The 288,358-nt window shown below is 41.8% G+C and overlaps 3 protein-coding genes across 3 annotated transcripts; 2 read left to right on the forward strand and 1 right to left on the reverse strand.

Moving 5' to 3' along the window:
- The first annotated feature begins 702 nt into the window (after positions 1-702).
- Positions 703-61,326, forward strand: PIP4P2 (phosphatidylinositol-4,5-bisphosphate 4-phosphatase 2). The gene is made up of 7 exons (XM_077808930.1): positions 703-808; positions 17,230-17,378; positions 19,340-19,446; positions 21,673-21,796; positions 33,216-33,268; positions 52,867-52,957; positions 61,183-61,326. The coding sequence occupies exons 1-7, from the start codon at positions 703-705 to the stop codon at positions 61,324-61,326; spliced, it is 774 nt and encodes a 257-aa protein (XP_077665056.1).
- Positions 61,327-94,867: 33,541 nt separating this feature from the next.
- On the forward strand, positions 94,868-112,298 carry C2H8orf88 (chromosome 2 C8orf88 homolog). Its single transcript, XM_077808931.1, has 5 exons — positions 94,868-94,952; positions 100,128-100,204; positions 108,771-108,855; positions 111,185-111,291; positions 112,161-112,298. Exons 1-5 carry the CDS (start codon positions 94,868-94,870, stop codon positions 112,296-112,298), a joined length of 492 nt encoding a protein of 163 aa, XP_077665057.1.
- A 10,251-nt stretch (positions 112,299-122,549) lies between these two features.
- On the reverse strand, positions 122,550-241,902 carry NECAB1 (N-terminal EF-hand calcium binding protein 1). Its single transcript, XM_077808932.1, has 13 exons — positions 241,804-241,902; positions 233,707-233,731; positions 210,078-210,186; positions 182,048-182,073; positions 179,936-180,033; positions 146,295-146,431; positions 141,879-141,991; positions 138,417-138,493; positions 134,555-134,608; positions 132,587-132,699; positions 126,930-127,007; positions 125,766-125,857; positions 122,550-122,578 (listed from the first exon to the last, which is right to left on the reverse strand). The coding sequence occupies exons 1-13, from the start codon at positions 241,900-241,902 to the stop codon at positions 122,550-122,552; spliced, it is 1,050 nt and encodes a 349-aa protein (XP_077665058.1).
- Between the last annotated feature and the right edge of the window lie 46,456 nt (positions 241,903-288,358).

The following is a 288,358-nucleotide window of genomic DNA, read 5'->3' on the forward strand; positions in this document are numbered from 1 at the left end:
TCTTTATCTCCCCATGCTAATGGTGTCTGCATACAATTCTGGAATGAAAATCTTATTTATAATGTTAGAGAGATAAAGTGGGTGAGGTGCTGTATTTTATTGGACCAACTTTGGTTGGTGCAAGAGACAGCTCTTGACTAGTGACAGGACAGTGAGAGCACAGGTGTAGCAAGCAAGGAGGAGGGGGGTCCTGTGTGTGTGTGCGGGCACCTCATGACAAACCCCCAGGTGCCAGGGCTGTCCTCTCCTGCTGCAGTGGTGGCCTGGGCAACCATAGGCGTTCTGGCTCCTGCTCATGTCCCAGTTTCTCCCGGGAGAAGAGCCTGCACACCAGTTGCTCCTTCCTGCAATCCTCATCTTAAGGCTCAGGCATCAGCTACCCTGGAAAACAAAAACAGCTGCCACATAAGTTATCCCCCTCACCCCCATCAACTCCGGCCGAGGCTGCAGGGAGTGGAAGCTCTGCCCTTCCCCATCCTCCGCCTCTTTAGCTTGTGACATAGAGAGGGCCAGCTAGTCCCACCCCCTCCCCTTCAGGTCCCGCTCCCTCTCCTGGGCCCGCTCCCAGTCCCTCCCCCGTCTTCTAGCGCTGCTGGTCCCGCTCCCCTCCCCCTCGCTCCGGCGCCGTGTGACACGCTCGCGCGCCGGCCGAGCGAGGAGAGCGCTTCCCCGGGCTGAGCCTGCCCTGCTGCCGCAGTAGTCATGGCTGCTGACGGGGTGGACGAGCGCTCCCCGCTGCTGTCCGCGCCCAGCTCCGGCAATGTCACCCCCACCGCGCCGCCCTATTTACCGGAGAGCAGCCCCAGAGGTAAGTCCCTACTGCCCCCCCCCCGCTCTCCGGCCAGCCTTTCCAACCTGCGCGGGGGCGGGGGGCCCCTGCGGGGGTTTCTCGGCGTGCCCCGGAGGCGGGGGTATTGTCTTGGCGGGGGTGGGAAAGGCTGCACGATGAGTTTGCAACGTGCCGCATTCCCGGCTCCCCCGCAGCAGCCATCAGTGCATTGTTACCGGCGGCGAGTCAGACCTGCAGAGCCGAACGCGCATCGCTCAGCAGCCTCTGCTTGGCCGAGGCAGGGGCAGGGTGTGTTTGGTGCACACGTTGTTCCCGTGCCCTTGAGAGGCTGTTGCTTAAAAAAACAAACAAGAAAAACCATGCAATCTGTCTTGATCTTCATTGAAAGCCTCCTCCACCGCCCCCCTCCCCCGGGCCCATCTGCTGACTTGGGGGTTCCCCGTTTCTACGACCCACCAGCAAGTCATATTTTTTAACCTCCGTTCAGATCTCAGTAATTATGGTTATACTGAAAATTGTTTTTTTTTTTTTTTTAAATCTGGGTGGGATATTGCATATTTAATTGGTCTTCATTTAAAAATCCACGCACCTTTTGGTGCTGCTTGTAAAGCACCTCTTAGTGAAAAGTGACTCCAAACTTCTTGTGGAGCTGACAGTACCTTTCACCTTTCAATATCTTCTGCTTCAGTTGTCTTGACAGGAAATAATGCTTGCATTATTATTAGGCTTCGAGAAAATCGCGTCTGATTTGTGCCTGATTGCTGACAGCTGCTTTTGATGGGGCTGCCTGGCCTTGAGGAGGGGGACGGGCCCTTGTTGGGCCTTGAGACAAGCAGGCATGTGTATAGTTTAGTGAACAATAGGCTGAAGGAGGAAAGGAATAAACAAATGGCAGTTTCTCAGGTAAAAGAAGCAATCTCACTTTTTTTTATTGCATGGACATTTGGGCAGCAAAGAAAAAACTGAGAAACAATGGATAATGCTTTAAAAAAGGTAGGGTAGAGCATGTTTCTGGCAACACTGTTCACATTTGAACTTTTTTTTTTTAAGCTAATTGTTCACAACTTCAGAGCAGGCTTGAACAGGTATAGTTATAATAGCAGATTCACACGTTACAGTTTGAAAAGTAAATTATTGGACTTTAGTCCTTCCATTAATTAGAGGTGGGATTAAACCAAAGATATTTTAACTGCGAAAAACTAAATTCAGTATGGTTAACTGTTGGAGACAGAATCTTACCGGCAAGCATATTTTAAAGAATCAAACCGGAACAAATGGAAAAAAGACATAAAAAGACCCCATTTAATTCCCAACGGTCATTGAAGCCTTGTACCAGTAGGCACCAGGTGGTGGAATTCTAGTCTGGTGGGCAAACTGGTACCAGAGAGTAGCTCTCTGTACAGTAGCATCTATACCGAATAAAGCGGGGTGGATTTGATTTAAATCATGATTTAAATCACTAGTCAGGAAGACCTGATTTAATCATGGATTTCTGCATAAAAGTGCATTCTTGTTGGTTGTTATAACCTTAATACATATTCTTCACAACTCAGAGATAGATGTAGGTTTCATTTTTAGAAGGTGCATGCAATACATTTTTAAAGTGATCTATTTTGAAAACTTTTCAGATTAGTTTTACAGCTATATCAGAAAATGAATGATTGTTTCGTTATTTAATTTACCAAAGGTAAATGAAGCAGATAGTTCACGTCCCAATGACTTCATAAATATCTCCAATTCAACAGGTTAATCATTAATATTTGGAGGATTTTCTTGCCATGCTTTATTAGGAGGAGAACATTACCAGACAGACATTTAAATTGTTTTATTTAACTAAAACAACAGTGTTATATATTCTGGATTTTTTTTCTTCAACAGCAAACATTCAATACTTTAACAAAGCAAGCATATGATTTTTTTGAATTTAGTTAAACATTCAAGTTTTTTAAAATCAGGTTTGTTTTTGTTAAAATTGTTTTTAACTAAAATAGTTAAATGAAATATTTAAAAAACAAATCAAAAATTAAATCAACTATGTCAGCCAGGTCAACATGAGAAACTTAAAATATTGGCTTCTGCAGGTAACTCGGTCGTCTTCACCTTCATTTTCCTCTTTCTTCATAATCTGGAAAAGAAAAACAAGCTTTCCTGCTTTTTCAGGTCCCAAACGATTTCTCAATTTGGAATGAATTAGTCCAAAGGAAGAAAATATTCTTTCTACACTGGCAGAAGAAGCTACTGCTGTTAAAAGTGAGATTATCACTTCAACAGTCTCTGAATCTAAGTGCTTAAGTGACTTTCAGCAGTTCACTGGTGTGACTTTCTTTGAAACATCATCAGCAAACATATATTTTTTGAATGGTTCACCCTTAGCTCTGAAGTTCATTATAGTTGGCATTATGGAGGGATGATTGCTGGAAGTCCATGCCATAGCCAACTTCTCTTCTTCAGCAGTTAAGGTTTGACCCTGATACCAAGTATTGAGAATATTTGCAAGAAAATGAACTGGAGATAGTGCTTGTCCCATTCGTTTTTTTAATGCTTGTAATTTAACTCTGAAGTCTTTGGCTAGGAGGTGCATCAATGAGCACTGCAACCGTATGTTATTAGCTTGGGACTCTCTTCTAAATTTCTTCTAGTCTTGGATACATTTGCAGCATTGTCTGTGACCAAGCTGGGTACTAGACATTTGAATTTTTTTTCACAGTTTGTTACAGCTTTTACTGCTACTTCTTGTAAGTATTCTGCTGTGTGTGCATTTCCTGATGTATCAATTGTTTCTGTAAGGAAGACATTCCCTTCTTCTGTTGTCACATAAGCACATGCAACAGGATCATTGTGGACATTGCTCCACCCATTAAGACTCAGGTTAAGGATTTCACCCTCTAGATCTTTTGCATACTGCTAAATTTCTCTTTCATACACTTTATCCAGCAATTTGCCTGTGACATCTGCTCTGTTGGGTGGACTGTTAGGTAGACTTTTGGGTGGACTGCTCTGTTGGATGGTCTTAATGACTGTACCATGTTAATGAAGTGTGGGTTCTCAATCATACGGAAAGGAGAGTTTGTTGCATAAACAAACAGGGCAATTTTTTCTTCAATTACCTCTTTTTGTAATTTGCTGATTCTTATCACAAACTTATCTATGGTTGTTTCTGGATGATGGAGATTTTTTTTTTTCTTTTTGCTACAGGTGATATACTGTGGCTGTGTGACATACATGATGTGATTGAAACACTGTCATTGGCAGATAACTCTGAAACTATAGAAAATGATGGTGATCTTGAAGGGGGATAGTCTTCAGAATCCTGTATGTTGAGGATGGATTTTCCTAAACAAAATAAGTCAATGCAGTTATTTAATTATTATTACCATACTGCTCATTTAGTATTACTCATTGCATTCGCTGACACTCAGTACTACTTTAAAGGTGAAATTGTAAAAGGAAGATCTGCCTTTTTGAGCTATTTTTTATCACAACTGCATCTAAAATGATAGTACCGCAGAGTAACAACTATTTTTTTGCTCAAACATGAGAATTCAGGAATAGTCCAGAAGGAAGACAGGCAGTCCTTAAGAAAGAAGTATGAAATAAAAAAGTTTACCAACCTGAAGATCCTGCATGTTCAGACATGTTCCTTTCATCATCACCAACGCAGCTTCCTCCTGAGAATGAGCACTTCTCTTGATGTTTCATTTGGGCAACCAGGCCTTGCATTTATTTGTTGCACTGTTTGCATTTTGCACGCATGCCTGTCTTACCCTCAGGTAGAGGAACTTCATTAAAATATTCCCAAACTGTATCTCTTTTATGGCCTGCTGCCATTATAGGTTTTCCCTTCTAGTAAGAGAATGGTATGGTAGATCTCAAATCAATGAAGGCTACTCTCAGAAAGACCTCAAGACTTCTGTGATATGCTGCTCAGTTTCACTTCTGTTTCTACTGCCTGTCCCTCCCTTCTCACATTTATCTCCAGACTTCTTCTCCTTGTCCAGATCTATTCCGCCCCCAACAATCTTCTATTCATTGAACTTTTTGAAACTTTGCACTTTTAGAGAGAGGTAAGGGATTGACTCTGGGTACACAAATTTGCAGAGGGACAATAGGGTCTGTTATTTCTCACCTCTATTTATTTATTTATTTATTTAAAAACATTTTTGCTGTTAAAAAAGCATGTTATCTTTGGAGACACAAATCCGCAGTTTGAGAACTGCAAAACTAAGCATCTCTGATGCTTTTACTAAGTGTCTTCTTGACTGAGCACTGAGTCTCATTGGGTAGATAGAAAGATTAACCTAAATAATCTATGCAGAAGCCCCTGGAACCCCATAAAATTGGGTCCCGAATCCATGAACTGTTGGAACTCATTTACAAAACTTTTCTTAAACATTGTATGAATATATTGTCTCATACTGTAAATTAGAATTTATAATCCCAATTCCATGATGAGATATCTTTGAGCTATAATGTATCTTTATCTTTGGATAGATTTTTTTCCCCTCAAAAAGCATTTTATCAAAAAAATCCAATTTAAATAAAAAAAATCTGATTTTTTTAAATTTATTTTTTATTTTTTTAAAAAAATCATTGATTTTTATCCACCCTGGAATAAAGTGACTAACACATCATTGCGAGTTTGCTTTTGCAGGCCACACCCAAAAAAAGAAAGTTTGATACAGTAGGTCATTGACTTGTGAATCTGGGATCCAGATTAATGCTGTGTTGTTAAACTCTCTTCCATAGGAGTAATAAAATTGGCCTGTTGGTAAAGGTTGAATGTGCAGTAAGAGGGAGTTAATTTTTACTTAAGAAAGTAACTTAGATTTGGAGCTAGGAATAGTAATAAATTTGATCTAAAATTTAAATATAATTATGAATCTATGGTTTGCAAAATCATTGGTATAGATGTTTTTTAAACTGGTTAAACCTCTTGAATGAAACAGAATGTCAGAAAAAGCTCAGACTGTCTAAACTAAATGAGATTAGTTCAGTGTTAGTGGCAGCATTTAAAGTATGAGGTTCCAATCCTACTCAGGCTGGCTTTAATAGGAGCAGATTTGGGTCTCTATTTTTACCAGGCTTGTTACAAACTAGGATCTCCAGTTTTCAGGTACAGATTAAACAGTAACTAAATATAAACCAAAAAGTGATTTATGTGAGAATACACTCTAGGTGGGAGTACTAAAGAAAGTGGACAAATGCTGCAGGTGAGCAAATATATATTTTGTATACTGTAATCTTTAAACTGTCAGAAAATCAGGGCTGGATATGAAAATGTAGCTCTGCTGTGCTCTTGGTTAACATTAACCATCATCTACCATTCTTAATTGCACAAACCAGTAACAGAGGTCATGGAGATTGCATTTTCTTTCCCTGGGATCTAATTATGCCTTTACTCCTTATATTTATAACCTCCTTAGCTTTAAAGTATATAGGTTTTGAGGCATTTTGAATTCTCATATTCAGTTACTTTTTTCCTAGGAGTCTTTGTTTTGTAACTATTACTCTATGTACAGTTCAGAGTATTTTGAAAATGTGATTATTAATTATGTAATGGGAATGAATCAGTGCAGTGACTTAGGTTTGGACCTAGATATAAGCCTATGTTGTAGCACTTTTCTTAAACCTGGTTTTCCTGCCAATTGATATTGTTACTTAATAGTTTCTATGATGTCAGCAGTGAAAATTTGTAAGAGAGCCCAGCGCTTATATTTCACGTTCAGATGGTAGGAGGAAGCAACAAGCTTGAATGATTTTGAAGTGTAATATTTTTATTAAAACACTCTATACTCCTCCCATAGAAAAGGTGCAGAATCCCTGTGTTAATAGGGTCCTTAAGCATTTTGTTGTGCTAAGTATGTATGTCAGATTGCCTGTAAAAGTCACTTACATGAAAGTCAAAATTATTTTGTTTTGCTAGTATGGCTTAAAGCAGTGTTTCCCAAACTTTGTTTACCTGCCGTGTCCGCGGGTTCAGCCAATCGTGGCTCCCACTGGCCGCGGTTCGCCACTGCAAGAAGTGGCGCGGGCCGAGGGACGTACTGGTTGCCTCTTCCCACAGCCCCCATTGGCCTGCCGTGGCGAACTGCGGCCAGTGGGAGCCACGATTGGCCGAACCTGCAGACGCAGCAGGTAAACAAACCGGCCTGGCCTGCCAGGGGCTTTCCCTGAACAAGTGGTGTCCCAAATTTGGGAAACACTGGCTTAAAGGAATAGTGAAAATTTGCTGGCATACAGTATATAGGCTAAGTTGCTGTAGCTTCCTAGTTAATTGCTTCTCTACCTCAGTTACCCTTGAGGAAGGCAAGTTGCTAGTTAAAAAGAAAATGTATAATATATGGCTGCTGAGCGCACTGTAATGTATACACACAAGAGTTAAGGTTGCACATTCTGCAATCTGAAACTGTTAAGTTACACACAGCTAGATAGGCTGGCCCATACACCTCAGGAGACTTGCAGGAGAAACTCCTCTCTCTAGTATGTCTTAGGAGCTGCAGAGATGCTGAAGCAGGAGTTCTTCAGTGGTGAGGTGCCAAAGTAGATCATGGGGGAGCACCCAGTGGATCGCACCTGCTGGTTGAGCAAGCAAGAAAATCCATAGATCACTAGGACCCAGCAAGAGCGCAGGCAGTCGAAAGAAGGAGACGTTCCCACCTTCGGCTTTCACCCCCTTTCACCTAGCACCAGTCAGAGATCAGTTCCTCTGTCCCTAACTACCCTCGGTTCTAGGTCTAGAGATGTGGTGTGCCAAGGAGCCTTGGAGCTTGCTTTCTAACCCCTCAGAGCAGTGCCCCCTAGTCATAGAATCATAGAATATCAGGGTTGGAAGGGACCTCAGGAGGTCATCTAGTTCAACCCCCTACTCAAAGCAGGACCGATCCCCAATTAAATCATCCCAGCCAGGGCTTTGTCTCCAGAGCTGAGTGCAGGGCTGCACAGAGGTTTTTTGGGGGTAGGGGCAAAAGCTGAAACGGAGGCCCCCCACCCTTCCAAAAATCCCCTAGGGTGCAAAAACACTGAGGGAAAACCTGGGTGGGGAGCAAGCAAGCCCATTCTGGGTGGGGAGCAAGCAAGCCCATTCTGCACTCCCCTCTTTATGGCAGCTCCTGTCCCAAGGGTCTGGGTCCAGCTCCCTGCTCAGTGGATTGTGACCTGGAGCATGGAGTTGCAGCGCCACTCTATTTGGGGGCCTTTTCAAACAGAGGGCCTGGGGCACTGCCCCTTTTGCCTCCTGCCCTGTCTGAGTACATTAAATATTTGGACATGTTCTAATTAAATACAGTACCCATTAGATAGTACACAGCTGATTTATTCCTTTAAATTGGAGAGGATGTGGCTTGGAGGTGTAGCAGCACTGCTTTGTGGGGAGGAAACTGCTGCTTCTTTCCTCCACCTTTGCTCCTAGCAATCTGTGTATTTTTCACCTAGGCTAGCAGTCTTAGTTTTCAGGCTAGTAGATGCTGGATACACTTTTCAAGTGCTGGGAATGTCTTAATTATGTTCTTATTTATGAAGTCTTCTAAGAGGAAGAACCACCTTTTTAATAATGACAGGTTTCAGAGTAGCAGCCGCGTTAGTCTGTATCCGCAAAAAGAAAAGGAGGACTTGTGGCACCTTAGAGACTAACCCATTTGTTAGTCTCTAAGGTTCCACAAGTCCTCCTTTTCTTTTTAATAATGAGGACTGTGTGGCTGGTGACAAATCCCCAGGGCTCAATGTGATGCATTGGAAGCATTGATAGGTAGGGAGCATCTTCTCTTCACACAAGCAGCAGGGCAGGATCTTTCAAAAGCACACAGAGTGTGGTAGGGATTGTCGTATCCCAGAAGGGCCTGGTTTGTTGAGTTAGGGAGTTGGAAATGCCTATCCCACAAGTGTGCGTGCTACGGCAAGCAGAGAGTAGGCATGCATATTCCTACTGAGAGGAGCAGCAGAATATATTATAGAGAAATAATCCAGCAGCATGCCTATGACAGAGGATGCATTGGGCCGTGGTTCTACTGGCCAGGGCAGGATTTAGATTATAACCCCTTACTGGCAGTTGTTATTCTGCAGTGCACATTGAGGGGAACCTTCTTCTGGACCATCTCCCAGTCACTAACTGCCTGAGTCCCTAACAGCCTGTCTGCCTTATTTTGTGGACCACCATCAATGGCTCTGCAGACCACTGGATGGCTATAGACCAGGGGTAGGCAACCTATGGCACGCGTGCCAAAGGCAGCACACGAGCTGATTTTCAGTGGCACTCTCACTGCCAGGGTCCTGTCCACCAGTCCGGGGGGCTCTGCATTTTAATTTAATTTTAAATGAAGCTTCTTAAACATTTTAAAAACCTTATTTACTTTACATACAACAATAGTTTAGTTATATATGATAGACTTGTAGAAAGAGACCTTCTAAAAATATTAAACTGTATTACAGGCATGTGAAACCTTAAATTAGAGTGAATAAATGAAGACTCGGCACACCACTTCTGAAAGGTTGCCGACCCCTGCTATAGACTGTAGTTTGAGAGGTACTGAAATAGAGCAATAACTTCTTTTTCTCAACGTATTCTTGGTTACCTCCATATACATTTCCCCCTTTCCATGCCCCTTTTTAGGCCCAGAATCACAGCACCTACCTGTGAGGAAACCTGGATGCAGATCCCTTTGGAGATGGTCTCTGCCTTTCTGAATGTCGGGCAGAGGAAGATTTTCAAGAGTAATGTGAGATATGGCTTCCTAGGAAGCCACTACGTTACCACATCCACAGCATTCCTATCCTGTGGAGAAAGGGACCCACCTCCTAGCTTGAACTAGGATACTCTGCATTCTGCTGTCAGAGCATTCTGCTGTCATTGCTGATCTGATATAGCTGTTCATAGAATCATAGAATATCAGGGTTGGAAGGGACCTCAGGAGGTCATCTAGTCCACCCCCCTACTCAAAGCGGGACCAATCCCCAACTAAATCATCCTAGCCAGGGCTTTGTCAAGCCTGACCTTAAAAACCTCAAAGGAAGGAGATTCCACCACCTCCCTAGGTAACGCATTCCAGTGTTTCACCACCCTCCTAGTGAAAAAGTTTTTCCTAATGTCCAAACTAAACCTCCCCCTCTGCAACTTGAGACCATTACTCCTCGTTCTGTCATCTGCTACCACTGAAAACAGTCTAGATCCATCCTCTTTGGAACCCCACTTCAGGTCATTGAAAGCAGCTATCAAATCCCCCCTCATTCTTCTCTTCCGCAGACTAAAGAATCCCAGTTCCCTCAGCCTCTCCTCATAAGTCATGTGTTCCAGTCCCCTAATGTTGTTTGTCTTTTGTTAGAAGTAACATCAAAAATGTAGCTATAAACCATAATGTCAATACAAGAATCAGATTTCATTACATGTGCTCTGAAAAGATCTATGGCTTGTAAAAACAAGATTTGCTGGCAATGACTGGATATCAGGAATACTAGGCCTACGCATCTGAACTGTTTTACTGCTGTCAGTATATGGTATCTTACAAATGCCACAAATATTTAGTCTGAAATTCAAACTGTTAAAAAAGCCATCTATATAAGTGCTACATTAATGTACTTTGAAAGCTGTCTGCATTTCTATTAAGAGTTCATGACTGACAGACTCGTAACCCAGCTAGGGAATCTGTTTGTCTTCTCCTCACAATATACTCTTTGCTGAAATTTAATTCCTGGTACTGATTTGTTTTTGGAATGCCTCTAAATGCATTTTTTAGCACAAAGATTATAGGCCCAATATTTCCTTAATTTTTTTGGTGGATATTTTTGCCCAGTTTACAATCAGCCTTGTTGTTCTAGCTCAGATGTGAAAATCAGGTCCAGTGCCATTCTAAAAGATAATCATAATTTATCCTGATGTATTGGAAGTAGCTGATGGGGCAGGATACTAGAATCTGAGCTGCTCACCTGGGAGTCAGACAGCTCTTATATAGGGCTTTGGTAGTGATTCTTTCCATTACAAGTCTTATTTGACCAGTCTCAAGTCTCCATCAGACTTCTTCTGCTGCAGTGGAAGAAGATTGCTGCTTGTGCTGGCTTCCATCAAGCACAGTTGCCAGTATTTAAAAGGGCATGCAAGGACAGTTCTCCAGGCAAACAGCAGTTCTGTGGGCTGGTAGGCTCCCAGACACTGGGAACTTTTGTGTGCATTCTGGTGATCTCCAGGACTTAAAGTATTTTGCAAACAATTGTCACAGCACAATAGCTGACACTTGTTGCCACCCTTCTTTTATGGAAGGGGAAAATGAGGCAGAGATTACAGCCTCGCAATGAATTGCTCTTGGGGCTAGGATTAGAAGGCAGGAGTCCCTTTGTGACTCTTCCCAGTGATACCCAGGATTGGGAGGCAGCTTGTTATCACCTGCCCTTAGCATGAGGAAGTCTTGTTTGTACCTGGCAGGGGCCAGCTCCCAGCCACAGGCAACACCTGCACACCCTTCTCAGCCTCTGTGGACTCTGCTAGCCTGCATGAGGGAGAGCAATAGGCACATTCCAACCCCTGAGTCCTCCAAGCTTCACCCTGTGGTGTCCAGCCCCATAACCACTGGACACTCACAGAATTAGCAGGCCCACTGTTCCCAAAGGAACAGTATGCTGCAGCTTACTAGTTACATCTTAGAACCTAGCTTTGCTTAACACACAGCATTCAGATATGTTTAGAGAGAGAGTAAATATAACAAAGAACAGAGATTCAAGTGATAGCAAACAGAAATATTGGCAACAAAGGGTCACATGTAAAATAAAATCAGAACGTGCATTCTAGAAACTAAGCTTAGCTAACGTGATGTCCTCTTGTCTAATAAGGCAGTGCTTAACCAAAGTCTTTCACACAGCATTTTTCCACCAGGAAAGCCGAGATCCTCCTTTTATGGGACCAAGTGCGCTGGCAGCTTTCCTCCTGATGAAGGATGCCTTTGCTTCTTTCTGCACCCCTAGATATATTAAACAGTTCTTTATCCCTAACCTATATAGGGCCCTACCAAATTCACAGCCATGAAGAACGTATCACGGACCGTAAAATCTGGTCTCCTCCCGTGAAATCTGATCGTTTGTGTGCTTTTACCCTGTACTATGCAGATTTCACAGGGCAGACCAGCGTTACTCAAACTGGGGGTCCTGACCCAAAAGGGAGTTGCAGGTGGTCACAAGGTTATTTTAGGGGGGATCGTGGTGTTGCCACCCTCACTTCTGCACTGCTGCCCTGAGAGCTGGGTGGCTGGAAAGTGGTGGCTGCTGACTGAGGGCCCAGCTCTGTAGGCAGCAGTGCAGAAGTGCGGGTGGCAGTACCATACCAGGCCAGCCTTACTTCTGCGCCACTGCTGACGGTGGCTGTCTTCAGAGCTGAGCTCCTGGCCAGCAGCTGTCGCTCTCCAGCTGCCCAGCTCTGAAGACAGTGCCGCCGCCAGCAGGAGTGCAGAAGTAACAGTAGTGGTACCGCAACCCCTCTACAGTAACCTTGTGACCCTCCTCCCCCAACACTTTTTGGAGTCAGGAGCCCTACAGTTACAAAACTGAAATTTCAGATTTAAATAGTTGAAATAATTAAATTTACAAAATGGACCGTGAATTTGGTAGGCCCCTACCTATATACAGTTCCCACCCAGCCGTTCACCTCTTCATTTCTTCTCCTGAAATCCTCACCCTCTCGTCATTAGCGTTTGTAAGACATGCAATACACAATTGTCAGCTAGGGAGATGAGTGTCTCCCACCTCCTGTCTTATGGAACCTGCCTTAAGGCACACTACCTGTGGGTGACCTGCCTGTAACTCCAGTGGCCTAAGAATGTGATTGGCAATGTGAGTATGTATATATATTCTTACATATTATCTGCACATATGTTTCACAAAGATAATGGCTTCAGTAGAAACCTTATATGACCCTCTTTGGTGAACTAGAATGTAAATACCAGACCCAGGGGGTCTCTAACCACTGAATGTATCAGATGAAGTGAGCTGTAGCTCACGAAAGCTTATGCTCAAATAAATTGGTTAGTCTCTAAGGTGCCACGAGTCCTCCTTTTCTTTTTGCGAATACAGACTAACACGGCTGCTACCCTGAAATCTAACCCTTATGTGTCACTGTGATTTCTACCAGTTTGCATCCAAGGATCCTTGGGTCTCCCCTTTGTTCTTAGTTGTCTTCAGAGCCTGCTAGATGTGATGCCTTTTGTTACTGAGCTAGCCCTTCTTTGGCTACAGCTTCCTGCTCAACAGATGAGCCAGCTCTGTGGTAGGCAGCTTGCCTGATGCTGGAAAGGTGTTTATGGGAGCAGTAGCAGCAACAGCCCAGACACCACCACCTGTCTGATTTTTTCCAGCTTTCAGTCATGTACAGTTTTTTGTTTTGTTTTAAATTACACTGATCTGTTTACAATGCGCGTGCAGTAGAAAATATTGCCAGACTCCAAACGTATTTACTTTGGGTTCTTACGGATTATGGTATCTTTTTCTGTCTCTACTAGTGGATAGTCTTGATCTGAGAATGTGGAGAGCTTTACTTGTGTCTCGAAATATAGGCATGCTCAGGCATTAATCCAGACGGCAGTGCAGTTCTTCAGAAAACAACCAATTATTAAAATGTTCTGAAGTTACTCCAAACTCTTCAAAAGTGTATTGGTTTCTGCAAAGGGTGATGGCAAGGCTGAGTTTCTGAAAGTGAGCCTATCCTAAATAATGAAGGGCCAGATTCTGCTCTCAGTTGCACTGGTGTAATTCTGGAGTAACTCCATATTTGTCGGTGGGGTTACTCCAGAATTTTGCCAGTGCAAATGATGATAGACTTGAGTCTTGAAATTTACAAAAATTATGTTTTGTTTTATTTTTTCAGAGTAGAGAGACATTTAACATGCATGCACCCAAAAATGCAAACAAATTGAAGGTCTTGGGTAGCTTGTGTGTAGGCTACACAGCAAAGAAACAAACTTTAACAGCATCTTAGAGGATTGTGATTTCTCATCATGAGGAAATGTGTTGTAGGTTTTTTTGTGTACTTCAGTACCCTACCTGCTCACAAAAATGGAGGGAAAGAATGAGGTATAGTGTTAGGGTTTCCAACTTTGTAATATTTAAAAACCAGACACTCCAGCAGGAGTACCAGCACCTCCCCTGCTCTGCCTCTTCCCCCAAGGCCCATCCCTGCCTCTTCCCTCCAAGGCCCCACCCACCATTTGCTCCTCTTCCCCTGTCTCACCCTCAGGTAGGGAGGGACTTGCCTGCGGAGCTGGGGCTGGGAGTTGCAGGCTCTCGACACAGGTAGGAGGCAGCCCCGGCTGAGTAGGATGATCAGGTGTCCGGTTTTGGCCCGGAACACCCGGTCAGAAAAGGATCCTGGCAGCTCTGGTCAGGGCTGCTGGCTGGGCCGTTGACTGTCCAGTTGGTGGCACCGCACAGTGGGGCTGGCAGGCTCTCTGCTATCTGCCGCACCATGCTGCTCCTGGGAAACAGCCAGCATGGGGGCGGCCAGGGGGTTCCGCGTGCTGCCGCGCCCGCAGACATAGCTCCCGTTGGCCAGGTCAGGGCAGGGGACGAACTCATGCGATTTGTGAGCGCTCAGCAAGTGGCTGTTGAGGAGTCGTGGCGCGCGCCTCTCCTGATGCTGCCGGCCCTCTTCTCCTCGCTCTCCTCCTGTGGCTGGGCTTGAGCTGCAGCATGTGCCCTCACTGCCTTGTGGTGAACCGTGGTGTGTCGCCCCATCACTGGCACCCAGGAGTTTGAGATATGTATCCCTGTCTCCAAGTGCTGGGAATAGGGCTGCATCCTCCTCACTGCATCCCTCCCCGTCCCATCCCCCGCATCCCTATCCCTCGCACCCCCATTATTCCCCATCCCAACCCCCCCGCACCCTTATCTCCCCGTCATTGTATCTCTCCCCGTCCCATCCTTCTCTGCCTCCCATATCTACCCGTCCCATCTCTGTACCCCTTACAGCACTCTCCCACCCATCCTTTCCACCTCCCAGATCTGCCACCCAATGTTCTTCACCCCCCACAACCCTGCACCCCATTCACCTCCATACACTGCTGCACTCCCATTATGCCTCAGACACCCTTGTGCCCCCCACATCCTCATGCACGTGTAGCTTTCTGCCTCCTCATCCACCTCACATACCTCCCACACTCCCTCCTCTCTTCATCAGTGCCCCCTCTCCCCCTCGCCCTGCTCTTGTCCCTGGCCTCTTTCCCTTCCCATCCTCCCTTCTCCACCCCCGTTATCTTTTCCCTACAGCCCATCCTCCTCCCTTCCCAGCTGGATGATTTAGGCGGCCCCTGGAAGAGTGGAGTCCTCCCGGGCACCATCATAATCAGAGAGAGAAAACAAAAAGGCAATAAAACTGGACAATAAAACTCAGCCAGCAGCCTGGGGCCCAGGTAGAGCAGAGCTCTTGCAATGCGGCCAGCCTCCAACCTCTTCGCGCTGGGGCACGACCTTAACGCCGGGTATTTGAATCACACATTCCATCTCCCATGTTCAAACTGTTGCAGCTCCTGGCCTTCTCCTGCTGTCTGTTTGGACCCTGCAGTGAAAATGAGCACATGAGCGAGGGTGGAGGATTGCAAGCGATGGAGGGAGGTGGGATGGAGTGAGTGGGGGTGGGGCCTCAGCGAAGGGGCGGGGCAAGGGTGTTCGGTTGTCTGGAATTAGAAAGTTGGCAACCCTACGGCTGAGTAGGGAGTTGGTGCAGGTGATGACCCCAGAGCCTCCCCACTCCCCTGCCCGTGATAACTGGACTTCGGGTGTTCGATCAGTCCTAAGGATCTGAGGGAAAAGGCGGGGCAGTATTTCCAGAGCTGACAGAAAAAAAAAGAGATCTGACCGGACTTTCTGGTTGAAAACCAGATACTTGGCTACCCTATATAGTGTCTCCACAAGCTAAAACAAACTAGTAGAACTAAATTTGGGCCTGTCGGCTTGAATAGTAGCCCTTTAATTCTTTACAGCAGCTGCTGCTTTGCTGAGCACTGCTTTTTTGTAGGAATATGTTGTGACTCTTGGTTTCTTTGAAACATTTGTTGATTTGGCTGTGAACTACTGTATAGTTTATTCAGTGTCTCTTGGCTCCATGCTTAAAGGGGAGCTCTTTTGTACACATTTCCTACTTTATGCTGTTTGCAAGCCTTGGGCTTCAGTAATTTTTATCTCTTCCTCCTCACACATGCACATATTTAATGCTCTTATTTCAAGACACTAATTTACATAAAAAGTGACTAAAATAGACTCAAGCTATTATCTCCAGTAAAACTTTACTTAGGACTGGGTCATGTGTTCAAATGAATTTTGCAGTGTTACTGTGATGTGTTAGACTGTGTTTTCTATTGCCTACTGCAATTCCCTATTTAAGAACACATGTATAAACTGTAATGGGGACCTAGTACCTTATTGCCTTCCTGGCTTTTTACAGACACTGGGGTAGAGAAAGGGAAATCTTGTAATTCAAAAGGGCAGAAGGCCTTTTTCTTCCCTCATCGTGCTGAGCTGTTGTTTTTAAATGACTAACATTTCGTTTTAGTCCATTACATAAGCTGCATTTGCGTTTACACTCCCAGTCAACAGAATACCTTTCCCTAAAACCCGAAACTTGTCTGCGTGACTCCTGAAAGCTGGAGCCCCAAGGTTGGTCAGTCCAGCCTACTACTGCCAAAAACAGAATTGTTTTCCGGAAATTTCCATCAAGGGACTAATCCACATTTTTAAAGGGCCCAAATCCGTGAGGTGCTAAGTATTCGCCACTCCCTTTGACTTCAGTGGAAATTGAGGGATCTCAGAACCTTCAGGGTGTACCTTAAGCAACTTGCGGGATTGGGCCCATAGCTCTCACTCTAGGGGAGCTATTCTTGGGAGTCAGCAAAAATTTCCTTTCTTTTCATTTTACCTGATTTCTTCTAGCATTGCCCTTTTGTATGCCAAACTAAATATATCTGTCCCAGTATTGCATCCTCTTCAGGTAATATAAATGCTTGCCAGGACTTTCCCACTTACCCAAGCTATGCATATTTTATTTATCTGTTTTCATTTTCCCTCCAGAAGTCAATCTTTTTCACCCCCACCCCTCAGTCATTTTTTTTTTTGTTTCTCTCTGAACTCTTTTGAATTTGGCCACATATCTCTGGTATTGAAGTGCCTGCATACAAATGCAGTATTTCAGAGGCGGACGTGTCACCTCTTATCGCCTTCCTAGTATGTGATGTGATGATTCTGTATTGTCAGTATTCTGTAGTATGGTTATAGAACTAGGACTAATGTATCAATACAGAATATTAGGGGAAATCTGTAAATCAGTTTTGTGATTACTTTAGATAAACAATAACACCAACCACTAACTTTCTGATTCTGTGTCTTAAGTTATTGTGACCATTGGAAATATTTTCTGCTGTAGAATGACCCTGATCACCCTGTTGGTTTGGTTATTGAACTGTTTCATCATTTCTTTGCAGCAGAACTCCCCCCTCCGTATACTGCCATTGCCAGTCCTGATGCCAGTGGTGTTCCTGTAATAAACTGCCGCGTGTGCCAATCACTAATCAATTTGGATGGCAAGCTTCACCAACATGTTGTTAAGTGCACAGTTTGCAATGAAGCTACGGTAAATGGGTTTTTAGGTTTTCCATTGTTGTTGATATGCTCTATTACCCTTCCTACGTAACAAGGAGTTATGTCAGTATTACTGATCACCTAGCATGTTTATTCAAGGGTTATTGACATTAGGTGGGCTTGTATCTGTTAGCAATGAAAATGTACAAAGGCAGTAAAGTCTTCAGGCTTCTAAGCCTACTTGTTTCAGGTGGAATGCATGCTGCTTTCCATCTCTTAGTAAGCGGGAATTCAAAGGGTTAAAAGAGTCAGTTAAAGCAGAAGCTACCTCCCTGATGTTTTATTGAGAGATGAGATAGCATGAGATGATAGGCTTTGCAGGGAGGGGTTGAGGGAAGAGGCGGGGCAGTATTTCCAGACCTGACAGAAAAAAAAATCAAGGTCCCTTAAGTATTTTAGATGTACATTAAGGAACACAATGCCTAATCTACCCAGTGGACTACATATGAGTACTTGACTGAATATGCACTATTTTGTTAAATAATACTCTGAAGACTTTAGTTTTAAATATTGTTTAGAAAGTTTTGTGCCGTATATATAAACTCCACCCTTCCCCCTCTTATTTAAAAAACAAGTTTTCTCAGGACCTGAAATCTATAGTGTCCTCTTGACATACTTATAAAAGCAACCAATGGAAGGAACACTATGATGATCTAAAGAAAAGGAGTACTTGTGGCACCTTAGAGACTCTGAAACCTATGATCATCTAGTTTCATCTTTTGGATAACCCAGAGAAAATTAAGAGAACTTAAAATATTTTTTAAGATATATATTTTTAATTTGTTGAAAAGGAAAGAGGGAGTGAGTTGTTCTAGCAGTAAAAATGTGCTGATAGCAGGAACTTCTGAGAGATAAAAAATGCAGGTCCTAGCTTTAGGTGTTTGTGATTATCTCTTAGAGAACGAACAAGCTACCTGATTCTCTTACTATTATTGATTTAATTTATATTACCACAGCACCTAGGAGACCTCTCATGCACCAGGACCTTATTGCGTTAGGCTGTATACAAACACAGGCAGATAATATTTCCGATATTTTGTTCTAAATTATATTGTAACTTCAGTCTATCCATTCTGTTAATTATTTTAGTCCAGATTCTTAAGGTATTTAGGCACATAACTCCCAAAGGGTCTTAGCCTTTATGACAAATCTTGCTCCCTTACTTATGTGAATATACCTATTGCAGTCAGTGGGATTAAGTTTTAGAGTAAAACAGGTAGGCTTTGTCTCTTAAGCAGCAGTATTTGTTTAGAAAACATTTCAGTTAATGTTGAATAAAACTAAACTTTGTAGGGTTTGAACTCTGTATTTCTAAAATATGAACTAGACACTTTGTCCACCAGGCTACAAACTCCTTGGTTGCTTGCTTTTGTTTGTTTGTTTGTTTTTTTATTTATATATATATAATATAAAAGTAAAAGCATATTTTTCTCTCAGTAAAGACTGCATATTACTTGACTGAGGGGTGTGTGTATATAATAGTGAGTATATAGACAGAGTGAGAGAATAATGAGGGTAAACCCTTTGGAGATGTGGCTATTTTAAGCATTCAAGTGACAGTGTGTGACATATAAGTGTTTTTAGGATTAATTTTATAAAATCAAATATAAGGGCTACAAAGTTCAAACAACATGCATTCACTAATTCATGCAAACACACACATGCGTGGAACTGGGACCTAATTTAAAGTTATGCTTCCTCAGCTAAATAGTGAGAAACAAGCATTTTCCATACTCTTTAAACTAAAGTTAGGGTGCCGATAAATAACTTTAATTGTTTGTTGTTAAAACTTTAGCCCTGTCTCCTGTCATGTTCTGTCCTGTACTTCCCCTTTCTTAACTTGGATTCATGTCATATCAGTTACTCTGTTTAAGATACTTAGGAAACTAACAAAAAAAAATTAGTTTGCTCTTTTGTATAAAATTTCTGGTGGTATTTTTTTTTTTTGTCTAGCCAATCAAAAACCCTCCTTCAGGAAAGAAGTATGTTAGATGTCCATGTAATTGTCTTCTTATCTGTAAGGATACATCTCGGCGAATAGGGTGTCCGAGACCCAACTGGTAAGACCTAAAGAATCTTAATGACAGACACCATGGTGATGTGAATGTTATAAATATTTTCATGTCATTGTTAGTCATTCATTTATGTTCTGCTTTCGTTAACACTACACAAATATTTGTCCGTGGATCTGTGTAGACCTAAATTTAGTGGATTCATTATGTTAACGTATTCAAAGAAGAAAACTATATTACTTGTGCCATAATAACTATTTCTCTAACATGATTGATAGTTTTGAGAATATTTTTTAATATATTTAATATGGAATAGTATATTGTAGAAGTTGTATAAGGATTATATGAAGTGAATAGCATACAATATAGTGGGGAAACAATTTAAATGTTCTGGGAAATACGGTGCATAATTTCCTGCAAGCTCAGTTCTATGGTAATTCCATGGGAAAGCGTTGAACACGCAACTTGCACTATAGTAACTCTGTTGCTTGGTATCGGTGAATAACTTGACACACTTGTTAAATCTTTCTTTGCAGAAATCCCTCCTACTCCTTTCTCAAAAAAAAAATAAAATTAGTCAGTGAACATATCTGCTCTTTGTTTAGAAAAACTAGTTAATATAAAGTGATCTGATGTTTTATGTGAATCTTTAGAATTCTAAAATAAATAAGAGATGTGTCTGGACACACCAGATGCCACTGCGTACTTTAACACAATAAGTGAAATCCCGGCCTCATTGAAGTCAAGGATTTCATCCAATAAATCTAAGTAAGCAGGAATCCATAACACATAATAATGTACTGGATAACCAGGAAGCACAAAAATAAACCAATTTCCCTAATTTTGTTAAAACATCAGTCCCAATAGTATATGCTGCCTGGCCTGTCATGCTTGCTTCTTGAAGGAGAGCAAGATTGGGAGTGTGCATTCTGTGGGAGAGGGCCCTTCACAGAGCATGCTGTGCCGCTGTTTCTTGCCTTCCACACTGAAGGGGGTCTGTCCCAACCTGAGCTGTGGCAGCATGGCATGGGGAGGGATGATGTGGATTACGTGATTCTTTGTGCATGCATTTTTGCTTCATATACTGTCATTTTTGTTGTATGTTCAAACCACGTGAGCAAACTGGAAACATGAAATGATACAGTATAGTTAACTTAAAAATACAAAGCCAAGCATGTGACAAAATTGACATTAAATGGTCTTTGAAGCTCAAAATTGATTTTTTTTTCTAGTTGATACAAAGTGGGCTATTTAGGACTAACTTAATGTTAAATGACTTAGTATATAGAAAAAGTTTTCCTTTAAATAGAGTTTTCTCTTAAGTGGGCTTAACTGTACTGGATTCCTGGTATTTTCTGACCTTCTGCATTTGAATGACGCTATGCCAGTTCTCATTCCCATTGCCAACTCGAGGGTGGATATAAAGAATGGCTAATGTCATCTAAGTCACCCTCTGTGGGGGTCCCAGGTGAGCAAACCTCCTGGGCAATAAATAGGGATCTCCCACAGTCTTTCCAAGCCTCATGCTGTGGGATTTACAAAACCTGGTGTTTTCTCCCATTGTGCGTGTGTGAGAGAGATCTTGTAAATCAGGCATATTCTCACTGCTTGCCAGAGCTGCCAGCTGAGCAGCCTGAGGTGAATGTTGGACATGCCCTTTGTGGGCAAAGACTGTTGACACAGAAGAGGCAAGGAGGCTGCCTGGCCTGTCTTGGCTTGGAGTGTGTGGGAAAGAGGGAGAGAATCGTATGAGAAGAAGAAATCTGCTTGGAGAAGGGGGGAGGAGGGATGCTTGATTTTGAAGGGAATTGAAAGGAAAGTTTGAATGGTTAAGGATGTTGGCTGGAAGGCCAAGAGAGAGAGAGTCCCGCTCCTGCTATGTGTTTCCCCAGCCATTGCTACATATCTCTGCTCACAAGCCTGAGTATCTGGTCATCTCACCCAGACTTTCTGCACTCTCAATACTTCCCTCTTCAAGAGGGTAAGTGTCCCAAGCTGGACTCTGCCATTTGCTGGCTAGGTCTTCTTGAAATTGCTGCTATTTACACTTGTATAATAACCTTTCAGTAAAAAAAAAAAAGGTGTCTTCCTTACCTGTTTGGAAAAAACTAATACGAGAGATCTAAATTGGATGCACGTATAATAAGAAGTAGGTTCTACTTTACAGTCATTAGCTCTGCAAGGACTTACCAGATATTTTATAACCTAAATGCATCATCCCTTCCCCTCGTTAGTGTAATGACATGGCATATATGTTTAATGTTCCCACCACAGTAGACGCATCATTAACCTTGGTCCAGTGATGTTGATTCCAGAAGAGCAGCCAGCTCAGCCTGCCTTGCCAGTTCAGCCAGAAGGTACTCGGGTGGTGTGCGGACACTGTGGAAATACATTCCTGGTAAGTAACCAATGTGCATTGTAATATCAGGGTTTTCGTGTACACTTGGAACTGGGGTTGTGGTTCCCAGCTCAAATAGATGCGTCTGCACTAGCTCAAGCAAGTGTGCTAAAAATAGCAGTGTAGCATGGATGGCAGCTCAAGGCTAGTTGCCCAAGTACCTATCCTGTCCCCCTGGGCATGTACTCAAATGGTTAGCCTGAGCCACTGCCTGTGCTATCCCAGCTATGCAGCGTGGGTATGTCTGTGTCATCTGGGAATCACACCCCACCTCTAAGTGTAGATGTAGCCGAAGGGCTAAATTCTCCTCTGTTACATCATTGCAATATCATTGAAATCAATGGAACTCCTTCCAAGAACCTATCCCACTTGGACAGCGTGGATGTGGAACCAAATCCCTTTGTGAGTTGATTGTTAAGACACAGATATCACTTTGGATATGCAGTTTGTATCGGAGTATTTACTTGTGCTTCTTCAAGAAAATCGCTCAGTATTCTCTCCATCTAGGAAAGGGTCAGGCCCATAATCAATATAATATTGATGGAAAACTATTGTTAAAGGATCTGTTGTTGTTACAATCCAATGATGATTATATTCTGCAATAAGTAAACTTGTGTAATTGTTTGTATTATAGTTCATTTTTCAGATGCTCATAACTTTCTGAAACTTTCACCTCTGGATAAAATTCTCCATGCTTAGACTCCAGTTTTGCAAAGATTTATGCACATCCATAACTTTTATCAAGTGGGTAGTCCTTTTGAAGCTATGCTCATGTGTAAATTTGTGTAGGACTGAAGCTTTAGTTTGAAGCCAGAGGTAAAAATTCATTTGAAAGTTTGAGCAAAAAGTTCAACTGTTTTAGAATAGGAGGACTGGGGAAAGTATTTTTTTTCCCTACTGTACAAACATTTTTGCAACCATTTGTTGATCAGCCCTGTTGTCATAATGCTTAAAGTTTCAATGTTGAAATTGACTGTAGATATAGTCCTTGTAGAGATGTAATGCATAGCCTTACGCTGGAGGAAATTAACTTTGATTTCACCAACATATTAGGGTTTGAAAATTATGTTGTGAACGTGCATAGTAGACAACTAATGCACTTTGCAACAAATATGTCCCTATGAAAAATGGCCAGTGCAGGTCCTGTTTTCATAATCAATTGACCAATGTTACCTTGCTAAAGCAAGGGCTCTATCCAAAAATGTAAGGTGTGCAAGGGCTACAGATAGACTTCTTTATATCTGTAGCTAAATGTAAAGGGGATGAGGAAGGGCTTCAGCTTGCCTTGTAATGGGTGCAAGAGAGGGGCTCCCTTGTGGCAGTTTTGCTGCAGAACGTGTTTGTTTTTTTTTTTTTTGTGTGGGTATATTTACAGATCAATTAAAGTGCACACTAACCACCTTAAATACTGTTGTTGTTTAAATGTGAGTTTGCGAGGTGTGCTGTAAGTTCTCAGGGGCACTAGTTAGGGAGCTGGATCATGGATTTACACATGCTATTTGCAAGGTTTTTTTTGCAATGCTAAGGTTGTGAAGTCTTGGAGACAGAAATTCCTTCTATTGACTCTTCTTTTTTCCATTTTTTTTCTTAAAAATAAATTAAAAATCATACCTAGTGCAACCTATACCTCCCCTCCCACCCAAAATATCCAGTGTTAAGGTTTCACAGTTAAACATTCAGAAATCTGTACATTTCAGTTTGTATGCACAACCTTAACTCGGACTGCTTCCTTGTAATTACAGGAACACAGTATTTCTTAAATAATAGGATATCACTTTTAAAAAAGACTTCAACCTTCAAGATCAAATTCTTCTAAGGGCCCATCTACAGTACACATTTTATCGAAGATCACCTTAGAACATGGGTTGACTTTGCCTACGTAGATAGTTTTAATTCAGTTTGGGACTGTGTTACGGAATTCTTTTAGAGCTCTGACATGATACAAAAGAGTACAGTCTGGTATATGATTCTGTGACATGGTTAAAATGCTGTTTGGCTCCATCTACATAGGCAAAACAAAGCAGTTATTAAATAGTCATTGTATTATGTTTTAATGCATTCTCTTGACACAATAATATTATAGTACAGACAGACCCTTACACTGCATTGTTTTATTAGAAACAGTGGTCTATGCAATCAAATTCTATTGGCTAACATGCCAGACCCCGTATTCAGGTATTTTTGCAAACAGTGAGATTTTAATTTTTTGTCCACTCTGCTGCATCTGTAGTAGTAATGCATATTTGTAAGCTACATAATTTACTATGGGCCTTCTTTTGTTGGAGAGGAGATGACACCCCTTGTGGTAAACTAGTATATCACACTTAGACATTGGCTACACTTGCAAGTTAGAGCGGATTAAATCAGCCCTGGGCACCCTAACTCCTGAGGTGTCCGCACTGTCAAGGCACGTAGAGCGCCTGGACGCTGCAGCTGGAGCGCTCCTGGTAATTCACCTCCACGAGAAGCATAAAGCTTGCCGCGCCCTGGCTGAAACACCTGGACGTCAGTGTGGACGACAGGTTGCATTACTGTGCTGTGATTGGCCTCCGGAAATGTCTCATAATCCCTTGAAGTCAAGTGGCCTCTCTTCTCATTGTTTTGAACTCGGCTGCAGGCATGTGGATATCCCCTTTCAAAGCTCCGTTTCTAACAGCTGACTGCTTATCTGCTCTGGGACAAAGCAAACCATTAGTGTGGAATGCTCCTGCTGCAGAGGTAGGTGTATATGTGGGGGGGAGGGGGGGGCAGGGATGGGGGCTGATGTTGGGGTTTCCCTCTTCCACTGTCTGAACTTACAAGAAGCCTGCCGACACACTCTGCCCCCCAAAACAGTCTCCCCCCCCCCACACAACACACTTGTCGCCCCCTCCCCCCCACTGATTTGAAAAGCACACTGCAGTCACTTGCACACTGGGATAGCTACCACAATGCACTGCTCTCTGTGGCGTTGCAAGAGCTGCTAATGTGGCCATGCCACTGCGCTTGCAGCTGACAGTGTGAACACAGGGCAGCGTTTTCCTTGCTGCGGTCTCCAAGGGCTGGTTTAGCTCCCGGCGCTCTACATCTGCAAGTGTAGCCATGCCCTGAGTAATGCTTTTTTCCTGACTTGGTTTACAGTTGCAGAGCAAATAATTCTTTTTTATAGTTACTGAGCAAACACTTAAATATTACCTTTATAACATGGGATACAGATATTATAAGTGAGAATAATACATGCAGCAACTCACAAGTATTTCATGAAGTCTGAACACATTTTTATAAATCTAATACCTATTTTAATAATACATGGATGAGCCAGACTGCTTTCCTGCTATGCATTTGTCAGTGTTCAGCTGAGACCTTGGCACAAGCTGTTTAAACCCAAGCCCACCCAAAGGTTACAAGTTTCACTACCCTTCTCCTAGTGCCTAAAAATAAGTCCCTCAGAAAAGCACATGGAGACCCAGAATTCAGTCATTGAGGATTTTCAGGAAGGACTGCACAGCGTTAACCTCCCCACAACCAAATCCAAAAGAACAAAAGGAATGACACTTAATTCTTAAGTACAGATTTGTTATAAAATCTTATAATAAAGCAACAACAATAATAATAAATAACATAACTTGGCTACTTTATAATCCTCAGACATTATCTTCATAGTTCTACATAAACATAAATAAAGAAAACAAATTAAATCTAAACAGGTCAGTCCCCACAGAAACACAGTGAGAAGAAACTCAAGAGTTCCCAAAAGCGTAGGCTGTGTTCACCTGAGTCTCAATTAGTCTTTGATCACTACAATCTATACATTCTGCTGAGTCAAAAGCACTGCAACAACATCATCTCTTCTCTTGCTTGTAGAAACCTCCAGCTGGAGTCCGTGCAGACTCTTCCTTCTCCTCTGCTGAAATCACTCAGTTAGCTAATCAGCTGACTAATTAACCAACTACTCAGTTTAAGTATATACGTTAAAAAAAAAAAAAAACAACCAGAACGGAGAACAGCAAAATATAACGGACTCTTTCCCCACCATCACATTTCAATAGGAGAAGAGTTGGTGAATCATACTAGTTGAGACAATATAACTAAAACAGTTTAACTAAAATCATATAGCATTCGAAGTTTACAATTAATATAAAAGAAATTAGTTTCCCTCCCAATTTCCCCCTTCTGTAATTAACATTGCCAGGGCTTCCCTGTTGGGAGGGTTAACAATATCACTAACCTGCTGTAAAGTGATTCAGAGTTAGAGAAAACCAGTCTGCTTTCTGCTCGTGTGGCTCAGCTTCTCCCAGTCCGCACAGGACACGTGCCTTTTGTAAAGCAGCTGCCCTGACAGACTCCATGGGGGCAAGTAGAGTCCAGTTACAGGGGACCTATTGAGCATATCCAAAACTACAACACCCAATTCCAGAAACTTCTGAGTGTGGAGTGCTAATGGTGCATCTGCCTAGCAATAATGACCCTGACACAACTCATTCCTGCCCACCCCCCTGTTCTCTGCAGATCTCTTAAAGACATCTCTCTCTATTGGGCACATGGGTTACACTGGCACCTGCTGTGCCAGTGTCACAGATAGAATCAGACCGCCATCTTGTAGGTGGGTCCTCTGGATGTGTAAATAGTCCCAAAGACCACCATCTTGTAGGTGGGTCCTCTGGATGTGTAAATAGTCCCAAAGCCCTCTGCTTACCTCTGGAGACCCAGCAAATGCCTCTTCAGGTCCAGTCTCTTGAGTAGTACCTATAGTAGACCTTATTAGTCAGAAATTTCCACTAAAACTGGTTTAGTTACACCAATACATGTCTACAGTGGTGTAGTTAAGGTGCCAGCAGTTGCTGCCATTGTGTCCACTAGACTTTCTCTCATTGCTTCTCACTAGACAATAGGGTAGACATATACACCAGAAATTGCAAGAGCCTTTTGTGTGCTAGTGCTTAGGTCTGGGAAGTAGGAGTCAAAGTTCAAAATCTCTGATCTCTGACTGTGCCGCCTGAAAAAGTATCATTTGAAGTGTTTTAGGTATTTTTTTTAATATAGCAGTGTTTATTGATCCATGGGTATATACAGTATTTACAGCTGGTTAAAATATGGCCCAAAGCTTGTTCTGTAAAGTTAAGGGAAACTGTCAACTTGATAATCTTGAAACTGACTAATTTAAAAACAAGAGTTTCTGAGAGACTAGGCTTAAATAAATAAACAAAATTAAAGAAAACCAGGACATAGTATTTAAAGCATGTGAAAGGATTTTCTTTTCCATAGGGATGCTGTCATAAATATAAAGGGAAGGGTAAACCCCTTTAAAATCCCTCCTGGCCAGAGGAAAACTCCTCTCACCTGTAAAGGGTTAAGAAGCTAAAGGTAACCTCGCTGGCACCTGACCAAAATGACCAATGAAGAGACAAGATACTTTCAAAAGTTGGGAGGAGGGAGAGAAACAAAGGGTCTGTGTCTGTCTGTATGCTGCTTTTGCCTGGGATAGACCAGGAATGGAGTCTTAGAACTTTTAGTAAGTAATCTAGCTAGGTACGTGTTAGATTATGATTTCTTTAAATGGCTGAGAAAAGAACTGTGCTGAATAGAATGACTATTCCTGTCTGTGTGTCTTGTTTGTAACTTAAGGTTTTGCCTAGAGGGATTCTCTATGTTTTGAATCTAATTACCCTGTAAGGTATCTACCATCCTGATTTTACAGAGGTGATTCCTTTATTTCTATTAAAAGTCTTCTTGTAAGAAAACTGCTTTTTCATTGTTCTCAGATCCAAGGGTTTGGGTCTGTGGTCACCTATGCAAATTGGTGAGGATTTTTGCCAAACCTTCCCCAGGAAGTGGGGTGCAAGGGTTGGGAGGATTTTGGGGGGAAAGACGTGTCCAAACTGGGTTTCCCAGTAAACCCAGTTAGAGTTTGGTGGTGGCAGTGGAGATCCAGGGACAAAGGCTAAAATTAACTTGTGCCTTGGGGAAATTTTAACCTAAGCTGGTGAAAGTAAGCTTCGGAGGTTTTCATGCAGGTCCCCACATCTGTACCCTAGAGTTCAGAGTGGGGGAGGAACCTTGACAGATGCTTATGAGGGTTCTTTCAGAAAGAGGGTAATTGACTCTACATAAAGTTTATCAAATGCTTGAAGTCAAATGTTTAAAATACCTTTTTCTTCTTTCTGTTGTAGTTATCTTAGGTGTTACTTAACCTTTTACCTGATGTAGTATTCTAGGCAGATGTGGTTTTCATGTTGACTGTGCCCCTGTACTGATTTACTCATTGAAGTTTTTCTTTAAATACGTCATCTGTAGTTGAAATACATTTTCATAAGATGACATTCCCATCAGTATTTCAGTACGTCCATTCAGTGAATGGGGCTATTGTCTCGGCAAAAGCTTCTACTTTAATGAGAGAAATGGTATTTCCCAGCATGAGACCAAATCTCATGAGGCAAATTATGGCTGAGAGAAAACTCAGGTTTTAGTAGAATCTTAAAACAAACACCATTGCAGTGTTGTTTTAAGGTAGAGTCTGTAATTTAAATCAATGACTTTGTTTTAAAACAGTAGGCTTAATTACCTGTTAAGATAACCAGTACACACTAACATTAGAATTTACTTTAAAACAACCTCCCTGCACTCTCATACCTCCATTCATTGGCTCCTAAGAGAATCTGAATTTCGCAGTCTGAATCTATTTCATGTCAGGATGACAGTTTCATGTTTGATTTCCATTTTAAATGTACTGCAAACACTTTTTTGTTGCGGGGGTGGTATGGGGGTGGGTGGGTGGAGTTGAAGTAGGTGGGGCAGTTCAGTGATTTGCCCTTCCTGGTACCTAATGTACTGTTTACAACATTGCCTCACAAGTTTAAAAACAAAAAATGGTTAATACTGCCTGAGAAACTCAGATTTGCAGTGAGCACCATTGACTGGAAAACATCACCATGATTTTTCTGCAGTTTTCCACTTTCCACAGTCTCAGTGGAGATTCAGAAATGGGTGTTTTCTTCTTTTATTTCTAAGCGAAATGGAGTAGCTGAACTATCAGATGAGTGGGTCTTTGTTCTCATCACATGCTTAGGATACTGAGGTTTTGTTTTTAATCTGTTGTAAAACTCTAACCCGATTCACTGGTTGGTGGCTCTGTAACACTAAAGTGGCTAAATGCAAGATGAAAAAGATAATGTGGGGGAGAGAATGAAAAATTAAGTATCAAGAATTTTTTTTAGCAATTTAACACAAAGCCAGTCTCGTCACCATCTTTACACCATCACTGTAGCTTATAGGCAATATATACAGAGTCAAGAAAAACATTATTTCATGCAAAAGAACCATACGTTACATTCCTTCATTAATTTCACCACTTGCTAAGTGGGGTAGTTCTCATTGGTATGTTTCTAGAAGAAGATTGTGCTGGCTGTTCATAGTTGTCATTTTTGAAGAAAATCTTCTGTGAATGGACAAGTTTCACGTTGTGCCTTAAGGGTGGCAAGACTCAGGCCTTCCAGTCTGTAAAATTAAGCAACAAACCTTATGAGACTATCTTCATTTCCACTTTGGATTCTACCTGTAAAAACTCCAAGAACAGCCTTTCCTCTGTCCATTGCTTTCCCGTGTCTTCTGTTTTCTCCGTTGTGTCTTTTAGGATCTGATCTCAAACTCAAATCGCCACGAGTGCCACATGAGGACTAATACATTGGCCCAAGGGCTGCATCACAGACACCTGTTCATACAAACATACAAAAGCCCCTCCCCTTGCCCCCTTCCCCGCCCCCATTCCAACCACTTCCCCAAATCCCTGCCCCTGCCCCACATCTTCTCCGCCTCCTCTCCTGAGCGTGCGGCTCCCTGCTCCCCCTCCCCCCCCGGAAAGTGCTAAGCACTGCCAAACAGTTGTTTGGTGGCGGGAAGCGCCTGGAGGTAGGCAGAGGAACAGGGATGCAGTGCGCGGGAGGGGGGAGGGGAGCTTGGTGGCCACAGGAAATAACTCCGGGGGGTGAGGGGAGCTTGGTGGGCCGCAGCAAATCACTCTGTGGGCTGTGTGTTTGAGACCCCTGTGATAGAGCAAACGGTTAAACATGAGTGGTTCCATTGAGCTTGATGGAGCCACTCACTTGTATAAATGTGTGCAGGATCAGACCCTTAGTAAGTTCATTAATACCATCCTCCTTTTTGTCTTGTATTGTGCCACATGTATTCTTGGATCTTAATTATTCTAAGAACTGCAGTGACTGGGGAAAAAGGCATATAGTAAAAATCTCATGAATTTGTGTTCAGTTAAACTGTAGTAAAATTATTTGTGTGTCCCCCCCCCCTTAAAATGGAGTAGATTAAGTTAATCTTTTTGTCCTTTAAAAGGTTTTAATATACTCCTGTTCAGTAGCTCTAATCTCTTAATGAATGGGCATATTTATATGCTTTCTAGGCTATATTTAATTATAAGATTATTCGTTAATGTTCTTCATGTAATGAAATGCACCTAACTTTGCAAATGGAGTTAATGGTCCTGATTCTCCAGTACTTTACACCAGTTTTATGCCATTCTAACACCATTGAAGTCAGTGGAATTAAACAGGTAAAGCTGGAATAATGGAGTAGAGATTTGGTTCCAGTATCTGGGAGTGCCAGATAGCAATTTTAAGCAGGGCTATGGGAGTTGGGTCTCTTGAATTCTATTCCCAACTCCAGCACTGACAGTTCTGAAAGTCACTTGGCTCGTCTGTGCTTTAGTTCATTCATCTAAACTTCTGTTGCCCCCAGCAATGTAGTATCTGAGTACCTAGATTCACCCACATCACAGAAGTGTTGAGACATAATTAGTGTTTCTAAAATGCATCAAGATGTGTAGATGCAAGGTGTTGTAGATACATGAGGGATTTATATATTCTCAGTTTCCACTTGGATCCTGGAGGGGGCAAACGGTGATAGATCTTTTCTAAAACTTGATGGCTGAGTGTGAAAGCTATAAATTAATGTTCTAAATGAACCCTTCGGAACAAAACAAACTTAAAGGGTCAATTGGTGGAGTAGTATGTGAGTTGGGAGTTAAACATGGAGAGTTAAATCCCACGTGACAGAAATGTATACTACTACTAGTACTGTGCTACCAGTGCTGTGGGCCTGATTCCCACCTACAGTGAAGCCCATTCACATTATTCTGACAGCATAAAGAAACCCTGAGGTGTGTGGAAATTACTCTGTCAGAGTGGGGAAAAGGGGTCTTGGTGTAAATGAGACTCGGTCCCTCTATGTTTAGAATAGTTTAGTGAATGAATGCAGATTTCTCTGAAATGTAAGACTTTGTTTTGATTTTCTTCTCATAAATGAACTGTGTGCATAAAACTACTGTAAAGTGTTGGTATTGGATGTCAGATTGGCAAAATTCATTTCAGTTAAAATAACCAATAAAACACTCCAGTTAATGCTCTCAGTGGAAGGAGAAAGCTGCTATTCAAGATTAGAGCCAAGGCATGTTTGTGAAAAGACGTAGGAGTCTGGCTTACACACAAGTTGCACTCTTTACTTTTCCCATGGCTAATGAAGTATTTCAGAGGTGTATCAGAAGAAAAAATAAATTAACAAATTCGTAAATCCTGCTAATGGTACCAATCAAAATATAAAGACTGAATGAAAACAAAAGTGGGATGTGTCAGCAGCATATCGACTATAGATAGGATAAAAACATCTTAAATTAATGCTGAAGATATAAAATGAAGCTGGTATCCTTGCAACAAAAACATCCATGAAGAAACTTTTGTAGTCTTAACTTCATTGTCACCAAGGCACACTTATTTTTATCAGAATTCTCTCTGACCCCAGGTTACCGTAGAAAATTGTGACTCTGATAACCAATCTCACCTATTTCCCCAGAGGGATTTTAAATTATAACCGTGACACAGTAAGAACACTTATTCCTCGAGAAACTGGAACTCCAGGTCCTCTTCCTTCTGATGTTTCAATGATTGATGTGTGTGCTAGTGGTCTCACATGGCTTATTAACAGAAATCCATCTGAGTGAGATGATCAGGAATCTATTTAGGCCTTTTCCACATTAGACCTTCTAAGTATGTGTAAAAGCATTCTTCACGCATTTAAATGCTGTTGTGGTGTTGCTTGCATTTACATGCAGTATAATTATAGGGCCTTGGTTAGATCTTTTTTTATAGCCGGTTTGCACCGATATACTGCCACTCACTTCAGTAGAGTTACTCCTGATTTTACATGGAGATAAGCATCAAGGCCATAGTCTTCAGAAGCTATGCTATAGACTTACTGGGAATTTGTAGCATGACAGTTGCCTGAATTCTCAGGGTGGAGGGGGCCGGGCAGACAAATTATGCTAGACATGTTGGGAAATAGTTGTCAAGTGTTGTTCTGCTCCCATTGTAGATATGGGGCCTTATGTGTATGAGAGGAGCAGTAGGACAATAGGTTGCATGTTCAGGAGATATATAGGACTGTGAATTCTTACTTGCTACCTCCATTTCACACCAGCAAACATTTTACACTTTTCCCTGACTAATGTGAACAGGGATTTTTTGTCTGATAACGGTGCTGACAGAACAATGCTAACACATCAGACCCCTGTCCAGTGCACTAACAAGGTTCACAGAAAAACAATTCCTATCTCCGCTGGTTAAGAGAAACTTGCTGGAACCACTCTAGTAGTAACCATTGTGTTTTGACACAGAATAGCATTGTAATTATTGCTGGTTCAGATTTAATATGTGAGACCTTGTGTTTGCTACACTATCTGTAACTATGTCAATATTGTTCCCTTTGTAAGGGCTGTATCACAAATGGGATTTTGCTTTTATTTTCTATATGGAGCATTCTGAATTTACTGTTGTGTTTCTCTTGATAATATAAAACTGATTCTTTTTAAATGGTCTCTGTTAGAAAATGCACAACACATTGCCTTTCTCCTCAAAATGAATCAGTTCTGTTTCTTTCCCTTTACTGAATCACTGCATGCAAAAAATATTAAAGCTGATTATCAAGAAAAGAGGTTAAAAGGTAAAAATGGGGGGAGAGGAAGCTTCATTAGAAACTACATGAATAATATTTTGAACAGAGGGATGTTCCAAAGAAAATACACTTGTTCTGGTTCAGAGGGTGTTCGTAGTTTCAGGATTGGGAGAAATGACCTGATTAATTATACTACATTGCATTCTCTGCTGTTGTAAATGGAACCCAGGCTACGTCAAACAAGCTCGTAACAGTTAGGCAAGTCATGGGAAATTATTTAACATGGAAATCCCAATCCAAGGAGTGCAGCGTTGTTGCTGGCAAAAGGGCATCCCATGTACGGAATAAAACAAGAAACAAGTCAGATTAAAGCATGAGAAGCAAAATGTTTTTGCAGTGATCCCCAGTGACATTTAACATGAAGTAAAATAAACACTTTCTCAGGCTAGAGGTTTTTTTCAACTTTTGTTTCTTTTCTCTTTTACAGTGGATGGAATTGAGGTTTAACACTTTGGCAAAATGCCCACACTGCAAAAAAATGTAAGTGTCCTAGAAATGCTAAGTTTTTTGGAGAGACATTAGAAACAAATTTAAAGTAGTTAAACTTATGTCAGATATTATTGATGGAGAACAAGCTGACATGCAGATATTTTGTTTTCTATACCTGAGAATACCAAGACTAAAGAGCATGGTGTGTGCCAGTGAACCCTCCCCTCGGTATTCCCGACAAGTTTAACATATGCAGGTTGGATTAGTAACTGCTTTGGTTGTCATTGTCTCTTTCTTCCTCAGACGGCTAACAATAGAAAGAGATGGATTACTACAACTAACAGCAGCTTACATTTTTATTTAATGTCTTTGAAGCTTACCATTTCATGCAGTTATTCGGGATGTTGCATAAATGTACAATCCACCTTGCTTTCAGTTTGAGAGCAATAGGAGAAGAAAGGAAAAATATTTATTAATTTGGAAAGTATTTTTTTCTCTCTGTTCCCAAATGCAAAGCTTAATTCATATTAAGTGTCTTATTGCAATAGCTTGCTTAACATTTAATATTTATGGAATAATTTCTAACTTGTCTACTATTTGGTCAGGAGTGAGAAGTTACATCAAGGCTGAACTTTTAAGAAGGAAAGTTAAGGAAGCAAACCACATTTAAAATATATATTTAGAAAGTAAGTTTAACTTTTGCAGCAATTGGTTGGGCATGGTAGTAATTATCTTCAAATGACACAAAAATTATGCCAAGTATCAGAGGGGTAGCCGTGTTAGTCTATATCCACAAAAACAATGAGGAGTCCGATGGCACCTTATAGACTAACACATTTATTTGGGCATAAGCTTTCTTGGGTAAAAAAAACCCCTCTTCTTCAGGTGCATGGAGTGAAAATTAGAGATACAGGCATAAATATACTGACACAAGAAATATACTGTGTCAGTATTTTCACTCCATGCATCTGAAGAAGTGGGTTTTTTACCCACGAAAGCTTATGCCCTAATAAATATGTTAGTCTATAAGGTGCCACCGGACTCCTCGCTAAAAATGATGTCTCCCAATGTTGCCCAGAATGTATGTTCGAAGCAAGATGATTGCAAATAAAGGGAATGAAATTAGAGGTGAAAATATTACTTTAGCTGACTTATTTCCCATGCTAATGCTATTCAGAGGATCCTGTCTTCCCTTGTTATATTTATATTACTTCCAGTAATGGGAGTAGTATGTTGCATTGATAAGGGGAAATACCACCAGCATTGGGTATATATTATATGAAAGAACAGGAAGATGCCTAGGGCAGTGGAGAGTTTAGGCCAAGACTTTAACATTTAGGTACCTATACAAGTGGCCTGGTTTTCAAAAGTGCATGGCTCCCTGCACTGGAGTCATTTTGACACAGCCAGCACTTTAGGGGCACACTTCTGGAAATCTTGGGCTCAGTACATGTGACTGACTGCATGAGTAGCAGGCATTTTCCCATTTGTCTAGGTCAGTGGTTCTTAAACTGTTGGTCGGGACCCCAGAGTGGGTCGCAGCCCCATTTTGATGGGGTTGCCAAGGCTGGCGTTAGATTTGCTGGGGCCTGGGACCCAAGCCCACTGCCTGTGGCTGAAGCATGAGGATTTCAGCCCTTGGTGGAGGGGCTCAGGCTTACAGGTCCCCTGCCTGGGGCTGAAGCCCTTGAGCTTTGGCTTTGACCCCTGCTCCCCATCTGGGGCAGTGGGGCTTAGGATTCGTCTTTAGCCCCCCTACCCAGGACAGTGGGGCTCGGGCAGGCTCAGGCTTCAGTCCCCCCTCCTGGGGCCAGGTAGTAATTTTTGTTGTCAGAAGGGGGGTCATAGTGCAATGAAGTTTGAGAACTCCTGATCTAGGCCAATGAACCCTGGAGTCTGCGTTAATTGTCCTCCATTTGCTGTCCCTGCTCTAATGTATTGGCAGTAACTACAAAGAGACTTTCTCTTCCGAACTAAGTACTACATTAATCGTGGTTAGCAGTTATATTTTAAAAGTGACATTTATGGCTGACCTCCAAGTCATCTCTCTCCTGATACTATCCCAAAGCCCAGTGGAATCAAATATTTCTTTTAAAAATGAACCAGCATGATGGTAACAAGTATACCACCTGATGTTATTGCTATAATCCTCATCCTCTGTCCCCGCTTCTTTGTTGTTGTCTTTTGTTGTATAATCTCTTTGGAGCAAGGACTTCTTATTTGATTTGTTCTTAAAGGGACAAGCACACCTATGGTCCAGTACACATAATAAACCTGGACTTTTACTGAAACTGTTTTAATGTGCAAGCTGCAACTATCTTGATGGATAACAGAGAAGTTTTTTGAAGGCATGGAGTATTGTGGCATAACTTTGTATCAAGTGCAAGCCCCTAGCCTTGGGACTTGAGGGGACACAATCTTAAACTTCGTAGCTGTAGCTTTGTATTGTTTGGTTGGTGGACCTCTTCATGCACTTGAAGGGGGGTTTTGGGGTGGGGAAGGGAGAGGGGGTTTGTAATTCTGACAAGAAAAAATCAGTTCCTAAAGCAGGGATTTTAGGGTATAATTTAAGTGACTAAGGCTCCTAACTGCCTGAGTTATTTTGTAACTGAGACTGACTGCTGAATCATTTGAGCACTTTAGCAAATATGAAAATCTGACTTAGGTTAACAACATAACTTCCAGTGGCGAACACAGAAAGGATGGTGAAATTAACAGCCACGGACTCACATTTGAATGTGTTTCTTTTATGCACTGTACAAATAACTTGCATACATCAGTAGAGACCAGGTTGGCACCCAGAAAAATGAATTCTAATACATAAAATTGTGCCCCATAGAATGTAAACGCTTCTGATTATATTTTTGAGAGTGCATGTAGTGTTAAAATAAAGTTAGGTTTGATGTATTGAAAGAAACAAAACAAGCAGTTAAATTGGATTCGTACGCAGCGTCTTCACAACACAGATGGTACCAGCTTTTTATGTCTGGCTATTGGGAAAACATGCTGTTTTGGGCCCGTAACTGTAAATGTTTCTTGCTTTTTTTCCTCTGATGTCACAAGTTTAACAGTCAGCTTTGGTGGAAGGGGGAGTGGGATTTCACTTCATATGACAATGAGTGCCTGCAGGATGATTCCTTGTAAAGTGACAGAAACCATTTATAAGATGAAAATACAAATGCAGAGAGCAAAATGGTTCACTTCCATTTAAACTACTTCAGTAAATTGGCATGAACAGCCTGTGTATCTGTTGAATCCCTTAATGAAGAAGCAGTAATGAAAGCTCTAAAATTTATACTCGCTCTGGCTAATATAAGAAGTTACTCACAAACTATCTATGGTTCCATCAGAACTTCAAATACAGCTGTGTGAGGGGACCCAGTCACAATACTGTTCTGTTTTATAGTGTCCATGGGACCTTGAAAGTGACCTTGCAAAGAGGTGTAAATGGGTTTTGCCTTTTTCTTTTTGTTTCTGTGCAGTGTATTTTTAAACAGGTCTGAAAGTTATTTTTTTGTTTTTAGCTCCGCTCTGGGGAAGAAATGTGTGTGAGGAAATGAAGTTTCCTCTCCTTGGTTTTTTACTTTATAAATTCAGTACTTGTCTACCCTCTTCTTCCTGGAAGATTCTCTGGACAACTTGAGAAATGATAGGATTATGAGCTCACAGTTACCAAGGAAGAAACCTGATTAGAGGGGAGAAGGCTTTTTATTCAGATTACTTAAAGCTCTTTTGTGGTGGGTTTTCGCCCCTCTTAAATCTCGTTTGTCATACTCCTGAAGAAGAAGTCTTTGATTAAATACTCAAAAGTCTTGCCCCTTCATTTAAGAATGGAGAATTTGCTTCTTCTGGACCTCCATAGAGAACTTTAGCAAAAATAGGAAACATAGTTTGACACTCCTGCTATTCTGAAGGTGAAGAACAGATTAAAAATGGAACCATAGCTAACGTTTTGGCTATACCGAATCTCAAACCTTCCTGCACCATCAGACATCCGAACACGAACAAGACTCTGCCTATCCCGGGCTGCTCTTTGCATGACGGCTTTTGTTAAATCCCATAAGTTTTCCCTGTCTAACGTTCAATGGAGGGAATCTCTCAATCATCCCTTTTGCATGTTCTCCAGCCACCCAATGGCATGCCTCCCGTAGCAGATGGTCTGGATTCATTCTTAACACATCTTCTCTTCTAGATTACTTTTGGACATAAAGTTAGTTATTTATAGGAAAACAACAGTATGGAACTGTGTTGTGACTGGTTATGGAACAACTGTGATGGAACTGATTTCTTCCAAAATTGTTGTGCTTCCAGTGCAGATAGAGCCTAAACTATGAGGGACAAAGTGTTTTCAGATAACTTTTCAAATAGTGTTATGAAGTTACTGTTCACATGGTTCTGTAATTTGGGATATGACAGTAGCTAATTTTTCTATATTTAATGCTTTTTAAAAAGTGTAAGATCTGTAGGAAAAAAATTCTTCCATTTATTGAGGTATTGTAACCGAGTTGCTAAGACCATATACTGGGAGTCAAAATAACCTTTATTTTTATTCCCCTTGCTGGTATAGATTTGTGTATGACCTTAGACGAGTCACTTAACTTCTCTAAGCCTCAAATTCTACTGTAAAAACGAGAATGTTGGTCACCCTTCTGTTTCAGTTGGGTAAAAAGATGTTCTGTATTTTCTCCCCTAAAATGTTGCATAAGGTTATAGCTTTATCTCTTCTCCCCGCTTCTTATTTTATTGGGCAGGGAGAAAAAAAACAAACCCCCATAGCTATGGAAAGTAAAGGCAGAAGACCTAGGGTTGTTTCAGTGTTAAGTTTGCAAAATCAAACACTGAAGTCAGGAAACATTAAAAGTGAGGATTTCTGCCACAGTGTGAATGTAGAATGTGAGTATCTTCTATTCCTGCCATTTTGTTAACAACAACTTTCACCTAATTATAGGTAGTCATTAATGGGTATCTTGAAATATACAGGATCTACAATGTGGTCAAGCTAATGTAAGAAAAAGTTTAACTCTTTTTAGGGGTTTCCTGACTCTTGAGTACTTGATTTTGTAAGTTTAACATTCCATTGTCTAGTTTTTCACATTTATATAGGGTTTTTTTGGTTTGTTTTAAATAAAGTGCAGAAGTGTCTGTCTTCTGAAAGAAACCTGCTTATTATTACTACTTTCACACTCAGAAAAAGCGTGATATAGCACAGTGGTCTCCAACCTTTTTATGCCCAAGATCGCTTTTTGAATTATTAAGAGCAACCCAGAATCTGCCCTACCCCTTCACTCTCCCCCACCCTCAATCGCTTTAGCCAGGCTGGGGCGTGGGGTTGGAGTTCGCGGGGGTGGGGTATGGGCTCTGGGCTGGGGCCAAGGGGTTCGCAGTGTGGGAAGGAGCTCCAGGCTGAGCCTGGGGCAGGTATTGGGGTACAGGAGGGGGTGAGGGGTGAAAGCTCTGGGAGGGAGTTCGGGTGCAGTAGGGGGCTCCAGGCTGGGGCAGAGCATTGGGGTGCAGGAGGGGGTATGGGGTGCTGCTCGGGGGGGGAAGGGGTCAGGTCAGGGCTGGGGCAGGGGTTTGGGGTGCAGGAGGGGTTATGGGGTGCTGGCTCTGGGAGGGGGCTCAGGGCTGGGGCAGAGGTTTGGGGTGCAGGAGGGGGTATGGGGAGCTGGCTCCAGGAGGGGGCTCAGGGCTGGGGGTTGCGGTGTGGTCTTCTGCCGGGCGGCACTTATCTCGGGCATCTCCTGGTTGGTGGCGCAGTGAGGCTAAGGCAGGCTGCTTGCCTGCCCCAACCCCATGCCACTCCCGGAAGGGGCCAAAGCCCCTCTGCAGCCCCTGAGGGGTCAGTGGGTGGCATGTTGCTCTGCATACTGCCCCTCGCTGCAGGCACCACCCCCACAGCTCCCATTGGCCACAGTTCCCTGTTCCCGGCCAATGGGAGCTGCAGGGGCGGTGCTTGCAGCAAGGGGCAACACTCCGAGACCCCTGCCTCCCCACCCCCCACGGTGCCGCACTGGCTGCTTCCAGGAGTGGCTTGAGGCAGGGGCAGGCTGGGAACCTGCCTTAGCAGCAGCGCCGCTACACCACCAGAGATTGTAACTGACTGGGAAAGTCTCTAGGATTGACCAGTCGATGGCGATCGACCGGTTGGTGATCGCTGGCCTAGCATTTAAGGTACTAACCTGAGACTTGGGAGACCCAGGGTCAATTTCCTGCTGTCCCACAGATTTTCTTTTTGACCGCAGGCCTTCTCTTTAAAACAAACGAAAAACAACCAAACCAACTCTGGATTTTCCCTTGAGGTATAGTGTTAACCTTGCCTTTACTTTTGTTTTTAGCACAGTTTATTTTTTCAAAAATCCTTTAGGTGAGGCTTCCAGATGAAACATTCTTTCAAGAACAGCTAGTGTGTCAAGAGCAGTTCTGTTTGACTGTGAAGGAACCATTAACTGATGGTTTCTAGTGGTCAGATGTGTAACTTCAGCCCCTGGCACCTTGAGATAAGGCTAAAATTGCTTGTATCACAAGGCAGTGTATTAGCTTGAGGAAGCTTTTTCTTGTACTCAGAACATTTGGAAATTTCTTGTAGATAAATACAAGTGCAGTAAAGCAGCTTAAACCAATCCATTTGAAAGCTTCCCAAGAAGACTGTTTAAAGAATTCTAGTCACATGTTAACCATGTGAGGCCTTGCTGGGGTTTTAATTAGCTTCAGCCGGGAAGTTGTTGGTTTGTCCTGTGACGGTCTATTAACTGTTCAGCTTTTCTTTGTCTTGTTGTACATTTCTGTTGAGAATTTATATAGGTATAGCAATATCCAAAGGAAGCCTCATTTTTTCAGCTTCAGCCTTGAGTCACTTGAAATATGAGAAAATCAATTCTAAAGTTTTACTCCTGTTCCTTTAGTGGGAAGGACTACCGGGTTTAGGAGGTGCTTAATTGAGAGTGGTATGATATATGCAAATCATCCCTAGTTAGGAGGGACAGTCCATATATTTTAGTAAAATATTTACAGTTCTCCCTCTCTGGCCCTCCAAGTTGCTTTCTGTATTCACTGTCTTATGAAGGAATTAAAAAATGTGCCCCTATTTTTCTTACTGGATGTTCCTATTTGTAGCTTTCAGTATTGACAAAGATACTCTATTAGATATCTACCTGGTGAACTTTTATCTCCCAACATTGTGCAGAGTAGTAAGATGTGTGGAACCAAGATGGAATGTGGCAGAAGGATACAGGCATTGCTCCCTTTTGGCTCTCCCATGGCTGCTAGCTGCCTGAAAGGACGCCATGTCTTTCTCTCCCATACCCCAATGCCAGCAATATATATCTGTGTACATACATTGTATGCCTATAATATGAGGTATATGTTGTCAGCCATGCCCCCACTGGCATGCTCTGCATCTTTTTTAGGGAGCTGTAGCTGCAATTGTGAGATAGGGGCCACAATGTGCAGGCACAAAAATGGTTGGCAGAAGTATTGTGTGTGCGCTTTGCACTGATTTTTCCGAAACCAAACTGCTTAGTGTGGTCAGTGTTGCATATCATGGAAGGGAGCTGAGGTCCTCCTGTACTAAAGCATGTCCAAGTGTTTTCTTTGGAGTGCGTGGCCTCTAGGACAACTGTGGGAAGTGCCAGATAAGAACTGAGACAGAGACTATCAGTGGGCATACTCACGTTTTTGACCTGCATGGTGGGACTGAAACTATAGGATATTAAGAAATAACCTGTTGTCACAGATTATCTCCTAGCTGAAATCAGGTCCTTTCCTTGCTCCTGTGAGTGTAGTAGATCTAGTCTGGAGTATTGGATCTGGACTTCTGTACTTAGAGACAGAGAGCCAATAAAATACCAGAAAGTTTTGGGGATATTGCTTCACAATCACTGGGATATCTTCTTAGTGGTCTAGTATAAATTTATAAAGGGCAGGGGTGTGGGTTTTTTTTTTTTTTTTTTTTTTTTTTTTACGACCAGTAACACCAGGACATCTGAAATACTGCTCCCTCCTCCATCATCCTCAGAAGTCACCATGGTACACAATGTCCAGCAACAGTGGTGGAAGGCTTAACTGAAGTCTGATCAGTTGCATCACAGACAACTCTTAGCTGTTTCTGGAGTGATCAAGGTGAGGAGACTTTGTTTCCTCCTTAGCCATAGCATCTGTGAAATCCCAACTCTCAGGAGTGTATCAAGTTACTGATGGTTTCTCCTGTCAGAATTTAGTTAAATTGTGTGTTTCCACACAAGGGAACGGTCAATCTTTTTCAAAGATAAGATTGATTAGATTCAGCTGAACTGGCTCGTTCATGAGAAGTGTAGGAATAGATTTTCAAAGATGTGGTATTTGCTGGTTTATTCTCCCAGTTTGGCTTACTGAGTGTAGATGTTTTTGGGGAAATGTTACCTTTGGAGATTGACTCTAGTCCTTCATATCTGCCTGAGAACAAAGGGGAGATTTGAATCCCATTATTAATGTTGCTTCCTTTTGAGGAGGACAGATATCCAGCTCATTTAGACAAGTACTGGCTAGGTCTTTGTTCAAGAAACCTTTTTTATAACGTAAGAATGGCTACACTGGGTCAGACCAATGGTGCATCTAGCTCAGTATCCTATCTTCCAACAGTGACCAATGCCGGATGCTACAAAGGGAATGAACAGAACAGGACAGTCATCAAGTGATCCATCCCCTGTTGTCCAGTGCTGGCATCTGGCAATTAGAGGTTTAGGGACACCCAGAGCATGCGGTTGCACCTCTGGCCATTCTGCCTAATAGTCTTTGATGGACCTTTCCTCCATGACTATATCTAATTCTTTTTTGTACCCTGTTATAGTCTTGGCCTTCAAAACATCCTCTGGCAAAGAGTTCCACAGGTTGACTGCACTGTGTGAAGAAATACTTCCTTTTGTTTGGTTTAAATCTGCTGCCTATTAATTTCATTTGGTGACCGTTAGTTCTTGTGTTATGAGAAGGAGTAAATAACACTTCCTTTATTTACTTTCTCCACACCAGTCGTGATTTTATAGACCTCTATCATATTCCTCCCCTCTCCCCTTAGTTGTGTCTTTTTCAAGTTGAAAAGTCCCAGGTTTTTAATCTCTCCTCATATGGAAGCTGTTTCATACTCCTACTTATTTTTGTTGCCCTTCTCTGTGCCTTTTCCATTTCTAATATATTTTTTGAGATGAAGCAACCAGAACTGCATGCAGTATTTAAGGTGTGAGCATACCATGTATTTATATAGTGGCATCATATTTTTTGTTTTATTATCTATCCCTTTCCTAATGGTTCCTAACATTCAGTTAGCTTTTTTGACTGCAGCTGTACATTTGAGTGGATGTTTTCAGAGAATGATCCATAATGACTCCAAGATCTATCTTGAGTGGTAAAAGCTAATTTAGATCCCATCATTTTGTATGCATAGTTGGGATTAGGTTTTCCAGTATACATTACTTTGCATTTATCAGCATTGAATTTCATTTGCCATTTTGTTGCCCAGTCACCCACTTTTGTGAGATCCCTTTGTAACTCTCCAAAGTCTGCTTTGGACTTATCTTGAGTTATTTTGTATCATTTGGAAACTTTGCCATCTCACTGTTTACCTCCTTTTCCATATTATTTATGAATATGTTGAACAGCGCAGGTCTTTCCATGAGAAGACCTTCACTGTGTGACAAAGCTCTGTCCTTGCCTCCGTGGGTCCCGTGTTTCCTGGAAGATTTCACTAGCCTCAGAGGCTCACTGTGACCCTCCACGTAACCCTTCTTTCTCTAGAGACAAGGGTCACAGTCTACTGAGCCATTTTCATTATAAGCCAGCAAGGGAGGTGACGAGAAGTTATCCTTCCTTGCACAGTCTCTGTTGTCTCCCAGTCTCAGTGATTAATCAGGGGGCAAAGATCGGGGGGGAGCCCTGGCCCACCCTCTACTCCAGGCTCCAGCCCAGGGACCCTAATAGTATCAGCTATGGTGGCTGACCTTTTAGAAACAGGACATGTACAATTCCCTGGGCTACTTCCCCCACAGCAGCCCTCACTTCCTCAAGCCCCACTTCACCCTTAGCTCAGGGCCTCCTTCCTTGTGCCTGATATGGTGTGTACTACTCAGCCTCTCCAACAGCACAACTTCCTCCCACAGCTCCTGACATCCACCCACACCTGTCTGACTGGGAGGCTTTTAACTAGTTTCAGCCAGCCCCTGGTTGGCTTCAGGTGTCCCAGTCAACCTAGCCTTCTCCCTGCCTTCTGGAAAATTCTTAATTGGCCCCAGGTGTCTTAACTGACCTGGAGCAGCTGCCATTTCACTTATCCTGGTACCAGGGATTTGTTTAGCCTGGAGCTAATATATCTATCTCCAGTCGGAGATAGATATATTATATATCTATAGCCATCTGGCCTTGCCCCGTCAGAGTTTGTATTCCATGACTGCTTAGTTTGCTTAAGAGCCTTTGGTGAGGGAGCCTTTCCCGGTCAAAGGCTTTCTGAAAGTCCAAGTACGCTATATCCATTGGATCAACCTTGTCCAAATGTTTGTTTGACCCCCCTCAGAGAATTCTGATAGATTGCTGAGGCATGATTTCCCTTTACAAAAGCTATGTTGGCTCTTCTCCAACAAATCGTGTTCATTTATGTGTCTGATAATTCTGTTCTTTACTATAGATTTTGTCCATTAACAGCTGCCCACTTACCATCCTCTCTCCAGCATCTCTTTTTAATAAGAAAATATCACAGGGAAAGTGGTAGTGTCAGCTACAGTTTATTCTTGTATTCCACATATTACACGGATCCCTGTTGGTCTTGTTTCAGGCTGGGGTACCTTCCAGGACCAGTTTTATTACTGGTGTTTGATGTCCCTCTGGTAATGGACAAGGGTAATATCTGTATATTGACGTTAGTAGAGCTTTCAGCAGTTTCTGATATTTTTAACCAGGAAGTATTGTTGGCTGTTTCCAAGATTGAGTGAGGATGGATGGAGGGGTTCTGTATTTGGGTTTAGTTTGGGAGTTTTGTTTGGTTGGTTAATGTTCATCCTTATTGCCTAAAACATGGCTGCTAAAATGGGAGCAATAAAATGCTATTGCATGACACTGGATAACTTTATAGAATATCAGGGTTGGAAGGGACCTCAGGAGGTCATCTAGTCTAACCCCCTGCTCAAAAGCAGGACCCATACCCAATTAAATCATCCCAGCCAGGGCTTTGTCAAGCCTGACCTTAAAAACTTCTAAGGAAGGAGATTCCACCACCTCCCTAGGCAACGCATTCCAGTGTTTCACCAGCCTCCTAGTGAAAAAGTTTTTCCTAATATCCAACCTAAACCTCCCCCACTGCAACTTGAGACCATTACTCCTTATCCTGTCCTCTTCCACCACTGAGAATAGTCTAGAACCATCCTCTCTGGAACTACCTCTCAGGTAGTTGAAAGCAGCTATCAAATCCCCCCTCATTCTTCTCTTCTGCAGACTAAACAATCCCAGTTCCCTCAGCCTCTCCTCATAAGTCATGTGTTCCAGACCCCTAATCATTTTTGTTGCCCTTCGCTGGACTCTCTCCAATTTATCCACATCCTTTGTAGTGTGGGGCCCAAAACTGGACACAGTACTCCAGATGAGGCCTCACCAATGTCAAACAGAGGGGAACGATCACGTCCCTCGATCTGCTCGCTATGCCCCTACTTATACATCCCAAAATGCCATTGGCCTTCTTGGCAACAAGGGCACACTGCTGACTCATATCCAGCTTCTCGTCCACTGTCACCCCTAGGTCCTTTTCCGCAGAACTGCTGCCTAGCCATTCGGTCCCTAGTCTGTAGCTGTGCATTGGGTTCTTCCGTCCTAAGTGCAGGACCCTGCACTTATCCTTATTGAACCTCATCAGATTTCTTTTGGCCCAATCCTCCAATTTGTCTAGGTCCCTCTGTATCCTATCCCTGCCCTCCAGCATATCTACCACTCCTCCCAGTTTAGTATCATCCGCAAATTTGCTGAGAGTGCAATCCACACCATCCTCCAGATCATTTATGAAGATATTGAACAAAACCGGCCCCAGGACCGACCCCTGGGGCACTCCACTTGACACCGGCTGCCAACTAGACATGGAGCCATTGATCACTACCCGTTGAGCCCGACAATCTAGCCAACTTTCTACCCACCTTATAGTGCATTCATCCAGCCCATACTTCCTTAACTTGCTGACAAGAATACCTTTTCATTTTTTGTCCAGATGCCTAGCTGTCATGGTGCTAACTATAAATCACTTAAACTTAATATAAAGGGTGTAAAGTTTGAACAAATGACTCTTCTTGTTACTAATCAGAATTGATCTGTCTGGGCTAGGGGAATCTCAGAAGTAAAATGTCCAATATTAGCAGCCCCAAGCTGATACTTTTAGGGTCTTGTGTATGGTCTCTAAGTTACTCATAGGTAATATTAGCAGACTCCAAAGGTTATTTTGGATAATATGCCAGAAATTTTGGGTGCTATCCAAACTTTTGAGTTCTCCATCCTGCACTGATGCAAAGAGGTTTTCTACCTTAAATAAAACTGTAGCACTGTCTTGCTTGTCTATGGTGGCTAACAGTTTTGCTTGATTGTTGTGTGCCTTTCACCTCAGGGCTTGCCGTACTGGAATAGAACAGCCAGGCCAGCAGAGGAGCTGTGAGATCTGTTGAGTCTATAACCAGAATAACTTCAAAAGTGTGTGTGTGTTTATGGGGGGAGAGTGTGGTAGTGGAGAATAGCATTAAATATGGGGTGTTGAGGGAACAGAAGACTATTTTAAAATATTCAGACAAAAGATTCCATTTTAGGCAAGGTTTACTTTTGGCATTATTTCTCTCATCCCTACTACTACTGCCATCTCCCAAAATAAAATTAACCAAGGCATCAAGGGGCAGAGAGCTGACTGAGTTAGACAGCTCTTCAGCAACAGGCTGCTTAATCTAATCTTGCCTAGCTTCTTCCCCAGCCTGTAATATTGTGTATTAAAGGTGGATTGCTGAAGTAGGGTTTTAGTCAAACTTGTTTAGTTTGGCAGGTCTGAAGACAAGGTTCCTGCCCCCAGAGTTTTCAATCCAGATGACGACTAATAGCCCAAGGATTTGTTTGCTTTGCTTGTTGACAATGATTTGTACAGTTAATTTAATTTTCAGATGCATCACAAGAATGTAGGAAAGAAAAATGATTTGTCACATGCTCTTGGCAAAGTTATCGAGTTGAAACTTGTCGAAATGTTTGTGTAAACTCTAAAGGATTTTGGTATTTAGAATCATCATGATCCTCTTATATATGCAAATATTACATTTTCATGTTTCGTGACTGGCAGAAAAACTGTTTTATGCTTTTAGGAAGAATTCAAACAGAGTTATTCTGTCAGTGAAAAACTCTGAACAATTTATTCCAGGGAATTGTTTATGTAATCGCAATGTGAAATTTAGGAGTTTGTTAGTGTTTAGAGACTCTCCTCTCTGTGAAGATAGAAACTGATTTTTAGTTTTGCCATTTCTGGGTTGTCTTTTATTAACAGATCTAAAAGAATCTATTATATTGTAGCCTCACAAGTCACACTAAAGTCTTTAAACATAAGGTTTTTTTATGCACTCAAAAAGAGACACTTACCTTGGTGTACCTCAAAACTGAATAAAGACCTTATTTTCCCTTCTAAATTTAGGTGACCTAATTTTAAACTCTGAATTTACCAGGCTTTTGCTGGGCTAGTGAATGTAACATTGAGGGTAGAAAGTGTTGTCATAAGAATGGCCATACAGGGTCAGACCAAAGGTCCATTTAGCCCAGTATCCTGTCTTCCGACAGTGGCCAGTGCCAGGTGCCCCGGAGGGAATGAACAGAACAGGTAATGATCAAGTGATCCTTTCTCTGTCACTCATTCCCAGCTTCTGGCAAACAGAGGCTAGGGTCACCATCCCTGCCCATCCTAGGTAATAGCCATTGATGGACCTATCCTCCATGAACTTATCTAGTTATTTTTCTTTTCTTTTTTTTTTCTATTTCTGTCCAGTGATTAGAGTTAGGGTCTTGAAGTTGGGACTGCTGAGCTTTACTCCTACTTCTGCCTTTGACTCACTGTGTAACTTTGCACAAGATACTTAACCACCATCTGAGGCAGAGAAATTATTTTGCTTTGTAGTCTTAAATAGTACCATAGGTGTGCCTGGTATGTTAGACAAGTCAAAGCGCCAGTTCCTGCCCTGAGGAGCTTCCAATCCTAATTTAAATTTAACACAGCATGGTTGGACAATTTTAAAAAAAAAGCCAGGGAAGGGAGTATGGGGGAGTGAAGTCTAGGAGTGTGAAATATCCTGAGAGATTCTTATTGTTACTTACACATTTTCCATCTGTTCTGCTTATTTGGTTAGTGTTTACAAATATTAAAATTTGGGAGATGGTGTCCGAAATAAGATATGAAATGCTGTTTACCACAAATAGGTATGTCTTGTCTTTGAGAGACGGTACATTAGGATTTATACAATGGTTTTCAAAGTATTTAAAGATCTTCTGATTTAAAAAGTGCGGTGGAAGTGCTAAGTGTTGTTACAACGTTAGTGCTACACTTGGTGGTAATAGTCAATCCAAGTTCTAGATATATATCCTACATTCAACAGTAAAATTAATCGTAGGACTGGAAAGGACCTCGAGAGGTCGTCTTGTCCAGTCCACTGGACTCAAGGCAGGACTAAGTATTATCTGGATCATCCCTGACAGGTGTTCGTCTAACCTGCTCTTAAAAACCTCCAGTGAAGAGATTTCACAACCGCCCTAGGCAGTTTATTCCATGGTTTAACTACTCTGACAGGAATTTTTTCCTAATGTCCAAGCTAAACTTCCTTGCTGCAATTTAAGCCTATTGTTTCTTGTCCTATCCTCAGAGGTTAACAAGAACAATTTTTCTCCCTCTTCTTTGTAACAACCTTTATGTACTTGAAAATTGTTATCATGTCCCCCCCTCAGTCTTCTCTTCTTAAGCAAACCAAATTTTTTCAATCTCCCCTTATAGGTCATGTTTTTTTTGACATTTTATTCTTCTTCCTCTTTTTTTGCATCAGTGTTACACTGTTGACTCATGTTTAGCTTGTGATCCACTATGACCCCCAGATTCCTTTCCGCAGTACCCCTTCCTAGAAAGTCATTTCTGATTTTGTATGTGTGCAACTGATGGTTCCTTCCTAAGTGCTTTGCATTTGTCCTTATCATATTTAATCTTATTTACTTCAGACCATTTCCCCAATTTGTCCAGGTCATTTTGAATTTTAATCCTATCCTCCAAAGCACTTGCAACTCCTCCCAGCTTGGTGTCGTCCACAAACTTAAGTGTATTCTCTATGCCATTATCTAAATCATTGCTGAAGATATTGAACAGAATTGGACCCAGGGCCGATCCCTGCAGGATCCCACTTGATATGCCCATTCTCTTACCACAGTGGGCACTGATAGTTCCCAGTGGAAGTTGAGCCTGAAAAATAAAGTCCTGATTCTGTAATCTGATCCATACAGGGGGATACTTGTACCTGTGTAGAGCCACACTGTTAATGTCTTAATGGAAAGTAAATCCTCCACCCTGCTCCCCAAATCCACTGTCACCTTATCAGGAAAATCGTGGAGCCCATATTAGTGCTCCTGCAATTTTAATTTTATTGTCCAGTAAATTGTTCAATTAAAGCAGGGGTCCTGCCTCATACTGAGAAAGAGGGACGATCAGCGAGTTATCTCAAGTGCCTATACACAAATGCAAGAATCCTGAGAAACAAACAGGGAGAACTGGAAGTCCTGGCACAGTCAAGGAATTATGATGTGATTGGAATAACCGAGACTTGGTGGGATAACTCACTTGACTGGAGTACTGTCATGGATGGAAATAAACTGTTCAGGAAGGACAGGCAGGGCAGAAAAGGTGGGGGAGTTGCATTGTATGTAAGGGAGCAGTGTGACTGCTCAGAACTCAAGTATGAAACTGCAGAAAAACCTGAGTGTCTCTGGATTAAGTTTAGAAGTGTGAGCAACAAGGGTGATGTCGTGGTGGGAGTCTGCTATAGACCACCGGACCAGGGGGATGAGGTGGACGAGACTTTCTTCCGGCAACTCATGGAAGTTACTAGATCGCAGGCCCTGGTTCTCATTGGAGACTTCAATCATCCTGATATCTGCTGGGAGAGCAATACAGCAGTGCACAGACAATCCAGGAAGTTTTTGGAAAGTGTAGGGGACAATTTTCTGATGCAAGTGCTGGAGGAACCAACTAGGGGCAGAGCTCTTCTTGACCTGCTGCTCACAAACCGGGAAGAATTAGTAGGGGAAGCAAAAGTGGATGGGAACCTGGGAGGCAGTGACCATGAGATGGTCGAGTTCAGAATCCTGACACAGGGAAGAAAGGAGAGCAGCAGAATACGGACTCTGGACTTCAGAAAAGCAGACTTTGACTCCCTCAGAGAACTGATGGGCAGGATCCCCTGGGAGAATAACATAAGGGGGAAAGGAGTCCAGGAGAGCTGGCTGTATTTTAAAGAATCCTTATTGAGGTTACAGGGACAAACCATCCCGATGTGTAGAAAGAATAGTAAATATGGCAGGCGACCAGCTTGGCTTAACAGTGAAATCCTTGCTGATCTTGAACACAAAAAAAGAAGCTTACAAGAAGTGGAAGATTGGACAAATGACCAGGGAAGAGTATAAAAAGATTGCTCGGGGATGCAGGAGTGAAATTAGGAAGTCCAAATCATACCTGGAGTTGCAGCTAGCAAGAGATGTTAAGAGTAACAAGAAGGGTTTCTTCAGATATGTTGGCAACAAGAAGAAAGTCAAGGAAAGTGTGGGCCCCTTACTGAATGAGGGAGGCAACCTAGTGACAGAGGATGTGGAAAAAGCTAATGTACTCAATGCTTTTTTTGCGTCTGTCTTCACGAACAAGGTCAGCTCCCAGACTACTGCACTGGGCAGCACAGCATGGGGAGGAGGTGACCAGCCGTCTGTGAAGAAAGAAGTGTTTCGGGACTATTTAGAAAAGCTGGACGAGCACAAGTCCATGGGGCCGGATGCGCTGCCTCCAAGAGTGCTAAAGGAGTTGGCGGATGTGATTGCAGAGCCATTGGCCATTATCTTTGAAAACTCATGGCGATCCGGGGAAGCCCCAGACGACTGGAAAAAAGCTAATGTAGTGCCCATCTTTTAAAAAAGGGAAGGAGGAGGATCCGGGGAACTACAGGCCAGTCAGCCTCACCTCAGTCCCCAGAAAAATCATGGAGCAGGTCCTCAAGGAATCAATTCTGAAGCACTTAGAGGAGAGGAAAGTGATCAGGAACAGTCAGCATGGATTCACCAAGGGCAAGTCATGCCTGACTAATCTAATTGCCTTCTGTGACGAGATAATTGGCTCTGTGGATGAGGGGAAAGCAGTGGACATGTTGTTCCTTGACTTTAGCAAAGCTTTTGACGCTGTCTCCCACAGTATTCTTGCCAGCAAGTTAAAGTAGTATGGACTGGATGAATGGACTATAAGGTGGATAGAAAGCTGGCTAGATTGTCGGGCTCAACGGGTAGTGATCAATGGCTCCATGTCTAGTTGGCAGCCGGTATCAAGTGGAGTGCCCAAAGGGTTGGTCCTCGGGTTGGTTTCGTTCAATATTTTCATAAATGATCTGGAGGATGGTGTGGATTGCACCCTCAGCAAGTTTGCAGATGACACTAAACTGGGAGGAGAGGTAGATACGCTGGAGGGTAGGGATAGGATACAGAGGGCCCTAGACAAATTGGAGGATTGGGCCAAAAGAATCTGATGAGGTTCAACAAGGACAAGTGCAGAGTCCTGCACTGAGGATGGAAGAATCCCATGCACCGCTACAGACTAGGGACCGAATGGCTCGGCAGCAGTTCTGCAGAAAAGGACCTAGGGGTTAGAGTGGACGAGAAGCTGGATATGAGTCAGCAGTGTGCCCTTGTTGCCAAGAAGGCCAATGGCATTTTGGGATGTATAAGTAGGGGCATAGCGAGCAGATCGAGGGACGTGATCGTTCCCCTCTGTTTGACATTGGTGAGGCCTCATCTGGAGTACTGTGTCCAGTTTTGGGCCCCACACTACAAGAAGGATGTGGAAAAATTGGAAAGAGTCCAGCGGAGGGCAACAAAAATGATTATGGGACTGGAACACATGACTTATGAGGAGAGGCTGAGGGAACTGGGATTGTTTAGTCTGCAGAAGAGAAGAATGAGGGGGGATTTGATAGCTGCTTTCAACTACCTGAAAGGGGGTTCCAAAGAGGATGGCTCTAGACTGTTCTCAGAGGTAGCAGATGACAGAACAAGGAGTAATGGTCTCAAGTTGCAGTGGGGGAGGTTTAGGTTGGATATTAGGAAAAACTTTTTCACTAGGAGAGTGGTGAAACACTAGAATGTGTTACCTAGGGAGGTGGTGGAATCTCCTTCCTTTGAAGTTTTTAAGGTCAGGCTTGACAAAGCCCTGGCTGGGATGATTTAGTTGGGGATTGGTCGTGCTTTGAGTAGGGGGTTGGACTAAATGACCTCCTGAGGTCCCTTCCAACCCTGATATTCTATGATTTTATGAAAGCAAAACTGACTTTTTCCTGTCATGGACGCTACAGTGGGTTCAGCTATGTTGTCAAAATTTGATGCTTCTCTCCAACAATCGGCTCTCACTGAGTGGGCTCAGTGAATACAGAAGACAAAGGGGAAGTTGATAGTAAAGAATATAAACCAGAAGTTAAGAATTGTAGAAAATTGACAAAGGAACCCAAGGAACAAAAGGAAGAATCTATTACCATCAGCGTTAAGGACAATAAGAAGTTTTTCCAATATATTAGGAAGAAAAAGAATTCTGACAATGGCATTGGTTCATCAGTAGATGGAAGTGGAGAATGATAAATAATGATGCAGAAAAGGCAGAAGTGTTCAGTAAATATTTCTGTTCTGTATTTGGGGGGAAAAACAGATGAGTCTCATTATATGATAACATTCTTTCTGTTCTGTATTTGGGGGGAAAAACAGATGAGTCTCATTATATGATAACATTCTTTCTGTTCTGCTACTGTCTCAGGAGGATGTTAAACAGGAGCTACTAAAGTCACACTTTCAAATCAGCAAGTCCAGATAGCTTGTGCCCGTAAGTTTTAAAAATGCTGGCTGAGGAGCTTGCTGGACCGTTAATGTTGATTATTTTTTATTTATTTATTTTATTTTTAAATAAGCCTTCGAGCACTGCTGAAGTTCCAGAAGACTGCAAGAAAACTAATGTTGTGCCAATTTTTAAAAAGGGTAAATGGGGTGACTGGGTAATTATAGGCATGTCAGCCTATCATCGATTCCAGGCAAGATAATGGAGCAGCTGATATGGGACTTGATTAATAATGAACTAAAGGAGGGTAATCTAATTAATTCAAATCACCATGGGTTTATGGAAAATAGATCCTGTCAAACTAACTTGATGTCGTTTTTTTTTTTTTTTTTTTTTTTGTGGTGAGGGGTGAAATTACAAGTTTGGTTGATAAAGGTAATAGTGTTGAGGTAATGTAAGATGTTTGACTTGGTACCACACAACATTTTGATTAAAATCTAAAGTGATATAACATTAACATGGCATACATTAAATGGTTTAAAATTTTTGTCTGGATCTAATCTAATAAACATTTCATGTACAGTTCCTCTGTCGGAAGTGCACTCCCACGAAGACGCTGCTGTACATACATTACCATTGGAATGATATGCATCTTCATTGGAGTTGGATTAACTGTGAGTAATGCACTTAATTAATTTTCAGTGGGTCTCCTCCCTTTTCCAGCATTTAAGTAGAGTCTCTTCAATTTCTACCTCAGTATTGCCTGTCACCATCCCATCAATCACGTACTTATGCTCTGGCATGCAACTTTAAAAGGCTGGTGGGCTCTTTTAAGGTGGTGATTAGAACTGGCTGGGACACTCTATTTCAGTTCCATGAGAAACTTGGAGGTTTTGGAAAAAAAATTATTCCTGATTTGGGATGAAAAGCCAAAACCTCAACATTTTTTGCAGAACTGAAATTTCACAATGCTTAGTTTTGGAAACTCTGAAGCATTCCCTCAACGGGAACGTTTTAGTGTTTCTGAAACAAGGAATGCTCCTTGGCCTCCTGCCAGGTGAGGAGCTTGGAAGCCTGAGCTCTCCAGCAGCCTGCCATATAGGCAAGAAATTAGGCTTCTTAGGTCTGGTTTCCATCAGCCCTTTCATTGAAATTGACCCATTCCAATAGAATGTTTCAATTTCACAATTCAGCTTTTTCCAATAGAACATTTGTGACCAGCTCTAGTTGTGATATTGATCTAGCTTCAAGAGACTGCCTGGAAGCCATGTAGGCTAAACCTTCCTGTCCCTGAGGGACGGGAGTAAAATATATATAGTCTGTAGAAAACTTCTGATAGAGTACTATGCACAAGACCACCTTTAAGGCCACTGAGTAAGTGTGACATACCAGCATACAGTCCAGACTAATGAGCAGTTATGTTGCTCCTGCCCTGCAACCTTGGGTGCCTTACAATGCCTTGCTGAAGTAGCTCTCACCTGAGTCGCTCACAAACATGCAAGCCACATCCTGAGAGTCTGTATGTTCCTCCAGCCTGCCAGCCACGTTTGGGTTACACTCTGGTTGTCATCAGTGGTGGCTATACTGCAGGGTGACCCCATCACATCCCCAGTCTTAGATTTTCTCCAAGAAACATATGTCCTATGCTGCCCAGCCTTCTCCTGGACAGTACAAATTATATTCCGTCAGTTATTCCTTTAAGAGATGGATATGCACACAACTTGTCACCCCAAATATTTACCCAGACACTTCAATTTGAATACTCTGGATTAGATAAGCAGTAAAGTTTAGTAACTACAAAGAGAGAGATTTTAAGTGAATACCAGTAATGAGGCATAAAAGTCAAAAAGGAAAATAAAGATAAAATAAAGGAAAATCAAGATAAAATGTTTACTAATACCTAACTTAACAAACTATATCAGATTCAAACAAAATTTCTCACCACATGCTTTCAGCAGCTTTACTGACCAAACCCCTAAAGGTCAGGTTTTGTCCCCCAGAGTACTTTGTTGCTTCAGGTGCAGTGAATATAATGGTCAGGGGCAAGGGTGCCTTAGGACATTTGTCCCTTCTTTTTATTGTTTCAGTCCTTCTCTTGAAAAACATTTCCAGCTGGACACTAGGAGACAAAGAGTCTATGGAGAAGAATGTTCCCTGCTGGATTTTTATCACCCTTTTGAGCTTTCTTTTTGTTTCCCTTCCTGCGTGATGACTCGTTTACTGCTTAAGTGCAAATTAAGCAGAGCACACCTTTCTTTGTTTTGGACAGACTTGTTTGCCGCCCTCTGTTTGGGCAGGGATGTGGGGTTTGAATCATGTGTTAATAACACTATAGAGGCAAATCTTATAACTTTACATACAATGTTGCCACGTATCAGGACCATACTGACCAGCAAATTACAAGTTTTCAAAGGGTACCTTACAAGACGTGCCTTCTACAAAATTATTTCAATAGTGTTTAGGGTATGAACACAGGGTGTATACATTCTGTCACAGTAAGATAGAAGATATAATTTGCAAAAGGAGCCTATGTAACTGGAGAGGTAAATAGTTAAACAACACAATGACTGACAAATACAATGCAGACAAGCACAAAGTGATACTTACTGTAAGAAAATAATTTTAGCTACTTGAAAGAAATTGATGGATTCTGTTTTAACTGTAACAATTCATAAAGATCAGTGAACACACCTGGTCAGTGTGCTGTAGTGGTAAAAAAAAAATCAAACAAGCTGTTAGGCTATATTAGAAAGGGACATAGTTTAATGTTGCATATATTGATATAGCATTATATATATTGATGGTACTTTCTTAAAATGGATATAGGAGAGATGAGAAGAGCAGCAAAAATTATTAGAGACATGGAAAGATTTGCACATGCAGAGAGGTTTAGAACATCAGATGTGTTTACAGGTAGATGTGTAAGAGGGCCAGATAGAGAGATGTAAAATAACAAAAAGTGCAGAGAAGGTAATCTTGATGTTCTTACTTAGCCTGTCCAATAAAAGTAGACCAGTGCATCATGCAGTGAAATTAAAAGGCAACGGCAAGAATTTGGGCTGTTACCACTCAAGAAAGAGATCTTGGAGTCAAAAAAACAAACAGAATGTTGGGAATCATTAAGAAAGGAATAGATTATAAGATGGAAAATATCGTATTTGGCTCTGTAAAAATCCATGGTATGCCCACACCACGAAAACTCTGTGCAGATCTGGTCGTTCCATCTCAAAAAAGATATATTGGAATTAGAAAAGGGCAACAAAAATGATTAGGAGTATGGAACAGCTTCCATATGAGGAGAAATTAATAAGACTGGAACTTCTCAGCTTTGAAAAGAGCCAACTAAAGGGGAATATGATTGAGGTCTATAAAAATCTATAAGGAAGTGTTATTTACTTCTCCTCATAACACAAGAACTAGGGGTCACCAAATGAAATTAATAGGCAGCAGGTTGAAAACAAACAAAAGGGAGTATTTCTTCACACAACGCACAGTCAACCTGTGGAACTCTTTTCCAGAGGATGTTGTGAAGGCCAAGATCATAACAGGGTTCAAAAAAGAACTAGATAAGTTCATGGAGGATAGGTCCATCAGTGGCTATTAGCCAGGATGGGCAGGGTTGGTGTCCCTAGCCTCTGTTAGCCAGAAGCTGGGAATGGGCGACAGGGGATGAATCACTTGATTACTTGTTCTGTCCATTCCCTCTGGAGCACCTGGCGTTGGTCACTGTCGGAAGACAGGATACTGGGCTAGATGCACCATTGGTCTGACCCTGTATGGCTGTTCTTATGTTTGCTCTAGCCAATTGGAACAGTGCCCAAGACTAGAGGAGGACAAAAAGGGGTTTCGTCCTGGGGCCATTGGGGACCAAGCTGAACCCTGATATAACTTACACCAGCTGTTCACAACATCAGGGGCTGTTTGGGTAGCCAGGGATCAGCCCAATGCACCAGCAGCTTAGCAATGCGCTCTGTGGTATCATTCATTGACAGGTGATATCGCCGCCTTCTTCACAGGCAGGTGGAATCCTCCACTAGCCAGCTAAACTGGCTTTACAGCTGCTTTGTGCTGGCAGATAGGTGCAAAGCAGCCACAGTGTGACCACGATTCTGGCCTAGCCAGTGTAAAACTAGTAAAAGGAAATGCAAGTCTCTTCTCCAGTGTATCACTGACCCGTAGAGCTCATTGTTACAGGAATTGAGGTCAAGACCTTAGTAGGATTCCGAAAGGATTAGAAAGTTTATAGATCAATAAGAACATCTACATTTACATTACATAACTTAACAAAGTATAAGGAATAGAAATCCGGGAATAAGCCAACAACTAACCAAAATTCTCCCATTGACAGTTTATTTAATAACAGTTCATGGTGGAAGCTATATACCTTTCTCTGAGACATCTGGTATTGGTCACTGTTAGAGACAACAATACCTTAAAAGGATTACTGGAGTGATGCAGAATGGCAATCGCTACGTAATACCAATAAATATAATAAATATTGACGATAATTAGTAGTGATGCTACTGCATATTAGTAGTCATGCTAGGCCCTCCTTAGTTAGTTAAAACCACCTTTCCGTTATTTTATCATAAGAACATAAAAATGGCCATACTGGGTCAGACCAAAGGTCCGTCTAGCTCAGATCCTGTCTTATGACAGTGGCCAATACCAGGTGCTTCCAAGGGAATGAACAGAACAGGTAATCCTCATGTGACCAATACACTATCGCCCATTCCCAGCTTCTGGCAAACAAAGGCTAGGGGCACCATCCCTGCCCATCCTGGCTAATAGCCATTGATGGACCTCTCCTCTATGAATATATCGAATTCTTTTTTGAACTCTTATAGTTTTGGCCTTCACAACATTCTCTGGCAAAGAATTCCACAGGTTGACTGCATTGTGTGAAGAAATGCTTCCTTTTGTTTGTTTTAAATCTGCTGCCTATTAATTTCATTTGGTGACTCCTAGTCCTGGTGTTATGATGATTAAATAACACTTCCTTATTTACTTTCTCCACACCAGTCATGATTTTATAGACCTCAATCATATCCCCGCTTAGTTGTCTCTTTTCCAAGCTGAAAAGTCCCAGTTTTATTAATCTCTCCTCATACGAAAGCTGTTCCATACTCGTAATCATTTTTGTTGCTCTTTTCTGCACCTTTTCCAGTTCCAACATATCTTTTTTGAGATGGGGCAACCACATCTGCACGTAGTATTCAAGATGTGGGCGTATCATGGATTTATATAGAGTTAATATGACATTTTCTGTCTTATTATCTGTTCCTTTCTTAATGATTCCCAACATTGTTAGCTTTTTTGACTGTCGCTGCATATTGAGTGGATGTTTTCAGAGAACTATCCACAATGACTCCAAGATCTCTTTCTTGAGTAGTAACGGTTAATTTAGACTACATCATTTTATATGTATAGTTGGGATTATGTTTTCCAATGTGCATTACTTTGCATTTATCAACATTGAATTTCATCTGCCATTTTGTTGCCCAGTCACCCAGTTTTGTGAGATCCCTTTGTAACTCTTTGCTGTCTGTTTGGACTTAACTATCTTGAGTAGTTATGTATCATCTGCAAATTTTGTCCCCTCACTGTTTACCCCTTTTTCCAGATCATTTATAAATAAGTTGAATAGGACTGGGCACAGTACAGACCCCTTGGGGACACCACTGTTTACCTCTTTCCATTCTGAAAACTTACCATTTATTCCTACCCTTTGTTTCCTATCTTTTAACCAGTTACCAATCCATAAGAGGACCTTTCCTCTTATCGCATGACAGCTTACTTTGCTTAAGAGCCTTTGGTGAGGGACCTTGTGAAAGGCTTTCTGAAAATCAAAGTACAGTGTATCCACTGGATCACCCTTGTCAACATGCTTGTTGATCCCCTCAAAGAATTCTAGTAGATTGGTGAGGCATGATTTTTCTTTATAAAAAACATGTTGACTCTTCACCAACAAATCATGTTCATCTAGGTCTCTGATAATTCTGTTCTTTACTATAGTTTCAACCAGTTTGCCTGGTACTGAAGTTAGGCTTACCAGCCTATACTTGCCAGGGTCACCTCTGAAGTCTTTTTTTAAAAATTGGTGCCACATAAACAAACCATCTTCCTATCTTGTACAGAAGCCGATTTAAATGATAGGTTACATACCACATTTAGCAGTTCTGCAATTTCACATTTGAGTTCCTTCAGAACTCTTGGGTGAATACCATCTGGTCCTGGTGACATATTACTGTTTCATTTATTAATTTGTTCCAAAACCTCCTCAAATGACACCTCAATCTGGGACACATCCTCAGATTTGTCCCCTAAAAAGAATGGCTAATGTTTGCGAATCTCCCTCACATCCTCAGCTGTGAAGACCAGTGCGAATAATTCATTTAATTTCTCTGCAATGGCCTTCTCATCCCTGAGTGCTCCTTTAGCATCTCAGTCATCCAGACTGATTTTGATTCTTTCTCTTACTTCAATAAACTTACATTTTATCATTTATAATCCTGTGATTCTCAGACTATAATTATTTTAGGAATCTAGATGCAAGTCAGAGAAGGAAATATAGAAAGAAATGTTTTTCCACTTCTTGTGAAGTTCCCAAACTTTTTCCTATGGTGGCTTGACCCAGCAAATTTTGTTTTGATTCTGTGGCCTTACTGATGAATTGTGCTTTTTGTTATCTAGAAGTCAATAATTAATTGGTGTTAACTAATAGTTATTCCAAGTTCTATCAGCTAGGTTAACTCCTGAGTTATTCCATAACTAGGTCTGTTGTAGCACAGAACTTGGCCATATCCCTCCGCATTGGCTAGCACATTATTGACATTCACTTCTATTGTCAGATGTTTATGCCTTCTTAGGGTTGCCATATCCAATTCCTTAATTTGATGTTTATGCTTCCTACTTCCTTCAAGTTCAGATGCAGCACAGGTGACCTGCCATCTTTTTGGATCCTGTCTTCTGGATTTTGAGTCTGCGAAGGCTTCTCCAAACAATCATTCTTGTATTTCCTGTGCAGCAGTGTCCTGCCAGCCTCTGCAGACAGCTCAGTAGTCTCACTCTGCTAGTCGTGTTGGCTGCTGCCACTGAGAGAGGCAGGCAGCAGAAGGGCTGGTGCAGTTTCAGTGGGGTCTAGCAGCACAATATAGTTCCATCCTGTTCTCCCTGGCAGTGGTGGAAAGGGAGGGGAAGAATTCTGAGTCCAGGGATGGATTTTTTTAGTCTAGAGAGTTGCGTAAGGTGTATTCTTACCCTGAGAGTGTTCTGTCAGAGAGGGCTCACAGGGGAGGATGTGGTGCTGAACTGTAGAGAGGTTAAGTAGGAAGAGGAACAATTTTCAGCTTAAGGGCATTGGGCTGGGGTGGGAAGACTTCTGAGAAGTATGAGGGTTGAAGAGGGTTAGGGGAGATTGAGTCAGGAGGGAGATGGGAAGTTTGAGAGCAGGGGAAAATGGGGCTGGCTGGTGTGTGGATGGGAAGGATGGAAGGGTAACAGCTAGATGTTGGGAGAGTTGGTAGTATGAGACAAGAATGTGGTCACAGAAAGATACTGTCTCCTCCCATGCTGCTGTCTTCTATAAAGCTTCCAGGTTTTCATCCTGCTATGGGAATGGTGCTTTTTTGTTCCCATTTCCTTACCAAATTCCGTTTCCTCTCACTCTGATGCTTTTCTGTGACACCCCAATTGCAGTGTTCCAGTTTTCTCCTTGAAAATCTGACCCACCTGCTGGGATGAAGGGATATAGATTGATAGTGTAGCCTCACCACTTACTGTGGGAGCCAACCACCATTACTTTTCAGTCAGTAAATCTCCCATTAAGTATTGGCCCAAATCTTGGCTTGTCAAAGTGAAACATTCCTTTTGTAAACCAGACCGGAAATCATAATCCAAACTTCCCTTTCTATCTGAGATCCAGGACCATAAAAGGTTTCTCTCTATCTGCCATTTCAGCCCCAATATGGGGCGGATTTCTTCTGTTCTCTCCCATTTACAAGGCATCCTCTCAGGAATATGGGTTCTGTTTCTAGTGTGCTGTAGCTATGTATCAAATTCCTGCAGTTTCTCTCCCCTTCCTGTATACTTACCTATGTCTACCCTCACAACCTTAAACCTGTACCTCAATCCACACGCTACTGGGAAAAAAACAACCTTATCCTCTCCCCGGGCACCTATTTACCCTCCAATCTCAAGAGCTGAACACAATCACCTGGCACACTACAGTTCATACTGTCACCAGTGAAATGGGAAAGCTGCTCCCATGGTTTGCCAATAGAGGTTGGTGCTGTTATGTAGTATCACTGTAAATATCATCCAGTCTTCTAGGGGTGAATGCAGCCCGTTTCCTCTAAGGCTGAGGAGAGCCCCTTAGCAACCAAACTCCTTCATTTCTATTACATGGTGAGGAAGAGAGGTTTGGGAATGGGGTTGGGAACATAAAGGGTCTACATCCTTGTCCCCAGACTGCAGAACAGTAATGGAACCTGTAGTCACTACTGCAGCCTTTGAATGACAGCAACCCCACAGCTACATATTGTGGTGCAAGGAGCTCCCTGCACAGCGTTGAATTTTTCTCTTTATGAGCTTACTGACACCATTCACTTGCACACTATAACTGCCCTGGTTCTGTGACGGCCTTTTGCACCCTCAGATGAGTAGTGGAGGGCTGGCCTGTAGTGGAGGGAGTGAAAGTAAGAAACTGTATGTAGTTTAAAGGCAATTTCTTTGAGTTTTGGTACGATTTTTAAATATTGGCATTGTTGACCTAACATAAAACATCTTCATGGGACTAAAAAAGAGGTACTGTGACCCTTGACAGTGCCTATTAAGTTTTTTTTCCCTCTCAAATTGCTCAGACTATTGTGTTGCTGACATTTGTTTTTCTTTTTTTTAGGTTGGTACGCAAGATTTTGCCAGGCGTTTCCATGCAACATATGTTTCTTGGGCTATTGCTTATCTCTTAGGCTTGATCTGCCTTATTCGAGCCTGTTACTGGGGAGCCATAAAAGTTAGTTATCCAGAGCACAGTTTTGCATAGGCTTATAATGGTAGATTATAGCAGGTGAAAAAGTCTAGTGATTCTGGATGCTACATGTTAGACATTTTTAAATCTTTTCCTTTAAGGATTCCATTACAAGTAGTTTTAAGACAGGGGATCTTTTAAGAACAAATGTTCATTGCACTACATTATATGCAAATAGTTTGTTTTGCTGCTAGATTCCCAAGCTCTGAATACTAAAGCTTTGTTTACATGTTCATGCACCTGTCTTAAAGGTATTGTTGAATTTAATTCCAACAAACAGTATTAAATTTTACGTTTCCTTTTTATTATGTTAAGATCATTATGTTAAGTGCTATTGTTTGGGTGGTCAGTAAGTACTCAGAAGCAACAGGTGTTTATAAGTGTTTCTACAATAGCTTCACATTTGTACTTACGTTTTCATTAAAACTGTATTAAAGTGGCTTGCTTTAAAATCTAAGCAATAAGCAATTTGCTTGAACTGCTTACTGTAACTTTTACCTAAGATCATAGTGACCTTATTCAGGAAGTGAAATTTACGAGTGTACTTTTGAAGACTGACACTGTTGCTAGAGAGACAACATTTGTAAACACTGTATGCTTTCCGGTTTTCAGGTAGAGAAATGCAATATTTTGCTAATCCAGTTAGAAACAGAAATGTCAGTTTATCCATTGTTGGAATTCAACTTGGATAAATTTTTTTTTCAAGGATCCTGGGACTTATTAATGTTTCTTTTTTTACAGGCAAATCCTAAAAGCCATGTTTGGATTTATGGAACTTTGCTCTGGTTGTGTGTGAGTTCCTTTACAGGGTTGAAGGGAAGTGTTTCATATGACTTGTTTTATAATACTTAGGTGTCATTTAGCTAAACATAGGGTGACAATGGGTTACCTCTTACTTTCATCTGATCATCGTAAACTTTTCCCGTTGGGAGAATTTTGCACTGGTCATTGCAAAAGGAGGTACTGCTGCAATATGAAAATGAGTAAACTGTTACTCTGATCATTCCACCAAAATATAGCTTGTCAATTTGACATTGGCAATTCATTCAAGAGAATGCGGAAACTGAAACCAGTTTAATTTTCTAATGATGTATTCACAAAGGATTAAGGGACCAGTTCTTGTACTGCCCATCTTTACAGTTTTAAACTAGTGTTTTGCTAAATTCAGAAAGAATGTCCTGAGCTCTTTAGAAGACAGTAGTTTGTAGATAATGGGGTTGGGGTAAATTAATGTGGATGTTCCAGGGATACGTATATTATTTTAAATTATCTATGTTCCTGTTAGGACAAAGTGACATTCAGATGAGGATTTGGAGCACAATAAATGTATTCTTCAAACTGTAAATGACATGTCTTTGTATGATGATAAATGTACAAAAGCAGTAGCTCAGGATTACAATGTACCTTTTAAAATAAACTAATAAAGATTATTATTCAAAGTTAATACCCTTTCCTTCTATGTAAAGGATGCATATGTGCCTAATTAGAAGAGTCTGACCAAATGGCATGGGAGCAGTGCAGATGTCTTTTACAGAATGTGTGTGGTCACTCCCTTACCTGAAAGTGCCAATCTAAAGAACAGGATCAGGCCTCTAAAAGAATTGGTACAAGCAAGCTAGTAAACCATTCTTGTGAAAGGGAATGTCTAGATGTTGTGGGGCCAGGTAGAAGATAAGTCCACTTGCTTCTAATAGATAACTTATAATGCCATTAGGCATTTGAGACAACTGTCAAAACCTCCTGGGACTTCCTATGACAGGTCCCATCCCAGCTCATAAAACATTATTAAGTTAATAAATAATAATCTATTGGCCCCTGTGTGGATACACTGATATGATCAAAATAAATGTTGTTTGGTACTTTTCACTTGTGATATTTGGAATTCATGATTAACTTTTAAAAATATCTTGCAGTCAGGTTAAGTTTTCTTTTTGAAAACTTCATAATACGACGCTAGTGGTCAGCTCTCTAGCAGTCTGACTGGTTTTCCAATATTTGTTTTGGTGTTTTTAGGGATAACTTATATTCCCTTTGAGATCAGTGGGAGTTGAGCCAGTAGAAGCTGGATAAGGCCTCAGTGTAACATATTTATATAAAAATAAATAACGGATGATTAGTTTATTTTATTCACTATTCGTGCACTTGCCCTAAAAAATTCTGTGTCTGTATCTATTCGCTTCAAAGTTCCTGGGAAATCCCACCCTAAATTTACATATAGTCTAGTAGGAGAATTTTTTCAGGGTGTTTTTTTTTTTTAACGTCTTTCATTCTTCTTTTTTCCTCTGCTCCCTGATGTGCATCTGATGTAGCCTATTATGCATAGCAATAAAGGACCTTTACAGTTCACAGGAAAATGCTCTTTCTAAATAGAACATATGTGCTTTCCCCATGCATGAAAAATGTGACACTTCCCCCTGCAGAAATGGACAGAAATGTTGGTCTGAATGGGGCATCTAATAATTTCCAACTTTCAGCTTTTTAAACATTTTTACAGTGATTGAAAACTCTTATAACGTGTTTAATTGTGATATTTGTCCGAATTGCATTTTTTTTTTTTTTGGTGGTGGTTTTTCCTCTACGTATTGTCCTGGATTCGTCTTTATTTAAAACAAAAAAAGCATTTCTGGAAACTTGGGCACGAGATTGTTGGAAAGTATCTGTGTTGCCACAAGATCAGAGATCACATTGGCTTTCCATTTGCTTTCTTTTTATGTAAGGCAATCGCTTAGCAATCAGTCTGTGAAACTTACACTCTCTGGTTCATAAAGGATGGATATTAACCCTAAGGAAACAGGCACAGGTTCTACGTGGTACAGGACGTGGCTACTTGTCTTCTCCATAGGTTGGGCTGCCATGAGCACCTCTGGCCTGTGTTAGTGTTTCCTCTGGCTCCCTGTTAGCTTCTAATGCCAATTTAAGCAGTTGGTCCTAATATTCAAAGAATTAACAGATCATGTCCCAGATATATTAAAGACTGAATCTGTTAATTACTATGACAGCTCTGCTGGGCCAATGCAGAGCACAAAGGCCAGGATGAAGTGTGGGAGATAAAGCATTGTCAGTTGAGGCGATCCAGCAATGGAACAAATTTCCAGAGGAGATGAGGTCTGGAGTCTGACTGCCTTTAGGAAATGTTGCGAAACCTTCTCCTTCTAAAAGTCCTTTCTACAGTAAGAATGACACAACACTGGCACCCGCTTCTACCCTATGACCCTACTGAAAAAAGTAAATGAATAAAATCTAAAAAACCCTACCCCGAGTAGAGGTTTTACCCTCAGAAGGCAAAAGTGCCAGAGTCTCCATGGAGTCTGCTAGGGACGTTTTTATTGCTATTGATGTTATATGGAAGGTGCTCAAGTACTACAATAATGAGTGGCTTTATAAAACTTGTAAGCAGGTAGGTAAAAACCCTAAGATTAGAGAGAGACTGAGAGAAAGTTTCCAGTTTCCTCTCATTCTCTGTCTGCTTATAGATGGAAACATAGATACTTACTATAATGTGAGGGCAAAGTAAACTGAGTCTACATATTCATTATTTGTAAGAATTATGTTTGCTTGAACTCATTCTTAGCTATGAAAGTCCCAGGTTTTGGGATTCTTGTTTCACTGTTCTCCATTGCTGTGTATAATTTGTTTGGCTCAGTTTCACCAGTTCTCTTTATAGTTTTAAACACTACAGTTGTGTCCACTTATTTTCCTACATGGGGGAAAAAACATTTCAGAGTCCTTAGGCATAATTTGGGCTCACGATGTCAGAAAGTGAGGTTTTCCTTTTAAAAAAAAATATATATATATTTATTTTGTTGGCAATAGCTATGCCTCTGCCAAAGAAATTAATATTTTAAATCTGGTGGTGATCTGATTACTATATGCAAAAATATAATGGGGAAAACTAATGTATGACTTAGCAGCTTTTGAGTGTTGGACACGGTCACTAAGTTAAAACTTCTCTCCATTTTAATACTGCTGATATGCTTCTTGCTTTTTTATCTTTTCGCTGAGCAGAGACATTTGTACAATTTTTATTATAGTTATTTAGCCCTAAGAATGATAGGAGTTGCTATTCCTGTAATGTTTCACTCACAAGGTAGGACACTTTTAGTAGGTACAAGAAACTGGTATTGGTCAGTGCTGACTGGATAACAAATCATTCAGTATTGCCTCATTTTTTTCTGCGTTCGTGTTATTAGCAAGAAACATGCACGCCTGTGTCTCAAAGTCCTTCACAGTTGGTGATGAGACAAATATTTGGTGACAACTCTAGTCAGTTATAATTTGTCGTCTTTGGAGATGGAGTTGCAATCACTGGTTATTTCCTTCCGGGTGAGATGGCTAGGAATCTGCATGTACAAAGAGCTCCTTGGAGCTGTATGCATGCCGCTGTTGGTGGATATAAAACAAAGAACCAGATATAGTAACGCTACCATCTACTCTTAAGAGGCTGTATGTCTCAGCTAAGGAGCTGATACTTGAAAAAGTTGTCTAACCAACAAACTGTTGATATTCTACTGATTTCTTTAGTGTCAGGAGCATCTAGGTATTTTGTTTAGAGATTAAAATGCCAACAAAGAATTTAAAACGAAAGTATGTCATCATACGTGAAACAAAATAATAGTCTGCATCATGCAATGAAGTTCACTAGACTGTGGTCATGTTGACTAACCTATCTTTTGGGCAAAAGTAATACAATGAGGGACATGGAAATTGTTGCTCCTAAAATACCAAATTGTGTGTCATTGGCATTACTGACCTGATAAAACTTCATCAAATGACTATTAAAAACTGTTAAGTCTTAAAAAAAGCAACAACCAAAAACTCAATCCTGATAGTGTGCATGAATCCAGAGGGACAGCAAACAATTGTGTGACTCAACCTGATTAGAGTAAACCTCATAATGGAGACAGTCACAGAAGGATTTAGACTAATTTGAAACAATCAGATATTTCAAAATAAGTGTAACAGACTTTCCCTTTTGTATGGCTGTGTACCTATTTGATATTGCATAGATGTAGTTCTACCTTTGCTTAGATTTAGATGTGGCATTTTGGGGTGGAAGGGGGACAAATTAAAAAGTGCACTTTTTAAAATAAAGGGTTGAGAGGGGATGGGTGAGAAGACTCATTCTCTAAAATGACTTGTGTGATTAACCCTATTTTTTTCCAGAAATATTTTACCTTTGGGAGGTGGCGTGGTTTGTGACGTTTCAAGTGGTTTGGTTTGGCTATTAGTTGAGCAGAAGTTAGAGATTTGTTGAAAATCGGGCTTACAGCTTCAGGCTTAACTATAAACAGCCTGACACCCTCTGTAATGGTCAGATTAGAAATCATTTCTGGGATTTACTATGCTGCATCTTAATTACACCAATTTTGAATGGTATTTAGTGACATCTTGAGTATGTTTATATTTTTCATACTCCATTTTAAAGCATTTTTTTTTTTTTTTTTTTTTTAGAAAAATAAGGTGGTTGCACAGAGAATTTGGTAGACTGTATGTAACATCCCTCCAAGATAGATTTTGTTCATATGTAATTCTATTGACATGTTTTCTGGAGTTTGAACAACAAGCTTCTTTCTGTCTTTGGATATTTTAATTGATTTTTCTCTGAAACTGACAAAAGCATGCTGAGACACTTTGGAAAAATCTTTATTTTTATTTATGTAGGGGCTGATTTTGTGATATGCTGAGCATCTTCAACTTCTTGTGACTTCAGTGGGATTAGAAAGTGTGTAGCACCTTGCAGGAGTAAGTCCTTATTTTATTTCCTAATATTTCCATAGGGTGTGATCCTGCAAACCATGGACCACTTCTTGCAATTTCACCAAGGGCCAGATTTTCAAAGATATGTAGTGGGATTTTTTCAAAAGCACTTAGGGTACGTCTGCATTGCAATGTAGCCTGGGTTCAGGCTCAAGCTGAAACCTGCTTCTGTTTACACACACATCTTTTAGACTTGGGTCCCAGGACCCTGCTGCCGGGACCCAGAGTTCAAACCCTATCCTTTGGCAGAGTAGACACAGCCCCTTGCTGGACTCGGGCCCTGAGGGGCCACCATCACTATCCCACAATCCCATGGGCCAATATTCTTTGTCCTTTCTATCCCATGAATCACCAACAGAGTCCCAGGAAACGGGCAACCCCTTTGCTCAAGTATGTCTGCCTGGCATTTAATCCTTCCATTTTGTTCTGTCTGCTGAGTTGCAAACGACATTAAACCTTTTCCTGCATTTGTAATGGCCATCATGCACAAGAAGTCCTTTACCAAGGGTGTTTGCAGGAACACAGACAGATCTTTGATGCGAGGCCAGTGAAACATTCAAATTTTAGCAAAAGCAGCAGGAGTGATTATGGGTACCAGCAAGTAGCAAAACAGCTGGCAAAGTGGGGAATTTGCCAGACTGGTGAACGGTGCAGTGAGTGAATTAAGTGACTATCTGCAAGCCAGGGACCAGAGCTGCATCTCTGAGAGGTTGCCACCATCATGCCTGTTTAATGAGGAGTTTGACTCGGTGCTGGGTATTGTGTTGAGCACAGAGCCCACAGTGGTGCATAACGACAGGCTGACCTCAGAATCTAGCATGGGAACAGATGGGAGTCAGCAGCAAGCACCAGATGAGGCCACTGAAGTAACTCTGAGGAGTCCTTGTGGTACCTTAGAGACTATCAAATTTATTTGGGCATAAGCTTTCATGGGCTATAACCCTCTGAAACCTGAGGTAACTCTGGTGCTGAAACCAGTCCCCAAGGAGGCTTTGCTGCAGGAGCAGCTGTAGCACATCCTGGGGCCATACTCTGAGGAGCTTTTTGATGCCTCCCTGGAGGAGTAGCCAGCAGCAGAAATGGAATAGGCAGAAATTGCTCCAGAGTCTGGTAAGTTTCTGGTTTCATTTTTGTGTTTATTAATGTAGCTCTGGGAGGGATTTCCATGTTATGAACCAATGCAAAAACTATTGCAAGCCCTGGGTCGCAGTGTATCTGCCAATGGCGGATTGCATGCCAGTGCCTGGGAGTCCCCCACCCTCCCGCGCCACTGCCCCATGGAACTCAAAATGGAGACCAGGAAGAGGAAACACTGAAACTGCATCTAAAAGTGAAATTTTACTGGAAAAGCTCACACTTTTGCTAGGACTTGCCAGTTTAAGAATAAGAACCTTATATTTCCTTCCCTGTAAGCATGCTGCTCCAAACCAACCCAATGGTGTAATGACCCACCTGAAAACAGTGAACTGTGTGTTGGGGAGGAGTTTGAAATATAGGCCACATCCTCCATGGGTGGTAAGTCATTTGTCCAAAATACAGATGGGGTGGAGGGAGGGCAGTTGAATGCAGTCCAGAAATGTGCCGGAGGGGGAGGGAGATGTTCTCTGTGTTTGCATGAAGTCCTAGCAAGCTGTATTGAAAGCTATAGAGAGGCACCAAGCCATAGGATCGTGTTGATTTCTTCTTGAATTTTCACCCAATCTCAGATACTAATAGCTGCAAACTTTTCCTATAGCAGGAACTCCAGATAGGTAATCACATTTCAGGGAAGGGAGTTTTTCAGGGCCATCCTTGGTAGCTGACCAGCCCACTCCATTCAGATGTGCTGTTCAGTCACCAGACGTTTGAATACTTCGGTGACATACATGACCAACTTTCCACCAGCAGCTTGGAACAAAAGCTCTCTTTGCCATTTGGGAACCACAAGAACTGCAATATCTTCCAAAATCTGGAATGCCTGAAATGGTAGAGAAGGCTTATATACCATGCTGCAGTCACCCCTCTCCCCCAAAGCCCAAGCTGATCTGCAACTTAGAAAAAACAAAGCAGTTGTTGTTTTTTCACTTTTCACTGCAGTTAAGCCGGCTGCGTCCAGGGGGCGTCTGTGGTCTGAAGTGTCCCTCTCACAATATACTGAAGTTAAGCTTTACAACGGAACATTTTAAAGATGATTTTTTTCTCTGCTTACGCACTGTGCTATTTGAGACAATAACCCTCTGTCTTGTCTGCTTCCAGGCCCCTCGAACTCTGCAGGCTGTAGTACTTTGACAGTACGCCCATATACAAGTAGAAGCTTCGCTTAATGTACCATCATGGGACCTGTCCAAGAGGAAGCCTTTTTGTAATGAACTTATGGTTGACACTGTGGACAGGACTGAAAAGCAAGTTAAATACCAAAAAGAGAAGGACTTGTGACCAATGGAAAGGTGAGGCAAGCAGAGAGGCATGGGCTGGCTGCAGAGCTTGAGGACAGGGTTGCTGGGAGGGAGAAGACGCTTGGTTCTCATTTCCTGGAACAGGAACTGCAGCTAAGGGAGGGAAAATAGAGCAGGCTCTTGCTGCGCCTGCCCCACGGCCTGCCTCCCCTTTATGTGCTGCACACCAGAAACAGTTCCACAGCTGGGTGGCCCATGCAGTTGGGCCCATCCAAACATAATTCTTACAAATAATGAATATGTGGAATCAGTTCACTTTGCCCTCACACTATAGTAAGTACCTATGTTTAAAGGCAATGAGCAGACAGAGGATGAGAGGAAAATGGAAACTTTCTCTCAGCCTCTCTCTAGTCCTAGGGTTTTTACCTATCTACCCATGCAATTGGGCCGTCAGAGCTGGAAATGTACCCCATGCAGTCCTCTGTTCTGAACCCCTCCCCTGTGTACACCTCCATCCCCGTGCCCCAGGAGTGCCATAATCGTGGAAGGAAGGGAAAGGAGAACAAGGGGCCGGGGGACACTCAACAGGAAGGGGGTTTCTGACTTTCAGATGGTTTCACTGCTTGCACTGTTCATATGCTTTGTTTTTGTTTTGTTAGAGGTTTTCATCTTACTGGTGTGTTCGTGTGCTAATGGCAGCTGGCCTGCCTGGCAATGGTTTAATAGTGCATTTTTCTAATAATTATTTAAAAATAAAGGTTTTTACTTTATTAAGAAATGTTATAGGCATCACTGCATCACATCATATGATGTGTGTTTCAAACAAAAGGCAAATGCATGATGAGAGACAACTAAGTTTTATGCAAACACTGTTTCTCAGTACAGGAATCTACATCAGTCAATACTGTAATTCCACAGTTCTTGCCACTGTCCCCTCCTTACCACTATTTCATAAGAGATCATCTCATTCATTAGGGCAGTACATAGCAAACCCGCCCCCCCACCACACACATTTCATAAGCGGTCACATCATTCATAAGTACAGTGCATAGCAATCAACACCCAACATTTCATTGTATTGTGGGGTGTAAAAGTAATGTACAGTAAATAATTTACAAGTCCATTCATAAAAGTACTATTCTCCCTCTTCCATGGGCTCAGCAAATCCATAATGTGGGAATACAGAGCATCCCTGATTTCTGTTGCCCAGGTGCATCCAGATCCAGCTGTGGTAGGTGATGTACTGAGTGTACTGCTTTAGCAGCCCATCACTGTCACAGGTCCATTTGGGGAAAATGACTCACCTTGGGCATCACAAAGATTGTTAAGAGCACAGCAAGCCACAGTAATGAAGACAGCATTGATGACACTGGAATCCAAACAGTGGAATTTCAGTCAGCCAAATGCACATTCAACTATTGTACACCTGTTGCGAGTGTAATTAAACTTTTTTTTGTCAGGGTCTCTGAGATTGGGAAATGGTTTCATAAACCAAGGCAAAAGGGGGTATGCAGAGTCCCCCAGAATAACACTGGGAACAGTAATTTCACTGATACCATCCTAAACAATACTCTTGGGGGAATGCTGTGCCAAAAATTTAAAAGTTCTGAGCACAATATTTTAAAATTCTGCATATTTTGTCAAAATTTACAGTATAATAAAGCCAGTTTCAATTATTTTGCTAATTTATTTCAAAATGCCTGTCAGCAAGTATGTCTAATAATACAGACAACAAACAATCATGAATTTTTTTTGGCAAATAGATTCTTTATTAGGCATATTAATACAGAACTTTGAGTAATAATTCATTTAAACTATAATACAGAAATATATTTCCCACACCCCTCAGAAGCACTACGAAGGCTTGGGGGAGTAAAGGGTAAAGGAGGAGCTGAGGGAGAGGGAAGTAATTGCTGGGGAAAAGCCTGGGAATGAACCTGGAGGCTGACTGAGTGGGGGTAGGACGGAACAGGGCTTTTGGGGGTGGGGGAATGAGGGATTGTTATGGAGTTGTGGAGCCTTCTCCATGCAGACCCTTGCTGACCCCTAGTCTCTCTCATTCATTCAGTCAATCAGATACATCTGTCCATGTGTCCATGAACCCCTACTCCCATTCAGCCCTTGACCCAGTCTGTCCCCCCCCCCCAGCCCTTCTGAACCTCAGTCTGTGACTAACCAGCAGTCCCATGTGCCCCATGCTGTCCATTCCCCCCCCCCCCCCCCAATATCCCACGCCTCCTCACTTGGTCCCTCCTCACTTCTGCTCCCTGTACACAGCAGGCTTCTCCCGTCTGGGAGTGGCTGCCCTCTGTTCTGTCACCATAGCAGCCCCTGGTGGGTGAAAGGTGCAACTGCAGTCCTCCAGCATGTTGTATTTTCTGCGGAGAAAAAATATTATGTAGGGGATATGAATTCTGCGCATGTGCAGTCATGCAGCCCCCCCTCCCAGGAGTAATCATTAGGGAGGGCTACTTGAAGTGAGGTAAGAAAGTCTGATGATATAAATCCACAAAGGAAATGTTATAGTTTCAGTATGTCAATCAGTGGTGGTTCTCAGGTTCCATATAGTGCATCTACCTTACCATTCTTGTTGCCTCGGCAGTATGTGATTATGAAGTAGAAACTTAACCTGGGCCCTGTTCTTTTTAACAGTTGCTGATTCAGTGCCTTGGTGGATCATATATTTTCCAGGATTTTGTAGTCTGTTAAGACTAGTATGGGGTGCTTGGCCTCTTCGAGGTAGTGTCGTCATGTCTTGAGCCCTGTCTTGATTGCAATTAATTGCTTGTCAACTATTTCACAATTGTGTTTGGCTGGAGTATTCAGGGGAAAAATGCAAATAGATGCATCTCTTTCTGGGACTCCGTTCTTTGGGACAGTAGCACCCCAAAGGCTACATCGGAGGCATTGACCTCAAGGAGAAAGGGTTGGCTGGGATCAGGGTGGGCCAGCACTGGGGCAGAGAAGAAAGCTATCTTTAGATAGTCAAAAGCTTGACAGGCCTTGAGTGGGACAGTGAAACCTTGCAAATTTATGAAGGATGGCAATTCTAAGAGATGTGATTTTTTTAAAAGATTGGATTAATTTCTGAATGTCTTGACTATTCTGGAGCTCTGCCCAATCCCAAACTGTGGACGCCTTCCCAAAATTCAAAGGATGACTGATCAAATGTGCAACTTCTCCAGTTTTGCATATAACCCATGCAGGTACAATCTTGTGACAACCTCACGGATATGGTGGTTGTGGCTTGGTTGGTAACTGGAATAGATTGATATCATCTAGATAAGCAACCGCATACTGATCTTGAATGTCTCTAAATACGTTATTAATTAGGTGCTGAAATGTGGCAGGGACTTTAGTAAACCCAAAGGGCATTACTAAATATTGGCAATGCCCATACCTAGTTCTAAAGGCTGTCTTCCGCTCAACACTTGTCTTGATGCAAATTGGGTTATATGCTCCCCTAAGATCCAATTTGGTGAAAACCTGGACTGTCCTTGATCCAAGAGCTCCGGAATTAATGGCAGTGGGTACTGGTTATATACCGTTATTTGGTTAAGCACTCTACAATCCACACAGTCTCAGAGCAGTCTTTCCTTGTAACAAAAACTGTCAAGGCCCTTGTGGAGGAGGTAGAATGGCAGATAACGCCTTTGTTTAGTTTTCCTGGATGTACTCTGTTAAGGCAGCTAACCTGGGCTTGGACATAGAATATATGTGCCCGAATGGAATTTTAGCTCCCAGTTGAAGGTCTATGGGACAATTGTAATCACAATGCTGTGGTAAGATGTTTGCATTTAGGTTTTTCTTAAAACATCCTGGTAGTCTTGGTAGTTTACAGGAAGGTGCGGCTTTGTGGAGAGCTGGTGTTTCTGGATCCGATATCATTGCTGCCGCGTGTGTGTGTGGCAGGGAGAGGGGGTTGGGTTTTTGGAGCAGAGTTCTCCAGCTTGGGTTCTAGGATTCTGGGTTGTTGAACCAGAAGGCAGTGTTCGCTACAGAAGCTCAATGCAAATTAAATAATTTATTGGGACCACAGAATATGGGGGTCATGCCGGATTAGCCAGAGTGCCCCCAAAATCAAGGTAAAGTACAGGGACCTAATAAGACTGAACTGTAGGACTTCATGGTGTTCCACAGTCACCACTTCCAAAGGTACGGTCTTCTAGGTAGTTAGTCAGTCTGTCTGTCTCTGTATGAGCTTGACCATGGCTGAGCTTCCTTTGCGGGCTGAATCTTGGGCAAGCGTGAGATGTAGATGCGGTTTGTTTATTAAGGTGCAAATATTTTTGAATATGAGATTCATTTATGAAATTCTTAGTACAAGGGTCTGTTTTATTTTTTAATAAAAAGCTCGTAACATTTATTTTTAAAACTTCCATATAACACAACCCTTCTTAAAAGGTTTAGCAAAAGCTTGATTTGTGGTTCCTGAATTTTGGAGAAGAGAGAAAATCTAGGGAAGGTCTATCTGTGCCATCTCCTACTTTAATTTGTTTCAGAGACCAAGCTGAAACTGATGGAGTGCAATATCATTCCAGGTGATGTCTGTGGCCAAGCATCTAAACTGAGTGATGTAGGAAGGAACTGACTCCAGGGTTTGCCAAAGCTTATGTAAGGTGGTCTCCGCCATGCCAGTTTTATGTGGGTCATCAAAAATGATGGTGAATACTTGCAGGAAGAACTTCCAATTTACCAGACCAGGTGATCCTGCTTGAGAAGGGGAGAAGCCCAAGCTAGAGCTTCCCCTGTAAGCAAGCAAAGTACCAATCCCATCATGACCTGTTTGTGGCGTATTTCTGGGGCTGGAGCATAAACAGGAGTCTGCATTGGATAATAAACTTGCTGCAGGTGCCATCATATCTCTCTGTTAATTGAACTCTGGGACTGATTGCCTGAGCTGGTGTCGTAAAGGGAGACAAATTGCTCTGAGTACTGTAACTTGTTCCCGCAGGGAGCAATTTTCCATTTCCAGATGCCATACTTGATCCCTTAGCTCTAATTCTCAGCCTGGAGGAGAGCGATCTGTTTCTGCAGACTCCCAGGTCCCTGGGGCAATGTCCATACTCAGTCCAAGGTTTCAGCAACGAGTCCCAGAAGAGACCAAGAGTGGTCTGAACAAACTGTCAGGGACTGTAATGTGGCGGGTCTGACCGAGTGGCTGAAGGCTTCCTGCATTCCAGTTGTAGTTCATAAAGCCTGGTGTCTATACTGATACACAGGTCCATAGGATACATGATGATCAGGGAATTATGTAGTGAATTAGGCTGTTGCATGCAGGATCTTAGTTCTGGCATTTTCTAAATTATGAGTTTTTGACTATGCAAACTTAACATTCTTCCAGCAAATTTTTTTGGATGTAATTTATATTTAGATTGTCCAAATTGGAAATTAGAATGATAATGGAGCAACTTTTAAAAATGTTTTTGAAGTATTTTTAATGAATAACACACAAATCTAGGCCCACCATGAAATGGTATAAATATTGCTCAGAAGCTTGGCAAACGCAAAGAAAGGATTATCTTCCTAAATTTGTGTGTAGTGAGCCCATCTCTACTGACCCTGTCAAGATCAGTGAAACAACATACATCATAATAAGCATCACTGTGCGCACACGATCCCATAGAGTGTCAACAAAAGAATTGTTCCCAAATTCATGAATTTATACTGAGTATCAGCAAAAACACTATAAAATGGTTTAATTTACATATTGCTGAACAGAGCAGATGCTACAGGATTCCTGAAAATCTTAATAGTTGTATTTCTATTCAGTGTGTTTCAGGTTTTGTTCAAAATGCATTACTACGTGAGTCTCAGAACTGGCATATAGCACGACTTCACTAATGACTGGACACGCATGGCAGATTAGCAAATTTTACACACAACTTGGGAAGTAAAGGAGCACAATTTTAAAAATAAAGGGCAAGGACATTGCTTTCCATAATGCATTTTCCTCTCTTATTTTTGGCAAAGGTGTATTAGCTTCAATTATTTACAATAGCACTTAATATACTAGTAACCATATTGTAGCATATCTTGTAAAAATAATGACATCTTAGATGTATGAGACCTCACTGGAGATCCTCACCTTTGTCAGGACAGCTAGTTAAAATTCTTGGGTTAACAGATTATTATAGTGAGAATTAGCAAAGTTCAACTGGTTTTTAAAAAGTGGGAGAAATGGCCTGTTGGCTAAGGCTTGTCTATGCAAAAAAGTTGCACCAGTTTCGTTTGAGGTGATTTTTTTAAACCAGTTTAAATAGATACTGCAGTACAAAATGCTGTGTGGACACTTTGTTTCGGTTCAGTTTAAATTGATTGGGAACAGGTTTAAGATAAACTAAAATGTCACTCTTAAACCAAAATTAGTGTCTACAGAGGGATTTGCACCAGTTTAGCTCAATCAGCTTAATTGAACTGATGTATATTTGTGTGTAGACAAAGCCTACTTGAGTGCCTCATTTTGGAGAGGAAGCTTATAAAAAGCCTTCCCATTCAAAGACACCTTCCTAAATGATGACGTACAGAGAGGAAGAGAGTAATTTCTTGCATGGTTGTTTGGCCTCTGCAGTTCAGATCCTCTGAGATGGACTGCTGAGTTTTCCTACATCTAGACTGTCAGGAAGGCAGAACAGTCTAAGTGGAGGATTTCTGACCTGCTTCCATTAAGGTGGAAAGAGGGACCTCTCCTTGGTACTGAAACAACCTGGTCCTAAGTGATATTGTGTAAATACTTGGCCAATACCTACACTAAGGATTCTTCAGATGATAAATTATCCTAATCTCAGTGCGAAGGAAAGACACGGTGTGAGTTGATTTTGCTTAGCCAATTATTCATCAGTGTTTAAGCTCTCAGAAAGAATGTAATAGGTTTTTTGTTACATCAGTATTTTGGTCCTGTACCTCTGAGGTTACTGTATTTATGCAAGCTCTGTCCTTATGTAACTGATGTAATAGGTTCTGAGTTGGATAAAAAATATATGTTTTTAATGATATGCAACCATTTCTTGAGGTTTTGTTAGTCTTGACATCTTTAAATAGAGTGAAAGAACACCTTTCAGGAGTGGTTATTTATTTTCTGATCAATGAAAAGAATGACACACTGTAGTTTCTGAAATCAGTTTGTATGCTGAGACAATAGAATAGGTAATAGGATAAAGAACTAGAATGCAATGTACCCACCAAAAAAATCCTGTTCTTACCAGGAATTCCCACTTACATTTTTTAAATATTCATATCTCTAGATACAAAGTATGTAACAGAGTTCATCACATAAAGGTGCACAGTGATTTGCAAAGGGGGCACTGTCATTATTTGATACTATATCTAGTAAATAATGTAGAAGTATTCCTTCATTAATTGTTACAAATATGAAAGATGCAGTTTGAAATAACTGATGGTTTTCACCTATTTGTTTTCAAACAGGTTACAGTCTTATGCAGCAAGGCTCCATGATCAAATCCTGCATAAAGAAATTTAAGCTCACCTTGCTGACTATATTCTCCCATGTTCCCACAATGCATTTCTTTACCAGCGTGAATATAGACAGTCAGAGGCATGCAGAGGAATTTAAATTCCACTGTTCTCGGAGGGGCACCTTTTGTGCCCCTGCCGGGGCACTGGGGCTGCGGGAGCCTGCTTGCCTCTCTCCCCCCCGCCCCGCCCCTGCAGACAGTTCTGCTTGTTTATGTATATTTTAAATGGTTTAGTTCTTAAATAATGCCCAATGTGCATGGCTAGAACATCAGAAAAAGCTCAGCGCCCAGTTCTCCACTGTATTCATCAGTTATAACCTGTGTGATGTGACATAGGTGAGAATCAAGCTTCTGTCTCTAACATTGTCAATTTAAGAAAAATGCTCAAAAATATTTGTATTTTTTGACATTTCTTGAGTCTGTGATAGTGACTTGTTAACACTTAGTACAAATTCTATGGGTTTGCAGAACATATATGTTTTGTGAGATATAACTGCTATGAAGAGTAAGCAGTTGTTTGAGATCAAGATATCAAGAGTTGGGATTTATCTACCCAAGATCTAATGAAACCGTATTAGTGCTAATTAAGGGCTTGATCCTACACCACTGAAGTCACTATGGCCCAGATCTTTAAAGGTTTTTAGGCAATGCTGCACTCAGTGTTGGAACACCTAACTGATTTAGGAGCCAAAATTTCATGATTACAAGGGATTTAGGCAATTAGGAGCCTAAGTACCATTGATAGTTGAAGGGATTTAGGCTTCTAAGCATGTAAATCACATTTGAAAATGAGATTTCAGCTCCTCAGTCAGTTAGTCATGGCAACACTGCGTGTAGCAATACCTAAATACCTTTAAAAATCTGGGCCTCTGAGTTTTTATCGTTGACTTGAATGGGAACAGGAGCAGGCTCTGAAGACAGAGGCCTTGATAGACTTAAGCCTGTGGTTAACTTTAAGCACGTAAGTAGCCCCACTGAAGTCAGTGTAGAAGCTCAGATACTATAATACAGCTCCTTGATGTGCAGATGTCGGGGGCATGATAAGACACAAAGCAATTGCTCATAGAAACTGTTTGAATATTGAGGAGACAGAAACAACTTCTTTGTTTGATGAATGTCTTTAAAAAAAAACAAAAAAAAAACCCCACCCAAACCCACATCAACTGCCTGCTAAATCTCAGCCTCATAAGGGCTTAGGGGGACTCATGAAGAAGCATTCTAAAATGGACTGCTCTTCGTGACTGAATTGTAGCTAATGAATTCCTACATCGGTGGCCCATTAATCAGCTTTTATAATGCTCTTGACACCTACAAAAGAGCTAGGATTTCTTGTAAAGTTTGTTTTAATTGTTACACCAAGGAAAGGTAAATGGTCATATAAGTGGCTAACATCTGCCTTGTTTGTGTTTACAATCTTTGAGGGAAAATAACGGCTTTGTTTTCTCCTACAGCTTGCATAAGCCTGCACTTTCCCTCTGTTACTTTATGTCATCTATAGTTGTTGATTAAATAATGATTAAATCCGGATATTTTTACAAATATTTATTCCAAAATAATTTTAACAGTTATGACATAGATAGTACTAAAGTAATGGAAAAGAATGGCAAACACATGAGAGGTATACAGATAGTCCTAAATGTGACCAATTAAGACCAAAGCACATGTTATGGGTAGGGCCCTACCAAATTCATGGTCCATTTTGGTCACTTGCTTGGTCATAGGGTTTAAAAAACCATAACTTTCATGATTTCAGCTATTTAAATCTGAAATTTCACGCTGTTGTGATTGTAGGGGTCCTGACCCAAAAAGGAGTGCTGTGTGTGTGGTGGCGGGGGGGAGTCGCAGTACTGCTACCCTTATTTCTGTGCTGCTGCTGTCAGCGGCGCTGCCTTCAGAGCTGGGCAGCTGGAGGGCGGTGGCCGCAGGCTGGAAGCTCTGCTCTGAAGGCAGAGCCACCACTATCAGCAGCGCAGAAGGAAGGACGGCATGGTATGGTATTGCCACCCTTTCCTCTCTGCTGCTGCTGGCAGGGCACTGCTTTCAGAGCTGGGCGCCTGGGCAACAGCCACCGCTCTCCGGCCATCCAGCTCTGAAGGCAGCGCAGAAGTGAGGGTGGCAATACCACGATCCCCCCTCCACCCCCAAAATAACCTTGTGACCTCCCTGCAACTCCCTTTTGGGTCAGGATCTCCAATTTGAGAAACGCTGGTCTCCCCGTGAAATCTGTATAGTATAGGGTAAAAGTACACAAAAGACCAGATTTCACAGGGGGAGAACAGATTTCACCGCCTGTGATGCGTTTTTCATGGCCATGAATTTGGTAAGGTCCTACCTATGGGCTTTATTACTTTTTAAAAACTTTTCCTTAAGGCAAAGTGAAGGTAAAATATTAACATACTGCATCGTACATTACTTATTACTTATTCAGGATCAGGTTAACTTTCAGAGAACCTGGCCTCAGATTGGCTTTGCTGGCTGGGGAACTCTCTTCTTCAGAGTATGCTAGAAAGGGTGACCAAATTTCTAAATATCTTTCCTCTTGTGTGCATAGGTGGTGTGGAAACTTTTCAGTTAGACAGACAGTCCATGTTTTACTATACAATTCTGCAGAAGTAGTCACATTTTTCCAATAATGTGCAATGCAAAGTTTTAAACTCTGAATAATAGGGTTTCTAACGGAAATGCTGACAGACCTGTAACTATGTGATGGTTGCTGAATGTCCCAATGAATATGTTCTTGAAATCACAGAAAAAAATCTATGTATATTTTAATATTTCCTATTTAAAAATGAGAGACTGATCAGATTTTTCTGACATACCTTTTACTCCTTTTTTCCTTTTTAAAATAGGCAAGACAAACCTAAAGTCCTTTTAATTGTGATCTCTTGAATGTCACAATCACTTGCACGGTTTTATGGCAGTGTACCTCCAATGAATTCAGTGCGGTTACTTTTGATTTATTCCAGTGTGAGAATAGAATCAGGCACATCCTCTTATTTTTTGCCATTTAAGAGACCACATCGACTTTATACTTCAGAGCTTGTCCTCAGTATTCAAAGGAAGACTCTAACTATACATTTTGCTACTAGTGATTTTTCTGATTATGTAAAACAAAGGATTTTAGGATTCTCTTGTTTATTTACAAAATAAAATTTAAATTTATTTTCCCCTATGATAGTAGCGCATAGAGTTCCCACCTGAGATAAGGGCCCCATTTTGATTTTATTTTTGCTGAAAGACTGTGATGCTTTTTGATTAATTGGGGCCACTGTGACTTTGCAGCTAGGTAGGCAGCTACTACCCCTAATTCCTTTCTCCCTTTTTGTATACTCTCACTCTTACGGGCTGCTTTGTTCCCGGCTCTGTTAGTGTTTCAGTGCAGTGGAGTGAGGTGTAAGAAGGGAGCCAGAGAGCTGCTGGCTCTTGGCCAGGGTAACCAGAAAGTCAAAATGAAAAATAGGCTGCAGTCTTGGGGTACCGGCACTGCTGTCTTGGGGTACTGGCACTGCTGTGGTTGGCTACGTTGCTGTGGTATGGTGACACAAAGAGCTGACTGGATACAAAAAAGACATGGCTGCATTGGAGCAGAAGTTCTATGGCTTCTCTCTCACTTCCACAAGTAAGATAGTCTCTAGAAGGAAATCACAAGTCCCCCAATGCACTGGACTTCCCACGCTGCTGTTTTTTACCTCTATGATTATTTGCACCTCTGGAATGATACTCCTGACAGGAGCCCTGCTGCTATTTGACAGTAACGAAGGGCTACATTCACAAAGGCATTTAGGTGCCTCATCCCCAAATGTCAGTGCTAAAATTCCTGTTTTTAAGTGCCACTGCGATTTGCAAAACTCCTGCTCTGCTACTGCCTAACCCTGTAGTTGCCTAAACTTGCTCAACACCTATGGTTTTGCAGTAGAAGTTCCCCAGGCCTCTGGACATGTGCATTGCAGCCTCATTCTAGCCTAAGCCCCTAGAGCAATTCACAAACCGGGGGAAGACAGGCACTTCTCCACCTACCTCGCAGGGGTGGCCTGATTCGCTAGGCGTGTGCAGAGGCTGCCTAACTCCATACGAAATAGCTGGGAGGCAGGTGGATCAGGGACTTGAACCAGGGGTCTCCCACATCACAAGTGAGTACCCTAACCACTGGGTTGAAAATAAGGCGGGAAGGTTGTCATCCTCCTCTCTCCGCGCTCCAGCTTCTTACAAGAAATGCTTTAGGTGCCTAACTCCCGGAGAGGGTTCACAGCTGAGAATCACAAACAGAGATGGGCGCCTCCCTGCAGCCAGTACTTAGGAGTCTATCTCTGTGAATGGGTTTGGGCTTAACACACACTCCTCCCGTTGGCATCTCCCATGGGCTAGTTTGGTGGCTCCCGGCCTACTGTGTTGGCTTTTGTGAGTCACAGTCTAAGGCGCCTGTTTTTCCATTCCTTGTAAAGGGGGCCTAGCTGTCTTACTCAAGCATTGTGGCTCACAGTGTTGTTCCTGTGATTTTGCTGGGCACCTAAAAATTAGTTTGCAATGTTTAGCATCACACCGCCTAAGTTACTTTGTGACTCTAGCCCTAACTTGCGATGCACGGGTTGTAGATGTAGTTATGCAGCGCTCTGCTGCCTGTGGTGGGGCGAAAATGCCACAGAGAAGTTCCTCCCTGCTCCACCCTTGGGCCTAATCCTTCTCTTGCATCCTAAGTACCATAAAGCCCAGCCTCCAAAGTGCACCGATTGGGTGGGACGCCCTACAGTAGTGTGAGATGGGGTAGAGATGCTGCAGTACAGAAGTTGTCCCTGTTCCTTGCTCAGCCAGCCAGACACAACCAGCTCTGCATCTCTTTTGCTCATGGAAGTGATAGACATGATCTTGCCCTTAGATTCCCCCCCACACCCAATCTAGTATCTTGATATAAATGAAACAATAGCTCTGGAGTAATAAGTATTTGAAATGTCTCTTATGTCCTTTCTCTTTACTGCCTGTTTTATTCCTCGCATCACCACCATCTTCTTTGGTATGTTATCCTGGTTCTGGGAGGCTGACTTGTGCTGCAAGAGATAACAGGTCCAGTCAGCAACTGACAGCAGCAGCATCTTATACGTCACTAAGAAAATTATAAATATGGTAGTAAGGATAATAGTATTGTAGTGATTAAAAGAATAAAAATTATTTTAAAATCCTTTGAGATGTTTTTATTGTATGCAATCAGCATGGATTGGAAAAGGTATTTATTGTACAGTGCTTGTGTACAGCCTGGGAATATAAAAATTGAGGCAATAAATTACTTACTAGAGAAAGGTTACTAGAAGCAAAAGAAATATTTTTCTTGTAGCCTGATAGTTTAGCATGACATGGTGTGAAATCATAGAAATGTAGGACTGGAAGGGACCTGATATGGCATCTAGTCCAGTCCCCTACATTGAGGCAGGATTAAATATTATCTAGACCATCCCTGACAGGGGTTTGGTAACCTGTTCTTAAAAACGTCCAGTGATGGAGATTCCACAGCCTCCCAAGATAATTTGTTCCAATGCCTAACTGCCCTCGCAGTTAGGAAGTTTTTCCTAATGTCTAACATAAATCTCCCTTGCTGCAATTTAAGGCCACTACTTCTTGTCCTGTCCCCAGTGGATAAACAGAACAATTTATCACAACTATTTTTATAACAACATTTTACGTGCTTAGACTGTTATCATGTCCCCCCTCAGTCTTCTCCAGAATAAACAAATGTCGTTTTTTCAATCTTTCCTCATGGGTCGTTTTCTAGACCTTTAATCATTTTTGTTGCTCTCCTCTGGTCTTTCTCCAATTGGTCTACATCTTCCCAAAGTTTGTTGCCCAGATCTGTACACAAGGCCTTATCAGGGCTGAGCAGACTAGAAGAATGACTTCTCATGTCTTGCTTACAACATTCCTGCTAATACATCCCAGAATGATGTTTTCTTTTTTTGCAACAGTGTTACATTTTAACCCCTTTAATTTGTGATCCACTATAATCCCCAGATCCTTTTCTGCAGTACTCCTTTCTAGGCAGTAATTCCCATTTTGTGTCTGTGCAACTAATTATTCCTTCTTAAGTGTAGTACTTTGCATTTATCCTTATTGAATTTCACACTATTTATTTCAGACCATTTCACCAGTTTGTCCAGATCATTTTGAATTCTAAACCTGTCCTCCAAAGTGCTTGCAACCCCTCCTAGTTTGGTATTGGTTACAAACTTTATTATACATTACTGCCTAGAGGATTGGAGAGAAATGACTTATTTAGGATAAGTAGTAATTTAAATAATTGTAGAAAATCTCTTCTTGTAAATGTCATCGATAGGTCTCTCAAATTAGAGATTGTTTTTTTATTCCCGTTTCCCAGCCAAAAGAAAGTTAAGTGGAGCAAGAGTATTTTTCCATTCCAATATTCTTTACAACAGTAACTCATGTTTACTTATTCTACAATACCAATAGGGTTTGTAATTCTATTTTAAACAACAAATCTGAATCTCATTGAACACAGCAATGAATTTAATTTTATAAAGTGTGAGTCACATACATATCTTAGCACATAACAGTTATATTATAGTTTGAAATTCTATTTTGAATGCAGTACAGAACAATGAAATAAATCATTTGGGGAATTTTGGTGGCAAAATAAACCACGAGTGTGAAATTAAGTGGATTGTTAATGTCACCACCTTCTGCCAGTGCCACTTTTATTTTATATGCAGAGTCCTTGTATATATAATTTTTATAATGTTATTTTTTCATCCCAGCTCCCGTGGTGGTCCCCCCCCCCACCTCCTTCTAGTCTTCTCTGCCCTCTTCTCTTGGTCCTGCCTTTCCTATCTTCTCTTTTCTGCTCCTCTTCTGTTACTACCCAGCTACACGTTTTGGTGGCACTAAGTGACTCCTGCTGAACCTTGTGGGAGTAGATAAACATGACAGCTAAATCCAGTGAAAATGGAACTCTGCATTCCTTTACAGCACAGAGAGATTACTCTGTCCCCCAGTTTCTCACCAGACTGACTACATAGCTCATGCAAAATAAATGATTTTTTTTTTTTTACACAGTCATTTAGCAATATTGGTGGCTACAAAATTGGGGATTCAGAGGAGGAGCCATACAAACCAGGGGTGACATCCTGTCCTCCTGGGACTAAAGTCAATGGCAAACCCCCCACTGATTTCATGGGGGCCAGAACTTAAAAACTCCACTCTCCCAAGGCAAATAAGCCTCCTTCCCATGAGTGTACCACCAACTGTTAAATGCAGGAGCTAGAAAGTCATGGGTGTGGATATGTGTATCAGAAACAAAATGGTTACTTTGGATGATCTGCACCATGGTAGTTTGCACCCGTTGAATCACATTGGTGCAATGAGCAATGGTATAGTTTTCCATTGTAAATGCAACCTCAGTGACATCACAGATTGCAATGGAATTTCTGGTGTCTGATGCTACTGTAAAGTGTCTTCTGGGATGTCTTCAGTGAAGCAGGAAGTGCTATTGAATTTCAGAGAGGCTACAAAAAAGTTTTAAAATTAAGGTTAGTTAAAATTTTGCTGCATAATGCCCACCAGTCTAGTCACTGTGGATATTCAGTTCACAAATCTGAGATCTTAATTTACTTTTCAGTTTAGGTTTTGCAGTTCACCTATCCAATTCACTAATGCCAACCTCAAGTCTTGAAAAATCATGAGTCAGGCACGCAAATATCATGATTTATTTTAAAATCTCAGGATTTTAAAGCCATATAATTTGGGTTCTATTTACCTTCTGGTTCAATGGGTCACATTTTCAAGCTTTTCTCCACAACCACAAGGACTATAAACTTACTTAAACAAAAACAATCTTGAGAGTCTCATAAAATTACATGATTACAGGAAATGGGGCTTCAAGAAAAATATCAAATATCACAATACTCAATAAAATTGTGAGAGATGGCTGCACTGAAAATTGGTTCAATCCTAAAAAGTGAAGGGATTATTTTTTGATTGTACCATTGCATGTTAGTTAATGCCCCATAACTTCTTAACATACAAATTAATACCTTCATCCATGTTTGTTTATGCTAACAGTTTATACTACAACAACAAAGCAATTATACCTGTTTGCGTTTGCCAAATAGAAAAGGGTGATATTCGTACAGAAATATATTTTACCTCCATGTATCTGAGTATTAAAAATACTGAAGACTGAACAGTAATGTTATACGATACAAAGTATTTCACACTCTACCTCAAATAGAACTGCCATCAATTCTGCAAATTGATGATTGTATACATCAGAAGTTATGGGGATTATTAGACTATTGTTATGTATTGTAATAATATGAAGTCTAAAATAAAATGCAAATGTCTGCCATAACACCAGAGCTGGTAATTTCTGCATCAGGAAAACATGGGGGATGGTTTCGGATTGTGGGATAAGTATGCTAGGTGATGTTTTTGCTTATATCATCAGCAGCAACTAAGTTATCCCTCTTCCCATACAGGAATAGCTATCCTGCTGTAAAGCACTTGTATACCAATATAATTGTATCCACAGTATCACTTTAACTATACTGATATAGTTAAAGTGTACAACTTTATAGTATACACAAGCCCTAAGGAAGACCTTGGTCTGCATTTGGTTCAGATTTGGGAGGTTTTCTCCACATTTACATGGGATAGGGACTATTTTTTTCCTCCAGTGAAAGCTTAAATTCTCAATACAATTCTATGGCAAGGAGTGGATTCTGGGTCAAGTACCACAGAATAAACAGGGTTCTGTAAGGACCAATTAATGGTCATGGGTCTATTCTACAGCAGCCAAGGCAATTGTCAGGATAGTTGTCGTAACCGAAGCCTATGCTACTGTAGTCCAATAATTTTTAAATGCCTATTTCAGAAAATAAAAATAAGGGCTTAAAAGGACTCTGTTTCTCAGTACATTCTGCTCAGTTTGGTGGGGATCTGTAGATCTTTATGAATTACATAAGTGGGTTTTCCTAGTATTTTAACTAGTCCTTGGCACATCTGATGCCGTGATAGAAGGATGTAAATGTTAAAGTATACATCATTACAGCTTGATGTCATTTCATTATCATTCATTGCCATAAAGAAATTTGGAATGCGTCAATATTTTGCAAGTCTGGTTTGCAGGATGTGAGACGTCCCCATCAAAATCAGAACTGTCCTCTTAAAAATTGGAAGGAGGACAACCATTTATCTAGATTGCGCTATTGGCTCTGCATCAGATGACATTTAATATTTCTGTATGCTAATATATTTGTTAATTATTGTTAATTAGTTTAGTGATTTAGATAAGGAAGTCGGTAACATGTAGAAGGATGTAGTTTTACAAAATAATCTTGATAGATTATGTGACTGGGCTCAAGATAAATATTATGTGGTTAAGCGTAAATTGATGCACACGGGGAGAAATAATTCCCATGTATAATTTAAGTGGCATTAAATGATTTAGTTAGTATGATAGAGGAAAAGCATTTGTATATAATGGATGTGCCAACATTTAAATTTTTGGTCTACTGTGCAACAGCAATACAGGAAACTAATAGTAAATTGGCTTGTGTCAAGAGAGGTCTGAGAATATTGTTCTATGACTTTTTTACTGTAGCCCATATCTGAAGCATAGCGTCATGGTTTGGTCACGTTATCTGAAGACAGATATAATTAAATTGAGAAAGTACAGCATAGAACTAGGATTCTTAATGGAATGGCAAGATTTCCATGTAAAACAGACAAACTGGGATTATTCAGTCACGAGAAAAGATTATTAAGCAGTGACATGATTGAAGTATTTAAACTAGCAAACTCTTCAAAAATAAGTTTGGTTATTTATTTGAGGTTGCTGAATAGGCTAGAACTTTAGGGGGCAAGATTTTAAACTTGGAATATAAGAAAAAAATGTAAGGAGGCATTGTTTAACAAAGACAGTGATGAACACTTGAGCTGGACTTCTTATTGAAGTGGTTTGGTGAAATAGCATAAAAGTACTTAAGCAAAAATTGGATAACTATCTAGAATTTAAGTTAATAACACTAAGTCTTGTACTGCCCTTATTGGGTGTCACTAGGGTTCTTCTCCTGTTGATCCCTGATGCAAAAGTTTAAAATTGTTTAGTTTAAAAATATACAAGATTCTATCATTTGCAGACATGAGAAGCCCAAGGCCCACTTCTAATCCTCCACAACTATTTAACAAATATCTAAATAGTCATATCACTTGCTTTTCTACAACTATTTGGCAAGAGATGTTGTTGATTGGCAGATCACACTTTAAATTTTTGAGTAACACAGATTTTCACTTCTTGATGAGTGATGCTCCAGCTGCTAATGGGCATTCCAATATCTTCTCTATGGTGTAGGAGAATGGATGGAATCAGAACAGAGATTTCAACCAAGGAACAAGGAGAATAGGTTTTGCATTTGTATTGGAAATGTACCTGTTCCTGCCCTATTCCCATCCTGAGGAATTGATGAGTGCAGCCTATGTGAAGAGTGACCTATGCAAGAAAATAAAAAAAGACATATCAAGGCTTAATGTCACACTGTTTATAGGTTTGGTCATTCAATGAGTGGACAGATGCCCTCCGGTGAATGTTGTTGTCAACTCACATTATTACTGAATTTGCTTTCCCTTTTTTTGGTTTTATATTGCTGTACTATGAATTTGATGTGGTGGTTTCCATTCAAAACCTGTCACTATACCCTCCAGCCACTGACAGGAATATCTTAATTGGCTTTAAAAATCACACTTTATGGCTTGTGTAGTGATAACTGGGAAGGAAAGGCCAAGCCATCTCCAAGTTTCCTCACTCCTGGACGTAAGAGGGATGTAGGGACTCCCTCATGGGAGACCTACCAGGAGTCCCATACAGCAGGTAGTGAAATGGGAAATAGCCTCTCCCCCATGCAGACATGTCCTAGGTATCCTTCCTCTGATATGGGGAAAGGGTGGAAGAAACTCCCTCCGTAGAGATCAATTTAAGGCTTTCTCTACGGGGTTATAGTCTGTGTTGGCACATATTTCTTGTGGTATTTGTGCTTGTTCTGCGGAACCAAGATTGCATGAGAATCCCTACTTGCATTTAAAACCCAGTAACTTCCTAGCCCTCATGGGTGCAGAGAGCAGCTTGAAGTGAGAGCCACCCTAGTGGAGTAGCAACGTCCGGGCAAAGAAAATGCGCCCTGCCCTCATTTGTTTATTTTTACAAATCTCATGATTTTAGGCCTATGTCATGATTTTTGCACAGGGGATTGGCAGAACTACAAGCTCTCCACCTCTCAAGAGGGAAGATGTTGCTTTATGAATCTCCTACTCAGATCTTGGGAATTCTCTATTTTTCCAATCCACCCACCAACCTACCCCACCCCAAGCAAAAGGCTCAGCAGCTACTTGGGACACAGTATCCCCTGGGTGGGGGACACACAACACACAGCCTAATCCCTGCACCCCATAGGACAGCTGTCTCCCGCACTCCTCGCCTCTGTTTCCCAATTCGGGAGTGGGAGAGAAAATATCCCACACAAGAAATAGGGGAGGGGACAGAGTGATGGGGGGCAGTAGGCTGATATGGGACAGAGCAGGAATGGCTCTAAGTTGACAGTGGGGGCAACACTAGACTGAGGATGGGGGCAGGGGCAGAGTGGGAGGAGCAGCACTAGGCTAATGGCAGGAGTTTAGGGTGGCCAGGTGCCTGGTTTTTGACTGGAAAGTCTGGTCAAAAAGGGGGCCTGATGATGTCCGGTCACATATACTGACTGGACACCCAAAGTCTGGCTACTGGGGGCAGGGGAGGTGCTGAGTCATCACCTGCACCAGTCCGTACTTAGCCAGGGCTGCCTCCTAAAAGGTTGCCAGGTGCCTGATTTTTGACCAGAACAGCTGGTCAAAAAGGGACCCTGGCAGCTCCAGTCAGCACCACTGACTGGGCCTTTAAAAGTCCAGGCAGCAGTGCAGCAGGGCTAAGGTAGGCTCCCTGCCTGCCTTGGCTCTGCCCGGCTCCCAGAAGCAGCGGCATGTTCCCCACTCCAGCAACTAAGCATAGGGGCAGCCAGGGCACCCTCCTACACCCCAAACACCTCAGCGCCACCCCAGAGCCTGCACCCCCAGCCAGAGCCCTCACCCTCCCACACATCTGTGCCCCAGCCTGGAGCCCCCTCCTGCACCCTGAACCCCTCAGCCGCAGCCCAGACCCTCCCCTCCTGCACCCCAAAGCCCTCATCCCTGGCCCCACCCCAGAGCCCACACCCCCAGCTGGAGTCTTCACCCCCTCCCGCACCTCAGCCCTGTGAAAAGAAGTGAGTGAGGGTGGGGAGAGCGAGCGACAGGGGGAGGGGGATGGAGTAAGCAGGGGTGAGGCTTCCAAGAAGGGGCAGGGCAGGGAGCGGAGCAACGGTGTTCGGTTTTGTGTGAATATTAAGTTGGCAACCCTACTGCCTACCTGCGGCGGGTGGCTGCAGCTCCCAGCCCCGGCTCCGCAGGCAAGTCCCTCCTGACCTGGGCAGAGGTGGGGGCAGAGCCGCAGGGGGAAGGGGCAGGGCAGGCGGCACTCCTGCTGGAGTGTCCGGTTTTTAAATATTACAACGTTGGCAACCCTAGAGGGGAAGGTAAGGGGGCACTAGACAGAGGATGGGGGCAGGGTCTGGGGAGGGGCAGAGAGGGGGGCAGTAGGCTGATGGCAAGGCCTGGGGAGGGGGCAGTAGGCTGGGGGTGGGGTGAGCGGCAGAGAGGGGGGCACTAGGCTGATGGCAGGGCCTGGGGAGGGGGCAGTAGGCTGTCGGTGGGGGGAGGGGCGGGGGGCAGTAGGCTGATGGCAGGGCCTGGGGAGGGGGCAGTAGGCTGGCGGTGGGGGGCACTAGGATGATGGCAGGGCCTGGGGAGGGGGCAGTAGGCTGGCGGTGGGGGGAGGAGCGGGGGGCAGTAGGCTGATGGCAGGGCCTGGGGAGGGGGCAGTAGGCTGGCGGTGAAGTGAGCGGCAGAGAGGGGGGGCACTAGGCTGATGGCAAGGCCTGGGGAGGGGGCAGTAGGCTGGCGGTGGGGGGAGGAGCGGGGGGCACTAGGCTGATGGCAGGGCCTGGAGGGGGCAGTAGGCTGGCGGTGGGGTGAGCGGCAGAGAGGGGGGCAATAGGCTGATGGCAAGGCCTGGGGAGGGGGCAGTAGGCTGGCGGTGGGGGGAGAGGCGGGGGGCAGTAGGCTGATGGCAGGGCCTGGGGAGGAGCAGATCCGGGGCTGGCACTAGGTTGACGGCCAGAGGAGGGGGCGGTAAGCTGATGGCGGGGATGGTGCCTGGCGCCCACGTCCCTCCCCTTCCGGGATTTCTCGAGCACTGTCTGGCTCTCGCGGCGCAGCCGTTAAACGGTTAACGGGGAGGCTCCGCCCCCCTTGTGGAGCCTGACCCCGCCCCGCACGCGCGGGTCGCAGTCCCACAAAGTGCGAAGTCAGCAGGCCGCTGCTGCTGTAGGCGACTTCCGTGTGGCGGCGGCGGTGGCTCGCTGTGGGCAGGTGCGCGCAGGGCGGCAGTGGCACAAGAGCGACCGAGCTGCGGTGTGAGGGCGATGGGGGTAGAGGGAGGGGCGGGTAACGGGGAGCAGGCCGATGGGAAGGGGTAACGAGGGGGGGGCGATAAGAGGGCGAGGAGCGGGCAGGCAGGCAGCGGGCGTTGCCCTGTGTTGGACTAGCTGCGCCAGGTACGCTGAGAGCTTGTGTCAGAAGAGGGGCGCGATCTGCAGAGCGGGCGAAGAGAGCTGGCTGACTCCTGTCTGTGGTGTGCACAGAAGGTCTCTCTGGGAGGGTTGCTATCTTAGACGTACCGAAACCAGACCCCTCTGAGATGATCCAGAGCCCATGAAACTGAACAGCTGTTAGTGTGTACTGAGCACCCTTTCATATTTCATGGGACACTTGCATCTAAAAAGGGACAGCCCTGGGAAAACCTGGACAGGTGACAACTGCATCCTCAGGGGCTTAAAAACAACAACAACAAAAAAACTGTGGAAATTTAGGCCCTGTAGGCTAGAAGATTCAATGACTTGGAGATGTAGTGAAATGAAATAGAGACTTTAACAGAGCCAGGAAAAGGACAGGAGAGCAGTGGGGAAGCTTCAATTCTTTGTTAATTCATACTTGAGTTACATTTTTATATTTTGGTTAAAGGATTTTTTCTCTTTGACCTTTTCAGTTAAGGTGTTAAGAGCTCAAGAAATATGCTTGAGTCTTCTCACAGGTTCCCACACTAAGTCCAAGTTAGACAAACCTTTCAAAACATCTGGAATGTCAATCTGGGAAGTCAGACCAGTATAAAGTAGGGTGTGGCAATTTAAAGCTCTGCCGTTATAATGATGTAACTCCCTGTGTGGACACTTCTTTATTCTGGAATCAGAGTGCCTTTTTCTGGTTTAGATCTCTTAGTTTGTCATTTTATAAACTGTTTAAGCTAAACCAGAAAAAATCACTCTTGGATTTGCTTTCTCCTGGTCTCCAAGAGTTCTGTAAACAATACAGAATAGAAGTGAATTTAGATATACACAGTGTATCAGCATCACATTATTGAGGTGTTGCACTGGTAAAACAAACTTTAAAAAATTAGCTGACTTCAGAAAAATCAAGTTGAGTGACCCTTTCAAGATGAACCGCAGTGTGCGTGTGTTTCAAAAACAACTATGAAGGTATCTGCAAAGAGAGGGAAGATGACTGTGCTTTTTTTGACCTTTGATGTAAAAAGATTATTATTGCTGATCTGCCTAAGCTACAAATTGTGTATGGTGTAGTAAAACAAATAGTACTGTATTACCAGTCTGCCTTGTCGTCTTCTGCCCATCTTCTCCAGTCCTATTTGTTTTATCCACCATTTGCTTCTTGTCTTGAGCTACGGTTGTTAGAACCCCTGCCCCAAAAGATTATCTTGCTACATAACTGCAAGCCCCTAGCAAATTGAGTCCAACCTGGCTTGTTCCTGTAGGCACTATTGTAATATTACTAATTGCCTGAAAGGCTACAATTTTTTTTGTAGAGGTGGCCTAACTTTTTATTTTAGAAATACTGGAGGTGCTAAGTCTAGTGGTTGCAGGCTTTGCTTAAAAGCTTGTTGAACGCTGAATTGTGGACTGTGAGATTGCTCAGACTTTAACTGAAGGATTTGGGTTGTGGAATCTTAAGCAGAGATGCTCTTTCTCTTAAATGTTTCTCAGTATTTAGCTAAAATACCAAGTAAATAAAATCCCTAAAGTTCTAAGCAAACTGAATAAAAATAAAATGCATCCTCTCAGGTTTCACTTCCTCCTTACCTGGTATCCTAATCCTACCATCTCTCCAGTTGTCCTCCAGTGTAGACAAAACCTCAATTCTAATCTCAAAAGAAAAAAGGTAGGAAAATAAAACTTTATCTTCTTTTATAATCCTTTTAGATCTTAAATACACAAGGTAACTAAACAACAGTCAAACCCAATTTTTTCTTTTTGCAGGTAACTTCTAGGATCTTTGTTGAATTGATGGGTTTTGATAGATGAATATCAGGGTAATAAAATACTAAATTGGTACCAAAATCTATAAGTAGTCTTCACATTCATTTAAAAAATATGTGAAATGCTTTGACAATCTGTTCTTCCTGTACTTGCCTGTTAACCCCTAAATTTTGGACTCCATAATTGTCTTGGCATATACAAGGTCAGTTTGCCTTCAGGTTTCTCTTGAGAGTTAGTATTGTGTAATGTGCTGTGCATAAGTGATAAGTGGAGGAGGAGGAGGATTTAAAATGACTTTTATACTTGACTGTAACTTTCACTAAGGTAGTTACAGATATGGGGACTTAAAACTCTCGAAGTTTAGAAATGTAGCACAACTAATGAAGTCATACCATTGTAACAGGGAGTATATAACTAAACATGTACAAAAATGATGATTAACAAATCCTTGGCATTTAGAACTTACAATACTAACGTTATACCACTTCAAATGATTGTTGGAAGTGAAACTGGATCACACTTTTGGACAGCCTCCCTGCTTCCAGTCCTCCTTCTATTCCCTATCCAGCTTTAGTTTTTTTTCCCATTGTTCCAGTCACCTAATCACTTTCCTTTTGGATTGCCCTACTACAGCAGTCTTTCCTTGGGTTGCATAGTCTCTTGGAGAATACAGTTTTTTTTAAATTATTATTATTATTTATTTTTACAGTTGCAAACACCACCCCAAGTTTGCCTTTGTTGTTCTATTTCTTTGAAGGAAAAGTTCTCACCAAGCTATGAGGTTCCCTGGGCTAAAGACAAAGTAGGGAATTTTAGAAATTACCACTGGTATATCCACCAATTCAGCTACACTAGTGGGAGCTTGGGAATCCTTGCCCCAGCTGAGGCTCTGGTAGCTTCCAGTGCCTTTGCCACCGAGTTTGTGTCTTTGCTATCCGGTTCAACTCTCATGGTGACAAAGGCACAATCTAAATATGCCATTGCCCTGGTTTAAATAAAGATGTGATATTAAAGTGATGCAACTTTGCATGTAGATAAGCCCTGAGCTACAACATGACTGTAAAGGTATTTAAATTGTTTAGATAACTTTTAAGGGGGCTTACCAACTGTGCTTAAGCTATCTTGATTGAAAACTACCTTCACCTCCCTTCTTGTAGTCATACCAACTGCAGTGAAAAAGGAGACGTGTCCAGGAGACTAAGATAGCTAGATAAAAAAAATGTCGCTTTGAGTTGCTTTGTAAAGCAAAATCCTAGTTTTCTTGGTCAGTTTTTGTCCAACAGAGTCTACCATTGATTCTAACACCAAGTTTCCATGTTGGTTTTTGGTTTTGTGTCTAAATTCTGTAACAAATATAGTTCCCTGTTATCCAGCATCATAGACTGATCTTGCTGAACACTTTCATATCAAATGAAATATTTTTTCTTTCTATCTCCCTACCAATGGAGTATTGTTTCTTAAATGTCTCAGTAGTTTGTCAAGGCTAGCTTTATAATTTTCCTTGTTGGAGTTCTATTAGGCTGTGAAACACTGTAGCACTTTTTCTAATGTTCAGCCTAAATTTTTTTTTCATCTGCACTATTCTTAACTGTACTCTGAACCAGCCTCTTCATCTTTACTGTTTATGTACTTCATGTTATATGCTTCCATATTCATCTTTCCCAACCTCAGTTATTTCTTAACCAAACTGTATGTTTAGGACTCTTAATCTGTGATAATTCAGTCTAGTCACCCCCTCTCTAGCATTTTGTTGCACTTTCAGGTCTGTCTAACTTGTTTGTCTTTCTAGTTATGTGTTGAATATTGAACACAGAAAAAGGAGCTGTTTGCCTGATCTGTAATGTGATGTTTCATGTACAGCCCAAAACGGCAGTGATTGCCGGCTTAATCTAACAAATGATATGTTATGTGTGTGCTTCAGCTTTTTGAATAAACAATCAAAATATTTTGAAATTAAGTCTGCTGAGTGGGCACATACACAAAAGTAGAGAATAGGCAGTGAGTGGTAGAGTGGCACGGGATCTACCTTCAGCAAATGCTCAGTAACTCCTTCTTTGTACTCATCTTTTATTTGTCCATCGCTTCATGGAATCCATGACATTAGGAAAAATCTTGGGCAAATCCTGGATCATACAAACATTTGAGTTGTTCAGAAATAACTCATAGTTTGAATTTTCACTTACCAGTAAATACTTAAGCCCAAAGATAGCTGCTCTTTGAGGTAATTAAAAAGGCAATTCTAAGATTTATGACTAGAATGACTTTATGGAATACTCATTCTAAAACCGATTGACTAGATATTTGTTTTCCAATCCAGGAACTGTTTTCCCAAGCTGTTTGTATAGTATGTTCTTCATTTTTGTGCCTTACAATGCAGCTTGGTACAGTCAAAAAGCTAAGGAAGATTTTCTTGAAAAAGCAGGTTATAATGTTGCACTCTTATCTGTAGCTGAATGCTTTATATGTATGTGATTCCTTTTTTAAAGTGTGGAGCCTCAAAATGTTAAAGACAATGGACACTAAAAAACTGATTGGTAAATCCCTTCAGCCAGCAAGACCTGCACGCCACCTGTCTTCACAGCATGGTGAGTAGCATGGTTAAAATCTGTTCATTTAACAAAGATTTACGGATCACCCGAAGGAAAATCTGAGGTTATGGGCTGAATGTCTTGAATACATTTCTATTTAAGGCTCATGGTTAAAAATTAGCTGTGGGGAACATAGAAACAGCAATACTGGGCCGAACATAAGAACGGCCATACTGGGCCATACAAAGCCCAGTATCCTTTCTTCCGATGATGGCCAATGCCAGGTGCTCCTGAGGGAATGAACAGAACAGGTAATCATCAAGTGATCAGTTCCTTGTTGTCCATTCCCAGCTTTTGGCAAACAGAGGCTAGGGACACAATGTCTGCCCATCCTGGTTAATAGCCATTGATGGACCTATTCTCCATGAATATATCTAGTTCTTTTTTGAACCCTGTTATAGTCTTGGCCTTCACAACATCCTCTGCCAAGGAGTTCCACATATTAACTATGCATTGTGTGAAAAAATACTTCCCTTTGTTTGTTTGTTTTTTAAACCTGCTGCCTGTTGATTTCATTCGGTGACCCCCCCCCCCCCCCCCAGTTCTTGTGTTATGAGAAGGAGTAAATAACCCACCCTTACTTACTTTCTCCACACCAGTCATGATTTTATAGACCTTAGTTGTCTCTTTTCCAAGCTAAAAAGTCCCAATCATATTAATCTCTCCTCATACAGAAGCTGTTCCATACCCCTAATAATTTTTGTTGCCCTTTTCTGAACCTTTTCCAAGTTCAATATATCTTTTTTGTGACCACATCTGCATGCAGTATTCAAGATATGGGCATACTATGGATTTATATGAAGTGATATGGTATTTTCTATCTTATTTGTTATCCCTTTCTTAAAGCGTCCCAACATTCTGTTAGCTTTTTTGACTGCTGCTGAATATTGAGTGACTGTTTTCAGAGAACTATCCACAATGACTCCAAGATCTCTCTCTTGAGTGGTAACATCTAATTTAGCCCTTTGTAACTCTTCATAGTCTGCCCTAGACTTAACTATATTGAGTAGTTTTGTATCATCTGCAAATTTTGTCACCTCACTGTCTACCCCTTTTTCCAGATCATTTATGAATATGTTGAACAGTACTGGTGCAGTACAGGCCCCTGGGGGACACCACTATTTACCTCTTTCCATTCTGAAAACTGACAGTTTATTCCTACCCTTTGTTTCCTCTCTCTTAATCAGTTACTGATCCATGAGAGGACCTTCCCCTTTATCCCATGACAGCTTATTTTGCTGAAGAGCCTTTGGTGAGGGACCTTGTCAAAAGCTTTCTGAAAATCAAAGCACACTATATCCACTAGATCTCTCTTGTCCATGTGCTTGTTGACCCTCTCAAAGAATCCTAGTAGATTGGTGTGGCATGATTTCCCTTTACAAAAACCATGTTGACTCTTCCCCAACAAATTATGTTCATCTGTGTGTCTGACAATTTTATTCTTTACTATAGTTTCAACCTCTTTGCCCGGTACTGAAGTCAGGTTTACTGGCCTGTAGTTGCTGGGATCACTTCTGTAGCCCTTTTAAAAAATTAGTGTCACGTTAGCTATCCTCCAGTCATTTGGTACAGAAGCTGATTTAAATGTTAGGTTACAAACCACAGTTAGTAGTTCTGCATTTTCACATATGAGTTCCTTCAGAACTCTTGGGTGAATACCATCTGGTCCTGGTGACTTATTACTCTTTAGTTTATCAATTTGTTCCAAAACCACCCCAGTGACACCTCAGTTTGGGACAGTTCCTCAAATTTGTCACCTTAAAAGAATGGCTCAGGTTTGGGAATCTCCCTCACATCATCAGCAGTGAAGACGGATACAAAGAATTAATTTAGTTTCTCCACAATGCCCTTATAGTTCTTGAGTGCTCCTTTAGCATCTCCATCATCCAGTAGTCAGTGTAGCCCAGTGTCCTGTTTTTGACGGTGGCTGGTGCCAGATGCTTCAGAGGGAATGAACAGACAAGGGCAGTTTATTCAGTGAGCCATCCCCTGTCATCCAGTTACAGCTTGTGGGAACGTTGGCCCTTGATTGCATGTGTGCAAAAACATATTCTTAGAGCTCGAATGAGATCCTAAAACACCTAGCAAATCCAGATGAAAACAGTCAAACCATAGTTTGGACCAGGTTTGTTAAAAGGTCTGCAAAGTTTTGTGAACTTGGCTTGAACTCAGTTTGTAATAAAAACCCAAAACTAGGTGAATTTTTCTTGGATGTGGCCTCTGTATATATTTATTTTTGGGCTGCACCTATGGATGAGACAGAGTTTTGAAACTTTCTACAAAGTGGTGCCTGTTTGGGGGCTGCCTGAGAGAAGTACTGGCCATTCATAGCCAAGGTTAATTAGGAGACAAGCAGCTCCCAACTGCTTCAGTTTCTTCTTCATGGCCACTAATTTCAGATACAGGAACCTCTCATGTTTTGGTGACTCTTGCTAAACTGTTGTCTGTAATTTAGTTCTTTAGTAGTACTTTAATCTGCATGGTTACCGTTCCAGACTGAGGTGAGCACAGCATCAGATGTTTTCTTTTCTGAACCCCATGGGGACTGTATTTTAAGAAGTCTGTCTCTTGTCCCTTTCTTCTATACGCAACGACTGATGTGACTTGAAGGCCAAGCTAATGGGTGATACTTGGAATACTGATTTCATCCCCTTAGCTCGCCCCGGCCCCAACACACACCTTGGAAAACTAGTTGAGAAGACTTGGAGATCCTTCTGCCTAAGTTCTGTCTCAGCACAAGTTGCTGTGGCTTAAACTCTGTGTGTGTGTGTGTGTGTGTGTGTGTGTGTGTGTGTGTGTTAACTGACTTCAGTTACACAAGTGAAAATACCTGTGTGGACACACTTAAATAGTGTTAAATAGTCTGATACCAATTTAGCTGAAATTAGTAGTAAGATTATAAACCAGGTTTAAATTGATCAAGATTGTCCGCACAAGGTTTGCAGTGGTTTAACTAAAGGCAGTTTAAAAATGCACTTGTAACACAGGCAAGGCTCTGAGGGTCTGCTCTTCGGATCCAGATGAGGCTAGAGGTCTTGGATCTGGTCAGGTCTCTAACATGCCCTAGTTAGCACCTATTCCTACATCCCCATCCCAGTTTTATTTCCTCCCTAAAATAGTATCTGAATTGCATTTTAACCAGACTGTTGATCTCATGCCATTCATCCCAAAAACATTCACAGTGCCCCATACTCTGTCAAAAGAGCTTTAAGTTCCTATTCAGATAGGACTAAGGCATTTAGGAATCTCCTCCTAGTGTTTCTCATCTTTTTTTTATATCAGGGACTGGCTTGCTGCCTTCCTAAACTGTGTCAGGGAAATTTCAGGGACTGGCCATTGAGAAACACTGTTTAAACAATCTGTGGTTCATGGGGTTCAATGTGAGAGGAGTTTGTTTTGACACAGTGTCTGTCTAAATGGATTAGGTTATGTACTGTAACTTGTTACACTTCAGCTAATGTATCAGTACCTGATGGAACTAAGGTTCACTCTGCTAGGACTAAAGCAGCATATATGGCTTGCCTTCACAACTTCTCTGTGTTGGAAATCTGTTAAGATATGAATTTTATCCTGACTCGTACTCAGTATTACTCTCCTAGGCTGGCATCAGAGGCTAATGCTTGCTTTTGGAGGGCAGTTCAACAGTCTGTCTAATTAGAACTCCTCACCCCACCATTTTGGGATTTCCACAACTAGCTAATCTCCCACACTGAGATAGGCAGAGGGCACCTTAAGGAAGGTTACCCTTCTGTAAGTTTTGTCACTGCATACTTAACACTAATCACCTGCCATAATCCCTTCCCTGGACTTCTACACCAAAGCATTGGATTCTGAGATTTGGTGGAAGGAATTGAGTTGGATAGGGAGGGGAAATGGGGGGACATGGACTTTTCAGGGGTTCTGAAGCTCTGCATTGCCAGGGTGTGAAACTGCAGTTGCCCATTATGGTAAGTAACCTTTTCTTATGGTCATTTGGAATTTCTCATTTAAAATTTTGCTTTTACTTCCAACAAGCTGCGTGGTAGAACAATAAAGACCTTGTCTACGCTTGTGGCGGTGTGTAGTACTGTATATGTGGAGCTACAGGCCCCAGTGAAAGGTTCCGGAAGGGGGAGGCAGCGGTGAAAACTCCGGCAGTGGGGAGGTGGCAGGACACTACACGTCTAAAAATAGTAGTGTAGATGTGAGAGTCATCCTTGGGTATATAGAGAGCCATGTAGGGTATATACACTAGGATTCAGATGTGTAGGGCATTCTACTCACCTGAACAGTGCCTCTCCATCTACTCTGCTTTTAGACCGATGTTTGCTGGGAGTGCAGTGTCTTTACTCTTCACACCGTCACAAGTATAGACCTACACAAATTAATCCAGAGCTGCTGTTGTAAAAATTCCACAAATAATTGTGACCTGGTTAGTGGCTAGATCATCAGCTGTCCTTGTCTACTGATGATGGTGCTGTTTAAGGGGAGGGGGCAGGGACTGTGTGTTCACACAAAGCCCTGTCATCCTCTTAAAGGCCTGGACCCCACTCTTGGAGAAGGGTCCGGTAAAATATTATTTTCCTGTAAAGAATTGTTCTGCTGCTTTCTCAGAGTCCAACTTCTACTGTGGAAAAGAGTTGAATTTAATTTATCTCTTTTTTGAAAAACTCAGTGTCCAACTACAGTATTTCTCATTCTTTGCAATTGTAACTGAAAAACGTCAATTTGTTACAAACACTTTGAAAATTGATATAACTGTAGATAGCATAAAGAAATAGCAATTTTTAAATTGCATTTTAGTGGGAAATGTTTCACATTTGTGATGTGAGAATGAGAACACAATATTATCACTAAGCATTTCTAAAAGCTGAGGGGAGGGACTGCCGAAATTGCCAAGTATTACAGCTGTTGCAGGGATTGAGAAATAAATGCAGCAGTGCTATTGTGGGCAGCAGCCAAATAACAGCGTATCTTAGAATCCATAGTGTTACGCTGTTAAGATCCTGCAAGAAATGGGACCAAGTCCCAAGGTGCAGCATAATCAAAGCATTCAAGTAGTAATTGGTAAACTATTTGTTCATTACTTCATTATTGTCCTGAGATGGTGTGTAAAGCCCTGATGACAAATGTCTCAAGATATGTTCTGAATGGACTCTTTGTTTTTGCTTATTCTTACTCTTGTTCCAACAGCCTCAACAATTACTTTCAACTTCCAAGCTGAATTTCCATGCAGCACTCAAGTATGTTTACATAGCGGAGTTAGCTGGGTAAGCATTTAAATGAATAGAATCAAGTCACCAATGAAAGATATTGGATGGCTAAATCTATAAATGAATGTCATGAAAGTACCATAAATTGTCAGTCAATCCATCTGTTAATTAATGAAGTAGATACTTTTGCCAATGAGAGACGTTCTAGAATTGCACACAAAGCAGTTCAGTCCTGGAGATGCTCATGTTTAGTTTGAGGTAGAAAAATTCTTCCCTGATATGTGCACTAAGACATGGAAGGTGCCTCTCCGTAAATGACAATGTGGACTTGCAGATCTGGCTTCTCTGCAAACCTCTGTGTGTGTAGATAGCCAGTCATTTGCTCATTTTTTTTCCTACCCATTTTATCATGTTTGTTATACTTACAAAGTGGTGGCAATAATTTTTATATTCCCTTTTATGTGAAAATATGTTCAACACATTTGAGGCAGCAGACTATGGTATTTATTGGGTAATTGTGTTCTCAGCTCATTCTGAGGGCCAGATTAGAAAGATCAGCAAAATGTGCTTGTTCTTTGTACTCTTAACCTCTATTTTGTTCTGACTCTGCATCTGCTTTTTCAATACTAATTCACACTGACTGCCCACTCAGTCAGTGACTGTGAACCCAATATCACGAAACTTGTACTAAAACTGACATAAAATCACATATTTTAACAATACAAAACTGTTTTTTTAAAACTCACTGTTGCTGTCTGTGTCTGTTGGAATGTATCCTGTCCAGTCTTATTTGGTGCCTACCATTGGTGTCTTGAATGACCCAGAAAAATTTCAGTAATAAATCAGTGACTTCTTCAAGAATCTCAGGTGTCTGGGGCACCACTTCTTTTGCCTTCCATAGACTAGGTTAATCTCTACTTTCTGCCTCCCCTCTCCCCCCTCAAAAATAACATGTTGACAAGCATCTGTGGACTATTCATTTGTACTGCAGTAGCACCTAGAGGCCAGTAATAAAGGTTTGAGGCCCACTTTGTCAGGTGTTCTACACAAAAAATGAAAAGACCTAAAAGTCTCACCCTAAAAGATCTTGCAAGTCAGACTGACTCCTTGTTCTAGTGCACTTCTCGGGGAATGACATGAACGAATCTTGCATAGATCTAAAGACTACTTCCTCTTTCAGTCCATCCCTATGGCACAAATGGAAGGTGACCCTTATTTGGACAGCTGCTGTTGAATCCTGTCTTACCTGAGCAACTTTATACTAGCAGTTGATCTATTGGAGCCTTCATTTCTGCACATGCACTTCACTGTAAAAGTATGATAATTATAATAGCAAACGGGAATGTATCTGGCTTGCAGACACACAGTTGCCTAGCTTGTACCCATAAGCATGTTTTGAAAATTTGACACTTTTTTTACATCTGAATTGTCCATGGAGATAGGTTCTTGGGGTTTTACACTCCCTTTTAGAGTTGAGGAGTGTATCCAAAATTAGATGCGGAGAGGAGTAAATTCAAAGAACTTGCCAGTCCAAGACTTCTATTCACAGCAGTTGAGTGTATAGTTATTACAATGTTGGTCAAACCAGTCTCTCTTCAAACCTTGGAGGGAATTTAGAACCTGGTACTTCATCTCTGTGTGGTCGGATTCAAGTTAAAAATAGTGTGATTGTGCCCAGTGTGATGGGGTGTTTGCCCCACACTGGCATGCAAAGGGTACTAGAGCCTTAGGGAGACTGTGTTAGAAGCAGCCAATAGGAGAGGGGCTGCGAGGAGCAGCCAATCAGGGCCCAGCAGGCCCATATGAAAAGAGCCACAGGGCAGCGCAGAGTCAGTTATTTCCTGGAGCTCAAGGAGGGAGGGCTGGGTGCCTTGCAGGTGGAAAGAAGCTAGCACCCTGGACATAGCAATGCTGGGCAGGAACAGGGGAGCAAGAGTGAGCTCCTGGCTGGCTGCTAGGTCTGGCTTGCTGAGGCCCTGAGATAAGGGCTAAGAAGATGCTGGGGCCATGGGGAAGTGGCCCAGGGAAATGTACTGAGGATTTGGAGGGGACTCTGCATGTGTCTGCCATCTACAGGTTCCTGGGTCGGGACCTGGAGTAGTGGGTGGGCCTGGGTCTCCTCTTTCCCCTCCTCCACTTGCCACTGGGGAAGTGGCAGGACAATTGACTGCGGTCGCCCCTGTGGGAAGTGGCTGGGCAGTTGACTTGCAGGGCCCCTGGAAGGGGGGAGCACAGATCATGACACAGCCACAGGGCTGTGTCATGAAGAGAATGCTGCATTCCTTGGAGTGACATGGGTCCGAGAGCAGATGTGACCGCAGTTGAGGCACCAGTTGGAGAAGGCATACTGACCTGTGGAGCTAATTCCCAAGACAGCCAGCAGGATGCAGCAGTGTGGTGAGCGGAGCCCCTCACATTCAGTTTTTATTTGCTGGCTAAGTAAACAAACGTACATATTTGGAAATCAAAATTCAGGAATAGTTCTGAGGTAAAAATATGGATTTCAGGTTCATAGTTCACTGCTTCATTACAGTTATCTTATACAAGGTGATGTGCATAAAGGTGGTTGGCAGTAGTCAAGCAGTCTTTTCTGAGCCATACTAGCAGCAGCAGCAGAGTGCCCAGTAATCACACGGTTGTATTCATCTAGGTGTTTCATATATACAGGATTTTAATCTATAAAGGACATTGTTTCATTTGTTACTGTGCTCCTGCATGCCATAGTAATGACAGCAGCAGTATGATACTGACTAGAATTGTGCAGTGCTAATTTAGCTCATGTTGCTCCTTACTAGATGTTATTCTGGATGTGTACAGATATTTATTCTGAGGAGTATCTTGGGTTTTTTGGGTGGTCATGGAATACAGTATGGCACAGGGGCACATGCTTCTGCTGTGGCCAATGTAAACTTCTTCCAAAATATGGCTTCTAAATTAGAAGAGCCTTGCATTTGTCTATTGCCTTGTCTGGAAGAAGGTTTACTAGCTTACTTCAAAATGTAGACTGACAGAAGGAGAAGATTTGTCCTAGAATTCTGGTCCTAAAAACTCATTTGTGTGTGCAGCCAAGAATTCAGAGCTACTTTTATCACATTTCAAATAAACTCTTCTCTAAAGATGTGGCTGAAAACACTACACCCTCTACAGTCTGTGCCTCGTGCCTCAAGAAGGCACATTTTAATGAGCTCAGAGTTCTAAAGCAGTCTTTTGCTGCCTTAGAAGAGAAATCTAATGCTTCTTAGTGCTTCTGCCTAGTTTTAGAAGGTTCATTTGTGTAGTTGTCTGTTTTAATCTGCTGTATTAGAAGTCTGTGTTCTTACCTAGTGCTTCGACCAAAAATGGCTTTTTAATGGACTTTCCTCAGCCATGCTGGTGAGGATCATTCACATAATTGCTGTTATCTGAAGATACTTGTTAGAAAAGATTAGTGACCATCTCACCCTTTTTGCCCCTCTGAGTTTGAAGATTGTACAAATACAATCAACTTTGTTTATTTTTCTAATTTTTAAACACTACAATATCTTCACCTGTTGTGAAATAAATGGATAATTAAACACTAAAAGAGCCTGCATTCTATTTTCTGAGTTGGAGGAATCAACTGCTTTAGACTGTTCAGCCTTAATCACATATAGGGATATGGGTCATGTTGCATGAGTCCATCACAATGCATAGTTTTGGACAAGCAAGAAACTTCTTCTCTTGCACACTCTATTCTAGTCTTGTTGGCAGTATTAGAGACAAACTATGACCTCCCGGAACTTTGTCAATCTAGATGTTTGGCTACAGCCAAGGACCACATAGTGTGGCTTATGGAGGTAAGTGCCAGAGAAGCCTCTACACTCATGGAACATGTCCTGGCTGTGTCCTGTCCCATCCTCTTGCTTAACATGGTGTAGCCAGAAGGCTGCTCCCAGTTACAATGCCTACCAACAGTCCTAAGGATCATTAAGGTGTATGGATGCGCTGATCTTGCCCCCTCTGCTCTGGCTACTTTTCACTACGTTTGTATCATAGCGGCTTCTATGTCACGGAATGATTCTCTAAACAAGGAGGCCTTTCAGGAGCTACTTATGCTGCCTTTAGGGCCAGAATCTAGTGTGTAGCTCAATCACAATATACTCCAATATCTGGGCCTCAACACTCTTTTTATAGGAGGAATCCTGTAGGGTAGATCCATAAGGCTGCAAAAGCTACCCATTCTGCAGCTTGTCTATAGTGATAGTGAATTACAGCCACCGTCTCTGGAATGATTCTCTTTGAAGTACACACCAACTGTTAAGTTAGAATTGGAATATTATAACTGAGATTTCAGAAACTTTAACTCTGCATTAAGAACTTCTGTGGCAGAATGCTGATGTTCCACATGTTGTCTAGATAATACTTAATGCTGCCACGAGTGCAGGGGACTGGACTAGATGATCTCTCAAGGTCCCTTCCAGTCCTATGATTTTATGTGCATTCATGCACAGTTTGTGAAATCATAACTTTCTGAGGCTCTATTTTTCACTATAGAAGACAGATGCATCCCTGTTTACACTTAAACTTTAGGAAGAATGTAATAAACTTGGAAAGCAGGAATAGCTTGTTAGCATTTTTTCTATTAGAGGAAAACTGCAATGCAACAAGTTAAACAAGTCATCTTGGTACTCCAAAGTATGCAAAAATAAAGTATTGGGGCCTCAGTCAGGTCCTCCCTGATTTTTCCAAAGTAACTACTCTGGAATCAGAAATATCCCTATATCATATTGCTTGATGGTATTAATACTAACTCTTCAAAGAGAAGCTCTGAGGAATAACTTCCTCACTACCTGCAGTTTGAACTCCTAATCCTCTCAGCTGGTGAAGTTTAGTGATAAACATCAGCACTCCTGCCCATGATGGCAAAGATAATCATTGCTTCCTTTAAAGACCATCTGCCAAACTGCTTAGTAAATGAACTCTAGCCAGTTCTGAAAAAATATACAGTCAACCTTGCCAGTTTCTAACCTTGCACTTCTTGGCAAGGACATCAAAAAGTGATAATATTGAGCTTCAAGAGTATTTATCCTATTCCAATACAGCATCCCTTACATTTGGGTTTCAGGTTGGTGCTGATGTCCCAAACTTCTGGTTTTTGGGCAGGAATCAAATCCAAGCTGGCACTACTAGATATCTTTGGACTTTGATAATGTTGGCTACTTGGTAAGGTGACATACGTATATGACATTGCAGAAGTGATGAATCCAGTGCAGTGCTGCTCCAGGTTTTTGTTGGACATGTCTGACCTAGAACTGTGATGGCCTGGTCCCTGCTTTTTGTTTAATCTCCCCACCTCTCCCCCTCGTGCCCAAGCTTATTTCCTGGGGAGTTCAAGTTTCGATACTCTCATCTTCCCTTTTAAATATTTTGAAGGAGCCTTCAGATATCAAAGATGAGAAAGACAGTGAAACATCATGGCCTTGTGCCGCCAATATGCAGTTTAAACTACTCTTTGATCTTTCATTAATTCAGTCTCTGGTCACTAGGATGTCTCAATGCTTGGGAGGAATCTTCAGAAGGATAAAGAGCCGGTGGGTCAAATTCCTGCCAGAGAAGGTATAAGTTATATGAATAGGAAGGGGTGGGGGGGAAGCCAGAAAAACAGGCTATACTTATTCACATACTAGGAGGTGTGAAACTGTAGGGTTCTGCTGAACTCATTGCATGCAGACAGGTTCAGTACAAGGAAGGTGGCTTCCATTCCCAGCTGACCAGGAAAGAGGACCACCTTGTCTTAATGATCCCGGTGCTCTGAACTACACTAGTCTTCTTCAGGCTAGGCTACTGCAACTCTGTAGCAGGGTCAGACTGTCACCATAATAAGGCAGAAGACTGTACAGGTAGCAGCAGTGTGCCTTCTAAAGTAAAGGCGGATGCAAAACAAAACTATTGACTGTTCTTTGCAAACTCCACTCAGAATGAAGCAAAAGGCCCTCAGCCAAATTGCAAAGCCACTGCGGGGCGGGGAGAGGGGGCTGAGATCCAGCAACTTATTGGAGGGTGGGGTAGTCTCCTACACACATGCATTCCAAGGATGTTGCAGCTAGAGATACCCAGGTTTAGACTGTTAAGTTCTGGGGTTGGTATTCTGGTTACAGAGATCCTTACTAGAAGGGAAGACTTAAGTCCATGTCTCAGCAGTTTAGATTTAAACATAAGACTTTCCATCCTCCCCGTTAGAAAAAAAAACTTTCCTTCTCTCCTCTTTTTTTTCCTACCTTCCACCCTGCAGAAATAACACTGCTTAGCTGCTGAAAAATGTTGCTAATTGTGGTTCTTACCTGAAAAGTAATTCTAAAATGGCACGAGAGGGTTCCATCTTTGTGTTTAAAAGATTGCTGTCTCAAATGTGCTCAGTTTCCAAGGATATGTTTCTTCTAACTTCCAGTTCTGTAAATTCCAGTGTGGAAGCACAATAAAGCTGGTTTATGTTATTGTTAGGGCCCTACCAAATTCACGGCCATGAAAAACACATCATGGACTGTGAAATCTGATGTCTCCCCATGAAATATGGTGTTTTGTCTGCTTTTACCCTATACTATACAGATTTAACGGGGGAGACCAGTGTTTCTCAAGTTGGGGGTCCTGACCCAAAAGGGAGTTGCAGGGGGGTTGCAAGTTATTGGGGGAGGGGTGTCACGGTATTGTCACCCTTACTTCTGCGCTGCCTTCAAAGCTGGGCAGCCAGAGAACGGCTACTGTTGGCCAGCTCTGAAGGCAGCGCCCCGCCAGCAGCCATGCAGAAGTAAGGATGGCAATACCATACCAGGCCATCCTTACTTCTGTGCTGCTGGCAGCTCTGCCTTCACAGCTGGGCTTCCGGCCAGCAGCCACCACTCTCTGGCTACCCAGCCTTGAAGACAGTGCCTCTGCCAGCAGTAGCACAGAAGTAAGGGTAGTAGTACCACAGCCCCACCTACAATTACTTTGCAAACCCACCCACAACTCCTCTTTGGGTCAGGACGATTGCAACACTGTGAACTTTCAGATTTAAATGGCTGAAATCGTGACATTGATTTTTTTATTATTTGTTTTTATTTTATTTTTTTTGTATGGACTGTGGACTGTGAATTTGGTAGGGCCCTAGTTACTGCGTATATTCACTAACGCTAGTAGTAAAAGTTCTGCAGGCTCTTGAGGCTAGTCTACTTCATAGCTGTACTTCTCCAGCAGTGCAGCTCCTGCTCATGTCTATGCTATAGCTTCCACTACTGGCAGCAATGGTGGAGCTGTGCCAGTTGTGAATTATAGGCCAGACACTGCCTCCGTTTCATCTGTGCAACCCTGTCTTTCAAACTGTGTCTATCTTCATGAGGCCTGCGTAGGTGTCACTGACTGAAACTGAGTTTAAAAAATGATTAGAAGAAGCCAATTTTCTTTTAAATGTGCTGGCAGGGCTGTCCCTAGACATTTTGGTGCCCTATGCAGCCCCGCTGTGTGTGTTGGGGAGGGGCTCCATGGGGGGGCAGGAGCAGGCTTGAGGGGCAGAGGGGAAACTGCCCCACTTGCACAAGCCGGCGAAGCAATGTGGGTTGGGGCAGGGTCACTCCACTTCCTGCTGCCCCAAGAGTGCAGTGCGCGCCTGACCCCTGCTGCAGTCCCCTATTGCTCGGGGAAGGGGTGGAGTGGGGGCGGGGCTGGGATGGAGCAGGGGTGGGAAAAGGTGGAGCAGGGGTGGGGGCATCTTTCCTGGGCGGCTCAGCCAGCCAGGGGATTGGGCTGACCTCTGGAGCAGCATGCAGCTGCGTAGTGTACCAGGAAATCTGGGGCAATTTGGTGCCCTAAATTTCCTGGTGCCCTACGCAGCCGCATACTTTGCGTAAGGGTAAGGGTGGCCCTGTGTCTTGGCTGTGAAGAACGAGGGTAATGCTGACAGACCCCAGTCGTTAGCGGCCAGGATTGAACCTGGGACCTCTAGAGCTTAGTACATGAGCCTCTACAGCATGAGCTAAAAGCCAGCTGACTCCTAGCTTAGGCTGTAGAGCAGAGTAATTTCATCTCTCTCTCTGGTCTCAGTGACACTAGATGGGACAGAACACCACACCCAGAAGGTGTGTGGGTTACATACTTCCCCTAGCTGAGGAAGTGCCTCCTGAGCTTCAGAGACTTCCCAGTAGAAATCCCTGACGAGCTTCCACTTGTAACGCCGACAGACACTAGTTGTCAGGCGGGATCGAACTTGGGGCCTCTGGAGCTTAGTGCATGAGCCTCTACTGCTGTAGAGCAGACTCATTTTCTTTCTCTCTCTGCCACTAGATGGGACAGAATGCCACACCCAGGAGGTGTGTGGGTTACACTAGCCGGGAGTGTACCCTAGAGGGAAGAACCCATCTCCCCAAAACCTACCTTACTGACAAGGGAACAAATTCCAGAATTAGACAGTGCTGTGGATTGTCCATGACTTTCATACCTTAAAGCAAACTTGATTATTGTATCAAAACCAATCACTGCAGATTTACTTGAAACAATATAACTTTGCTTTTTTTTTTTTTTTTTTTGCTGATCGTTTCAGTTTGTCAGAAGGAGATTCCAGCATCTGATGATGCATTTTTGGACACGCTTATGAAATTTGAATAAATTGCATGTTCTTCTTTCCTTGTTTTAGTGGTATGAGGCTACTGGAATGCAGACCTTAAATCAAACTGTGATCCCTAGTCAGCCAGAGTGGCAGGAGTCTAAAACCAAGAAAGGTAAGCTTTGTTTTACTCTTGGGGGAATTCTGCGCCACTGCCAATGAACAGAATTTATGTCCACCGCAGATTTCTTTGCGTCCCTGCAGAAAAATGACTTTGATGGGGAAGCAAAGGGAAGCCACAGGCGGTCATACGACCTTCTCCAGCTGTATGTTTTGGGTGCCCAGGGCAGCTGACAGAGAGGTAAATCACTGTGGGGCAGGGGGTGGGACTGGGGAAGACCCAGCTGTTGGCTCGTACCCTGCACCAGGCATGGCTGCTAGTCTCAGGTGCATTCGGGGGGATGACATCCCCTGCATGGCATCTGGGGCTGGGTCGGACCCAGCTGCAGGAAGCTCTGCAAAATCTCCCTCCCGCTGCTTCCTTTGCCCATCACTCCTCAGCTGCAGGGGGAGGGATCCCTGTACAGGGAGCTGCTCCCACATCTGCCCAACCCCCGTGCATCCAGATGCCCTCATACCCAGACCCTTCTGTCGAGCCTTACCCCCCACACACACTCAGAACACCCCGCCCCTGATGATCCCCACATCCCCTGCACCACCCCGATGAGCCACCCAGATCCCCGCCCCACTGAGCTCCAACCACCTTCACCTGGACCCCTCTGCAGAGTCCCATTATCATTGCACCCAGAAGCCCCTAACGAGCCCCTGTGCATCCAGATTGCCCCCCACAGAACCCTCTCAACCCACACCTGGATCCCCCACACACTAAGCCCCTCCACACTTGGATCGTACCTTGCTGAGCCTGCCTGCCCACACCTGGTGCACCTGGCATGGAGGGGCAGGGCCCTGGGGTGTTATTGGCGCAGGCACAGTCCTTAGGCTATGTCAGGGTTGGGTGCAGCCTCACCACTGAGTCTGTGTCCCGGGGAGAACTGCACAGTGATCTCCTACCTCTGTTCAGCCAGCGGCCTGTGCTCCCCAATGCTATGCTGGAGCCTCCACATTTATTTGACAAAATTTGCAGAATTTTAAAATATTGTGCGCAGAATTTTTAACTTTTTGGTGCAGAATGCCCTCAGGAATATTTGTTATATGTAGATCAATGTTTGAATTACCTGCTTCCAAGGTAAAAGGGAAAATATGAACTCTGAAAAGATATATATGCTTGTTCCAGATATCAATCATTGCTTAGAGGTGATGCTTTCCTCCCATATGTGGATTTGGCTATGTGAAGGAGCCAGGCTTTTGGAACCTTGCTAGTTTGATGTAGAAGTAGTACAGTAAACTTAAAACTCTGGTAGTGTCATCTGACCTTGCCATAACTACGGGAAAACTCCACTGGGAGGCTTGTTTGGATTTAAAGGTTTGTATGGTATAGCTATATTCATATAGCTGAATTGGTGCCATAGCTGACGAGCACAGATGTGGTAAGTTTGCACCAGTGAGGCTACATTAGTGTAGCCATAACAGTACAAAACAAAATCCCAGTTAGACAAGCCCCAAGCGTAGCTATCAATATTTGTGCAGCTGCATGCATTACACTCATGTGTTTGCAAGGTTGAATGTAAGTTCATTTCTTAAATTCATGGTGGTTTAAGGCATCAGCTTGGTTGCCCTGGTGAATGTAGTCCTCAATTTAACTGCAGGGCAGGCTTACTACACATACTGCCCTGAGAGCATGTCTTAACACTGATCTGGAGGAATTTCCCTTAGCATTAACAGGTAGATCAGTCTCCATGGCTAGTTCTGGGTGTCTCTGCACAGTATGCTAGTTAGTGCAAATTATGGGAGGGGAGTTTGTGATGTAAGATCTGGAACTGAGATCCACCAAATTCATTTTGTATAGGAACCCTGAAACATCCATTTTTAGCAGTAACTTCAATCTCTCCTGAGCGGTATTGGATTAAAACTGGTGATCTATACATGAAATACTTTGTAGTTCACTAGTAATGACCTGAAGCAGCTAGTCCTTCCAAACCCGCTCTTTTAAGAGTAGGTGTGTGTGCATGTGCAATATAAAGTGCACTCTTTTCACACACAAAACTCTTAGAAAAATCAAAAGAAAAGGAGTACTTGTGGCACCTTAGAGACTAAAGAATTTATTTGAGCATAAGCTTTCGTGAGCTGCAGCTCACTTCATCGGATGCATCACTTGGCTGTAGCTCACGAAAGCTTATGCTCAAATAAATTCATTAGTCTCTAAGGTGCCACAAGTACTCCTTTTCTTTTTGTGGATACAGGCTAACACGACTGCTACTCTGAAACCGTAGAAAAGTCAAGCACTCAAAAATTGGGAAATGCCAGCATTTAAGCTGCTTTGCAAACATCACTGTTTAACAAATAACTTTATAGTAATCTGTTTGTGTATAATCCTGTGTTTGCAGAAAGAATTAAATACAGCAGGGATTTCCTCTTAAAGCTTTCAAGTGTTTCACTCTCTCAAAAGAAGCCGGAATTTCTTCCTGATCATCCTATTGTACTTGAAAAACCAGTAAGTGTATTCTTGCTATTTAAACCAAGCAGTGAAAAGCAATCTTGCAGGTCGCCAACTGTCCATGTTGACTGAGCAAAGTTTAACTTTTAAAAAATCTGTTTGCAGAGGTACATGATACAGTTATAACATTATTACTGTTGCACCTTGAGTCCCCAGTTGGATTGGCATTTTATCATGACGGAATAACTATGGTGCTCCATAGTGCTTCCATCTGTCAGTTCCTTTTGTTGCCTCTTAACAATGGATGAGGTCTTAATCTCGTTGAAATTTACTGTGCTTGACTTCTTAGCCATGTTGCTTCAGCTTTCCTTTTTAATAGCTATAGACTATATCTTCAGTTTGGTGTGGTATACTAATCTCTTCTTGCTGTTGGCAACTTAAAAAAAAAAGTCAGTCTTAAACTTGCATAGCCCAGTTTGATCTAAAAGTGTTGCGATTTGGGAATTTCTCAGCTCTCAAATATTTTTCTGTAGTCATTATTTACTCATACTGAATATTTCTCTCTCTCCATTGTTGTTCTGGAGCAAACTTTCCTCTTCAAACGCTTTCCCCATTTACAAACAATGAATTGGTCATGTTTTTGTGAGAATGAGTCCACGGTTTAAGAACCCAAACTTTTTCTTGGTATCCTGATACCTATTCAAACGCTACCTTAAACTGGTATAAATGGTATTCAAGTAGAAAGTCTTGTACAAATTAGGATAGACCATTTTTGTCAAGGTATCCCGCACCTTTAAATAATTATAGTAATAGTAATAATACCTAGTTCTGACTTAGCCTTAAGTGCCTTAATATACCACCTTGTTGGAGTGTAGAACAACTATGCATTCCCTTTGCATTAAATCCATGAATTAACACCGGCTCAGCTCTGCTCTGATGGTCAGTATTCCTGCATAAATTCAGCTCATTCTGTGCCTGTTGGGGAAGAAGTGGATGGTGAGCAGGACATCAGAGAGTACCACCTGGACACCAGGAGTTGGGGAAACTCTCTGGATGCCAAATGAATTTGTGCTACGGTAGAGGAGGAATGGATTTTTCACATCCTCCCTAGAGAATGCTGTGGCCGTTCTAGTTAAGAAACCATCCAGTACTACAGTGGGGTATTTTTGAAGAACCTGGAGATGACTTCTCTTGTAGTTCAGATGCAAGTACCAATCATCTTCCAGTCAGCAAAGAACATGCAACAGTTTCTGCATACTGTCAAGACACAGACTGATAAACTCTGGGACCCAAGCTCTTAATACTGGCTTCTTGAATTTTTTTGTGATATTTGGTGGTGGAGGCTTCTATAGCTGGGGCAAGACTTTCTGGACACAGTTCAACATCACCTGATTGCATAGTTCTGGATTTGCCTTTAACAAAACCTATCTGCAATGCTGTTCTGAGAGCTTTCATTTTTGTGAGAACATAAATTAAAGTTGTGGAAGAAGTCCTGCGTATGCCTCTTCTGTCCTAGAAGAGACTGGTTACTTTTAGGAGCTTTCTCTATATGGAGACAGCCTAGCACCAACTAATGCTGTCTTTTTGATGTGACAGCGAGATAAGCTGCGGCCAGACACATTTGGCTGTGAGCCTTCACCTGGAGGCGCATTCGAATCTTGCGGCTCTCTGTGGGATGTTGTGTTAGTGAACTGAGTTTTGCCCATATCACTCCAGAATCAGGGCACTTCTGTCTAGAAGCGTAGGGTTCCTCTTTCTGCTTATGTCTCTAGAGAACAAAGCTTGTGAAGCTTGCTTGTAATCAGGGGTGAAAACTCTGTCAAGTGGCTTGGCATGAGTTTCCGGGCACTGTACAGCAGGCTGTGTTCTGCAAGAATATTCTCTATCCATTTGCAAGCAAACTGCTTGTCTTTCTCTTGTAATAGAGTATATAAGACACACACCCCCCCACACACACAAAAGGTATATTTGGCAGCTATTTTGTTTTTTGACCTATTTAAGGTAGACCAGTTTCTCATCTATACCTGGGTTTTTGCAGGATTTGAAGCATTAAAGCCCTGTCTTACGAGCATTGTAATCCTTACAGACTGATGGGAGGGTCCCCCCTCTTCTTGTGAACTCACATCTTTTCACATGGATGCTTTCTGGTGGTGGTGACTGCTGCTGTTTACCATAGTGACAATTTAAACAAAATTCCTCAGAGATATGGAGACATCTTTGAATTTCTTCAAAGGTTATAGAACTCTCTTTTTTATTTAACTTTGTTCACATGCCTATCTCCAGGAGATCCACTTGGAATTTTTCTTCTGAAATCAGTGCTCAGTGGGCTGGGCTTTGTATCCAAGAAAACAATGTTTAAATGACTACTTGCATTTCTTTTTGCTACAGCTTAGTAGGCTGCAATGTCACTGCGTATCTAATCAGAAGGAATGCCTGCTTCTGCAGCCAATATCTGGTCTGCTTCTGGTCAGGAGACTTGTAGAACACCAATGAGTTCCATGTACGCTTACTTTTTGTCTTGACAAGTTTAAGGCTTCATTTGTTGGTGTCGGAGAACCAGTACCCAGGGCAGGGGAATCCAACAATCCAGTACCCTAGTTTATTTCTGAATGGTTTCTCTTAAGTTTCTATCATAGGCGCTGACTCCGTGGGTGCTTTGGGGGCTCAAGCACCCATGGAATAAAAAAAGAGGGTGCTCAGCACCCACAATCCACAGCTGTTCGGCAGACTCCGGGCTGGCCACTGATCTGTTGTGTGGCAGCTGGTGGGAGGCACTCGGGGGAGGGTGGAGAGCAGTAGGCGGGGGGCTTTGTGGGAGGGGGCAGAGGGGCAGGAAGAGGTGGAGTGAGGGCAGGGCCTTGGGGGAAGGGGTGGAGTGGGGGTGGAGCACCCCTGGGAAAAAGAAAAGTCAGCTCTTGTGGTTTCTATATTATTTTTGTTATTCCTTTATTTTAAAAACAAGACTTATGCACCTTGAAAAAGTAAACATTGATCCCTTTCAACTGCAACTGGTTTGTTTTTTCCATTGATAGTTTTGTGACTCTACTTAACTGTAGACTGATCCCTGGAACTTTCTAGTCTACGAGTAGAGATTTCTCTCCGAATTTCTTTCAGGAGGAGACTATTTACCTATAGCCATTTTTGGTCAACATATATTTAGCTGTGATGTATCACTTACTCACATCCCTTCAGTCGTTGGTTCTAAATCTCTTTAAACTATACATACAATGGGGAAATGCATTTCCAGCTTCTTACTGGAAAAGATTTGAATATCAGTGGCACTATGTCTTTACTTCAAGACAGTGTGCAGTACCTTCTATTGGAGCAAGCTGCTCAGACTTGAACATGGAAGACTCCTTTTGGGAGCCTGGTTTCAAGAGTCGTGGTCTACTACAGCTATCTGTCTTTGGAGTAGAATTCTAACTGTTTTCAGCCACCCTTGACTAGTGGGAGTTTGCTCAAAGATTTTGGACAGAACAAAGTTCTATGCCTGCAAAGGCATCTTTTAAAGTTAACAGGTATAGGTTATTGCAAAAACTGCTTCAAACTTAACTGTAGTATTTTCTGCTGAGTAAATTAACTTAAATTTCCTCAAATGGTCACTGATTACCAGATTACATTATTTTTCTAAGCAATCTTATTTCCAAAAATGAAACAAACTTTGTGTGCCTACCTGTTTCAACACTCCAAAGTTTAGTGTCTTGTTGAAAAATTCTGCTAATACACGGTGCCAGGCGAGCTATACAAAACAACATCTGTCCAAATTGCTGACATACCTAAAGATGATCCTTTAAGGAGCTCGGTATAAACCATGTACCCTAGCAAGAAGCTCTATTGAAGTCAGTAGGATCAACTCATGTGTGGGATCTTTGGATACAGAGCTCCTTGCATCATCGGGGCCTAAGTTTAGCTGTGGAACAATGCGCAATAGTGCAAACAATGGAGATGGAAGGTGGAAAGAAGAGACTGCTTACAGATCAGCTTTATTTAGGTTTGCATGTGCTGAACACATCTTAAAGGCCTTTAGTATTGTTTGTAATCTAAAGTAGTCAGAGTAATTCTTCCTTTTCATGAGAAATAAGAGTACTTAAATCTTAAAAGGGATTCCTGCAAAGTGATAGAAACCTTTACCTACTGCTTTCTCATGTATCTTAATTGTATAGATCCCCACTACAATTCTTGTATGGGCAAGTACTAGTTTTAACGTACGGATGAAAATCTGTGAGGGTGTTCTGAATCTGTTCCACTTTAGTTTTTCTAGCAAAGGATAAATTTGAACTAGAAATTGAACAACAAGACAAAAAGTAGGACAACAAATAGGTGGTGAAGTGTATGCCAGACTTCTGGTGGTGATATCATGACTTCACACACTTGCCAGATGTGCTACAGATATTCTTTTTTCCTTCTGCAAAGTCCATTTCAGTAAGACTCTACCTCACAAGCTGACTTTTAAAGTCTGGCTGTTATCTGGACTGGACTGAAGCCCTCTACATAAACTTGTTTGTTTTTTCTCTACCACTGATACAGCAACTCATTTGGAAATATTTCTTGTTGTATTTCAGTATTAGATTTTAACCTTCAGGGTCACTAAGACCTATTGGCAGAATTAGCTAGGCTCACAAGTTCTCTGTGATTCTAAGTGGGCAGTCATGGAATTTTCTGTGTCTGCTACACCAATGCCGAGATCCTAGTTCAGTTTCATTATTAACCAGTCTCTGTACTGAACCCAATGTTCCTTTTCCTTGCCATTCATTTCCAAGACTACCCACTGTACTGTTAGTTGTTGTGGTATCTTATTCCTTTTATAAATCACTATTACTATCTCTGTTAAAGTCTCTCTTTATAATACTATCTTGCTGTCTGTATTGGTAGCAAGTTATACTCAGTCTTGTGTTTCTGGAGCTTTGCCAGTAGTGCTTTTGTCTATGGATTTATTTCAGCATGCTGTCCTAGATGGGAACTATTTACTAGTTGCATTTTTTTCATTTTATCAAAACAGATCGATTTGTTCTACCACAGGTGCCAACTCCGTGCATGCTCTGGGGCTGGAGCGCTCACGGAGGGGGGAAAAAATAGTGAGTGCTCAGCGCACACCGGCAGCCCTATGGATCAGCTCCTCCCCCTTCCTCTTTCTCTCTCCTCCCCCCCCCCCCCCCCGCCCTCCTGCCTGCTGGTGGGCCCCACTGATCAGCTTCTCCCCCTCCATCTCAGCTTCCTCTGCCCGCCGCGATCAGTTGTTCAGTGGCATGCAGGAGGCACTGGGGGAGAGGGGAAGGAGGGGGCAGGAAGGGTTTGGAGGAAGGTGTAGGGCCTGGAGCAGTACAGGAGTTGAACACTCCCCCGGATACTGGGGAAGTCGACGCCTCTGGGTTCTACCATTTCCTGGCTTTCGTGCATCAGTAATGGATGGTAAGCACCTTCTGAGAGAGCTTATTGAGGATCCTATATTTAGAACATTTCCAAACTGCTGCTCAAGTGTAGTTGAATACTGGTCTAAATTCTCAAGTGATTAGTAATTTTTGAGTCTTCATCTTGATGACGTCTTTTTAAAGAGACCCTATTTTTAGAGGGTGAGTGCTTGGCCCTTCTTGATAATTGGGTTCTATTAAAGAACCTCAGATTGGGTTTACAATGACCAGTTGCTTTTAAAAATTTAGGCCACAATTTGAGGCATTTAATTAACCTGTAATTCTTATTATCTCTTACAATCTTACATGTTTAGTCCTTATCTCATTATGAATACTCTTTGTTACAATTCAGTGAGATTTAACTTGCTGTGTGTAATGTAAATATTTAAATGACATTTCAAACTTTGAAGTAATTTTTTGAGTCTGTTTGTCTTACAGAAGAAAACTATTTTATTGCCTTATGTAAGAAATGACAGGTCCTTTTGAAGATAAGAAATCCATCTTTTGGACAGCTAACAATGAAGTGGATTAAGGGCCAGATTTTTAAAGGTATTTAGGTGCCTTAAGATGCAGATAGGTGCTTAGTGGAATTTACAGAAGCACCTAGGTGCCTAAATGCTTAAAATCCCTGGTCATTAATCAAGAATGCCAGTAGAATGTAAACAAATTACAATGGATGTAAATTTTGTTTTTTCAATTATCAAAAGCCAGAAGTATTTTCAACATTGACAAACTTTGGTTCGCTAAATCAACTTCAACATTTGTAGAACCACCAACTTTAAACCAGTATTTCTGACTCAGATTTTGTTTGCAATATTCAGATTTTCATTAGCTGTAATAATGGAACAGAAACACAAGCTGTAGTAATTCTCAAACATGACTTAGGTGTATGTAAGTGTATTATTTCTTGTATTTTTGAAACTGACTTTGATTGCTTTTCAGTAATTCACAGTGGCGCTCAGTGACCTCTTGCATTCTGTGGCTATACGACTAGTTTCTTTCAAGATGTTTAATATCTTGATGTTTTGGTTTCATTGAAAGGCAGCACAATTTCCATAAAACTAGAATATCTACCCTAATGATCGTTGACTATACAGGGGAGCTGTCGATAGGGCAGTGGATTTCAGGAAATGCAATACTAATTGTGTCATCCAATGGTACTGATGTTTCCAAAGTGGAAATGGGTAGTGGTGACAATGAAAAATTCCAAGAATCCTTGTTGGAAGTGCATACTACTGAGAGTCTTATAGCTGTTTCCTTAAATAAGGATTGCATAATGAAAAGATGCGTCTGAAAGTCTTTTAGTTAATAATGTACAGTATTGTTTATATAAGCAAATATAGCTCTCTAAATTGACTAACTTCAAGAATAATACAAAAATTATTTTGGTCTAGCTACTTGTAATAGCTTCTGTACTCAGAACTGCAGTAAGGCTGAAATTAATCCTTTCACTCCTGAAATTGGATTTTTCTAGAATCCATTTTTTTTTTCTAGCAAAGGATAAATTTGAACTAGAAATTGAACCAGAGGAAGGTTAGATCGTTAGAGCAATAGTACTAAAAATTTGCAAAGTTAAATTTGTTAAAGATGTGATTAGCTTTTCAGTTGTCTTAATCTTTTCTAAACTATGCAAAATAAGGTTGCCAAAAAAGTCCTGGATTTTCTTTTGGTGTTTGTCATCTTTGTTTCTGTACATACAGCAGCAGTTTCAGACAATCATTGTAATTCTTTAATGTCCCTTATGTGTGTCAATTAAAATATTTTGTGAGTGTGGTCTGTTTGTACACTTGTATTTGAAACACACAGTACATCAATCTGAAAGCCTTAAATTTACAAAAGACTAAAATAGCTCAACTATAATTGGGGGTTAGAGGTATGTTCTTCCCAGTAGCAACCCTACAGCTAATGCTGAAGGCAATTCCAGTTTTACTCTCATCCCTTCTATCTCAAACTCTTTTAGTGCTGAGATTCCTTAAATGTTATCAATTGTAGATTAGTGGTTGGTTATATCATTAGTAAATGGGGAATAATTTTGCCGTGGTAGGAAGACTGATTACTTGACTTACTAGAATTTTTCTATCTCTGGCATTTGACTCTGTTCAATTCTAGAACAGATTACCGTATCCATTAGAAAGGAACAGAACACTGAAACTTCATGGAGACCATTTTAACCAGAATTTAGAGAGCATAGTTGTGTGAAAAGATGTTCCTTAACGTGTAACCCTTAAATGATGTATTATGTGCCCACAAGCACAATATCAGAGCACCAGATTATTGGTAACACAGCCATCAACTCGATTGACATCATTTCCTGAAGGCTTGTGGATTTATTCTATCCCAGTGATGACACAGCCTGCCTTTGCTTAACAAAGAAGGAAATTTTCTCACTAACCTGAAAACATATTCTTAAATCTACTAATTAAAGCTAAGGATGAGCAAACCAACTCGATCAAAATAGGAAACCAGACCAATTGTTAATTGCTGTAGTTAATGATCTGTACCTGTCTAAGTAACTCAGTCAGTACTGACATGTTCTATAATATACTTGAAATTGTACTGCAGGTGGAAAGGATGGGCTGCATTTTACTTCTGTCTGTTTTCCTGGCAATTGGTCTTAAACATGCAGAAGGGAAGGACAGATGGTCTTAATGAGAGCATATTTTTCTTGTAAAATTATCATACATCTTGTGGAAATATCTTTGAAATGTTGATATCCCAAATGCTTTCTTAAGTTTAATTCTTAAGTACTGTGATTAAAGAACTACTTCCTAGTGTGTAATCTATCCCAAATTGTGCTACATACTTTCTTAGCTCCATTCCCAACCCTCTCTACCCAAAACAAAATATAGTTGAAACTTTATCTGACAAAACAGCTCCAAGCAGAAATGATGAAATTACTACTAAAAGGTCTTTGAGGAAAGAGGCCTCCATGAAAGAGAATTCATATTTTTAAAGGTGTAGATGTTTTAAAATCTTCAGGTACAGTGTCCTACAAGTGCTTTCTCTTGTTTGCAATGCCTATTTTAACTAGGGTAGAATATTGGATGTGAATGGATAAGAACACCTCACTGTTTAGTATTTGTCTTGTTTTAAATGTCTCTTTGCCTGAATATTTAAATGCAAAATTTTTTTACATTAAATCCATATTAGGGTGAGAGATCAGCAGGAAGTTTGCAAAGTGTGGGATGTGGGTGGGTTTGAAAAGTTTTGATACGTGCATAAAGCTAGTCAGGAATCTTGACTTTTTTAACTTGGAAAATGATTAATTAGAAAAGTATTGGTTTCAATAAACACTCATTTGGGAGGAATTCCCAGGTTCAGATGGAATTTCTTCTCAAAACCAGAGAAACATACCCCAGGATGGCTAACAGGCTGATGGTTAGGGCGTCCTGGTGGATAGGTGGGAGACTCTGGTTCAAGTCCTTGGTCCAAGTTGGGGAAAGCCGGGACTTCAATGGCAGTCTCCGACTCCCCATATTTATGTCCAAAACACTGGGCTTTTGGCTATTCTGGGGCACGCTCTATCACTCTGTTTTTGCTGTACAGCAGAACAAAATCGTTTCAAAATCTCAAGTTTTCATGAAATGGAAATGTCTTCTGACCACTCCTATTGACATTCAGTGGGACACACACTCCAATTCAAATTACTAGTGTTAGAAACCATGGGTGGAATTTTCATTAAGTTGGCTTGTTTTAGGTATGTAACTTCCTCTGATTTCTAGAACTCTAAACTTCAAGATATTACAGTTGAATGTGCAAATTAAACTTCACTAGTTAGAGTTGCTGTTCTATTGTATATGTGGGTTCTCAGCTTCGGTGGCAGACTTGTACTTGGGATACATAAGAACAGCTATAGTAGGTCAGACCAAAGGTCCATGTAGCCTAGTATCCTGTCATCTGACTAATGCTAAGTGCTCTGGAGGAAATGAACAGAACAAGTAATCATCAAGTGATCCATCCCCTGTTGCCCATTCCAGCTTCTGGCAAATAATTTAAAACAGGCTTGTCAGCTTGTATGTCAGCTTTCTAAAAGCAATAATGAACCTTTCTTCATCTTCAAATGTTGTGTCTAAATACTTCTTCAGCTTATTTTCAATGGTTTTAGGCTGACTCCATCACTTTTTTTAGCAGCTGTAGAATTATGTAGAGGTACATGGTCCTTATTAATATTTCATTTCTGACTTAAGGGACTGCACTGGTTGAACCTAAATAAGACTTGATATGAATTCTGTGAAAGTAACATACTGCTTTACTTATATCAAGTCCCAATACAAATAGCAGGCACATAAAATTTCTCTGAAATATTGCACATTTTCTCTCTCTCCTCCCTACTCAGACCTTTTGGGATCACCCGGAAGCTGAGGCTAGAATTACCTCCAAAACACCCAAGTTTATGGGAAAGGCCAATAGCTGCCCCATACCTCACAATTCTGTTGCTCACATTCCAGGAGCTGACTGCTTAGAGCAGTAGAGCTGTTTCCATTTGTTGGCATGCTCTAGGCTCTGGAGTTCACTTGTTTTCTGTAAATGCTTAGCTCCAGGCTCTAGTGCAAAATATTCCTAGCCCATGAGTGGCTGTGTGGGAAATGGATTTAGGCCCCAACTTTCACTGGAGAGAGAGGACATCTTTAGAACCCTAAACAGTTGCTGGGGGAAGGAGGCCATTGTGGGATATGCATATCATCTTTGCTCAAGAGGGGAAGGGAAAGAACATTCCCTACTACACCTCTCCTCTCAATATTTAAAAACTATAAACAAAATTTTCCCAGCAAATGTTGTTAGTGGAGTCTGCAAAGCTTCACCATGGACTCTGACTGTCACTCTTGCCGTACTTGGTGGGAAAGATGTGGACAAATTGGAGCGAGTCCAGAGGACAGCAACAAAAATGGTTAAAGGTCTAGAAAACCTGACCTATTAGGAAAGATTAAAGAAACTGGACATACTTAATTTTGAAAAAAGAAGACTGGGAGAGGGAACCTGATAAGTCTTCACATATGTTAAGGGCTGATATGCAGAGGATGGTGATCAGTTGTTCTCTATGTCCACTGAAGATAGGACAAGAATTAATAGGCTTAATCTGCAGAAAGGACGATTTAGCTTAGATGTTAGGAAAATTTGTGAAATATAAAGATAGTTATGCTCAGTAGTAGGCTTACAGGAGAGGCTGTGGAATCCCCATCATTAGAGGTTTTTAAGAACAGGTTGGACAAACACCTGTCAGGGCTGGTGTAGGTTTACTTGGTCCCTACTCAGCGGGGGCCTGGACATGATGACTTCTTGACATCCCTTCCAGCCCTACATTTCTATGATTCTGTTAATCCGGGTGGGGAAGCAGCAGCCCTTTACTCTTCTGAATGACTTAATATATACATGTATGAAGTTCTGTGCTAGCAAAGAGAGTTGCCAGCACAGAATACACCACATAGCCTCGTGACTTCATTTTAAAACAGAAAATTAGAAACTCATGAAAATAGGAATGTTAAAAAGTTTATGCCATTTTCTTTGAAAAGAAGACAACCTGGAAGCTTGGAGTAACTATTTATTTAACATAAAGATAAAACCAGTCAAAACAAGTACTTAACACTCACATACGCTGACCATTTCTCTGAGACACATTTCTGTACAATAATTTGGCTGGCTTGAGCACACACACACACGCATCTAGCAATTTAGCAGGGCCACAAGTGTCCTTATGTAAGCTTGTAAAAAATGTTTCACCAAAATAGTCACAAGGAGAGAATATAAAGCATACATATTTTTTCCATATTTTAAAATGGAAAAGATTGTGCCTGTGATAAACAATGTTACATCACAGTCCATTAGCTGTAGCACCTGTCGACTGGTGTATGGATGTTGTTTGAATGCAAATATAACATTTACCATTACTTGAACCCACAATGAAAGCTTCTAGTTGTTGTTCAGGACCCACCATGAAGCTGAAAAGGAAAAAAAAATATTTACTGACCAATCTTTATTTTATTTTTACAGTATTCCTTTCTTCCTCCCTTCTCCCCCAAGCCTTTTCTTGAAACCCTAAATAGATTATCTATAATCTGTTCCTCTGCTAGTCTAAAGAAATAGTATTAAGCTGGTCTTTCTGTGTTCAGTTCCTACCAAAGATAATTGGAGATGTGCATTTGCAAGGACAGAACTTGATCAATCAGTGGAGGAGAGTGGTAGTCCAGGAGTAGTTGCTGGGGGAGCTGAGCAGAACAGTAGAGGAGGGAGAGAGAGCTTTTAGTGCAATAGTTTACACCTGTATAGACCAGCTTCTTAAATTCCCAATATTTGCACTGGAGAAGGAAATTGACCAGAATGGAGGCTTCTTTCCTTAGATCCACCCAACTTTGGCTATAAAAGTCTAGTTGTCTAATGCTTAAGGCTGCAACAGTGGTTTGGTAAACACTGTCAAAATGAGTCCCAATTCCACAGCTCAGCATCCAGGGGTATGGTACCAGTAACATACTAGGTCTTCCCTCTAGCTATGGTCATCTCCACTACAAGGCTCTTGCATCAAGGATGGGGGACATAACTGGTGATTGACCTTGGGGAAGATGTACTCTTTCGCAAAAGCCTTCAAAGCAAGGGTAGCTGAGTGAAGTGTCTGTCCACCTTCATCAGCTGATCTAAAATAGGGTGCAAGGTACAACAGCCTCATTGGGCAAAAGTACCTGGCCCAGGAAATTCTCAGTTGTGATTCCTGCAGATTTCTGTCCCAGTTTTAAATCAAAATCAGTGGTCTTTGACTATTTCCATAAGAACTGGATCCTCCCGTGTCGATTCACTGCCTTTGTATTTCTCTGTAGTGAAAATGTATTTGGAATCAGCTGATTCCTCTGGTCCATCTTAGTCCAAATAGCAGCCTGCATCTTCCTGCCCTCACTTAAGCAGCTGGAATTGTATAGGCAATGAGGTGGAGCATTGTGAATGCATTATGAAGCATTGATCTTTGCTGAGGCCAGAGTCCTGCTTTATGAACATCAAAGTCAGGTACATGAGTGTCAGTCTTGTTGCTCCAATTGTGCTGGGAGTTCTTCCCTTTTCAATGTAGGGTAAGAAGAATACATCAAAGTTAGTACTAAGTGGTGCATGTCAACCTCAGAGAGAGCCTGGAGCAAGTGGGCCTGGTCACTGATCTATTAATACATGACATGGGTCAAGGTTACAAAAGGTTGATACCCTTGTCAAATGACAGTGATCAGAATCTACTGGCTACTGTTACAAGGAGGATCCCAGATATCACTCCTGCAAACCCCTTACTCTTGTGAGTAGTCCTTATCCTGGTGAGTATATTCCTATTGACATGAATTGGATTACTCACATAAGAGAAGGTTTCCAGGATTGGGTAATCTTTATTGAGTCACAGATTAAATATGTGACGTTGGAGAAGTCAATTCATCTCCTTGTTGGTCAACTCAGCTGGAAAATTGGGTTAAAAAGGATCATACAGAAAAGCAGTAGCTGTATCTGAGCCGGGCTTTCCTGGGTTACATCAATTACAAAATTGACTTTGCTAGTAGCAGAGTTATTTCTGTTCTTCACTGAGTTTTAAACAGGTCTCAGTCTACATTGTATGTGACTGTTGCATAAAATATAGTAATTGCCTTACAGCCATCATTTTTGCTCTCTCTTAAGCTTTTTTTTTCCTTTGAATACAAATTTGTATGAAGATCCTTATGCTACAATTACTGCACTTATTGAAAAAAAACCTTAACATAGGTATGTGTATTTCTAAAAGAAAATATAACCTATAAATTGGGAAAATTAAACTATGCAGATCCTAAATATTACTTTTCTATATTATTTTTTTGAGCAAGAAGTTCATGCTGAGCAATACTCTGGTTGCCATGGTAATAATCAGGAGGAATGCTGTAAACTAAAATCCCATTTGAAAGGCAGAGTGTATGCTTAAACATGTTTTAAATTAAATTTAAGACTGATCTTTATATTTAGACATTTATAAATTATATATTTTATTTGATTTGATGCTAAACATACGTTCCCCAGCCGTGATTGGAACACCACTATTTCTTCGTTCTCCATCCCTTACTGAATTCCAGTCCCGCCATTGGCACAATGTAGTCTGACGCTATCATGCAGAGGGAAATAGTGCATTATATTACTAAATTACTGAGCTAAATTCTGCATTCCTTGGTTAGGATTTACTCATTCCTTACTCAGGCAAACTCTTATTGAAGTCAGTGGAGTTTGTGTATGGGAGTTTGCTTGATGGAAAAACTTCAGGATTTGGCCCAGTTACTCTACTGGAGAGAAAAAATGGTCTAGAGGTTAGGCATTGGACAGGGACTTGTTGGCCCAACTCCTACAATAGGAGATCTGGGTTCAATTTTGAGCTCTGCTACGGATTTCCTGTATGACCTTGGACAAAGTACTTAATCTCTCTGTGCCTTAGTTCCCCATCTGTAAAATGGGGATGACGCTTGCTCCATTTGTTGTTCTTGTCTACTTAGACTGTAAGCACTTCGGGACAAGAAGTTTCTCTTATAAGGTGCATGTATACCACATAGTACTAGGTGCTACTGTAATACAAATAATATTAATTATAATTTGGGAATCTTTTGCATCTCCGCTTTTCAGAATGGAGTTTGGAGAAAAGTTGCAGGAAATATGCACAATTGTGTGGTAAATTAAGACCACTCTTTCTGTTAATGTAATACAAGCAAATGCAATTAAATTGAAATATAGCTCTTTATCAGAAAGCAAACATATTTTCTGACTAAATATTTTTAAACCAGTAATGCAAAAACAGTTCAAAGCAACAGAATGTTACTATTTACAAAGTGACTCTTTATATTCTGGATATTTTCTGTACTATATTTGTTAGGTTAATACTTAATTTGTAATAATCTTACTTTTTCTCCAATAGGAGGAAGTATTGTGTATATTCCTATTACGGATGTGTTTAACAATTGTATTACTGTGTACAAACCCTTGATGTTTAAAGAAAAAGAAAAAATAAAAAAGAACAAAACAGAGGCAAAATTACAAAAGAGTGTTGAATAAGGGCAAATTTTGCAGTTATTCCACATAAGGAACATTGTAGTCAATGGGAAGTCTTCATATTGAAGCAAGTAAAGTATTGTGGAAAAACTTGATAATTACCAGGTACTTGCATAGTTGTCATGAGTTCTGGAGTTTCCAAGAAGTCCACATTACTCCTTTGGAATGTCTTGCTGTAATTCATCTGGAGATGACTGTATACATAGAGGTGATGAGAACTTAACAAGATTTAAAAGGACTGAATATTTATATGGCTATGAAGAATAGCCAGAAATTCATAATTATAATTTTAAAAAATTTCAGAAGGGATATTAAACGCGTTTAACGGCTTTTGCCAATCTCTAACTATTAGAGACCAGGATCTGACCTAATGTGAGGGGCACATTATCCCATCTCAGCCTACAGTGACATTCTTGCATCTTCCTTGGCAGCATCTGATACTGGAAACTGAACTAAATGGATCTTTGGTCTGATCCTGTATGGCAATTTGTCTATTCCAATGGTGTTGAAGTGCCTTTTCAATTCTTCTTATTACTGTTTCTGAAGGTAAATGCACCCTCTCTGAACTCATTGGGCCAGATTCTGTAAGCAGGATATTAGGCTGCAGAAAACCCCAAAACAATGGATTCCCCCTTCAGATCTTTTTTATAAAACTCAGTGCAGAGAAAAATCTCCACCTTTTCCCACTTCCCTAAAAGCTCTGCCTCCTACAGACTGGAACCCAGCTGGTGGGAAATCCTCTGGGTGTGGTATCTTCCAAGGTCCCGAAGAGAGACTGGAAGCCTGCTGGGTTTTTGTGGTAGGGGTGGGAAACCTTGGAGGAAGGCACCAGTGACCACTCACATGCTTAAAGTTACACATGTGCTTAAGTATGTTGTGGGACTGCAACCTGTCTGTCTCCTTTTAGCTCCTTGTTCACCCTGCATTAGCTCTCTGCCAGCATCATTTCATCCCCCTACTTTTTTCCTCCTATACTCAACTACTGTCCCTATTCTGATGACTCTTAATTCTGTATCTCGCCACCTTCAGTCTCTGCCTATTCAAGTCAGACTACTGGATGTCTTTTCAATAGATATTCAAATAGTGTTTTAAGCTCAATGCAGAAAAAACTGAACTGTTATGAAGCATTCTTAATGGCATTTAATTGGAAAGTAGATCAAATAAATTAATGAAAGATATTTATATCTTTATATACCAGTAGTTTCATGCAGTTACTTTGTAACCTTCTAAACAACCTGAAATGCAAATGGTAATCTCATTACTTGCCTATTCCAGGCACTGCTGTTCTCCCAGAACTCATAAATGATGAAGCGGCATTCGCTTGAAAGCTTCTGTATGGAAACACTAAGAGTTATAGGACAGAATTAGCAAGCACACTTTTCCCAAGTTACAGTACAGTGACTGAACAAAACTTACTGATTTCTGTAGAAAGGATAGTCTGAGGGACAAATATGTGGAGTTAGAGGCATCTGTGTTGCAAATGACTTGAGCTCCTTTCTACTTTTATCTGTGATATACTGCATGGTATTTTTAAGCAGAACTTTTATTTTTACTCTTTAAAATTAAAACTGTTATAATGGACTCTTATTTACAAAATTAATTTCTCATACTGTTCCAAATGCTAGGGTACTTTATCTCAAAAAGTATGGTTCAGTATTCTAGAAACTAATCCAACTGTGCTGCACAGCAAACCACCATAATACAGTGGTTCCCATAAAGAGTAAGTGAAGTAAATTGTGAAGTCAGGACAAGATTTTCAACAGTGAGTAGTGACTTAGATGCCTCAGTACTTATGTGCCCAATTTGAGACAGGTTAAAAGGGTCCTATTATCAGAAAGGGCTGATTAGCCATGCTCTGAAAATCAAGCCTCCTGGGTAAGGTGTCTCAGAGTGGGATACCCAGAAATTAAGGCATCTAAATCATTAGTCACTTCTGAAAATTTTGGCCTAAATTATGCTGCTTCACTTGTGCAGGTTCATTTTTCAGAGGTGAGAAGTTTATTAAAACAGGATAGACTTAGGTGTTTTGGAAACAAGCAGCCATATGTGGCGTAAAGATGGAATGGTCACTGTCCATTGCTCATACACTTTTTTAAACAGTATCTTTTTATCACGTATTTCTATTGTGATGGCACCTAGATACCCCACATTTGGAATAGGGTCCCATGGTACTAGCTACTGTACCAACAAACAACACAAAAACAGTCCCTGCCTGAGAGCCCATATTCTCAGAAAAACTTTTCCCCCATGTATTGTCTACTTTTAGGTTTATTCCTCCAGTTGTCTTAGACAACGTGCCATGGAGTTAGTTCATCTTACCTGTTCATGGAGGCATAAAATATCCCATGGAACATATGCCAATCCTTCCCACAGTGTCATCTGCTTTAGTGCATTCTATAAACCTCATACTCAGGAGCTAGTTTTCAAATATGTAAGTCTTGATATGATTTGTAATTCTGCATTTGAATGCTCAAATTGGCAACTGGATGTGCACTGCAAAAAAGGATGCTTATAGACTATTTGAACATCCAAATGTGAGATGTGGAGATTTTATTACTGCTTTGTTTGAAAACTGTGCTCAGATTACACCCTAAACTGTAACTGGTAATGAATCCACCCTGATTTATTGGTTTTGTTATTTGCTGCTGCATGAAGACTAGAACTCTGTACAATATGAAGAAGTGGTCAGGAACTACATACAGAAGCATAACAAAATAAAACATCCAGAATGAATCAGAAAGTGACCAGCAGGTGGCACTGCTGTCATACCAAATATCAGCTAAATTGGGGAAACAAATCAGTTCTTCCTTTTTCTATATGCTCTTTGTTTTATATTTTCAAACAATTTAGGATTTTTCTTATGACAAGTGTGCGGTTCAGTGTTACTAAAGAATGCTTTGATATGTTGTAGATTCTTTTTTGTAGCAGGTACCATTTTTGTTTGCTTTTCCATCTCTTGGCTCTTGTGTGATAGTAGTCAACCATTGTGTAACATAGTCAACCATTCCCAAATATTACAAAAAGTTCATTTTTTTTCTTTCTCCAACTTCATTTCCATATGATGTGTGTTATGGTGTCATGTCCATTCCGTAGAATCAGATCTCTCTGATGGATAATTGTTCTGCTGGAATATGTTTTACTAGCTCCAATCCTAAATTAAGACTGTCCTCTCCCCACATTCACCAGGTTTAAAGAAAGCTGTTCCAAGAAACAATTGTTTATTGCTTCTCCAAACCTTGTTCTGGCATGAGATATGACCAGTTTATTTGTGTTTAGCTGAAGTTGCCCATTATTATTGCTTTACTAGGTATGGTTTCCTCTTTGATCTTCCTTATCAAGACACACTCAGTGGACCTAATTTTTCATAATGCTACAGGTCCTTTTCAGTACTTTGCCAATGCAAAGGGGAAGTAAAGTCATTGGATCACATCAACAGGAAGCTCCCTTTTCTTAAGAGCAATGCTGGGACGTTACAGCTCCTGGTGGAGTGGGAAAGTCCAAGAATAAGGATATGTGGTTATTCACTGTTACTAGAACAACAGCCGCAGCCATAGGAAACCAAGTGTAAGTGAGAGCAGCCCCTAGCTTGCTCCAACATATGCTAGGGGCTGACCAGTCCCAGAATTGGTGAATCATAATTTTGTTCCTTATCATGAGTCCTCTCCTGCGTGCTACTCAGCCAGAGCTATGAATCAGACTCATATGTTTTTCCTGATCCAGAAGCTGGTATTATAATCCTACATATCTTCTAATTACTTGAGATTCTTTTCCATACACATTCTATTGACTGTGTTGTCTGCATCACTCATTTTTTATGGAATCTTGAGCCATAGTGCAGCTCCTCCACTTCTGTGACTTAATCTGCCTTTCCTATATACAGTAGAACCTCAGAGTTATGGAGAGAATGGAGGTTGTCCATAACTCTGAAATGTTCGTAACTCTGAACAAAGCACAGTTTTAGGCTCCAGCATCTGACGCTCCAGGACGGGCTCCAGCACCAGCTGAGCTCCCTCCTCAGCCCTGGCAACTTCCTTGAAGCCAGCTTCTTTCCCTGGGTCGGACTGAGTTTGCAAGTTTGTCCCCCTCCCAGCTGGGGGGAAGGAGGGAATAAAAACAGCATGTCCCCCTGCCGAGGGGAGGGAGAGGTGCTCCTGCTCTGCTGGCTCCACCTGCCTTGGGCTGGCAGCCCCAGCTTCTTCACCTCCTAGCTATAAGTGGCTGCCCCACGCATTGGGTAGAGGTGGGGTGGGGACAGGCAGACCAGATTGTCTACCTTTAAGATGCAATATAGGCACAGTATAGTATTTTCTTTTTTAATCCAGCACTTCTCAAACTATGGGGCAAGTCTCCCAAGAGAGGTGCAGGAATGAGTTTTGTGCTTTTTTTTATTTTTTTTATTTTTAAGAGCTATGGCTGGGGCTGGACCAGAAGGGCCATGCACAACCTGGAGGCAGGGAGAAAGGGGATGGCCGGAGCCTCGCCGTGCTGGGGCTGACCGCTGGAACCCCACCACCTGGGCTCGGGCTCTCCTCTCAATCCCTCACGGGGAGGCCGCCCAGGTTTGGGCTCTTCTACGCCCCCAGTGCTTCACAAGGAGGCAGCCCAGGCTTGGGCTCTCCTCCTCCCTCCCCAATTCCTCACTGGGAGGCAGTCTAGGCTTGGGTTCTTCTGCCCCCACAATCCCTCACCTTGAGGCAGAGGGGCTCTGGCTGTCAGCCCCGGCGTGGCAGTGGGGCGCTGTGTCTGCTCTGAAAAGTGATATTAACAAACATCACTTTTCACATTACCACCCTTCTGTGCCGCTGCTGGTGCGGCGCTGCCTTCAGAGCTGGGCATCCAGCCAGCAGCCACTACTCTCCTCCCTGCCTTCAGAGCTGGGTGGTGGTATATGTACTTGGGGTGGGGGGGCATAAATGACTACAGTCATAAAGAAGGGGAGCCCGATCAAATAAGTTTGAGAACCACTGTTTTAATGAATTCTAATAATAGGAAAGAAACACACATGCCTTTAGTCTAGCATGATGCCTCTGTTTATATATTACTTAGATTGTAAGCTCTTTGGGGCAGGGATCATCTTGTTCTGTGTTTGTATAGCACCTAGCACAATGGGTCCTTGGCAGTGACTATGGGTCCTAGGCACTATGGTAATTCTAATATTAATAATAGGAATATATTTTGCTCTCACTATGTTATCTGAGCGCTATATACTCAGCAACCTGTCAGATTTGTCCTTTCCATTTTATAGGTCTGGTCTGACTTGAACTGAGCTAGCCACCCTTTTAATAGGCTGGAGATCTTCTCCCTATTGGGGGATGTCCACCATTATCCCTCAGCATGCTGAAAAAACCTTCACAAACACAGAACTATCACCAAAAGAATGCTCTCCTTGTACTGGGCATGTTCTGATTTTAAATTTCCCTCAGATGGATGAGGGGTGCAGCATGCAAGTCACTGGATGGACACCTCTTAGCAAACGAACAGGTGAGGGTAGTGTGGCATAAAATTTCTCCTGTGGCTTGTTTAGGTGCATTGTAACATAAAATTTGAGGCTTATGATTTCAGTCTTTAGACTAGTAGCTTTGAGACTTTTTGAGCTCTAGCATGCCTAGTGTAATAAACAAGGAAAGAAGCCCTCACTGGTCTGTTTGCCCTCTCTATAGGGATTTTTCATCCTCTCTTTATGATGAACTTTAAACCATACTTAAATAAGAGTCAAAACACAATAAAACTTTCCAGGCATGTTTTTATTAACAGCCTTCGTTCCCTGAATAGCACTGCTTTGGATTCTAAATATCCTTACTGGGGTTTAGCTGGAAGCTAGCATATTTGCCTGGAAAACACAGGCATGAGACTTAGCCCTGGTCTACACTACAGAATTACTTCAGTATAACTACGTCACTTAAGGGTGTGAATAATCCACACCTCCTAAGCAATTTAGTTATATCAACCTAAGTGATGGCGAAGACAGTGCTCTGTCAGCAGGAGAGCTTCTCCCGCTGACATACCTATCGCCTCTCACAGAGGTGGATTAACTACGCCAACAGGAGAAGCTCTCTCCCGTCAGCTCAGAACGTCTTCATTAAAGCAGCGCAGCTGCATTGGTGCAACTGCACCGATGCCATGTTTTAAGTGTAACCTGCCCTCAGAGAGTGATTGATTAAAAGAGAAGTACAGCAGAAGAAAAGAGCCCAATAATTCACAACAATCACACTATGGTAGGCAGGAAATCAGTCTTTTATTCAACTTCGAAAGAGTTCCAAACTAGGGGTCTGATCCTGCAAAGTGATTTGCATGGGTAGAGCTTTATATGCTTTTGTGGGATGTTTTGCAGGATCAGGACTGCAGGATCAGGGTGGGGGAAGCTTGCTGAGGCACTGTCCCAGAGATGTATGCACTAGAAAAAAAAGAGCCTTCAAAGAGTCTGTCTTCAAAAGCTCCCCTTCTCAGGGATACTAAGAAAATGCTACAAAACAACTTCCCCTAAAAGGAACTGCAGAATCCTAGGGATATCCTATGACTATTCTCACGTCCAGCCCTTTTTTCTAATTATCCTCTGTTACAGAGGACAAAAGCTGGGCAAATACTATTCACTGAGTAATTCAGCACATTGTGTGATTCTTTTCAAATTATTCAACATATATGTTGAATTATTTGTCCACCTCTACAGCTTGCCCCACACTGAATACTAGAATATTTTATATGCTTTGAACTCTCCCTTTGATTCCAATAGTCCTGTCCCAACTCTGCCCTTGTGTGTGTTCCCTGATAGAAGAGAAGATGGTCCACGTCCATGGGACGGGAGATGGTCCATGAGACAGTCTCTCTATTAACACGTGGTCTACCCCAAGTTTGAGATTCATTCAAAGAAATATTCATCTCTGTAGTGCTACGCAGAATATGCCGCAAGGTGATAACATACTTACTGCAAACATCCAGTCCGAGTAGAAGCAGATTCCACATACTGTTTCAGAGCGAGTCGGAATTCTTCTAGTTCTTCCTCTAGCACAGACATTTGACGCTGAACAATCATTATGTGCTGATAAAGATATTACAGTGTTCATTGTCATGTGCCTCCTATCAATTCCATACATTTTAAACTAAGAAAATTGTCAGGTTCCCAAGTTGAGAAATCTATGGCCTGAATTCCAGATGTGCTTAGCATCTTCAAAAATCAAGCCCTAGGTTTCTCAAGTTGAGTATCTTCAAATCCATGATATCAAGTATATCCAACTTCATTTAGTTAAATGAAAAATATGTAATCAACATTCAGACGGAGATAAAGTACAGCATAGAGAATTTAAAAAAATACTGATTGTACAGGAATCTTAAAGGGATACTCTCAGTTCCAATTTGCCTCCAAATTTAGCTTTTGTAAATATAAGCTTTTATAAAATGTAAGACCAGCAGAAATGATAACATCATGTAAAACAAAACAACCCCTCCACTCCTACCCCCTGACATTCCCCTGCAGAGTTTGCAGTCCACTGTTTTAGTGCTCTGGAATCTTAGAGTAAAATAATCTACATATGCTACAGGTTATTCTTGCACCAAGCTTGGCTGCTGCTCAAGTTGGGCACCCAAAATCTGTGGCTACTTTTGAAAATGTGTGTGACTTGTCCAAAGCCTGGATCAGAGTTTCTAGTGTGTTGATTGTTATGTCAAGAAACAACAGTTGCTTATTTTATAAGAAAAGTAAACACATTTCAGTGGATGAATCAATACTATGCAAGCAGATGTGCAAGTTGAACCCAAGTCTCCAGATATGGAAGTTTGGTTCATTGACTTACTAGTACAATCCTTTGACCCCAATTGCTCACAAGCCCAAACCTTAATACTACAAATTGCACAACAAAAATTATTTAAGTTATGGAATACAACCCTATTTTTGATATATTCCAGTACAGGTTTTCTCAGATATATAATCAGGAAACAGAGGTGCTAGGGAAGAAAATGTCTGTTTCTGCTTCCCTTTGGATTAAGGCCTTGTGAAATTAAATAAAAGAAAGGCAAAAAACATTTACAATGTGGTCATTATAGTAATTTTTTTTAAATGACCTGTTGAAAATAATAATTGAAACTATACCTTGACTTGAAAAGTTTGTCCTCTCTACAGAATGAATAATCTTGATTAAAGGTAAAACTCTAGAAGAATAATTGGAAGTGGAGAAGACACCAGACCTTTTCATCCTGAATTCTTGATGCTTATAATTCTAATATTCTAAGGAACTTGCATATTGGTTCATCTATTAATACCCGTTACTTTGCTTAGTCAATATTTCAAGAAATGATGCTTGCTTAACAACCAACTCAATGGAATCTTTGGTCCAGGCTTTGATTCCTTCCTGGCTTGATTATTGGTATGGTCGTCTCATTGATCAACTTTCATCTATACTATTTCACGAGCAAGCTATCCAGAATCATATGACTAATTTGATCTTTTCTTGTTAATGTTTTTCTCATTCGATTCTACTAAGTACCATCATTGGCTATCTCTTTTTGTGCATATTTGATTTAAAGTTTAACCTTGATATCAACACTGATTTATTTGGAAGATTTGCTCTTGGCATATATACCTACTTGTAATTTGTGTTCATTTCTGGATATGTTCTTAGTTTCTTTATTTTTATGATTCACTATCTCTGTTTATTATCTCTAAATAATGGGTATTTTCTCATGTCTTCCCACTTTGGTGATACTCCCTCTTCCCAGAAAGCTCTTTTAGGTCTTGTTATTATTTCTTGTGCATTAGGCTCTGCTGCAATAAAATAGATCCTTATTAGCTGAAAAGTGAGTTTGGTGATTTCAACCAAGCTGCAGATGGATTCTGGCTACACCACACAAAATTGGTCCACAAATGCCTTAATAAATTCACTGCCTTGAAAAACACTTACAGATTTTGTGTTTCCTTCCAAAACCTCTTCTTCCAGTGGCTCAAGCTTTAGATTCTTGTGATCAAGGGTGAAAGAATGCAAATATAAACACAAAAGATTAGCTGTGGCCAATGACTTAGACTTTTTTTGGGGTGGGGGTGGGGGGTAGAATAGGCCATTCCAAATCAGATTCTGCTATAGGCCTACTTAGAATGAAGAGTTTGAGCTAAGGCCTTTCTGCTTATTTATTAATTGTTAGTCTGACATACAAATTGTTTGCAGAACCTCGCCCACTTCAGTGGCTGTACAAGAGCTACAGGCTGGATCAAATTTAGCATTATATATACACACAGAGAGAGAGAGAGAGAGAGATTTCAAATGCCATTAATAGCTAGACAGAGAAGCAAGTTGTTAATTTGTGATAAATCTGCTCAGTCACATTCATATTTTAGATCTAACTCACAAAAGAAAAACTCTGAAGATGTCACAAACAACAGGCAAGTAGGAATGAATGAATGAACCCTGAGATTTAGCATAATATAGATCTTGTGTAGGAGAAACTTGTGTAGATTTTATTCATAGGTAGTATTATGAGCAAATCCCTTTATTAACGAGTCGCTACTAAATGTGCCCAAGAGAAGAAGGAAGCTCAATTAGGGCTTGAAGAGTCTTCCGCAACTACTAGCATTCATAGCTGGGAAATTTTCCATACAGCCAACAATGCAGATACAAGAATCCACATTGCAGCAGTGAACAGTATATATGCTGGAGCAGTGGTTCCCAAACTTGGTTCGCGGCCTGTTCAGGGTAAGCTCCTGGTGGGCCGCGCTACGCTTTGTTTACCCGAGCATCCGGAGGTACAGCCGCTCGCAGCTCCCAGTGGCCGCAGTTCGCCGTTCCTGGCCAATGGGAGCTGCGGGAAGTGGCGCGGGCCGGGCCACCACTTCCCGCTGCTCCTCTTGGCTTGGAACAGTGAATCGCGGCCACTGGGAGCTGCAAGTGGCCGTACTTGCGGATGCTCAGGTAAACAAAGTGTCTCGCGGCCCGCTAAGGGCTTACCTTGAACAAGCTGTGAACCAAGTTTGGGAACCCCTCTGCTACAGGTTGTAAATTAGCTTCTAAACACATCTGCTGGATTAAAGAAACTTCTGGAGAAGGAACAGGCACAAAGTAGAACTGCACATGCATAGAACTACCTGCTTGCAATTAGTCTGATTTTCAAGCAGGTGCATTTATGAGATTGCACATGTACCTACTTACTTCATATGCATACTTCTAGATGTGGACATGCAAATCTTTGATTTGTGTGAACACATCTAGTAGTGCATATACAAAGTTAACAAATGCCCACTGATGATCAGGCCCTATAATGCTACGCAGATGGGAATACTTGTAACCCAGTGGGTATGTCTGCATGTCGAGCTGGAGGTGTAAATTTCAGCTTGAAGAGACATACCTGGACTTGCTCTGATCAAGCCACTGCACTAAAAATAGAGTGTAGTTGTGAGCTGCAAAGGGGCTAGCCACTGTGACTACCTAACTGTCCAAGAGCTAACATAGGTTTGTCTCCTTGAGCTGGAATTTATACCTCCGGCTTGAAGTGTAGACATACCCAGTGACAAATGGGTGTTTTGCCACCAGAGACAGTTTCTTCACATTTCAGAACAAACAAGAAATATTTGTAATAAAGACATGAAGCAAAATTCAGGATTTGGCAAATTGCAACAGGCTACATTGTGGCAAATGACAACACAGTGTCCGAGCTTCTTTGTGTAAGATATTTAAAGATGCTTTTTCCTTTCCCAAACATGAATACAATTGGGCAATGACTTCTTAACCTTAAGAAGCAGACATTTTGCCAGTGCAAACACAATAGGTGGTTAAAAGAAAACAGCAGAGGTGATGCTGTTAGTGGAATTTAAGTAAACATGGTATTTGCTGGAGCACCACCAACAGCAGACTAAGTCAGTAGTGACATGACATTCATTCATCAACTGCTGTGTAATTGTGCATCTCATGCAGAATTTGGATGGGGAATCACAACATTTGTGAGGAAGTTATTTGTAATGGCTCTTCTGTCAGCACAGAGACTTCAGATAGAGAACCATGCAGGAAACTGCATCTCATTATACTTCCTGTGGCCTCCATATACTTCTCATACTAAACTCCAAGGACAGGAATAAAGCAAAAGAGGTGAAGAAAGAGATCACAGCATAAAGTGGCAACAAGTACTACTGCAGATTTCACCCTACTGTAGAATGAAATAGGCCAAATTCTGCTTGCCTACAAAATGTGTGGTATTTACATAACTGAGGGCAAAATTTGGCCCCAAAGTTTTGACACGCTAATTTAAAGCATGTTCAAATTCCTTCTGTAAATTTGAAAGTACAAGACTGGTCTAAGGTGAAATTCACCCTTTGCAGAGGCCCTGCATAAGGGCTATGCTCCACTTAAACCTTCCAAATAGATCTGAAGTGGGATTTAACTGACGCATAGGCTTTGTGCTGGCCCTTCGCATAGGGGTGGCTTTCACCCCACTGGCTTGGTTGGTAGTGATGTGGTACCATATGGCAACTCAAGCTGGAAATGGGAAGAACTGTACAGATAAAGGTGACTTTGTTTTGCAGAGGATTTTGATATTTCAAAATTTACTACAAAAAGAAATGGAGCTTTGGCTCTAGGGGCGTCTAAGCTGTGGGCTCCAGAAACTTTGGGGTCCTTGGCTCAGGGACTGCAGGCTGCCTCAGAGCTGTGGGCCCTGGATGCTCAGAATGCCAAGGAGCCACAAGCCTGGGAGCTGATGCTCACATGGCTGCCAGGTTCCTAGCTCCCTGTCATCCCATCCGGTGTGCTGAAGGGGAGCTGGGAGCCTGGAAACCCCAGCTGAGTCAGAAGCTAGGGTTTTCACGCTCCTGGCTCCCCATCTGGCCACTTGGCAGGCTGCCCAAGAGCCAGGTGGGCAAGTTCACAGAAAGCCAAACAGGGTTCCCCTGGAACTTTGTCAAAATAGAACCATCTCCACAAAATGTTTTGATTTTGACCAATTGGCATTTTCTGACAGAAAACCCTGCCATCAGAGAATTTGTGACCAGTTGTAGTGGGAAGATTCAACCAGGAAGAGGTGAAGAACATCCCCCGATCCTATACCGAATGGACACTGGGGACCCTGTGCTTGCAGAATGGAAAATAAATACAGATAAGATAAATAAAATGTTATTCCCCAGAAACAAGTGAGTGTGATTTTTCATATCTTTGCACAAAAGGGGTGTGAAGTCTGATCTGTTTGTTATGAGGGAGCTGGGGACCTTGGGGCAGGAGGAACTGGAATGCTGGCATCATTAATAAGGCACCTTATTAAATATCCTTAGTAAGCTGTGGTGTGTTATCTGCGGTGGATGCTTGTTCTAGTGGTGAGGTGTGTGACTCTGGATAGAGGAGAAGATAGTAGGTACTGTTAGGTGCCTTAACTTTTCATGCTCTTATGGTTTCGTGTTAGGTATGTTATGTATAGCCCAAACTTAACTAACAGAGGGTAGTTGATTTTGCATATTAATGTATGTAAGCATTGTGTGTTACATAGATACAGCATGTGCATATACAGCAGATACAGATACCAACTCAGGAAAAAAGAGCTGTGAATATTCAGTGAAGTGGGTTTTTTTTAAATGAAATCATCAAATAGGACTAAGCAGGATGAAAGGGAGACATGGGCATTTAATGTGCTTTAGCTCATGTAGCTGTTGTGCTAGTTGCTGTCATTATTAGTTGGAACAGCAGTGAATATGACATGGCAGGAAGAACATTTATGGTTTCAGGATTGCTTCAGAAATCTTTACTGAAAAAAAACTTTACTGAGAGAGAACAGATAAAAGGAAATATATACCTTCTTTTCCAGCTTGTCAATCAGCTTCTGGAGTCTGTTTATCTGGGTCATCCATTGGTTGTCTTCCTCTAAGAAACCTTTGAGAAACATAAATAATGAAGGATAAAATGTTACTGAAAGCTGGGATGTAATGTACTTACTTATTTTTATGTTGTTATAAATACACATTTAAGAATGTTTTGTTAGCTTGTAACTTATTTTGCATCTTGAAAAAAGACTAGGATGTATTTGATTGTTAATATTTGTTGATGCGTAACTAGTAAATGAAACTGAAACAATTTTTCCAATAATAGTGATTTCCTAAAATACATGATTCTTCACAGGATGCAGTAGAAACTACCGAGCTTTTTTATTTTTAAACTGAATTCTGCATTACGTCCAGTGTTTTAAAACTATTGGGTGTTGCTGGAATTGCTGAAACTCTGTTGGAATTTCTTGTCATGGGAAATGAATCCAAGCCCTAACCTATGTTCAGATCAGAATGCAAGCCTCACTTTTTTGTTGCTCAAGCCTTCCCCCAATAATGTTTCCACTACTTATAGTGAGTCAATGACAGGGAAAAAGAAGACAGGAAGGAGAAGAAAATAAAACACACAAAAGTTCAGATACATGGAGCGGTGGAGACTTGAACCTTTAACTTGTTTAGCTCTTGTTTAGCTAGTGATTGGCAACTTAGGAAAGGGATCTCAACCTTTTTCTTAGTGTTGTCCACTTCTTAACAGAGACACTGTCTTGTGGACCATCTCTCTTCCCATTTGCTGTCACATGGACAATCTCTCCTCCCATTCATGATCACATAATTTCCCTGTGTGTCTTAATGCAATTTAACGGTTGGAAATTTGGCAAGCCTGCACCATGTGGCCAGCGAACTCTCTGGGGGCTCCATGGACTACCAGTGGCCCATGGACCACAATGTGGGTGCCACCAATTAGATGTACCTAATATAGATATTTTGCATATACCATTATATGTTTGTCAACCCATGGGGGTCACTGTTTTGGCACTATGAACACTGAACAGAGAACACAAGACAATAATAATTAGCTATATTTATGAGCAGTGAAGAAGGAAAAAATGGGACAATAGCAGAGAGAGAGATCTAAGATCTATTTTGTGATGCATGCATTAATTACTAAGATTAAATATCACAGTTGATGTTCAGAGTGAAAGGGAGGAGGAGAAAAAAGCAGGGATTGTAGCTGGAGACAGAGCCCAAATCTCCTAGGTCATTATGAAGATATTAGAAAAGTCAATTTTGCCTTAGGAAAAAGAAACCTTGAAATTCCAAATAGGAATTCCAAAATTCCAAATAGGAATTCTGAAACAGAAGGTGCTTGTCTAACAAAGTACATTAGACTAACTGTTTGAGAAAAATGCTTTGTTAATGCTTTACAATTTCACAATAATTAAAAGTAGTCTGATATAGGTTTTCCACTGTATGTTGTAATTTAGAAATGTAGTAACTAGGGCTGTCAAGTGATTAAAAAAAATTAATCACAATTGCATGATTAATCACACTGTTAATAGAATACCATTGATTTAAATACTTTGGATGTTTTCTACATTTTGAAATATATTGATTTCAGTTATAATACAAAATACAAAGTGTATAGTGCTCACTTTATATTTATTTTTATTACAAATATTTGCACTGTAAAAAACAAAAGAAATAGTATTTTTCAATTCACCTAATACAAGTAGTGTAGTGCAAACTCTTTATCATGAAAGTTGAACTTACAAACATAGAATTACATACAAAAAACCCACATTCAAAAACAAAACAATGTAAATCTTTTGAGCCTACAAGTCCACTCAGTCCTACTTCTTGTTCAGCCAATTGCTAAAAGAAACAAGTTTGTTTACATTACGGGAGGTGATGCCCTCTTCTTGTTTACAATGTCACCTGAAAGTGAGAACAGCCGTTCGCATGGCACTGTTGTAGCTGGTGTTGCAAGTTATTTACATGCCATATGCACTGAAGATTAGTTTGTCCCTTGATGCTTCAACCACCATTCCAGAGGACATGCATTCATGCTGATGATGGGTTCTGTTCGATAATAATCCAAAGCAGTGCGGACTGAGGCATGTTCATTTTCATTATCTGAGTCAGATGCCACCAACAGAAGGTTGATTTTCTTTTTTGGTGGTTCAGGTTCTGTAATTTTCGCAGCAGAGTGTTGCTCTTTTAAGACTTTTGAAAGCATGCTCCACGCCCCATCTCTCTCAGATTTTGGAAGGCACTTCAGATTCTTAAACCTTGGTTTGAGTGCTGTAGCTATCTTTAGAAATCTCACATTGGTACCTTCTTTGCATTTTGTTAAATCTGCAGTGAAAGTGTTCTTAAAACGAACAACATGTGCTGGGTCATCATCCGAGACTGCTAAAACATGAAATATATGGCAGAATGCGGGTAAAACAGAGCAGGAGACGTACAATTCTCCCCCAAGGAGTTCAGTCACTAAGTAATTATCACATTATTTTTTTAACGAGCATCATCAGCATGGAAGCATGTCCTCTGGAATAATGGTTGAATCATGAAGGGACATAAGAATCTTTAGCGCATCTGGCACGTAAATATCTTGCAACGCGGGATTGCCACCATGGCAGCCTGAGGAAAGAAGCTGACGCTGAATTGCCACTGCCACGGAAAGATGAGACACCACCCTGACAGCACAAGGACTGCTGCCCCTTTCACAATGCCGCCCCAAGCACCTGCTTGGAATGCTAGTGCCTGGAGCTGGCCCTGGTCAAGAGCCCAGGTGGAGAGAAGGGGGCTGCGTCAATCCCTCCCCATCATGCTCTGTGGTGTCTGTGTTGCACGGATGTCACGATCCTGAGATCTATATTTAGGCTGAGGATTCCTTTCCTGCACCTTTCTGGGTTAGTGACAGTTCCAAAATTTATCATTGGCTTGGTACCCTCTCAATCTTTCTTTTCCTAAGGCAAAATTGTCATTTCTAATTCTTCATGTCAACTTAAGAGACGTCTGTGTGCCTCAAGCTAATGTCCTTATTTTTCCCCTCTTTCTTTCTCTCTCATAAACACACTTGCTCCCCTCAACCATGACACATGGTCACACTGAGTAATGCAGGCAGCATAAACTCGTTTCTTGGAGCTTTTTTCCCCTCTGCGTTAGACTCCCATCTCTTCCCATCACCACTATCTATAAATATAGCTAAGAAATATAGACTAGTGTTCTCAGTTCATAGCACAAAAACAATGACCCTACAGAATGGCAAAACAGCCATAATGCAGGGGAGACTTTGGGGCTGTAGCAGTATACTTATTTGTTCTGCTTCTACAGCTAGAGTTAATGGCTGCTGTATTAAATTGAAGATTGCTTTAAGCTAGAATAGCACCTTTGTTGATTTGTACTTGCCGGTTAAAATTTTGAGGACAAGTACATGGCTGCCTTGCTTCTGTGTGTGTTTAAAATACATTTAAAAGTTGAAATGACAATACCTGTATTTAAATGGGGACTGTTTGGTGATAAGCTATTGGTCCTCTGAAATCTTCGATTTGAACGTTTTCCTGGCCACTGAATTGAGAGCACCTCCGGTTTTGCTGGTCTTTGTCTAAATAGAAACAGATAGTAGTTAATCCATGTGCCAAAGCCTCTGTCTTCCTTCTGCTGTCAGGATGCTGATTTAAAAAAAAAGGAGAGAGAGAGAGAGAGAGAGAGAAATATCTGCTGAGACTACTGAGTGATTTTCTAGGCTTTTACTGCTACAGTTAGCTGTGTCCACTTTGATACCAAGGAGGAAAAAGAAGGAAAGTTAGTACCTCACAAATATCATATAGGGACATAAAATAGGTGGCATGTCTGTGCTGTGGTCCTGGTCCTGCACTGGGAACCACTATTACAGCCTTTGGATCTGAGCTGAACCTGTGATTTCAACGGGTCCCCATAAAGGCACTGGGGTCATGCAATCAGTTACTAATGAAGGATCAAAAATTATATGTTCATTTGAGAAGGGAAATTTTCTGTTTTAAATTCATGATAAATAACATTGTGAAAGGATTTTAATCTGGGATTTAGGAAGCAAAGAGGACCAGGAATGGCTAGCATAGAATGAGGGCCAGGTACACTAGTGAGAAGAGCTTTCTTGGAAATATATCAGTTAAATAAAATATTTAATGCTATGGCTGCAGTTAGGATGGCTGATCAAATTGTTTCAAATAATGTAAGTTTGGAATGTAGCCATCTCTTTGGTTAGTGAATTGTTCTCCGACCAATCCTGATTTATGTTCATTATTTGTAAGTAGTCTTCAAACAGTTTTCTGAATAAACTTCAGCTGAGCTATCCAGTTCCCCACTGTTTGTGACTTTGCAGATGCTATAGCAGAGGCAAAGAAACTTTGGGCTTGTCTACACACTGTTTTTGCTTGGAAAGTCACTAGGGACTTCACTACTGCTATTGATTTTACATAGAAGGCACTCAGGTACCACAGTAATGGGCGGTGGCGTTCTTTTGCTCTTTACTCAACAAATGTAACAGGAAGGAACCACCTGGGTATAGTGGGGACCACATAAGTATGTTTATTAACTATATATTACATGCAAAGCCTATGAACAATGCTCATGGCTGGCCTAATGGAAAATGGTGCCCTTTATGTACTGCTCCCCAAGCAGCTGGCAGCCTCTCAGCAGGCAGAGCAGCTGCTGATGGAGCTGGGGCAGTGCTGCAGGTGTCATACTGTTGGGAGTGCAGAGAGGGGACGCAGTCCCCTTTTATCCTCTTCCCCTGCCTCCTGGGTGAGCACAGCCCTTCTGCAAACTCTTGACCATGGCACACCCCTGACCATGGCACCCTGGGTGGTCATCCATGTTACCCACACTTCAGGCCAGCTCTCACACTGCTGCTCTGGAAGCACTCTGGTGGCTTGTGAAAAATAGAAGACAATGATAATTAATAGAGGGTTCATTAACTATTTAAAGGGATACTACTCAATTCCTATCCACTACAGGCAGCAGTATAACCCCCCGAGTTAATTAAATCAGTGAAATCCCCTAGTTTGGACACTCTTTAATCTGTTTAAGAGAGTCTTAAATTGGATTAGCTGTTTGTAATCAATTTAAACTAAAACAATTTAAGACACTTATATACTAGTGTAAAAAGAGTCCACACTAGAAGGTTGCACCCATTTAGCTGAATCTGTGTGTAGACCAAGGCTTTGCTACAACATAAATCTTTAAAGATGCAGTTGGATTGGGACTTCTGTCACCAGCTCTTTAACCCTTTTCAGGCTCATTTCATCTCTTGTATGTCATGGTGACCTGTGAGGAGGGAACATCAGAACGTAAGAACAGCTATATTGGATTAGACCAATGGTCCATCTAGCTCAGTATCCTGACCAATGACAGGTTTTTCAGAGGGAATGAACAAAACAGGCAATCATTGAGTGATCCCCTGTCATCCACTCCCTGCATCTGGCAGTCAGAGCTAGGGATGCCCAGAACATGGGGGTTGCATCCTTGACATCTTGGCTAATAGCCATTGATGGACCTATCCTTCAGGAACTTATCTGAATCTTTGTTGATTCCTGTTTAAGATATGACCTTCATAACATACCCTGGCAATGAGTTCCATAGGTACTGTATGAAGTACTTCCTTTTGTTTGTTTTAAACCTGCTGCCTGTTGATTTCATTGAGTGACCCCTGGTTCTTGTGTTAGGTGAAGGGGTAAATGACACTTCCTAATTCACTTTCTCCCTGTGGCCTGCACCGCTTCTCGCAGCTCCCATTGGCTGGGAACAGCAAACCGGGGCCACTGAGAGCAGCAGGCGGCCGTGCCTGTGGATAGTCAATATAAACACTGTCTCATGGCCCGCCAGTGGATTACCCTGATGGGCCGCAGGTTGCCCACCACTGCTATGGGGCATTTAGGAACAGCTATATCTAGAGTCCTAGACAAAAGATCCACCAAATATTGACAGAGATGGGAGTTGGTAACAAAATACTCTCGTTTAGACCCACTGGAAACCTATTTGGTGCTATCAGTGACTTTGGGAAAGCCAATAGCACAGGTGGACCTCAGTGGAAAAGTGTCCCAAATTCAAACTGAAAATAGCTTCATAAAATCACTTCGCTTATATTTTGATGTAAAGATATGGAAGTGAAAGGATAACTGTGATTCAAAACTAAACAAGATATCCAGGTCACTCTATTGTTCCTTTATGGTCTTAAACTTTTCTTCTTTGAAGATTTTGCTGTTTGTTTTTACATCATAAATATCAAGCCATCCCATACCCCCTTTCCTTCTCTTAGTCTTAGACTATGTAAAAATCAGCATTCCCAACCCCCTTAGTTGCTCTGGGAAAGAGATCTGCAGTGCAGGTCAATATCCCTCTGTCACATTATTATTCAGGTGTCAGCAATCCCAGGATCCAACAGCAAAGCAAAGGAAACAAGGACCTGGCATTTCTAATATAAAAACATCAAGAGAAAACACATTTTAAAACATTTTAAATTTTGAAACAGTCTTTATCCGTCATAAAGCAGCATTAAGTGGCAAAACCAGCAATTTGCTTTGCCATTCAACTTGAAAGGTTACCAAGAATATTCTGGGTAGCACTTTAGGACTAGCTGAGAAATGGATTCAGACACAGGTATAGTAACACAGTGATTGGGGAGAGCAAAGGAAAAACTAGAGAGAAAACCCCCGAATATATTTTCAAATACAATGCGCTGCTTTAATGCCTGATTCTTCAAACCTTATGCATGTGGGTGGTGACACTGAATTCACTGGAACTACTCACACGAGTAAAGACTGCTCATGTGAGTAAAAGTTTACAGGATTGTGCCTTTAACATCTCAGACCCTGAGTCTGCAAACACACATGTATGTGTAAGTATGCATTGGGGCTAAGTTAAAACAAAATCTGTGCTTATTGGGAAAGTACACATTTGTAGTAGATGTTAAAATAAAAAACAAAAAAACAAGCTTAGATGTAGCCTAAACTCAGCTGATCTTGATGTATACTGGGGCTAGGCAACCATCTATACTTGCATAAACAACCATAGGCAGTGTGTAATGTTGTTGATAGTAATAGGGCTTCAGAATAGGTAAATTTTGAAGGTCTAGTTACATGCAAAAATGTGGCTGCCCACTAGTTGAGGAGTGCATGAAAAAGGAACCCTATAACAACAATAATCTGAGCACTACACTGGATCCCAGTAAGTTTCCAAGGGGAGTTCAAGGTGCTGGGTTTTTTCTTGGTCTGCCAGAGACCAGATTTGTTAACTTTCTGGGCACTCTGCAAAGTGCATCTTTTGTCACAGGCATTTAGGGAAGTTAGGGAAACTTGTACGTGGAGGGGCTAGGGATGATTTAGGTAGGGTCTCATGTTGTGATTGGGTAGAGTAGCCTTAGTTCTTATGAGAGAGTCTATTAATAGGAAGACTTGTATTTGGAAAGATTACTGAACTAAAGTTTTGTACTGACAATGTTAGATTTCTTATAGTGTGTTTTATGTTTTGGGAGGCTCCAAAGAAATGAAATAAAATAAATTAAGCAAAATAAGCATCCCAAGTAGCAACAAAATGTCTGCACTCTCATAGATGAGGCAGTGAACCCACATGTTATCAGAGGATCAGAGCGTTAGAACCGGATCCTGCACTCCTACCTCTGGCAAAATTCCCATTGACATCTGACTACGGAGTGCAAGATTTGTCCTTTAGTGTCCCATTTATTCCCTAAGACATCAAAATAAAATGCAAAATAGTCTTTGCAAATTCAGGGTATGTTAAGTGCATCTCACTGGGATATTTTTAGATCCACATATGATCTTAGATACAGTACTTTTATTTCTAATGTCAGTTAACCCCTAGTTCCAGCCCCCTGACATACACCCAACTGGGGAAAACATTTAGTTTACCTTTCTTGACGAGTTTGCTCCTCTGTGGTTTCCATGGCACAATCCAGGGAGTTCTGGAGAGACTGCAGCTGATTCAATGTTTCTTTCAGTAAGAAACGAGTCACAAACTGTTCCAAGTTAGAGGCCTTTTGATAGTCCTAAAAATTACGCACAATATTGGGGAGAATTAGTTTAATAAATTAGAAATATGAGAGAGTGAAAAACCATTCTTAATCCAAAACAGGAGGTGCAGCTCTCCAAGAAAGCTTTAGCAGGCAGAAAGTAAAACTGACAAAAGTGTTCCAAGTGGGCAGGCAACATTTTGATTTTCCTGATGGAAAAATCAAAAATTTTCAGCAAAATGAAAATTTCCCCTTGGAAAATTTTGGTTTTGAAAAAAGAATGTTTGTCATTTGAAAGTCAGTCTGATGAAAAATTTGCAACCAGCTCCAAGCTTAATATGAATGTAAATTCCACAGAGTCTCAAGGTAGCATATGCCCTTAGAGATTACAAAAGGATCCTTGGGGCAGACTCACTGTGCAAAGTACCATTGCAGGAATAGGGCTTACATTTGCCCCAGTAAAGAGCTGAAAGCTCATCTTTTTGAGAATAATTTTGCAATCTGTGCAGCAAATTAATGGTGGAAATTACTATAGAATAATGGTCTTCCATTAAAACAACAGGTTACAGTTTTGTAACATATTCAAATAAATGTATGGGTATTGAGGCATGCAAGTTTGAGTTGTGTGGCTTGCCCCATAACCTCAGCCGTGCAGAACACAATGCCATCCACAGCCTCAGAAAAAACTCTGACATCATAACCAAAAAGGCTGACAAAGGAGGTGTTGTCGTCATCATGAATAGGTCGGAATATGAACAAGAGACTGCTAGGCAGCTCTCCAACACCACTTTCTACAAGCCATTACCCTCTGATCCCACTGAGGGTTACCAAAAGAAACTACACCATCTGCTCAAGAAACTCCCTGAAAAAGCACAAGAACAAATCCGCACAGACACACCCCTAGAACCCCGACCAGGTGTATTCTATCTGCTACCCAAAATCCATAAACCTGGAAATCCTGGATGCCCCATCATCTCAGGCACTGAATCATAGAATCATAGAATATCAGGGTTGGAAGGGACCTCAGGAGGTCATCTAGTCCAACCCCCTGCTCAAAGCAGGACCAATCCCCAATTAAATCATCCCAGCCAGGGCATTGTCAAGCCTGACCTTAAAAACTTCTAAGGGAGGAGATTCTACCACCTCCCTAGGTAATGCATTCCAGTGTTTCACCACCCTCCTAGTGAAAAAGTTTTTCCTAATATCCAACTTAAACCTCCCCCACTGCAACTTGAGATCATTACTCCTTGTCCTGTCCTCTTCTACCACTGAGAATAGTCTAGAACCATCCTCTCTGGAACCACCTCTCAGGTAGTTGAAAGCAGCTATCAAATCCCCCCTCATTCTTCTCTTCTGCAGACTAAACAATCCCAGTTCCCTCAGCCTCTCCTCATAAGTCATGTGTTCCAGACCCCTAATCATTTTTGTTGCCCTTCGCTGGACTCTTTCCAATTTATCCGCATCCTTCTTGTAGTGTGGGGCCCAAAACTGGACACAGTACTCCAGATGAGGCCTCACCAATGTCGAATAGAGGGGGACGATCACGTCCCTCGATCTGCTCGCTATGCCCCTACTTATACATCCCAAAATGCCATTGGCCTTCTTGGCAACAAGGGCACACTGCTGACTCATATCCAGCTTCTCGTCCACTGTCACCCCTAGGTCCTTTTCCGCAGAACTGCTGCCTAGCCATTCGATCCCTAGTCTGTAGCTGTGCATTGGGTTCTTCCGTCCTAAGTGCAGGACCCTGCACTTATCCTTATTGAACCTCATCAGATTTCTTTTGGCCCAATCTTCCAATTTGTCTAGGTCCCTCTGTATTCTATCCCTGCCCTCCAGCGTATCTACCACTCCTCCCAGTTTAGTATCATCCGCAAATTTGCTGAGAGTGCAATCACACCATCCTCCAGATCATTTATGAAGATATTGAACAAAACCGGCCCCAGGACCGACCCCTGGGGCACTCCACTTGACACCGGCTGCCAACTAGACATGGAGCCATTGATCACTACCCGTTGAGCCCGACAATCTAGCCAACTTTCTACCCACCTTATAGTGCATTCATCCAGCCCATACTTCTTTAACTTGCTGACAAGAATACTGTGGGAGACCGTCAAAAGCTTTGCTAAAGTCAAGAAACAATACATCCACTACTTTCCCTTCATCCACAGAACCAGTAATCTCATCATAGAAGGCGATTAGATTAGTCAGGCATGACCTTCCCTTGGTGAATCCATGCTGACTGTTCCTGATCACTTTCCTCTCATGTAAGTGCTTCAGGATTGATTCTTTGAGGACCTGCTCCATGATTTTTCCGGGGACTGAGGTGAGGCTGACTGGCCTGTAGTTCCCAGGATCCTCCTTCTTCCCTTTTTTAAAGATTGGCACTACATTAGCCTTTTTCCAATCATCTGGGACTTCCCCTGTTCGCCACGAATTTTCAAAGATAATTGCTCCAACCCCTCAGGCAGAACAAACACCTACAAGATCTCTATCAAGCATTCTTACACTACAGTTCCCACCTGCTGAAGTGAAGAAACAGATTGACAGAGCCAGAAGGGTACCCAGAAGTTACCTACTACAGGACAGGCCCGACAAAGAAAATAACAGAACGCCTCTAGCCATCACCTTCAGCCCCCAACTAAAACCTTTCCAACGCATCATCAAGGATCTACAACCTATCCTGAAGGACGACCCATCACTCTCACAGATCTTGGGAGACACGCCAGTCCCTGCTTACAGACAGCCCCCCAACCTGAAGCAAATATTCACCAGCAACCACACACCACACAACAAAACCACTAACCCAGGAACCTATCCTTGCAACAAAGCCCGTTGCCAACTGTGCCCACATATCTATTCAGGGGACACCATCATAGGGCCTAATCACATCAGCCACGCTATCAGAGGCTCATTCAGCTGCACATCTACCAATGTGATATATGCCATCATGTGCCAGCAATGCCCCTCTGCCATGTACATTGGCCAAACTGAACAGTCTCTACATAAAAGATTAAATGGACAGAAATAAGACATCAAGAATTATAACATTCAAAAACCAGTTGGAGAACACTTCAATCTCTTTGATCACTCGATTACAGACCTAAAAGTGGCAATTCTTCAACAAAAAAACTTCAAAAACAGACTCCAATGAAAGACTACTGAATTGGAATTAATTTGCAAACTGGATACAATTAACTTAGGGTTGAATAAAGACTGGGAGTGGATGGATCATTACACAAAGTAAAACTATTTCCCCATGTTTATTTCTCTTCCCCTCCCTCCCCCCCATCCCTCACACATTCTTGTCAACTGCTGGAAATGGCCCACCTTGATTATCACTACAAAAGGTTTTTTTCCCCCGCTCTCCTGCTGGTAATAGCTCACCTTACCTGATTACTCTTGTTACAGTGTGTATGGTAACACCCATTGTTTCATGTTCTCTGTGTATATAAATCTCCACACTGTGTTTTCCACTGCATGTATCTGATGAAGTGAGCTGTAGCTCAGGACAGGTTATGCTCAAATAAATTTGTTAGTCTTTAAGGTGCCACAAGTACTCCTTTTTTTTTTTGCGGCTACAGACTAACACGGCTGTTACTCTGAAACGTGGCTAAGTTATGGATTCATAGATTTATAAGACCAGAAAGAGACCATTTTGATCATCTACTCTGACCTCCTGCATACAACAAGCTATAGAATTTCACCAAGTGGTTCCTGAATGAAATCCATAACTGTTGGTTGAGCTAGAGAATATCTTTTAGTTCTTGATTTTGAAAACTTTTAAGTGATACATCCCGAGGTAAGCTGTTCCAATTGTTAAGTAAAAATTGCATGTTATTTCCAATCTGAATTTGTCTAGTTTCAAATTCCAATAATTGGATCTTATATTTGGGTGCTAGATTTGGGAACCTTCTACAATCAGAAATCATTTTACCATGGAAGTACTTATAAACCATGATCAAGTCACTGCTTAATTTTCTGAATAGTTTTGCTAAGTTTATCTCATTTTTGGCCTGTACCATTTCTAATATTTCTTTTATTCCTGATATATTTTAAATATTCCTTCTTACAGTTATTAACCCTACAAGATGTAGACTTTTCATTGATACCTTTAGCTTCCCTTATCAATTGTCCGCATTTCATAACTTTTAATGTATAGTCATTGGAATCAACTTTCCCTAATTTTTTTTATATGTTGGGTTTTTTAAAATCAATTAATTGTCTCTTAACCAGGAAGTTCATTTAACTGAAGCAGCCTTTTCTTGTGATTGCAGAATTGCAATTTTTCAAGTATCTAATAAAATATCTTTAAGCAACTTCCAATGAAATCTTCATAAACCTCTTTTGAAATGAAGGGCTAAGGACTCTGTTCTGTCTTTTGCTGCCTGTTTGCACTTATTTTCAGCACAGTGCACATTGTTAATATTTCTGTTCAATATTTGCATTTTATTTTAGTAAAATTTTTGTATCATGGATACAGAGTAAAGATAAAACAGCCCCCAAAAGTGTCATCTTAGCAGCAAAACAAAATAAGCCTCAAAACCACAAAGGTCAATAAGAAATGAGAACTTTGAAAATATTACTTTCTACAAAATGTCCCTATATTTAGGATATACTCACAAATCAACATGGCCCTACGTTAAAATAATTTCCATGCAAAGTATCTTCTAAAATCTACATCTTATATCTCTTTGGGAATACGCACAAGTGATTCACAAGGTAAAATATATATATTATGTATATGCAATAAACAAAGCACAGAACAGAAATGAATGCAATAATCATGGAAAAAAGAAGATATAATTTCTAAAACATTAATTTGTAATGTTCCTTGAGTACTGAAGCCATGATTATACAATATACGGGTGCAGCTGTTTTCATCTGTCTTTCATTTGTCTTCATCTGAACCAACTTGTATTAAGCTCAGACACTCTGCTTCCTTCCCCAGACGTGAAAAAGGGGCTCCTTGTAGCTTGAAAGCTTGTACTTTCCAAAAACACAAGTTGGTCCAATAAAAGATATTACCTCATCTACCTTGTGTCTTTCATCTTCAAAATTCTTTACAAATGTATTTAATTCTCAAAGCAGCCCTGTGAAAGGAGGGAGATATAATTGTTTCCATTGTACAGAAAGTGAATTTAGGTGACGTCCTTAAAACCAATGAGGGAGTAACTATCAGAATTGAGATTAAAAACAAGATTTCTTGGGGTGAATCCCTACCCCAAATCTAGTTTCTTTTAGATGTGTAAAAAGGCTGGAGAGGCAAATAAGCTTAAGTTTGTGAGGCATCTGGTTTTTGACCAGAATGTCTGGTCAAAAAGGGACCCCGGTGGCTCTGGTCAGCACTGCCGACCGGGCCATTAAAAGTCCAGTTGATGGTGCTGCAGGGCTAAGGCAGGCTAGTCCTGTCTCCGCGCTTCACCCCAGAAGCGGCCAGCAGGTCTGGCTCCTAGGCAGGGGAGAAGGAGGCTCCACGTGCTGCCCCCCGCCCCGAGCACCTGCTCCGCACTCCCTTTGGCCAGGAACTGTGGCCAATGGGACCTGTGGGGGTGGTGCCTGTGGGCGAGAGCAGCGCACAGAGCCTCCTGGCCTTCCTGCCTAGGAGCAGACCTGCTGGTCGCTTCCAGGGCACAGTGTGGAGACAGGACAGGCAGGGAGCCTGTCTTAGCCCTGCTGACAAGGAGCCACCTGAGGTAAGCACACGCTCCAGCCTCAAGTCCCAACCCCCTGCCCCAGCCCTGAGTCCCCCCAAGCTGGAGCCCCTTCCTGCACCCCAAACCCCTCATCCCTAGCCCCAACCCCCAGCCAGAGACTTCATCTTTCCTGCACCTTAACACCCTGCCCCAGCCTAGAACCCGCTCCCACATCCTTAACCCCTCATCCACAGTCCGACCCCATAGCTTATACCCCCAGCTGGAGCCCTGACCCCCTCCTGCACACCAACCCCCTGCCTCAACCCACAGCCCCCTTCCACACTCTGAATCCCCTGGCTCCACCCGTCAGCCTGGAGCCCCCTCCTGCACTCCAAGCCCCTCATCCCTGGCCCCACCCCAGAGTCCGCAACCCAGCCCAGATCCCATACCCCCCTTCCCAGCTCCAACCCTCTGCCTCCCTCTGCACCATCCCCCAGCCTGGAGCTCCCTCCTGTACCCCAAACCCCACTTTCCCAGCCCCACCCTAGAGCCCACACACCCAGCCCAGAGCTGTACCCCCTTCCATACCCCAACCCCCTGCCTCAACCTTCAGCCCCCATCCTGCACCCCAAACTTCTCATCCCCAGCCCCACCTCAGATCCTGCACCCCCAGCTGGAGCCCTCACCCCCTCCTCCAGCCTGGAGCCCCCTCCTGCACCCTGAAGCCCTCATTTCTGTCCCCACCCCAGAGCCCACACCCCCGGTTAGAGCCCTCACCCCCTTCCACACCCCAACCCCCTGCCCCAGCCCAGTGAAAGTGAGTGAGGGTGGGGGAGAGCAAGCTACTGAGGGAGGGGAAATGTAGTGAGCAGGGGCAAGGACTCAGGGAAGGGGTGGGGTGGGACCTCGGGGGAGGAGGGGGGGCTGGGGTGTTCGGTTTTGTGTGATTAGCAAATTGGCAACCCTAAATAAGCTCCATATCCATTCTGGGGAGTATTTCTCTGGTGTAGGCACTGTGGGCGACAGCTCTAAGGCTGTCTTCTGAGGACACAGGGGGTATGTTAGGGTGGGGCTGCAAGTGAGAATGGTATATTGGGGTAAAAGATTCCAGGCAGCACTGCAGCTGATAGGGCAGCCCAGGGAGGTTGCCATAACTTAGACAGGTCCTTTGTGCTGTCTAAATTACACTAGAGGCCTCTCCAGCTCCAGGAGCAACCCAGGATTAGAGGGGCACAAAAGCAGCTAAAAACAACCTTTGCTCCCTATTCCTTGGGCTGCAAAGTGTGCTTTTCTCTTAGAATCTAACAGCCCAGAATCTAACCCCAGGTTTCTAGGTCTGTGCTTAGATTTCTAGACCATGCCACTTCTTACCCGAATTAATAACCCTAATACAAGTCCCTCAGGGTTCAACACTGAATTTCATATGTAGGAACCATCGCTTTTCCAAGTGTTTGCCTTCAGTCTTCAGCAATTTTCCACATTAATCATGATAAGCACTCAAACAGCAGACTTCCTTTACTAAAACCAGACTGCAGTATGGGACTGTGTACAATACTAGGGGGCTCCCTTTTGCCTTCTATGCACATGTTTAACTCCCACTAATTCATTAAAAATGAATTGTTTTCTTTGCAGCAATGACTGCACTACAGCGATATCTCTTAAGTGTAAAAAGGCCAGGGTACTGCAGGCAGTTGTGGTGGTGAATATTGAGTTTTTATTCCCATTCACTGTCCATCGGAAGAAGCCATTGTGATTTTCATGTGTACTCATTTCAGAGTTATGTGAAATGTGAGCAATAGCTAGTTACATTCTGAGGTGTTCTCTCAATTGAAAGTTGGTTTTTCAAGATTAAACTTGGCATCATATTTTAGCAGAGCTATATGGTTTCTTTGTATAATGAATTTTGAATATGTTTATGTGTTTAAAAGTCCTCAATCCTACTCTCTTTTCCCCCAGGTGATCCTAGAAGTCTGACGATTAGAGCATCTATTCTTCAACCAAAAGGTGTTATTGGTAATGGTCCTGAAAGTGTCAATTTGCCTCAGCAACCTGGGACTATCTGTACCATTAAAGTAGGCTCTGAAGTTATTCACATGTTATTTAGACACTGATTATATTGTTTTCTCCAGAGAAGACAAGTGGTTTCAATTTTTGTGTATATTCTACAATTCAGCTCTTTCATCAATTCAAGGCTATAAAAAAAATCTACTGTACCTTATTTCATAGTTATGGTGCTGTAATTTGTATGGCAGCCTGTTTGAAAAAAATTGCAATAATTTGAGATTACTAGGGCCAAACTGCAAATTTCAGAGCATGTGAGCTGAATTCTGTCCCTTCTGCAGCATCATTTACTGTTTCCAATTAGCTGCATCTGGCAACAGAGCATGAGTGAATCATAGAATATCAGGGTTGGAATAGACCTCAGGAGGTAATCTAGTCCAACCCACTACTCAAAAGCAGGACCAATCCCCAATTTTTGCCCTAGATCCCTAAATAGCCACCTCAAGGATTGAGCTCACAACCCTGGGTTCAGCATGCTCAAACCACTGAGCTATCCCTCCCCTGAAACAAAGGGCCTGATTATGTTTGCAAAACCTTTACTGTTGTAGCTGCTAGAACAGTTAAACAACAAATTCAGCCAATTTAAACACATTTTATTAAAAAACAATGGCCCCAATTCTGCAAGCTGTTCTAGCTGGTGGGCCCCTCTTGGGAGCCTCACTGACTTCCATGGGACTCCACAGTGTGGAGCTCATTGTAGGATTGGGGCCTATATATATGGAATATTGAACAGCTGCCACTCTACCTTTTCACTGAAAACTGAGTTAGAGGTCCGACAGAGCCACAGACTGCTGCTGAAATGGCAGATTGCCATTAAAACTCTCAGGGCTAGATTCACAAAAGGACTTAGGCACCTAACTACCATTTTAGGTAATTAAATCCCAGAATCAGGCCACACTAGGATTCACAAAATCCCCATTCAGGTGCTACCAAAACCTGTAGGTACCTAAACTCGCTCCATATGTAAATATTTGCCGTAAAAGTTCCCTAGGTGCCTATGTTTCTGAGCATGTTCACTACAGCCCCATGCCAGACAGCCAAGCCCTAGCATGATGCATGAACTGGGAGAAGACAGGTGTTCCTCCACCTAACTCTCCTACGGGGCTTGATCTGATAAGTGTGGTCTGAGCTTGCCTACCCAAATGTGTCCTTCTACGTGTGCTTGCTCAGAATGGCTGGTGAGAGCAAACTGCCTCATAATTTTTAGCCCAGTGGTTAGAGTACTCATCTGAGATATGGGCAAGCCCATTCCACAGTCCCCCAGCTGAGGGGATTTGAACAGACTAACCTCTAGACTATGGGGCATTTTGTTGTAGGGTTCCTTCTGCCTCTCCTGTTGAGGCTAAATAATTTTTGAAAATATAATTAGAGCAGGGGGAGGCTGAATCATAGGTTTCCCCCCTGAATGCACTAATCACCAGGCTACAGAGTCATTGTCTTTCCTCCTCCCCCGCACTCAATAATTTCATTATTTATCCACAGTGGAACAGCTTCACCAGGAGAGACTGAGAGAGCCTCATGTCAGACTATACCTTAGCCTAGTCAGTAGGGCACTACTACCCTGTTCAAATCCTTTTCCCTCATTGGTGGGTAGGGGCTTGAATCAGGGACCTTCCACATCCCAGGCGAGTACCCTAACCACTGAGCTAAAAGTTACAAGGGAGGCCCTCTTCTCCACAGTTCCTTGCAGATGCAGCCTCGGTGCCTAATTCCAGCAGAGGGTTTGCAGCTGAGAATCATGAGCTGAGGGAGGTACCTCCCAGCTGGCTGGACATAGGTGCCTATCTCTGAGAAAGTGGCGGGGCTTAGGACACACCCATCACCTTAGCTAGTTTAGGCAGCTCTCTGTCTAGCATGCTGGTCTTTGTGAATCATAGTCTAAGGAGCCTTTCTTTCCCCATTCATTGTATAGGGAGCCTAGGTACCTAACTCAGGCTTTGGGAATCCCAGTGATTTTTTTAGGTTTCTACAGGTTAGGGGTGCTGATGCTCAGTGTTGGTATGCCTAAATTTCTTTGTGAATATAGCCCTCACATCCCATCCCCTTCCCTCAGCTTTCCTGTATTTCATATCCACAGGGACCCTTATTATCTTTGTCCTCCACATCAACATTTCCCCTCCTATGCATTTATTATTGACATAGTATCAAGTCATAGGATGTGTGGTGGTCTTTCAGCTGGTTGTTAATAATGCTAGCTCTATGCCTGTATGTTGTAATGCTTCATGCTCCACTTTGAAGATGCCATGGCCTTGTATTGGGGTTTATTTTGATATCAAAAAGATCTTGGTGAAATCAACTATATGTGTTTAAAACAGAAAGCTTCCTTTGAAACAAAGCAGAATCTGCAATGATTTAAATAACCGGCCCTTCTGTCACCCTTCATGCATTGAAGTTTTCCCATGGGGATGCATTATAAAATCTGTTGACTCATAAAAGGAGTTCTTAAAATAACATTCGACTTCTGAATTTCAGTAAAGAATTCTCAAAGTTAAAAACATACTATAAATATGATATATAATTATCATTTAAAAAAAATAATTGGAGCGGGGGGACTGGATCCTTGGTTTCCCCCTTGAATATGCTAATCACCAGGCTACTGAGTCATTGTCTCTTCCCCTCCCCCCACTCAATAATTTCATTATTTATCAACAGTGGAACAGTTTAACTATATGTATAACATGTGCATGTGCACTTTTTTCCAAAATGAGGGATTTGTAATTTAATGTAACAAAGTATACTCCGGGAAAATAATCTTACGTTAAGAGTTCTGGGTCACACCCTCTGCTTCTGTAAATTTGTGTAACTCAACAGACTTTTGTGATGCTATGCCTAGTCCCCGTAGCTGTAGACCTGGCCCTAAATATGAATAATCTATGTACAGATTTGTTTTGAAAGGATCAGTATGCTTTATTAGAACTTCAATCCTTTGAACTGCTACCCTTTATTTTTACAAAGGATAATTATACCTTTATTTAAGCATTTTCTCCCCACATTGTTATATGTTTGTGCCACATTATGGCCCCAAGTCAGAAAGATAATAAGCACGTGTCTATTATGAGTTTATGAGTAGTCCTTTTTAAGTCACTCTTTTCAATTCTCAGTTATGCCCAGGCCTCATTATACCAAGTTGTGCAGCATAAAGGATCCATAAAGAAAACTACACCTGCACTCACTTTAAGGTCCCTTTATGCTGTCAGGTGTTAAGAGACCTCAGCATGACTGAGAATCTGGCCTAATGGCCTGTTTCTAAACTCGTGGTTGAAGTGAGGCACAGGCTTCAGCACCTTGAATCAGAACCCTTATTCCTACTTTCAGGAGCTTACAACATAACTACATTCTGAACTTCCAGCTACAGCCTGAAAATGGGCTAGAGACTATGTTGTTACCAGTCTTCCTTTAGCAAATTTTGCTGTACATGTTTTTATAACAAGAAGCTTTTATAAGGTATAAATTGGGGAAGAGGGAAATTTTCAGGTCACTGGGCGTCACCCCAGAAGACACCTGAAGGTAAGTGAGGAGGGCCTGTCAATTTTTTCAGCTTTGAGGACAATTTGTCAAATAACAGTTACTCCTGCTCCAAATGAAAACCTATATTGAAGAAGTACATGATAAAATGTGTGTTTTTAACTCTTCGCTTTGTCTTTTGGTGTGAATTATGGATGGGGTGTCCTCTGGCTATTAAGCCTTGTCTTTGAATTTCCTGGATATTTAATTTATGTATTTTGAGAGTGTGTGTTTGCAATCAGCATGTAAACATCTTTTACAGTTGTTTGACCTTTAAACTTAGATAGAAATGATTCATTTCATATGTTGGATAATAGCTTTGGAAGCATTGCATTCTCAAATATAAACATCTGTGTGATCAAAGATACCTCACATATTGCATGTCAAATATTTTTCTTCACCACCAGGATAGGCTGTTAAGCTAGTTCTTGCACTGTTGGAAGATTTAAACTGTTGAAATCTCAGATGTTAAACCACCCATGAATCATCAGAGTTAATTGTGTAGCTGGGAGCATCAAAGTATCCTATATTTATTTACCATATGTTAAAATTAATCAAGTCTGAGCTCTCTTTCCAATCAAAGTACCTTGTTGTTTTTCAGGTTATATAAAGAAATGTTAATGGGATACATTATCCTGCAGTGTCTTTAGAGCAAGTATCTAAGGCTGACACCAGCCCTGTATAAAACATCTGAAGCAGCCTTTTAAAAGTGGCAGAATTCATTTGTGTAATGCTAAGGCTGATTTCTTCCTCCCTCTAAGTTATCTGACCTCCCCACACTAATTGGCTTAAAGATGTTGTATCTGACAGAGTTAATTTACTTTCCATGAGCTTTGATTCTGTGTGACACATTAGAACAACATGTGCAAATTTATTCAGAATGGACAACTAAATTCAAGCCTACGGCAGAAATCTAGGGTCTGTTTTAAATTATCTTTGATAAATATACTTTGAAAGCTCTGAACAAAACATGGATGGACCTAATAGAGATAACCCTCACTTGTGTTTAGATGCCAGAGCTATTTCACAACAGACAGGTGTTCAATGTATCTTCAAATTCTGAACCACCAGAGAGTAAACATTACAGACGCCTCCATAGAGCTTCCTGTCTGCATCTAGTGAATCTGATTAATCACTGAGCGCAATTAAATCTTCAAAAATATGTTGATGCTTATATTTACTAAGCCATTCTGTAGACTAGAGCTATTGAAATTGAGGTACTACAGCAAAAAAACCTTAATGTTAATGGATACTTGTCAGTTCATGCCGCTGGTTGCTCTTTCTTCTTTGACTCCTTCAGAAACTATCTTCTGTGTCAGTGACTCATTTGGGTTTTTTTAGTCATTTCTACCAGACTGTATTTTCCAGTCCCCACATAGATCACACCTCACTTATTCAGTTTTTGTGCACATACCTATTACAGACCTGTTCCGTTCTTATATTTTCCCCAAGTGCTTAGCATGTTGTTGTTTGTTCTATATTACTCTACTTACTACTTGCTCCAACTCCAGCCAATTTACTATTGCTTAACCCCTTTTTTACTTAGAGCATTCAATACAAACATTTTATACTGTTAGCATTTAACAGTCTCAGTACACCTGAACCCATTCTTGTTTTTCCAAGGCCTGATCCAGAGTTCACAGAAGTTGGTAGGAACCTTTCCATTGACTTCAGTGCACTTTGGAGTAGGCCTCTGTACCTCAACATCTAAGGAATTAAATGGTCCACTCCTTTTACTAAAGGAGTTAATGTGGTTTAGTGGCTAGACTGGGAGCCAGGAGAACCAGGTCTTCTAATCCCAGGTCTGCTTTTGGCTTCACATATGAGGATGGGTAAATTGCATTATCTCTTTGAACCTCAGGAGCTCTCTCTGTAAAAACCCTTTTCAAAGGGTTTTGGAGAGCTGTGGAAGAAGGGTGCTGTAGAAGTAATCAGCATTACTGTTAAGTACTTCATGAAAAAACACCGCCATAGGAATTTAAATCAAGTAGCAAATGAATTATTTTTGACAATGTTTTATAATACTACATCATTAGTTGTTATTTTCTAGGGGAAAACGCTTTCATTTCCATTATAAACTCTGGTGCCAGGTTTCACTAGAAGAGAAAATTCTGAATTAAGGAAGGTTTGTATCAATTTATAAAACATGCATAAGGTAGTGCAAGGTCAGTTGGCAAGAAAAGCATTTAATGCCGTTTAGCATACTACACCCATCAATTAATGATGAGAGCCAGTGATGGTCTTTTTGAGAGAACAAGAAAGATGTTCTGTTTCTTGAATGTGTCAAGAGCGAATTATAATTCCTTAGCATATATGTTACACTGTACAGTAGTTCATTATAGTACAAAGAAAATATGCCTGTGTTAACATACAGTACCAGTGATTGCTTTTATTGGATAAGCGGATCTTAAGTAAATATCATAGAATCATAGAATATCAGGGTTGGAAGGGACCTCAGGAGGTCATCTAGTCCAACCCCCTGCTCAAAGCAGGTCCAAGCCCCAATTTTTGCCCCAGATCCCTAAATGGCCCCCTCAAGGATTGAACTCACAACCCTGGGTTTAGCAGGCCATAATTCCCCACTTCTTTCTGGTCCAAGAAACAGGCCCAATCTTGTGGGGTGCTGAGATTTATCAATTGCCATTAATGCAACTGGAAAAAAAGTTATTTTATAGCCTTCGCTACGGAATGGCTGCTCTTGCTCTTTAAAACTCAGTAGTTTTGGACTCAGTTCCCTGTACTGGTACAGAAAGTTTCTTCACAGGGAGAGTCAAGAATATATTAACTGAGGCATTTGTAGCAAAATTTGGAGATGTCAGAATGGATTTTATTTGGAGATGTCAGACAGCAGAATTGGTTAGCTGATATGTTAGAGATGGAGTAGATATACTGGTGGAGGAGTGAAGATGTGGCCATGTAATTTATATACATTTCTTATTTGCATTGTCATGGACCAGAGCCCCAGTATGTTAGGTAACATACAAACACAGAACAAAAACAAAGTCCCCGGCCAAAAGAGCTTACAATCTAAGTATAAGAAAACAGAGAGATTGCGACAGACAGACAGGGGTGTACAAGGAAAATGAGAGAATATCAATCAACATAATATACATATAACTTAGAGGCGTGCATGGGAGTGCAGGTACTATTCATACTGGCAGGTAGCCTTGATTATCAAGGAAGCAGATTTTTTTTTGTCAAGGCCTGTATTTTGCATAATTTAATTATTATGGAAGGATACTTTTGTCTCTACAAGAAGAACAAAAAAGGATGAAGCAAAATTAAGTTTATAATCATTGTCTCCACAAAAAAGAGAACTGTGAATATATAAGCTGCATGTTGATGAGAACATTCAGGACATGGAAAGCCCCTTAGAAAATTCATAGCAGGATCTTGTCACTTTCTACAGAAAAATTACATCTAATGATAGAGTGTTTTGCTTCTCTTTGCAATGGACTCAAGTGGTCTTTGTGTTATAATTATTGCACAGAAATCTTTTGATCTTGCTCAGTGATTGCTCCATCAATTTCTGTCCCTATTTCTTCAGTAAAAACTTTACTCCTGGCCAGAAACAAACAATGATTTGCTGGCTGTGTAGCAGTAGGTGAAGCAGGTAGAAATAGCTTACTTGTAATGTGTAACTTATTCCATTCAGGGGCTAATTACCTGATAATGTTCTGCTTCTGTTCATATTGTATACACTTTGCCAAAGTCATTTTATTCATAACTTTTTATGTTAATCTGAACAGATAACTAAATTGTGTGGTATGCTAAGAATTGATTAAAACTGTGTGTGTGTGTGTGAGAGAGAGAGAGAGAGAGATCCTTTGCCCGTATAAATCAGTGAAGTTAATTGACTTTCAGTGGAGCTATGCCAATTTCTCTGCCCTACAGATCCTGGGTTTTAAGATACTTGTCTATCTAAAGAATTTTGAGCAATGAGTGTTTCAGGGAAGATGTGGGGATGTCCTTTATATAGTATCTGAGGAATTACAACCTTCAAATTTTTAATTAGAATAAGTTTTTGCACCATTTCCATTCTTGTTACAAAGATTGTCCCAATACTTTATAGACCCGGTGTAGTATCATTTGCATCCATGTGCTAAAAAGTTGGAATGAACATTCCGATGTTTTCATTCTGATGACAAAACAAAGAATGGTTTCAGCAGTTTCCACGGTATGCATCTGATGAAGTGAGCTGTAGCTCACGAAAGCTCATGCTCAAATAAATTGGTTAGTCTCTAAGGTGCCACAAGTACTCCTTTTCTTAAAACAAAGAATGAATCCATTCTTTGAGAGCCAGTGTGGCTCCAGCGCATAGGGCAATGGACTGGGAAATGCTAACTAGGTTTTATTCCTGGCTCCATTAGTGACCTGCAGTGTGACCGTTGACAAGTCTCTTCCCCTGCTGAGCTTCTATTTCCTCTCCCATCCTTTCTGTCTTATCTATTTAGATGTTAAGTTTTTCAGGGCAGGGAATTCTTTTACTCTGTTTATATATTGCCTAGCCTAATGGAACCTTGATGTTGGTTAGGGTGTCTAGGCATGGCCATAATACTACTACTAATAATAATAATAATAAAAATGACCCTATTGAAATGAGAGAAGAAAATGGTTAAAGCCTGATCTATTCTAATGATAACTTTAGAGTCTGATCCTGCTGCGTATGGCTCAATGGCAAGTTTGTCATTAACTTTATTGGGAGTATGATCAGGGCCTACTAATTTACAGTTATCTTATGGTCTGTCTCAAATGCAATATTGCCTGCACTATGTTTGTAAGTTATGATTCTGATTAGAAGTGCTAATAGATGCATAATCTGCCAAACCATCACAATGTGTAACATTTGATCCAACTATCACTTAAAAATTTTAAGTAAATGCTACAAATTCTTGAATTTATTCCAGGTTTCAGAGTAGCAGTCTGTATTCGCAAAAAAAAAAAATAAAGGAGGACTTGTGGCACCTTAGAAACTAACAAATTTATTTGAGCATAAGCTTTCGTGAGCTACAGCTCACTTCATCGGATGCATTCCAGATGGACATCATACCAAAAGGACTGAAGGAAGGAATGCATCCGATGAAGTGAGCTGTAGCTCACGAAAGCTTATGTTCAAATATATTTGTTTGTCTCTAAGGTGCCACAAGTCCTCCTTTTCTTTTTGTGAATTTATTCAGTTTTCTAACAAAATGCAACTGCACGTTTAGCTTTGGCCCAGAGACAACTGGAATGGCAGTATTCTACAATAACAGCACACAATACTGATGTAAGCTATACTGTTTTGGGCCATTATTGGAGGATTCTGACACGTTTTCTTAGGAGTGTCCATCAGAACAACTAAAGTCTATCCAGGGGAGGCGCGTAATGGAGGCTAGGTGGATTTGGGCCCTTGGAAAAATCTTCCCCCGCCTTGGCCCCAGGGCTGGAGGAGCTTTTGCTCCCCACCATGGCCCTGGGGTTACAGCAGGGGCACAGAGCTTTTCCAGTCTTGGGGCCGCAGCTGGGGGAGGGGAGAGGAGCAAGGGGGATCGCAGGGCCTCGGGGGGAGGGGAAGAGGTGGAGTGGGGGTAGATTGGGGGAGGGGAGGGGATGGAATGTGGGAGGGGTTCCAGGCTCGGACCTCCAGCCAGAGTCAAGAGCTCTGCTGTGGTCCTGGCTGAGAACTCAATGGCTGCCAGGGCCGAGCTCTCAGCCACACAGACATACCGCCCCGCCCCAGCTAGGGCCATGTTGGTGCTGGCAGCAGCGAGTGGGGGTGGGGCATCAGCCAGAAGGGGCAGGGCAGGGGCTAGCCTCCCTAAGGGGAAGCTTCACACACCACCCATGAGTCTATCACTGGCTCTTTCATTCTCATTAGTAATACTGAAGTGACTGCTGTGATAGTATCTACAAAATTAATACAGGCATAAAAAGTTCTGTTCGTTTTTCTCTCCAGATAGGTTAGAGGCACGTGACTGCTATTTGCTGCTTTTTGTAATTGCAGGTAGTAGGAGTATGTATAATTCATTGTTCTGACGAGGCATTTGTAGGAGTATAGGTAAAACATCAAAGCTGTAGATGATGTGTTTTGATAGATATTGACAGACGATTGAGTGGATTATGTACCTCATTTTCTGCTAGAAAGCTATTTCTATGCAATTTTAAATTAAAAAGCATTGGTATTTGATTTAATCTGGGATATGATTTTGAAATTTCTGATTGTTAACAAATCTTCTTTTGCCTGCAGCAGAATCTGAGCACTGGCTTCTGTTGGCCCTGCAGTTATAAAACTTAGGCAAAAAGATCAAAACAGTTCCCATGAATTTTCATTATTCATCATGGGGGTAGGAAAGGAGAAATCTATAAAATACACACAAGATGTGCTCTCCTGCTCATTGCTTTGCTCACTATCTCAGCCCTTGGTATTCTTGTTTAGTGTACTGACTTGACTTTCAGTGGCAGTCGTCATGATTATAAATACATTTAACACAAAATAAGCAAGAAAACCTTATGCAGCAAAGTGCCATTGTTTCACACACAGCACTAATGCTATTCGATAAAAACAGTTATTGCATTGCTTGTACATGAGATATTTAGTCATAGAGCTATCTCTGCTTTGTATAGGGAACAATTGGTGACACATTCAGTACTGTCATTAGCATTTCTGTTAGCTTCAGATTCATTTGCCACAAATAGCTGATAAGTAGTTCAGTATATGGTTTTATGAAAATAGAATCCAGATTCCAGTTTAAACTAATGGGAGTTTTGCATGGTTAAAGACTGGGAAATTTGGCCCAAGGTATCCATGGCCTAAAGAAAAAGCTTTTAATTAGGCTCTTCTCCTGAATTTACTATCACTCTTTACTTAATGTTTTAGGATGACTTTAGCTGGAGAAAGTGTGGTATGGCAGACCACTGCATGTGGAGGTGGGAACCTTACTCAAGAGAGTAACAGCTGTGTTGATTGGGGATTAGTGACATGTAAAGTCACTAATATGATATTTTGACTTTATTTCTTGATGATCTCAGTGTATTTCTTAGATCTCGCAACTTGAGTGGGTCAAAATTTTTCCTTTAAAACCTTCCTTTGAAAAATTGGGGTTTTGACTAACTGCTATGGTAATACAAATAAAAATAAACAAATTTTCATGGAGTGTCTACTTTCCTTGAAAACTTTCTATTTTTCAATGGAAAACCTGAACACTGAAAGTTTCAGGCCAAAAACTGATGATAGATTTTTTTTTTTAATTTATTTTTTGGCCAAACAATGATAATTATTAGGGCTTTTAGTTTTTTTGATGAAATATTAGTTTTCTGCAGGAAATCCCCGCCACCTCCCCCCCCCCCAACAGCTCTACTGTGAACACAGTAATACAGATGGGTATGTTTGAGACTGACATTAGAGTTGGGTGAAATGCTTTGTGTGAAAAGTATAGGCAGCAGCTGAAATAAATTTGTCTGTTTTTGAATTAAAAATTCATGAAATTGTGGAACAACTGCGAGAGATATTGTTTAGAATAAAAAAGTTGAGCAAATTTTGACCAGGAGGATTAGGGTGAGTTTTCAAGAAGTGTTTAGAAAAGAATGGAGAGGAAGAAGGTGGCTGTAAAATAAGGATACTATTACTGTACCTACTGACATACATATATATAGGTTTGTGAGGCTTTCATTTTTATCAGTAAGTGTCTGTAAATGTCACTGTCACCATTCACACACAAACCAATGGAAATATTTTTTCATTGCCAATTTGTAAATTTCAATTATCAGCAAAGTATGAAAAAGCTGCTTGATAATTTAGTTTGATTTAAGGATATTTACTTTTTATATTTTGATATGTGATGTTGACAGTTTGTGTTTCAATGGTTAAAAATCTTTAACTTTTTGAATCTCAGTGTCTGTCACTGAATAATTGTCTAGTTCCCCCATGATTTTGCCAACTAACTATGAAAATTTTAATCAATAAAAATCTAAAAAATGCTGAAATATAAACACTGATATTATCCATCAAAATTATATATAAAATAATCAAGTTCTCCCAATACATATAGTTGTAGATATCTTAAATCTGGTATGTTTTCCTATCTGTGTATCTAACATACTTTGAGACACCACAGTGATCAGGGTCACCGTGGTATCTCAGTGCCTCACAATCTTTAATGTGTTCATTCTCACAACACCCCTTCATGGTAGGGAAATACAATTATCCCCATTTTACAGATGGGGCCTTGGGGCACAAAGAGGTTAAGTGACTTGCCCAAGGTCATATAGGAATTCTGTATTAGAGCAAGGAATTGAACCCAGTTTTTCTGAGTCTTAAGCTAGTGGCCTAACCACTGGACCATACTTCCTTTTTTCTAGGATAAAAGTCATTAGCTCTGTTAAACAGCTAGCCTTTCTGTGTTTGTTTTTTCTAAGTGTTTTGCCTGGGTGGTACTCTAATCTACTAGATAACTCGCTCCATGTAAAAACACATTTTTATTTTTTTGAAGTGAAGACAAAGTCTGAATCTGTTGTTTGGTGGCAGCAAACAGAATGATAAACATTGAAAAACATGTCTGAAGTTGAACTCAACAACATTTTCAAGATTGCCTTTAAAAAAAACAACCTTCATGGCACTTGTGATAAATGAAAGGGTGAGGGTAACTCCCTTATATGGACACCCAGCCAGCAGCTATAAAATCCCTCTTAGTAGCTGTTCTCTATTTATCTGTAAAAGGTTAAAAAGTCTCACTGCTATGCATAGGTAAGTGAGTGGACACCTGGCCAAAAGAGCCAATGGGAAGGCTAGAACTTTTTAAAATTGAAACAAGACTCCCCTTTTGTCGGTCTGTTGTTCTCCTGGGGGGAGGAGAACTGGGCAGCAACTATGCTGTAAGAAGCTTGGGACTATGTATGAAAAAATCCTTGATATCATACCTAGAAACACTCATTTAAAACCCCAGATATGTAAGTAGATTAGGAAATGTCAGGAAGACACGATTAGGTTTATGTCTTTTTATTTGTTTATGACTTGTGCTTGTGCTAACCCCAGGTGCTTTTCTTTTGCTTGTAACCTTTAAACAGGACCTCAAGAAAGCTATTCTTGGTGCTTAATCCTTGTAGTTACTCTTAAAATCTAGCAAATGCCTGAGTTTCCAAATGTATTTTCTCTCTCTCGCTCTTTTTTTTTTTTTTTTAAATATTTACCTTTTTTAAGAACGGGATTGGATTTCCGTGTCTTAAGAGACTGTGCACATGTTTTTTAGTTAGCTGGTGAAAACAGTTGGTTTCCTTTTTTTTTTTTTTTTTCTTCTTAGCTCTTCCCTGGAGGTGGGTGGGGGTGAAAGGGTTTGAGGGTACCCCACAGGAAGGAATTCCCAAGTGTGCCTTCCTGGGCTCTCAAAGGGGTTCTGCACTTGAGTGGTGGCAGCATTTACCAATCCAAGGTCAGAGAAAAGCTGTAACCTTGGGAGTTTAATACAAGCCTGGAGTGACCAGTATTAATTTTTAGAATCCTTGCAGGCCCCCACCTTCTACACTCAAAGTGTCAGAGTGGGGAATTAACTTTGACAGTACTGTATTTTGCACCCATGATCCAAAAGCAGCTTTATTTTAATCAATAATTGACACTTACTAATTAATTATATAGAGTCACTAAACCTTTGTGAATATAATAAATAGAGCTGCAGTATTTCTCCAAAGTAGCCAATGCAGTAAAATCCTCTGTTGTTCAAGGATATCCTCCAGCAGAAAAATGAACAGGAAGAATTAATTTCATGCAGCTAGGAAATATGTTGGGCTTTAGTGATATATGTAATGTCCACTGACTTACTGTATTAAAAATAATAATCAGATGCTCACCGGGTGTTCTGTAGCTGCTGCTTTCTGTATGCCACTAGATTACTCTTAATCACTGCATGCTTTACCTTGCACTTCATGTGTTTTGCCATCAGTGTCTTATACATTCTTTTGGGGAGAGCAGCATTTTAATTCTTTACAAGTGATGACTACTTTATATTGCTACCTTTTTCGATTCCAACCGAATTTGGGCATTTGGGCTTTTATAGTAGCCACTTTAAAACTTGAAACCTGGACGGATGACCACAGAATTTCAGAGTGACATTGCCCTGAAAAAAAATAAAATCAAAGAAGTTGGGGATGAGTTGGGCCTAATGCCAGTATGTGCAAATTAGTAACTGGATGAAATTTAAATATCCGTACCAGTTGGTGCTCAGGGATGCTGTATAGTTACTCATAACTGTATAGTTATTTCCTGTGTATGCAGTTCCCTACACTCTAGTTATTGATACATAATTACTAAAATTATTATTACTCAAACATACACTATGCAAATCCAGGTAGCCATTATCAAGCAGAGTATCAGCCCGTCAGTGTGCCGGGGTACACGTAATTATTCTAAGGTTATTCTCAATAACTACTGTCAATATGCAAATCTTTTGGTGCTGTTTGGCTTTTATAATCCCTCCTGTGTTTGATTGGCTCCTATCTTCAGAATGTTCAAGATGTTTCCTAGTAACAGAGAGGAAGTTTCAACTTTTTTTTTTTCCGAAGCAGAAAAACTCCACAGTTTACATCAAAGAAAAGAAATGCACAATGAAAAAATAAATAAAAATCCAAGTATACAGAGCAGTGAAACTGCTGAAAACAAACAGTTTGAAGGGGGAAAATATTGACAAGTCTCCTTTTACTCATTTCTTATCTTGGTCCAGAATTCTCTTTCCTACAAGTCTGCAGGATTTTTAATTAAAAATAGCCATGGTATGTTTGCGCTTACAGGATGTGTTTATGTTCAGAGAATTGCTTCCCAATTCAGCTTTGAAAAAAATGTACTGTAGTTATCTGAGCCATTTGTAGGGCCCTACTAAATTCATGGCCATGAAAAATGTGTCACGGACAGTGAAATCTAGTCTCCCCCATGAACTCTGGCTATTGCAGTATTGCCCCCCTTGCTTCTATGCTGCTTTCAGAGCTGGGCGGCTGGAGAGCAGCGGCTTCTGGCCAGGTGCCCAGTTCTGAAGGCAGTACCACCATCAGCAGCAGCACAGAAGCAAGAGTGACATGGTATGGGTGAGGTTGTCGCTTTTGAAGGGGCAAGTATGGTCTTATGGGTGGGTGACCACACAGGGCACCATGGTCAGGGGGTCACTGTGGTCAGAACGCTCCACCCCCATAGTCCATCCAAGGACCCTTTAGCCCCTGAGTGCTGGAGCCAGGGACAAGCTGGACTGGGGAGCTCCAGCTGCTAATCCTGGCCAAGCTAAGGAGAGATGGGCCTTCCTCTTCCCCTGCATGGGCTGCTCCCAGGGCCAGGTCAGATCCACCTCCAGGAACCTCCCCCAGGCAGCAGGAAGCTCCATGGCTGCTGGCTGGTAGCCCAGCTTTGAAGGCAGCACCATTGCCAGCAGCAGCACAGAAGTAAGGATGACAATACCGTGCCCCGCTACAGTAGCCTTGCGACACCTGCCGCCTGGCCATGACTTCCATTTGGGTCAGGACCCCGACAGTTTCAACACTGTGAAATTTCAGATTTACATATCTGAATCCGTGAAATTAAGGTTTTAAAAATCCTATGACCATGAAATTTACCAAAATGGACTGTGGATTTGGTAGGGCCCTAGCCATTTGTATATAGAGGAAAGAGGTTGAGCTGGGATTAAAAAGTAGATGAGAGGAATGGAAGAAGAAAAATGAGGAAGATGAAAAGAAGGGGCAGAGGAAGAGATAAAAGGGACTTCTAACATTTGTTAAAACAATTTGCCGTTAACCTTTGTAACAGTCCATTCTGTACACTGTATTTTTCCCTTCATTTTAAATTTGAAAATAAAATATTACTGTACCCAAAACTTGAGTGCTTTCTGTTAGCTGTATAATAATCCCATCCTGAGATAGCCAGGGCAAAATCATTGCCTTCTAACTAGGATGTACCCTGAAACACTGCATATATTTAATCTCTCCATTAAAATAAAGTGGTTCCAGGATCTGGTTAGGTAAATATCACGTTGATGAATGAGATGGAAGTAGTGTCTAATGTAAAGCTCTATTCTTGTCTCATTTCATCGCTGTTGGATGACATTAAAATGATCAACTTGCCACTGTCTTAAATTAGGGGCTGATCCAAAGCCCATTCATATCAGTAGAAAGACTCTCATCAGATTTTGGATCAGGCCCATGGTCATTTCTGATTTTTAGGGTATGATATTTCCAGGTGCTGAGTACCTTCATCTTCTGCATTCAGTATTACTAGGTTATGCATATCAATAAATTGTTCTAAGAATTACCATTTAGGTGAGTTTTCTTATGTCCCCTATCTCATTAAACTATTCAAGTCTCTGCAAATTATGAATGGGTTTTTGATATTAACTAGTTCTAATAACTGTTTTTACATGGATTATAAATGTATATGTGTGGTTTTGTTCTTCATGTGAATCTCAATAGCATTACATTCAAAACTTTAGTTTCTGCACATCCATTTTGACGTAACTGAGTCCCTCTTTTTTATAAATGTAACCCTCCCTCGCCCCCTGCTAGCCTCTTGATCCCACCAGTGTATAGCATATCCTGGTAGACTGAACACAGGTTTATTTAATAGCCATGTTTCTTGCACACATATTACATTAGTCTTTTTCCCATTTCAAAGATGGCTTTCTTAAATTCCTGTTCATGCATTATTAAAATATACACATTTCAGCTAAGGATCATGGGAAGCAGGGGCTGTTATAGCAGAAATAAGGGAGAGATAAGACAGAACTGGGATGGGAGGAATCAAATCAGTATCTTAGATGTCTGTATATTAATGCGAGAAGTATGGGGATTAGGCAGGAAGAACTCGAAATGCTAGTAAATAAAGACAACTATGACCTAGTTGGCATCACGGAAACTTGGCGGGATAATACTCATGACTGGAATATTAGTATAGAAGGGTACAGCTTGCTCAGGAAAGACAGGCAGGGAAAAAAGGGAGGCAGTGTTGCCATATATATTAAAAATGTATATACTTGGACTGACATTGAGATAGAAATAAGAGACAGACTCATTGAAAGTCTCTGGGTAAGGATAAAAGGGGTAAAAACAATGGTGATGTCATGGTAGGGGTCTACTACAGACCACCAAACCAGGAAGAAGAGGTGGATGAGGTTTTTTTTTTTTTTTTTAAAACGACTAACAAAATCATCCAAAGCACAGGACTTGGTGGTGATGGGGGACTTCAGCTACCCAGACATCTGTTGGGAAAATAACACAGCAGGGCACAGATTATCCAACAAGTTCTTGGAATGTATTGGAGACCATTTTTTATTTCAGAAGATGGACAAAGCTACTAGATTTTGACAAATAGGGAAGTACTGGTTGAGAATTTGAAAGTGGAAGGCAACTTGGGTAAAAGTGATCATGAAATGGTAGAGTTCATGATTCTAAGGAATGGTTGGAGGGAGAACAGCACAATAAAGACAATAGATTTCAAGAAGGCAGACTTTAGCAAACTCAGGGAGTTGGTAGGTAAAATCCCATGGGAAGCAAGTCTAAGGAGAAAAACAATTGAAGACAGTTGGCAGTTTTTCAAAGAGATATTATTAAGGGCACAGGAGCAAACTATCCCACTGCATAGGAAAGATAGGAAGTATAGCAAAAGACCACCCCGGCTTAATCAGGAGATCTTCAGTGATCTAAAATTCAAAATAGAGTCCTACAAAAAGTGGAAACTGGGTCAAACTACAAAGGATGAATATAAACAAATAACACAAGTATGTAGGCACAAAATTAGAAAAGCCTAGGCACAAAATGAGATCAAACTAGCTAGGGACATAAAAGGAAACAAAACATTCTACAATACATTAGAAGCAAGAGGAAGACCAAGGACAGATTAGGCCTGTTACTCAATGCGGGGGGGGGGGGGGGGAGACAATAACAGAAAATGTGGAAATGGCAGAGGTGCTTAATGACTTCTTTGTTTCAGTTTTCACCAAGAAGGTTGGTGGTGATGGGACATCTAAAATAGTGAATGCCAGTAAAAATGAGGTAGGATCAGAGTCTAAAATAGGCAAAGAACAAGTCAAAAATTACTTCGCTAGATGTCTTCAAATCACCAGGGCCTGATGAAATGCATCCTAGAATACTCAAGGAGCTGACTGAGGAGATATCTGAGCCATTAGCAATTATCTTTGAAAAGTCATGGAAGACAGGAGACATTCCAGAAGACTGGAAAAGGGCAAATATAGTGCCTATCTACAAAAAGGGAAATAAGGATAACCCGGGAAATTACAGACCAGTCAGCTTAACTTCTGTAGCCGGAAAGATAATGGAGCAAATAATTAAGCAATCAATTTGCAAACACCTAGAAGATAATAAGGTGATAGATAAACAGTCAGCATGGATTTGTCAAGAACAAATCGTGTCAGACCAACCTGATAGCTTTCTTTGACAGGGTAACAAGCCTTGTGGATAGGGGGGAAGCGGTAGATGTGGTATATCTTGACTTTAGTAAGGCTTTTGATACTGTCTCACATGATCATCTCGTAAACAAACTAGGGAATACAACCTAGATGGAGCTACTATAAGATGGGTGCATAACTGGTTGGAAAATCATTCCCAGAGACTAGTTATCAGTGGTTCACAGTCATGCAGGAAGGGCACAACGAGTGGGGTCCCACAGGGATCGGTTCTGGGTCTGGTTCTGTTCAATATCTTCATCAATGATTTAGGTAATGGAATAGAGAGTACACTTAGTTTGCGGATGATACCAAGCTGGGACGGGTTGCAAGTGCTCTGGAAGATAAGATTAAAATTCAAAATGATCTGGACAAACTGGAGAAATGGCCTGAAGTAAATAGGATGGAATTCAATAAGGACAAATGCGAAGTATTCCACTTAGGAAGGAACAATCAGTTGCCCATTACAACATGGGAAATGACTGCCAAGGAAGGAGTATTGTGGAAAGGGATCTGTGGGTCATAATGGATCACAAGCTAAATATGAGTCAACAGTATAACGCTTTTGCAGAAAAAGCAAACATCATTCTGGGATATATTAGCAGGAGTATTGTAAGCAAGACACAAGAAGTAATTCTTCCGTTCTACTCTGTGCTGATTAGGCCTCAGCTGGAATATTGTGTCCAGTTCTAGGTGTCACATTTCAGGAAAGATGTGGACAAATTGGAGAAAGTCCAGAGAAGAGCAACAAAAATGATTAAATATCTAGACAGCATAACCTCTGAGGGAAGATTGAAAAAATTGGGTTTGTTTAGTCTGGAGAAGAGAAGACTGAGAGGGGACATACCTTTTCAAGTACATAAAAGGTTGTTACATGGAGGAGGGAGAAAAATTGTTGTTCTTAACCTCTGAGAATAGGACAAGAAGCAATGGGCTAGGAAAAACTTCCTGTGAGAGTGGTTAAGCACTGGAAAAAATTGCCTAGGGAGGTGGTGGAATCTCCATCATTGGGGACTTTTAAGAGCAGGTTGGACAAACACCTGTCAGGGATGGTCTAGATAATACTTAGTCCTGCCTCGACTGCAGGGGACTGGACTAGATGACCTCTCAAGGTCCCTTCCAGTTCTATGATCATTAAGATAATGTATTATTGCCTTCATTTAAAATTGAATGAAAGACAATCTCTTGCTAGACTGCAATCTTTAGACATTTTTCTGCTGCTTTTGCTATGATTGTAATCCTTTATTCCCCCCACATCTGCAAGGTGCAGCTAATTACTTATATAATGATGCTATAAACTTCTCTTTACCTGCAAGCAATACATCCTCTCCTGTTCTTCTTGTATTCTCTTCCCTGAACAAAGATGTGTTCTACCACCTCTATTCATCTTTTCTTTTACTTAAGTATATTTTCTTTTCCTATTGTGGGCAGTGGGTGCCTTTTGGTAGCCTCCGCAAGTGATATTTTTTTGAATAATTTTAATTTTTTGTATTTATCTAGCTCATTCTGCTATTGCATATCCTTTATATGTTGCACTGTGCTTTCCTCCACAATTGTTGCATGTAAGTTCTGTCCCTTCTGCACACTCCTCATCTGAGTGATTTCCTCCCCATTTACTGTACCTCATTCATTGTTCCCTTACAAATGGCTGCCATATGTCCAACCCTGTGACAATCCTAGCCCCTCACACAGGGAGGCGGTGTAAATATGTAGTTTAACCCAGAAAGATCAATACCCCATTTGGATCATATCTGGAAATGTCCCATCTTTGAGTAAGTAGCCATTTAACAAACAACACTTTATCATTTCCTGCACTCTTTGATTTCATCTGCAGACAATCCAAGTGGCACTTTATACGTGACCCATCTTGCTTCGATCAGGCATGTAGACCGTTGACAAGTAACTTTCATTTTTCCTAGGGTTACAGTTTAAGAAGTCGTTCAGCTTGCTCCTTATGTGTACATTTTGTCAATAGCTCTTTTTATGCCACCAACACTTTGCTTTATCCATTCTGCCATTTTCAGGGGTTAACATTTCCTATTTTCATTTCTTCAGTCATTGATTTGACAATTTTAAAATGTAGACTTTTATCCTGTTTTTCATTTCTGTGCATTTCTCCTTCTTCAAATCCTGATATTAATATTAATAGTATTTTTTTTCGATCTGAGACCTTTCCTCATCCCCTGCTGCTCTCCCTTCATAATCCAAGGCAACTTTCTCTTCCTCCCTTATTGTTAGTTTACTGTTCTGCCTCATTTCCGGTGGGGGCCGGAGCCGGAGCCAGCCACAGTCTTTAGTTCAGTCTCACCGCCTTCAGCCAGAAACCAGTACTCATCCTGACTCAAATCTCAGTGCCAAGCCTAGCCTAGATTTGCCCTGCCCGTTCCTGCTCTTATTTCATGGCTTTATAATCCTAGTCCAGCTCCTCCCGCAGGTGGGCTTCATCTGCCCTTAGGCCCTATCAATCCTTGGTTCTCCTCCAGGTGCAACATCTATGGTTAATTTGCTCATCCTGGCCCACATTAATGTGCTCAGGACTTGTGTGGAGTGGATACCCCATCACAGCAGCTCTCTCTTCACCGAAGAAAACAAAAGAAACAGCTGTTGGATTTTGGGAGCAGACCCTGGCATACGAGTTTGGTCAGCAATGTTACTGGAAACATTGTGAAGGGACTTCACCTTGAACCCAGTCTAGTTCAAGTTTTAAAAGTATTTTATCTTTATCTCTCTTGTAACCATTTCTGACTTTAATACCTTGGAAGTATGCTTGCTTAAAACCTCTATCTTTGTAAGTAAATAAACTGGTTTTACCTTTTAAAACTAATCCAGTGTTATGAATCGTTTGGGTAACAGACCATTGTATGTTGATCCACCTAGAGAGGCAATGGGCCTAATATATCAGGACTGTCCAGGAGAGGGCTGAACAGTGCAAAACACGTTTTTTTGGTAGGGAAATCCAGGACTGAGAATGTTCTGGGTTCATCCTGAGAGTAGTAACCAAGGCTGGTGGAAGCCAGAGTGTGGCTGGTGTTTGGTGACAGGCAGCTGAGGTCAGAGTTGCGGGACCAGGGCTGTAGCTATACACAGACACTCTGTATGTGATCTGCATTCTATCTGTGAGGAGCCCAGCTTGGGAGTTACAGTAGCAAAGCTTTGCAAGACTGCCCAGGTTGCAGGGCAAGTGGTGACACAGCCCCTCACTGTCTGGATTGATCCCCAGAATATATTAGAAGCATTGAATCTTGAATTTTTAATGCTTCCTGTTTGTAAGACTGAAAAAGAGAGAGGTAAACACAACTATCTCAGCTTTCACTTTGAGCAGGAAAATTGTAACCTGCCAGCTAGAGGAAGAAGAATCCAAACCAACTCATAATCTAGCCCTCTCGACTATTGTTGCCAGCCTGGCAACAAAAGTGACTCATACAGTAACTTATCCCCAGAAGAGGAGTGATCAAATATCAAGTGCCACAAACATCAAGTCCACCCCACCTATAAATTCTCAAAGCTTTCCTTCCCTTCCTTGTCCAACTGTGTGTGTATCTCCTGGATCAGAGCTGCAACAATAGGGCTTTGGCCCAGCATGCTTTAGTAAGATGTCTATAGCATTTAAAGTATATTCTCTGGGAACAGAATTAAACTCTTCTTTAACTGCGTATGCTTCCCTTTTTACATCTTCTTTCTTTTTGTTCTTTATCTCAGTGATTCTCCTTCAGACATGAATAATGATAGGGCACCTAGTAATCACACAGTAACGAACATCCACCCAGATGAACGTTGCAGAAGCTGGCTATTTCAGTAAAGAAAGCTAAGGATAAGATTCTTCTCCTGCACACACATTGCACAGTACCTTGTGCTAGGAATAGTCCCATTTACTTCAATAGGACCATTCAGAGTAGAGTACTACTCAGTTTCAGTAAGAATGGCAGAATCTAGCCTGACACTGGAAAAGAAAAGGGGCCTAATCCAAAACCTATTGACATCAGTAGAAAATCATCCCTGGATTTCAATGGGCTTTTGATCAGACTAAGTCAGGCAAAGCTTATATTGGAGTTCTGCTTGACTGAGGACTGCAGAATGTAATGTGCTGAGATTTGGGAACAAAACTGCATGGACTTAATGCAGTGCCTGTAAAAAGTGTTATTAAATTTCAGAAAACAAAATTTAATGCAATTAAAAAAAAATCAAACCAGCTTCATGCTGGTTCCTTGCTGCACATTAAAATAATGACTATTTGCATTTATGAATATAAATCAAACAATATTGCTCACTCTGATGTTACCAATTTCACTTAGAAAAAATGCAAGAACAGTAAACAAGAAATTACACTGAACTCCAATTTTTTAAGCTTAATGCAACCTAGATTTAGCTAAGTTGATGTTCTGAATATGGAAGGGACTGAAAGCTTGTTCACAATTCGGTTTTTAGAATTTCGGACATGCTGATCCAATGTATTTGTGTTCTCACTGAAGACAGACATTTTTCCCCCTCTACTTGGTTACCCTGGAAACAGGATGAACAATTTATCTAGGGGCCTGATCCTGCAGTTGTCTTATAAAATACCCAGTGAATAAGGATGCCACGCCTTAGAGGGGTGCCTGATTTTTGGCCCAGCATTGGTTGTTTATCTGGCCTTAAGTTGGGTGGATCAAGTGCATGAAGGGACAAATCAATTTTTTTCTCCCCAAAAAAAGCAGAAGTCATGACTGAATAAGTTGCCTATCGGAAAGAGTGCTTGCCTAGTAAACAGACCTGAAGAAGAGCTCTGTGTAGCTTGAAAGCTTCTCTCCTTCACCAACAGAAGTTGGTCCAATAAAAGATATTACCTCACCCACCTTGTCTGTATAGGAACCAGTCTGTCATTAAAGGGCCTGATTATGAAGTGCTTGAACTTCCTCAACGCAGTGGGAAGTCCAGGGGAGTTGAGGTCACTTGACATCTCTCAGGATCAGGCCCTTAGTCCCCCTCATAATACCTAAGTATTGCAGGGCCCTCCTGTGTGAAAAGATGATCACTATCATAAAAATACATAGAAACTTCAAAGAATTCTCCCTAAAATACTGAATACTCTGGTTCTCTGTCTGCTCAGCTTTTATATTGTCTGACAGCATGAGCACCCTGTTCTGTTTCCACCGTTTTTGATAAAAAATGGCTGACTGAATGAAAGATATGTATACCCCAGGATTATTATCATTATTTAATACTAGTATTAGAAGGTGACCCATTCCTGTTTGGTGGCCCTTCTGTTGGTGGCATCTGACTTGGATGATGAAAATGAACATGCGTTGGTCTGCACTGCTTTGGATCGTTATCGAGCAGAACCTGTGATCAGCATGGATGCATGTCCTCTGGAATGGTGGCCAAAACATGAAGGGGCATATGAATGTTTGGCATATCTGGCACGTAAATATCTTGCAATGCCGGGAACAACAGTGCCACGTAAATACCTGTTCTCACTTTCAGGTGATGTAAATAAGAAGCGGGCAGCATTATCTCCCATAAATGTAAACAAACTTGTTTGTCTAAGGGTACGTCTTCACTAGCCGCTGGATCAGCGGGTAGTGATCGATCTATCGGGGATCAATTTATTGCGTCTCGTCTAGACATGAAAAATTGATCACCGAATCGACGCCTGTACTCCACCTCAGCAGGAGGAGTAAGCGGAGTCGATGGGAGAGCTGCCGCGGTCGACTTGCCGCCGTGAGGACAGCCAGGTAAGTCGAACTAAGATACTTCAACTTCAGCTACACAAATAGCGTAGCTGAAGTTGCGTATCTTATTTTGAAATCTCTTCCCCCCCCACCCCCGCCAAGTGTAGCCCAGGTCTGAGTGATTGGCTGAACAAGAAGTAGGACTGAGTGGACTTGTAGACTCTAAAGTTTTACATTGTTTTGTTTTTGAGTGCAATTATGTGTTTAAAAACAAACTACATTTGTAAGCTGCACTTTCACAAAAAAGAGAGCACTACAGTACTTGTATGAGGTGAACTGAAAAATACTATTTATTTTTTTAAAGTGCAAATATTTGTAATAAAAATATAAAGTGATCACTGTACACTTTGTATTCTGTGGTGTAATTGAAATCAATATATTTGAAAATGTAGAAATCATCCAAAAATATTTAAATAAATCGTATTCTGTTTAACAGTGTGATTAAAACTGCGATTAATCACAACTATTTTTTTAACCTTGTGATTAAAAATATTAAATCCCGATTAATCATTTAACAGCCCTACTGTGGATGCATAGTGCTGTGTGGAGTGTGCTGTCCAACGTATCTCCTGAGGAAAGCAAAACCACTAAGCATGAATCTGAAGTCAAGATAATGTCTAGGCAAGTTTTAATGTTTTTAATTGAGTTGCTGAGGCAGCTAAATATAACACTTATTAATATCCCAGATTTTCCCATTTGTTTTGTTTCCAGTCAGTAATGCTTTTCTTCACAACATTCTTACTACTCTATTGAGACTCCTCCTATGTAATTAACTTCCAAAGTAATTCTTAAATGCAGCATTCTATTTACATCCAATAATTATTAGGTGACATGTTCTGCCATTTTAGCACTATCCTGTACATGTGCCTAATCAAGCAGTTTATATTTAGGCTTATGTCTAGAAAGAATAAATGCAGATATTCCTTATTACTGCCCCTATCTGGAAAGCGGCTGAATACTCCCAATGCCCATTGATGTCACTGGGAATTGGAGGTGCACAGCATCTCCCTAAATCATGCTCTAAATAAGTAAGTGTAATAGGGTATGCAAACACTACTCTGGACAACGAGGGGTTAAAACACTGCTCTGGGCTTAGTCAGCCCAGCCCCACCACATCTACAAGACAGATACAGGCTGGAGGAAGAGTTAAAAGGGCGCAGACCAGCTCACTTGTTGGTGGACCAGGGAAGAGAACAGACCTTCAACCTCTGAGGAAAGGCGGGAACTTCCCCAACAACCACTGCCTGATAGTCCCTCCCTGAGGTAAGGGAGGGCCAGATCCTAAGACATCCTGAGAGAGAGGTGTTCCTTGCTCTCTTTTACTAACTCAGTTTATTTGTGTTAACTACCCTTGCTTTGTGTTTATGGACTACCTGGCGGGGGAGAGACTTTGAAGTGACCTGGCCAGAGGACCAAGTCACAGGAAGGGGCAAGCCACCGCAGAGAGCAACTAGCAGCAGCAGCAGATCCTAGTGGAGAGATGCCATGCCACGCCCAGTCATGAGGAGGTGCTGGCGGTGAGCCAACCCTTGCACAGTAAGATATAAACTTTCTGGCTGTTTGTACATGTCAGTTGCTCAATTAAAATCTGTACATTCTGTACTCTTGGAAAAGTCTTGATGCAAGAGATGGCATCTTCTGTAATTATGGTACTGATGAGAATCCCCATATTTCTCTTGTCTATATGATGCTGTTATGGGCTTGATGCAGGAATTACTGGGAGAGATTCCATGGCCTGTGTTATAAATGATCATTATAGCCTCTTCTGGCTTTAAAAATCTATAAATCTGCAACTGGCCATACTGTAAATAGTGTTCCTGAACACATCCTAAAAACTAACTATTGAAAGCTGCGTTTAGTGCTTCTCTCATTCTATATTCAGGTAATTGGCTTAATACAATGTTACCATTTTTATGATATCCAGGATCTTTTGAATGGAATATGAACACCCTACATTATTAGGAGTTGAAGGACATGTCTGTCATTCAAAAAGGTAGTTTTGCATGGATTGAAACTACAAATTTCTTGCACGTGGACTTTAATGCCGTGGTATTTTGACCATTTCAAGAAGGCTGTTTCTCCTCTAATAATAAAACAGAAACGTGGAAATAATTAAACAAGAGTTATCAAATACTTCATGACTAATGAAATTAAAACCCAGTACATCAAATCACAATAGAAAAAAAGACTCAAAATATTGTGTAGAAGATAAATATAACTTCCACTTACTTTCTTTGTTTTGTCCATTGCCTTCAGTATAGAAACATTTAGATCTTCTAAGGCAGACAGCACATTTTCATACTCTCCCAAATGCCGAGAAAAATATTCTGTAAGAATAAATCATGACTCCAACAACCTTTCATCTAGGATTTTAGGTATTAGACCCAGCTAATAAAATAAATGTAACAAACAGCTCACCATGTTCTGAGTATAATGGAAATATATACTTCCCTAAATAACTTTCAGTTATGGGATGGGAAGTATATATGGGATGAAACTGAAGAGCTTTTCCATAAAATTCTGTTTTATCAAGGAAAGTAATTAACATAATTATATTTGTTTTTCTTTTAGCAGCACTGTGTGTTCATTTGAGGGAATTTGGATTGTACAGTGAATAGGGCATAGGATTATGAATTGAGAGACCCTGAGGTCAATTGCGGCTTGACAGGTCAATTAATATTTCTGCATCATAGTGTTTGATGAAATATAGATCTGGTATGTCTATGCATGCTGCAATCATATCTCCGACTGCAGTGTAGACATACCCTGTGAAGTTTTTAGTTAGATGAGAAGGAAACAAAAAGTCAGTGGAGTCACTAACGCATAAGATTGAGGAGAATTTAGAGACAGAAGCTGATATTGCTTAGAGCCTGAATTCACTTATTTGCCTCATTATTCACAAAAATAAGTGGCAGGTAGTGTGACTTAATATCCTGGAGATCCATTTTATTTGGAGGAAAGGGAAATACAATGTGGAAAAACTGTAAAAAAAATCACTGAAGTGAGCATGTGGCTATTTCAGATTTTCAGGCAAAGGGCTCAGATTAATTCAGTTCCAGAATTATGAAGACCAAAGCAGGGAAGATGAGAAACAAACTGGTGGGAATTTATAAGAGATTTCTGAGGATGTTGGAAAGATCAGCTGTCATGAGAGTAGCTAATGTAACCCATATTTAATCAAAGTTGATAGGAAGAACAGGATACCTTTAAACCTTATATGCCAAATTCTGCATATAGCATCTAGCACTTAATCAGACAATGGAACAGGAGTCTGTTTGCATGGGCCTGACTGCAGAATTGGGGCCTAAGTGAGTGCACAATTTGCAGATGTAATAAGCCGATCACTAGCAGTAAACTATAAATCAAAGCAGTAGAGAAAGGGCACAAAACCATTATCCTCCCTTTCGAGGTCAGCTGTAGATAATTTTGGCCAGATCCTAGGCTGTTGTAAATCACCATAGCTTCTTTGACTTGAGCTGAGGATCTGGCCTTGTATTATTTCAGCCACGCACTCATTGCATTTCATCTTAAAGAGATCACTCATTCTCCTCACATTTGGTCAGTGTCGCATTAGACCTACATGCAAACATGCTGGCATTCAAATTATTGTGGGTATTTCACAGTGACCTCCTAAAAGGCTTCCATGCTATCAGCTCTGGAAAAATATAAATGCACATATACCACTCTGCTCATTATTCTCTGACTTTCCTCCCAGAACTATGCATTTTTTTTTTACAAGAATAACTGATTTTTGACATTTTTTGGGTGGATTTGAAGAACTTCTCTGAACTGTGTACTACTTGCACTGCAAGCTGCATTATTAACTCAGATGCTGTTAAACTAGCTCAGGAACAAAAATAAGTGGTTTTCAGGAAAGTACATGTTGTGGACAGCTTTTGTGGGGCAAATTCTGCAGCTAATGGGAGTTTGACTTGATAAATTCTGCCAAATCTTAATCAAATTGGAGGAGAGTAACAAAGCCATTGGAAATGGTAAGGTTGCCTAAGTATTTATACTTGAGGAAGTAATGGAATAATTGGAATAAAAGTTGTCCAGTAATAAGCAAATAAAGTAGAGCAGAGAAAATCACTTTTGAATGATAAAATAATGAGACTGAAATATTCATGAAGTATTTTTGCAGAATTCTCTAGCAGATTTCAGTTTAGTCTTAAAGGTTCATTGAGCCATCTCCATTTTTCCCAGGAGTTCAGACCATATAGTTTTATATACTTGTTCCATATTATCAAAGAGAAAAACGAGCTCAATCCACATGATGTGTTCACATGCAATACAGGCTTGTTGCAGTTTTGTTCTATGGCTGTCTTTGAAAAGGAAACTTACCACAGAGTTCTTCTGTGTCAAGGTTGCTGAAAAGATAAGAATATATAAATTTAATTTAATTGCTGTTCTTTCGCTTTATTAGTAAGGAGTAAGATTCAAAGAGAGTGACTGGACACATGGATAACATGAATATCCAGAGTTACAATAATTAATTTATATATAAAGTAGTTATAAAAACCTCATGTTTCAGAAGTTATGCCAATCTCTAATTATTAGGGACTAGAATGAGACCTTTGAGGGCCAGCTCAATCCACATGTGTCTACCGCTAAGTGCCTACATCTTCCTCTGAGCAGGGGCAGCTCTAGCAATTTTGCCACCCCAAGCAGTCGCCGCCAAATTGCCACTGCGCCAAAAGTGGTGGAGCTGCCGTCGAATTCCCGCCACGGGACACGGACTGCCACCCCATTCTAATTGCCGCCCCAAGCACCTGCTTGGAAAGCTGGTGCCTGGAGCCGACCCTGCCTCTGAGATGTCTGGTATTGGCTGCTGTTGGAGACAGAATACTGGACTAGATGGACCACATGTCTGACCCAATAAGACAATTCCTATGTTCCTTGTTAGTACACTTCGTAGTACCTACACCTCAATATAATTGTGACTGGTATTTTAATATCTAAAATACATTGTGGTGTTTACAGTAGTATTTGAAGTCATGGATTTTCCGTGGACCACAAAACTCTTTACAAACAAGTAAGCCACATCACATTTTTGTGAAGTAGGTAAGTATTATGCCCTATGAAAGTGTATAGGGAAAAGTGTAGTATCCCTTTCAGGGACAGGCTGATGCTGATAATCAAGGAGGCCCTGCCACACCCTGAGGGCTGAGCCATATAAATGGCCAGGATGCAGAGTTAACTCATTCGAGCAAAGTAGAGTGAGGAATAGAAGCCAGCTAGGCTGCAGTGGGTGCAGGTTGCTTTCTAAGTACATCTATGCAACAACAACAAAAAAAGACTCATGGCAGGGATTCTTAGAACCCAGGTCAACTGACTCATACTCATGCTGTGGGGAAAAAATAGCAGTGTAGGCGAGGCTTGGGCTCTGTTTTTTTGCTGGGTTTCAGAGCCTGGGCTCCAGCCTGAGCCCAAATGTCTACTCTGATATATTTAGCTCCACTGTGCAAGCCCAAGTCAGTTGACCCAGCTCTGAGACTTGCCACTGTGGGTTGTGGTTTTTGGTGTGTAGACATACCCTCAAGCACCAGGAGACAAGCCTAACCTGACTTGGAGACTGGTGCGTGGACTGTAAGTTTAGGAGCCTTGAACCATGGTCCTGATGAACAGTTTGTTACAATGGTTCCTGTCCTGAAACCTGATGAAAAAGGGGACATGGTATTTTTGTGAATATGGCTTCTTGCCTCAGGTGGCTAAAGAGAATCTTTTGCTGCTGCACTGGGTGAAATTAAAGTGGGGCACACCAGTAGCACCATACCAGGCTGTAAGAGGATGTGTAGGGACTGCCCACACCTTTACACACCCATTTCACAGACTAGTAAACTAAGGCACTTGGAGATCACACAGTGGTCAAGGCTGAGCTGCCAACTGAACCCAGGAGTCCTAACACAGTCCCTAGCTCTGTTCATGGTAGAACTTCCTTCCATTCATTTCAAGGACTGAGATTGTTTCCTATATGGGAAAAAAAATCAACAGTGGCTCAGGAAGTTCACTCTTTGTATTGTTTCATCGGGGGTGGGGTTTTGCTTCACAGGAGAAGCAGGGGTTCAGCCCCCAAGATTCCTCTGTGTCCTTGCACCAGCTTTGACCCCTAGCTGCAGTGCCTGGCCATTCCCCGCTGCTCCTTGAGGAAGGAGATATTCCACATCAGGGATTCAGTCAGCATTCGCTTCTATAAAGAATCCCACCCTGGAGCAGTGAGTAGTGATGATGAGGGAAGGATGTATGTTCCTCCATGGTGCCGGTCCTTCCCTTTCTGTCTCCAACCCCCAGCATTCCCTCTCCTTCTCCAAGGAGGGGCTATCACAGGGATTGGAGGAAGAGCAGGGATGATGCTATGAAGGTTGCCCTCTTTCTTCATTGGTCCCCTGGTCAGGGATCTGCGCAATATTCAGACACTCTGGCTAGCTCTTAAAGTGTAACTAATACACAGCACTTTGTTTAGATTTGGCTTTAAAGTTAGGTGCTTTACAAGAGGAAGTGAAGAATTAATCTCTCATCTGCTACTAGCTGCTCAGATACTGGTAACTTCAGTGGAAAAAGGAAAATGCCAAACTGTAAAGAAATGGTTCAAACACATGGGAGTTTGTGGTTATGGAAAATTAACACATCAGTTCCATACTTAACCAAAAAGATATTTGGTTACTTTTTATTCCATACTCAAAGTACATCCATCTGCAATTTTTTTTGAATATCAACATTTGATAGACAAGTCTGGTCTGTTAAATGTGCATATAAACACTTTGCTCAGTTTAATAAAATCGCTAGAAATGATATATTATAGCTGTAATGATGCTCACTCTGTAAGGTAACACCCTGTTAAACAGAAATCTGACCCCTTTTTTGTATAATGTTTCTGTAAACAAAAACTAACTGGTACATGTATGGGTTTTCTTTTTTATATTTACGTGGTAAGGATTTATAACCATGTTAAAATTTCCTAAATAAATAGTTTAAAAATTAGTTGATTTAAGAAAACTTCCATCTGAAGGCCTTTCTTTCCATTTTGGAATTAGAAATTGGTTTGAGTTACTCTACTGAACCATTTGATATATGTATTGTCATCTAACAGTGTTTTTCCTGTCCCTGAAATCTTTTTTTCTCTCTCTCTGCCTGGAAGCAACAGACTGTCTAGTTTGGACTATCTCCCCTTTTCATTTGCTTCTGATATATTAGCATTTTTGCTCCATTGAAGAATTTTTACACTGAGTTAAATGGAGCTTTCACAGGACCATGTTTTGCTATGTATTTCTGCTGTAATGTAATAGAGACTATGACGTGCAGTGTTGTTTTAACAGTCAGTGGAGGTTATCATGAAAACATAGTTCTCCACATTACACACATCATGCAGGATTGCTGACCTTAACTGACACTTGTTCACAGTTTGTAGTTTTTTCCCTAAATTAGTATATTTTTCAATGTTTTTTCATCAAAGGAAGCTTGTGTCATTGCCACAATTACAAGCTGTTGGGTACGCAACTGAAACCTTTACAAAATGAATGAAAATTACAGAGAGGGATAAAGCTATTAGAAGTGATTTTCTAGGTCTTGGGGGTGTCAATCCAGTGAAATACCAGGAATTAAATTAGCTTGCAAAAACTAACAAATCCAAAGTAATTTAAGATCTCGCAGTTCAACATCCAGATACTCCTATCTCATGGCAAAAAATAAAACCTGAAGCATACTGTACTGTAGAGCAGAAGGAACATTTTCCTTTTTTGATACCTTCTATCTTTGTCATTCTTTCTTCCTTCTCTCTCTCTCTCTCTCTCTCTCTCTCTCTCTCTGCAGCCTAGTACCACTGTCAGCCTACTACCTTTACTAACACACCAAATAGAAATAATAAATATTAGAACATTATTGAATCAACTTAGTGGTACACAATCTTCTTATCTATCGTATTAATGTCTCTCTTTTTTTTTCTTAGGTTGGTTACTCTTCCAGTACATTGAATGAAATTTAATTGGTCTACAGTCCTCTGTTTTTACTGTACCAAATGGAGGGATTCTTTTAAGTAGGGCTGAAATGCTACATTATTTTTAATACCTGAAAGTCCAGATTTTCTGCCCTGCAGGCATTTTAATAATTGAAAAGAACATTATTTAAAAAACTTAAAATTCCCTTATTTACATGTATCCTTGCTTTGCACTTCACAGGTTTTTCTGTGCTTAGGTGACACTCTTGGTTGTGATATTGAATATATTAGATTTTAAGGCCAGAAGGGACAGGATGATGATCTGTTCTGACCTCAAACAGCATTGCCACCTTTTCAGGTTTTCCCAGAATCACCCTTTTTGTGGTAGTTGTTCTGGGAAATCTGTAAGGGTGCTCAGTACATGCTAACAGCTGTCTAGTTTTATGGGCTCTAGATCATCCCAAATATCCTGTGTTTTTGTACATCAGAAGTGGTAACCCTACTCCTACATATCACAGGGCAAAGAACCTCATGGAGTTATTTCTGCATCAAGCCCATAACTTCTGATTGAGCCACACTATAAGTTATGGGAGGAGATATACCAGTTCCAGAAACCCACCTTTCATGCTGATTGCCTGGTTCTTGCTGACTTTCTTCAGCAGAGGCCTGCTCTCTCGCAGGAACTTTCTCTGGGCCTGCCGTTTGAATGTGGCAGAGGTGTCTCATTTGTTAAAGCAGCCATTTTGTAACTGGGTGCAGCAGCACCCTCTCTTCCATGTGGTAAGTTCTTAACTCCCATTCTGATTCCCTTTTCCTACTCTTGAGGAGATGGTACATTCTTCTCACTCCCACACTACAGCCAGGAAAGTCCCTTATCTCGTCATCAGTGTGGTCCTTTCAGGTTACCCTGCAAAATCACCCTTCCCCAGCCCTGATGAGCACTGTCTGTATTCTGAGTGGATCCAACTTTAGTTAGCAGATGGTTAGCTGCTTTTCCTCACTCCCACACCTTCTGCCCATGCCAGTCATCAGTGGCTTTCACATACTAGCTCCATGTTGTATGAGGGCAATCCTCCGGTCAAGGTTCCTTCCCCACTTTGAACTCTAGGGTACAGATGTGGGGACCTGAATGAAAACCCCCCTAAGCTTATTTTTACCAGCTTAGGTTAAAGCTTCCCCAAGGCACAAACTATTTTACCTTTTGTCCCTGGACCTTATTGCTGCCACCACCAAGCGTCTAACAAAAATAACAGGGAAAGAGCCCACTTGGAAACATCTTTCCTCCCCCAAATCCCCCCAAGCCTTACACCCCCTTTCCTGGGGAAGGCTTGATAAAAATCCTCACCAATTTGCATAGGTGAACACAGACCCAAACCCTGTGTTAGAATATCTGTGTTGGGGAGGAGAGGTTAGCCACCACAGAGGAACTGAAATCTAAGAAGGAAACTTTATAATGGGCTCTGAGGTTGAGACATTAGATAATAATTTGTTTTCAGTGTTAAGCTACTTAACCATTCAAATTATATTTATATTTAAATATAATATATATTTTTACTGACTGTGGTGAAATCTTTTTAGGGACTTGTAACCATTTGACAGCTACCTTCTTAGACTCCTTGGAATGTATAAGGATTGATCATTTTCAGCACTAATTCGATGACTTAACTCTATTCCAATACTGAGACTGATCTGATGTTGATTTGATGTGCTTTATTCTTACTGTAGTTAGTTAATACAATGAATAGTAGTTTAGCTTTGGTGATATGTGTTCTTGCTTTGGTTTTAGTGTAAAGGTTTTATACATTTTATAAAACTGATACTGAGTCACATTTTCTTTCAAAAAGCAAGAGGGGTCCAGTACCTTTGAGAGCCGGGCAGAGATATCGGCTGATCAACCTAGAAGCCTGACCAGCTCTATTAGGAAGCTGGCTCAGTCTTTGGTTCTCACAATGGCCACTTTACCCCATCGTTAGGCAGGCCCAGGTACTTCCATATGGTACAGCATGTTGAAGTCCTTGCTCTCTTGGTGTTACTCATGCCACTTTCTGGAGAGAATTTTGGAAGGATACTTATCAGAAAAGAGCCACCCCTAATCTTTAAACTAAGTGCCAATAGACAGAAAGATATAAACTAAGCCATAGCTGAAACCATACAGAACACACTATGGAGAATGTTGTGGTGGTACAATGACAGAGCTTGTGTATGATCCCTATCTTTTATTTCACTGCAACCTGTGCTGCTTCACATCCTCTCTCCTAATTTCTTCCTGTGGAGAAGAAAGTAAATCAAGACTTGCTTCTTGACACTTATGTTTAAAACCTCTCACAGCCTGCCAGCCAGGCTTCCTCTCCTCTTTCAAGTTCCTCCTTAAAATTCACTTATTTCATACTGATTGATGTTTCCTTCTATCTAAGATACTTATAGGCTGCCCATCACCATAGTATCTGAGTACCTTACAGTCGTTGAGTATGTTTATCCTCACAAAAACCCTGTGAGTTTGGGAAGTACTATGATTCCCATTTTACAGATGTGGAACTGAGACAGAACCAGGCTAAGTGATTTGCCCAAGGTCATGCAGGAAGTCTCTAGCAGACAGGGAATCAAACCTAGGGATCATACTAGTGCCCAAATCACTGTACCATCCTTCCTTATCTATTGTACCTACTACCCATTGAGGTCCCATTGTCCTTTGTGTCCAGATTGAGTTAAATAGTAGGCTTTCCAGGGCAGAGACCCTGTAATTTTGTATGTCTGTGATAGTATTGAACAATCAACATTAATACTATGTGTCTTCAATCAGCATAGGCACGAGTAAACCTAGCAAATTTCGTTCTTCACAGAAAGGCCTAGCTAGCTGCAGAATCCGATGTAAGTAATTGGGGACTTAGAGGAGATTGGGGGGTAGAGGTGGAAAATGCTTAGCACAGGGTTGTGTCTGCAACATAACTCAGATTTGCAGTGCACAACTTTACAATGTTCCCATTGGTATACATGCCAAGGAATGCCATAGTATAGACCAATGGTTCTCAAACTAGGGCTGCCGCTTATTCAGGGAAAGCCCCTGGCGGGCTGGGCCGGTTTGTTTACCTGCCACGTCCGCAGGTTCGGCTGATCACAGCTCCCACTGGCCGCAGTTCACAGCTCAGGCCAATGGGGGCTGCAGGAAGGGCAGCCAGCCCATCCCTTGGCCCGCGCCGCTTCCCGCAGCCCCCATTGGCCTGGAGCGGCGAACTGCAGCCAGTGGGAGCCGCGATCGGCCGAACCTGCGGACACGGCAGGTACACAAACTGGCCCGGCCCACCGGGGGCTTTCCGTGAAGAAGCAGCGACCCTAGTTTGAGAACCACTGGTATAGACTACAGTCTGGTAATGCTGAACATGTGTTATTTACAATATTTTCCAGATAACCGGCATTCTGATTCGTGGTGAGCATACCAGGCACAGTGTATAGTGAAGAGCATACATGTCACATCAGCACAATTATTTTCAGAATCTCTGCCGCCTATTAAACACAGTATTTTTTCACCTACCTGACTTTCTCTGTTAAAACCCTCTGTGCCTAATATCATGAAGTTATTTTTAAGGACTATTTTAGGTATTCTTTTTAATATTCTTCCCCACCCACACCACATAGTTGAACATACCTAATATCCAAAAAAAGGCCATTCTACATTTGAGCCAGATTCAGTGACGATAAGTGCTAGCAGACATCCCTGATGGTAGAATCTCCAGGAATCCAAGATGTGGCAGTGCAAAGTAACTGCAACCTGTTCTTGGCTCCCCCTTTATAAGGGATCATTGCAACATCAACCATGGATAAGGGCTTCCCACAAAGAGGGCCTGGCTAATGCCCTGATTCAGTGCTACTCTAGAATATCCACCACCTAAGCTCATACAGAGCCTTGTTGGGATGAAAGCTACCTCCACCCCAGCAGATAACCAGCACAGGGCCGTTGCATTCAGGATCTCTGTGGGGTGCAGTGAGTTCTGCTGGCACAAGGAAATGTAATTTACATTTGCTCATTATAGGAAGCAGTTATGCACAAGGTAGACATAATGATGTAAAGAAGGTTACATAAACAGACTTTATTGAACGCTCTGAATAGCATTTCGAAGTTTTTCATGAGCCAGCGTCATTTAGACATTTCGCTACCAATGACAGTGGTCTCATAATAAGGATTTAGAATTTTATTGCTTAGTTATTAAAATCTCTTTTGTGTTCTGCAGTCATTCTGCTGTAGGAGATTATTGTTTAATTCTGGTAGTTGGAGTCATCTGTTTCTGCCTAACATTCATGGTTCTATGCTCATTGTGGTGGTGGCAGGAACTCTGGGGCTGGTATCCCTTATGTTTATGCAGAGGTATCCTTAAAATAATTAGTTATCACTTTGTGTGATGTGGTTACAACAGAGAATGAAATTGTTCTGAATAATGAATTGAGACAATATAATGTACAATGCTCAGACAACCGAACAAACCTATAAATATACACTATAAACTGCTCCCTTGCATCAGGGTGATTCACAAGAATGCAATGACTATGCAGCTGACTATACTAAATCAGTACTTCATCAGTGTGATATGTGCCAGCAATGCCCCTTTGCCATGTACATTGGCCAAACTGGACAGTCTCTACACAAAAGAATAAATGGACACAAATCAGACATCAAGAATTATAACATTCAAAAACCAGTCAAAGAACACTTCAACCTCCCTGGACACTCAATTACAGACCTAAAAGTGGCAATTCTTCAACAGAAAACTTCAAAAACAGACTCCAATGAGAAACTGCAGAACTGGAATTAATTTGCAAACTGGACACCATCAAATTAGGCTTGAATAAAGATTGGGAGTGGATGGGTCATTACACAAACTAAAAACAATTTCCCCATGCTAATTTTCCCCCCTTCTGTTACTCACACCTTCTTGTCAGCTGTTTGAAATGGGCCATCCTGATTATCACTACAAAAGTTTTTTTTCTCCTGCTGATAATAGCCCACCTTAATTGATTTGTCTCGTTAGAGTTGGTATGGCAACCCTCATCTTTTCATGGTGTGTGTGTCTGTGTGTGTATAGATAGATATCTATCTTCCTACTGTATTTTGCACTCCATGGATCTGATGAAGTGGGTTTTAGCCCACAAAAGCTTATGCCCAAATAAATTTGTCTCTAAGGTGCCACAAGTACACCTTGTTCTTTTTGCTGATACAGACTAACACGGCTGCCACTCTGAAACCTGTCATCAGTCTAGTCATCAAAGCTCCAAATATATCTATGCTGCTAATAAGAGCCTTAAGAGACCTATAAAAAGTTGCTGCACATATGAAATAAAGTCCTCAACAATGACTACAGAGCCAACACAAAGAGGGAAACAAGGAGCTGAGCAGCATTTGGAATTTTTGTCCCAGGGGAAATTCCAGTAGTTGTCCCTGAAATGGGGGAAAAAATTCAAATCTCACAATTTGTGCAGTACAGAAATTCCAGACATTCTTTATCTGGAAGTGTCAAAACGTTTTTTTTCAACATTTTTGATCCAAATAAAACATTTCAGTGTTCCTGAACTTGAAATGTTTTGTTTTGGTTTATTGCGCTGACCTGAAATGCTTCAGTTTGAGTCAGTTTAATATTAAACTGCACTGTCCCATAGTGGCACAGAGCCTCATGGGAGTTGTAGGCTGGGAGCCTGATTTCCATTCTCCTCTCTGGGCCGTGCTCCCTGGTAGGACTACATCTTCACTGATGTTCCTAGAGTCACGTAAAAAGAGAGGGAGTACTTGTGGCACCTTAGAGACTAACTAACAAATTTATTTGAGCATAAGCTTTGAAGTGAGCTGTAGCTCACAAAAGCTTATGCTCAAATAAATTTCTTAGTCTCTAAGGTGCCACAAGTACTCCTTCTCTTTTTGCGGATACAGACTAACACGGCTGCTACTCGGAAACCTAGAGTCATGTGAGTCTCATGATGCATGCAGCTTGGTTGGAGGGAAAGCCATGTTATATTAAGAAAAGGAGTACTTGTGGCACCTTAGAGACTAACCAATTTATTTGAGCATAAGCTTTCGTGAGCTACAGCTCACTTCATCGGATGCACACTGTGGAAAGTGTAGAAGATCTTTTATACACACAAAGCATGAAAAAATACCTCCCCTCACCCCACTCTCCTGCTGGCAATAGCTTATCTAAAGTGATCACTCTCCTTACAATGTGAATGATAATAAGTTGGGCCATTGCCCAACTTATTATCATTCACATTGTAAGGAGAGTGATCACTTTAGATAAGCTATTGCCAGCAGGAGAGTGGGGTGAGGGGAGGTATTTTTTCATGCTTTGTGTGTATAAAAGATCTTCTACACTTTCCACAGTGTGCATCCGATGAAGTGAGCTGTAGCTCACGAAAGCTTATGCTCAAATAAATTGGTTAGTCTCTAAGGTGCCACAAGTACTCCTTTTCTTTTTGCAAATACAGACTAACACGGCTGTTACTCTGAAACCCATGTTGTATTTTGGGAGATACAGTCTTCCTGGGAGTATGGCCCAGTGAAAAGAATGGGACCCAGAACTACAACTCCCACAATGCAATGTGCTGATAGAAAAATGTAGTTTAATGTTTTGTTGAACTGATTCAAAACATTTGGGTTAGGACAACAAAATGAAATATTCCAATTTGGATAAAACTGCCTCAAAGCAAAATACTTTTGTTTAGATTTTTCTCAGAGGAAAATTGAAAATTTTCTTCAAAATTGAAATTTCTCTTAAAATTTCAGTTTTGCAGAAATTGAGTTTTCCTTTGGAAAATCATTCTAACAGAAAATTCCCAACCAGTTTTATTTGAACCCTGTTCAGAGAAGCTGTATCAGCATCAGAGCTGCGCAAAACATTATGAGATTTGAAATCTTGTGTGTCCACATTATTGTGTATAGCAGATTTTTAGTAGCCTTGGTGGTTCATGAAATATTGGACCTTAAAATCAGATCATTCTGATTACCATCTTGCCTTTTCCTCCACACTTCGTTTTAGAGCTAAAATCAATGCTATATATAATATGAATGCTTATAATCCCTATTGGCAAACAATATAAAATACAAATCTCTGGTTCTGGGAAGTTGATGAGAATATTGCTGCAAAATTCATGCTTGAACTGAAGTTTAAGCAAAATGACCCGATTTAAAAAGGTGGCATCACCTCTTTTATGATACTTTTTTCCAGTCTATTTGTTGTTGAATGTTAAATATGTGCATACAACTTTTCAACAGTTCCATCACATTTTAAAGAAAAGTTAGTATTTGTTCATAAACTGCAATTCAACAAATTGGAGAGACTGTTTGTGTTCCACGTTGCTGCTTTCATAAAGCCTGTCTAATTTCCATATTGTATTTGGAAAGAAAAAAGATGATGGAGTTCAATATTTTCTCCCTTTAACTTTATTGGACAGTTGTAAATCCTCTTGCATATAGAATCAGAATGTCAGCAGCAGCATCGGACTCAGATGGACTCTCTGATTTTGATGGAAAACCAAGTAAGGGATAAATATTGACCATTCGTAAAGTTTTGCTGACCTAATGAAGTTGTATAGTTTACATTCAGTAACCCTCACAACTGCCACAAACTTGCACATTTTTTGTGGTCTTGGCAGAATCACTATTGCCTTGTGTTATTTGTATGCCATTGTATTGAATAAGTGTAGTACACTAAACTCCAGGGTAATGCAGATTGATTGGACCACAGGAGCAGAGGGCTAGAGCATGACATATTGCTACCTGCCCAGTTTTAGAGGAAGTATCCTCTCAGTCCTAGTATGGAGGAAGTTTGGGGCACATTAGAAAGACAGTGAGGAGAAGTTTGCCAAGTCTCTCTTGTGATCACACAGAGGAATTGGATCATCAGGAATGTTAATCCGGTACCTTTCATGAGAATTAAAAGGGGGACAGATTCTCTGCTGTGTCCAAGATCCGCTCAATGCAACAGAGTAGAAGTGGCAGGAAGCTGGTTACGGCTCCTTGATTCTCTGCCCAACTCTGCTCTATCCCTCAGATAGTTTAGAGTAGCCGAGGCATAAGTTACAATAACTCCAAATGGCAAGGTCCCCAAGTGACTCTCCATTATGGGGGGGTAGCTGGGCAGCAGTGTACTTTGTCTATGTGCCTGCCATCACATATCCCCAGCACTACTTCTAGGCCATGTCTGCAGGAACTAGGGGAGTAGCTCAGACGCTGGCTATGCCAGTTCGGCACTCACTGGGGATTTGCGTGCAATTTCTGTTCCTTTTGCACAGCAGAGTGGAGCTGAAAATGTGGCCCAGTATCTTTAAAATAAATCTTCAAGAATTATTACCCACTGGCCCATTTCAGTCAGCTGTGAGTGATGCAGTTATCACACTGTGTCCTCTTGTCAATCATGAACATAGAATCCCGGTTACAGTCTGATGGCAGTTCTTATTTTGTAATCCTGACAGATATTCTTGTCATCTTCTGACAACTTTTCCCAAAGATGCCATTATTAGAACAATTACTGGGCAAGTGTAGAAGGCACTAGCGGGAGTATTTGCATTTGTAATGAGCGCCAGAAATTATTCACTGTAACCAAGAACTATTTCAGAGACTCCCACTGGATGGAAGCGTGGGATCCTTGTCATTTACAATAAAATTTGAGGGCTCAGAATTAGTGACAGCCTGAAAATATGTACATAGAGTTTGTCCAAGAAAATGTATCACAACCTGGCCTAATGAATCAGTAGTGCATAGAGCTACTATTATGGCAAAAAGGCATGCTTTCAGAACGGTGTATTTTGGAACTTTGAAGACTGGGGACAAGGAAGGGTTTGGATGTCCCCGGGTAAATGGGTTAACTTTTAAAATTCCAACAAACTGAAATTAATATCTGAGAAACTGGTGAAGCCATGATTCTAATGAGGGGCCATGAAAGAGGCCTTCCATCTTGGTTTAATGCAGGCAAAGGTGCCCATGAGGGGATCTGAAAGGCTGATCTGTATGCCACTGTAGTGAAAAAATGCAGCACACTCAACTTCAGGATAACGTCATTGATTGGCCCACCAAATCTTAGGGCTAGATCGTGACACATTGCTACCTGCCCCATGTTGGGGGCAGTGGCTATTGTGCTGCTCACAGATCCGGCAGTTTTGCTGGACCTGGTGTCCCCATTGCTACAGGGAGCAGTAACCTGCACTAGGTCTATTTCTGTGGCAGTATACATTCTGTGAGATACTAGAACAACGATGTTACCAGGTGCATTGTGGAGACAGAGCTGAATGTCTGTTCTCTTTTTCACACACCCCATTATCTCCTCCTGCTCCCTGCATGGGGAGGGGACATAGCCACTCTGAAGAGCCTTCTCTCCCTCCTCCTCTGCTCTTTTATGGGTCACCTTGCACCCCCATACTCTCAAGTGCTGTTGCACTCACTGGACCAAGATTTGGCCCATGATATATCCCAGATATTTAAATTCTTCCCACACATTCAATGTTATATTTATAAATGGATCCCAACTTATTGATGTTTGTGCAGTGTATTCTCTCCTCTCCTCTGGCTACAGCTATTCAGGCAGTAGCACAGATAATAAGCAAAGCATTTTTGAGTCATACCTCATAATCTACTGTGAAGTTATGATAGGATGTAAAATAATTTTACTTTAATATTATCTTGAATTAAGTCAGTGAAGAGAGACACAAGAAACACAATACAATATGTTTGGCATCAATGCCACCAAATGCTTAAGCCCATGCTGAAAGTGCTTTCCTGAGTCGGGATATTTTAAGCATGTGCATAAAGTTAAGTACATACTGGCATGTTTAGGGGAATTGGGGCTTCAGTGACATTTTCTAAAAGTATTACAACCCAATGTACTGAGGAAGGAAAGGGCAACACTGAAACAAAAATGGGTTTACAAAGCACATGAGAGCTTACTAAAATACTAAGATATAAAGATTCTAATGGGGATAATGAACTCATTGTTCTAGTGCTTAGGTTCACACAATTACAATAAAAAAAGTTGCCTTTCTTCCTTATCAAATGTAAATTTAGCAATGGTGGGAGAAAGGGTTTGATTTAGTGAGTCATAATTCAAAGGCCAAGAAGCAATTGAATTAAAAAAACCCCAATTTAAATATTGTTAAGGTTGAAATTTGAAGTCAGAAAGCCAGAAAAAGCAAGTCATGTATGATTACTCTTTTTTTCTTAATCTTTACAATACTGGCACGTTCCAGGCTGCCATCCAAATGGGTGCATAGGAAAATGTACTAGGATTGCAATCGTTAAGTCTGCGAGATGATTATAATTTTCTGTTTTCCCTCCTCTGTAACTTTCTTCCTTTGGTCTAAACTTCCTGTGTTTTGCAAAAATTGGATTTTTGAAAACTGAAAATCCCTTTAGCCGTTTTTGAGTTATCAGAGTAGGGAAAAGTAAGTATACTATTTTCACCTTAAGAAGCAATCTGAGATCTTCTTTGTGCAGCGATAACTCAAAGACAGTGGAGCTTTTGGGGCTTGTTCTCTATTATCCTGAACCTTGTGTGGGCATTTACACCTGTGCCAAGTGAATACAAAATGCTACCCAGTCAGAATAATGGTGTTTTACATTCACTTGGCACAGGTATGAATGTCCACATAAGGGATAAAACCATGGAGAATTAGATCCTTGAACTTGAACTTTCAAAGTACTACTTTAAGTAGCCCTTGATGAAGAAGAGCCAACAATGAGTCTGGCTCAATTCCTATGGAGAGAGGAAACCATATTATTAGAATGGAAGACCAATAAATTCTGAAGTGTGTGTACCAAGGAATGCTGTTACACAGCCATTGATCATGTGAGCATGACAAAAGCAACAGTGGCATGATAAAATTGCCAGTTGTGGACATAAACTGAATATACAGCCAAACCACCTAGCCAGAAATTGATCTGGGTGGCACTTGATCTGCAAGGAGCCCATGTCCCTTTGTTATTTGCCATGGTAAAGACTGATGATGAAATGCATACCTTATTATATACAGTGGCCCTAATCCTCAGGTTTGGCTGAATTGTGCTTTTGTGTGCGGCAGGAATAGACTGTTGCCCATTTTGGGGCCATCCTGGATTGGTCCACAGAGTTAATTAGAGTTGACGAATCTTAATCTTTTTCTTAAAATAGTAAAAGGAAAGCTCTTTGTCGCTGAGACTTTGTATCTCACCTTTTAGCCTTCCATGAATTTCTACAGAGACTTGTATATCCTTGACTATTGAGGTACAATGTGGGAGTGCCTAAAAGTTAAGGAGATCATAAAAGGCACAAATAGAAATGACTTTCAATGGGAGTTGAGTCCTTTATGCCTTTGAAAATCTCCCCCTTATGATTTACCATTAATGATGGAAACAAAGCCAACAATATCACACCAAAAATTTAATGCAGATGAATAGCTAATTTGGTGCCTACAAAAGCAATTGTTTTGTGTAAATTACATGTTAGGCAGAATGTCTTGGTGTCTTAATAAAAGCAGTTTGCTAGCTTTTTATCTGTAAGACTGGTTTTTAATCCACTTTAAAGCACAGAGGCTCTGAATAATCAGAAAGTTGTTTGTTGAAGGTCATTCAGATTTCATCTGCCACAAAACTTCATCCTCTGTATTGTCCCTCCCGGTCCTTTCTGGCAAATAGGAAATCAGGAGTTGCTGGGTCAAGACAAAGATCCAGTTAGTCCACTATCCCTGTGTCTTTACGTGGCCAGTACCAGATGGCTTCGGGAAAAGCTGTAAAACTCTCACAGACAATTATGAAATAATCTGCCTGTGCGGGGTATTTCTGCCTAAATCCAAGAAGTTAAATGGTTGGTTTATGGACCACTAGACTGAAGACATTCAAAAATATTTCTGTGCTAGGAGTTGTTTATAATTTTATAGCCCAGTGATTCTCAGCACTGACAAATTTAATCTTTGCAGTAAAATGATCACTAGGAAACAAAATATTTTTAATGGTGACAATATATGGAAATACACTCAGTTTGGTGTCACATGAGGAACTAATTCAAGTGACATGGCTCATATATGATGTCATTATTAAAACCCAACATTTTTAGATTATATTTGTAATGAACAGATATTAATCTTTGTGTCATATACACCCGCCTTCCTGTGTCAAAAGGAGGTGGTGGGGAGGGGACAAACCAGAAGCTAAAAACATATAGCAGTAGACTTGCATGTTTAATGTTCCTCTGTCCTGATGCTAATAACAATTATTGTATTAAACATCTTGCTTATTTTCTGCATTTTTCTTCAAAAATGAATATAGACTTGTGAAAAAATTGACTATCTGTGTACATACACACACAAATCACAAGAGACATGTCCACTGAAATATAAATTCACCACTGAGAGAAAATCCTCAGCTGGTGTAATAGAATCATAGAATATCAGGGTTGGGAGGGACCTCAGGAGGTCATCGAGTCCAACCCCCTGCTCCAAGCAGTACCTAATCCCCAACTAAATCATCCCAGCTAGGGCTTTGTCAAGCCTGACCTAATGTGTCATAGCTCCAATGAAATCAAGGATCTGTCCTTAGATGTTTTGTCCTTGACTTCAGTGGGACCAGGAGCAGGGCTTAGAAGAGATCGAAACTACCCCTGGGGGAATTCAGCACCACTGCACAATGCAGAATTTTGCAGAAATTAATGTGCTCACAGAATTTCCTTTTCCACAGAAATGGGCTTCAGTGCTGCTATGTGCCACTAGGGGCCACTGGACTAGGCAGAAGGGTATCTGGTGGGTATCTGGGCTGGAGGGGCCCCGTGATTGGATTCTGGGAAGGAGGGGGTTCAGGTGTATTGGTTAGGGTGGCCCACAGGTGGGCTCTGGGGGGGGAGGGGTTGTGGGTGTCTGGCTCCCCGGCTGGGCTCTGGGGGGGGAAGTGGGCAGAGAAACAGGACCTGGGTTGTCATAATGATTCCTTTAACTCTCTATTCCTGGGGGAATTTTTGTGTGTGTCTGTATTGTTAACAGACATACTTGCTGACAGGTATTTTGAAATAAATTACCAAAATAATTGAAACTGGGCGATTATGTAGTGTTCTTTTGACAAATAAAATGTGCAGAATTTTCCAGAATTTTAAAATATTGTGTGCAGAATTTTTAATTTTTTGGTGCAGAGCCCCCAGGAGTAATAAACATAAAGTCAACTTGCAGAAGCAATATGAGCAAACATCAGACTAACTCTCCTGCAGACGCTAACCATTAATGGCAATGATCAATCACCATTCCATACAACAGTAAGTTTTGCTCCATGGTGTTGCATTGGTGTATAATTTTTATATGGCTTTCTTCGGGTAATTAAAGTAACAGAGGCAGCAGTTGGCTATACATTTACATAAAAGATAAGATTTGTTATAGACTTAAGTGCCACCTGATATGCACCAAACAGTAAGGTGCAGAGCTTACACTGAATTACATGAACAGAACAGACATGACCTTAATTACTGCAAAATGAAGACTAGTTTCCTTATTGCTTGCCTAATATAACATTGACAATTTGTTTTGCTTATTTCAGTAGTCAGTAGTATTCAGCATGTGCACTGCTTAATTTTATTCAGCTCTATTGTATTGTAATATCATTACATTAGCTTTGATCTTCTCTTTTCAAATATCTAAATTACTAAAATGCAGTTAAATCCCCTCTTCTAGCAAATTGAGATTACAAAACTTGAGGAGTATACTTTTAATATGTATTTGGCTTAGAGAGTTCACTCAAAGGCATTAAAGTCAACCTGGCTTCTCCACACTTACAGAAATGTATATGTTCAGTATCTTTTTCTTTTTAAACAATTTATAGACTTTTTTCCATGGCACTCACTCCAGTAAGATCTGATTGCCTCACAAACATCACTGCATTTATCCTTACAACTCATCAGTGAGAGAGAGGGGGATTTGAGGCATCTGCAGATTAAATGACTTGCCCAAGGTTACAGAGTAAATCTGTGTGGAAGACCCAAGAACAGAACTCCTATCTCTTGAGCCCTAGCCCAGTTGTTCAGCTACAAGACCATTCCTCCTCTCTAGGATTAGGCTTCAGGATACAATGCCACACAGTTCTACGTTACAAAGAGCAGCCTAGGTGGGATTTTGAATTTGGCAGAGTTAAAGGCTTTGTGCAAGTAGGAACAACCCAAAGTCTGCATTTGTGACAAAAATGGCATCTGAAATCCTAAGGCACTATAGAGATGGCAGTAGTAGTTCTCATGGTAACTCCTCAATATGCCATTCTCTGTCTTTTGTGGTGTGGTATTTCTAAACGGGGGAGGTAGGCTGTGACAGTTCATGGCAACTTCACCGATATTCCTCTTCCATTGTCCGTTGAGGGCACCCACTCTAGGCTCCAGACTCCACAGCCATCATCTCTTTCAGGCAGAGAACCACATCTCTGTCCCTGCTGACCAGGATCTTTCCAGGCTGCATGGTTCCCTGCCTAAACTGCGATAACTTCAGCAAGCCAGACTGCCTGAACAGGATCTGTGCTTTGCTTTCTCGCTGAAGGCTATGCACAGCTGTAATTGCCAGCAGTTACAAGTTACCACACACCTCTTTCTGAGCAAACCCATGTATTCTTAAAGTAAAAGGATTACAGAAAAAACATATGCAAAACAATAAAGAAACCTAAGCACATGCTAAAAAGTTTAGCAAGGTCACCCCAACTCCAAACCTGGGCTCTGGTAGGTGTCAGTTCTTCCAACTCTTCCCTTACGATTGGCCCGCCTCCCTCCCCGCCCCGTTGGTCAGATGGTTCTGTCCATTTGATGGATCAGAAAGAAGGCCCTGAGTCAGTTTAAATTCAGACTGTTTATCCAAAAGTCCTTTCTTTGTCTATTGGTCACTGAAGAATCCAGTCCGAACCAGTATATGTGAGCCTTTCCAGGTGATGGTACTTCTCTGGAGGTGTTACATCTTGAGTGAATTTGTCTAATCACCCTCCACTTTTCTTAGTTCCTGGAGAAGCTGTGGTCACCCCGCCAGATGGAATTGCATACAGTCTCCCAATGATACAGTAACACAGTAAGATGTCCCAAAGGTATTGCAGGAAATTGCCATAACTGTTTCTGGCTGGTTCCAGTGTTAAACTGTTAAGAGCTGGAGGCTGACTACAGTCAGGGAAGGATGGATTTTGCCTTTTGCTGAGTAAGACAATTTAGCTTTAATAGAAATTATTTATCTTAGACATTTTCATGGCCTCCATCACCCTAGTATCCGAGCCCCTAACCATCTTTGATATGTTTATCCTCCACACCTCGTGTAGTAGGGAAGTGCTATTATCCCCCCCTGTGCAGATGGGGAGCTGAGACGCAGAAAGAGGAAGGGTCACATTTTTAAAGGAATGTAGATGCCTAACTCCTACTGATTTCAAATGACCTGCCCAAAGTCACACAGGAAGTCTGCAGAAGAGCAGGGGGTTGAACCCAGGTCACTCAAGTCCTAGGCTAGTAGTTTATCAATATAACATCTTACCACAGGTCATTGCACAGGATGTCCTAGACCTCTGCCCTAACCACATAACCAAATTAGTAATAAAGAATGGGAAGGATGAGCTGTGTGTCTCTCATTTCCTGTAGAGTCCCAGAGAGGTGAAAGCACTTTGTAGATAACCTAGTTTGAAGGTGTGAGGACTGAGTAAATCTCTGGAAGAGCTGGATGACCAAAGGCATAAGCCTCTATGGGGATGTTTTAGTGTATGGAAGACAGAAGTGCCATCTTCTGTAAGTGGTTGGTTAATTAGTAGGATAAAAGTTGCATATATCGAGTTCTAGGCTTCTTCTGTGTTTGGATTCTGCTCCTTTGATGTGTGCACCATGAGGAGTATGTTAAAAACAAATCTCTCGTTTTACATTGTGTATTTAGGGTGTTGCTTGTACACAAAGGTTATAGAAAGGGACAAGCCAACAGTGTTCACCCTCATGGCACAGTAGTGCTAAAAAACACAGGAAAGATATCAGGGAACTCCATTGGTGGAGGCGAGCACAAATAGAGAAGCCTTACAAATCCCACCTGTTACAACCAGGCAGCTGAGTGGGATTCCAAGACTATCTGTTCTGGCTTTTGCAGTTTCTCCCATCACCTTTTTCTCCACCATTTTGGTAGCTCAGGCTAAGTGGAACAAAAGGTTTTTCCATGTTACTGTATCTAAAATCAGTTTTTGATCTGAAACACTAAAATGGGAGGAAAGAGGATTTCACTGGAACCTATCAAAATGGTTCTTCAGTGGGCTAATAGGTGCAGCTATATGGGGGGAAAAGATATTCAAGGCCCCTCCAACCCTCTCAAGATGGGCTACCCTAGAGGCTTTTGTGATGCAACTCATACAGGGTCTCATTCTGCCCCATAGGATTCTGTGAATCAAATCCATATCCCATATGAATTGATATAGCTCCATGAAAGCAGCTGAGGTTCCTCCATTGTAATGATTTACATGGAGCTACATTGATTTACACCAGCTAAGGATTTGGCCCTGTGTTTGCAGGAGCACCTTGGACACAGACTAGGCTAACTTTGAGACCCTTGAATGTTGAAGTTTCAAGTGGAATGTTTCACACAGCTCTTGGGCTGGGGGGGTGAGGGGAAGAGAGAGAAGGATGAGACTGAGAAAGAGTCTTGTTTGTTACAGCTTAGATTGTTTTTTATTTAACTGGATTAAAATGTGAAAACACCTGTACAAATGTTCACTTGCTGGTTGTATCCTAGGTACAGTAATTTTATTCTCATTCTTCCCTACTGAACTGCAGCTTTGAGCTACTGAGCAGCCATAAGCATAAATCAAGAATTTCATTTTCTTCTCTAGGATAATTTGCAAGTGAGAGGCATCACACAATGGATGGTTTTAGGGCAGTTTGACATGTACATGATTCTTACACTTGCATAACAAAACTTCGTAAGGTTCAATGAACACTTTGATCCTTTTCTGAGCTAATGTGTTAATATCAGACATTTTATGTAACCTGCCCTTTTCAGCAATTGTGTGTGATGCTAATTAGTGACATTTTGGCTTTCTTCATGCATGTGAACTTGTGTTCTGGGTTGGAAAACTGTATCAATATGGACTCAGGATTCATACTGCATTGTCCAAGTTTTCTTTCTCTTCACTAACTCAATCAGATTTCTGGCATGTTGCCACATGCCTCCATCATAGTGCCTCCTGACAACAGAGCCTTAAAGGCAAAAGGGGTCTATGGAAAGCCCTAAAAATTATTTTTCTGCATTTCTATTAGGATGAAAGATCAAACAATGTCTGATACTTGCCAGCTGCAAAGTCAGGCATAAAAATACTGTATCATGTAAGAAAACAAAATCTCATCACTATTACAAAAGTTTCAGTTTTGAATTAGCTATAGGTATGTTCTGTCAAGTGACCATGCTAACGCGTCACACTCTTAAAAGGAACCTTATTAGCCCTCCCTCCTTCCTGACTTCTTGATATACACCAAGGGAAAATGGATGGGGGAGAAGCAGTAGATGTGGTATATCTTGACTTTAGTAAGGCTTTCGATACTATCTTGCATGACCTTCTCAAAAGAAACTATGGAAATACAATCTAGATGGAGCTACTATAAGGTGGGTGTATAACTGGTTGGAAAACTGTTCCCACAGACTAGTTATCAGTGGTTCACAGTCAAGCTGGAAGGGCATATTGAGAGGGGTTTAGTGCTAAATCATTCAATAATGATTTAGATAATGGCATAGAGAGTACATTTATAAAGTTTGTGGCTGATATCAAGCTGGGAAGGGTTGCAAGTGCTTTGGAGGGTAGGATTAAAATTCAGAATGCTCTGGACAAACTGGATAAATGGTCTGAAGTAAATAGGATGAAATTCAATAAGGACAAATGCAAAGTACTCCACATAGGAAGAAACAAACAGTTGCAGGCATACAAAATGGTAAATGACTGGCTAGGAAGGAGTACTGTAGAGAGGGATGTGGGGGCATGTGTGGTGGGTGAACCCCCCATTTGGGGAGGTTAGCCCACTGGCCCCGTCCCCCCGAGCCCCGTGGCCCGCTCTGCAGCTGGAGGAGCCCTAGCCTGCCCACCCCAGCAATGCCGGGCATCCCCTCACCCCCACCAGTACCTGGCTAAGGTGCCAGCCCCCCCGAGTGCCAGCCTGGCCCCCTAGAGTGCCAGCCCAGCCCCAGTACCCAGCTGAGCTGCTGGCCCCCTGAGCACTGGGCCAGGCTGCTGGCCCATGGCCCCTGTCCCCCCAGGTGAGCCTGAGTGCTGCCCCTGGCTGACAATGGGCCTGAGCTCCTGGCAGCTGGTTGGAGCTGAGCCCCAGATGACTTCAGGGTAGAGGGACAGGGAGGGTGGGGCATCCCAGGGGAACATGGGTGGGGCCAGAGTCTGGGTCAGGGGAGGCTTAGCCTGCCCCAGCCTTTAATACCCGCCGCCCATGTGTGGGGGTCATAGTGGATCACAAGCTAAATATGAGTCAACAGTGTAACCCTGTTCCATCAAACATCATTCTCGGATGGATTAGCAGGAGTGCTGTAAGCAAGACATGAGAAGTAATTCTTCCACTCTATTCCATGCTGTTATGGCCTCATCTGGAGTATTGTGTCCGGTTGTGGGCACCACATTTCAGGAAAGATGTGGACAGATTGGAGAAAGTCCAGAGGAGAGCAACAAAAATGATTAAAGGTCTAGACAACATGACCTATTAGGGAAGATTGAAAAAATTGGGTTTGTTTAGTCTGGAGAAGAGAAGACTGAGAGGGGACATAACAATTTTCAAATACATAAAAGGTTGTTACATGGAGGAGGGAGAAAAATTGTTGTTCTTAACCTCTGAGGATAGGACAAGAAGCAACGGGCTTCAATTGCAGCAAGAGCGGTTTAGGTTGGACATTAGGAAAAACTTCCTAACTCTCAGGGTGGTTAAACACTGGAATAAATTGCCTAGGGAGGTTATGGAATCTCCATCATTGGAAGTTTATAAGAGCAGATTAGACAACCACCTGTCAGGGATGGTCTAGATAATACTTAGTCCTGCCTTGAGTGCAGGAGCCTGGACTAGATAACCTCTTGAGGTCCCTTCCTACAATTCTATGATTCTATGGGAGCACACACTTCATAACTTATGTGGGCTGAGCTTGTTGCACATGCTGGAGGCTTTTTTCATCCCTCCATTCCCCTCCACAAGCTCTTTCTGTGTCATCCTCCCATCCCCTTCTAGTTCAGTGACTCCCCACAACATCCCCAATCGCCCATCTGCTTGGGGTTCTGTGTGCCCTCATTCCTCCTCCTCCCTTACCATGGTCCCCCATTCTCCCTTGCATGCTGGTGACTATGTGCACCAGCCCCATCCCTATTCTCCCTTCCCACTCTACCAGGATCCCCCATTCTCTGCCCCATGCCAGAGGCTGTGTGCATGCCCCCATTTCCCCTTCTCCTCCCACCATTATTTGTCTAGGAGATAAATCGTTCAGGGTGCCAGAATACCACGCCCTATTGGGAGAATAAGCAGAGGTTCTGTTATGCTGGAGGGCATTAATGGCTGCCTGTGACACTCTGTGCCTTGGGGGAACACCCTGCACCCCCATGTTCATCCTTTATAAAATGATTGTGTGGTATCCAATGCAAACTTTGTCATGTCAGGTGTCTTCAGAAGGCTTATGATGCACTGAGCATTGTTGTAGTTATAGTATTGTTATAGGTTGTAATTTCATGTGTATAGTTATGAGGCTGAAAATGTGTCCTCATGGCTTAAAACAAGCCCAGGCAAAAACTCTCTAGGAGCAGAGAGGCAGTTTACACCTCATCAGGGAATGTATGGGACAAACCCAGGCCAGCCTCACGGAAACAAAGGACACTGGCCTAGGCAGCCACAAAGGATCTGTTGGACCCTCGAGTGTGTCACCCCCCTTCCCTTGATCAGTTTGGGACTACGATGAGATAATGCTCACCTGACTCTGAAGGGGGAAGTGGGGGTCAAAGCCAAGAGGAAAGAAAGAACATGATAAAAGGGAGAGACGTTTTCCATGCGCGCTCTCTCTCTCTCTCTCTCTCTCTCTTCCACCTCCATCTACAGACACCACCACCAAGTGACTGAAGTGCTGATCAAAGGGGAGGCCTGGCTGAAGGGCAACCAGCCAGCCTGTGGTGAAAAGCATCTAAGTTTGTAAGGGTCTTTAAAGTGTGAAGATCAGCTTAGAATGCATTTTGCTTTTATTTCATTTGACCAAATCTGACTTGTTGTGCTTTGACTTATAATCACTTAAAATCTATGTTTTGTAGTTAATAAATTTGTTTATTCTACCTAAAGCAGTGCGTTTGGTTTGAAGCATGTCAGAGACTCCCCTTGGGATAACAAGCCTGGTACATATCAGTTTCTTTGTTAAATTGATAAACTCATATAAGCTTGCAGTGTCCAGCAGGTATAACTGGACACTGCAAAATGGAGATTCCTAGGGTTGTGTCTGGGACCAGAGATATTGACTAGTGTCATTTGGTTGCACAATCCAAGCAGCGGCTGGCCAAAAGTGCTCACTCACATATCTGGGAGCAGCTTATATGCCAGAGGCTGTGCGTGAACATCCTGGGAGTGGGGGTTCTCACAGCAGAGCAGGGTAAGGCTGGCTCCCAGAGTCGAGGATTGGAGTGACCTAGCAGATCACCAGTTCAGATAACACCAGGGGAACATCACAGTGCCATCATCCAGTTCTTTGCTCTATAGACAAATGAGAGCTGTTTGAAGTGGTGGCTGTGCTAAACAGATGGCAGGATCCATGTGTGCTAGATTTTCTTCCTTTAAGTTTTCTGATTTTCCCCCAAATCAATAGAATTCTGGCCATTGGTGCCTGGACTGTTCCCTGAAATTTTGGAAATGATCAGATGCAACATTCAAAATTTGTCATATGATACTTGTATAACACCAACACTCCTGTGTGGGTCAGCAGCAGCAGGGATCAAATCTGGGATCTCTTGAGCTTAATTCATGAGCCTCTATTTCCTGAGCTAAAAGATAGTTCTCTCTTAACCAAGCCTGTAGCAGGTTTATCAGTCTCTAGCTGGCCTAGCCACCACTAGAAGGGGACACAGTGCCATGCTGAGCAGGCAGGGGTCGGTCACACACACACACACACACACACACACACACATGCAAAAGTGTCAAGTTGAACAAAAGGCCTGGACAAATGTGGCCAATTAAAAAACAAAACAAACAACCCAACATATCCTCACATATTTCCCATGGGAATGTTTTCCTGGTTACTTCTTACACCATGCTTTCCACTACGTTCTTGCTTAGTGATTTACATTTCAGTAATCCAGATGGCTGTGCCAGTTGCACTGCCTGTTCTCATATCAATTGTAGCATTTCAAAACGTTCCTTATTTAAAATCCCAACTATCATAAAAAAGTGGCCAAGCTCTTAAATCATCAAAGTACTGAGCTTCTTAATGTATATTATGTATTTCTATAGACTAGAAGGAACTTGAATATTAAAGATTTGACCTCATGTTAATGTTGAACATGATTGAAGAGAAGAACAGAAGTTTTATTAGGTTAACAAATATCCTTAGGGCATTTTAAAGAGTTTTCAGGTTTCTCTCCCTAGAAGCTGCTTATTTAACATTCAGACCTGGAATGTGCATTTTGCATTCATACTACTTATTATGATTTATTTTAGTTTTTTTGCTAAAGAACATGTTTTTTTCTGTGAGAAGCTGTAGTATTTTAACAATGCCATTCAGATTGAAAAATTAAATTAAAAATGAATGAACTGAGTTGCTTCCTACAAAACTCTACCATCTAGCTTTCAAAACCCTTTGTTAGAGGTTGAGCTAAAATTTCCAGGGGAGTTGGGCTCAGTCTCAACTCTGGCTCGCTTTCCATTTCTCAGGTGATAGGTTTTGGTTTGGATAGGTGGTTGGTGTAGCAGAAAGAGAAAGCCGGAGACATGAGGCCTGGTATAAAAGGCCAAAGGCCAAGTCAGGTCCTGCTGATATAAAGCAAAGGTAGCAAGAGCAAAGCTATGAGCAAAAGTCAGGCCCTGTTACAAAGTAGATGCCTACTTGCAGGTTCACTATGTCAGCAGTTCTCAACCAGGGGTCTGGGGGGCCGTGAGCAGGTTTCGGGGGGGCTGCCAAGCAGGCCCAGTACTAGACTCGCTGGGACCCAGGGCAGAAAGCCGAAGCCCCACCACCTGGGACGGAAGCCGAAGCCTGAGCAATTGCCCTGCTTGCTACCCCATAACATCAACCCTGGCTTTTATATGCAGAAAAACAGTTGTGGCACAGATGAGCCATGGAGTTTTTAATATCATGTTGCGGGGGCCTCAGGAAGCAAAAGGTTGAGAACCCCTGCACTATATGATACATGAACTTGGCAAAAACAGGCCTGGTGCTGTAAAAACACAAGCACTCCTAGGTGATAAGTATTCACGTAGGAAGGCTGGAAACAAAACACTCTGATAAAGGATTATGGTGCAGACACACTCCCTGAAGATGGTATGGGACACGCTGACCTCTCTTAAAGATAAGGTCAGGATGACAGGGTGATGGATAGACATGTTTTGATCAAACCAACAGGTACAAGGGAAAAGGTGGTAACTAGCCATGTCAGAGGGGCAGTACGTAACTTCTTGTATCAGTGTATAAAAGGGGGGTCGCAGAGGGGGTGTCTTTGTCCAGCCGAGGGGGAAGCAGAAAGTCCTGCTGTTCACTGAGCTGAGTCCATTGTCACAGGCATACATGTACTGAGTGTACCTGTAGCACACATAGGGCACTAATATTGTGCTTTATTGGCAATAAACCTGGTTGACCTTTGCTACTGAACCGAGTCTGTGGTCTTCTTGGGCAGTTTGATCAAGGTGTGCTGTATGGGCTATCTGGTCAGAGCCAGTGCAGCACACAGGGAGAACACACACACAGCCAACAACTGACAACAGTTGGGTCAGGTGACTAGGCCTCACCTAGGAAGCCCTGGGCTATCATCATAAGAGGGAGCCTGTTTCATCAGAGATAGGGAGACTAGGGGCTAGGAAAGCTATAGGGCTCTCTGGAGAGGCCTAGGAGAGTGACTTGGGACCAGATACCCTGTGGAAGCAGAGAAACTGAGGCAGCAGCAGGGACTGGCAGTGCATGACATCAGAACCTTCATGCGCAATAGAACTAATGTCAGTTACTACATTAGTGTCTTCATCTATATGGTACCAGTAAGCACTACTGAGACAAGCAAAACTGATCTGCTGAGTTTAGAAACAGTGCGAACAGAACCAAAAAGCCAATAATGACTGGTGCAAATGGGATGGCTTTATAACCTGTTAGGAACCAAAGGTAATAAATGCCATCACTTCAGTAGCTTTTGGACCACAGAAATGGCACCAAAACTGAATGTAGTCTACGTGAAAGGTACTAGATTGGTATATGTGGACTCTGTGTGATGGGCTGCTATGAATCAAAGCAAGGATGATGCATCACAAAAATACTTTGTCTAAATCTTTTGACAACTACAGTGTCATCTACGAATGGCTAGTAACTGTGCTATATTATGTTTATGTAATGTCTTAGTAATGGTCCCCCTACAGTGGTCTGCTTCCCTGTCTTTGCTGAGAAGTGGGAGGAGGCCACCATATTTGTGTGTGTGAATAATGCAGCATGCAGATTAGCCAAGTACTGTTGTGATTAGCTAGTAAACTGGTTTCTACTTGGAATTAGTTGAAAAAAATCCAAACTTCCAATTATTTTTTATGGAACTTTTTTTTGACTGCTCTTTAGTCTATACAAAGACTACCTGCCATATGGGGAGGAGTGATACAATTTTCCCTCGGTGGCCTGGCCGTTGCATTAACCCACCGCAGAGAGAGATACACTTGGGACAAAAAGTTGGTTCCCTCTCTATACCCTTCAAACCCTTAGCTTCTGCTGACCCTGCCAACCAGTCAGCCATTCTGAAATGTAATGTGAGTTTTGTGATTTCCAAGAAACATGAATGAAGACATCAATCCATTTCCTACAGAGCATCAGTCATCAGGTGGTAACGTTTGCTCACTACTTTCTATGATGGTTTCATACTACTTACTTGCGGGCAAACTCTCTGCTCAACACTCAATTCATTATGTGAGGGCAGAAATCTACCTGCTCCCTCCGCAGCTGTGCAGCTGTCCTAACAAGGCTACTCCAGCCTGAGAGCTGGAAAGGACCACAGCATCTCTTCCCTTTCCCTGATTCCACCGGCCCTCACGAGAGGATGTACACAGTGTCTGATGCCCACACCACTTGCTGCAAGCCTGTATTTCTGAATGTTTGGACACTTAAACATATGTAGATGATCAGCTGATGAGTTGTTTTGCTCTTACCAGAGTACATAATTGGGCATTATAATTTCCCTGAAACAATTCTCTTGTATAAAAACAGCTTAAGTTTTTTTTGCCAAAATTAAACTTCTTTTCAAATACAAAACGTAGCACTTGGTTGTAAGCCGAGGATACTTACTCAGTATTGTGTGTATCAATGGTGTTAAAAAGCTCGTGCAATTCTTCTCCACTCAGAACTCCATCAGCAAAGTAGGCTTTGAATTCCTCAAAAGACAGTTTGCCATCATCTGAAACCAAGAAGAAAGCAAAACATCATTAGCTACAGATACAGTTTGTTGTCTCCTTTAATTTAAGGAATCTGAACAGGAGATTTTAAAAAATAGAATCATGGGACTAGATGTTTAGATTAAATTTATTTGGAAATTTGATAACAGATTGTGTTCAGGCCATGTAGTGAGTATTAAATTAAATGCATCAATAATAGTAGTACAGTACAGACCCGTTTAAGCACGAATCCGCTTAATGTGTGGGAGCGCCATGCCTCCCAGTGCTACCTATTTAACATGCGAGACTCATTAACATGTGGTACAGGAACTTGCTATGCAGCACAACAGATTTGCTCACTAACAGAAATCGACAGGAAGTGCGGAGCGGAAATGTGTTCTATGTCTTTACTGATATTGGTAAGACGTATCACGCACGCTTAGTCATTGTCACACTAGAGAGATATATAATAGTTATATAGTAATATATATACACTACATTAGAAAATTTTAACCATAGGCCTAATATAATGGCAGAGGGCAAGCGTCGGCATTCCTACACTGTAGAAGAAAAGCTAGATGCAATAGATTGAGTAAATAGCGGAGAAACCCAGGCCAAAGTTTCAAAAGATATTGAGATTGCTGAATCTACTCTCCAAGGATGGCTAAAAAACTAATCTAAACTGAATGGCTTTGTACAAAATATAGATTCTGCTGTGGGGCTTAAGCAAAAACATGTGCGCTATTCAGCAAAACCCACAATAGACAAAGCCATGCGCACGTGGTTTGCTCAGGAAAGACTGAAAGGAATGCCGCTAAGTAGGCCAATTCTTCAAGCTCAAGTGACAAAATCTGGAAATTTAATGGGGGATGAATCATTCCAAGCCAGCAAGGGGTTTATAAGTCATTTTAAAAAGCAGGTATCGATTTCTGGAGAAAGCCGATCAGCCGATGCATCGGCCACGAATGCATTTTCCGCCGAGTTAAAATCTATTTTAAATTCAGAATTTCTGTCCGAGGAAGAAATATTAACGGGCTGAGAGGCTAGGTCGGACCGCGAAAGTGATGGCGAGAATTCTAATAATGCAGGCCTAAATGACAATGACGACAAGGATGTCGAAGAAAAGGTCAAAATTTTGCCCACAGAAGCCCTTAGTGCTGTAGAAACTGTTGTAAGATTTATGGAGGAGCAAAATGCAGAAAATATCAAAATCATCCATCTGCGGCGAATGACAGACTTCATAAGAAAGAAAAAAAATGCGAGCCAGAAAGAGCAGAAAATAACGGCGTTTTTTTCTAAGTGAATCATAGACCCCTTTTTCAGCATGGCCCTCTTAACCCGTGGTCCATTAACACGTGGTCATGACGGCTTGACTCCCGACATCCGCACGTAAATGGGTCTGTACTGTATATCTGCCAATCAACCTTTGCAGACACATAAAAACAATTGATCAAATAATGTAACATAGTATGTATGTAATCATCCCTGCGAAATTTAACACAAGTGTTTCAAGCCATGGAGAGAAGGGTACCACCAGTCTATTGTCTGACTGTGAGAGTAGCACCTTTTCTCCCATTTATATCTATGTAGTTTGTTTTGGTGAATGACAAATGTAATTGCAGCTCTGGGTCCCACCATCAGCCAGAAGAAATTCTAGTTTTTGCATTAGTGTCAGGAAGGCTTTATTGAAGAATGATGCCCAGCCACCTTTCTCTAAGTAATTTGCAAACTGGCAGGCCATGTAGAACTCTCCTCCTCACTACCTTTGGTTGAAACCTAAAAAAGGGTAAGTGCCACTCTCAAGAATGTACTGGGAAGAATCTCAAGACATTCTCTTGGTCATAGAATATCTTGGAAGCAAAGAAAATAGCCAACTCCTGTCTGTATCTGTGAGAAATTATTGCCTGTAGCAGACGTCATAAAGTAGACATCAGTAATCTGACTTAATTTAGGCCTAAGTTTTGCAGGTCTTTCTGGACCCTGGGCATCCATAGAAAAGTTCCACTTCTAATACTGCTCCTGGAAATGTTACTTGGCAAGAAAATTTCCTGCCATCATGTATATTTTTCTGTCAAAATCTTGCTATTAGTAGTTGAACTCTTAGTTACATCCCATTCTGTGGATGTCTACAAAGGCCCCTGGAATGTAAAGAGGGCTGAGAGCTTTGGTAGAATATTCTGTAGAACCTGCACGAGGACCCTCTCTCCATGAACTTCACAACTCTGCTCCTGACACTGTGACTAAATTGTAGACTGAATAATGTTAAGAGTTAGGGGCACCAAGTTTCTACTCCAGGGCTAATGAACTTGACAATTCCTGCCAGTGATTTTATAGACCCACATTTGTAAAGTATTAGGTGTTGCTGTGCTCAGCATTGCAATGCCTAGCTGATTTAGGAACCTAAATATCATTTTCAGAAGAGGTTTAGGCACTTAGGAGCCCAAATCCCACTAGCAGTTGATGGGATTTAGACTCCTAAGTGCCTAGCCCCCTTTTGAAAATGATATTTCAACTCCTAAATCAGTTAGTCGTTGCAATGCTGAGTGCAGCAATGTCTAATACCTTCAAAAATCTGGGCCAGAATGTTTAGGGTTTGTCTACACTTAATATGCTACAGTAGCCCTGCTATGCCAGTGCAGCTGCAGTTATTCTGTGTACACACTACCTACGGCAACAGGAGGGATTCTCTTGTCGACACACGTAATCCACCTCCCCGAGATGCAGTATCTTGGTTGATGGAAGCATTCTTCCATTGACCTAGCACTGTCTACATGGGGATTTAGGTCATCTTAACTAAGATGAGGATTTTCACACCCCAACCGATGTAGTTAAACCAACCTAATTTGCTAGTGTGGACCAGGCCAAGTCTCAGATGGGACATGAGTCAACCCCATTTTTCAAACTAAAATATCGTCAACTTTTTTTCATACTTGGGTTATACATCTTCTCTGTTTGAGACAAGACTAAACCACCACCACCACCTTGGCCTTTTGATGACTGATGGCTAGTTATAGGTGCAGCGGGTGCCTAAAGTCTAATGCGATTTGAGAAAAATACCATATCATGGGAATAATTAGAAGAACAGTAATAGGAATTGAATTAACCCTGAGGGGAAACAGTCTCATTATAATACTGCTACTGCATTATTTGGCAGAGTCTGTTTCCTCTGCTTTTTACTTTGGCCTTAATTGTAGCATGCAGTGAACTAACACAACACAACATCCTTGACTCACTCTCTGCCCAACCTCTCTTATCTAATATTTCCCAACAATTAGCATTTCAGAGCTGGATTCCATCTTAATTTGTTTGCTGGATAAAAACCTCTGATATGCACATTTTGTGGCATGCATACTTTTTAAACTGGCTGGTGTCACTGTAGTGTGGTGTGATACATCCTTCTAGGAGGATACAAGATGGGATTTTCAAAAGTGCTGTAGTAATTTAGGAGACGTATGCTCCTAAATCACTTAGGCACCTTTGAAAATTCCAGACAGCAGCCACATTTTAAAACATGTTGGGTTGGATGTATGGCTTCTGTTTTTCTGTGAGCCACAGAAACGAAATCTGAGTAGACTGGTACAGTCTGTACCAGGTATGGAGCTGCTGCAATTGTTATATATGAATGTGGCTGCAAAGATCAATGGCCATTCTCCATTCTGGAAGGTGGGGTTCTGGACTGCAAAGAGCTGCAGCCAGTGCCAGGCTCTGGTTGCTGTTGTATATAATGTTTAAATAACAGTCATTTTAACTGTTAAATACAAGCTCTTTGCCTTAATAAGGAGAGCACACAGCAGACTGATTTTTTTAAAATACTATTTATTAGAGCTATCTGATTATACACCAAAGAATCTTCCTCTATGTACAATCTTCCTGTAACTACAGTGTGAAGACTGAAAAAACAGGACTGAGTGCATACATTCCAGTGTGTTTTTAACCAGTGGAATAATCTGACAAAGCATCACATTTTGAGCAATTCTTCTGATTAGAACACTTCAGAAATAGGCTTTTAATGCCTTCTAAGATCTTACTGTTGAAGTTCAGCAGAACTAATTGCTGGCAATTAATCACTGGATGTGATGGGCAAACAGCATGGATAACTGAGCCCATTCCCGGAGCAGTCTAAGGTAATTCTTATAGGTCATCCTGCAGTGCAGAACAGACTGCTAATACTACCTTCAAAGAAATGAGAATAAAAAAGAGATTGTCCCAATTAAACAGGAATCTCTAAGGACAGTGAGTATAAGTATTAACTGTTAGAGTAGCACATGGACATTCGCCTTATTTAAGTCACATTGTAGGGAGAGGATTTAGAGTATATCGGGATAATGAAAATAAAAACATAGACGAAACCAGACACAGGGTATCAAGCAGACACTTTGGGCCACTTTTTCAAAAAAAATTGCCTCCTGTGTGAACATCTGTGCATACCTGCTGTTCTGATATTAGCATCTGAATATGCAGGTGGCAGAATTTCAATCTGCAAGCCCTGTGATCTGTAGGCAAAAGTGGTAAATTCTGTCACCTCTGCACACCGGTATTCTCAAAAATTGCAGCTGTCCGTACTTTCATGGTCACAAGCAGCAATGGGGTTGCTAAGAGCCCTTTAAAAATGTAGCCCTCAGACTCTGGGAGTTAAGTTGTAGGATGCAGCATCGAGGCGCAGAGGTTTTCTGCTGACTCCTCTTGAAGTCAAGTGTTAGGATTCTGCACAGTGGCATAACATTCACCCTGTCAGGCAGAGCAGGGGAGTCCTTTTGGCAACCCCAGTGGCGTCATTAGAATTCAGATGACTCCATGGGTAAAATATTGAGGCACACAACCATTGTAGGTTCTAAAAGTGATTAGCTGCAGCACCAAGCACAAGGGGGCCCCGATGAAGATGACAGGTGACTAATTCAAAGCAGTCTGGATCACTGGGTAAACTGGGCACAAGCAAACACTCTATGTTTAATTATAGCTAAATGTAAATGTATACATCTAGGAACAAAGAAAGTAGGCCAGACTTACATGGGGGACTGTATCGTGGGAGGCAGTGACTGAAAAAGATTTGGGGATGGGGGTAGATAATCAGCTGAACAGGAGCTCCTAGTGTGATGTTGTGGCCAAAAGAGCTAACTTAATCCTAGGGTGCATGAACTGGGGAATCTTGAGTAGGAGTAGAGAGGCTATTTTACCTGTGTATTTGGCACTGGTGCAACTATAGCTAGAATACTGTGTCCAGTTATGGTGTTCAGTATTCAAGAAGGATGTTGATAAATTGGAGAGGATTCAGAGGAAAGCCATGAGAATGATTAAAGGATTAGAAAACATGTCTTACAATGACAGACTCAAAGAGCTCAATCTATTTCACTTAAGGAAGAGAAGGTTAAGGGGTGACTTGATTACAGTGTATAAGTACCTACATGGGGAACAAATATTTAATAATAGGCTCTTTAGTCTAGCAGAGAAAGGTATAACATGATCCAATGAATAGAAGTTGAAGCTAGACAAATTTAGAATGGAAACAGGCATAATTACTTTTAACTTTATTTTATTGTTTTTATATAATATAAACACATAACACAAAAAAACATATAAATACATGCACAAGATGGAGACAGCATATAAATAACAAAATTCAAAGTTCATTATTTGCAAAACCTGGAAAAAATTAAACCAGCAGAGATCATACAGGGTATCAATTATTAAAATGACTAAATAGATAAATAAGTGAGAACATAACCTCTGAGTATCAGAGACTGTGATGGAATGTCCACAAGACTGGAAGGGGTTAAGGTGGCCAGGTATGCCAATTAACTGCTCAGCCTGCACCTGGAAGAGAAGCCAGGGAGGAGGGAATTAATTAGACAGGAGGCTGACCTGAGTAGGAACAGGAGGGGCCTGTATAAACCCCAGGAGCTGAGGGAAGAAAGAGGCTGCAGGGAAGTGGTCTGTAGTCACCTGTGGGAAAGGAGAAGGTTGGGGACTATAGAGGGTAGTCCACAGTTACTCCCTAAGAGAAGTAGACAGAATTATTTTTTCCATTAATGCAGTAGTAGAGAGCTCACTAAGCCAATCTGTGTATGAGGCAGGAATTACAGATTTCCATTTTCTCAAGATAACCTTTTTGGCCACTAAAATAGTTACAGCAATCCATTTCTTAATGTTAATTGGTAATGCCAACTCATCCCGCACCCCTAGAATTCACAAGCTTGGAGAAGGCAAGATAGAGGCTCTTGAAGCTTTTGAGAGAGCTTGAATATGGTGTTTCAGAACAGATGCTTTTTTGACAGGTATTGAGGGTGTACAAAAGTTTGGTATACAGCTGTTTTCATCTCCAGCATTCTTTGTGTTTTGTCAATCTAGCCTTGAACAGCTATTCTGGATCCTGTAGTATCTTTTTATATCTTGTTCTGGAATAATCACAAGGATAAAGAACTTGAAGTATCTTTTCCATTGAGCCAGATATCCTCTGAGGTCTCTGTTGAGGTAGTCTTTTCCCTTTTTTGTCTGTGACTTTTGTTTCCATATTTCTTAACATGTTCTTCTAGAGGTGAGAGAGTTTAAATGGACTGATTTCCCCCTATCCTTGCATGAATTCTTGAGTGTAGCCTGTGATGAAGTGGGAAATTTCTTAATGTTTTGTATGTGCGTGCCTCAGTTTCCCCTATGTGCTGCATGTTTACCTAGGTGGTGGGACAGGTTGTGTGATCTTTGAAGAGACTCCCTAGAGAGCAGATGTGACTGTTGTCCAGCTTCCTAGGCCCAGACAATGGGTAGACATTAGCAACTGACCTCCCCGTCCCCGCCATAGCCAGTTGGCTGTGACGAGAACAAAGAGATGAGGTGGAGGCCAGGTGATTGGTTTGCCTGGGAAACACACAAAAGATGGAGGAGTGGCAACTGGGCATGACTGATGGTGGGCTGTTGTAAGCTGGTCAGTCTCCTGGTTTGGAACTTGTGAGGAAAGCCAGGGCTCTGGATCTCTCCAAGATGGACTTTGCTATAATTTCCTGCTTTCTGTGCTAACCAGAACTGTTCTATGCTGAGTTCCAGATGACTAATGAACCCTTTTGTTTTACAATGCTGGCTGAGAGTCACTGCTGACTGTGGAAGTTGCGGGTGTATGGCCCTTTTGGGGGGCATATAAGGCTTCCCCAGGTGTCCTACTCAGGTGAACTCTCTGTGGGGAGCTCACAGTATGAACAAGGATGCTGAAAGCTCTGAACTCAGTCCCAAGAGGCACTGAAGCCAAGGAGCCCTAGGGAGAGTGTGCCCGGAGGGGGTGTCACACTGAAGAGGGTGCTGTCTGAATTTCATCCAGAGCTGTTCCAGAGCACCGAGCCTGTGCACCCATGACATAGCCATGAAAAGAAGGAAATGTGGGAGAGCAGTAGCTGCTATTTGTTATAAATGTAGTTGAAGAATGCCAGTCTATCATTTTATATTATCTCTTTATTTTTGTTACTCCTTTTTCCATCCAAATTATTTGAAGCATGGAGTTGGCCTTGATCCTGGGGCGCAGGTTATCCCATGGTGGTATGACAAGAGAAGGAGTAAGATTGGATGCTATAATCGTCTTTTAGATACATCCATTGCTTGCAATTTATTCCAGTTAATGCAAAAACCATAGCTCACCACAAAAATGTCAACTACAGTCAATAATGGTAGAATTGATTTGAATGAACTCTTCAATAGAACAAAAGTGTCATTAGCATATAAACTGCTTTTGTATTCTTTCCTGTTTAGAGCCACTCCATCAGTGGCTGAGTGGCATATATACATTGTCAGTGGCTCAAGAGAGAGACTAAAAAGGAGGGACAGGTGTAAACTTTTAGAGAAGAATTAACCATTGGAACAATTACCAAGGGTTGTGGTGGATTCTGACCATTTTTAAATTGAGTTTGGATTTTTTTTTCTAAAAGAGATTCTCTGGGAATTATTTTGGGGAAGTTCTCAGCCTGAGGTTGTGTAAACCATTCAAACAATTTTTGGGGTGGCTCTAAAAGTTTGAGTTCACACAGCTATTCTTCATCTTCTAACAACACCCTGACTCACTCATGACACATCATACAACAAGTACAGAGAATGAAGGGGAGGTGTAGTTTGACTCCAGATATTTACCACAATCCTGCCTCCTCCTCCAGCCATAATGAGGCAGGGGTCCTTTGGAAAAACAGTACATTATTATGTAATTAAATACTGTACTGCAATGCACATCCTCAGGGAGCAATGTTCAGGATTTTTCACTCTCTCCCACTTGTTTTTTCCGCTCAAACTCACAAGCTTTGCCCAAATTCAAAATTGGGCAAAATGAATTTCTGTCTCAGCTAAACATTTGGAGGTTTGTTCATCGCTGTGTTTGACATGAAAAGAGACAGATTGCAGCTGCAGATAATCACCCTTAAAGTCTAAATAAAATGTCAAAAGTGACAAAAAGCCAAGAAATCAAGGTGGCACAATATTTTGCTTTGAACAAGCAGTTTTCTGTGACACAACTGCCATAAACAGCTGTTTGAGAATCTAAATACATCTGCCATTTGGCACTGGATACATAGTGTGAATATCAAATGAGTGTTGTATGAACAAGCTTTTCTTAATAAATATCATCTTTGGCTGTAGCTTAATCACTTAACAGAGATGCTTTCAATGATCCATTTACTCAAACTGCCTCCTTTAGCTTTCACCCTCTTTAAAAAAAGAGGGCTTCAAATGTTGTAGCATTGGTTATTCGTGAGGAAGGAACATGAATGACATCAGTGTTCTCTCTGGGAATCTTGACCATGATTGACTCAGAGAAAAGAGAGGGGCCCATAGTATCCATTAGGATACAGAACCCCGAGGCACTCCTCTATTAACCTGGTTCTACTTTTAAGGAGACCTGATCCTGTGCCATTAAAGTCACAGGGAGTTTTGCCAATATGGAGCAGGATTGGGTCTTATAGCGGTTTGTTTTCTATTGCTTAACTTGTTAAATTCATAATCCCTGGGCAGACTTTGCCTCTTGCCTCATGGTTATTTATTTTCACTAATGATCTTATGAGAGACCTAATCACAAGCTTTTTGAAAATCCAAGTAAACAATGTCCACTTTTATCGATTAATTATAAAAATCCCTGACATTATAGGGGCTTTTTCAGAGGCTATGATGGTTTGAGCCTGTCCTGTTGTTCTCATCTAAGAGCTGTACTAGGCTGTCTTTAGTTACACTCTGAGCTGTGATTCACCAAAGCATTACTTTAATTTTATACCAGAGTAAACTTGCAGTAATACAGTCGTTAGTCAGGCTCTCCATCAGTTTCCTTGGTACTGAGGTGAAGGTCACAACTAGATCACCCTCACTAAGGTTCTCTTAAAGCAGCACCTCAGAGTATCCACTGCCTTTTGGATCTTCAGGAAGAGCTGCTGTTTGTAAGAATATGCTTCGTACCTTTACCAATGTGTCTATTTCATACTTTGTTTCCCTCACAACCCTCAAATATCATTTGGTCCAGGTGATTTACTGCAGTTGAGCTGAAATTTCTACCTTATAGACTTCAAATTTTGTCATGGGTAAATATAAACAGAGGATGATTCATGAAAGACAAAATTTTCTGAATGCAGTGTTGTTGTAGCTGTGTTGGTTCCAGGATGTTAGAGAGGGGGGGATATGATTGAGGTCTATAAAATCATGACTGGTGTGGAGAAAGTAAATAAGGAAGTTTTTTTTCCTCCTTCTCATAACACAAGAACTAGGGGTCACCAAATGAAATTAATATGCAGCAGGTTTAAAACAAACAAAAGGAAGCATTTCTTCACACAAAACGCACAGTCAACCTGTGGAACTCCTTGGGAGAGGATGTTGTGAAGGATAAGACTATAACAGGGTTCAAAAAAGAACTAGATAAATTCATGGAGGATAGGTCCATCAACAGCTATTAGCTAGGATCGGTAGGGATGGTGTCCCTAACCTCTGTTTGCCAGAAGCTGGGAATGGGCAACAGGGAATGGATCACTTGATGATTCCTTGTTCTGTTCATTCCCTCTGAAGCACCTGGCATTGGCGACTGTTGGAAGACAGGATACTGGGCTAGATGGACCTTTAGGTCTGACCAGTATGGCTGTTCTTATGTTTGTAAGCTTTCCAGCTTACACAGAGCTCTTCTTCAGGCCTGCCTATCTCTCCAACAGAAACTGGTGCAATAAAAGATATTATCTCACCTACCTTGTCTGTCTCAACTTTTCTGAAGTCATTCCTTCCCTAGACAAATCTAAGTTACACCAAACTCCAGTATCATTTGCCGCGGGAACATGGCCTCAAATTGTTTTGCAAGCCTTGCTTTTTCATGCCTTCTCCAGTGTCTTTCATAAACATGATTTATTTAACTTCCAGCCACAGCTCCCTGTCTGCCTTGGAGTCAGAATACTGCTATATATCATATGCGGATGGATGAAAGAAGGAGCTATACACTGTATCTTCCATTCTAGCACATGGGCACTTATGATACATTTTCACAAGTGTTTTCATTTTGTCTATTGTAGAAGCTTTCCTTCAAACTCCTACACTTTAGTTAATTAAAACTCACATCTCTGTGAGGCTATGCCCATCTTGCAAGGGATCAGTGAGACAGATAGGTTAAGTGACTTCCCCACAGTGAGTCAGCAATAGAACCAAGACTAGAGCCTAGGAGACATAGCTGTTAGTAAGTTGCTCTAACAGTTAGCAGCTCCCACATGGGAAATCCACGTGCAGGGGAACTATATTGTTTTCTTGAGCTCAAAGACAACCCCTGTGATAAAAAAAAAATACACAAAAATATTGGGCATATGGTGCATCCAAATGTCTTTCTCCAAATGAGACAGGTGTACACATCCAGCAAAAGGGAGCTATGGTGACCACAAGATGTGCAAAAGGCAGAGGAAAGTATGGAATTGCTACAAGATCACAGGGCAGAAGGGAGTTAACCAAACCAATTCCTCTTCCGGCCCTTTGTTTGTCTTGCCTACTCAGAATGTAAGCCCTTTCGCTCAGAAACTCTCTAACTGTATTCAGACAATACCTATAACAAGGGGGCCCCAAGCTCAGTTGGGATCTCTCAGAGCTACAACTCATAATACAGCTATAGTTTCCACAAAGGAAATGTGAAACCCCCTCAGGTTTGAGAAAGAGTCAAAGGCCAGTTGCACTATTCATTCCACCTGGGTGGTAATTAGTTACTTTCTTGTCAGACAGAAGGTACCTCTCTACACTACAATAAAACACCCACAGCTGGCCCTGGCCAGCTGACTCAGACTGGTGGGGCTGGGGCTGGTGGGCTATAAAATTGCAGTGTAGATGTATGGGCTCAGGCTGGAGCCTGGACTCTGAGTCCACCAGAACCGGGAGAAGGTGGCAGAACCCCAGGAAAGGGCGGGGCCCAGGCCCCAGAGGCTAGGTGGATTCTTTAGGACTTTGGACTGCACCTGTACACTTCCTTGCCCAGAAGGGGTTTGGACTATCAGTGTCTCAGCCAGAGGACTGAGTGGGGTAATGAAGCCAGAGAGTAATGAAGATGGAAAACTTCTGCAACTTTGCACCTATACACATGAATGGGTGATGGGTGCACATGATTACAGGCAGACTTTCAGTAGTGGGGGATGTCACGTGATGCTGGGAGATCATACAGCTAAATGGAAGCCTTGAGGTGCAACCTGTCATCGTAATGGTCACTGTCCAGCATAGTATGCATTAGAGTGAGCAGATGTGGGGAAAAATTTATTCAAGCCACTAACCTAAAGTGAGAGCTCCTCATGTACAGTATAAACTAGCCAGTAAGCAGGGCTAGCTTTAGCATTTCTGACTAATTGTGTAGTGAAGAATACAAGGGCTACTATATTTCTATCATTCTAAATTAGCAAGATGCATATGCACAGTGCCATTCCATTTAATTTTGCATATTGGGAAATAGTTTTTGAAAAGCACCATCATCGTTTAAAAAAATTATGGCACATGCACAAATGGCAGTTTTCAGCTCTCATAATGGGGCCAATCCATGACTAATTTTCAGTGAACCACCCGAAAGCTTTCCTCCTTCCTAAGCATCATCTCTCTGCCAGGTGCAAATGATTATGCAAGGTAGGGGAGAATCAGGGCCTATGTCTTTAAATTGCTCTTTCTCAAAACTTAAAAAAAAAAAAAAAAATGAAAAGGAGGACTTTGAAGCGCTGAAAAAGGATAAAGCATAAAGCAACAATCTTCCATCCCCAGCGTTTAAGCTGCATCTCTTAACCTTTCTCAGCTTCAAGTCCCCATGGAATAAGAGGGAGGCATTAACTGTAATACAGGGAGACAAAAGATAGGGAGCCTTGGTTGGCAGCCAGCAGCTTATGAATGCAGAAAAGTGAGCCAGGCTGTCACAGTGATCTCAAAAGCTTTCATCGAAAAGCTGGGGTTCCTAAATTAATTTTAAATGAGTTAATTGGGCTGAAGAACAAGATGGAGGAGAATGAGAGAAACTACTGACACGTGTCTCCAGCCCCGGAGAGCATTCAGCTATACAGTAGAGCTTATGAAATTGAAGAGATCCAAACAAAACACTTCTTTCTGCTTTATAAGCACCAAAGGCCAGATCCTCAAAGGTACTTAGGCACCTAAGAATTTCATTGGGAGTTAGGTGCCTAACCTGCTTAAGTGCTACTGAAAATCCTACTAAGTGCCTATCTGCATCTTTAGGCCCTAGGTGCCAAGTTCACTTTTAGGGCAGAACTGAATGTAACTCGAAATTCAGCTTAAATACAGGCCCATAATTAGACCTGACCCATCCTTCAAATCTGCTATGCAATATGCCCTTGCAGAGGCAGTCAACATGACTTATAGGACACCCAGACGAGTGAGCATATGTGCAAAAACACACTTCCATGGCCCAGCCCCACATTCTAGCTACAGAGGGCTTGTACAAAATTGCCCTAGGCTGCCTCTTTTCCTTCATTTGACAGAGAGGTGTCCTGGGCATAGAACTATCAGCAATGGATTCAAACATGACATGGACAACTTCAACGATTTAAAATAATTTTCTCTGTCTCTCTTACTTTTGCCTGATTTGACTTAGTGGGTGAAGGGCTGGAAAGCTGGCCAGGATGCAAGGAAATGAAAGAAAAACGTAAAGTGTGAAGAACTGCAAACAGCACATCAGCTGAAAAAATACTGATGAAGAGTGCAGAGGAGATGTCAAGTAATGAATTTTAATGTGCTACAGAACAATAAATGTTTGTCTACTGCATTCAAGGCACTAGAAATAAAAAAGATACAGATCCTTAACCAGCCTGGCAAATGCACTGTGCTTTAATACAGATTGTCTTTTTGGATAGATATAAGTAGTAGTATGCTCATTTCACAGATGGAGAAGCTACTTTACATAAGCAGACCCAAGATCACACAACATGTCAGTGGCATAGCTGGAAAGAGAACTCGGAAGCTCTGGCTTGCAGTCCCCAACAATAATCATAGTTTTTTGGTAGCATGATTAATAGATTTTAAGGCTGTAAGTAAGTAAAGTCCATTTATTCATTGTAGCAGAATTTTTTAAATTCTTTGTGATTCTTTGCTAGCTCTGAGCGCTTTGCAGCTGACCTCCCAGTGACCTGCTGCACATTGTGGTTAGATGTTGACTGCGTGTGTGTTCATTTGGTGTGCTGTCCCAGCTCTGCGCAGATAATAGAGATAGCAGACCTCAGTTAAACTGCCCAATAAATTCACAGACTCAGTTTTCAGCGAAGGCACCCAGCCAGGTTTATTGTCGATGAAGCACGATAATAACACCCAGCAGACTCTACGAGGATACTAAGACATGTATGCTCGTGACAATGGACACAGCTCACTCAGTGGTGGGACTTTCCATTCCCCCCTCGGCTGGCCAAAGACACTCCCTCTGAGATACATCTTTATACACCGATACAAACAAGTTGCGTATTACCCCTGACATATTAGGGTGCCACCCATTGCCTTGTATATGTGTTTTTGCAATATTAGCCCCATGTTTGCCAAATTCTGTGAGCAGGACCTGCCTCTTGCTCACAACCTGACTTTGCTTCATATTGGTGTTGTATCAACCAGGCAAGGTACTAACAAGCTTCAACAGGACTTTATTTTCAAAGTGGAAACCTGTTTACCAAGCTGCTGCTGCACCCTCTGGAGCTTTCTCCCAGCCTCTCAACTCCTCCCCCCTCCTTCCTGTTTCCTGTCCTTTCAGACTCCCAACAGCCAGTGCTCCCAATTCTAATAATTACACGTAACATCTAAACACCACAACTGGCAAAGTTTTAACCGCTACTTTAGTTCAGGCCTCAGGACTCATACCAGGCCTCTAATACCAAGGCTTATGTCTCAGGCTCTCTTCCTACTACACATACCGTCTATCCCTCTCCTTACTGGCTGTCCCCTACTATGATGACCTGTTGCTATTCCTTCCATGATAACTTTCTTGAGATTATTTCCATCTGTGCACCTAATGTGACCAAAGCACATAAATTTGCACCTGTTGCTTTCTCACAGCAGGATCTGTTTCTCTTCAATAATATTTCTAACATAAGCATTCCATCTTCTTTTCTATCCAGGAGATATGCAACAGTTTTCCCCAGCACCAGTTTTCCCCAGCACCACATCTCATAAGCTTCAATTTTCTTCTTGACAGTAGCATTAATTTCCCTTGATTCACATCCAAAAGTCACTAAGGACAAAATTAAGTTTTCTTCAATCAAACCGTCATACATTTTCAGATGACACAATTTTTCCAAAATTCTGTAGGTATAGGCATGTAGGTATACATCTTGCCGGGCATGAGTAAACTTGCCTATAGTTTGATTTGAGTGCCAGGTTAAACTGTAAACAAGAGAGTGTGACAGACTGTGCTGGAGATGGTATTTTCGGGCTAGTTGAGATAAGTGGGAGTACCCTGAACTGATAACCTTGAAATGTGGATAAGGTGAAGACATAAGTGATTAGTTCCTTACACAATCTTCAAAGCGATTGGTCCTTATATGATCCGTATGATGTCCAAACCAATTAAATTAAAAAAGCATAGATGTTAGTAGCTAGTAGTGTGTGACATGATTTGGAATTATGCTATTACTCTGTATCTAAACACCCGTGGCCTGACCAATGTGGGCTTAGAGCTGGTCCATGCCTAGTAAAGGAACCTGAATGATGAGCTGGAAACGAATCGAGTTTGGATCCCAGAGAACTGGATGAAGTGTTCTTCAAAAGTGGATGAGATGTTCTGGATAAGCCAAGCGCAAAAGTTTTCGGAAGGAATCCCAGCAAGGCCATGACTGAATGAGCCATTCCTAATCTTCTTCCAATTTCTATGGAACACCCTCTTTTATTGAATATGTATGATCCCAAATAATTAAATTAATCTACTGTCTCTGTGGCTTGACCATTATTTGTGATGTCCGCTTGCATCTTGTTTTTGTTAATTGTGTCAACATACATGCATTACATTTTCACCTCATTCAGCGATAAGCCATATTCTTCACTGACTATTTTTACAAACTACAACATTTCTTGAATTGCTTCTGTGGTGGTAGCAAAGAGCATCATGTCCTCAGCATATCTGAGGTCAGTTAAGGGGTGTCTACCAGTGGAAATCCCAGCAACTTCCACTTTGTCAAAACCTTCCAGGGCAAGCCTCATAATAAATGTGACCAACAGCAGGGGCAGTGAGTGATTTCCACTGGGCAGGGTGTGACACAAGGGTTTATTCTGCCCTCAAACCTTTTCAACATATACACAGAATTTAGGGCCTAAGGGACCATTATGATCATAAGATCTGACCCCCTGTATGCCACAGGCCATAGAACTTCACCAAGTGATTCCTGCATCTAGAACCCAGTATTAAAGTCAGGAATTTGCAATGCTCTCAGTTTTGAGTGCTTCAAAAACATTTGACTTGTAAACTGCTATCACCATAACTAAGATTTAGTGAAAGCCACAGCCCCACAGAAGTTTCGCATGTAAACATCAGTGTTTACCATGCAAGTGAGCTGTCAATCAAAAATATCTTTAAGCATGGAAATGGAATTCAGATCTCTGGAGAATGGAACTTGTTACCAGATAGTTGACTGATCTTAACAATGATACAATTCTATCATTGTTAAGTTCATTTATTCTATGTAAATTGCGTTACATATGCATTATGAATGAAAACTCAGTGTACGTAGTATGAGTCAATCATGAAGAGGTGCTGAGCAGCTACAACTCCCATTGGAGCCTGAGGGAGCTGTCGGTTCTCAGTCACTCTCTGAATTTTGTCTTATATTAAAATTATCCTGAGTCCTTTGGCAGTATACTTTTGATGAACCATTGTTTGCATTGTGTTGGAATTGGGGTGAAACCAAGACTCCCTAGCAGTCCATATGACTGACTTCATTGGAGCCAGGATTTCGCTTATTGTACTAATGTTTAAGGTAATGCTGTACACAGGAGAGCATATGAAATTATCAAACCAGATATGATGATAGTGATGCTATTTTAAGACTATTTAACAGTCTTTATAATGCACATTTAAAAACCCACATGACTGTGACAACTGTGTCATAAAAAGATTGGGATTGTAGAATGAAAACGTATCAATGTGAAAACAGTAACAATTTCTGAAGGTGACTAATCAGAATGTAAGTTTTATCAAAATTTCAGTTAAGTTACTTGCTGAAAGAGAATATTTTTCAAACAGCTCAGAGCTTGCAGCAATTTAAAAAAATAAATTAGACAACAAGCTAGACTAAGAGTCAGGAGAGAGAGAGAGAGAGTGTGTGTTGATCTTGGTATTATAATATTTTATATTGGATCTGCAGGTTTTTTCCACTGGGCACTTGGTATTCAGACCGTGCTCTCTTGATCCTTTGTTTTGGTCTATGCAGTTGGTTTTTATTTTTTCATCATTTAGTTGCAGTCATTCTTCATCACATGCTGAATAGTGTTCCTATCTGTACACAAATAGAGGCATCTACATTTAACTTGTCTCTTGTAGGTCTGCCTATTGCAGCTCTTTGTTTTTATTAGATCACTGATCAGAGCTGGCCTTAATGTTATTGGGTAAGGTTGTGAAAATAAATTGGGACCCAACCTCAAAATGTAACCAGATCCTGGCCATTATTGTGATTGCAGCAAGATGGTTTTGGGCATATGCCAAAACTTAACTGAATCATTTCATATAAAAGTGAGTGGGAGAATCTTTGTACTAATACCAACCTCTTGCTGCAGGAGAAGTGGAGCACATGTAGTTTGTTCTGGAGTCCATACACGGTTCCCAACATCTACAAGTTTATCAAGCTTCAATTGTCCAAAGAAGCTGGGGGCAAGAGGGGGTCCTGCTAGGTTCCCAACCATTGTAGGGTTCAGTATGATGGCTGGGGAACTTCAGCATGTTCTTCAGGATTTACAAACTTATTAATTATTGCAATGAATGTCCAGTGAGGTTGATATTTTACACATGGGAGAACTAATGCACAAAGGGTAAGTGACTTTACCAAGACCGCAGAGAGTCTGTGTCAAAATGGGGAATTAAAGTCTCTTGCTATAGAGCTGTGCATGTAGTCCACTAGACCAGATTATCCCTCAGGCCACTGGGCTGCTCTCAATTGTGGCCAGAGGTGACAATGGGAGAGGATGTGGATTAAATGCAGACAGCCACCTGGGAGGTAGCTTGCAGAGTCCTTTGTGCCATCACTGACAGTTCAGCTGGCACTACACTCCGTTTTGAATGGGTCTGGAGCCAAGTAACTGGTTATTCAGGTCCCACAAAGCCCAGCCTCAGATGCCTTTAGGAGTGGACTAGATGAGTGACAATTTCAACCTTAGCCATTAGTTGTGTTTTCAAGGCTATCTCCACACAGACCAGGGCTGGAGGCTTTTAAAAGGTTGAGAGTACGCTTTGCATGTAGAGGTCCCCCCAAAAGGAAGAGAGCGTGTGCAGGCCTAAAAAAGTGCTCCTCTCATTACATAGCAGGCAGCCCGCAGAGAGTTGAGCCAACGTACCGGTGGTGTTCAAGCCAAGCTCTCCCACCCCCCCGAGAGAGGAAAGCAGAAACTAGCGAGTTCCCCTCTTGTTCTCTGAGCGATAGCTGTGAAAGATCTGAGGATGCTAAAGGGGAAAAGGGCAGTCAGGAGAGAGGAGGTCCCTCCTCACACTCAGTTGCAGAGAGGTGGAGAGAGAGTAGAAGCACATCAGGATGCAGGTGCTGTGCAACCAGGGGTGAAAGTAAAATGCAGATTTTACTGGTACGGGGCTGCTCTGCCCCCCCCCCCCAAAGGGGCGAGGCCTCGGGTGGAAGGGGCGGGGCTGGGGGTCAGCATCCCCCAGCCAGTCTGTCTGTGCTCCCTGGCCCGCACTGCCCAGGGCTCCAGCGACGATTTAAAGGGCCCGGGGCTCTGTCGGCGCAGCTGTGGTAGCGGCAGAGGTGGCCAGAGCCTTGGGCCCTTTTAAATCGTGGCCCCGGGGCAGCTACTCCTTTTGCCCCCCCCACCGTCAGCGGCCACTTTAAAGTCAGTGGTATGGGCCGGTCCTGGCGGCTACCTTTTACCAGTACGCTGTACCGGCCTGTACCCCCTTACTTTCACCCCTGTGTGCAGCATCAGGGCACAGCCCTGTGATTATTGTGTGGCACTTTGCGACTCCATTTAATGGTGAAGCAGCTCTCCAGCAATTCAAGGATGAGTGTCACTGTTCTGAGATCAAGAGGTCTGGACTCAACACCCTTAGCTCTTTCTTTCTGTATTAACACAGACTGTTTGCTGGTGGATTAGTGAGGAAATAGGGAGTATGTTTGAATGTCCACTCTTATGCAAACAGGGAAGAAGTATAGCACGATTTTTGGCTCAAGGACCCATGGTCAGAAGAGGCCCCAGTGACCAGCAACTAGTACAGTGCACACTTGATTGTGGCCAACTGACCACATGCTGCTGGTGCAAGACCCTCGTTCCATGGTTCAGCCCTGTGCCCTTCAAACCATGTCAGAAGGTGAGTGAAGGGATTAGTGCAGACAGTAATGGAGTCATGTAGTTCCAGTGCAGCCAGCATGCATGGCACACACTGTTGGCTGTGGGAAGAAGGATGAAGATTGATTTTCAGGGAGAGATGGGGAAAGCCAAAGTTTTGGTGGTCCCCACCCAGTACACTTTTGCTTCCCCTACAGCTGGGAGGGGAGGGGGACGATAAAAATTGTTGTTTCACAGGGAATTCTACAAATTAAAAAATAAAAAATTCTGTTTGAGAAGGGGGGGAGGAAATTGAAATTTGCTATAAAAAGAAATTCTGAAAAAATTAATTGCAAGTTGATTGAAAGTTTCATTTTGATTTAGACTTTTTAAAAAATTGATATAATGTAAAATAAAAAGATCAAACAAAGTTTGTTTTGAAACAGAAAATCAAAACATTCCTTTCCCAAAAAGGTTTAAACTGAACATTTTGACCATATAAAAAGGATTGTTTGCAATTTTTTTCTTTCAAAATGAACTTCCATCATAATGTTTAGCTTTCAATGAATTGGTGTCTGTCAGAAAATTTCCAAGCAGCTATACTCCTCCTCCTTTCCCTTAAATCACTGGCATTTCTTACTTACATGTTGTGCTCCCTCTGAGTAAGAGAATCAGGCACATGTGAGATTGCCAGGTATTAAAACGGTGTTGATCTAATCCATACTTTGCATTTATGGAGCTCACCATCAGTTATCATCAGCCCATTTTGTTATGAAAATGTGAACTACAAATATAGCTTAGTCTGGTTGCACAGCACCTTGTTGAGAGTATGGATAATTGGTTAGAACTGGAAAAAATCAACAAAAGAGTTCAAAATTATGCAGTGATATGCATGTTTGAAGTAGTACAGAGGCCTGTCTAACCTGGCGACTTTAGCAAAAGAAACACATCCCAGCTGAATGAAAGGTTAGAAAACACTCATGACATTTACTCTTCTTCATATAGGAATATGACTATTTGATGGTGCAGTTTATAATTTAGAGCCATATTTAATGGTCATAAGGGTAATATAGCCATTGTAGCATTTGTGAGTGGTGGTAATTATGTTCTTATTTAACAGCAAGATTTCCATGCTCTTTGATCTCTCATTTCATTTTGTTTTTAGAAGATGTCATGTATTGTCCTTTGGGGTATTCTATATTATCCAAGGCTAGATTACAACATTTTCTACCAAGGAGTTGTGCTATTTCAGAATCTATTGAGTAGTTACCTAGCACGAGTAAATACTACCGTTCTGTGAACAAAATCCTGTCTTTAGTTTCGGGAGCTGTATTAGGGTGGCTTGTGGGGTAAGGTGGAACAGAGCAGTGACAGTGAGAGCGACAGCCATGCATTCTGCACAATACACACTTTGCAGTTGCATGGCAGGATGGCTTGGAGTAAGCTGGCACAGTGTGCTGCCAAACTCATTTTAGTTCTCATTTGATCAGGAGCAGCACGTGTCCCTGGCTAGCTCATTCGACTGACTACATCATAGGGGCTAGCAGGAGGGCAAGACATGTCTCCTATCTGGTGGACGTGGGAAGTGGACCAGTGCACTGGCTGAGTGTTCCACCTACTCTTCTCTTGAATTCTAGAGAGAGATCATGTCCTGCTGCTTTGCTAGGGACGGGAAAGGGAAGATGCTCCTTGTGCCTTCTTGCTTCCCAGAAAGCTAGTTCAGGACAGGGCAGGCTCTAGCCTGTAGTGGAGAAGTCAGTTCCCAGAATTGGTCATGGGTAATACCTGGTTCATGAAATATCCTAGATGAATTCTTGATGCATTTCCCATCTGATTGAGACTGGAATGTTCTCTCTCTTTGGGTTTAAACACTGACCTTTCATTAATAGTATTTTTAGGGCAATACATTCAATTGGGACACTTGCATTTGAAATACCTAGATTAGTTTTCCTTCTACTAGTTAAGCTGTAAATAATAAGATTGCTTAATATCTAACAGACATATATTTCTTAAGTGTCAGGATACAGTTCTGATATTTTAATTTCTCACTGAAGATAATGTAAAAGATTGCTATGATTTCAAAACAGCACTACCTTAACAATATGTACAAGAACTTACATACATTACTGCAACAAACATGATATGCTAATATAACAGTAAATCAATATTCAGTTTCCCACCATACTGAACAGATGTCATTTACAATGCAAAGCACCCAGTTCACAAAAAAATATTTTGAAACATTTGCTGACAACAGCTTAAACATGCTATATATATGTGGCCAGCCTTCTAATATCTGACTTCCTCAAACAGAGGTTATCTCATGGCAAACACATCTCTTAGAAACACATCTGATCACTTTTAGAGTACATCTACATTAGAGCAGGATGGTGTAAATTCCAGCTTGCATACACTTACCTGAGCTAATTCCATTTGAGCTAGCATGCTAAAAATAGCAGTGTAGTTGGAGTAACGTGGGTGAAGGCATAGGCTAGCTGGCTGAGTATGAAGCTGGGAGTCCAGGCAATTACATACTTGGGCAGCTAGCCCAAGCTGCTGCCCACACAGCCCAGGCTAGCTCAAATGGAATTAGCTCAGATAAGTGTATGCAAGCTGGGACTTACACCATCCAGCTCAAATGTAGACATACCCTTAATGTGGCATGAGCATTTACTCTGCTAAATCACAAAAGAATGGAAGTATGTTAGGTTTGTTGGTATTCAGGAGTTGAGCAAACATTGACACAAGCAGTTTCAGTTTCTGATTTGTAGAGTGATGTTAATACAACTAACGTGGTTGAATTATCACCTTAGAATCAGGGTGTTCTTTCCCATGAGTTTCTCCTTGCTCTAGTGAGATCAAGGGTTGTGAATTTCAAAGACAAATTGCCTTTAGGCTGACATGCCATTGGACTATGCTGGGCTAATCAGGTTTGTCACTGACTGGGGATTACTTCCCCCCTATTTGAATTAACAGAGTATGGTCAATGAATTAAGGGGGCAATGCTATTCTCTCACTGTGGGAGTGGAGGATCTTGGCTGTCATAGAACCAGCTGGTTCCACTGTGCATTGGGGTTGGGGGGTATGGTTCCAAAGGACAGGAGACAGATCCTTAGCTGGTGTAAATGGTCACAGCTCCACTGACATCAATGGTGCTCTGACAATTTATAGCAGATGGATATATGGCCCCAGATGTTTTCATCCTATATGGTCCACAATCAGCAGATCTCCATTAGACTGAGCTCTACAAATTGAAAAACAGTGAGAGCTGTTGTATTGGAATATAGCATTTACAAAGACCTTCACACTCCCCTCCCACCCCCAGCCCTTAAATGTACCAAGATACTATCTGCAAGGTTTATTTTTATCTATCTTAGGTACTTACAGGGTCCCCATTACCACATGTATTTATCCTCACGACACCCCTGAGAGGTAGGGAAGTGCTATTAGCCTCATTTTACTGATGGAAAACTGAGGCACAGAGCTACTAAAAGCAGGGGACTGGACTAGATGACCTCTCAAGGTCCCTTTCAGTCCTACAATTCTGTGACTTACCCCAGCCACGCAGGAATTCTGTGATGGAACAAGGAGCTGAACTTGGGTTAAAACTAGAGCCTGATCCCACAACAATTATACTTGTATTTACAAGCACACTGGTTTCCCTTGTGATGGTCCTCATAATGCAGGGGGACTGCATGTGTGTGTCAGGGCTTCCAGTATTTCATTCTAAACTTACTGTATTTTACATAATGGAAAATCATCAGTCCATGCTAATATACCAAGAAGGTTTTGTATGACTATGAATTACACATAAATTACATTCAGGGCATTCATCCTGCCTTCTAACACATGGACAGACAAACAAATATCTGAAAAATGTGGGAGGAAAACAAATTTGACTTGAGGAAATATATTTAAGTATTTTAAAATAGTAGAAATGGAGCTATTAGTAATATTTAAATGGCATTTGTAAACACAGTTACTAATAATACATATGCATGCAACGAACAAAGATGCTAGTAGAATCCCTAAGCCAAATTTTGCCTTTGGGTGCATGTGCACTTAATTCACTGAGCCAAATATTGCAGTCTTTACTCAAGCAAAACTATTGACATCAATGGGAGTTTACCCTGAGAAAGTAAAATTTGGCCCAATAGATTCTGTGTGCACATAGCCAAAGGTAGCATGTGTCCCCACATGCACAGACAGTTATTCTTAATAAGAGTCTGCCTGCTGTATGTAAAAAAACAATTGGTAATTAGCTTATAAAATTAATTGGTATTCAAAATGGCAACCAGTTTTACCACCTGAATGTAGCTGCTACACTCTAAGGCCTGCAATCAGATCCACCTGGACAGACCCCTATACCTGTGTATAGTTCCATCATCTTCAATGGGACTCCATGCAAGCACAAGAGTCAGCCCATAGAGATCCAACTGCCAGATCAGGACAGAAAATCATAAGCATCAAACATCATGTCTCTGACTTCTAGAGTGACAACTACTATACTAATAAAAGCTGGTTTTCATTTGAATGTGTTCAGTGCCACCTAGTTTATCAAGCATTAAAACACAGGTTTGGGTCTGATAGATTTTTCTGAAGAGAAAAAAAGAGTCAGAAGTGACTGGTCTTACCATTTTTGTCTGCTCTTCTCAATATCTAAATAGAAAAAGAGAGAAAGGAATCACTTTCTGTATACAGGTGTCAGAGTAGCAGCCGTGTTAGTCTGTATCCTCAAAAAGAAAAAGAGGACTTGTGGCACCTTAGAGACTAACAAATTTATTTGAGCATAAGCTTTCGTGAGCTACAGCTCACTTCATCAGATGTATCCGATGAAGTGAGCTGTAGCTCACGAAAGCTTCTGCTCACATAAACTTCTGTATACACTGTATGACATGCAGATTTTAAACAATGAGCATTTGCCTTTTTTTTTTATTCCATCATCATATTTTCACAATGCGGTAGCAAGAGAAGCCCCAAGTTTGCTTTTGTCCCTCTCTCACAGTGAGCTTTCTTTAACTCCAGTGCTGTGCACTCATAAAACCAGGGCCCTAGTAATTATTTGTGTTTGTTTATATATATCTATAATATTGCTGACAAGCACTGGACACATCTACAGAGTTATACATATATATCACTGCAGTAATACAAAGCACTTTTCAGCAATTAAAATGTCTAAACCTGAAAGGGAAAATAAAATCTCTGCTCTGAAGGGGTTATAATCTCATCCACAAACAAACTTGCATTGAAATAACTCAATTGGTTTTCATTTGTGATTGCAGTGCAAGTCTGTATGTGAACACTCATTTCCAAATACAAATATCCTATGTCAATTTAACTTGATTTGGTACCTGTAAAGTAAAAAGCACCCAGACTTGCACCAGAATTTCTAGAAGTGTGAATTAAAACCAATTTAATTATTTTGGTGCAAGTTTCTATGTAGACCAGTCCTAAAGGTACAAGGGGTGGTACAAAGAATGGACAGGGTGTGGATATTAGAGTGCAGTCAATCCAGGACCCATGGGTTGTTAAGTGATTTAAAGGAGCAGAGAGAGACTGTGTAATGGAATGTTAAACTGTATTATACTATTCAGCCAGTAGGTGACATTGTGTAAAATACCTCATTTAGAACACCCCCATCCATACCTGGCAGAGCATTAAAGGATCTAAAAGTGAACATGTCTGGTATGTATAGGCAAGCTCTGTAGCGAGTCCATATCTGGTACAGAAGAACATGACATGGTGTCAGGAGTAAACTAAGAACCAAAACAGAAAGAAAACAACAACAAAGGTTGCAGGCAAAAGAAACAGCAACAAAGGTTGCAGGATCTCATCAACATTCCATTCGTCATTGCCTGAGAAAATTCTGCTTTGATAAACCTTCAGAATGAACAGACTGGAAACAAGATTTTGCAAGATTTTGCACTATTAACAAGCTACACAAAGAAACTGGAGATACACAGGTATCATCTTTAATATATGGTATGGGGAAGCAAGCACAGCATATTTTAAAATCATTTGACTTTACTGAATACAGTCACAAAGATGACTATGAAAGGGTTCTGGCTATGTTTGATGAATACTTTATACCTCAGAGAAATGTGGTTTATGAAAGAGCATGTTTTCATTAGAGAATTCAATTTCATCAGAGAACCAGGGGAAAATGATGAATCTTTTATAAGAGCTCTGCATGTATTGGATAAAAATTGTGATTTCGGGGAATGGAAAACATGAAAATATCAGACAAGCTGGTTATTGGGTTAACAGATAAAAATCTTTCACAACAGCTACAACTGAAGAGAGTTAGCCCTAGCCACAGCTATACAGATAGCAAAACAGTCAGAATTAGTTAAACAACAGAACAAAAGGCAGAAGCAACCTGAAAAACCTGAGCCTAGCCTAGAAGCTATAAACAGACATTTTATCATTATCATAAAACCCCTGAGGCAGGAAGAGAGAATTCCCAGGCTAAGAGGGACAAATTCCAGCCTACATGCACAAGGTGTGGAAAAAGTCATATCCTAAGATATGATGCACATCCAGCCAGAGGTGCGCCGTATAATACTTGGACATATGGACAGTTTGCAGCTCTTTGCTGCACCAAAGCAATAAGGGAGTTAACTCATATTACAGACAGACAATCAAGAGTCATTGTTTCTGGCATCTGTCACTTGTGATGACACAGAGCCTGCCTGGAGAGTGAAATTGAGTATTTTTGGCAGGACTACTGACTTTTACATTGACTCAGGAGCTGAGGTCATACTCATCCCACCTTCAACCCCTTTCAGAAACAAAGTTACTTGACACAGCTCTGACTACCCTGGAGGTGTTCTGAAGTGCAAGTCCACTTCACCACCAGAACAACTTACAAAGACAAAAGCTATGCGTTCGGAGTGTATGTGACCAAACACCAGAAACCTTCTCAGCCACAGTATGGCACCCATGATGGGCCTAGAGAGAAAGGAGGACGAACTCAGTGGACAATTTGATGATATGACTTTTGAAAGGAGATCCTGTACAAATAAACATAAGAGACAATGCTGGATCATACAATGTACAAACACCTCGACCAGAGAGATCTTGGAAGAGACTTGCTGCAGATTTAGGCGAATTCAGAAGACATCATTACCTGGTTGTCATGGACTATTTTTCCTGATATATAGAAATAGTGAACTTGAAAGACATAACATGATGCAGTGGTATCGAGAAACTGAAGTGCACTTTTGCTCACTTTGATATTCCAGAACAACTAGTGATGGACAGGGGACCACAGTTCACTGCAGCAGAATTTAAGTCATTCTGAACAAAATACGATTTTGATCATATTACTTGGAGCTCTCAAGCAAACAGAGAGGCTGAGAGAGCTCTACAGACAGCCAAGAAAATCTTATAGCAGGAAGATCCATTCCTCGCTCTTCTAAACTACAGATCAAAAAATAAAGCAGCTACTGAATATAGTCCAGCACAGCTCCTGTTGGGAAGACAACTCAGAACAATCGAATGAACGACAAGGATGAATACATCTGGGGTGTACAAGCAAGCGCTGTAGTCAGTCCATATCTAGTACAGAAGAACTTGACAGGATCCTTCGGGAATGCGGCTGGGAGGCTGCTGCAAACATAAGAGACTGTGAATAAAGACAAAGGGTTAAGACTGGGCAAGGGAGCCAAAGGGAGCACTCCGCAGAGGATGTTTAGTGGCGCAAAGGGATCAGACTGGGTTCAGGAGGCAGTGAGATCAGATATGTGGGAGCAAGTTTGTGCATTGCTTTGAAAGTGGGGGGAAGCTTGAACTGGCTGTGGACGAAAAGGAAAAAAAACGAGTGCAGAGATGTAAGAATGGGGAAAGCAAGGTCAGGAAAATGGCAGAGGAAGATGCTGTTGCCAGCTGTGTTCTGGATGGACTAAAGTGGGGGGAGAGGCCAGGAAGACGGAGACTATGGCAGGAATTAAATAGGAAGAAAAATACATTTCAAAAGGGAGCTGCTACCACGGTTTGTTGCGGGGAGAAGAGATACAAAATTGAAACGTGCGGAGTTTGTATCATGACTTTTACTAAGAGATCTAAATTCTTATCTACAGATGGTAGAGGCCTGTATTTACCCCACACTGCAAACAGTGCATGTCCCAGAAGCTGTCTAAATAATCAGGTTGAAATGTTGGACTCATCACTCAAAGCCTGATTTGGGGACCTAGATGGAAGATAAGCAGACGGATTCTTCCAGCCCTCCTGCCATTTTGAAGGAAGAAAACAAGTAACGTGAACATCTGGGATGAACTGTAGTCTGTTTGTGGCCCTCCCCACACCCGCCCCATGCAAAATTTTGGGCCAGTGGCTCTGTGCTATGATCAGCATTCCCCCCTGCCCCCAGCCAGCCCACTCACAAGTCTGTTTCTGAGTATCTTGGAGAATGACACTCTGGAGCAGTGCTCCATGATGCATGGGTGTTGGGAATCCTCCCTCCATAGGATGCTTCCGTCCCAGCACAGTGGTTTTTATTGCCATTTAAGGCCTTGTACCTACCCGAAGGCCGGCCAAGATAGAAACTTGTTCCTATTGGGATCCGAGGCAACCAGTCAGATAACAGCTGAGCATTATTAATAGGTTGCCACAACATAGAAATGGAAAGCTTCATCTGAACAGAAGTTTCTACAGAAATATGTAGGCACACAGAATGGGCAACATTTTCCAAATGGGCGTGAGTACTTACGATAAGTCAAGGCGAGAGGTTTCCTTTCTAAGCCAGTTAGAACACAGCAGATCAGTAATGGTGCAGCTAAGAAGCTAGCTAGGATTAGTTTAAATAAATCACCTATAGTAGCATTACTTTATAGTCTTTATTAGAGATTGGACTAACTGAAAACCCAAGACCCAGCCACCCCTGAAATTTGAGCGTCCTAGCCCTCTGTGTGATTGCTTTGCCTGACTGTATGTTGTTTGACCTGGGAACAAAGCTTAAAAAAATAAGACACAGATCCAGATCCAGGACTCCCTTCATAAACTCAGATCTGAACTTTGGGATGTTCAAAATCTAGATTCAGGTCCATTCTGAACTAAATTTAGTGGCTTTAATTAATCTCTAGTTAGTACCTCTGAACAAAGGGGACTTTGCAACTCAGCTCTCAATAGCACGATTGGGCTGCTCAGTTCCTGATTTTTTATTTTTTTTTTTTAACAATTCGCTGGAAACACTTTACTAACACCCAATTGCTAAAGTCTGAGGATCTTAAGCTTAAGAAAGTACTATTGAAAATCAAAAATGCAGGAGGACAAAGGACCATCTGGAGCCTTGTCAGAAGAGTTTTACACTCGGTAATATTCTTTTCATAGCTAAAATAAAACACAAGGGTCCTAGCTGATATTGTGGGTTTTTTTTTTCATTTGGCAATCAGTATTAGTTTTTCTTCTGTGTTTTCACATGGAGCAAACATCAAAATGTTTCTCCATTTTGCCTGCTTCCTTGTTTGTGCACCAGCAACAGCGATGTCTGTAAGAATGTGCATTGTACTGGAATTAGTAGCTGTTAGTTAATATCAGTTGTAGAGACAGCAAGAGAGCTCACAGTTGTTTTGATTCCTTTTTTAATGCCAAAGGACAGAGAGAGAGAGAGCAACAGAGAGAGTTGTGAATTTAAAAAATAGATATGTTGAGATCTAGAGCAAATTACTAGGGCTGGCTATGCAAGATTCTACCTGATTCAAAGAGGATAGCATGTAGCCCCCAAAGGGGAGGCAAATCCATAGTGGCAAGTGCAGAAATCCTGCTTCTTGAAGCAAAGGTGCATGGATTGAATTGCCTGCTGGGAGAGCCTGGGTAAGCATGGCTAATGGGTGGAATACTGAGAAAATAAGTGGGATGTACCCAACACAGAGCAAGTGGCACAACCTAGATAAATAGCCCTGAGCAATAATGGCGTATGCACAATACCACCATCTGGGTGGTATAGCTACCACACGAACCAGAGACATCCAAGTCACTAGCAGTTGGTGCAATGTCCCGTTCTCAGCCTCCATGCAAGTGATTATATTTCACTCAGCATTACATTAAAGTATTGGAGGCACCCGAAGGCAGGCAGAAGATTGGGAGCCCATCTATCATGTACTTACCTTCCTCATTAGGGTGTTGTGAACAGGAGAAACTTTAACTTTGTATAGCTGCTTGAAGATGAAAGTGCTATATAAATGTTAAGCATCATTATTGGGATGTTACCAGTCGGCAGCAGTCAGGTAAAAGAGGAGAACACAGCCCAATCTACCCCAGCATCAACACACAGGAACATGACGCTTGGCTGAATACACGATTACTTTTGTTGGAATTGCAGGCACATAGATATAGGGAGAATTCAGAAATCTATTACGGCATCCAAACACCGATGTATTTCGGTGGCAATGTATTGACATCAAAGGCAGTCATGCGCCGTATTGTGAGTACACAGGAACAAAATGTAGGTAATGTTCACTGTGTTGCAATCATACTTGGCTAGTGTACAGCTTAAGATCCAGCTTACCTGCCCCCCACCTCCCTTTAGAGGGGATACTTTGGTGCTCTTTTTAGGGCCAAACCTTCTGCTACTTATGTGTTGGTGAATCTTTGTGAGATCACTCAGAGAGGATATTCCCCAATTTAGGATGCTGTTATCTTTAGCTGTAGGCTCCACTCAAACTCTTATCCCTTTTTTTCTTGCAAACCTGTGATTCCACCTCTTTGTAATGCATGTGCAGAACTCCCTTTTGCTTTAAGGAGAGTTATGCACACACACCAAGGGAAGAATAAATCTTGTAGGATCAAAGTGATATCCAGAAGCAGCATTTTTATTATGTCTACAGGCCATAAATATATATAAATATAATAAAATGCAATAAAAGGTAGACGTCTCTTAAATGATTACAGGAGGGGCTTATAAAAATCATTAAAAGTAGCAGTGGTTTTTACTGAATGCTCAGTAAAATTGTTGGGAAACTTCTGGAAATTTTAATGTGGTCACTTCAGAGGTGTTTATAGATGTAGGGCCCTTAGTGCAAGTTTCATTGTTGATGAATATAGATGGGTGGGCCTGCACACATGGTTACAAACTTATATTGTGCTTTGTATTTTGAAGGACTCAGCAGTGAAAGTTGGGGTAATGTAGTGTGGATCTATGGAGCTTGTTGAATCAAAAACATAAATGCACAGACTGATTCAATCCTGCAAACTTTGCCTATACAATACTAAGACCTACAGAGGGGCTACATTCTTTGTTAATGTCGTTACACTCAATCCCACAGCATGTGTAGACAATGTATATGGGCTCAGTCTTGTGCAAGGTGCTGAGCACTTGGTGGCTGATCCAGCACGTAACCAGATGCTCACCTTTGAGCACGCCCATAGTCCTGCTGAATTCAAGTGAGACTCGTGCTCAAGTGCTTTTCTGGATGAGGGCCAGAATGCTTGGCCCAATCCTGCAGGGCGAGGAGCAACTCCTGAAAAGGTCTGAGGTGCTGAGTGCCACCTTCAGCAGGGGGAACTGAGGGTGCTTAGTCTCCTGACGATGGCAATCAGCACATTGTAGGTTAGTTTCTAAATACCCTCCGTTCCTCTAGAGTCTACTGGGAATTGAGGGGCCCCTTTGCTTTCAGGAGATACTCAGCACCCTGCTGGATCTGTCCTTCTTGATGATAAGAAATACAAGTAGCAGACAGTAAATTCCTGAAAGTTAAATTATTTTTGGCTCAGCTGTAAATTCAACAGAGGTATGGCTGTGACTCTCCCCTGACAGCTTCTTCACATCCAGACCTGATCTATAATCTACTGTCATCTGTGTATGTTATTCATTTTCTAACACAAATATGTGATGTTTAAAAATTCATTTAGGGTCCTATAAATAAAAGCAGACCAGGTCCCAGATCCTAAACACGTTTTGTCTATAAGCAATGCTCTAAATTGTTAGTTTTTTAAAAGTAATATGGTCAAACCAGGAAAAGAATATAAAGAGTTGACTGATCCAGAGGCAAAGCAAGACCGTGGTACATTTTAGATTTCGGCTTTGACCATTTTTCCCTTTAAAAAGACAATTTTATCTGTTCCTCGTTGGGAGAGCTTTTAATGCCACCTTGGTTTAGGGGACATTTCTAACCAGTCTAGCCGAACTTGCATTATCAAGGTGCTCATATATATCTATGATCCTAATGTGCCATAAGCATCTTTTGCTGCAACACTATTTTAACTGGTATGCCAAGCTTCTGATGACTATAATTGTTGGTTGATAAAAAAAATTAAGATCTATATTAACAAGAGGTTTTGAGAATGCACATTCTCAAATGCACGGTATTCAGAAAAGAGGGCTAGTGTAGTTCTTCCTTAAAAACACCTTGGTATGCGCCTTCGAAACTTCCCATCACCTGGACCCTGGCTCGGGGCAGATCGCTGGGAAATCCATTGAACGCCCAAGGAAACCGCTGCGAGGGATTTTTGCTCTGGTGCCCGGCCACGGGTTGTTTTCTCAGCCTCTCTCCCGGCAGGACGCGATATCTAGCTGCGGTTACCTGCGGACGTGGGCACACTGCAGCCGGCTGCGAGGACGCGCCAGAGCCTGACTCCCGCGTACGCTTGTTTTCACTCTCCCAAGAACTCGCCCCTCCAGCTCTGCTGCCGCGCCAGGCGGGCTGCGTCCCGCTCAGCCCCACACCCCGGCTGCCCCCCGCCCTGAGCCCGCCCCTAGCGCGCCTGGCCGAGCCAGGCCACCCCGGACTTACATCGAGGAAGATCGACATCCCTTTGGTGAGAGGCAGGGCCGGGCTGAGCCCCTCGGAGGAATTGGTTGAGGAGGGGGACATCTCCTGACCGTCCTCCATGCCTTCTGCCGGGGAGCGGGGGCGCTGCGGCCGGAGTGGGCTGGGGCTCGGCTCCTGGAGAGACGCCGCTGCAGCCGCTGCTGGAGGCTGCTCACGCTGGGCTCTGGCCGGGGCCCCCTCCCCGCGCTCCTCCCTTTGCTGATGGCGCTACAGCCCGTGTCAGTTTCATGGAGTCACACATTGCAACGCGATCGCTCCCCAGGGACCAGCCCCGCGGGGTGGGCAGATCCCGCCGCCTTGCCTCCTTGCAGCCGGGGGGCAAAACTCCTCCGCTCCCCCCTGGCCCGAGCCGTGATCGCCAAATTACCAGGGGCTGGTGCGCGAAACAACAGCCCCTTCCCGCGCGGGCTGCTGATGTGGCTCAGGGACTGGCCACCTTGAAACCATCCTCCAGGGATGGTGAGTTTTAGCCCAGAGGAGATGTGCTCCCCTGGGCGCGCGCTCTCTGCACCCCTTTGTGCGTCTGCACGGGCGGGGAGATCAGCCTGCATGCGCCTAAATCAGCCATCTAACTGAATGTCTAAATCCATCGCACCTATTAATTTACTCCGTCTATTACTCGGAAGGATGGGGGCTGAGGCGGCCAGGAAACACACTGGGACATGACTGATCACCACTATTGCAAAGCGGATAGTGCTGGTGCCTTATAAATGGGCAAAACCAGAATGGAAACTGGTAAACAACAGTCACCACTAGCTCCAAATACAAGCCAGAGAATTCAAAGGAAATATTAGCTTATGCCTAAGGCTGCTCCTCCATCTCCCTGGCTCCTGTGCAAGGAGGCAGCAGGCTCATGACTGAGCCCTTTACTGTTTCATCTGGCTCCCACTCCCCATTGGCAGTGGTGGTGGTGGTGTAGCTATGCTAGGTCCCAGGATATGAGAGACAAGGTGGGGGAGGTGATATCTTTTATTGGACCCACTTCTGTTGTCAAGAGAGACATGCTTTGGAGTTACACAAAAGAAGAGCTCTGCACCCCTGGAGAGTTTGTCTCACCCACAGAAGCTGGTCCAACGCAACAGATGTCCTCCCGCACCTTCATAGAATCATAGACTTTTAGGTCAGAAGGGACCATTATGATCGTCTAGTCTGACCTCCTGCACAACACAGGCCTTGGAATCTCACCCACCAACTCCTGTAACAAACCGCTACCTTATGTCTGAGCTATTGAAGTCCTCAAACCCTGGTTTAAAGACTTCAAGGTGCAGAGAATCCTCCAGCGAGTGACCCGTGCCCCACGCTGCAGAGGAAGGTGGAAAACCCACCAGGGCCTCTGCTAATCTCCCCTGCGGGAAAATTCTTTCCCGACCCCAAGTATGGCCATCAGCTAAACCCTGAGCATGTGGGCAAGACTCACCAGCCATACCCTCAGGAAAGAATTCTGTGTAGTAACTCAGATCCCACCCCATCTAACATCCCATCACAGGCCATTGGGCATATCTACCGCTAGTAGTAGAAGATCAATTAATTGCCAAAATTAATTGGCTTTCCCATGATATCATTTCCTCCATAGACTTATTAAGCTTACTCTTGAAGCCAAATATGTCTTTTGCCCCCACTGCTTCCCTTGGAAGGCTGTTCCAGAACTTCACTTCTCTGATGGTTAGAAACCTCCGTCTAATTTCAAGTCTAAACTTCCTGATGGCCAGTTTATATCCATTTGTTCTTGTGTCCACATTGGTAACGAGCTTAAATAGTTCTTCTCCCTCTGTGGTATTTATCCCTCTGATATATTTATAGAGAGCAATCATATCTCCCCTCAGCCTTCTTTTAGTTAGGCTAAACAAGCCAAGCTCATTGAGTCTCCTTTCTTAAGACAGGTTTTCCATTCCTCGGATCATCCCAGTAGCCCTTCTCTGTACCTGTTCCAGTTTGAATTCATCCTTCTTAAACATGGGAGACCAGAACTTCACACAATATTCCAGATGAGGTCTCACCAGTGCCGTGTATAACGGTACTATCACTTCCTTATCTCTACTGGAAATACCTCGCCTGATGCATCCCAAGACCGCATTAACTTTTTTCACGGCCTATCTCCCTCCCTTTGTCTGTTTTGCCCACTTATTGAGAATTGTCATGAACCTAGATTCTGAGCTCCCTGGGGCTTTTTGACTTGTAGCCTCTGGCACCTCGGCCCCGATTGGCATCTCTGGGAGACACTGTGATACCAATAAATAACAATCCAATTACAACCTCATCTTTTTAAAGAAATTCCTCCCCCAATAGTCTTATGCTAGAACTTGCATGTCAAATTTCAGCCTGGTTTCAATTTGAAGAACAAAGGGAGGTAATCTAATTCTGATTTGAGGATTTACCTGCATAACTCCCGTAGCAAAAATATACCAGTCACTTGTAAATGTCTTTCAAAAAGGTATTTTATAAAGGAAAGAGATGGGATTCTTCACTCTGTTACCGTCTCCTAGAAATCAGCCAGAAATTACTTTTTTTAAATAATTCTTGCTTTTCAAGTTTACTACAGGTTAGTATAAAATAAAATGCCATTTGTGTGCCATTTTCATAACACTCCAGGTGAGCTTTCCAAGAAAGGTTGATCTTCTCGGGTAATTCACAAAGACTCTAAAAACATGCTGAAGAAAATTCAACAGGACTGAGCATAATGATCCATATAATAAACACCCTACACCACTTTATGTTGTAAAGTATGTGAATTTCCTAATGGGCTTCACAAACTGTGTTTGTGTGTTGGGGTTAGAGAGCACTGTTTCCCGTGTGTGTCTCTCTAACTGCAAAGAAGAAGGAAAACAATGACAGGCAAAGAAAGAAGGGTTTCAGAGTAGCAGCCGTGTTAGTCTGTATCCGCAAAAAGAACAGGAGCACTTGTGGCACCTTAGAGACTAACAAATTTATTAGAGCATAAGCTTTCATGGGCTTTTCGTGGGGAAAGAAGGGAGCCAATTCTTGCCCTATGTGGAAACCCATCAAGCTCACTTTGCTAGATTGGCTGCATTGTCAGACTGGCAGAGAGCGTCCGCTGAGCTGCTGCTCCCCCTCCCACGCAGATGGCTAGGTGGGGTGTGTGTGGGGGAAGGGGATAGTTCTGTTTCCCCCCAGTACAGGGGCTAGGACAGTGAGGAGGGGGAAGTAAGCTACATCATGAATGGGGCTGGCTTGCTTAGCTTCCTTCCCCCATGGAACAACGAGAAAGCAGGGACCAAGCTGTGATGCTGGGTGTCTCAGCCTGGTCCTCACCTCGCTCCTGGAGAAGCCTAGCTACTTATTGTCCCTCACTTGGATAGGATTATGACTGAGTCCAGTCCCCTGCTGTTGCAGGCAACCCAATGAGTCAGGAGGTCCCTTCTAGGCCTATGTTCCTGTGACTGGTCCAACTCAAAGGGAGACTATTTTGCATAATAAGCAGGGATCTCAGTTCACCCCTTCCCTAGCTATTGTTAGATGGCAGAGCTGGTGCATTTGCCTTATAATTGTCCCTGCCTATTTTGACAGTTCTAGTTCCCCCCTCCACATGTCCAATCAGTAAGTGGAATTAATTATCTGCCGTAATTTTTCAGCACATTCAAATGAAGCAGCTCTCATTGTGTAAATATTCACACACTGAGGTGTAAAGTGCTCTATCTAGTGTGCACTACAGAGCTATTACTCAGTCTCCGGCAGTGCATAATGGAGAGGGGAGGATGCGCTAAAAGTTGTGCCTTATTTTTTCACCACTTCTGTCAGTTCAAGACAGAATCTTAACACTATTTTCATGCACCATTTCATATTGAATAGCGTACAGTTTTCCAAATTTGCTCCATGGTGCTGCTGTCACTTTTTTTTTTTTTCGTCAGAGTGGGAGAGGAGTGATCTGTCTGTGCTGCAGTTGCCTGTCCAAAGTTTCACGAGAAATAAATTGGTTTAACCCCCCCCCGCCCCGCTTGGTCTTGTTCTGGCCATTCAGAACACACTTCCTGTGAGTCTCCTTCTCATCTGCCTAGGGAGGTGGTGGAATCTCCTTCCTTGGAAGTTTTTAAGGTCAGGCTTGACAAAGCCCTGGCTGGGATGATTTAACTGGGAATTGGTCCTGCTTCGAGCAGGGGGTTGGACTAGATGACCTTCAGGGGTCCCTTCCAACCCTGATATTCTATGATTCTATGATTCTCTTTTCTAGTTTCAAGAGAAAATATGATTTAGGGGAGACATAACTCCCCAGTAATAAACAAAGGGGCATTACAAAGAGGGAAGGGCTCTATTATCCTAACTGAAGGCGACCTGAAAATAGGAAAAAAACTATCTGGTCATTTTTGTTTCTTAATGATATGCACAGAAATCCCAGAAGTTTGCCTTTTTTATTTATTTGTTAATCTACTTGTTTTTAAAAGATTGGGAAACAGGTGACTGAAGAACTACAATACAATGAAGACAGTGCAAGAGCCAAGAGAGTGAAAGCTGAGCAGTTGAGAGGGGAAGGGATTCTTTGGGTTTGTTTTTGTTAACATGTTTAACTTCAATGACAACTCACCATTTTAGAGAATGGAAGCCTTTGTTAAAGAGCCCAAACCCTCACCCCTTCAAGAGGAGGCATTAGACCTCACAGTTAACACCCCTGAGACTTCTTACAGGTCCTTTAGCAAAATTGCGGAAGAAGAGATTTGATAATCCTGATATATTTAAAGGTATGAACAAGCTGTTTATACTCCCCTCCCCCACCAAAAAATACCTTTAATGCTTCTTTGTGGTTGTATGCAGAAAGCTTGAGCCTAATAATTAAAAAAAATCCTTTATAAGAAACTTTTACACAGATGCAGACTCTTACATAGCGCTTTTCATCAATTGATCTCAGTGCTTTGCAAAGGAGGTGAGTATTATTACCCCTACTTTACACAAGGGGAAAATGAAACACAGAAGTGAAGCAAGTTGTCCAAGGAGAAATGGCTTCATTTGCTGCACAGAATGTTTCGACTGATTATTTTAAGATTGTAGGTAAGCAAACAAACTTAACTTGGGTGAATCAAGGATGGGGTTGGATGAATAGAGGTGGTCAGAATTTTCCAGTGGAACATTTTTCTCCATCAGAAAATACTGTTTTTTTTTTTCAAAACAAAGGACTATGCAGCTTCTGATAAAATTTTGCTTAGGAAAAATTGAAAAAAAAAGTACTGTGACAGGTGGAAAATAGAACACTTTGACCTTGTTTTTCACTTTGAAATTACTTTTTTCTTTTCAATTTTTTTATTTTATAATAAAATAAGTCAAAATTGGAACAGTTTTTTATTGTTACTGAAATGGGCTGTTTCAGTTGACTCAAAACAATTTTTTTCTGGAAAATTTCACTTTGTGGGTGTCATAGAGTTACTCCCCTCAGAGTCCTTTCAGGCCTTAATCACAGACCACAACCACTCCAAGTCTTCTTTCCTTTCTTTTCAGGCAGTAGCCACATTCCCCACTTACTTCTGGGTACAATAGTACTAGTATTAGCCAGGCCTATCTATTTCTGCTTTTCTTTGGGCTCCTAATTCTCCTCTCAGTATTGTCTTAGGGTATGTCTACACTACGAAATTAGGTCGAACTTATAGAAGTCGATTTTTTAGAAATCGGTTTTATATATTCGAGTGTGTGTGTCCCCACAGAAAATGCTCTAAGTGCATTAAGTGCATTAACTCGGCGGAGTGCTTCCACAGTACCGAGGCTAGAGTCAACTTCCGGAGTGTTGCACTGTGGGTAGCTATCCCACAGTTCCCACAGTCTCCGCTGCCCATCGGAATTCTGGGTTGAGATCCCAATGCCTGATGGGGCTAAAACATTGTCGCGGGTGGTTCTGGGTACATATCGTTAGGCCCCCGTTCCCTCCCTCCCTCCGTGAAAGCAAGGGCAGACAATCGTTTCGCACCTTTTTTCCTGAGTTACCTGTGAAGACGCCATAGCACGGCAAGCATGGAGCCCACTCAGGTAACCGTCACCGTATATCTCCTGGGTGCTGGCAGACGTGGTACTGCATTGCTACACAGCAGCATCAACCCATTGCCTTGTGGCAGCAGATGGTACAGTACGACTGGTAGCCATCATCGTCATGTCCGAGGTGCTCCTGGCCACGTCAGCCAGGAGCGCCTGGGCAGGCATGGGCGCAGGGACTAAATTTGGAGTGACTTGACCAGATCATTCTCTTTAGTCCTGCAGTCAGTCCTATTGAACCATCTTATGGTGAGCAGGCAGGCGATACGGATTGCTAGCAGTCCTACTGTACCATCTTCTGCCAGGCAGGCAAGAGATGAGGATGGCTAGCAGTCCTACTGCACCGTCTTCTGCCGAGCAGCCATGAGATGAGGATGGCTAGCAGTCCTTCTGCACCGTCTGCTGCCAGCCAAAGATGTAAAAGATAGATGGAGTGGATCAAAACAAGAAATAGACCAGATTTGCTTTGTACTCATTTGCTTCCCTCCCTCCCCCGTCTAGGGGACTCATTCCTCTAGGTCACACTGCAGTCACTCACAGAGAAGGTGCAGCGAGGTAAATCTAGCCATGTATCAATCAGAGGCCAGACCAACCTGCTTGTTCCAATAAGAACAATTACTTAGGTGCACCATTTCTTATTGGAACCCTCCGTGAAGTCCTGCCTGAAATACTCCTTGATGTAAAGCCACCCCCTTTGTTGATTTTAATTCCCTGTAAGCCAACCCTGTAAGCCATGTCGTCAGTCCCCCCTCCCTCCGTCAGAGCAACGGCAGACAATCGTTCCACCCCTTTTTTCTGTGCGGACGCCATACTAAGGCAAGCATGGAGGCTGCTCAGCTCACTTTGGCAATTAGGAGCACATTAAACATCACACGCATTATCCAGCAGTATATGCAGCACCAGAACCTGGCAGAGCGATACCGGGCGAGGAGGCGATGTCAGCGCGGTCACGTGAGTGATGAGGACATGGACACAGATTTCTCTGAAAGCATGGGCCCTGCCAATGCATGCATCATGGTGCTAATGGGGCAGGTTCATGCTGTGGAACGCCAATTCTGGGCTTGGGAAACAAGCACAGACTGGTGGGACCGCATAGTGTTGCAGGTCTGGGACGATTCCCAGTGGCTGCGAAACTTTCGCATGTGTTAAGGGCACTTTCATGGAACTTTGTGACTTGCTTTTCCCTGCCCTGAAGCGCATGAATACCAAGATGAGAGCAAAAAGAAAAGGAGTCCTTGTGGCACCTTAGAGACTAACCAATTTATTTGAGCATGAGCTTTCGTGAGCTACAGCTCACTTCATCAGATACATAGATGAGAGCAGCCCTCACAGTTGAGAAGTGAGTGGCGATAGCCCTGTGGAAGCTTGCAACGCCAGACAGCTACCGGTCAGTTGGGAATCAATTTGGAGTGGGCAAATCTACTGTGGGGGCTGCTGTGATGCAAGTAGCCCACGCAATCAAAGATCTCCTGATACCAAGGGTAGTGACCCTGGGAAATGTGCAGGTCATAGAGAATCCCATTGCAGCAAAGCCATCCACTAACTGTGGTGGGGCCATAGACGGAACCCATATCCCTATCTTGGCACCGGAGCACCAAGCCGGCGAGTACATAAACCACAAGGGACCCAGCCTATGCCTTAATGCCATGGCTTATGAAGCCGTACACAGGCACCCTGGACAGTAGTCAGGAGCTGTTCAACTACAGGCTGAGCAAGTGCAGAATGGTGGTAGAATGTGCATTTGGATGTTTAAAGGTGCGCTGGCGCAGTTTACTGACTCGCTTAGACCTCAGCGAAACCAATATTCCCACTGTTATTACTGCTTGCTGTGCACTCCACAATATCTGTGAGAGTAAGGGGGAGATGTTTATGGCGGGGTGGGAGGTTGAGGCAAATCGCCTGGCTGCTGGTTACGCGCAGCCAGACACCAGGGCGGTTAGAAGAGCACAGGAGGGCGCGGTACGCATCAGAGAAGCTTTGAAAACCAGTTTCATGACTGGCCAGGCTACGGTGTGAAAGTTCTGTTTGTTTCTCCTTGATGAAACCCCCCTCCCCTTGGTTCACTCTACTTCCCTGTAAGCTAACCACCCTCCCCTCCTCCCTTCGATCACCGCTTGCAGAGGCAATAAAGTCATTGTTGCTTCACATTCATGCATTATTTATTCATTCATCACACAGATAGGGGGATTACTACCAACGTAGCCCAGGAGGGGTGGTGGAGGAGGGAAGGAAAATGCCACACAGCACTTTAAAAGTTTACAACTTTAAAATTTATTGAATGCCAGCCTTCTGTTTTTTGGGCAATCCTCTGTGGTGGAGTGGCTGGTTGGCCGGAGGCCCCCCCACCGCGTTCTTGGGCATCTGGGTGTGGAGGCTATGGAACTTGGGGAGGAGGGCGGTTGGTTACACAGGTGCTGCAGTGGCAGTCTGTGCTCCAGCTGCCTTTGCTGCAGCTCAACCATACACTGGAGCATACTGGTTTGATCCTCCAGCAGCCTCAGCATTGAATCCTGCCTCCTCTCAACACGCTGCCGCCACATTTGCGCTTCAGCCATGTCTTCAGCCCGCCACTTACTCTCTTCAGCCCGCCACCTCTCCTCCCAGTCATTTTATGCTTTCCTGCACTCTGACATTATTTGCCTCCACGCATTCCTCTGTGCTCTGTCAGTGTGGGAGGACAGCATGAGCTCAGAGAACATTTCATCACAAGTGTGTTTTTTTTTCTTTCTAATCTTCACTAGCCTCTGGGAAGGACAAGATCCTGTGATCATTGAAACACATGCAGCTGGTGGAGAAAAAAAAGGGACAGCAGTATTTAAAAAGACACATTTTATAAAACAGTGGCTACACTCTTTCAGGGTAAACCTTGCTGTTAACATTACATACATAGTACATGTGCTTTCGTTACAAGGTCGCATTTTGCCTCCCCACATCGCGTGGCTACCCCCTCAACCCTCCGCCCTCCCTGTGGCTAACAGCGGGGAACATTTCTGTTCAGCCACAGGCAAACAGCCCAGCAGGAACGGGCACCTCTGAGTGTCCCCTGAAGAAAAGCACCCTATTTCAACCAGGTGACCATGAATGATATCTCACTCTCCTGAGGATAACACAGAGAGATAAAGAACGGATGTTGTTTGAACGCCAGCAAACATACACTGCAATGCTTTGTTGTACAATGATTCCCGAGTACGTGTTACTGGCCTGGAGTGGTAAAGTGTCCTACCATGGAGGACGCAATAAGGCTGCCCTCCCCAGAAACCTTTTGCAAAGTCTTTGGGAGTACATCCAGGAGAGCCGCGAATGCCAGGGCAAATTAATCCTTTCACATGCTTGCTTTTAAACCAAGTATAGTATTTTAAAAGGTACACTCACCGGAGGTCCCTTCTCCGCCTGCTGGGTCCAGGAGGTAGCCTTGGGTGGGTTTCGGGGGTACTGGCTCCAGGTCCAGGGTGAGAAACAGTTCCTGGCTGTCAGGAAAACCGGTTTCTCCGCTTGCTTGCTGTGAGCTATCTACAACCTCATCATCATCATCATCTTCTTCGTCCCCAAAACCTGCTTCCATGTTGCCTCCATCTCCATTGAAGGAGTCAAACAACACGGCTGGGGTAGTGGTGGCTGAACCCCCTAAAATGGAATGCAGCTCATCATAGAAGCGGCATGTTTGGGGCTCTGACCTGGAGCGGCCGTTCGCCTCTCTGGTTTTCTGGTAGGCTTGCCTCAGCTCCTTAAGTTTCGTGCAGCACTGCTTCGGGTCCCTGTTATGGCCTCTGTCCTTCATGCCCTGGGAGATTTTGACAAAGGTTTTGGCATTTCGAAAACTGGAACGGAGTTCTGATAGCACGGATTCCTCTCCCCATACAGCAATCAGATCTCATACCTCCCGTTCAGTCCATGCTGGAGCTGTTTTGCGATTCTGGGACTCCATCATGGTCACGTCTGCTGATGAGCTCTGCATGGTCACCTCTGCTGATGAGCTCTGCATGGTCACCTGCAGCTTGCCACGCTGGCCAAACAGGAAATGAGATTCAAAAGTTCACGGTTCTTTTCCTGTCTACCTGGTCAGTGCATCTGAGTTGAGAGTGCTGTCCAGAGCGGTCACAATGGAGCACTCTGGGATAGCTCCCAGAGGCCAATACCGTCGAATTGTGTCCACAGTACCCCAAATTCGACCCGGCAAGGCCGATTTAGGTGCTAATCCACTTGTCAGGGGTGGAGTAAGGAAATCGATTTTAAGAGCCCTTTAAGTCGAAATAAAGGGCTTCATCGTGTGGACGGGTGCAGGTTTACATCGATTTAACGCTGCTAAATTCGACCTAAAGTCCTAGTGTAGACCAGGGCTTACTGTTTGCTTATATAGTATTAGCTGCTGGGGCTACTTCCAGCCAATTGGCCCCTCAGTTGGGCCACTCACTTGTTTCCACTCACTTAATTGGCCTCCTCTCCTGACTGCCTGTCTTTCAATAAAAAGAACAGGAGTATTTGTAGCACCTTAGAGACTACAAATTTATTAGTGCATAAGCTTTCGTGGGCTACAGCAGATAGTAGCTCATCTTAATTAATTAGCCTCGTAGAGTTTGTATGGCAACTTCCACCTTCTCTGTATGTATATATATATATCTTCTTACTATATGTTCCATTCTATGCATCCGATGAAGTGTGCTGTAGCCCAACAAAGCTTATGCTCTAATAAATTTGTTAGTCTCTAAGGTGCCACAAGTACTCCTGTTCTTTTTACAGATACAGACTAACACGGTGGCTACTCTGAAACCTGTCTTTCAATAAGCACCCAATTGATATAAACTGGTGCATAGTTGTGTGACTGGGTGCTGAGTTAGCCCCTGAGTCCACACATCTTGTTGCTTTGGGACATGATTTTTTTTTTCATTCCAATTTGGCACTAAACAAAATTTCTAAATGTCAGAATTTTTGGCAGAATGGAAATTCTATGTTTCAATCAGCTCTATTAATGAATTCAATTCTCTTCCTAATGCAGAGGAATGGGTTAGGTAGCTACTGAAGGTTCCTTCCAACTTGAATAATTCTATGAAATATCCACAATGGGTTAACTGAAATCAGCATTCAGTAACACTTTCCTGCTGTGCCCTGGTTTCCCCATCTATGTAATGAGGATAATGACACTAACCTACTTGTAAAGCACTTTGAGATCTACTGGTGAAAAATGCTGTATAAGAGCTAGAAATTAGTTTTATTATTTTATTATAAGAATCACCTTCAGCCCTGTAAAAACCAGTTGCCATTGGTAATCTGCTACATGAAATATATCAGCATTTTTATGTGGGGAAAAAATCTAAAATTGCCTCCTCTCTTCTTTACAGCTTGTTGTGTCTTTAAACTTCCATCTAGAAACAAACCTATTGTGTGAAAGCATTCATACTACACACTGACATGAAAAGAAAAGTGGGCAACTAGTATTTAATGATTTCGTGCTTCCAACAGAAAACCCATTAGTATTGCATTTAATATGAAACAGTCTGTGATATAAATGCAGAAAATAACATCGGCAGTTATCTACGGAAAAGACTTCCTTTTTGCTAAGGAAATGTAAACAGCCTGAAGTCTGTAATGATGCATCCAAGTCATTCCAGAATGATTAGCTGGTGTGCTCTCTTTAGACTGTAAAAAACACACTGTAGAATGACTGTATACAAACATAGCCTGGAATTCAGTAAGGGCCAAATCCTGTTTCCAGAACCTGGCTAGAGTCAACAGGCTGGCAGCCTACTGTGGAGCAGAGTCGATTGGCATGCATTAGGTAACAAAATATTTGAGTTACTCCGTAGAGCCAAAGAAGATGTACGGAGTCCCCCTTTTCCTCACCACATTTCCAACGGCAGTTATTACCTCTTGGTTTACACATCTGGTGTGGCGTCCTGTAGGCCTCACTGCAAAACAATCTTCTTTTGGATAAATAAAGCCCTGCATCCCATTACAATTTTCCTGATCCATAAGCTATCGCTGGAACTTTCAGAACTAATATTGGATGGCTAGTATGTGTGTGGCCCCAGGTGGTGCACAAGGGGTAAAACCTGCTGCTAGATGTAACCTTTATCCTCCATCACCTTGTACCAAGGCACAGGGACTAACACAATGGGAATGAGGAACTGAACCTATTTATTTCTTGAAGCTTCCATTAGTGATATTAGGAGGATGGAGAACAGCAAGGACAGCATGGGACTATGTATCCACTTCTGCTATGCGTCAGACGGCAGAGCTGAGCTGGTGAAGGGCTGGGGGAGACATGCTAGACCCTGGTGGTGGTTGCGTTCTCAGAAAGCCCCAGAAGAATTCTGATGGAGTCAGCTACAATTTATTTTACAGGGCATCCGTATATACTGCAACTAGAGCTGGGCAAATTCTTTTGGCTGAAGCTTTTTGTGGCAAAAAATGCAGATTTGGTGACATTCCATGAAGATGTCAGTTTCACCAAATTATCTGGGTTGAAACCTTTCCTCCAAAAAACCTTCCCTCCCCCCACCCCCCCAAAAAAATGGGAAATGTTTCATTTTGACATTTTTGAAACAAAACAAAACATTTTGATATTTTTATTCAGTTAAAAATAGTCAGTATCAAACCAAAACATTTAGATTTCGTCAAAACAAAATGTTTGATTCAACCCCAAATAATCTTTCCCCCCCAACTTTTTGAAAAAGTTAGTTTTCAGTTTTGAATTGCGTATATATTTATATATAAAATTCAAATCTGAAAATATAAAAGATTGGAATTGGCAGCAAACTGAAAAATCCATTATTTGTCCAACTCTAATTGCAACCCCCAAGCCCTCCTTCTTCTTTCCCAGGAAATGTATTGTAGCTTAAAGCTGCAGTCACACACAACCTGTTAAAAAAGGAAGCTGGTGTTTTTAACGCTGTCTACAGCACCAAAAGATATTAGTGTCACCAAAACGCTATTTGAGCTTCTTGTATGAGGTGTACACTTCTTCTATAATTGTACTTACATTGAACAAGTCATATAGGCCCTGATTTTTCAATATTTAGTTGTTCCTGAGCTCAGCAATGCAATGGCTAAGTTGCATTTTCAAAAAAGATTTAGGCACTTATGAGCCAAAATTCCTTTGACAGTCAAAGGGATTTAGGATCCAAACTGTCTAAATCACTTTTGAAAATGAGAGGCAGCTTCTAAATCAGTTAGGCATTGCAACACTGAGTGCAGCAGCGCCTAAATACCTTTAAAAATCTGGGCCTTAGCTTCTCTGCCTTGGGTTCCCAGCTGTAAAATGGGGATAACAGTACCTCCCTATCTCACAGGAGTGTTGAGATGATAAATTCGTTACAAATTCTGAGGCGCTCAGCTACTGCAGGAATGGGGAAGTACCTAAGATGGATGTATATCAAATACTTCACATTTGGTGTCTTTAGTATTTCCTGTAGGGTGTAATACAGAAGTTTCTTATGCTGCCGTAATTAAAGATTTAGATATTAATTAACATACGTATTAATTTTAAATTCAGACAGTTCAGGGAGTCTTGATAAACTTTAGTGGCGTGTTTGTAAAATATATAACTTGCATCACGTTATTTATTTATGGCTTTGTCTCCAGTCCGCATATTCTGTTTGTGAGCACCTCTGTAGGAGCATCTTGGAACCAGTGTTGTAAAAATTACTGTAATGGGGCTTCCAGCTGAGATTACAGCCCCTGTTGAGAAAGTGCTTGCTGTGCATTAGGATGGCTGAGTCAGATATTTACTTAGAGGATCTGAGTCAAGGAACAAAGAAGTAGATCAAAAGAGGAGACCAGATCAGAAGCGCAACAATACTACATAACAGTGAATGATGAACACATTAATTCTTTATCCTACACTGTTACCAGGGGAAAAGTGACTCTAGCTCATGTGTAGCTGGAAACCTTTCTAGTAGCTGCCAGTCCTATGCCACATTTGTATGATGAACAGCAAGGCGTATATCTAATCGAAAGCACAACTAGTCCAACCATTCTTAAAGAATGTCACAAATTTCCCCTCTTGCAAATCATACACCAACTAATCCTGTTATTCTTCATGTATATTTATTATTCATACGTATACACTGAATAATGTGAGCAAATTGTCTGTGTAGAGGTCATTTGCATGCTCCTCATTCTCAATACTTGTTCACTATTTGTGATATATGGTTGATTACTTTAGTGACATGGAATAGTTCCTGCTCCCTGATTGATGATAAAATATGTAAATTAGTTTAGCAAATAATGAAGGGCAAATAATAAATAATGCGCTTGTGGCACAAAGTTTACATGACTATTCATTCATGCTAAAATTCATGAGTGCTTTACCAAATACAACCCCACAAATTGCCGAAAATTTAATTTAGTTATTTAATTAGAAAGATTATTCATGAATCTTTTTTTTGTTTACTGTTTGATTAGCTATAGTCTTATTTTTTATTTTCTTCAAAAGTTCCTGACGCTGAGGAGTTTTGCCTGCATAAGGATGGCAGGATAAAGCCCAAATATTGTTCTCATTTATCATATTATTTAGAAACTTTGTTGTGTTTTAATTATATATTCTCATATTTAAATAATACAGAAGATTCTATGGCTTCATAGTTAATCAATGTTTAATAACATGCTCTCAAAAACTAGCTACATCAAAAGATAATCCCTGAATTTCCAACTGCAATAACGCTGATCATAGACTCAGACAACATTCCTAAGCTAATTACCTGATCAACCCATAAAACTCAACAGCTTTCACAGTCAGTGAAGGCACTAAATCAAAATTCTGAATCAGCATATTTTGATTTCAGGGCAGTTGTGACAAGTCCAGCAGCTTCCTTTTCTTGGACGCCCAGATGGCATCCAGCCACAATTGGGCCCACCACGTCAACAGTAAGTGCATACATAACTTCTACAAAGATGTGGTACTGTGAATCATTCCTAAGAGAGAGAGGCTTGAACTCTGAAGGCCAGCTTAGGATCTAGATCTTCATTTTGGTGTTATTCAAATCCATTAATATATAATTATTTAAGAGTAACAATTATATTAAAAATGTAACAATGGACGTGTACTTAACAAAAGCCATCAAAATGATTTCAGAAAACTGTTTCTTTTCCTAAGAACTCTCCTCTGCCATGTGAGTACTTTTCAGATCTTGTCTTCAAAAATGCCATTTTTCCTTTCCAGTGGTTGGCTTGTGCCTCCTGCCTTATATGGTACTTCTTAAGGCAGGCAGGGAAAATGAATGGTTGCATGACATTGATTAAAATATTGCTTGTATCATGAAATTTCTAAAGTATCTCGACTTTCTGAAATCATCAGAATTCTTCTTATGCTTGCACAAAACCATGAAATCAACAGTTTCTTATGAGATTCAGGAATCTGTTAGCACATTTCTATCAGATGCAAGAATACAGTGGGAAATGGGCTTCCCATGCAAAAGGTGTCTAGAAAAACCAAAGCACTGCTGGAACAGTAATGAAACCCCTTTGTGACAGGATGTACTGAGTCAGGAACGACTCAGCACTCTGTCACTCAAATCTCCATCAATATAGGTTAATTCAGACCCAATTGGAAGGTCAATCAACTGTGTAGATCTACAGCTGAGGGGCTAATTAGAGGGGGAAAGCAGTGCCAGCGGCTGGGAGAATATAAATTGAGAGGAAGAAAGCCCTGGAAAGGGGGAACCTGAGGATCTGAAAAAAAGGTAGAGGTAGACCGTTGTTAGTTCTGGTACCTTCACCAGAGGCAAGTGTGGGAGCTAGCTGGGGCTTTTAAATGTATGCAAATAGTACTACAGACGGAGGCCTGCTAGGGAAAAGCAAAATATGACAGGGGGTGGTGAAGTAGACCTGGAGTGGTGTGGACTGTACTTAAGGACTGAAAGGACTCACAGGAGATACTCCATGACATGTTGGCAACCATCTTCTCCATTTACTTCTGACCATTCTGGCTTATAGCTGTTGATGGACCTATCCTTCATGAATATATTTCTCTTGTAACCATTTCTGACTTTAATCCTTATACTTACACTCACTTAAAAACTATCTTATTGTAATTAAATAAACTTGTTTTATTTTAATCAAAACCATTCCAGCACTGTGTTTGAACTGAGCTGTTTGGTAACTCCACTTAAAGTAACAGATTGTTGGATATTAACTCTTTAAAGAAGCAACAAACCTTAAGATCTTGAAATGCAACTGCCCAGGCTGCTATATCTGGCTTATCAAAATCACAGCTGGACCAAAGTAATGAATTTATCCATGTTGGTTTTTTCACAGTGATGAAATCAGATCTCTAAAGGGCCTATTTACTAAAGATTTACTGACTTGGTATATTCAAGAAACCAAACAGCAAACTATTTCCTGGATGGCTGGAAATTGTAATTGACCAACATTGTATTCTAGCCTGTAAAGTTGATGACAGAATGGTGAAAACATTTTGACAAAAAAATTCATTATAAATTTTGAAATTTCCATCAAGAAGTCAAAATAGGACCAGCTCTACTAGTCACACAAGCCAAAGTTGCAGATGTTGTACATTTTAGTTTTCACAGTTCTGTAATAATTCTCTATATCAGTATTTCCAAAAGTGTGAGGTATACCCCTTGGGTCAGTGTGAAAGGATAGTCAAAAGATCACCAACAGACCTTTCCATTGTTTTCCAGAGTTTCAGCTTTTATTTTTTTAAATAAGTTAGTCCCTACTCTGTTATGGTTGTGGGGAATAAAAACCTTCCAAATGTGTGCCTAGTATAACCGATGCAATAATGTCTGACTGAGTTTGCAGAGAGCCTGAAACAATAGCTATGATGTATGAACTGCTGCATTAATTTCAGTGTGTGCTAACTCAGAAACCAGTGGTGAAATTTTAAATATCAACATTAAGTATTTAATTACTCATCATATGATGTAGATCTACACCAGTGTTTCCCAAAGTCTGAGGCATGTTCCCAGAGTAGGGTATATTTATAGGACTAGCTGAAGGAGGACATGAAAGAAGTACAAATTAACATGGGTAAGTGTTTACCAGCATACTGCAGGGGGAACACAATTGGTTTTAGTTTAATTTTCTAAAAGGATGTGGCTTTCAGAGGTTTGTGAAACACGGCACTGCTCTAATGCACATTGTGTAGAGAGTTGTCACTTTGGATGGGCTATCACCAGCAGGAGAGTGAATTTGTGTGGGGGGGTGGAGGGTGAGAAAACCTGGATTTGTGCTGGAAATGGCCCAACTTGATGATCACTTTAGATAAGCTATTACCAGCAGGACAGTGGGGTGGGAGGAGGTATTGTTTCATATTCTCTGTGTGTATATAAAGTCTGCTGCAGTTTCCACGGTATGCATCCGATGAAGTGAGCTGTAGCTCACGAAAGCTCATGCTCAAATAAATTGGTTAGTCTCTAAGGTGCCACAAGTACTCCTTTTCTTACTGCTCTAAGTGTTCTTCATATGTGTGTTGTGTATATCATCACAGCTGTGTGTATCAAGATCAGTGGAACTAACATTTTCAAGTTATACATGTTGTTTCTCCAAGTTCTGTAGTCAGTTTCATTAAATATATATCTATAATAAACATAGAACAGTTCATCTCAGTACAGTTAGTGTCATTTTCATAGTTCTGTAATTGTATTCAGAAAACCATTAACATTTGCAATAAACATCACATTTCAGATCAGAATTGTCTTCCCTGGTTTTATGAACTGGCTGATCATCTACCAGATTCATGAATCTGATAGACGTGATAATTGAAGTCATGAGTCTGATAAGAGACAAAATTTTGTAAACAAAGAGACAGGTTTTAACATTCACAACTGAGTAAACTGTACTGTTTCATGAAGCTAATAGGTAGGTGATGATGACAAGAGGCTGTCCAGTGATGAGTTCATGAATCTGAAAACAGTTTGTTGATTTAATTTATTTATCTGTTACAGAAAATTTATAGTAGTTTTTAAAAAATTCAATACTATTTCAGTGGTTTAATGAAACATGTAATTTTTGCTTCATCTTTTAACAGACCATCTCATCCAGCCTGTGTAATGTGACCCATGAAATAACTCATATGCAGATATGAAAGGAGGTCAGTTGTCACCTGTGCACCCCACTGTGACCTCAGCTCACACTACAGGCAGCCTGTCTTTTTCCCTCTTGGACTATTCAATAAAATTTCACGTAGGCCCTTTTCTTTTTTGAACAAAAATATGCTGCCCCGAGGGCTAGGTTTATTAGGGACAATTTCCTGGTGCAAGTGCTAGAGGAGCCAACTCGGGGGGGGGAGGGGGAGCTTTTCTTGACCTGCTGCTCACAAACGGGGAAGAATTAGTAGGGGAAGCAAAAGTGGATGGGAATCTGGGAGGCAGTGACCATGAGTTGGTTGAGTTCAGGATCCTGACGCAGGGAAGAAAGGTAAGCAGCAGGATACGGACCCTGGATTTCAGGAAAGCAGACTTCGACTCCCTCAGGGAACGGATGGCCAGGATCCCCTGGGGGACTAACTTGAAGGGGAAAGGAGTCCAGGAGAGCTGGCTGTATTTCAAGGAATCCCTGTTGAGGTTACAGGGACAAACCATCCCAATGTATTGAAAGAATAGTAAATATGGCAGGCGACCAGCTTGGCTTAACGGTGAAATCCTAGCGAATCTTAAACATAAAAAAGAAGCTTACAAGAAGTGGAAGGTTGGACATATGACCAGGGAAGAGTATAAAAATATAGCTCGGGCATGTAGGAATGAAATCAGGGGGGCCAAATCGCACCTGGAGCTGCAGCTAGCGAGAGATGTCAAGAGTAACAAGAAGGGTTTCTTCAGGTATGTTGGCAACAAGAAGAAAGCCAAGGAAAGTGTGGGCCCCTTAATGAATGAGGGAGACAACCTAGTGACAGAGGATGTGGAAAAAGCTAATGTACTCAATGCTTTTTTTGCCTCTGTCTTCACTAACAAGGTCAGCTCCCAGACTGCTGCGCTGGGCATCACAACATGGGGAATAGATGGCCAGCCCTCTGTGGAGAAAGAGGTGGTTAGTGACTATTTAGAAAAGCTGGACGTGCACAAGTCCATGGGGCCGGACAAGTTGCATCCGAGAGTGCTAAAGGAATTGGTGGCTGTGATTGCAGAGCCATTGGCCATTATCTTTGAAAACTCGTGGCGAATGGGGGAAGTCCCAGATGATTGGAAAAAGGCTAATGTAGTGCCAATCTTTAAAAAAGGGAAGAAGGAGGATCCTGGGAACTACAGGCCAGTCAGCCTCACCTCAGTCCCCGGAAAAATCATGGAGCAGGTCCTCAAAGAATCAATCCTGAAGCACTTACATGAGAGGAAAGTGATCAGGAACAGTCAGCATGGATTCACCAAGGGAAGGTCATGCCTGACTAATCTAATCGCCTTCTATGATGAGATTACTGGTTCTGTGGATGAAGGGAAAGCAGTGGATGTATTGTTTCTTGACTTTAGCAAAGCTTTTGACATGGTCTCCCACAGTATTCTTGTCAGCAAGTTAAAGAAGTATGGGCTGGATGAATGCACTATAAGGCGGATAGAAAGTTGGCTAGATTGTCGGGCTCAACGGGTAGTGATCAACGGCTCCATGTCTAGTTGGCAGCCGGTATCAAGTGGAGTGCCCCAGGGGTCGGTCCTGGGGCCGGTCTTGTTCAATATCTTCATAAATGATCTGGAGGATGGTGTGGATTGCACTCTCAGCAAATTTGCGGATGATACTAAACTGGGAGGAGTGGTAGATACGCTGGAGGGCAGGGATAGGATACAGAGGGACCTAGACAAATTGGAGGATTGGGCCAAAAGAAATCTGATGAGGTTCAATAAGGATAAGTGCAGGGTCCTGCACTTAGGACGGAAGAACCCAATGCACAGCTACAGACTAGGGACGAATGGCTAGGCAGCAGTTCTGCGGAAAAGGACCTAGGGGTGACAGTGGACGAGAAGCTGGATATGAGTCAGCAGTGTGCCCTTGTTGCCAAGAAGGCCAATGGCATTTTGGGATGTATAAGTAGGGGCATAGCGAGCAGATCGAGGGACGTGATCGTTCCCCTCTATTCGACATTGGTGAGGCCTCATCTGGAGTACTGTGTCCAGTTTTGGGCCCCACACTACAAGAAGGATGTGGATAAATTGGAGAGAGTCCAGCGAAGGGCAACAAAAATGATTAGGGGTCTGGAACACATGACTTATGAGGAGAGGCTGAGGAAACTGGGATTGTTTAGTCTACGGAAGAGAAGAATGAGGGGGGATTTGATAGCTGCTTTCAACTACCTGAGAGGTGGTTCCAGAGAGGATGGTTCTAGACTATTCTCAGTGGTAGAAGAGGACAGGACAAGGAGTAATGATCTCAAGTTGCAGTGGGGGAGGTTTAGGTTGGATATTAGGAAAACCTTTTTCACTAGGAGGGTGGTGAAACACTGGAATGCGTTACCTAGGGAGGTGGTAGAATCTCCTTCCTTAGAAGTTTTTAAGGTCAGGCTTGACGAAGCCCTGGCTGGGATGATTTAATTGGGGATTGGTCCTGCTTTGAGCAGGGGGTTGGACTAGATGACCTCCTGAGGTCCCTTCCAACCCTGATATTTTATGATTCTATGATTCTATTAGTATGAAATATACTCCAAATAAAACTCAAAATCCCAGAACAAAGACCATCCAAAAGTGCACACAAAACAAAGGTTTCTCTTCCTGCTCCCAGGCCTTCCTCGCTGGGAGCTTTTCTGCTTTGGCAGGCCACTCCCACTCCCGACTGGGCTGGAGTTTCAATCCTATATGCTAGGACTCTCTACTAGAGCCAGCTCACTGATCTCTGAGGGCTTCTACACACTACCACTTTTATGTTGGTATAACGTATGTCACTCAGGGATGTGAATAAGCCACCCTCCTGAGTGACGTAAGTTACACTGACCTAAGCGCCAGTGTGGACAGTGCTATGTTGATGGGAGAGCTTCTCCCACCAACATAGCTACCGGCTCTCACGGAGGTGGTTTTATTATGCCAACAGGAGAGCTCTCTCCCATCAGTATACAGCATCTTCAGCAGACATGCTGCAGCACTCCTAGTGTAGACTAGCCCTCTGTCACTGCTTCTTGCTGATCTTTAGAGGGGAAAGTGTCAGCTCACTCCCAGGTGTGGCTCCTCAGTAATCGGGGTTGATTGGCCACAGGCCTTCAAGACCTCAGGAGAAAGCTACCCTGTCACTTGGTGCACCAGCTATTTTTCTTGTTTTCCATTCGAAAGCCTTGGCAGTTATTGAAATTCCATGCTCATGAACAGACACTTGGCTTATTCTAGTTCAATGATTTCATTTCTTATAAGCTGGGCAAAACATGTTTTTCCCATCCCAACGTTCATTTTGATTTCAACCTTTTTTTTTTTTTTTTTTTAAAATATAAGTTAACTAACATTTTGAAACACAATCCTTTTCAGCTGAAAACCGGAAACTTTTTGTTGAGGAAAATGTCAATACAGGATGTTCTGATCATTTTGAACCTCTCCCACCCCCCACCCCCCTTTTTAAAAGCGGAAGAGTCATAGCAACTGACTCTTTCCCAGGAAACTGACCCTTGTCCCTGAACAGGTTTGGATAGGCTGGCATTTTCCGGCAAAACTGCTCAGAGCTAAATATCTTCTGGCAAAAAAGTACATCTCGCCGAGCCTAACTGCTCATTCTGTGATACACGATGTTTGGCAGCTTCTCCATTTCATATTCACTGGAAAGCCAAGGGCTCTTAAATCTTTTTTAGACTGTGGTTTCCAGTTGCATCACCTACAGTTGTAGCTCATGTTCTATCTTGCTTTCAGAGGCAGTTCTTCAGAGACTGAGTTCTTGATTAAGAATCAGATATGGAGCCATCTTATCTTCTGGCAGCTTTAGCTCTACTTTGCCCAAGATTTCACTGGCACCAGTGCTCCATTTGGTCACAAGCTATTATAAGTTTCAGAGTAACAGCCGTGTTAGTCTGTATTCGCAAAAAGAACAAGAGGACTTGTGGCACCTTAGAGACTAACCAATTTATTTGAGCATAAGCTTTCGTGAGCTACAGCTCACTTCATCGGATGCATACCGTGGAAACTGCAGCAGACTTTATATACACACAGAGATCATGAAACAATACCTCCTCCCACCCCACTGTCCTGCTGGTAATAGCTTATCTAAAGTGATCATCAAGTTGGGCCATTTCCAGCACAAATCCAGGTTTTCTCACCCTCCGCCCCCCCCCCACAAACTCACTCTCCTGCTGGTAATAGCCCATCCAAAGTGACAACTCTCTACACAATGTGCATGATAAGCTATTACCAGCAGGAGAGTGAGTTTGTGTGTATGGGGGTGGGGGGGTGAGAAAACCTGGATTTGTGCTGGAAATGGCCCACCTTGATTATCATGCACATTGTAGGGAGAGTGGTCACTTTGGATGAGCTATTACCAGCAGGATAGTGAGTTTGTGTGTGTGTTTTTTGGAGGGGGATGAGGGGGTGAGAGAACCTGGATTTGTGCAGGAAATGGCCCACCTTGATTATCATGCACATTGTGTAGAGAGTTGTCACTTTGGATGGGCTATTACCAGCAGGAGAGTGAGTTTGTGTGGGGGGGGGCGGAGGTTGAGAAAACCTGGATTTGTGCTGGAAATGGCCACTTGATGATCACTTTAGATAAGCTATTACCAGCAGGACAGTGGGGTGGGAGGAGGTATTGTTTCATGATCTCTGTGTGTATATAAAGTCTGCTGCAGTTTCCACGGTATGCATCCGATGAAGTGAGCTGTAGCTCACGAAAGCTCATGCTCAAATAAATTGGTTAGTCTCTAAGGTGCCACAAGTACTCCCAAGCTATTATAAGGGGTTTGAATGTCTTTGCTTATATTATAGTCTAATATAGGTATCTAGACAAATGTAGAAAAACAGTGGGTAAGTTTTATTTTTCACCATTTCAGGATTGTTGTATTTTGTGAACACATTTAATAACAATCTCATTTTAGAACAGATTTCAGTTAAGTTAACTGATAGAGATGGGTCTGAGCTAAGATCCTGTATCCAAACAGAGTAGAACCTTAGGGAAATTCAGGTCCAGGAAACTGTTGCTCAGGATAATCTCTAATCATGTTAGAGGATTTAGCTGTTTCTGAATGTTGCTGTCTTTTCAGAGGTTCTTTCATTTTAAAATATTCCCAGACAAATTCTACATTTAGATGGGGTTTGAAGCTGAGAATACATATCAGTAGTTTAGGGAAAACTACATTATAGGCATGTTGTAATTATCCCAAACTCAAGCAGAAGAAGGATGGTCAAGGGGTTAGAGTGCTAGCCAGGGATTTGGAAGACCCAGTTGCAATTGCTTGCTCTACCACAGACTTTCCATGTGGCCCTAGGTAAATCACTTAATGTGTCTGTGCTTCAGTTTCCTATCTGTAAAATGGGGATAAAATGGGGATGGTGTGAAGATAAATGCATGAGCAACTGTGAGGCACTCAGGCCTAAATTCACTGGAAGTTCGGAGTCTAAATACCTTTGAGGATATGGGCCTCAGAGACTAACAAGGGACATTAGAGAATACCTTAGAGAGAAGCATTATAAACCCAGGATCTTCAGAATTAATGTCATATTAAAATAATCATCAGACTGTTGAAGGCTACAGTTTCTGAGCTGATTGGTGGAGAATAGCTCACTGTACATCCAGGAGGACAGCAAACAATTTTGCAGAAAACAGTTAGATGCAGAGTTCAGAACGCAAAGTGGCTCCCCTTGCTTTTTCCTCATGTAGATTTAATTCACTTCACTGAGTACCCTGGCAGTTGCCTCAGCAGTATTATGTGCAGGTTGGGAACAGAACATTCACAAAATGAGATGCAATCACATGGACAAATTCCTAATTGTTTGCCACTGTGACCCATCAAGAAAATGAAAATGTTCATTATGTACAGCTGCGTGGAATTGCAGCTGACAACACATGAAATGGTTTGAACATACTGGAGAGGCTTGTAAATTGTCTAAAGTTGTTTGCTTTGTTTTCTCTGTTTGACTGTGGTTTGGAAATAAAGCCTTTTTATATTTTGCACTCTACTTGGCTTTTTTTAATATGCTATGTCAGAACAGCCATAGGGAATCGGCCTATAAAAGGCTTTCATTCCTGGAATTTCATTTTCTAATTTTGGCTGCAAAAATGGAAGGCAAATCTGTTTAGTGGTAATTGATGTGACAAGGTAGAAAGAAGCTCGAGCTTGAGCACATCAGGGATTTACTGGGATCCTGTCTTTCACATGGCTAGTCTGGGCAGTGTTATGGAAGGGAAGGAGAAGCTGTTGCAAAAGAAGCTATCCTGGGGAAAGGTGTGCCCGCTCTTCTCTTCTCCCAGCTGGCTGAAGTTGGGAAGGCCTTGACTGGTTATTACCCAGTAGTTTGAATGAAATTGTTCCAGTTTTGAGTCTGTTTTTCAGAACTAAAGCGAACCCTAGAGAAAGGGAGATGAAGAGATCTGTATTCGGGACTTTATTTTTCCTTCCTCAGCTGGTGAGTCCTGCATTACCAACCTTAAGTGTTCAACAATCATGAGTTAGGCCCCCCAGAGTTTTGAGGCTTAAAAATTAATGATAAATTTGGCATTCTTTTTTATTTGCCTTCTTATTTCTGACCTTTTTGGTTCCCCTCAGATGATGTTTTCAAACTTTTCCCTGCAACCACAAACTAGAAACTTGCTTTATTAAAAAAATGAAAGCTGAGATTTTCATGTGATCCCTTGACTCCAGGAGTTGGGGCTTTAAGTCAAACAACAAATATTGCAAGAGTTGGAAATTCTGAGTCTGCCCATTGGTTTACATATGGGCTGAGAAAAGCACTTACCAAATCCTTAATTTAACGGGGATGTGGATTTCCTGAGAAGCTTAATTAGCCCTGCTTCAAGAATTGTTGGGAGCACCTATCATTAGTAAAGAAATTCTTCTAGAGGTATTTGCTGTTTATTTATCTGGGCACAATATTGGTTGACAGACAGGTTTATATATAGTTGTTATACTAATCTGGGATATTATACTGCTGATGCCTCAGAAAACTGTTTCTTGCTTGGGGAAACAGGAGGTTCTTACAGTATGCAAATTGGATGCTGAGATTCACAGAACTTTATCACATTTTTCTTTAGTGGTAGGAAGAAAGTGGGGCTGTCTGTTTGTTTCATTAGGGTTAAGGTGATATGAGCAGGGAAGACTTGGTCTCTAGCTATTGGTCCAAATCCTCATGAAAGGGTTGGCCTCACAGTAGTTTTATTCTGGGGAATGGTGGACTGATGGCTTCGTATGTTATTTTGTGAATCTTTCTACAGCTACAGCCTTTATTTCTGGCTGTTACAAAGATTAATGTGAATGTGTCGGGGCATTAATCTCAAAAAGCAATAACCGTAGAGTTTGGTCATATTTTTCACAAGCACTTCTTATTCTCATTGCGAATATATTCCAGGAGCTGAAGAACTAAGTTTCCCTTTGGCAAAGATAGGGAAATGTGAAGGCCTGGTTTTCAAATGTGCTAGTACCCAGTAGTTCCCACTGAATCCTGCCCCAGGGAAGAGGAGAGGGACCAACTGACCTACTAAATCTTTTCCATTTCTAATGTCTATGAATCTGTGTTTATGTGAATTATTTGATTATAACCTCTCATGCACTCAAGTGCTGATGACAGCATCAGAGGTGTGATATGATGCTTCCCTCTGCAGTCCTATACATTTTCTGTTCCAAACTACACAATAGTGATATATTTCCATTCTAGTTACCAGCATCAGAGTCCGAGGCATTACCTAATCACCAAGGGATGGAATAAAAAGGAAAGAGGCATTGTCTTTAAATGGACGGCACTGTTCCAAGTACATTTTCAGCATGCAGGGATTTGGCTGCAAAATGCCTGTTAAAATTGATAGGAGTTGCAAGACTAAGCCTTCTGAATTGTGTTGAATATTTACCCCCTGAGTAGCTGTAAAATTATATAAAGAGCTTTATTGTCTACAGTGAAAATATGCTGCTGGGCTAAGTTATTGGACTTTGGCCTACACTGAGTTACATCAATGTAGCAGTGGAGTAATTCCATCCTTGGTGTAAATCATAGCTCTGTTGACATCAGTGAATCTGCACTAATTACACTAGCTGAGGATCAGGCCCAGTTGGTTTATGTCAACGATTTGTATACAGTTGTGAGTTAAGAATTAGGCTCATTCTGTTTAAATTAGCGGATAAATTGCTAAAATCCATATCTATTATTATGCAATGCTATAAATGTATAGCATTTGCCTGGAGGACATTTTAATCTCAAGGCTCAACCCTGCAAAATCTTTACCCATGGAACTCCCATTATGAGCATGGAAGGCTTGCAGGGTTGGGCCCTAAATTAGGCATAATGCTACAATAGGTGATAATTAACAAATGTTGAGGAATGACCTATGGGAGGAATGGTATTATGTATCTAAATCCCCTAGGTTGCTCTGAAAATCTCAGTGATGATTTCTAATAAAAAAAAGTCACTCATTTTGTTACATACTAGGTTAATCCATAAAAATACTAATAGACACAGCACATCTCTGGTTATGATGTTTTAGTCATGACAATTACAGGCATAGCCATTATCAAGTTAAAATGAATGACTTTGTCAATGAAGAACAAGTTGCTAATTAAAATGTCTTATTTGCGCTTTAAAAAATCAGCCTTTCATGAGTCACTTCACTTTAAATGTTACAGAATGATACATTGGTTTGTAGACTTAGCTAATTTGGAAAGGTCAATTTTCCACTTAGATAATAATCAGGAAGTTTATGAGGAAATAAAGTCTAGTTTCTGTGGAGATGCCTAATACACTTATTGTTGTGTATGTTGGTTTGTTTTCCCCTTCTATAGAAATGTAGATACATTTGATAGAAATATGTTTTATATCTGGGTTTACTTACTTGGAATTTTGCTACTCTGCATTAAAAGAGTTCCCCTCTGAGTCTCTGGGACCCTTGACAATATTGTTAAAAATAAACTAATAATAAACAGACACATCAATTAAATTTGTATTGCAGTAATGCCTAGGTTCCCCAGGCCTGGACCAGGATTCCATTTTGCTAGGGGCTGTACAAATACACACACACACACACACACAAATGGTCCGTGCCCTAAAAAAATTACTGCAGATCAAATGAAATAATCCAGAGATAACATAAATCTAACAAAACTCAACCTCCTTGCATAATCCTTCTACCTAGCCCTACCCAACGTGCATCTCCTCATAGGCCGGGGCGAAAAGGTTAGTTTTACTGCATGCCTTCAAAACTCAAACTGTGACTTGCAAAGGCTCAAGAATCCAGGACCCTAATGGAGAACACCCTACCAGCTTCTTCTCATCTCTCACAGTAATAGGTCTTCAGCTCAGGCCTCTCCACTGCAGCAGCATGTCACAGGGGGAGAAGCAGCCCCTTAGATAGGTAGGGCCTATGCCATTGAGGGCTGTAAAGAAACAGCTATATGTTCATATAAGCATGCATTTTGTAAATCCATATTAATAATGTTGTGTTTTTAAATAGCATTTGAAATCAAATATACTATAAGTCATATTGTGAAAAGAGAAGCCCGTGGGTGTTAAATATCATCTCTCAGTGAAAGCAAGCATTTTTAACTGCTTATACTAGTTTGAGGTGTGTCAAGTCGTGCATTGCTGTTACAGAGCTGCCCTCTTGTGGTCTGCAAGGTTTTTAAGGTTCTATAGCTTCAGAGTAAATCAATGTTTAACAACATGCTGTCAACGATTAACTGCATCAAAGAACAATCCCTGAATTTCCATCTGCCACAAACAAGATCATAGACTCAGATGACAACCCGAAGCAATTACCCAAACAATCCATAAAACATAGTATCCCTCACAGTTAGATACGGGCTCAGATCAAAACCCTGCATCAACATGTTCCTGGAACTTTGATTTCAAGGCAGTGTGAGGGCTACAGTTATAACAAATCCCAATGGCCTCCTCATCCACTTACACACTCATAAAGGGGCCAGCCATCATCTGGTGCTAACTATACTGAGAAAGAGCATGCGTAACTGATACAAAGCTTTCCCAGGGGATGCAGTACTTACTGTAAATCAGTCATGTCAGAGAAGAGTGCTTTAGCCATGAAGTTTGAGGTATTTCGCTCAAGCATTCCATCTCTTGTTTACACGTCAGTGGTCAGACAAATCTACATATGATAGTCACAGGACTTGTTTCCCTTACTTATGCCAGTGTAAATCAGGAGCAATTCCAATGAAATACACTTGTTTACCCTGGTGTAGAACTGGGACCTATTCTTGGGCCTTGATGTGTTGTGCTCAGTGCAGGACCTGGAGTGACTGAAGGTCAAAGTTCCCCCGAGTCAATGGCTGATCAGGCTGAGGTAGTTAAAGTACATCAGTTTCACAGCCAACAGCACACAAGGAAGTGGCCAGCATCATATCCAACCACCTTTGTCTGCCCCAATGGATGGACCAGGTACCTGTTTTGCAGCTGGGTGAACTGGAGAGGGCCTTTCAGTGTGAGATTGAGTGAAACTCAAACCCACGACCTTTAGGCTTGTAGTTAAGTGCCTTACCCACATAGGAAAGGTAGCTGATGCAATACTTTTTGTGATAGTCTATACTATTATGGTCACCACCTTGATAAGATTATGATAAAATTTTTATAAAGTATGCCTTGTGAGGTATCATTTGAAAAGTCATAATCTGCTGAATATCATTATCCTGTTAAAATATGCATAACAACACTATATATGAGATTAGATTCTACTATATGAGTGTTACCCAGAATTACAACATATTTCAGTAACACTCACAAACCAGTTTTTTAGAGATAGAGAGACACACTAGCACTCAAGACAGGTGTTACAGGGCTATCACCTACATAAGCAGCAATCCTCAAGTGGGGGGATGGTGCAAACAAGAAATTTACATTTCATCACAGGAATGATTCAAACCTCCCGTGCACAATGAACTGCTTGTCACCATGACTCAGCAAGGATGTTTCTAGAAATTTAGTTATAAAGGGAGAGGAAAACACTTGACCTCACCTCTCTTTTTCATCTCTGCTCATCACATCAATGACTTTCAAAGAACTGAACTAAGTGGGAGGGGTCCCAAGCTGAAAGGAGACCCAGCCTATATAATTTACTGTAGCCTATGGTGAGACAAATCCTTGTGCTTTAAAGTTCACTTAGCTTGTTAAATTAGGTATTAGCTTGTGTTTTACCCTTTTATTTTTTTTAACCAATCCTGACTTTTATGCATCATCACTTGTAATCACTTAAAATCTATCTTTCTGTAGTTAATAAACTTATCTTATTGTTTTATGTTAACCAGTGTGTTTGGATTAGTGTGTGTGAGAAACTCCATTTGGGAATTTAATGAAATGATGGACTTTCTATGAGCTTGAATTGTTCAGTAATATTCTGGACTGTACTAAATGCACATTTCTGGAGGAAAGTCTGGGACTAAGAATTTGCAGGTGTTGACCTGTATGTAATTCATGAGTGATTGGTCAGAGTGCTCATGTGTTTATCAGGGAGTGAATTTGCATGCCGAAGGCTGTGTGAGCAGGCTGAAAGTGGATGTTCTGATAGCAAAGCAGAGTAAAAGGCACCCCAGGCTAGAGATTTCTGGGGACACAGCTGTTCAACAGTCCTGATTGTACTCTGGGTAATGTCACACCTTTGCACTCCTGTGATCATTGGAGCTTCTGGGGACAGTGTAGGCCCTTTTGTGAGTCAGAAAAGCCTTTTGTTAATGCTGGCATCCTTCAAGAAACTCTTACCCCAGCAGGGATAGACAGAGTGCAGCAGAAGTGACATCTGTGGCCCAGCTGGAATGCAGCGGTGTTTACAACTGCTTTGGGTCATCCATGGCCTCATTCCAAAGAAGCCACAGCTGCCTGGATAAGATTCCTTTACAGTTCCTCTATACCACTGGAGTGGCACAAAGTGACCATATCAGAGCCAAAGCTCTGACTTACTGTATAAATGAGATCAGAATCTGGTCCATGGATCCTGAGCTTTGTTCCAGAATAGGACCTTGTTAAAGAAATACAAGGAAGTAAAACACTGTGAGCTAAAATGAGAATAGAAGAAGTTCAATGCTTATTAGTTCAGAGTGTCTGCCCATTTTATCTCCATTTCTATTGTTAGGTTTTCCCTCTGGGCCTGTCTGTTTTCTTTAAACTTACTTTTACATCAATAATTGAATTTAGAATGCCTGAAAAGTATCACACTGACAGTCTGGAGACTGAAGTTCTCCATTAACCTACAGATTAGGTACAGTGTGAGTGGTACAAGCTTTCCAAAGCGTCATCACCAGTCTGCCTCAAACTGTTCTAGAAAAGACCTCCTGAGGAGTCCGAGCCTAGACTATTTGTAGTTTGTTGTTATGATCCTCATTCACAAATCATTAATGTAACAGTGGGATTCATCTCCAGCATTACAAAAAACCCACCATATTAGATGATTCTCAGAGGTTGGGCTTTCACAATGAGAATAAATTTACCCTGCTCTTGTCTTTAATCTTGGAGCTATGTTATTTTGCTCATCCTGAGAAATTCTCTATTACAATGTCCCTTCTAAAATGATACAGAAATCAAGTTGTATTGTGCTGGAGAATAAAGTGTCCCAGGCACTCATATTTTAGTATTTCAACTGAATTCTTATCTTCTATAGAAATAATGTTCCACCTCGAATTTATATTTTATTTCTGCCATGCAAATGGGCTAGCCAAAAGCTTTTGGGAATTTTCTGCAGTCTCTTTTCTGATCAGAATGCAACAGCACCACTTATTCAGCAAACATGCCCTCTTCTGGCTCTTAGCTAGAGTTGGTTGAATATCATTACTTGAATAATTTATTTGACTAATCTTAAAATATTTTTCCTATTAAAGTATATATAAATAAATTAACAAGTATATATGTGAATAACTCATTTGACAACATTTGTAATATTTTAAACTTAAATTACTTGACAAATATTTTTAATCATTCTCCAGTAAAGTGTTCCTAAAACAATATTAACAATTCTTGTTCACTACAGTGATGATAATGTTGTGTTTAACATAGGCATCCTTAATAAATGACAAACTGTGGTTCCTAGTTGGGATATTCTAGCTTGTAAGTAGCTGTGAATTGTCAGTAAAGCTAAGCTAAAGAAGCTCTAGTTAGAACAAACACAATAAGTATATCTGTAGTGGCTACACTGCAGTAAAGAAGTGTTTGATTTATCCTATTGCCACCTGTTTTTATTGTACTAGCCACTTGATTAGAGAGCTATAACACACTGCTGGGGATATCCAGAACTGTGAGCCACTGTTACCTCTCTGCTGCAGCAAGAACGCGTTTTGCTGGCAATTCAGGTGTGTGTCAGCTCGCTGCCACATCAGTCTATCTTGCCAGAAACCTCCTCAAGGCTCTCTTGGCCCCTACCTTGCCTAGCAGGTAACAATCGGTGAACTCCAGCCCCTGAGCTCCTCAGACATGTTTCTGTGCAATGCACAGCCCCTGCCACCGTGCATTGACAGAAGATCCTAAGTTTGCAGCTCTGTTAAAGAGTCAGTATCTCTCAGCTTATCAATTTAGCTGGAGTAAATACATGTTGCCCTTTAAACATAGCCCTGAATTGGGTTATAGTAAAAGTAAAACAAATTTAACAACCCAAGAGCATGGATTTAGTGATACTAAGTAAAAGAGGGAAAGATAGAGATGGTTACATGCAAATAAAAGTGAAAACACATATCTAAAGGGCTAAAACTTAATCTAGCAAGATTCAGTCTTTGTTCCAGGTGGTTTCTCTCACCCCTGGTCTCCTTTCCAACTTTTTACCAGCTGGGCTGGCATGACCAGGACCCATCACAGAGCTCAAATTGCATGGTTTCTTTTTCTACTCAAGGTGAAGGATAAAGATAGAATCTCTCTCTGTTCCTTATATTCCCCAAAGGGATTACTTTTGTCTTACAGGTTACAACGGCTTCCTGGGGACTCAGTCTCCTGTGTCTCCTTGGGGTGCAGGAGCCATGTTAATTCTCTGTCTCTCAGTTTAGGAAGAGGAGAACCCCCACTGGTTTAGCTCAATGGTTTTTACCGCTAGTATATAAATTGAGGTAAACCCCCATTCCTTTGTCTAGGCCAGACCCGTTTGTCACTTTTATCTAGACTAGGCTGTCTTGTCTTAAACGTGTTACACATGTCTTAAACCTCATACAAAGGAAATCCATAACTTCCCATATAAGGTTAACACATGCATTTTACAGTGATAGTAATAACCTCTTTAGGTGGCAACATGTCCCACCACTTGTCCCACCTTGACACCATGATGGTGAGGAAGTGAATAGTGCAAAGCACAAGCTTGTCCAAATGTTTCCTGGGCCTGGTTCAGAGGTGGACCAGTTGCCTCGTGGTCAGCTGACTGAGGTTGTCTGTTGAGGGTGGCCAAGGAGATTTGCAGGGAAAGGCCTGATGATGACGTCCGGAAGGCCAGGGGTGAGAGGTGGGGGGGAACACCCTCCTTCAGGACCTGCTTGAGGAAAGCAGGAACCCACGACAGGGGATGCATGGGGTGTACAGCCCCATGCTCTGGCTAAGCACCACGGGGTCCACCCAGTTCCTCTGATTGTAGTCCAGGAGCTCTCTGAGTGGAACTGGCCAGTGCAGAGGGGATGCTACATTGCAGAGAGTAGTCCCTGCACTCTGGAGATTGTTGAAGCTTTCCTGGAGGCTGGCCACCGTGCTGACTGTGCAAGAGAAAAGGCTGAGAACAGGTTCCCAATTCCAACTGTCCTGTCTGCAGAGCTGGGCAACAAATTAATTTAGGTTAAATTAAGACCATTTTCAGTTTGCTGAGTATCTACAGCCAAGTTAAGAGTTTTACTAATTATATTGCTAGTTTCAATTATTTAACAAACCATTTGTGCAAACACAGGTTAGCCTGTTGGTTGTTTCTGAACTGTCCACTATCAGTATTTGCTGTTCACAATTCACACTGTCACTGGGACCCTGAGTCATGCTGTGTTTCCGTTCCCTGATCTGTGACAAGAATACCTAAAGAAATCACAGAGAGTGGGGGAGCGTTTTAGGGAGACATATTAAAAATCTTTTCTGACCTCTCTTGAGAAGGAGCATTCAATATGGTTGTGTGTGTGGACCCTAGATTTGCAAATTCCTTGCAGCTTGCATGAATAAGAAATGAAAAAGAGAAAATCCCGATTGTACTGGCCACCTAGAAGGCTTCATATTCAGGTTTATCTTGTCACCATCAAGTATTTGTGTATGAACATAAACCTAATTGAAAGGCTGTAGCTTATCGGGCTTATTTAATTGCCTAAGTAGCAGGGCTATTGGGGAATCGGGGGACAACTGGGCATTCCCTCATCTCCTAAATGACAACGCACATTATTTCATGTCTGCTGTGTGCATGGATTAAATACACTGGCCTCCATTTTATGTGACACTTTTAGCCAGCAATCGTTTCCAATATGTGTTAATTTTATGTAAGTAAGCAGTGGTATTTGCATTTGCAAGGGGTGCGTTCGTTCTATCTAGCCATATGTGCATCCAACCACATCTCAGATTTCCATGTGCACATTTGATAAACATATGCCTCCAAATACTGAAAATCAAGCCCCCAGCTTCTTGCCTTGGCACTTCTTCTTATGCTCACTTTCCTCCTCCATTTTGATCTCAGTCAGCTTTTGTGTCAGTATCTGTCCGTAGCTGCTTGCCATACTTTTGCCACTGGACACCTTTGGCAACTTCCATTTCCCAAGTCCTTTGCTTTAGCCTCCATCATCTAGGTTTCAGCCTGCACATGTAGCTGAAGACTATATTTGCTATTGCTTTTTATTGTTTTCTAAAAATATGATCCCACATTGAAGGGAATCTCCATCCATTAGCAAAGACTGCTATAAATCCGTTGTGGAATTTCACTAATACTTCTTCATCCTCGCTCTCTAATTCCATGGTACTAAAAAGAGAATGAATTATTTTTTTCAACAGCTCTCTACAATGTGGATATTTTGAAAAGCTTTTCCTGTTAATTGAGATACTCTGTGCTGTTCAGTTTCCAATCCACTGCTCCTGCTCCGAGTTTTCGTTAAGCTTCTTTTCCTAATCCACCCATTTCTCTGAATTGAGTGCTAACTAAATGAGACCCTTCTGTTTCCCAGAAGTGACCAAAAGGATACAAAACTAGAACTGGTGCTGAGGAGTCATATCACTACGCTGCTTTTACTGTTATGATTGGTTAAATAAAGTTACTTGTTTAGTAAGCCTTATAATAGCCTTAAGGTTTGGGTGAAACATTGCTATGGATCAGGTGTGGCTGTCGCCTTTCAATCGGGATAAATGTAAAGAAAGCTTTATACTCAGGAGGCTGAAACAATAGCAGTAGCACCAAAATCACAGACACATGGAAATGCTGAGTAAATGCTGAATCATATAACAGAAGGATTTTAAAATGTAGGTGCTGAGGCTTTGATTGGTAGAACTGTTTTGTGTGCATACAGGGCCTGGACAAGCATTGTGCATGATCCTGGAAGAAGTTAGAGAGGGGGATTCTGGGTCTGGTTCTGGCTAGAAAGGATTGGTGCAGTAAGTTAAGAAGTTATCCTGTTTTTGTTGATGGTGGTGTTATTTTTTATTCTTCCTGGGTTCAGAGAAGCATGACTTTTTACATTCCTTGTAAAAAAAATAAGATTGCAGCAGAGAAAATACTAGATTTCATTCGCAATTTTTCCTCCTAACTGGAACAACATACATAGTCCCAAAATTTTACTAACTACTTGGGTCAAGAAAGGGTAACAATATATTTTAAAAAAACCTTACACAATAGAGTTGGCAAGTCTGTTACTGTAATATACTATTGCACTAGCAGATGAATGTTCTAAAACCATACCCAAAAGAAAGCAAATTTAAAAAAAAAAATACAGAGGAAGGGGAAAATTTTGTGCATTCAAAATGTTTTTCCATCGGAAAAATAGCATTTTGTCAAAAAGAAAAGGAGTACTAGTGGCACCTTAGAGACTAACCAATTTATTTGAGCATAAGCTTTCGTGAGCTACAGTTCACTTCATCCGGTGCATAAATTAGTTAGTCTCTAAGGTGCCACAAGTCCTCCTTTTCTTTTTGCGAATACAGACTAACACGGCTGCTACTCTGAAACCTAGCATTTTGTCAAAATCTAAATCTCTCTGTGTTGATTTCAATTAAAGGTTTGAGAACAAAATTGAAAAAAGCATTTATATAAGGCTGAAATGCTCCATTTCATTTTTTTCTGAAAATAATGTTTCAATTTTCCATTTCAAAACAACTTGTCATTTCAATTTTATGTGATATATCAGAATCTAAAATTAAAAGTTTCCATTTCGTTGGACCAAAACAATTTTTTTCCAGAACTTTGTTTTGTGGAAAATGTCAACATTATTTTGTTTTCATTCCAATTTGGGTCAAAACCAAATGTGGAAATGTTAGAATTTCCTATGGAACATACACTCCAAGTTTCGATCAGCTCTAAATATTTAATCATGCATCAGGAAATGAATTTACCAGCTAGTTGGAAAGTAGTAACTGATGCCACATTAACTTTTAGAACCAAATTCTAAGGGCATGTCTACACTGGCACTACCTGGGCACTACAATGGCACAGTTATGGCACGGCAGCTATGCTGCTGCAGCACCATAGCGTAGATGCTTTCTACAGCGATGGAAGGGTTTTTTTCCCATCGATGGAGGTAATCAGCTTCCCTGAGTGGTGGTAGCTAGGTCCACAGAAAATTCTTCCCTCTACCTAGCTCTGTCTACACTGAGGGTTAGGCTGGCTTAACTATGGCACTCAGGAGTGTGAATTTTTCATATCCTGAGTGGAGTGATGTAGTGTGGTCAATTTACATTTTAAGTTTAAGCCAGAGCTCTGATTGGCAAATAGGGGTCAAATTCTTTTCTCATGTATGCAGATGTAAACCCAGAGTAATTAAATTGGTATTATTTCTACTGGCGCATATGAGATCAGATATTGGCCCAGAGGTTACTTAGTGGAGACTGGAGAATGGCAACTCTAATTGCAGTCCAAAAATAAAAGGTAAAAATATTAGGCATAGTAGGTATATTTAGCTGTTGATCTGATCATTGAATGAGTTCATTAGAATGCTGGCATCTGCAATTGTTCATAGTAAAGAGACCAGTGCTGTTGAAATCTATTTGCAGGATGTTTCTTGGCATACATTGCTCAACAGATACACGGACAAACAACCACAATGACCTGACCTGTAAAGTTAGCTTAATAATGAAATTCAGTACTAATTAACCAAGCTTATCAAAAAGCAGTTCTGTTTTGAAAAGTGTCTCCCACATCATGGGAATCTAAATGACATCATGACTTTCACACGAACATGCTCAATTTATACATAACATTCCTCCAAACGTTTGGCAAGTTTGATCTTCTCAGTTACATTGAAGTTACTCCAGATTTATGGTGTTAATGCCAGCTTCACTTCTCACTTCTCTTTTCTTAAGTGCCAGTGCTGCAAATTCAGGACCTGACCTTCCTCATTTAGGCTGGTGTAAGTCATGAGAATCTCCACTGAAGCCAGGGCGGTTAGACCTCTGTATGCAATCCGAATCAGCTCCGCAGTCTGGGATCTGAAAATCCAGCCCTGAGCCTTCTGTGTCTTGCATCATCATCAGTTAAAGGATCTGCATTTACAATTTAGCTGACAATTTTGTTAATAGTACATGAATCAGAATAGCATTCACCTCGTTCTTTCACATACTGACGAGTTCCATTATCTCTGCAGCTTTAATAATACAAGTAAAAACTTTCTTTTGTCTGCAAAATAAGCAAATCTGCCCCAAAGATACAGGGGAAGGCAGAGGGCGGGAAGATATGTTGAATATGAAGATACTGTTTTTTTACAGGTACTTTCTGACTATAACCATACCACTTAATTCAGCTGCACATCTCTACTTAGATTACACTGATAATTAGAGTGAACAATTATCCTTAAATTTTCCAAGTGGTGTGTGGGAATTTTATGACATTGCGCTTACCAGTGTCAGTGGGGATCACATTGTTAAGATAAAATAACGAGGAGTCCTTGTGGCACCTTAGAGACTAACAAATTTATTTGGGCATAAGCTTCTGTGAGTTAGAACCCACTAAGATTCTGACCCCGTGACCTCGTCCTCCTCATTTAGACCCATCCCATCATTGACTTCTTCTTTCCTAAGGCATAAATTTTAAGCTCCTTATCTTTGCTTTCAAGGCTGTGTACAGCTCCATCACTCCCAATATGTCTGCCATTGTTTCATTCTACCTCAACCTAGATCAATATAACATTTTTAAACAAAATGGTTGTGAAAAGGGTAGCACTGTATTGTTTTGAACAGCAGGATTTCTGAGCCTGGATAGCACATAACAAAGATTATTTTGTTGCCTTTCCCTGTTATTGGACAGTCTTATCTACTCTTCAGTCAATGACAGCTTCCTTCTGTCACATTTGCTAAGTGACTGTAAACAGAAAGAAAAGGAGGACTTGTGATAAATAATACATTTATTTATTAGTCTCTAAGGTGCCACAAGTCCTCCTTTTCCTTTTGCGGATACAGACTAACTCGGCTGCTACTCTGAAACCTGTAAATAGAAAACCATTATATAGAGTGAGTACTGCTAGCAAAGATGACCTATTTGGCTGTAGCATAACTTTCAACCAGGCAGGAGAATTCAAATTCAATGCTTGACTTTGATAACTTACAGTGAAAGAAATGCCCTTGGTGCTTATGACAGGAAGTAACTTATGCAACTCCAAACTTACCCCTCTAGCAGGTTTGTGTGATGTTAATGTCTCCATCCTTAGCCTGCAGGATGCTTATCATGACAAGGGTCATGAGGACGGTAGAAGTAAAGAAAAATGGGGTGGGGGTTTCTTGCAGTTGGAAGAGGGGCTCCAATACTGTATAAATACAATAAAAAATCCAAATGGCTCCATGAACAATATATGTATGTTTAGCTATCTGCTGTTTTTCTACAGACCTTGGTCTTGACAAAAGCAGAGAAAAACTGGACAAGCTGGATTGGAAAAGCTAATTTGAAAACTAAAGAGACATCACAGCAGTCACATTGGCAAACGACCTAACACTTAAGCTGTTTGAAGTACTGGATCTAAGCAGAATATGGGCTTGGCAGAACTTAAAGCTTAAGCTTTAAGTTATTTTATTTTTTAAAATCTCAACTTCCACACTGTACAGATACTCTTGCAATCGAAGCAGTCCAAGGGTCATTACCCTCCACTTTTGTGTCAGTTTTAGGGTGTGAGTGTCAGTGAGTAAAGTTTTGAGAGTCTTATGCGGTCTGTAAACATTGAAAAAAAATTAATATAATTTTGGAAGATGATCTGAGAAAACAGCTGCAACAGCTGTAGTGGAAAAACATTTGGCTCACATTTATTGGCACAATAGTAAATATAAACAAAAGTGTGTATTTTTAATCACCTTTTGAGAGTGAGGAAACTAACAAGGAAGGAAGAGTTATTTTTCACTTAGAAATTCAAAAGAATGTTTAGTTGGTAACAAAATCAGAGAAGTAGCCTTTACTTCCAAATTTTCTGGGGAAATTAAAGATGGGTAGATTTGTTATGCATTGAAAGCCTGCACCTAAATTTCCCGACTAGTCAGTACTTATTGGGACAGAATTCTTAAGGACCAGCTCTGTAGGGCTTACTCCTGAGAGTTGTTCCATAGACTTCACCTGTGGTGGCCTGCTTATCTGAGCTAAGGGTGGACTGGTTACTGGCTGCAGGCATCTTGACCAGCACCTCCCTTTCTTCAATATTTCTCAAAACCCCCCAGATTTCTTCTTTATTGTACTATTAATTGTAGCCAGAGGCCATGATGAGGATGAAAAAAATTAGACAGACCATAAAGTTGTGCTCTTGTTTTGTATTGTTTACTGTAAATGTGTGATGGGCCAAATCATGAGGTCTCACCTCAGTTGTTACTTGGGTACACTCTGGTTGAAAGTTAATGTTGTCGTTTTTTGCCTGAGAAAAACCAAGGAAGAACTTAGGTTTGGACCTTACCAAAGTAAAATAAATCTGAAGAGGAGAACGTGTTACTCATTTTGTGTAGAGTGGGTTGACCAATCCTGTCATTATTTTCCTAAAAAAACCAAAACTGCTCCCGAACTGTTTTTCTTAGTGGCTTCATCTTCCTTCCCCATCTCCCTGATCACAATTAGCATTTCCTTCTCCAAAGAAAATAAGGAGACTCCACATGGCATGGACATCCATAAACGGGTCCAACTGTTTGTTGAAAAATTGGAAAGGCTCTTTGCAACAATGGTCGCAGAAGAAATGAGTAAAACATAAATGTGTCTTTAATGGAGTCACAGTGTTCTGTGTTTGCACTGCTCTGCCTCTCTCCAGGAGGTGTGTGGTTGTACTACACTCTGTAATAAATTCATTTCTACAGGGCATCTGTTGCCCTTTACTACAATTCCCTAGGTAACTGCACCTATGACATCTTCATGGCCTTCTTGAGGGCACCCCATTTAGGTCACAAGCATCTAATCAGCACCTTTTCTTGGGGCAGGAAGCAGTGTTCCTCTCTCCAGACTGTAGATTTAGGCTGTAATGCTTCCTGCAATTCACTGTGATCACCGTAGCAATTTGGACTTTAGTTCAGCACCTGCCGTGTTCTCTCCGGGGCAATGATGAGGTTAACCAGTGACTAAAGCACAATAGTATTTTTTCAGAACAAAAGCTATACAGAGAAAACAAAGCTTCAACCTATTGAAGATGGATCTCTTTCGATTCTTGTTGAATCATTAAAAATGTATCTGCGGGTGTAAATTTGAATTTGAAACTGTAGGACTAATCTTGTATCTGGGGATGAAAGAATAATAGCCCCTTTCTTTCATTCCGACAGATTACTTAACTGATGCCTTACTCTGACAATGTGGCATAATTTAACCTTTATTCTCTTAAATCCAGGCTTCACATCTACTCAGATTGAAAAGTGATGGAGCTAAAACGAGATGTATCAAAATAAGCTCTCCATCCTCTATACAAAACAGTTGCCCATTTCTAGAGCTAAACTAGAACCAAACCCCTCTCTTATGAAACTTCCGCTCATGTTTTGCAGTCTCCAGCCAAACTTTGCAGGAACAATTTGAATAGCTATCCAAACTTTTGGGTCCACCCACCACAAGACAGAGAATTCTGGTTTATTGAAGTTAAAGCTTGTTGTGTTTTATGAAACAATCATCATTAACCAAACTTACCAGCTCTTATCTACGTAGGTATTTACATGACCACCCCATCAACATTTGAACACCCCATAATCTTTAACATAGTTATACTCACCGTGCCCCCATGAGATAGGGAAGGATTTATGATGCAAGCAAGCCAGCTCAGATTAAAAGCAATAGGCAGTTCACCTCTCTGTGAACCTTAGAGGAATATCAAGAGCCATTGTAATTTGCAAACTAATCCATTTGTAAAATGTAACTGAATTGTTAAGTTTGGCTATATCCTGTTGCTTATGTGCTATTATGCATGCTCTGTAATAAATAACTCCAGATCAGAAGAAATACTAATGTTGTTATATCCACTTGTCTATGAACGTGTTGGTTGCTGATGTTATTGTATCCACTTGTTAGAATAGAACAAAGGGAGATGTTGTCACACTGCATTTACATGGCACATGCCCTGGTAATTACATTTACACTAAATTTACCTGTAATTGCTGTCTGTATACTTAATTAACCCTAGAACAATCATGTGTTAGTGTTTAGTTATGAATTCTTTTGATGTGTAAAACTGCATGAAAGGGAGTTTCTTGGCTCATCACATTGTTCCCATTTATCTATACCCATTTGTCTAAAGTTGCTCACCAAGGAGGAACATTGACTTCAAAGCGTGGAACATTGTGTGCTCAACAAAAGGAAATCTACAGACACATGCTGTGCTAAAAACACTTGGCAGGCTGTTTTCAACTATAAATACTGGACCTTGGGAAGGAACTTACTTGCCATCTCTGATCTTTTTGGATACTGTCAGAGAGCTTTCCAGAAACAAGACAGAATTCCCCAAATCCACTTTGGAAAAACCCCGAGGAATTTATGAAAAGACTCTGAGATTGGCAGATTGCTACATCTTTGTGATAATTGGTACTACATATTCTGATCCAACTGTGATGTATTTTATCTCTTTTAACCTTGCAATAACTCGTTTCTTTTTCTTAGTTAATAAATTTGTAGTTTGTTACTAAGGAATTAGCTACTGCATTGTCTTTGAGATCTGAAGTATACTGTGACCTGGGGTAAGTGACTGATCTTTTGGGACTGGAAGTAACCTAATGTGTGGCGAATTTGGCTTTAATAACCTTTCATCACAAAGTCCAGTTTGTCAGGGTAGTAAAAAGAGGCTAGGATGCCTAAAGGGCTTCATGACAATACTAACATTGTGATCCAGGAGTACACTTTTGTTACTGGCTTAATGAAATCTAATGAAAGAAAATACCACCCGTTTTGACTGTCTGCCCTATTTTCTGACAGTCTCTGTCCTGAATTTTGCATCCTTAGCCCTGTCACATTGCCTGGGAAAAACAAAAGGAGGACTTGTGGCACCTTAGAGACTAACAAATTTATTTGGGCATAAGCTTTTGTGAGCTACAGCTCACTTCATTCCACTTGCACCACCGTGCTTCATACATCCAGGTTAGTCTCTTCATGTGGGTGCAGGAGAGGGATGCAGGGATTAGGAGTGAAGGGGATACAGAGATTGGGGCACAGGAGGGGGAGCAGGCCTTTGTGGAGTCCGTGGGGGCCAGGGGCAATGGGGGTGTCAAGGTTCCTTCCCCACTCTGAACTCTAGGGTACAGATGTGGGGACCTGCATGAAAAACCCCCTAAGTTTATTTTCACCAGCTTAGGTTAAAACTTCCCCAAGGTACAAACTATTTTACCTTTTGTCCCTGGACCTTATTGCTGCCACCACCAAGCGTCTAACAAAAACAACAGGGAAAGAGCCGCTTGGAAACGTCTTTCCCTCAAAAAATCCCCCCAAGCCCTACACCTCCCTTTCCTGGGGAAGGCTTGATAAAAATCCTCACCAATTTGCATAGGTGAACACAGACCCAAACCCTTGGATCTTAAGAACAAGGAAAAAGCAATCAGGTTCTTAAAAGAAGAATTTTAATTGAAGAAAAAGTAAAAGAATCACCTCTGTAAAATCAGGATGGTAAATACCTTACAGGGTAATCAGATTCAAAACACAGAGAATCCCTCTAGGCTAAACCTTAAGTTACAAAAAGGACACAAAAACAGGACTATACATCCCATTCAGCACATCTTATTTTATCAGCCGTTTAAACAAAACAGAATCTAACGCATATCTAACTAAGTAGATTGCTTATTAACCCTTTACAGGAGTTCTGACCTGCATTCCTGCTCTGGTCCCGGCAAAAGCAACACAGACAGAGAGAACCCTTTGTTCGCCCCCTTCCCCCCCCCCCCCCCAGCTTTGAAAGTATCTTGTCTCCTCATTGTTCCCTTTGGTCAGGTGCCAGTGAGGTTGTCTTAGTTTCTTCACCCTTTACAGGTGAAAGGGTTTTTTCCTCTGGCCAGGAGGGATTTAAAGGTGTTTACCCTTCCCTTTATATTTATGACAACTATGAATGGTGGAGAAACAAGCAAATGGCCTTATGTTAATTTGTCTAGCTAAGTACTGGTGCTGGACCTCCTTCAAAGTCATCCTAATTAACTTTTCTTCTCTGAGGAATTCCAACTTGTCAGAAGACATGACATTGTATAAGAGATCCTTAGGTCCTGATTCTGTCATCTCAGATCTGCTTCGTCTTCACTGGGGAAGCTTTGAGTCACAAGACTGAGGTCCCAGTTATGTTGGTATGCTCTGCATATATTTGGAATGACCTATGAACTGATTTCTAAAGGAACTCTTTGCAACTACAAAGCTCACCATCTCTGCCATGAATCTGAACCTCAGTGGATTGAACTCATGTCTATATGTATATTGATCTTTTAACTATACTCTCTTGTTTTTTAATAAATTTTAGTTTAGTTAATAAGAATTGGCTGTAGCATATATTTGGATAAGATCTGAAACATTCATTAACCTGGGAGGTAATGTGTCTGATCCTTTGGGATTGGTAGAACCTTTTCTTTTATATAATGAAGTAAGATTTTCAGAAATCATCATATTGACATGGGTACTTGGATGGAGGCCTGAGGCTTGATCACTTTAAGGGAACTGTGTTGTTTGGGCTTCTGAGTAACCAGTAAGGTAATAAAGAAGCTGTTTTATGCTGGCTTGGTAAATCTAAGTATTGGAATATCTGCCAGCTTTTTGGGGTTTGGCTGCCCCATTCTTTGCAGTTCATCCTAATTGAGTGACCACAGCTGGCTCCCCACTAGGACCCTGGTCACACTGTTTAAAACATTTTAAAAATTAAAATTAAAAACGTTAATACATTTTATTTATAGTATCACTATTCATACTAGTCTTGCTTGTCCTTCCCCCAAGGCAGAGAGGCACAGAGACTAGGATCAGGACCAGCTGTGCCCCCAAAAGACCAGGCCAACCCTCCAAATCAGACCCAACCCTAATCCCTCCCCAGACCAAACTGGACCCTACCCTCATACCTCCCCAGACCAAACTGGACCTGATCTGCATCCCTCCCCAGTCTGGAACGCGCCCTTCCCCCCCGAAATGAACCAGACCCACATCCCTCCCCAGACCAAACTGGACCTGACCCACATCCCTTCCTAGACCGGGGCGCTGGGTCTCCCCCAGGAGCGCTGGCGGGAGAATGGGAGGAAGGGACTCCATCTGCTCTGCAGGGCCCAGCCGAGGGGCTTACCTGGACAAGGAGCACCCACTTGTTGGGGTGTCCATCCACTGGGTGCCAGCGCCACCTCCTGCCCTGCATGGTCCGGGACCCCCATGCTCCCCGGCTCCACATTAAAATAACGGCGGGGCTGGAGCGGGCGCATGAGGCGTGGGGGGAGCTGCATGCGCAGCACTCTCCCGCCCGCTCTGCCCCAGGACTGGCAGGGGCTCAAGAGCCCAGGAAGGAGGTGCGGGCTGCACCACAAGGAAGCCCAGCTGTCCATGGTGCGTAGCAGCCAGAAACCCCCCAGTCCTGCCAACAAGCCTCCCCTTCCCTCCTGCTTGCTCCATCAAGTGCTACGAGCCTCTGTGGTGAGGTGGTGGGGCCAGAGTGGAACCACAGTGGCTGAGGGCTCATCTCTGCCCCGGTCACTGGCAGGAGCCCTCAGCTGGGGGCCAGCTGGCTGAGAGGAGCGGAGGGGAGGGGAGGGGGCAGGGAGAAGATAGGTGCTCCTCTGCCTAAGTCACATAGAATATCAGGGTTGGAAGGGACCTCAGGAGGTCATCTAGTCCAATCCCCTGCTCAAAGCAGGGCCGATCCCCGGGCCTGGTCCAGTAGGGGTTTACCGAGGCTGCCTAACTCCACACAAAAAGAAGAGGAGGCTTATAACCTTTAGCCTAGTGGTTAGGGTACTCACATGGGATATGAGACATCCACTGTTCATGTACCCCCATCCCCCTTCACTAATGAAGAGAAGGGATTTGAACAGGGATCGGCCACCTCTCAGGAGAGTTCACTAACCTGAGAACTATTGGGTATTCCGTTGTGGGGCTACCTCAGTCTCTCTCCTGTTGAAGTGGTTTCACTTCAATTAAATACTCATTGGGGCAGAGTAAGAATCACTCTATAGCTCAGTGCATAGGTGTCAACTTCCCCCTCTTTCCTGTGGGTGCTTGACCCCCCCCTTCTGCCTCCGCCCCTCACTCCACCCCTTCCATGAGGCCCTGCCCCTTCCCCATCTCTTCTCACCCCTTCCCTGCCCCCATTCCCCAAAAGTCCCCACCCCAACTCCACCCCCTACCCCTATTCCAACTCCTTCCCCAATCCCTTCCCCGCCTCCTCCACTGAGTGTGCTGTGTTCCCGCTCCTCCCCCCTCCCAGAGCATGCTAATGCTGCCAAACAGGTGTTTGGTGGCAGCTGGGTAGGAAACATTGGGAGGTAGGAGGCGGAGCGGGGATGCGGCATGCTCAGGGGATAGGAAGGAAGAGGAGGTGGGGTGAGGGGAGCTTGGCTGCGGTTGGTACAGAGCACCCACTAATTTGTCCCCTATGGCTCAGTCTTTAGAGCCATCATGCAAGAGGTGGTGGATCCCTGTTGGATCCTTTCTCCTCAGCAGATACAGCAGGGACTTGAACTAGGGGTATTCCATATCCCAGGTGAGTACACTAATCACTGGGCTAAAGGTTATAAGAGAGGGTTCCCTCTTCTCTCCCCTCCCCCTCCTGCCCCCAGCTGCTTTGAGAGGAGTTAGGTGGCTTCTGACCACACCCACGAGATTGGGCCCTGCCCAGGACCAGGGCTGGTTCTAGGGGCAGGCAAACAGGGCAGTTCCAGGGGAAACTGCTTAACTTTTTTACCCCCCACTTTGCTGTGACTGGCTGGCTGTTTTTGTGCTCCACTGATTGGCTGAGTGCGAGGTTTTGTTTTGATTTGGGAGGGGGTGCCAAAAAACATTTTCCACCCTGGCTGCTGTCATGATCCATGGGCCTCAGTCCCAGGTCCACAGGAGCAGCCATGCTTCAACTCTTCACTTGGCAGCCTGCTCACAATTGCTGACTTGGGACCCATGAAGCCCAGGCCCAGTTGAGGCTCCGCCCTAACATCCTATTGGCAGAGTCCCAGAGAATCTGAATGGCTTACTGGCCCTATTTAAGCTAACAGGAACCTGTCTGAACAGCTGAGATCCACTCTGCTCCTGCTCCCTTCACTTGACTTCCCAGTGTCCTGACCTGGCTTGGCTTCTGACCTCTGACTGGTGGTTCTGATCTCTGGTTTGTCTCCTACCTCTGACCCCCTGATATCCTGACCTGGCCTGACTCAATTTACCAGCTTGCAAATCTAATCTCCCAGTATCCTGTCTCAGCTGAGTCTCAGTTCCTGACTGTAGACTCTGGCTCATATCACGAGGTCTGGCTGTCCATGACCTGGCCTTAACAGCTGGTAAAACAGCTGTAGGACCACTCCTGAACATGATGGAAGAAGAGGAGCATCTATCTTCCCCTGGTTCATGGATCACTAGCAGAGATAAGCACCTCTCTGCAGCCTGAACTTAGGTGCTCTGATGGGGTGGGTGGAGCTGAGGATGCACCCTTTTGTTGGCATCTCATATTAGCTAGGTTAGGCTGGTCTGCCATGTACTGAGGTGTGTGGATCATAATCTTAGGTGACTGCAGCCTTGGGCCCCAAGCCTCAACACCTTGGGCTGAAGCTGAAGCCTGAGTAACTTAGCTTCACGGTGATCCCCGTGGTGTGGTGCTCCAGGTAACTGCCCTGCTTGCTACCCCTTAATGCCAGCCAGGGCTTTTATATGGAGAAAAACAGTTGTTGTGGTGGCATGTTGGGTTGGCCTCAGAAAGAAAGGTTGAGTACCCCTGCAATAGGACATATTACCTCACCCACCTGGTCCCTCAAACATCCTGGGACCAACACGCTACAACACCACTAGAAGCAGCCTTAAC

This window comes from Eretmochelys imbricata, chromosome 2, assembly GCF_965152235.1.
Source record: "Eretmochelys imbricata isolate rEreImb1 chromosome 2, rEreImb1.hap1, whole genome shotgun sequence".
Classification (NCBI taxonomy): Eukaryota; Metazoa; Chordata; order Testudines; family Cheloniidae; genus Eretmochelys; species Eretmochelys imbricata.

Excerpts from the sequence above, each read along its gene's own strand:
- PIP4P2 (XM_077808930.1), top strand. The coding sequence starts at position 703 with ATGGCTGCTGACGGGGTGGACGAGCGCTCCCCGCTGCTGTCCGCGCCC. Across the intron at positions 19,447-21,672 it reads GGGTGTCCGAGACCCAACTG|TAGACGCATCATTAACCTTG; the intron begins GTAAGACCTAAA and ends TTCCCACCACAG. Across the intron at positions 33,269-52,866 it reads TGCCCACACTGCAAAAAAAT|TTCCTCTGTCGGAAGTGCAC; the intron begins GTAAGTGTCCTA and ends TTTCATGTACAG.
- C2H8orf88 (XM_077808931.1), top strand. The coding sequence starts at position 94,868 with ATGTTAAAGACAATGGACACTAAAAAACTGATTGGTAAATCCCTTCAG. Across the intron at positions 100,205-108,770 it reads TACATAGCGGAGTTAGCTGG|TGGTATGAGGCTACTGGAAT; the intron begins GTAAGCATTTAA and ends TCCTTGTTTTAG. Across the intron at positions 111,292-112,160 it reads CTATTGTACTTGAAAAACCA|CTCTGCTCTGATGGTCAGTA; the intron begins GTAAGTGTATTC and ends ACACCGGCTCAG.
- NECAB1 (XM_077808932.1), bottom strand. The coding sequence starts at position 241,902 with ATGGAGGACGGTCAGGAGATGTCCCCCTCCTCAACCAATTCCTCCGAG. Across the intron at positions 210,187-233,706 it reads GAGAAGAGCAGACAAAAATG|ATGATGGCAAACTGTCTTTT; the intron begins GTAAGACCAGTC and ends TCTTGGTTTCAG. Across the intron at positions 125,858-126,929 it reads AACAGCAGTGCCTGGAATAG|TCATCTCCAGATGAATTACA; the intron begins GCAAGTAATGAG and ends CTATGTATACAG.